At 46.7% G+C, this 288,358-nt stretch overlaps 1 protein-coding gene across 2 annotated transcripts; it reads right to left on the bottom strand.

Moving 5' to 3' along the window:
• Positions 1 to 70,400: 70,400 nt before the first annotated feature.
• On the bottom strand, positions 70,401 to 240,770 carry EIF4E1B (eukaryotic translation initiation factor 4E family member 1B). 2 transcript variants are annotated; one of them, XM_069651477.1, is made up of 8 exons: positions 132,563 to 132,763; positions 132,376 to 132,460; positions 113,496 to 113,596; positions 113,083 to 113,178; positions 111,622 to 111,685; positions 107,062 to 107,175; positions 93,725 to 93,864; positions 70,401 to 70,722 (listed from the first exon to the last, which is right to left on the bottom strand). In XM_069651477.1, the coding sequence occupies exons 2-8, from the start codon at positions 132,400 to 132,402 to the stop codon at positions 70,608 to 70,610; spliced, it is 657 nt and encodes a 218-aa protein (XP_069507578.1). In that variant the 5' UTR covers positions 132,403 to 132,460; positions 132,563 to 132,763; the 3' UTR covers positions 70,401 to 70,607. The 2 variants fall into 2 exon arrangements, with proteins under 2 accessions (XP_069507578.1, XP_069507577.1); XM_069651476.1 differs by lacking the exons at positions 132,376 to 132,460; positions 132,563 to 132,763 and adding an exon at positions 240,667 to 240,770.
• Positions 240,771 to 288,358: the final 47,588 nt, after the last annotated feature.

The raw sequence follows: 288,358 nt of genomic DNA, 5'->3' as shown, positions 1-288,358 counted from the left end.
CTTTTCCACCTTCGGCTCACTAGAATCGTTGCTACCCTGCATCCCCCGCCATCTTTCCGTTCCCAGACCCCATTTCTTCACTTGTTGCTCTGTTTCCTCTTTTGGGCCCCTTTTTGCTTATTTCACTGTTCCTGTATTTGTTTTCTCCGTCTACTGTTATTTTTACTGCCTACCTCCATTTGGTTTTCACTCTTCTCTGCTTATTACCTTTGATCACTGTTCATTTATCTAGTCCTATGCTGGTTGTTTTAATATTTATAATGCGTGCCGGACCCGTGGTATCAGGGCTCAGAAGGCAAAAAGAGGGTTGTTCAGCTTCGGTTACATTGCTGTAAAATATCATACATTATATACACATTATGTCAGGTAAAAGTTCTATACATTGTGTGAATTGTATACATTATATATATATTATGTCAAGAGACATATCAAACAGGTCTCTACAGTACGTACATGCAGGGTAGGTGATGTGAGGGAGAATAGTGGTGTGTCAGATGTCGTGTTCCTTAATGCATTGGATGCGGCTAGATCTGAAGCGTAAATAGGGTAGGTCTTTCCTTAAGGTGGGTGGGAGCGAATTCCAGTATTGGGCAGCTTTGACCGGGAAGCTGCTTCCAACAGTCTTCATACGTTTAAATCTGGGCACTAGTAAGAGGTTGGCGTTAGCTGTTCTCGCGGGGCGGTTAGAGGATTGTCTCAAAACCTAGCAGTGAGGTATTATGGGGCGGCATTGTGTAGGCATTTGTGTGTCAGGGAAGCTGTTTTAATGAGAATTGTGTCTTTTGTGGAGAGCCAATTGCTAGATCTTCTAAGGTCAGATATATGGGCTTTCTTGGGAATACTGAGGGCTGCTCTCAGGGCATTATTTTGTAGAATCTGGATCTTGTTGGTGATGCATTTGTTACTTCCTATGTATAAAGCATTACAATAATCCAGTTTGGATAAGACAAGGGGCCTCATTACGACCTGGGCAGTAAGTGAATAATGATGCCGGTAAAGGATTACCGGCATCGCTTACCGGTCCGCACGATTATGACACGCCAACCCACTATTAGCGGCACCGTAATTAATGGTGCTGCTAATAGCGGCAGGAGCGCGGGCACGCGACCCTTCATGCCGGCAATACCGGCATGGCGTAAACAGGGGAACATCACAAGTCAGGTGGACATGCAAATAACGCCCTACTGAAGCATGAAAAGTACCTTGCCGGCATGGAGCAAATACGGGCATCACAGACCACCCGTAAACAACCATGTGTAGTGTTCCCAACTGCCACAGGTGCACACAATCAGCACAGGTGGAGCAATATAGACTGGGCCAGCACAAAAGTAGCACACCCCACCCCTTTCCCACACCCAGTCACACACCAAAATGATTCCAATACTACTAGCAATGCTGGGGCTGAAGGACATGATTGCAGTGGAACTCCAGCAACAACAACAAAAACAACAGGCAGCACAGAGGAGACGCAGGAGGAGAAGGAGGGTGAGGCAGGCCCAGCATGCCCCACCAGTGCAGCCAGTGGCACCACGCAGGCGGCCCCCAAACCCTCGCATTAGAGCCAGTCCATTCAACCTAACCCCTATGCAGATCCACACTCTGTACCGTCTGGACCGGGACACCACCATTGTGGACATGATACATGACGACATTGTCAGCCTGATTGAAATACGCACCGCCATCCCACCCCTACTGAAGGTAGCGTCTGTGCTCCACTTCCTGGCCACAGGAACCTACCAGCACACAGTGGGGCACATGCATGGCATATCACAGCCATTATTCTCACGTACGCTGAACCAGGTGCTCGATGCCCTCCTGAAGCACACAGTCGACCACATTTACCTACCACAGACAGCCCAGGAGATCTACAACACCAAAGTTGGCTTCCATTCACTGGCTGGCATCCCTGGTTGCATTGGCGCCATCGACTGCAGCCATGTGGAATTGGTGGTCCCACATGCCATGGAGGTAGTGTATCGCAACCGTAAATTATACCACTCCATCAATGTGCAAATGGTATGTGACTCAAACAAGACCATCACACATTGTTGTGCCCGATTCCCCGGATCAACCCATGATACAACGGTCCTGTGGAACTCCACGAAACCACGCTACATGGAGCGACATGCGGGGCAGAGATCCTGGCTTCTCTGTGAGTTGCATGTTAGGCTCATGGAACTGCGATGTGGGTAGGTGATTGGGGGGAGAGATGCATACTTCACCTGGCTGAGATGTGGGGGGGAGATGCATACTTCACCTGGCTGAGATGGGTGGGGTGAGAGATGCATACTAAACCTGGCTGAGAATGCCTGGGAGAATGGACCATGCTCATAACCCAAAGCAGGCCAGACTGGACCTGACACCTGACCCCAAAATACAAGACGTAAGCTGCCCTACCACGAAAATGATGCAGTGTTACAACCATCCCATAGCCATTAACATGTGCACTGTACATAATCAGACCGTATACCCCGCAACACAATGCAGCTACAAGCAATTCGTATGTGCAATGCACAGCACCAAATACCATCAAGAGAAAGGACAGTCCTCCATTACTGCGTACAAAGGAGTCACATGAGGGCCAAATACATTAAAATACCACTACACTAACACAGAGGTCCACCAAAACTGCATGTCCCCATCTGTCGTGCATAGTGAGAGCATCATGAGGCGGCCATCAACAGTGACAGGATGAAAGCATAGAAATGACTGCACATCAGCCAGATCATGGGAACAACCAGCACCAGCATGGACTAACAAAGTGCATGATCACTCACAAGGAATAGGACCCCCCTGCACCCACTAAACGATGGCACGCACACCTGTCCATAGGAGGAATACACACATAGCAGTCACATCGTGTCTGTATTCATGCATGGATATGTGGTAGCGAACAGTATATCAATGCATGCTATGGTGTCATTGATACAGGTCCCATATGATGTGATGACTTACACATACACATTGTTGCCCACATGCATGTGATGCAGGCTATCCCTTGAAGAGGTGGCTCCTTACCCCAGTCCAGAACCTGCAGAACAGGCACGAGGACTACAATCGTGCGCATACACGTACCCGTGTGGTGATTGGGAAGACATTTGGCCTCTTGAAGGCACGGTTTCGATGCCTCACCAGGTCTGGTGGGGCACTCCTGTACGGTCATGAGAAGGTGGGCAAGATCGTCATGGCATGTGTCATGCTACACAATATGTGCATCAGACGGAATGTGCCTCTGCCCCCTGACACTGAACTGCAACCACCTGAGGATGAGGAGGGTGGAGATGTGGCTGCACTTCAGGGAGGCAGCGATGCACAGCAGGAACGAGACATGCGGCTGACTCTGATTAACCAATGTTTCTAGCACACATGGATGGGGGTGTGACATGGAGGTGGCACTCAGGGCACTGGGTGTGTCAGGGACACGGACACTGTAGACTGTTCACCAATAAAGCACACGTACACAATTAGCAATGTCCACACATGTGAGTTACGATTATCCAACAGGGGTATTAAATGAACATAAAGTGCCCAAGCCCTCCACCCCACACACCCTCTCCCCCCTCCACTTCCCCACACACCCTCTCCCCAACTACCCCCTCAACTTCCCCACACACACCCTCTCCTCCTCCCCCCCTCAATTTCCCCACACATCCTCTCCCTCCTCAACTTCCCCACACACCCTCTCCCCCTCAACTTTCCCACACACCCTCTCCCTCCTCCCCCTCAACTTCCCCACACATGGTGTGCACTTGCATGCACCGTAAGTCAACATGAGTTCAGGATGCCTGCCAGAGCCCACACCCCTTCCCCTCTTCAGGCATCAGGTGGACCCTTGGTGGACCTGTGCAGGTTCCGTCCAGACCTACAATGGGGCAGGTCCACGTGGAGCCAGCACTCGACGATGTGGCAGGTTGTTTGTCCATCTGTGACAGGGCCATGGCCTGCATTGCTGCAACCATTTGTGAGAGTACCTGTCTCATTGCTGCCAATTCGCTACAAATTTCTTTGGAGCGTGTCTCTATAGCAGATCTGATGAGAGGCGCATTCCCTCATCTCATCCCTTGCATGTCCATATTCTGAGATATGCTGGGTTAACAGCCCTGCCAGCTCATCCTGCCGTTGTTGAATCGCCCTCATCCCCTCTTGGCTGATTGGGACACTGGTGGAGCTATGATGTGCCACTGCCATCGTTGGTTCCTCAGGAAGGCTTTGGGGGGGCTGAAACTGGTGGCCCATGACTCCCCAGGAGACAGCTCTTGCCTGTTGATGTTGTTAATGCTGGTTGGTGTGAGTTGTGGCGAATGCATTGGCCCAGTAGCGGTAGTTGTGCCTTGTGTGAGACTTTCAGCCTCATCGTCTGACACGGCTGCTGTGGCAGCTGTCTCCCTAACAATACTGCTGGCACCCGAAACAGTGCCTTCAGCCACTGCCTCCTTGGTGTTAGTGGCTTGTGTGGGTACTGTGGTGTTGGCCGTAATGGTAATTGGTGGTGGAGGTACTGGGGTTGTCTTGCCCTTGCGCAAAAATGCAGCTTGCCCTCTTCCCCTTGATGTAGAGTGGCAGTCTTGTCCCTCCATGCCCCGGGCCTTCTTGTGGGGCGTTGCGGCATCCTCCCTGGATTCCTGCTCATCAGAGTCTGATTGCGTGCCTGTGGGGGAGCAAGAGAGGGAGGGCATTAGTGATGGGTCAACGTGCATCAGGCATGCATTGGTTTTGCTGTTTCTCTATGAAATGGCAGGAGATTGCCATTGGGGTAGTGACATAAGGGTTCCTTGGCTTTTGGGTGGGTAATGAAGGGATGCGTCTGGGAAGAGACATATATGGGGTGCATCACGAATGTGGACGAGTTGGTGCTGTGCACTGCCTGTAGGCAGTCTTGCAATTGTGTCTGGTGGACCCTGCCTCCCATCATTGCACTGTCAGTTCAGGGGGACATCATTGTTTTGTACTTGTGAGTGTTTGTTTTGTGACACCTACCTGCATCTGATGAAGACATGGCTCTTCGCTCCATGTCCCCCACTCCTTCTATGGCCTCCATCCCTATTGTGCTTGCACATATCTCCTCCCACGGTTGCAATTTGATGGGGGAGTCCGCACCTCCACCTGTCACCATCCCCAGCTGGCGGTTGGCGGAGAGAATGCTCCGCACGCGTAAACAAAGATCGTCCCAGCGCTTCCGGACATCTTTGGGGGTGTGGTGCCAACGGCACTTACTTTCTGAGCAACCTCCGCCCATATCTGTTTCTTGTGCTGCACTGCAGGGCGGGACATGTCGGAGGAGAAGACAACATCTGCATGTTCCTGCACCGTCTCCGCCAGCATGGTCAACTCCTCTCAGGAGAAGCGCTCCTTGCGCAGGTGATCTGTGCTTTTTTTATCTGCTTTCGGCATGGTAAAATGCAGCAGGTGGTGGTGGAGGTGTGGTACAGCTGTCGTGGCAGATGTCTCCTGGTTGTGGAGGATGGCAATGGATTGTGTTTTTAAAGATGGCCGCCGTGCTCCTTCCCCTGCGATGACGCTGGTTCCGGTTATTTGCGGTCACCGCTAATTTCTGTCACCGCTATTAGCGGTGACCACTAATACAGATGGCTTGGATGGCGGTGGAGCCATCTACATTTAGCGCAATGCCGGTAAGGGCGATTTTTCGCCCTTTACCGGCATGGCGGTAGGGTCTTTACTGGCATGGCGCCAAGCTTGTGCCCGCAAAGTCGTAATAGGCCGCTTTTAGTGGTCTATTGCCAGCACAGACGCAGTCTTTGCTCCATGCCGGTAATGACCGGTACTTACCTCCAACCTCGTAATGACCCCCAAGGGCTCTTGCTAAGGTGATACAATTATTAGGTGAGAGGAAGGGCTTTGCTGCTCTGATTAGCTTGCACGTGTAGGCAGTAGCAGAGGCCATGGAATTAATTTGTTTTTTGAAAGTTAGAGTAGAATCTAAGTAGAAACCAAGGCTTTTGACTTCCTTGGCTACTTTGATAATATTGTTGTCTATTTTGAAATTCGAGTAGAGATGGCCTAATTTGTTGAGGTTGGCAGGAGTGCCGTGAATAAGGATTTCCGTTTTGTAATCATTCAGGCATAGTCCATGGGATGCCATCCATGCCTCGGTGACGAGGTACACTCTGTTCACAAAGGCCAAATCCTTGTTATAATCTCCTGTCAACGGGATGAGGATCTGTGTATCATCCGCGTAAATAGTGTAGGTGATACATAAGCCGTCTAAATTATCAAAAAGGGGCTTTGTAAAGATGATGTACAGAGTAGGAGAGACACATGAACCCTAGGGCACGCCGCAAGTAATCGGTATGGGGTCGGCAGCTGCTGACGGTGAGAACACCTGCATTGTTCCATTGTCAAGGAAGGATTGAATCCAGCCTATGGCTTCTTGTGAGAAGTGAACATCAGAGTCCAAGTGGTTGCAAAGAATCTTATGGTCAACCAAGTCAAATGCTGCTGACAGATCAAGTAGGAGTAATAATGCTGCCTTGCCATTGTCTCTCACGATATCTATTTGTGCTTTAAGGTCAATGAGCGCAGTTTCAGTTCCCTGTAGTGGTTTGAAACCTGACTGGCGTACTGCTAGTAAATGGTTGCATTCTAGATATTGTTGGATTTGGAGGTATGCCATCTAATCTAAAATTTTGAGCAGGAATGGGACTGTGGTGATAGGGCGGTAGTTAGTGGGTATGGACGGGTCGAGAGTTTATTTTTTGAGAAGTGGGATGACCCACAACTGTTTCAAGTTGTTGGGAATACCAGTGGAGGAGGCATTTATGAGCTTGGTAATGAAAGGGGAGAGGTCACGTGCAGAATCTTTTATGATTTGCGCTGGGCAGGGGTCGCCGTGGCAATTGGATGGTTTGAGGGTTAGGGTAACTTTTTCAACTTCTAAGATGGATACTTTCTTGAAGGAGAGGGGCCTAGGTAAAGTAGGAAGGGTCAGGGCCGGGTGGTCCGGGGCAAGGGTACAGAGATGTATTAAGGAGTGGGGGCAAGGAGGAGTGTTTCATTTTTGTTCTTAATCTTAGTCTGGAGACTTGTTATCTTATTTGATAAGGCATTCTGTATGCTGGTGCACCAGTTTTTGTCCTTGAGGCAGGTATCAGGGGCTTGGATGGGGGTTTATCTCTTTGAGGATTGTGAACAGTTCTTTGGTGTTAGAGTTAGCTTGAGTAATGCACAAGTTATAGGGCTCTTGTTTGGCAAGGATAATTTCTTTTTTGTAGAGGGAGGCTAGTTTGTTAAGGTTGTTTTTATTTGTGTCGGATGGATCTAGTCTCCAGATTTGTTCACCTTTGCGTTTCTGTAATCTAATTGCTTTTAAGTGAGGAGAGAACCATGTATTTCCATGTTTTTTTGGTTTGCTCTTTCTGATTTTCAGTGGTGCTATGGCATCTAGAGTGGATAGCATTACTCTGTTATATTCTTCTAAAAGGATAGATGGGTTTGTGAGGGCAGGAAGAGAATTAAAGGTGAGACGAATCAGAGGAATGTGTTTATCAGCAGTGATGTTTTTTTTGTTTCTAGTGTGAATGGCAGGAGCTATTCTATCGACATATGTGGAAGCTGCAACCTCTAGAGAAGGAGATCAGGTGGTGGTCTGACCAGGGCAGCGGTGTTATGGAGGTGATGGAGGTCTGGCAATTGTGCTCAGCTATCCAATCAAGGGTCCTGCCTTTGGTGGGTTGCACTTGTTACCTTTTGGATGAACCCTAATTCTTCGATGGAGTTGCTAATCTGTGTAGCATTAGGATCTGATGGGTCTTTAAATCCAAGGTCAAAGTCTCCTAGGAGGAGGCATAATGAGGAGTTTTTAAGATAGTCTGAGAGGATAGTGGTCAGGTCTCCTTCGGAAGAGCCTAATGGGCCCGAGGGTCTGTAGATAAGGTGAATGGATAGGGATTGGGTGTCTGAGAAGGTCAACTTCGCAGTGAGAGATTTGCAAGAGTCTACGTTTAATGGGGGGAGGAGGCGAGTATCAAGGCTCGACTAGTTTTTGCAATTATAGCAAGGCCTCCACCTCGGGAGGTGGTGCAATCTATTCTTAGGGTTAGTCCTCAGGGATGGCCAACATGATCACTGGGCCAGCTGCTGAGTGAAGCCAAGACTCAGTGATAGCGAGGAAGTACATTTTTTCTGTTAGGAGTAGATCCGCTATTTCTGTGGCATGGGCCACCATAGAGAGGGCATTTATAAGAGCTCCTTTTATGCCAGTCTGTAGGGGTTCCAAAGGTGGTGCCTGGGTGTTGTAATGGTGTCTTGGGTGGGAATTGTGGTCTCGCGTGAGTCGGCTATTGAGCTGGAGTGGGTGCTGAGTATTGGTAGCTTTAGGAGAGGAAGTTTTAGTGTTAAGCTGAAGGCCTCTCAAGTTTGTGGTGGTGTTAGGGAGGGGATATAGGGTTTTGGCTAGCGGTTCATATATTTTAGGAAGTCCAGCGTGAAGTTTAAGGTTTCTTTGGAAGAGACTACAGGGTCTTGTGATAAGGGCATTTTGAGTAAGGAGTTTGTTAGGGAGCGTTGCGTACACTGATAAAGGCAAAGTTGTTGGCATGGTAGAGTCTAATATATTAAGTAAGTATAGGATAGTCCTCAGTAGGACGGTGTAGATTGTAGGCATATACATGGTATGTGCGTGTAAGGCTACCTAATGATCGAAGTGGCATTAACAAGGGTTAAGGTGTCCAAATGTGGGTGTAGGTGACTAGGTAGGGTGGTGTTGCAGATGCTATGGCAAGTAAGTGAGTGGGTAGAAGCGATCTATCTAGGGTAAGGTTGCTTCAGTGGTTCAATAAAAGCCCAATTGTTTGGGAGCAGTGCTTTGGCGGTGGTCAGAGGCTAGGAGCAATGTACAGCACAAGGGCTACGATCAAGATAGGCACCGGAATCTAGAATCGAGATAAACACAAGTAGTACTTTCACGAGCTAGGAGCGGAGTAGGTGCGAGGGATTGGTACAAAATACAAGTCAGCACAAGTAATTGGTTGCAGGGTAAGCACAAATGTCTAGATATAGTTCTTAAGCAGTAGTCACAAGCTAGAAGCAGTGTAGGCAAGGTTGGCTAAGGACAATGTGTGTACAGGTGTCTAGGTGCGAAATAGTACAAAATAGGCACCGATCATACTTTCAATGGGTGGCAACACTGGCTAACTAGGCACAGAGTAGGTGCAGGGGTTTAGTTCAAGGTTCAAAAGTACCAGTATTTAAATGCAGAGTGAACACACGTCTAGATATGGTTCTTTCACAGTGGTCACAGGCTGAGAGCAGTGAGGGCACTGTAAGCTGGAGTCAAAAGATGCATGAATATCTAGATTCAAAGTAAGCACAGGTGTTTAAAAGCAATGCTATCACAATGGTTGTAGTAGATGGCAAGTTGCTAGTAGTTGCAAGCCTGAGATCGATATAGTTGCAGTGAGGCTACATTCAGGACATATGCAAGGGCTAGGCTAAGCAAGGCCCATATAGCATGCATTAGTAATATATTAATTAGGGTTCGGGCGCCATGCGGTCAGGAGTGTGAAATGCCTGCAGTGTTTGCGAGATTTTGTGACATAGTTGGCGTAGTACATAGGAGGTGGAGTGCGCATGGGAGACCGGAGCATGAGATGGCAAGTGGAGTATATTGCTAGATGGACTCTACATACTTGCACTGCTGGTGCATGGGCAATCAAGTCATTTCAGCGTGATGCCACGTGAGATCGGAGTTAGTTTTTTTATGATCGGAGGCACTGCTTTAGAGTTTGTGGGGGTCAAGAAGTGCACAAGTTCTGAAGCACAAATAGTGAAGAGTGTGGCGTAGATTTTACCGGAGCGGTGACAACTTGCAAGAGCCCATGTGGCTCCAGGTACTGCAAAATTAGGCAGGCAGCCTAGTGTTGATCCCAATGGGTTTCTGATGGTCCCACGGAACGTGCACTACTTCGGCAGTAGAAGGGAGCTCCTGCTCAAACCAGGCCAAGACACAGGAAGACTCCTCGCGGCTCAGATGCAGCGAAAGACAGGCGCAGACAGGCCCTTTTGCGAGGCCCTTCTGCGGATGGACCAGCTTTCGCCTACCGCTGTAGGTGGGGGAAGGGAAATACTGCTCACCAGCCAATCCGAGGCTGGAGCAACATACGTGGCTGTTTACTTCCTGTAATGCACCAAGGTGCGTGGCCATTAACCTCATTGTGGATAATGGCGTTCGGTGGGTTGGAGGCTCACAGCATCAGCTGGGGGCAAGGAAACCTGTAGTTTCAGATGTCACAATGCTTATATGCCCGTAGGAGTAATAGTGGCAGAAGCTTAGGCAAGAAATAAAAGAACTTCGGTTCGAGCTGATGTCTCTCAGTCTCTGAAAATGGATGCAGATTGGTCATCTGTGCTGCTTGGAGCACAGGGAGGGGAGGGAAGGCTCCTGCCCTCTCCTCATGGCTACACGGCTGTTGTCCTTCTCTTTCAGGTTCCCTCGTTTTGCTGTATACTTGTACTGCCCACTTCTCTATGTTTTTGTTCACTCTCTCCTTAGGTTCCCTTGATTGATCCCTCTGTTCTAGCCCCTGCTCTCCATGGTTGTTCCTTTGCTGTGTCCTTTTCTTTCAGGTTGCCTTCTTATTCAGTTACTGGTTTGTTTCACTTCTATTTGACTGCCCCTCTTGTCCCTTGAGCCCACTGTCTAGTTAGCTTTATTTTATTTACGTGTTCTTGTCTAGTTGATCTAATCTGCTTGCACCCCTTATCTTGTGCCCTAGCCTAGTGTCTCCCCTCCCCCCTTACCTTGCCGCCTGCCACTTTTTCACCTCTTCCTCCTCTATGGTACTTTATGTTTCTCTTATCTTCTCTAACTGCTTCTCTATTGACTATACTGTCCTTCTCACCAAGTCTGGTAGGAAGAAGTTCAAAAAGGATATCCTGGTCTCCAACCCCAGCCTCCCGATCGCAGATACCTATAACAGCGCTTAATCCAGACAGACCCTCACTGACATCCTCTTTGTCGTTCCTTCACCAGACCTATGGACTCCACATATGGTCTCTGTGCTCTTTCCCTTTTCTTCCTCTCCCATTAATGGTGGCACCTCGGTGGGTATGCCCTCCTGGCCCCCTTCATTCCTCTAAGACCATCATTAATGTTTACCTAAATGGCACTGTCTTGGTCCAAGGCCCTCAGGCCAACCTCCTCTGATAGATGCTCTGTGCCTTATCGACTTCCTTTCCTCTACTGCTGTCCCTTCTCCGGCTCCCTTGCCCTCTTCCTCCTCGTCTACCCTGCCCTCTCCTCCTTCCTCTTCTGCCCTCCCTCACGTTCCTTCTACACTTCTGTAGGGAGTACCTCTGACATGTACCCTTCCCCAGAAGTCTTTCAAGGGTTGCAACCTTCTCCACGTTGCCACTCTCAACTCTCACTCAGCTGTCAAACACTCCTCTGACATCTACCGCCTCCTGGATGAACTTTGTTGCTGGTCTCAACGAGACATGGTTTAAAGCCAGCTCACTCACGAGTTTTGACACTCCTCCCCGATGGCTACAAGATCTTCTCCACGCCCAGATCCAACCGTTCCAGTGGTGGTGTACCCTTGATCTTCCCGGAGTGGATTCCTGCCTATATAATTCCTATGCAGGACTACTCCTCTGAATGCCTGGTCTGCAGGCTCCCTCTGTCTCCGGACTGCTTTCTCACTGTGGCCACCATCTACTGGCCGCCTGGTCAGGTAACTTCCTTCCTCCGAGTGGGCGGACCTCTCCTCCTCCCTTCTGGCCTTGACCACTCAACAACCCATCCTTGGAGACCTCAACATCCACCTGGATGCTTCCGGTCACTCCTCTGGACTCTTTCTCTATTCTTCCCTCAGGCCTGAATCACTCTGCAGGGCACACTCTGGATGTTCCAATCTCATCAGATCCCCACCTCTCTAATCCTCTCAACACTCCTCTCCTGGAGTGACCACTTTCTCCTCTGACCTCTCTCCTCCCCCTCTCCCTCTAGCCCTCAGGCCAAGCCTACTCCCACACTGCCACCCACCTTCTCAGTCATCCAACCCATGAAGCGTGTATCAGTTGAGGCTGTCGCTGCCACTTTCTCTCCCTCTCCTTCACCCCTCTGGCTGACTCACACCCTGACACAGCCCTTTCCAACCTCCACTCCTCTTTCTCTGACACTCTTGATGTACTTGCCCCTGTCGTGAGGATCCGCTTGAAGCCCAAAGCCAAGTGCAACTCTTGGTACGATCCAGACCTCCTCGCCCTTAAATGTAAATGTAGGGTGGCTGAGAGGAAATGGCTGGCATCTTATATATCCTCTGACAAACTGACCTGCCACCTGCTCCAAAGGAAATACTGACTCTGTCCTCACTAAGAGGAGATCTCACATCCAAGCCCACATCTCTGTGGCATCTAACAACTCGACCAAACTCTTCTCTGCAAAGAGCAGGCCAATCCTGCTGCAGTCTCTACCTCTCCTGTCCCCTCCCAGGCCTTCTGCATGGCCTTGGCTTCACATTTCATCTCTAAAACACAGGACATCCCTCCCACCCCCTCGTCTCCTCATCCTGCTCCCTCTACTTTCTCCTCTACCTCTGGCCTCCCTGCGGCCACCTCTCCTCCCTTCTCCGCCTTTCCTTGGTTCATCCCAGACAAGGTTTCTAGACAAATCCATTCTATGAAAGCCATCAAAACAGGTTCTTCCCTGTTCATCCAAAACCATCAAGGACCACATTGACACCATTGCTCGAGCCTTAGCCAACTTTTACAATCACTCTTTCGCCACTGGAACCTACTATTCTCCCCTAACGCACTCTTGTGCACCCTCTTCTTAAGAAACACTCAGCCGTCCCCTCATGCCCGGCTAACTATCGCCCAATCACCATTATTCCTTTCCTGGGCAAACTCTTGGAAAAGCTGGCCATTTCCCAGCATAATCTTCACACTGAACCTGTTGGTTGTCTCCACAATCATCTGTCTGGCATCAGAGCAACCAGAAGCACAGAAACTGCTCCCCTGAGCATTCGTGAAGACCTGATCTCTAACCTTGAAGCAAATCACCACTCTGTCCTCATCTTACTCGATCTCTCCTCTGCTTTCGACACAGTCAACCATGGCATCCTGCTCAACCAGCTCAGTGATAACCTGAGTATCACTGATCAGGCCCCAGCCTGGCTGAAATCCTTCCTCTCTGATCGACCCTCCCAAGTCCAACTTGGGTCCTTCCTCTCCTCTATCTCACCCTCTGCCTGTGGTTTTCCCCAGGGGGTCTTACCTTTCTCCCTGGTTTTTCAATCAATACCTGGCACCTATCGCCCACTGCATTGGTGCTCTCTGCTCAACTTTGTGTTAAGCGGATGACACCGAGCTCGCTTTCAGGCTCCCCTCAGCCACCTCCTCTCCCTCATCCCAGATGGTCTGCCTGCAATCCAGGAGTGGTGTGCCGCTAATGATCTCTGCCTTAATGCCAGCAAGACGGAGATCCTCCTCATTGGCACATATGCGCATTCCTTTCCTGTCACTCTGGCTGCCCACTCTGGGGCCCCCTCCTGCTCCCACCTGTGAGGCTAAGAACCTCTGGGTCATCTTCGACTCCACACTCTTCTCTCCACACATCTGACGTCAAACTGCCAGCTGCACCTCCTCAGAGTTATTCTTCCTTTTCTTACCTTCCCCCAGAAGCTCACGGTCTACAGAGCTATGGTTCTCTAGGCTAGACTACTGCAACAGCCTCTTTCTAAATCTGCCTGCCTCGACTACGAGACTTGGCCTCAAGTACAGTGATCTCATCTCTCCAGCCCTGCAATATCTCCTTTGGCTCCCAGTTGCAGCAACAATCAAGTTCAAGACCCTCTGCATTGGCCACAAAGCCTTCTGGGGCCTGAAACCGTAATACCTCCAACTCTCTTCAGAAATATCTTCCAACTTGAGCTCTTCGCTCCTCCAACTCCTTTAGGGTCAGTCGCTTCTCCAAGAAATGAGTTGGAGCAGATCTCTTTCTGCGGCTTGTACCTCCCTCTGAACAGCCTCACAGCCTCTCTGAAACTTGAGCAGAACCATCTCCGGTTCCACAAGCAGCTAAAGACCTTCCTCTTTGCTTCTGCTTTCTCTCCCACTCTCCGCTTCGGATCTCTAGTGCGAGACTGCACTTGTCATCTGGCTACCCTCTGAATTCGAGCCCAGGTCCCTACCGCCCAGTTGCTCTCCGGCACTGCCTCCTGGCATCCCCTGCACTTGTGGTCTTTATCTGCAGCCCTGCAGCCCCCCTACCTGCACTTATGACACCTATTGTCTGCACTTTAACACTCACACTTACCAACTGTTGGCTGCACTACTTGTTTGTGATCCAGTGTCTGGCATTTGGCCATCCTCCTCTCCTCCAGCACATCTCCCATCCCCTCTCCCCTGCACTTGCGTGATCTCAATGTCACTATGCCTAGTAAGATCGTTATTGTCCTCCGTTTCCCCTCCCTTGCCTCCTCGCACCTTGAAACACTTGTGTATAGGTGCGTTATGAATGCCATATCATAATGTCACTTCTTAGGAGGGACAGGGCTTTGGGAAACAGGGGGCACAGCCCCCAGTCAGGTTGTGCAACACAGTAGCTCTATATAGAACCCAATCCTGCCCATTTGCATAAAAGCAAAGCATTATGGAAACAACAGTGTCCGCAATTTTAAATGTTAAACATATCTTCTAGTGATTCATGAAGAAAACCTAAGCAGAAAATGTACTCTTCTGTTTTGATGGATCACAATACTCGCCCTAATAAAGAGATGTATGTAAAATGCAGGACATATTTACCAGTTTAAACAGCTGAAAAACTGTATGCGAAGCTTCGGCAGCTTGTGTGCAGGTTCCAGTACTTCGTGTTCTCAACGCTTGTTGAAGAATGGGTTATGCAGCAGGACCAGGCGTCTTTCACAACACTCGGCATGAACGCCAAGTCTTCTGACAGCGGTCTGCTCGATGGGGCACAGGATTTGCGAAAATCACGTCTGGGACCCCCCACCCCCACCCCCACTGGATCTGGAGGACAGAGCAGGGCTGTGGCAAGAAATCTTTTGCCGAAGCACCACTAAGTCTTGTTCCAGACCATTTCCTGCACTGCCTGCCTCAATCATAAAACATCAGGGAAACCACTGGGTCTTCCCTGCATTTTAGGGATGGATCCCGTCTCTCCACTAGAGTCAAGAAGCCAGCACAAATGGCACTCTACAGCAAGTACCATTTGTCTCATCCGCTCCAATGCAATTAAGGGTCTAGCTGCATGCTGGACCACTACAGTGTACTAGCGCATTCCACTCTCGCATGTGGAAGCCCAAGGGACAGAAAAACAAAACATCTACATCAGACATTTTAAAAAGGGGGTTTAAAACCACAAGGACATTAAAAGAGCATGTGGTAAAATGCGCTCAGACTGCCAACTCAAGATAGTTACTCATCATTTTTTCTAGGGTAATTGTACATGTTCAGCAAGTCCTGAATTGCTTCCCCTGCAGAGATTGCAATTTCTAGCTTGATAAAGAGTTTTAATCCAGGCATTGCCACCACATTTGTGGATACCTAGGTTTTGGGGGCTGGGTGGGGGGGGGGGGGGGTAAGGAGTGGACAATCCTTGTATGTTGCAAATGAAATCCTGTTTGAGGAGTTTGCCATTTGATGCACCTAGTACAGCAATAAGAACTCCTGCAGTTGAACATAAGGCCCTTTGGGTAGCGTGTATGCAGTGGATGGGAAGCAGAATAACTCCAAAACCAAATAATCTAACCAACTCAGGAAGATGGCAAAGGTTTCTGTTTTATTAACAATGATCTAAAACAAGGAGCTACAACGGACACGACAGACGTTTGCTCAAGCTCTCAGCGCATCTTACAAAAAAGTAAATCTATATAGTAAACATTCATCATAAGTGACATCATACCACGTGGCAAATAAGAAAAACCTACGAGGGATTGTGATAGGATGAAGGGGAACATCTAAGTATACTTACTATAAGGGGTTGGGTTGTGATTGGATCTCTACTGTCTGGTGGACCATATGCCCACCTCTAGGTCAAGTCATCATCATATTAGGTACACAGTAACTGTTTATTATTGGTCCTCAAACTATAAGGTCCTTCGTTATGTGGCCCTCTACAATTGGTTGGCATCCTCATGCCAGTCTGGAACATTCGGCTCACTTAGCAGCAAGTAAGCTCAAACCCCAGGTGCCATGAGGTGGACTAGACTGTACCTCCCCACCCAATTAGCCCAACATCTCATCACCCATGCCTTCTGCCATGAAGATCGTCTCTGAACTTGGCCTTGCAAAGTATCCTTGTCACTGGGAATATAGGAGCGCGAGCACACACTAGCATCGTTGTAGAACTCCTCGCCCAACTAGTTCTAGCCTTGGCTCACGTAACAGGAGTCCACGATTTGGTCCATTTTGCAGCATTTGGGCACCTTAACAAGGGGTTATTCTGCATCTCACGTTCACGGCCGTCAAGAATAGATGACCAGTCTTGGCTGCTTCGACCTTGACACCAGGCCAGACAGCCCCTCCAGACTCTTCCACAATCTCAGCTAATTTGTACTGCGATAGCTCTCGGCTTTCCTCTCCATGGGTCTGGGCTTACTAAATTTGTAACACTAATGTCCAGCGTCTATACAACAGCGGCTCCAACTGCAGTCTATTCACTTCTTCTAGCCAGCGTCTAAGATAACTTGATCTACTTGCATTACATCATCTCTACAGTTATTGAACGGCTTGCATTTTCTGCAGTGCTTCTCACACGTGCAATCTTCTTTTCACATATGAACGTTTACTTAATTCTTTACTTAATCAGTTTCTAAAGGTACATACATTCTCTTTATCCAGTCTTCTCTGTGCATCACACTCGTCTTTCGTGACGTCACTAACTTCTCTTTCAGTCCTTTTCATATTCCTTTGGGGCACTCCTCCATTGGACTGTCATCTCTTGGGGAGTACATTTGATAGGGTTGTCTCAGTGGATACCCTTTCGATTATTCGCCACGGAATGTCACAGCTGCTGGTGTCAAACATGTCACAATTTCAGGCTTCCAGCTTACAGGTGGCGGGACTTCCTGCAGAGGCATGTGGCTGCTCCTCTACACAGTGCTTAGGACTCATTTATGGGAATACTTTCATAGCCAAGAAAAGAACTGTAGAGCAGCACAACTCGGTGTGGAAAAATAGTTATGAATTGTCTCTAGAAGATATTGAAACAAAGCTTAGGGTGCGGGCGAACAAAAACAACTCTGGCACAGAAGTTGTATCAACAATAGAACAAAAGACAGTGTCAAAAATAAAGGACACTCCCATCCCCTGAACACCAATAGTTGAAAGACTACATTAATATAATCGAAAAAGTAATCAATGTATAATTCATGGAAACAGTAAATATGGGTAGGTCTCAAAAATATAAAACAAGACTTTGAAAAAATGTTGTATAAGGAAAGATTTCATTTATGTGCAATGTTTCCCTCCATTTATGGACCACCCCACCCACATCCCACAAACATTTGCTTTTGTTTGGCTTTCCTATCCTGACCTTTTCCATGGAGCCCAGCCTTCAGCTGAACTCCGGTGGGCTTTTGCTCACTTGTTATGGGGAAACTGACACATCCGTCAGACTGTCAGTACTGGGAAACCATGTTTCCCTTCGTCTTTGACTATGTTGCCATTTCATGGTAACGTTTTAACAGTGCACAATGTACCATCTAGTATTGTGCACTGGGGTTCCTTTTTGTTTTATAGCCCTAGACGCCCTCGAGGGATTTTATTGGTGATTGTACGAGTGTGCCTGGAACAAAGTGGTTGCAGCAGTTACTTTTTTTAATGTTTTAGTTTTTTTTACTGAATCATATTGAGTTAACCGTTTTTGGTTCAAGACTGTGGCCAGGTCTGAATGAAAATGGCTGAGCCACAAAGTGTTTTGTTCTATCCCATGGCCATTTTGTACCTTGCCTTCACCCGGGTCAATTAACCCTGGTTTTCCTTATTTAGGCATGCAGCCTCCTGCAAAAACCATTCTCTTCAGCCGGTGATGTGTGCGCCCAGGAAGTGGGTTGGGACTGTCTAGTCCCAATCCACACTACCGGTGCCAGGAAATCTTGAGTGCCTGAATGATTGAGACCACCATGGTCCATGATTGGTCCACTACTGGGATGCCTGCAAGAGAGCAGATCTTCAATTGGAAGTCTCTGATTTTGGCGCAAAGCTAATCTTGGATAAGAGAAGGGGGCTCTGCATCCATTCCAGGCTGATCACCCGAGTTCTCACCGAACTACAGAAGGAGCCAAGTCTCCTGCACAAAGAAACAGACTTGTGAAACTGCCAGACGCGCTTTGAAAGATTTTGGTATAGTATAAGGATTGTGTGATAACTGTTTTCTCATTATAAAAGTTACTTGTGTGTATTGGTCCAGCCAACAATAAATGTATGGATATTTTTCATATACACTTGTCTAAGAGTCATTTGTGGTTCATTGCGGACTTCCGATCACTTTCACCCCTCCTGAGACTCACAGGCCGATTCATGGAATTAATGTGCGCTGAAAACCTCTGCGCAAGCGTGCGAACGCGTGCAAATCGCAGCGCAAGTGCGAAAATCACAGTGCAAGCGTGCGAAAGCCGCGCACATCGATTCATGGAAGTCCGTGCGCGTGTAAATACTGGGATGTGCGCTAAATCCTGCGTGGCACACGCGGGCGCACACGTCATCAAACAGCGTGCACTACGCGCACAGCAAAAGCGCACATAGCGCGGCGCACACAACAACAGTAGGCGTAACACGGGGCGTAACACGAGGAATGGGGAACAACGCGTGAAAATGTGGGCGTTACGGGGAAGAACAGGAGGCAAATGCACGGAACACCCACACGCGCGCCTATAACACGTATTCATGGAATCCAACAGGGGAAACGCGTGCGCCAAAAACGACGCGCTAATCCAGAAACACGTATGCCAGCAGGAAGCAGGCGTACGCAGACCTGCACAGCATAAAAGTGTGCGCAAACAACAAACAAGCTCAGACGCTACGATGAATATACCGTTCCTCGCAGCAGTGGTCGTGGGACACCGCAGGAGGAGGAGGATAGTCGGGGCCAGAATTTTTACACCCAGGACCAGCCTTTTTGGGATGCCCGATGACCAGGTGTATGAGAGGTACAGGTTTCCACCTCACATACTCGACCTGGTGAGTGAGTGGGAGGATGACCTCACATCACCCACCCTGTTCCCAACCACTGAGCCCCTTGGAAAAGGTTTGTTTGTTTGTTTGTTTATTTATTTAGTATAGCGCGCAAAACCCAGAGGTAACAGGGCGCAACAGAGGTCAGGAAGATAGGATTACTTAAAAGCTTGGTTACAGAATAAGATAGGCATGAGAAAAAGTGCATTGCATTTACAGTTACATTGTGTGGGATGTGCATATATACATATAATTGAGCGAAGGTTTACAAATGTACATATTAATACTGTGCGTAGGAGCAGTTCGGTTGCATTTACATATTTACAAATTTAAGGCTGTGCATGGTAGTCAGGTTATAGCATTGGCATGATCAGATTAGATGGCAGGGTTAGTCGTGAGGATCATTGGCCCGCAGCCAAGTGAGGGTGTTTCGCCTGAAGCTATAGTAGGATTGGTCTGTCCTAATGTGGAGTGGGAGGGCGTTCCAGTGTTGGGCTGCCAGGACAGGGAAGCTGCTGCCGCCGGTTTTCTTTTGTCTGAAATTGGGTACCTGCAGGCAGTAGGAATTGATCGATCTGGTGGGGCGGGTGGACGTTTTTTTCTTTATTCTGGATGCGAGATAGGGGGGGGCTGCGTTGTTTAAGCATTTGTGGGTGAGTGATGCCGTTTTGAGGGAGATGCGGTCATGGATTTTAAGCCATTTGTGTTCTCTTCTTTTGTTGGAGATGTGTTCCTTAGAGGGTAGGTTGAGGGCTGTTCTGAGAGCGTTGTTTTGTAGTGTCTGTAGTTTGTTGGTGCTCAATGTACTGCACTTCTTGGCCACTGGTTCATTTCAGCAGACAAGTGTCATAGTGAGGGGGTGTCACAGGCCACGCAGTCACGCTGCCTACACCAGGTGTTGGCCATCATGACTGCACGCCCATCAGTCCGCAGGCACATATACCTGCCCAGAACACCTGCAGAAAGGCAGGCTGCCATCCAGGATTTTTACGGGGTGGCACACTTCCCCAAAGTGCTAGGTGCCATTGATTGCATCCATGTGGCTCTACGTCCTCCCAGGGCAACTAAGCACATCTATAGAAACCGCAAGCAGTGGCATTCCATTAACTTGCAGGTAGTATGTGATACCAAGGGAATCATCACCTCAGTATATGCCAACTATCCAGGGTCCACCCATGACAGTTTCATTTACAGAATGTCAACCCTAAACCGGGACCTAGAAGCTGGGCGGCATGGCAATACATGGCTGCTTGGCGAGTATAAATGCCTCTGCACATGCATGCATATCAGATACTGAGTAATGTCACAACCTCATAAATGATACCCATCATCACCTCCCCAGGGGACAGTGCCTACCCTCTGAGCACCCACATGATGACGCCAATTCGGAACCCCACCACACCACCCGAGGTAACATACAACACAGCCCATATTGCAACCCGGGGCATAGTGGAGTGCACATTCGGAGTGCTCAAGTCACGCTTTCGCTCCCTTGACCCCTCTGGTGGGCAGCTGCTATACACGCCCCCAGTAGTGTGCAGGATCATAGTGGCAGCATGTGTCGCATCCCACCGGGGCCTGCCGGTGGACATGGTGGTGCCCCCACATCCCCAACCACATGTATGGCCGCTGCGCATGGGAGGAGAACGGGCATGTGGTGAGGCAGCCCGTACGCAGCTGGTGGCTAATTACTTCACCTAAAATCACACCCCTGTGGAGTGCACACAGCCCTGGTACATACCACCTGACAATGATGACATAAGGGACAGTCAACTGTCACAACCATACCAGCCTGAGATTGGTCACCTGGAAGTGTTACATTGTGTGCATCCCTACCTACCCAAAGACAACCAATGCTGTGTCACAAAATGACACACATTTATGCTGCATGAATGACTACCCCCTTGCAAAATATAACATGAAAACAGCCCCATGTCACCCAACCCCTCCCCATCTCCGCTACCCAACACACCATGGCATGTAATGCAATGTGAAAGCAAGCAAAGGAATGCACAACACATGACACAAGTGTCACAAAGTGCACCGTCCCAAATGGAAACAGGCCACAGACAATATGCTCCCAGTAATCAATAACAAACAGCACACATGACCAAACACTTACCAGCAACACAATACAGCAAAACAGGATGAAACATTGCCAAAATATGACAGTACCAAATGAAAGTAGTGCAAGTTTTACAACCTGAATAAGCCAGCACATACACCCCTTCCAACTGCAGAGTGTTGACATCAAGCAAATGTGTCAGTGTACTGCATACAACATGAACTGCATCCGCAAAGGAGACGGCCTTGTGAAGACATGAAGAAGGTACCTATGAATAAGGAGGAAGACATGGATGCACAAGCACAGATCAATACACCATGCAGTGGTCAATACAACAACAATCCCCACTAGGGATGTACACACAGTTTTGACTACAGACTGCCCACACAACTCACGGGAGCCCAATGTCACTGTGTAAGTCACTGTCACTTGGTCACACCCTTTGCAAGCCCATGGAAAGGAAAGCAGGAGGGGTGTGTGTGTCAGGAACCCAAGCATCTATCCCAAACACAGGACAAGCCTGCATGTGCCCAGCTGGAATACACAGTGGATGCCCACGGGAGCCACACACTGTAAAAAAAAAAATGGCCATGTGGGGGCAGGGGGGAGGAGGCGGCCACACAGGAGGTTCGAGGACAGGGTGCACAACAACACCCACCTGCGTGGATGTTGCGAAAAAGAAAAATACCTCCATGGGCTCATGGCCTGCACAGCTACGCTATTGTGGGAGAACTGCTGCTGTCGCTCTCTTGCCCCTCTGCTTCTGCATCAGGAGGTGGTGGTGCTACGGGAGGCAGCCCACGCAAAGCCCTGGTATGGTCCTCCATGGCAGCAAGCATGCGGGTGTTGAAGGTCTGATTCTGGAGGATGATCGTGTGGGGATCCCCATGCAGCACCTCACGGGTTCCCTGCATTTCTGCACGCATGGCCTCGTGTGATGCCCGGATCTCCTCCCGTGTTGCCTGCAGCTGAGAGCGAACGTGCGAGCTGCTCCAGCTGCTGTTCTGACCTTAAATTTCGGGAAGCCTCAAGTTAACTTAGAGTCTGCCTGAGGAACTGGAGTTCTAACCTCAGGGCTTCCCTGTGGCCCTGTGACTCCACAGAAATGGCTTCCCGCAGAGTCTCCAGTGCCGTCCATCGGTCCCGGTTGGACAACAAAATGTCTTCCCCGTGTGATTGGCAAATGGAGTCTGTTGCCTGCTGTTTCTCCATCTGCCTTTCTGCTCCCTGTTGTGCTGCAATACCGTAAATGGAGTTTTCCCATACAGTATTGCCTGGTGGCGCATGGCCACTGCGTCAGCGGGCACCACAGCTGTTTGGGGCAAGGCGATCTGCACCTTGCTGTGCTGGCACTGCCTGAGGCTGCAGGAGTGCATTTCCCCCTCTGATCTGCTGGCCCAGGAACAGGATCAGATGTTGTGGAGTGTGACCCTGCATCCGTAACCACCAAAGGCGGAGTTACCAACACTGACATCCCCATAGAGGGTTCTACCCCTGGTGCAGGTGGGTTGGACAGAACAGAATCCCTGCCAGAAACACTCACCTGCGACAGCACATTAGTCTCATCATCCGATTCTGCACCTGAATCATAGAGGTCTGGGGAGGTGCAACCAGAGACACCCCTGGACAGTATGGTCTACAATAAGATTGGGTTTTCACCCACCTCCACACCACGTCCTCCACTGGTGCCCGGTCATGCCTGAGATTCCTCCTAGGTCGGCACCATCTCCTCGACCTCTATAGCATCAAGTGCGTCATCACCTGCAAAAACATAAAAGACAACAAATGGAAACAGGCATGAGCACCATAGCGTACACACAGGCCTTACAAGCCAGAGATCCAGTACATAATTTACACATGTCCTACATGACAATAACCCTGGCATGCATGCACTGTCGATGAGTTGGAAGGGGAGGCAAAAAGCAGATACTGAGGACACCAAGATGGAAAAGCAACACATTTGCTGCATGCTGGGTAGCACTGGCATCACACATTAGCCTGTGAGTGGCATGTCCAATACACATATGACACATGCCAGCACACAGATGGCATGTAGCCTAGCCATGGTACATTTGACAAGTACAGCCATATGTCAGTGAATGAGTACTGTCACCCATCCATGTGAGATGGACATGAGATGAAAAATGCTAAATAGTGTGACAAAATATGCATGTGCCACACACTGCAACACATCCAGTGTACAATAATACAGTGATTGCAGGCAGATGTACACATCAATGGTTGGTCACTTCAACATGACGGGAAACAACTATCATGTGCCACATTCAAACAGGCCCCAAAAATTAATGTGAGCAGGCCAATACTCAATCAGCCTGAATGGTCTAATCATTCACATAACAAGGTAACAAATGTGGGCCAATGTGGGGTGTAATCAATGACAGAAGCATGTCACACATGTGGCATTAGGGCTGAAAAATGCATTGCAAAAATGGGAGAATTGAAACAATCAGCCTGAATGAACACTGAAAAATTCAGAACAATGTTGTTGCAAGATGACAGTTCAAGGACAACTGCATTAATGTGGCGCCAATTGGCTACTGTGGGCAGAAGGGATACTGTCATACCCAAATCCAAGGCCGCTGAATGTTTTGGAGGAAGCACATGGGTGACCCATACCACTCAGGAGTACACACCCTCACCTGGCACTCAATCAGAACCCGTCACCCAAACAACATACACATGGATTACACACATGCATGGGCACTCACCGGACAATGTGTCGTAATCTGGTAGGTCTCTCACGCCTTGGATCTATTCCTCTGTGACGAAGGTTCCAACAACAGACTCATGTTCAGTGAGTTGGTTGTCCTCTGGTGGAGACCCACTGCCAGTCATCAGAGTAGACGCATGATTTGAGGCCAGCTTGTTCTTTGCTCTGCGTTTCAGGTAATTCCACCGCTTGTAGTAATCATCAGCTGTGCGCCTCACAAATCCAAGGGCACTAATGTGGTCCGCAATGGTCTGCCAGTGTGCCCTACGTTGACCAGGTGTGGTCTTGCACCCTGCAGTCACCACCATTTCGCGGCTATGTGCCGACACAAAGGCCACAAGTGCATCAAGTTCGGCATCATTAAAGCTAGGCTTCCTTGACGTGCCGGAGTGTGTAGCTGTGTCTGGGGTCTCAGCCTGTAGTGCCAGAGCACCCTTCTTTTTCAAAGGTGCTGCGGATCCTGAGTGGCTTACGCCGCTCTGGTCAGTAGGGGCAGAAGCGCAGGTAGACTGGGTACTAGAAGTGTACGAAGGCACAATGACCATAGGTCTTGGTGCAGACATTGGCTGCAGAGTGATGTTTGCAGGGCCAACGTCAGTTTGATGGACCTGGACCAACACTGTCCCGGCTGGGAGACTCAGAGCTGGGGTGGATAGAGCTGCAGCTGCCCCTGCAGCCTCCCCACCCTGCCTACCTGGGGCAGCAGATGACATTGCTGCCCCAGATCCACGTAGCCTGGTGACAGCAACTTGCACCGCCACACGTGGCTTAGACTTGCTGACCTGGAAGTCAGCCTGGGAGTCATCCTGTGCCAGTTCAGGTGCCAAAATGGGCCGGTCCAACAAGGGCTGAGCTGGGATGGTGTCAGCTACATTTCCCACAACCATGGGGGGGGCATGGGTGTCCCTGATTGGTGGTCCACACACAGGGGTCCTGGCCACATCCCCTACCGCGCCCACCTTTTGGAGGTCGGCCACCTTTGCCTCCCTTACTGCTTGGGCACCTCCCAACCATGGCACGGATGTTGTGCGTATGGGAGTTGTAGTAAACAATTGTCCTGGGCAATTAGGGTGAAATGGGTAGGGTACTAGATGGAATTCGTACCCTAGTGCTCTGGCAAGGCTGTATGTGATCCCTGGGGGAAGATGACCGGTCACGCAAACGCACAGGCACCGCAAAAACAAAAGCACACGTGCACGCAACCCCTGGTAGACCACGTGCATGGAAAAATAAACCTGCACTACGCTGTGGCACCCAGAAACACAAAAAATAAGCGTACGCGTGTTACATGCAGCCTACAATGACCACTGAAGGGGTACGAGACACACGAGGGCAACCACAGTTGGGAAATACGTGCGCGACTCACCATCTGCCTTGAAAAAGAACGTGAAAAAGACGCGTGTGTGCGGGTAGGCAACACCCCCGCAAAAGAAGAAACGTTGTGAAGTAATCGCATGTGAACCGACAAGAAGTACAAGATGCACCCGCTCGCTCTCCACAAAAAGCACGTACAAGGAAATAGCGCGATACTCGTCCCTTTTAAGCCAGCCCACATGTGAAACGTCACTTACACGCTAAGGCCCTTTCCTCCAATAGCACGGTGACGTGCAGTTTTCTCACGTGCTGATTCACTATGCACACGTGTTGTGGGCAACGCCTGCACGCGTAACATCACTGACACGCTTACACGCTAAGGGCCTTTCCTCGGATTACATGCTGACGTGAAATTTTTTCACATGCCAAATCAATCCGTATCAAGCTGGCCACACGAATACACACGGAAGACCACGCTCCTGCCCAAAAGGTCATTTTCCTGCCCCCAAGAGCCCCGAGCACGCTCCCACCAGCCATCTGCTGCTGTCTGCCTGCTGCCCACGTTCCCTGCTATTTGGTGACTGCACGTCAGCCATCTGCAGGGGTCCAGTTGCTGTGTCCACCCCTGCTGGAAGAGAAGACTCCCGACTGGGATATCATCGCTCCACAGCCCAGCCCCGGGAACCAGTTGCCCGCCCACACCTGCCTTCGGGGTCGCCATGTCGGGGCAAACACCATCTGAGACCACTGGCGACCCCCAGTCAGAGAGGCAGAGAGCCACCAGCTTCATTGAGAAGGAAGTTGGTGTCCTGGTGGAGCATGTCCTGGGGCATTATGATGCCCTCTTCGGAACATCATGCACCAACAAGGAAGGACGGATGAGGTTCTGGGAGGACGCAGTGGTTGCCATCAATGCGGAGGAGGTGGCAACCCACGACATCAAGCATGTCAAGAAGCGCTGGGAGGACCTGAGGTCCAGGACCCTCTACAAGGCCCGGCACCTTGCGGAGGGGGGCCGGGGCAGCATGAGTAACATCCAGATGAGGGTCCTGGAACACGTAGCCCCAGCGCTCCACGCCCAGATCCCTCAGAGGCGGACCCGTCTGGAGTTGAGCAGTAAGTGGGAAAGCATTGATGTGTGAGACAGGGCATGTTGCAGTGTGCTGGTAGTCTGATACTTGCCTGTATGTGTGACATAGGCCATGTATGGATGTGTGTGCAGGGAAATCATGGTCATGCATGTCAGACCAGTAATGTCTGTACCACATGGATGGTGCATGTATTCCAATGCAAAATCGCGAGCTGTATGCGGAATGCACACATGAATGCATGCCAGTCTCTGTTCTTGGACATGGAGGGGCGGTGAGGGATGGGTGCTATATCATATCATGGCATGTCCGTGATGTGTAGATTCACTCATGCAGTGCGGTCACCGTTGTATCCACTGTGTCCATCCACTGTGTCTGTGGTGTACAAGCCATGATGCATGACCCTCCGGTGATGTGTGTGCATGGGACCAGTGTGAGCCATGATGTATGGGAGTTTGAAGTCAACATTTTGTACATGGATGCTGATGTTGATTGTAGGCACCAGGACTGTTTCTGCATGTGTGTTGCATGCATTCACCCATGTGTTGTGGAGGGACAGGATGGAGTGACATTTGACAGTGCCACTCATGTGTTATTGCTTCCTGTCTAGGGGAATATTGTACTGTACCCTGATGCTTGTGTTCTATGTCTCCCTCTACGTAGCGTCAAGTGAAGAAGAGGGCGGAGACGGCGCTGTGGAGCCAAGCGGCGGGGATGCCTCCACCGGGCAGCGACGCAAGACCCAGCCGACATCCCAGGCATTGGCAACATCTGGGAGCGAGGGGGCTGGTACTGCGTCTGCCACTACGGCTGTAGCGGAAGGGCCGGGTGAGCCCCCACAGGGGCTTGCAATGGCGGAAGACGTTGTGGAGACATCCAGGTTGGTGGTCTCCACAGGGGAGGAGGAGCCCGCTACTAAGCCGCACATGGGGCCTGGTGGTGGTAGTACCACTGGTGCAAGTGGTGCAGTCCAGGGCCAGGGTCAGGAGGCAGCACAAGTCACCGCGGAGGGGCCTGTGCATGTCGCTGTTCTTGACCCTGTGACTGCACCACCATGCACCAGCAGGGATGCCCCGTCCCAGGCCCATGCGCAGGTAGGGGGGAGTGCCGCCACATCATCTGCCTCTCCACTAAAGGCGGACGAGGGGTCCCACGACCGTATGTGCTCCATCCTGGTTGGTGTTGCGTTGCGCACGCATGACATTCGTGATGACGTGCGTGCTTCCTGGGCGGAGCACACACGCCATCACGAACAGCTGCGTCGCAACGTGGCACTGTTGGGAGGGGCCCTGGTCGGTGGGTTCCTACATGTGTCGCGCACTCTGGCGGACCTCTCCTCTGTGGAGACTATGCGCCAGTCGTTCTCCCTGCCGTCTTCCGGCCCAGATTCCACCAGGGCCCCCTGTGGACCTGGCCTGACCAACACAGCCAGCTTAGTGGAGATCCCATCCCTGCCACAGTCGGGAGTCGGCGGTCCAGCAGGGGTGGACACCCCAACAACTGGAGTCCAGCAGATGGAGGATGTGCAGGCATCGGACAGGGCACATGGACAGCAGCAACAGGCAGTAGGCTCTAGGTGGGAGCAATGATGGCTCGGGGCCATCGACATCAGAGGGGCAGGCATCGGCCAGAGGGCAGGAGAACCGTGGAATGGGTGTGTCTTCCGTGTGGCTGCGGTTGGGCCAGCCATTGGTGCGGAGCAGCGGCGGGCGGAAGAGGCGTGGCTCACCATGGTTAGGGCGGAGTTCTCCATGCTTCGGGCGTTGAGGCGGGCAGAGTGCCTCGAAGCAACTCGCAGGGAGTTGGAACAGGCCATGAGTGTATCCCTGCGAGACCTCAGGGCCAGGGCAGAGGCCCGCCTCCAGGACATCGACAGAGTTCGATGATGCCCTGGCCATCACAGAGTGAGCTGCAGGACTTGCCCGCCACCATTGTATATAGTTAGATGGTGTTAGGTTTCCTTTGGAGTTAATGGACATTGCTCCACTTCATGTGTATATAGTTTTTTCTTCCTTGGACTTTTTTTGTAGGTTTCCTTTTGTTTGTGGATCATGGACCATTTGGACTTGCATTGTATATAGTTGCAGACTTGTACATACTTTCTTTTTCTATATTCCCATGGATGGTTATTTAATTTGGATTATGTTTTTATTATGGACATTGGCAATGGACCACTTTTTTATTCTATGTGATTTTTTTTTTAACTTCATTGGATTTACAATAATTTTTTTCTACTTCTGTCATTGTGCATTGATTTTCAGTTCACTATTCATCAAAGTCAGTTCTTTGTTTTTAATACATTTTTTATTACTTCAGAGTTGGTGGTGTGTTCTGTAATTGGTTTTGTGCATGTCTCACTGAACATTTCCTCAGTCACGTGTTGCCACTGTGTGGCTACATTGTGCATTCCTGCATGGGCATGGTGGTTCATTTCATCTATCATGGCATGGGATATTTGGGAGTGGGTTCTGTGGATGGTTGCATGCTTGGATTGGGGGGCAAGGGGGATTAGGGTTGGCTTTCGGGACATGGGTCTGTTTTTTTAGGACATGTGGTTTGTTGGGACATAGGTCTGGGCTTGAGGCTCACTGCTGGGGGGTGGGGGTGCTGGGGGGGACACGAGTCGGGGCCTGCTGGCAGGTGCCCATCACTGCTGGGGGGTGGGGGTGCTGTGGGACATGAGTCGGGGCCTGCTGGCAGGTGCTCATCACTGCTGGGGGTGGGGGTGCTGGGGGACATGAGTCAGGGCCTGCTGGCAGGTGCCCATCACTGCTGGGGGGTGGGGGTGCTGGGGGACATGGGTTGATCACTAGTGGAAGGTGACATGTGGGCTGGCTGGGGGCCATGCCCATGGTGGAGGGGCTGCGTGCGGGACATGAACAGGGGTGCAGGGTACCCTGTGGTGTGGGTTGCCTGCAAGGGCCATGGAGGGGGTAGAGGGCACACCTGGGAGGACCCACACTGCCAATTCATGTGTGGGACTCCCTGCGCACCCCACAGGGTACACATACCCTATCTGACAGCAGAATCTTGTGGGATACTTCCCGCGTACCCCAGTAATACATGTACCCCGCTCGCACAGGGCCGATCACGTGTGAAACTTCCTGCGCACCCCAGTAATACACATACCCCGCTCGCACAGGCCCAATCGCGTGTCAAACTTCCCGCGCACCCCCGTAATACACGTACCACGCTCGCACAGGCCCAATCGCGTGTGAAACTTCAAGCGAAACCCCATAATACACGTACCCCGCTCGCACAGGGCCAATCGCGTGTGAAATTTTGCGCGCACCCCAGTAATACACGTACCCCGCTCGCACAGGCCCAATCGTGTGTGAAACTTCAAGAGAAACCCCATAATACAAGTACCCCGCTCGCACAGGGCCAATCGCTTGTGAAACTTCCTGCGCACCCCCGAAATTCATGTACACTGCTCGCACAGGGCCAATCGCGTGTGAAACTTCCCGCGCAGCGAGGTACGTGTATTCTGAGGGCTGCGCGGGGAGTTTTACAGGCGTTTGCGGTTGGGGGCCTGTGCACCAGGTATGTGCGCCATGTAAGAGATTTGTGCGCTGTACATGGCGCAAAGGTAGGGGTTGGGGGCAGAACTGACGCTGCTGCAGGGTCGCTGCGCCACTCTGCGCCATGGCTGGTAATGGATGTTGAAATTCATGAATATGCTGTGCGCGGAAATGGATTTTGGCGCACGCGCACACTGTGTGCCAGCCGCGTTCGCCACTTGTGCGCTGAATTCTATGAATTACCCCCTTAGTCTTGACCGCCTGCCAAGCTACCTAGATTGTTCCGGCGTGTCCAGAAAGTTCCCCCGTTTCCCTAAACCGAGGGTGGCCTCCTAAACATCTGCCCACCAGGTGAGGGTTTAGAAGTCCATCTCAACAGTTAAATGAATATTTAATTCTTACATTTATTGGAGCATGTACTCACTAATTAGACATACTGTTTTGGTAATGACCCGGATATTCTTCACACATTCTGTAGCTCAGGTTGGAGTACTGTGGTCACATAGTTCTGAGAAAGGTAGGATTCTGTATCTATATCAGCGGTATTTAAATTGTGGGGCGCGCCCCCATAGGGGGCCGGGGCCGTGAGAGCCCAGCATGAAAGATTGGAAAAAATGGGCAGGAGCGGCTCACCTGGTCAGGCCGAAGCATGAAACCGTCTCAGGCACCAATGAAAAAGTGGCCTGCAGTTGTAAATGGATATACATTCCTTTAATCACAGACTGTTTGAATAGTACCCAAGAGGGTGCTTTGTGTTAAAATATAAATAAATTGTGATATTTATAGAATATTTATTCAGCAACAATGATCAAAATTACTAACTGCATAGTAAAGTAACTCAAACTGGCCCAAATTGGCCAAAAAGGTGGACCATTTTGACTGGCCCACACTAGCATTTTTGGTACAGGCATTGCCCCATAGGCCAGTCCGAGCCTGGCGGCTCATCCATAATGGAGAGAGCGTGCCCACCCAGTGGCCCCCCTCACCCATTATGGAGGAGCTAAGGAGCCAGCCCAGTGAAACAATGAGCACTCCCTCAGCTGCTTTTTGCAGCTGAGGGATTGCTCCTAGCCTGGCTGAACTGTCAAAGGGAAACCCCATTTCCCTTTGACAGTTAAGTTCCCCAGCCGCACATGCTCACTTAGCCATGCAAGGCTGGGGCGTTTTGCTTTGCCACCATTCCATAGCTCATTGGAAATGCTGGCTGGGGCACTACATGTCTGTGTGCGAGGGTGAGCACCTGCACCTCCTCACAAATACGGACAGAGCAGCCTGGAACAGGGCATTTCAGCACCCACACGCAGGCCAATTCAGAAGGTACATTTACGTTAATTTCTTTATTGAAACATGTGTATGCTTATGTTGTGAGTGAGTGTATGGTGATGGACGCTCGTGTGAATGATAGGGGGGGGGGTTTGTGTGTGTGTGTGTGTGTGTGTGTGTTTTGGTCCGTTGAGCCGATTTTGGCAAGTGGTGGATAGAGGGGGGGAGGGAGTAGGGTTGTACAACAAAGGCATTTAAAAAATGCCTAAATGCCTTTGCTGCACAATCCCCCTACCCACCTGCCAACATCAGCTCTCCTGAGGTGCTGTGGAGCCCAGGGGACAGGGATGGTATTTCTTTACTGGATTTCGATCATAGATGTCCAGTCAAAAATACCATGGTTTCCCCTTGGCACGCCAGCGCCTTGCATACACACATAATCATGCTGATTGCGTTAGGCCTAGTGGGGCCCAGGGGACCGGATGGTATCTTTTTTACTGGACATCTATCAGATGTCCAGTAAAAAAATGTCATGCCTGCATCCTGGGCCCCCAGCACCAATTTCAAATTGTTTGGATATTTACCCATTTTTTTTTTCTTAAGTATGCTCTACAATGCAAATTTTTTAGTTTAAAAAAAATTCACGGGGGGAAATCCCACCGAACCCCCCTGGATTGGTTGGCTGCGCTCTGTCGATATAGCATTTGTTGGGGAAATAGTTATGCCCCTCCACATAAAAGAAATTCACCAGCAGTCACTGGCCCTCGGACTTTTTTGGGAACGGGATGGGGATGGGGGGGGGGGGAACCCAGGGACTGTGGTGGGAGCAGGGAGGGGAGAGCCCAGGGTGTGTGATGGAGTGGGGAAGAGCCCAGGAACTGGGTAGGAGTGGAATGAGGTAGCCCAGCCGCTGTGATGGGAAAAGATGCGGGAGCCCAGGGACTATAATGGGAGTAGGGTGCAGTGATGGTGCGCAATACAGGGCCCTGGCCAAAAAAGTTTGAAGACCACTTCTCTATATATAGGGTTTAACAGCTGGCTTTTTGAGATATTTGATGGAATTTTTTTAGATCATAGCCTAACCCCTTGATCTTCTACATCATATATTAAAGGCATTTGCCTTTAACACGCTGAACCAATTGAGATAACCACATGAGATTTGACTCGCAAGATCACTTCTGATTCAAAGACATGTATAATAGTAACTTCATGATTTTTTTTTTTTAGATTGAATTATGAAAATGTTGACATATATATTTTTCTCCTGATGAAGGGACACTTGATCCATGGAAAATTCTAAACATTTATTTTATCATTTCTTTAAAGGTTTTTTTTCTTAATTTTGATAACTACCAATATTTACTCTTTCCTTGAATTATATATTGATTTCATTTTCGAATATATTAAATATTTAGTTGTCCTTCAACTATTGATGTGTGTAGGGTACTTTGGAAACCGTTGCCTTTTGTTCCTTTCATAGCCCCTTCCCCCTCCCAGTTTCCAATGTCAGATCAGACCCATCAATGAGAGCTTCATCCCATGCAAATGCAAGACTTGCCGAAACCACAAGGTCCTCGCACAAAGAATAATATTTTGCATTCTGGACAGAACCAAGAGGGTTGTGGTGCCATTTTGCAGAATATCTGGTTACCATTGGTTCAATGTGAATGTTCTTTCTTCGCTTAAATCCTGCCTTATGACAGTAGATATTTTTGAATGTAGGAAATAAGTGCTTCAGGCATTCACCTATGTATATATTTTTACTGAGTGAACAACAAGTCCCTTAGATACTACAAATGGCTCTGAGGACCCAGGCAGAGCCGGGGACCAAGAAATCCAGGACACGATAGAAGACGTGGACCTGCCCAACTTAGACAACTTGGAACGGGCAGACCTGGATGCCCCAATCACGATAGAAGAGCTCGAGTTAGTGATTCGACACCTGCCCACTTGTAAGTCCCCCAGGGTCAGACAGGCTCCCGAGCAAATTCTACAAAACCTACAAGCAGGAGATGCTATCCCTGTTGCTGGCTATGTTTAATCAGTCGAATGAGCAGGGCAGGTTGCCAGAGTCCCTATGTGAGGCGGTAATTATTCCGCTCTTATAGCCGGGTAAGCCAAGCACAGACTGCGGGTCTTACCGACCCCCATCAATGCTTAACCAAGACAGCAAAATCCTCACGACAGTGCTGGCAAACAGGCTTAAGCGTATCATTAGCAAACTGATACACCCGGACCAAACAGGCTACGTCCGTGGTAGGAATATAACTGATAACCATAGGAGACTGCATCACATTATCGATCAGACAGAGGGAGACCCAGGTGAGTTGGCGATCGCCTCGCTTGACGCGGTCAAGGCTTTCAACTCAGTAAAATGGCCATGGCTGTTGGCGACTATAGAAGCTTTCGGAATGGGCCCGGGGTTTCGTAGGTGGGTTAAAATGGTATATAGTTCGCCAATTGCCAGGGTCAAAACGGGTGTCACGATCTCAGACAAATGGCGATTTAGTAGGGGCACCAGACAGGGCTGTCCCTGGTCACCCATGTTGTACATATTAGCGTTAGAGCCGCTAGCTGTCTGTCTTAGACAACAATATGGTGACACTGGGATACGTACCGCAGGCGGTCCACATCTTATTTCATTATACGCGGACGATATACTCTTGTACCAGCGTTTCCCAGAAGATAATACACAATACATCCTAGAGGTGATGTAACGATATGCCGCCCTCGCCGGCATAACAATAAACCCCAAAAAATCCATCATGTTTCCCTTAGGGAGATACAGATCAGTCCCGCCAGGAGGATTGATGGTACTGCCAATACCCTGGCAAAACAAGTCGTTCAGATATCTTGGAATTGACATATACCATACGACAGGAGAAGAACATAAGCACAACACGGTGAAGGCAGTGGAAAGTATCAAGAATAGTATGGGTTTTTGGTCCAGACTGCCCCTGAACATGATGGGGAGGGCGGCTCTAATCAAGATGGTAGTCCTGCCCAGGCCGTTACACTTTTGTAAACATCCCACATGTGATCCCCAGGCGTTTCTTCGCCAGTCTCCACAGCCTGTGCAGGGGCTTCATACGGCATAATACCAGGAGTAGGGTGGCTCTTTGGAAACTGCAAAATTCGTGTGATGGCAGGGGAATAAACCTGCTGAATCTTGAGTTATATTATCTAGCGGGCCAATTGCAATACGTGGCCCGATGGCTGTCGGAGGAAGAAACCGCAGAAACTATGCTGTTGTGTAAGGAACCGGCTCCCTATTTTCTTAGAGAGGTGGTGTGGCTGCCGAGGCGCAGGGTGCTGAAGATGGCGCGGCTGCTGTTGCTTGGCTGGGAGGTGTGGCATAGAGCATGGCGGTTGGTAGGATACCCAGCCCCGTTTTCTATGCAGGTGCCGTTGGCGGCACCATGTAGAGGACCCCCAATTGATACAAGGGGTCCGTAGATACTGGGAACCCGTGGGCTTGGCCACTCTGGGAGATATATGGCAGGATGGAGTAGCGTTAAAATTCCAGACACTGGTGGAGGATTCCGGGGTGCATAAGGGGCGACATATAACCCACTCCATGCTAGTTAAGCGGGTGCGAGAAAAATGGCCGGCGTGAGTGCTCACGGATCAACCGGATGCCACTATGGCGATATATGACGTCTGAGGGTGGGCACGAGATATCCCGCATATACGAGCTACTGGGGTCCAAGGTGGGGACGGAATTATGCCTATTGAGACAGGTCTGGGGGGAGGAGGTGGGAGAGTCTATGACGGATGGGTTATGGGATAGAGCCCAGAGATATCCTAAGAAAGTGTCCCGAAATGCGAGGCTCCAACAGATCCAATTATATGTCATAGGGCATATCTAACCCCTAGTAAGATTGCGAGGTTTGGGGGCGAGACGATCCAGAGATGCCCCAGGTGCGGAGAGGAGGAAGCTGGGATGTTACACATGTTCTGGGCTTGTCCGGAGGTGTGTAGATTTTGGGCTGAACTGAAAATATGCCTGGCTGGAAAAGGTATCGAGCTAGCGGTAGAGTCAGCCTGGGCATGCATGCTAGGAGGTTTCCCTAGGCCACGTCACCTGAGGCACATTAGCAAGATGAAGGATTTAGCATACATCCTGGCCAAGGAGGAGGATTGCAATGTGTTGGAAGGCTTCCCACAGCCCCAGGATGGAGTTGTGGTGGGCTGACCTCTTGAAATGGGACGAGGCTGAAACGGCGGTTTGGTTCGATGCGGTCAGCAGGGGAGGTGAGGAGGAGGTAGGACCCCTACTCAAATGGAGGCAATTGGTGGCCACCATGGTGGGCCCCCCCAGCCCAATCACAGTGACGATGATATGGATGAGAGGAGGACAATCGACTTGCCCGAGGACGCACAGGCTGATATGGACTTTATGGCTCAAGTTGGAGGGGTAGTGGGGGGGGAAGGGGGTAGTGGGACTGAAGAATATAGCTTGTAATGTTATCTTGTTAGACAGGGACACGGAAGTCCTAATTATTGTTATTTTTGGTGCGTTATAAAATGTTTCAAAAAACAAAATGTATATATTTTCACTGTGTAACATTTATTCCTAGATGTAAAAACCTAGTGGATTTACTAAGCAATGTCGCGGCACTTCGCAATGAATATCATAGATGCAGTACAAACTCTGAAGGTGTGACAAATCAACTTCCGTTGCACCAGTGGTACAGGGATGAATATCCGTTTCTTAATCATCAAATCAGCCCCACACATCTAGTACACCAGAAGGGATCGAAAACAGATTGGAAACAGGTAAATTATAAACCTTCCTGTCTTTTGGTAACGCAGACACAACGGCAGGCTGATCGCCGCAAGGTCATGGATTGTTGGTTAGTTGCAACACAGCAAAAATACAATTACCCAATTAAAAAAAAGGGACTGTACATTCAAGGTTGTATACAAATATGTACTTTATTATTACAATAGTCAGTTCTAGCACACTACACAATAATACCCACCCTGTAAAGAAACACAGAACAGTTAGGAACCAGATGCACTCTGGATACTAATAGGAGGGTAGTCGGTAAAGCAATCAGTCTTAACTGATCAAGACTATTTGGTTTCAGCACCAAGCGAGCAAGGGGTCGTAAATATCACTAGGTGCCTTCGGAGAGGTACCTGGCGAGAGAACCACAATGTACCTGGTGCTTGAGATGATCTTGATGCGACAGCATCAAGTAAATTCCAGGATGCTTTGCAGCTCCTGTTCAAGACAGAAGACAGCCATGGGTATAAGGCGGCAGGCAGTTCAGAAAGCAAGGCTGGACGAATGGCTGCAGGCTGGTCTACACAGTGGCTCAGGGTCAAGAATCGTGGTCTGTGCTGGAACGATGGACGAGGCATCTTGGACGGCTGTAGTGACTGCAGCGTGACAAGTCAGTGGAGCAGCTGGTCACGGTTCAAGGGCTCGACTGTCTCAAAAATGTCCTATTAACTGGCTATTGAAGGTAGCAGAGTACCTGAGCATATAGCAGTGCCTGGCAAATGCCCAAAACGTATACACAAGCCCAAACTGTTGGCTTTGCCAATGCTTGATTTTGTTTACTAAAGAAATGCATAGTGCTTTTAAATCGGATGGCTGAAGCCAGACATGGTTAACACATTTTTATTACACTAGTAATGAGTTAACAACTCCAGTTAAGTCAAACAATCAAAAGACTGCTTTGGAAAAATACTGGAAGGCATTTCGATGTGCAAGGTTTGATTGAACAGCTTGATTAAATCTAGGTTAAAGAGTTCCCACAAGGAGGTGTTTTAGGCAGGAGGTGTAGGCATGGCCATTTATAGTACAATAGCCACAGGCAGTCAATGGGTCAGAGGGGTTGGGCAAATAACCAAACAGCTCCTTTAAGCACTCAGGGACAATCTTCCTTTCCTCACCTGCCCCAGAAGCTGAATGTCTCCAGAGCCCTGGTTCTCTCCAGGCTGGACTACTGCAACAGCCTCTTCTTCAATCTGCCTCTTTCTTCCCTTTGGCCCCTTCAACTAATCCAGAATAGGACTGCAAGACCCATCCTTGCCTAAAACCTCTCCACTGGCTCCCAGTGACTGCAAGGATCAAATTCAAGACCCCTTTGCATCATCCACTGTCTGGGGCCTGGGACCCCTACATCCAGCTTTCCCTCCCTAAATACTCAGTGCCAGAGTCCTCGGTCCTCTGGCTCCAGCTCTGAGCCAAATGTTTTCTAAAAAGAGCAGGTAGTAGATCACTTTCCTCAGCTGGTTCCACCCTCTGGAACATCCTCCCTGCCCCCCTCAAACTTGAACCAGATCTCCTTAAATTCCAGAACCTTAGAGTTTCCTTTTCCTTCACCCTCCCCCCCTCCAGTGCCAACATTCCCTCCCTCTGTGACTGGGGCCTGGCCTCTTCACAGTTGCATAGTGGCCAGACCACACCCCCACCAGTCCCCTCAGCATCCCTCGCCAGCACTGCCCTCGAGCTCTCCTCCCCAGACTAGCCCCGAGCCCCTAAAGTAGAGTCCACCCTATCGTCCACTTACCCTCCTTCCCCACTCCCCCAGCACTTGCCCTCCCCTTGGGCACTTCACTCCTGCATTTCTCCCTCTACCCCCTCCCCTCTGCACTTACTACCTTGCACAGTAGGATTACCACAAGGCCAATATAACTGTTGTAGTTCTTCCTATGTACCCCTCCCCCAATTGGTCTTGTGGCACCTGGAAACACTTGTTTACAGGCGCCATGCAAATGTCCAGTAAATAAGCTGCGTGTCCCTCCTCAAAGCCATTTATCCCCATCTGTACTCTTGGTGTTGCCCAAACTAAAAAAAAAGGACCTAGAGAAACATGCAGGGCATAGTCCAGGACTGGGAGCATGGAATCTGCCGTACACCCACCACAGGGTATTTCCAGTTTCATTAACCCATGTAATCTCCTAGTTAGTCAAACCTCAACCACTTGTGTATATTTTGAGTTGAGTCACCCATACATTCCCAAAGTTTACTGACTATTTGCACCGTCAGTCACATTCCACTGTTTGTCAATCCCAGTATAATGGCAGCTTTTACAACCCTCTTCTATTCCTAGTCTGACAATCTGCCCTGTTTGCACTACAGTAGTATGGCCAATGTTTCAAATCTGGTAGATTTCCCATTTTACGAATCACTACACACAGTTCCAGCGGTGTTCAAGTATATACACCACCAGTATATTGTAGAGCACCACAGAGTACAATTCCAGCATAATGCGCTCTTGCTCTCCATTCTGGTACACAGGAGTCAAGTCCTAAAAATAAAAGTGGGGGGACTCAACAAATGAATGCGATGTGACGCCACCAGAAATGATCAAATCAAGATGAAATAAGCACATTTCATTAAATTGGCTTTGCAATCACAACCACCCACATTGCACAGGACGAATGGCATTTGCCTTTCATAAAATCAACACTCACAAAACCAAGAGGATATTTTCTTCCAATAGTGTTTTTGAAAACGTTAAAAATGTGTGCATGTTCTAAACTCCAAGAACCAATAGAAATGTTTTCCTTGGGACTTGCAGTACCGAAATGGGACATTTCACCTTTAGTAGTTTGTTATTCTTCATCCAGTTACATAGTGCAGTGGTGAAGAAGCCCGATGACGTGGTTTGATCCCAGAGGTCGGCTTTAATTCAAAGAGGACATTCAAGGTTTCTCATTTTAGTTGGGGGGGGACTGAGTCCACCCTCTGAATAAAGTGGGGGAACTCCGCCCCCCCCCCCGTGTGTACCCTCAACTTGTGCCCTGCTGCTACTGCACAGTACCATTTTACTGGAACATAATTCCCATTGATTTCCCAATTTGTACAATCCCAATATATATGCAGTTTCATTGCCAGTTTGACCATACCAGTATATTCCCAATTTGAAACAATCTGCATGCCTCCATTATGGCAATTGCCAATATATTAAGTTTTCAAACTGGAATTCTACTGGTGTAAACCTAGAAATATTTATTCAAACAAGGAGTATTTTGGAAATGTGCCCATTCTAATGCGTGTATACTCCTAGCTGTACAATCCGTGTACTACTCCTTTCTGCTAACTTCCAGAAAACTCATTTTCAACACACCAGTATATGCCTAGTTTAACTACCTCCTCAGAACATCTTTACAAAATTCTACATCGACCATGTCAGAAAAAAAAAAAAGAAACAGTTCTCCAATTCCAGAACCCATGGTATATTGCCAATAAGGCAAGCTGAGAAAATCATGTGCATGCCCTCCGATTCCCAGGACAGATCCCTGAATGTGTAGCCTTAAGCATCCGGTACTCCCCCAATAAGTCCTTTTAAAAGCACATGCATTAGAGCGTTTGCACATAATCATATTACAAATACACACACACCTTTCCTTGGTCTACTTGCAAGGTAATTTTGTGCGCACACCTAGCTTTCACATAATAAAACCGACATCCCTAGGAAGTGCACGTTATTGATATTTATTTAAGTATTTGTCATGAATTTACTGTGTGCTAGGAGATGGTGATCACCTCAGAATACGCAATCAATTCACAAACAGTACATAACTTTGTCTCAACACCGACTAAAGACATTACAAAGCATTTTTCAAAGTGTGAAAATTAGTCTATCCACACTATTAGATGGGGAAATAGACAGAATAAAAAGACTTCGCCAAGTATTTTTACAAAATCAATGCCTAATGGTTAGACTAACATGCACACTTTTAAGTCTTGTACTAGGTATATGCATGTTACTTAAGTACACCTTTTTAAATTTACAACATGCTCGGAGATGGTGAGACCACCATCTCAGAACATGCTGCACAAAGTAAACATGTAAATAGCAGCTTAATATGTTCCAAAGCGCTAATGTGCAAGCTAGACACTGCATAGTATTAGATGAAAAAAAAAAATAGTAAAAAGATTTCACTCACCCGTGGATGCACAAAAGTATTTACTATTTAATAATTTATTTATAAATACTATTTATTGTCTCACTTGTTAGGCGCTTATACAGGAAGCAAATACTGTTTTCAAAGCACCCACAGGCCAACAGGGAGGAGACATGGGATGATAGACAAAGTAATCACAACAATGTTAAATAATTAAATACAACAAAGAAGAAAAGACAATGGAGAGGGGAAAGCACCACCTACCATACCTTGAGTGCGAGTACTATATGCTTAATATTCTGCATAGACTAAACTGCACGTGTTATTTTGTCATGCATTAGGCATATGCAAATCAACACATTATTACATGGCAACATCACCATGACAGAATGCACTTTAAATTCAAAGTGTACTTCAATATTGTACCTATACCTAGTAAATACATATTTTTTTATTTAAGCATATTGTTTAACAAGAAACTTTTGCTTTTTCGCAAACTATCCTCTTCCATAACAACTCATTAGGCTTACATGAAAAGAATAAAAATACAAAGTGGAAAGTAGAAAGGGGGAAGCAGACCACACAAAGGTACTCCAAACAAGGAAATATAATCAACAGACAAACAGAATAGGCAGTGAAGCAGACCAGGAGCAATTGCCCAAAATCCCAGACGGGGATTGTACAACGCCTTTGATCGAGCGATTCCAGTGCAGTCAACCAATCTGCTCTATGGCGTCAAACCACAACTTGCCCTTCATTTGGTCTCCATCAGTCTGGCCCACTTGGTGGGCAGGATCCCCCACAGAGGGTCATTTTACAGTTTTGTCAACCAGCCAGGCTTAATGGTAAAGCCTAATCCAGGGAAAGGTCTTTGAACTAGAAAGCGAACCAGGTATTTATGTGAAAGCTCACCAGGTACCTTTTCGTACAAAAACATGGTTCTCTCCTTTCTCAGCTCAGGAAAAAACGAAACTAACTGTTGTAGAGATTCCTTCTGCAGTTTACACAGTCGGCATTTTTTGTCTTTGACCCTCACACCATAGCGGTAAAGCTTGGCCTGGTATGTAAAACATTGAGACGGAAACTCAAGAACAAAATCTAGAGCTTTTGCGGTTGGAAATGTCCTTAGATAGTCCGGCGTAATATTGGGACAGATCGAAAGGTTTTTTGAAAGAGTATGTACCTTGGAACCTGATCTTCTGGCTTCAGTTTCTGACCAATTAGCTGCCCACAGGGCCCTTTATTTCAAGACATTTAGCTCGCCATTGGTTCAACACTTCATCATTCATGTCCGTTTGCTTCATTTTTATAATGTTATATTGGGGAGGGCAATTCAGTTTGGCAAAAACATTTAGAGTTTTCCAGACGATTCTCACATGCAAAGACCGCTTTAGGGAGTCTTAGGATTCGCTTCCAAAATTTGCTCTCCAATTTCTCCTAGGTTTCCCAATGGAGCCCTAGAGATGCTTCTGCTGCATACGTCAACATTGGAACCACCTTATGGTTATAAATGTTAATAACTGGTAGGAGAGAGAATTTACCTTGTTTTCTCGCAATAACAAGGCCTTGACCTGTTAATTGCTTTGTTTTCAGAAACAGATTTGAGATCCAGGCCGTCTCACCAATGTTGGCACTGATCATAATGCCCAAGTATTTGATGGATGCAGCGGGGGTAATTTGGTTGTTTCCAAGCTTCCAGCGCAGGATTCTCGATCTACCTCCTGGATATTGGATCACCAAAATGTTTGTTTTTGTCAGCATTCATTTTCTGGTTGTTTAACTCCACATTCTCCTGTAATGCATACATTTTTCTGGAGGCCAATAGTAGTTCTATCCAGGAGGATCAGAAGCCATCCTGCTGAGGAACCATTGATCCTCAGCAGGCACAAACTGGCAGGGTCCAGGACATGGTTGATGTTGATGCAAAGCTTGTAAAATATTGGGGCCAGGGGAGAACCCTGCTTCAGGCCCTTGGCAGTTTGGATCTCCCTTGTTAAGTTACCCTCTGTCCAGCCCAATCTGAAAAGATTACGAGTAAAGGTCTTTAATGGCAGCTACTTGCCTCTTAGGGCATCCTCTTGCCGTCCTCTTCGACCAAAGGCTATCTCAGTCTATTGAATTGAAGGCTGCCTCCATATCCATGTTAACCACAAAGTTTCTCATTCCCCTTCAGGATCTTGGTTTTCAGCAAGCAGATAAACAATAGATTAAGGCCACAGTGTACCTCCTTAACAAAACCAGTTTGCCTCAAGTCATATTTTGGAAGTGGCTATCCATTCCTTAAGTCTTTTCAACAGTACACCTGAGGGCGATGGGTCTATAGTTCTGGGGCTCAGTCGATCCCCTTTCTTAATGATCGGGATCACCATCACCTTTTTTGAGGATGGGTGTTTTGCCAAGTTAAGAAATTCGGTTGAACAAAAAGTCATACAGACAGTGTTCCATAATTCCGATGATTCTTTCAGCATGACATTAGTCGTGCCATCTGGACTGGGTGCTTGAGAAGAGCTTGCTTTGGCGATGATGCTACCGATTGTCTCTATCGAAGTTAAGATTCCACAGCTCATGGTGTCCACTCAGACCCTCAGTTTAAAAAAATTGGTTTTCAAAATGGTAAACCCATCCGGATTGATGCATTGGATTTAGTTGTAGGGTACCATGCTTAGTTGTTAAAGCATACAGCATGCATTCTGGTAAAGTATGGATTTGTGGGAAGTGACCCAATTTTGGTATCATCGTTTGATCTTCAATTACCAATGTCTTACTAGTGCTGGAAGGGTTTTTCCAAACCCAAGATACAGCTGCAACTGGCGCTTCTCGTTAAAGATGCGTTTTTACTTAAAAATTGCTTTACCTCCTTGGGTGGAAACGTCTCTAAAGGACTGACAGGCAGGGCTTGTATTCGATTCCCCCATCCGGGTTCTCTTTCCAGGTTTTCAAAGACTTTGATAGAGTTGGAGTCGATTCGAAGCATTTCTGCCAGGTTCCAAAGAAACTATGTTTCCAGCAGTTCCAACTGTACTGTTTTCCTGTCTCTTACATGGTCTTAAGCACATTAGGAACATCGGATTATGAAATGATAGGTTATTTATAACACGCTTAATAACCAGAGGTTTCTAAGCGTGGACCCGGGGATCGAACCGGTGTTGCTCCGTGTCACCTTGCTTCCAAGGCGAGCACGTTGCTGCTGAGCTATCCTCCCGAGATACATTATGATCACTTTGATTTGAAGCATCTTCATAGACTTCACCCTTGGGAAAATACTGCCAGTCAAAGAAATAACCAAGAGTCGCACTGGAAACAGCTAAGCACCACGTTTTACAGCCCTCTAGGTCTCCCTTCACTTGGCCGTTTACCATGTGCAAGTCCCTAATTTGACATTCATCTAGCCATTGCTGGCATCGTGATGCTTTTCTCGTTTGAGCAGTTTTCCCCATTTCTCCTGTTTTTTCCCCAGGGATGTTGAGAGGCAGTCGATATTAAAGTTCTCACAGAGGACTAACCACAGATCTATTAATAGGGATCTTAGATCATCAATCCATTTCATTACTTTTGATGCAAGGGTATTCAGACCTTTTTTAGCGTTCCAGTACAGGTTTAACAAGATCAAGGAACTTTCTGTAAGGTTGGGTTTTCCATTAGCTTTATGATTACAATTTGGATCAGCGGATTAGGGTGTAATTCTCACAACCTTTCTCATGACGTTATTCATCAGCGTTAGTAGCCCTGAGCTGGGTCACCCTTCCATGCCCGTGGTTGCTTGATTCAGGAATCCCGTGAAACCATCCATCACCGGAGTTTCTCTTAACCAAGACTCCTGAAAGCATAGAAAATCAAATTTGGTCAATCTGAGGTCCAGTGTTCTAAACAAGTGAATGCACACTCTGGAGTCCCGGGATCCGATCTGAAAAGAATTTTGGTTTAGTTGTTTGCAGGTATAGCTAGAGCTCTCAATAGCCATCCCCAAGAATCTCCTTTGGGCATCCTTGTGATCAGGTCCTCTCCCGATGGGGCTTTCTTGGGATCTCGTGTTGGGTTTTCCTTTTATAGTGATCCTCAAGGCCTTTGGGCCAAGAAGAACAGAAAGAACGTCTCCGTTAGGTTTGGACGTTTCATCATCTTCACTCAGGTGTTTTTTTTCTTCTCCAATCTCCATGTATTTCTTTAACGTCCATTGGGCCCGAATCAGGAACTAGGGTGTTCGGAGAATCGTGTTTAAGTCAAAGGCCCTCAAATCATTGTTCACATTCAGCATACGAACAGTCCAAGCAGATGAAACAATGTGCAAAAGCACCCCGTTGTTCTCTTTTTCACTTGGAAAATCCAACATTTTTATGTCTTGATTCAATAGACCTAAATTGGGGCACATTATGTAGGAGGTTCATAATGTTGGATCGCTTTAATATGAGACCATCATCACCTTAAGAACTCTTTCTAGGAAGATCTTATGTGAGGCCTTATGGCCTTCTCAGGGGTTCTGGTATTAATTCCTCTCCAAGTTGCTGGGACACTGGCCACCCATTCTGAACAAAATATCTCTTCTCCCACTTTTGCAGTGAACAATCCCTTCTTGAGTGTGCATTTTCTTTAGTATCTCTGAATGTCTTTCTACTGAGACCTTCTTCAAGGCCGTTTTTCCCCCCCATCTTCACTTCAGAGTCTGAAATGGTTGGCTTGTTAGTTGAGGGACAGCAGGTGGGGCATCTAGAGTCTCCTCTCCTTGTCATATCTGAGCAGCAATCCAGCTCCTGATCTTCCAATTCATAATCTTCATAAAGTAGATCACTGCAGCAGTAGATCTTACTCATCTTCCGAGTCCAGGGTTTCCACCTCCGATGGTCTGTCAGAATTTGGATGTTCACGCAGGTGGTCCTTTACCTTAGACCGCTTATTTGAGTCATCATGGTGTTCAGCTATTGATGTAGCACTAGAGGGAATGATGCAATGGTTTGGAGGTTTCAAATAAAGTTTCTTGCACCACCTCCACTACTGGCTCTTGATATTGTGATGTTTTTGGTTTCCTTATTCAACCCACGCCTTTTTTTCTTCAGTTTTCAATGAAGGTTTTGTAGGGGAGGACTGGTCCAGGAGACCCCTCTCGCCTGCGTTTCTTCCCCAGGTGAGGGCTATGGCCCATTGGGCGTTCCCTCATGCCACCCGGGCCCAGGTGGTGGGGGGCTCACCCACTGGAGACATTGCCCACACGTATCGAATGCCCACATGTATTGATTACAACACAAATTTAGCTAGGCCCAGAAACCATTCTTTGCCCGGTAAAGATGGTGTGAGCTCAGCGCACTGTAGCGCGGCCCCCACCCTTGGAGAACATCCCTGTTGCCGCAGCACCCTGGCAGATCCGCTGCGAGCACGTTCCCACGAACAAGACGGACATGAGCTAGCGCAATACGCTAACATTGTAACAGTTCACCTCCCGCAGTGTACTATCACTATCAGCATGACCCGGCCAGCAGGCCTGAGCAATGAGAAGAACGGCAAAATGGTCATCTGATGGCAGACAGTCTTTATATATATGTATATATTAATGTCAAGACCTCTTGCGAAGTATGCTTTCTTCCACAACATCTCCTATATTACAAACGCCTGTAGAATGTATTAAAATGAGAAAGCATGCTCCCATGATATAAGCAATGGCGAGTTCACACCCTTGCAGCTGGATACTAATAATAAAGGAACGCTCCAGGGATCTGTTTGTTGCGTATATCACTGGGCAGCCTACCTCCCATGGTTTTGCGCCATAACTAAAGCTAATGCTGCTAGAATACACGAGAAAGCGAATGCAACTATACTATGAACTCATGTAAAGGATGCGCGAGAATGCACTTATAATGTGTGTATGTCTAAGCCCCTTATGTGCCACCACCGTCACGTACAGTGGCGGGTCGTTTTCTATGTACTCCACTGATCTAACTACTACCCCATTTACTGCGAATGTATATGCATGTAACTAAAACACGGTAGCTGCTAGAATATAATGTACAAATATGGTGCTCGGACTGGGTATAATCGAGACGCATCCAGCAAAGGTTAAATGCATGTTTTGAAGTGATTTTAAATGAGTATTATAGAAAGTATTCAAATGTTTGCGATGTCTTTACCTATATTCGGCAACACACGAGGGAGATACCTTTGTGAATGCGTACAAGGTCTCGATGTATCCCCCTCCCTCCCTGCGAAGGCTGCCAAGACATGAGAACAGAGCCCCGCTCTGCGTTATCACGCCTCCCCCGACCCGACTGGAGCCGCTTCAAAGACTTGTAGCACAGCAGTAAACCTTTGTCTAAACTCAAGCGCCCCCTCGTAAACCCCACAACCCACCGGACTGTCTCAGACTTATGGCCCTGTGCAATCAGGACACCCAACACTTTGACAACACACAGCGAAACATCCATAACCACTTCTAACAAGACAGAAAGACCTGTACCACCCGCCCCAGTCCCCGAAGCTTAGCCCCTCGACCTATGGTCCCGGTCAACAGATCACGAGTAACCAGGCCTCGATATATTACCTCCAGACCCCTCACAAGGTGCATTCCTCCTGTGTTGCATTAACCTATAAAAATAACCTATTGGAAGATTTACTAAAGAGAATAACACTGTAAATGACTGAATGACTGCGGTGTGCATGGCCGAGGGCAAGTAAGTCAGAAAAGGCATTCATCTCTGCCACAGGCAGCATTGGCACACCAACACCGCCCGGATGAACTCAAGCCGACCTGCCAGGCCCAGCCCAACCCACGAGGGTGACCAATGACGTCCTTCAGCCAAGACCAACCACGCCGCAGCAGCACCTATAGTTAGCCGTCGCCACCCAATCCCAATGAACTTGTGCCCCCTATAGTATGTAGGTTTTGATGACGTTTTTTGTAAATATATACGCCTGTCTTTGCTATTGTCAGACAGAGTGCTCTCGGAGTTTGCAGAGTTCTTTGCATGCCCAATTCTGATTGATAAACTCCCATTTACGCTCACCCGCACTCTGTCTTGGCCTTATTCCCATTTTGGGAGAGTCCTTCATTGTCTCTCATTGCGGGGAGGATCGTGCTATTTGGGGACGCTTGCTTTCAGTGGTGCCCCCAATAGCGTGATTTTTATTTCTTCCCAACTCCTTATAACCGTCTCCTTTTTGGCACGAGAATCTCTGGTCGAAAAGGGATACGCACGGTGAGCCGGCTCCGGGAGGCTGCCCGCCAACGGCGACCGGTACACTAAGAAGTGCGCACTCAATAGAGAGGGGGTACGGGATCCCGGTTGAAAAATCCCCTTTGAGTACCGCTCGCCGGAGCCGGGGCTGACTGTTGAGCTGACGGCGACACTGCCTGGACGGACCCAGTTTCGGAGACTATCGGTTCAAGACGGGCACGTGAGTACTGAGTACGAGCGATATTAAAGGGAGCGGGGAGTGAAGTGTAGGACAGGAAACGAAGAGGGGGGTACGCAGATCTACTAAGGATCATCTTAAATTTTCCTTGCTTTTTTCTTTGCATATGGCCATTAGGATTAAGAGGTGAATAAGAGATAAAAGTGACGGGAACCTAGCTCCGAAAGGGGGTGGAAGGCGGCGCCGCATAGTGCTATCTTGACTAGTACTGGGAATATATGAAGAAGTGGAGTATAAAATAAAAGTGTTCAGCAAAAGGGGACACAGAGTACATAAGTGACCGCTATTACTTTTTTCCTTTCTTAAGGGTAGGGGGGGGGGAGAATAAAGAACTGTGATTAGCACAAACTTAGGGAGACAGTAAGAGAAAAAGAGTCCTATTAGAAGGGGGAAAAACAGGTTAATATCAACATATATATATACGCATCTAGATATTTAAATAAGACGAACAGGGACAGCCGGCTAGGGAGGAAAGGGAGGGCAGCTTGAATGGTGCCAAGAGGTGTGTGCACCTCGTATGTGATAGAAGAGATTTTGATGTTGTGAATGTGTGAGCGGTCATAAATGCATAATAGTTAAATGGTTATGATAAGTGTGGTCGGATAAAATTTTTTATAGTGAAGTGAGTGAGTACCTTTTTGATTTCCAGGTTGACATTGTCACAATAAAGGATGGGTTGCTCTTGTATGTGCCCCTCAAAGAGAACAGAATAGACATTGTGTACGGCCATTTTTGTATTGTGCAGTCAGGGAGGGGAAGAACCCAAAAGGGACCCAACATCGAGTGTGAAGTAAAATTTAAAGGATAATATTGATACTACATTTACATTGTAGTTGCAAACACACTGAGACACACCAGCATTAGGAGGGCACAGAGATGGGGGCTGAAACACCCTTATCACATATTTGTAAGAATCTCCCGGGATACGTGGAGCGGATTAAAAAATATCACGACCAATGGGTGACCGAGCTAAAGGGGGAGGGGTTACCTCAGATTTGGCCCGAGGGAGGGTCGTTTGAAAAGTGTCCTGGATACGGTGGCCACATGCATTTTTCTAAAATACAAAGGAAAGCAGCTGCAAAATAGGAGGGAAATATTGGATCTCTGGAGGTTATTTGAAGAGATACCACCGCCTAAGACACCAGCACTAAATGCTGATCTCCCGTCCACCACAGACAATCCATTACTAATACAAAGAGATGTCAAAGAATGCTCAAGTGTAACGCTACCAGTAGAGGTAATAAGTTTGTACCCGATAATAAAGAAGCCTGTGCCCGCAGAGGGGTACAGTGACCCCACTTACATACCTCCCCCTAAAGATGATACACCCCACCGCCCCACGGCACCTCCGCCATATGAAAGCACGAGGGAGCGAGCCCAAGCAGGCGCACAAAGGGTAGATATAGAGAAACTCACAGATGATTTAGAATCAAGACTGACGATAGCAAAGAATGAGCTCTCGAGGATAAAAGACATATGCGACCGAACAGCACTAGATGGAACTAGATCAGGGCGTATGTCCGGAGCGCCAGGTGAAAATAGAAAGCCCGAAGAGGGGTGGAAAAAGGGCGAGATTCTGTTCAGAATTGAGGAAGAACCAACTCGAATAATAGAAGTAGGGCCCAGGGAGGGAGATGTTGTAAGCGAAGAAAGGCTTGGGGGAATTAGAGAGGAATTGCTGTGTGATATAAGGGATGAAGTAGAAGAAAGCGACAGGTTAAGTATGGCGATGGGAGGGGGAAGCGAAGGAGAGGAAGGTACGTGTTCACTGAGAACCCTGGATGATGAGTGGACGGGGCGACTAAGGAACAGAGTGGGAAAAATGGCATCACTGGGAACATCAGCAGCCAAAACGGGTCCAGACGGCACGACAAAGGGAAGGCTACAGCTCCCGTTGATACACAGGGAAGGAGGGAGGCCTAACTATATCCCATGGGCGCAGATGGATAAAGCCAATTTATTAAAGCTATTGCCCCCGTTGTCAGGGGGGGCAAGTAAGTGGATATATGCCTTTGAGAAACATACTGCCGGGGTACCCCTAGCCATAGGAGATGTAAAAAGTCTACTCGTATCAGCAGTGGGCGATCAGGCTGAAAGGGTATGGGTTAAGGCCGGTTTCCCGGGAGTAACGTTAGACTGTGACCGCCATGATGGGGCATCCTTTAACACAGTGCGTGCCAGGGTGTGGGATGCCTTACGCGAAACATTCCCAGACACACCGGACTTGCAGTCAGTGATGCAGTGTACAATGAATGACGGGGAGGAGGCTATGGATTACATTTTTCGGGTCCAAGAGATGTGGAGAGCAGAAACGGGCACGCCCTGGTATCAATCGACATCTTTGTTTTATTTTATTATAAAGAGAGGGCTCCCAAAGGAAGTGCAGAAGGCGCTTGACAAGATAGCAGGTATTGAAGCAAAGGGATGGCCAGAATTCAGAGTATAATAGTACACCATTGTAAACGAATCAAGGAGAGGGAGAAGGAGGTGGCGCAGAAAAGATTGGCAGACGAGGCGAAGTTAGTACAGTCAAAGTTAGTGAAGGTTGCAGCAGCAGTAGCCGCGCTCCCACACAGTAGAGAGGGAGATGATGAGGAGGAGGAGGGGCTGATAGCACTCCAAGGAAGGGTGGTGACTAATTGGGCAGGAACAGCACAGCGGCAGTGGACTGAGCACGAGCAAGGTGGAAGTCCGCAGTGGCAAGAGTGGACCCCTCGAGGGGGACGAGGTGGGTACAGGGGCCGGAGAGGAGGCGGACAGGGGTATGGGGGAATGGGAGGAAATGGATGGCAGGGTCCCAGGGGCCCCCAGGGGAGTTGCTGGAACTGTGGACGTTGGGGACATTACTCCAGGGAGTGCAGAAGTAGACAAAACAATGGGTTCCAAGAGGAGGAGAATTATGGTCATCCACACCCGAGAAGCCCATATGGTCTCCCAATGGGACAGCAGCAACTAAGAAACCCCGGCCAGGGTACCACGGGCCAGCAACAGGGACACCAGTATAGGACACAGAACCACCCCCAAAACAATGACAGTATGCAATACACACCAGGTAACCCTTTCGCGACAACAGCAAACGGGGCCCCCGCGCCAGCACCTTACAGCGGCATGTCGGTAGTTTCAGGGAATGTCTTTAGTGCGGGAGGGGCGACGAGATACCCCGCATAGGACAGCCCACAGAGAACACTTGCGTGTCCAGTTCTATCCACCACCTACAATGCAGCAGAGGAACCATTGGTAGGGGCGCAGATAGGAGACAAGCAGTTTATATTCATGGTTGATTCGGGAGCGGAGAAATCATGTATCAGAGAAGGCCGATTCCCGTTATCTAACAGGAAGTTAGAGACGCAGGGGTTCTCTGGGGCTGTAGTTGAAGTTCCTTACACAGAAGCTTTGGATGTAACAGTGGGGGGTAAGACTGTGAAGGCACCCTTATTGTATTACGAACATTCCCCAATTAACTTGCAAGGGAGGGATCTCCTGAGTAAACTCAACATGACCATATCATTTACCGAGAGAGGGATAGTGTGTTCCACACCCGGGATATGCCCCTTGCGTGCGATGTTGGTAGTGCAAGCCTACACAACCACGCAAGAAATACGAGGGCTGCCACAAAATGAGGAAATGTTCATCAAAGGGCTGAAGACTATGGCCCTCATAATTCCCGAGCTAAGAAGCATGGACTGGAGGATTCCGGCGGAGTTCCTCTTCCGCCCCATAGTATGTCCCAACACAGCACCAGGATTAGTGGTATCGGTAGACTTGCACGCTGTGCAAGTGTCAGCCAAGAGAATCGCTGTGATTGGAGTGGATGAGGAAGGGTGTGAGTGGCGCACAGTGCTGTGCACAAACGCCAACATCGCCCTGCGAGAGGTAACAGATGAGGATCTCTTTTCAGACACGGAAGGGGATGGTGAGATAGTAATGGAAATAGCGATGCCCTGTGACATTTTAATACATGCAAGGGAGACCCCCGTCCAATTGATGACAGTGGTAGGAGCACCACCGTCCTTTTTTGATGATGACATGAGGCTCGTACCAAACAATTTATGGACAACAGGCCCCCATGATGTGGGACTGTTGAATGGAGTACAGCCTGTGGTAATAAAGCTAAAGCAAGGAGCAATTTTACCACGAGTTAAACAGTATCCTCTGTCTCGTGAAGCTGAAGAAGGGATAAAAGAGACAATAAATGCCCTACTAGCACAAGGGATAATAGTGCCTTCAAACTCCCCATGTAACACTTGTATTTATCCAATCAAAAAAGCAAAAGGGGGGTCTTGGAGGATGATACAGGACTTACGCCCCCTCAATGATGTAATTCAGAAGGAGTTCCCCCTAGTCCCGAACCCCGCATCAATACTATGCAGCATCCCGAAAGAGGCATCACATTTCACAGTAGTGGATTTGAAAAACGCATTTTTCTCTATACCCCTAGCTGAAGAGAGTAGATACCTTACTGCCTTCACACTGGGGGGTAAAAGATATGAACATTGCAGATTACCACAAGGGTACTGCGAGAGCCCAAGCATCTTCAACCGCGTATTACATGAAGACCTAGGAAACCTATCAGTTGAGAGCACCATTATTCAGTACGTAGACGATTTACTAGTCTGCGCACGAAACGAAGAGACATGCAGAACAGATTCCATAACATTACTGACTTTGCTGGCCAACAAGGGGTACAAAGTGGACAAGGGAAAGCTACAATACTGTCTGACAGAGGTCCTGTACCTAGGACAGGTGATTTCAAGAGATGGGAAAAGAATAATACCAGACAGGGTAGAAGCCATAAGATCAGTAAGAGAACCCACAACAGTAAAAGACATGCAGAAATTTTTGGGAATGTGCAATTACTGCCGAGCATGGATATTAGATTATGCGGCATACACCAGGCCCCTATTACAAGCATTAAAAGGTGGCCCAACAGGAGAACAAGAAGATGGAATGGACGGAAGAGATGGGTTCCTCTTTCCAGACATTAAAAGATTTGATTTCAAGCGCCCCAGTACTCGCAAACCCTGATTATGGACGCAAGTTTTACCTATTCTCACACTGCAAAGAAACACTGATGACAGCAGTTCTGACACAAAAAACGTCCTTAGGACACAAGCCACTGGCTTACTATAGTGGCACTTTAGATGCCGTGATGCAGGGCCATTTCGCGTGCGAGCAATCACTCGCTGCAGCCGCGTTCGCGATTGAGAAAAGTGCCACCATAGTAATGGGTTGCCCGGTAACATTGTTTGTGGAACATTCATTATTTGCAATACTCGAGAGATCAAAAAGCACACTGACCACACAGCGGGAGACCGCCTACGAGATTGTACTGTCCAGTGCCAACATCCATATAGTGAGATGCAAGACAGTGAACCCCGCCACATTCATTACAGAAGCGTGCACGCTCGAAGACATGCAGAACCACGATTGCGCAACCTACACAGGAGAAAGAGGGGAGGAGACAGTGGTGTGTGAGAACGCTCTAAGCGAGGGGGAAGTGTACTTTGTGGATGGGTCCGCATCAATTGACGTGGACACGGGAGAAAAACACGTTGGCATGGCAGTGGTGAGGTTAGAAGACGGTGAGTATGAAACACTGGTACAATACCGTCTCCCATCACATTACTCCACACAGGCAGCAGAACTGTTTGCGCTCATAGAAGCACTACATGCAGCAAAGGGTTGTGCAGTGACGATATACACAGACTCAGCTTACATGACGACAGTACATGGAGGACTGGCAAGATGGGGGCGTAGGGGATTTAGGCGGGCAGACGGAACACCAGTACAGCATGTAGAATTGTTGAAAGAATTAATTGATGCCCTGCAAAACCCTACAGCAGTAGCAATAGTAAAGTGCCAAGCACATACATCCAACACAGATGTTGTGTCTTTAGGGAACGCGGCAGCGAACGCTGCCGCCAAGGAGGCTTCCTATTTTCAGAAAAATGACACAGGTGAATACATGCTTAAGGACAAAACAAACGAAGAGCCCCCAGAGGGATATAATATGATGCCCATACCACAAATAATAGAATTGCAGGAAGGAGCCAGTGCAGAGGAAAAACTATTGTGGACAAAGCGAGGGTGCAGCAAGTCAGGAACAGACCTGCTGTGGCGGCAAAATAACTCTGGGAAAGTGGTAATGCCAATACAGCTATTAGAAATTGCATTTCAACAGCTACACTTCCCTGCACATAACACCAAACACATCGCAGCAGAAATACAGGAAGAATGGTTTGTGCCCTGTCTCCAGGAGCATGTGTCTCGATTGGCAATGGAATGTACAACATGCCAAATATACAATTCAGGGATGACATTACGCACTCTACGGGGAGCAATTCCTAAACCCATTGGCCCATTCAAGGAACTGCATATAGATTACGCAGACATGGGGGAAAGGTGTAATGGCGCACGGTACATGATCGTGGTTGTGTGCCCATTCTCAAGGTGGGTGGAAGCAGGACCTTGCGCACGACCGGATGCCAAGAGCGCCGCCAAGTTCCTAGTAAGAGAAGTATTCCCACGCTGGGGAATTTGTGACGTGATTCGCTCAGACAACGGCACTCATTTTGTGAATGAGCTTTTTAAGGAAGTCACTACATTATTGGGAATAAAACACAAATTATGTTCGATTTATCATCCTCAAAGTAATGGCGTAGTGGAAAAGATGAACGGACTGTTGAAGGGCAGGCTATCAAAACTATGCTTCTCATTAAAGAAGAATTGGATTTACTGCCTACCGCTTGCGCTATTTGAGTTACGAAATCAGCCAAGCAAAGACCACCATTTGTCCCCGCACGAGATCGTGACTGGGAGACGGATGAACACAGCACACTCGCCACTGCGCGAACACTCAGACGCTCACAGAAGCGCCGCGATATTGGGAGATGAGTTCACAGATTATTTAAAGAAATTGACAAGGGCAGCGCGCGTGATATCAAAGCAACTCTCCCCACCCTTCACTAGAGAAGAGGGAAATGTAACAGGCGCTGTTACGGAGCCGGGGCAACAGCTACAGCTGATGCCAGGCGACTGGATTTATGTCAGAAGCTTTGTACGTCGGTGGAATGCACCACGATTCCATGGCCCATACGAAGTAATATTTTGTACGCCCACGGCAGTGAAGGTTAAGGGATTGAGGTACTGGGTGCACTTGACCGACGTACGGAAAGCATATAGCAACGTACAAGAGGAGGTAGATGGGGAGGCACAGAAAACAGCAAACAATGCGACTGAGCAGAATGACTGAATATGAACTTATGTGTATGTGCTGGTGCTAAACTTGAATAAGTGCACAACTGATAAAGATATTAACTTTTACCTGGTTGAGTGTATATACAAATACATATATATGTGTGGTTAATGGAATGCCAAATTATAGACTGTATACACCCTTGTCTGTGAATACCCCTCCCTGTCTCCCCACCCATTTCCATTCCCCGTCACATGTATATTGGCACTGATGGTGCTAACAAAATGTTTACATGTATGCACTCAATGCACTTTTATATCTTAAAACAGGAGCTTCCATGGCATCTAACGGGCGGCCTGCAACGGATAGATTTACTAGAATTAGAGAGTGGTTAACTGTGAAATGTATATATTCGTATGAATGTGGACTATCTGCGTGCATTATATTGTTTTTTACATTATTATTTGGTCTGGTTACATACTGGTTCATAGCGTTCATCTCTATCGAGATGAACGAGGGGGGAGGGAGCAACACAACTACTGGGACCAATACAACTGCCAGTGTCAATGCAACTACACGGGAAGGTGATTTTTTGATATGGGACGGGACTAAACTTGTGTGGGGCTACTATAATACGTCATCCACTGTGGTCATCTCACAAGATGGAGGGCCAAAGGGTAAAAGGCAAAATAACACACTGTCCCCACCTGAGATGTCTAATTACAATGCTCACAGCTTAAACGACCGAAACCCCTCTGCCATATCCTGGTTGTATAATACCCCCACCAGCCAACCTGCCCCCACGGCCATAGAGAATCAAAGAATGAGAGAAACACATGAAATATTATATGATGACTGGGTGAAGGGGGGCGGGAATGAGAAAGGGAGGTCTAGTTTGTCCCTTGCCCAGGGAATCGGGAAGTATATGAGGAATAAGAACAATAGACGGAAGAGGGAAGCAGGGAGGAGGAAGTATGATGAGTACTATGGGCTAGGTCTAGATAAGATGGAAGACCCACGACCCCCCCACCAAACAAATAAGTGGTATGCAGACATGAGTGCCACAGCTAAACAAACAACAAATGAGAGCTGTTATGTTTGCTCCCTCATCCCTCACGCATCAGGTACACCCAAAGTACTGTTACCCAAAGAGTTGCCGATTATAGATGCCCAATGTCTCCTTCATCTCACGTTGTGCAGAATTAAGAACACCTTCCAGGCACATGAAGTGACTTTTCAAATGCTGCAGAACGAGAAAACGTGCTACCCAAAACCATCAGGGGTTGTATGTCTGAAAGAACCATTTTTTGCAATCGAAGGGACACTTTTTTCTGATAACAAGTGGAAAAACGAAGAAGTAATGTGTAAAGCTGAAGCACTGAGGGGTGTGGCACCGGAGAAATTGCAATGGCTAGAAGAAACGTGCACACCCGTATGGAAGGAACACATTTCAAAACTAACCTGGGTTACGCCCATCGAAAAGCCTTTCAAGTTGCAGAATGAAATAGACTATGAACTATGTTTCAAAGGAGAGGGGAGAACGTCCATGGGGACGAACAAGAAGTGCAACAAAACCCTCACTATCCCAGACCTAAGAAAAGGGACAGCGGCCCTTATGGACACGTATTGGGTATGTGGCAACCAGGCATACCTACACCTCCCCCCGTCGTGGAGTGGCAGCTGCTCAATGGCCACACTGCACTCAGCTCTAATGGTAATACCAGAAAGCCACATCGATGGGAGCCAAAGGACACAGGAGCGAATGCAGCAGAGTGTGGCCCAACCAACTTCAGAGTCACAAATCTATGTCCTGTCTTCTGGAAGCAAGGGAGAGGTGCTGACCCGTAACAGACGAGCATCAAACTATATATCAAAGGCATCATCAGAACTATTGGCTCAGATCCCAGACAAATATCGATTATTCAAGTGTCCAAGCAAGGGCTAACGCAAAATGGCTCCAGATAACCCATTGGGAATTAATTCAGCTGGCAAACGACACTGAAGAAGGTTTTAACATAATAAAGGTCGAACTAAGAGCCTTGCGACTGATGACCATGCAAAACAGGTATGTCCTGGACCTGTTGACAGCGATGGACGGCGGTGTTTGCCGAAAAATAGGAAGTGCCTGCTGCACTTTCGTACCTTCTGAAGACGCAGAGAACGGCTCCCTGTCCCATGTGATCGAAGCAGTCCACAACCTAGGAGAAAAAATGATAACATCTTCTCCTGGGTCCCCTCATGGCTTGGAACAACGATGAAATTTTTGATGCCAGCTGTGGTGTTCCTCCTTTTGATTTTCTGCCTATGCCAGGTGGGTCTTCGAGTCTGTGCTAACGCAGTACCAAATGGTGCAATGATGATGGTGACAATGGGCAACTCACACGGTACAATAAAAACGATGCAAGAAGCACAAGTACAAACAGGGGTAGACAACACACCCAGGTACCAACTGGTGCCCATGTACCACGACAAGGATATTGTAGATAAGCTGTGGCACACCACCATCAAAGAGCCCCGCATACTAGAATGGTACGAGGAAGTATGGGTAGATTTGGAAGGAGATGGTGGGTGCATATATCTCACGTGTACTCCAGATGAATACGCCAGGAGAGGTGAGAGCTTAAGGGGGGTGTGCAGAGCATGGATGCCTATCAAAGGAACTCCTGCATGGGATGAGGCGGTGATGGACGAAGCAGAATGTAGGAGGATAGAGGATTTAAAGAATTTGTTACTTAAGTAACGAAAGGGGGGAAATGTAGGGGAGGACTGGTCCAGGAGACCCCTCTCGCCTGCGTTTCTTCCCCAGGTGAGGGCTATGGCCCATTGGGCGTTCCCTCATGCCACCCGGGCCCAGGTGGTGGGGGGCTCACCCACTGGAGACATTGCCCACACGTATCGAATGCCCACATGTATTGATTACAACACAAATTTAGCTAGGCCCAGAAACCATTCTTTGCCCGGTAAAGATGGTGTGAGCTCAGCGCACTGTAGCGCGGCCCCCACCCTTGGAGAACATCCCTGTTGCCGCAGCACCCTGGCAGATCCGCTGCGAGCACGTTCCCACGAACAAGACGGACATGAGCTAGCGCAATACGCTAACATTGTAACAGTTCACCTCCCGCAGTGTACTATCACTATCAGCATGACCCGGCCAGCAGGCCTGAGCAATGAGAAGAACGGCAAAATGGTCATCTGATGGCAGACAGTCTTTATATATATGTATATATTAATGTCAAGACCTCTTGCGAAGTATACTTTCTTCCACAAAATCTCCTATATTACAAACGCCTGTAGAATGTATTAAAATGAGAAAGCATGCTCCCATGATATAAGCAATGGCGAGTTCACACCCTTGCAGGTGGATACTAATAATAAAGGAACGCTCCAGGGATCTGTTTGTTGCGTATATCACTGGGCAGCCTACCTCCCATGGTTTTGCGCCATAACTAAAGCTAATGCTGCTAGAATACACGAGAAAGCGAATGCAACTATACTATGAACTCATGTAAAGGATGCGCGAGAATGCACTTATAATGTGTGTATGTCTAAGCCCCTTATGTGCCACCACCGTCACGTACAGTGGCGGGTCGTTTTCTATGTACTCCACTGATCTAACTACTACCCCATTTACTGCGAATGTATATGCATGTAACTAAAACACGGTAGCTGCTAGAATATAATGTACAAATATGGTGCTCGGACTGGGTATAATCGAGACGCATCCAGCAAAGGTTAAATGCATGTTTTGAAGTGATTTTAAATGAGTATTATAGAAAGTATTCAAATGTTTGCGATGTCTTTACCTATATTCGGCAACACACGAGGGAGATACCTTTGTGAATGCGTACAAGGTCTCGATGTATCCCCCTCCCTCCCTGCGAAGGCTGCCAAGACATGAGAACAGAGCCCCGCTCTGCGTTATCACGCCTCCCCCGACCCGACTGGAGCCGCTTCAAAGACTTGTAGCACAGCAGTAAACCTTTGTCTAAACTCAAGCGCCCCCTCGTAAACCCCACAACCCACCGGACTGTCTCAGACTTATGGCCCTGTGCAATCAGGACACCCAACACTTTGACAACACACAGCGAAACATCCATAACCACTTCTAACAAGACAGAAAGACCTGTACCACCCGCCCCAGTCCCCGAAGCTTAGCCCCTCGACCTATGGTCCCGGTCAACAGATCACGAGTAACCAGGCCTCGATATATTACCTCCAGACCCCTCACAAGGTGCATTCCTCCTGTGTTGCATTAACCTATAAAAATAACCTATTGGAAGATTTACTAAAGAGAATAACACTGTAAATGACTGAATGACTGCGGTGTGCATGGCCGAGGGCAAGTAAGTCAGAAAAGGCATTCATCTCTGCCACAGGCAGCATTGGCACACCAACACCGCCCGGATGAACTCAAGCCGATCTGCCAGGCCCAGCCCAACCCACGAGGGTGACCAATGACGTCCTTCAGCCAAGACCAACCACGCCGCAGCAGCACCTATAGTTAGCCGTCGCCACCCAATCCCAATGAACTTGTGCCCCCTATAGTATGTAGGTTTTGATGACGTTTTTTGTAAATATATACGCCTGTCTTTGCTATTGTCAGACAGAGTGCTCTCGGAGTTTGCAGAGTTCTTTGCATGCCCAATTCTGATTGATAAACTCCCATTTACGCTCACCCGCACTCTGTCTTGGCCTTATTCCCATTTTGGGAGAGTCCTTCATTGTCTCTCATTGCGGGGAGGATCGTGCTATTTGGGGACGCTTGCTTTCAGTTTCAAGACCTGGTGGGACTCCTTATCAAAAACAGTTGGTTTGGTTGTTTAATCAGGCGCACTTTAAATGGAATACCGGTATCAACTGCAATCCTGCACTCGATCTAGCAGTTCCCAGTTACCTGGGTGTTAGTTAAGGGCAATGGGGCTTCTATTTGGATTTGAGTGGTTTCCAGTCCTCCACGTGGCCCTATTCCACTGCATGATAGCACTTGTGGATTTTCTCTTTGCACGGTCACTAGCCAAGACACGACCTCGTAGTCCACTGTCCTTACCTCCGGGGCCAGGGTAGTTGTGGTGGGGTCACTGGTAAATCTGATCTTGGGGTGTGTTCCTTTCTATAGCCGTGATGGTCTTGACTCTTCATTAAATAAATAGTGCCTCTGAAGCAAGCCAGGAATGCTTTTTCTGTCCTCTTGCATCCTCAATTAGATCCAAGTGTTTTTGAAGATCACACCCTCGGATTCTCTTTCCTTTGACCACTTTTCTCGGGTCGCTTCTATGTGTTTCTATGAAGATAAGGTTTGATTGCATCAGTGCCAATAAGGTTGACTGGTCCTTATAGTTCTCATTAAGGTTTTCATAAGGTTTTAAGAAAGGTGACAGGGTGATTGAAACAATTGAGGCATGGAGTTCGGCGATTAGGCACTACCATTTTTGATGATCATCTTTTTGTTCGGAGAACGTGGGACCCCGACCTCCTGGCATGGGTTTCAAGTTCGATGATCCTCTTTCATCATGGTCTGTCTCTACAGACTCAAGTCCTCATTGGAGCTCGGAGGGACTGGGAATACCCAGTTGTAGAACTAGACTGGTAGTCTTCCTTCTTACTGGGGGCCTTCTCAGGCTGAAAAAAAGAGTGACCCTTTAGTTGACTTGTTTGGCTGGCAGCCCCGCCAAGTTTTAACTTCTTTTGGGGAGCCCTTGCATCCAGGATCATGTCATCTTCCGATTCTCCAACGCTTCTTTTCTCGCCTTTGGCCGTGTTGTTAGAGGACAGTTGAAGAGTAAGAGCTGCAATATCTTTCACTAAGCGGGCAGCCAAAGAGGAGTTCATTCTTCCTAGATTTACTCCTTTGGCACGCTCTGGGACAATGAGTTAGAACCTCTGGGCTCTCTGCCCCAACCCCCTGTCTTCAGGCACTGTGTCCCCCCCTATAAGGGGTGCTGAGGGGCATCAATGAAACACCGAGACCAAGGACCAGGTCATGAGAGGGTTGGAAATCCAACCCCTCTAAGGGTGGTTAGGCTCTGGAAGATCTTACAGGAATCCCCTTTTGTTGTGCAACACTCCAGTCAGCTCCCTCCAGCAGGTCCACATCGGGTAGGTTTCCCACTCTTCCACTAATGAGGGGGCTACATCTTTTTAATTCAGCAGCACCATCTGCAACCTCAGTTTGAAATGCCACTTGATCGTTTTACTTTCCGACAGGGACGTGCTCCTGGATTTTTGTAGTTGGCCTCCCCTTTTCTTTCCGGGACAACTCCTCAAATGAAAAGCCTGTCTTGGATTTGGGCTTTAGAGGCATAAGTGCCTCATTGCTGACATGGGTACGAGTTTGTATATACTCAGCATTGCCTGAGCGGCCTCCTGCAACATCTTACCCCTCTTGGCCGCCGCAGTCATCCTGCACTCAGGACACACGGGAACGTCACATGCATCCTGGGGCTCAAGCCGGCAACAGGGGGTGGTACTTTGGTGCACTGGAAGACTTGACTCCCAAAGGCAAGGAACAAACCACTGCTTCCGGGTTAGAGCCGGTCGCCTCATGTTCATTGCATTAGCCCCGGAGTACATCGTCAGAGGAGATGAGCTGACCCCCTCCTGGGAACCAGGGTCCTGCATCTCCATCGGAGACCCAAGGGGTGCATTAACGAGGATGGCGGGCGTGTTAATTCCGTCTATCAAAGTAATTTTCAGCGACATGAGAGGGGGAGAGGAACCAGATCACATCATTGGGGCCACCCCAACCCCACCCCTTTAACTGCGTTTACTTGAAACCTGGCTTGGCTGCAGGTCGTCAGGAGGGTTCCCTGCTCAAAGGCAGAAGACTGGTCCATATCCGACAACAACTGAAGGAGCCTTAGACCTTCTTTATCCCGCAGAGGAGTTGGAATTGGGGTCCGACAGTGAGCGTAGGGTGGTCCTTCCACCTAAACAGCCAAACACTCGTCCACACTCCACTGAGGCTCCACTGTCACCAGTGCTTTTCTGGCTCTGTCGCCTCTCGGAACTGCAATAGCAGACAGACTGGTCTGTCGCAGCAAAACAAAGCGAGTCTCTCTGCCCAAACACTCGTCCACACTAATATTACTATGTAATACATTACAAAGCTTATAAATGTTCAAGTTAGTCTCTCTAAACTATTACAGTGAGCATAGACATGGTAGAAAGACTCCAGCTACACGTCTTATTTTTTACTATATCTTGAATAGTGTGCAGAGAATAATTTATACATGTTTTTAAGCGTTTTAGCACATCCACTAGGTTTAGGCACATTATTCAATGGCACTGAATTTACAGCGTATTCTAAAGATGGCCGTCTCAGACAGCATTCTGAATTCAGAAAAACTATTTAAATAACCCTATAACCAAGTAAACAGACGGCAAATTATATATATATTTTAAACGGTGCTAGTTAGATTATGCATACTATTATATTAAGCACAGACATAGTATGAAGACCTGTGTACAGCAGGCGCACAACATACTTCGTGTAAATGTATAGCCGTCCTCAGGGCTCCAATACTATCCAACCAGTAAAAGCTAGGCTTCCTTTTACACAAAAAAAAGGAACATGGACGAGAAATTCTGGCAGCCTTCACCTGCGTCCAACATCCTGTCACACTACCTTGTCTCTGGCTTCGAGTCCCTCTCTGCTTACCGTTTTCCTCTAATGACAACCTGTCTCCTGCAGTTCCTTCAAAACCACTCACCCTCCTCTGCCGTTACATCCAACCTTCTCCCAAGGCCTCTCTGTGACATCTGTCTCTCCACCGGATATTCTTCCTTCCCTACCACCACTCCTGACATGCTCCCCCTTCACTGGCCAACCTCTGCTACTCTCCACTACTTACCCACCTCCTCAACGGTACTGATCTCCAGCTTAGCAGCCGCCTTATTCACCTTTTCCTTCCGACTCATTCTCCTGGATATTCCTCTTTGCCACCTCATCATTTCTTTCAGCACCTCCTCCCACCTGCTTCGCTCCCACTTGCAGCTTCCTCCAATGCTGCTCCTCTGCAACTTGCCAGCTCCGTCCTCTGGACCCTTCCTTCCACATTGGTGTGGAGAGCTGGCTCTAAATAAAGCTGGGTGGTGGGGGGGGGTAGGCCTTTACTCCAGGGCTCTATCTGGGATGCCCTTTAGTTTTCTGCTTCGGAAACGTATTCCAGAATGTCAGTTTGAGCGCTGGGCTGCAGGTGCCGTTCCCTCCGCTTCTTGCCAGAATTAAACCTCCCTCCCCAGGGAGGGCACCCATGGAGAACCCACAGCCAGCTTCCAGTTTATACCCAGTGGGGCAGATGTAAGTACACTGTTAGCGGATGTAGCGAGAGGACTTTCAGGAAGTGATCCCAACACCAACAGAACAAATCGCGCAGTTTACTCGCATCGCATGTACACGCAGAAAGTACTCCCACTATAAACTCACTAATTCGGCATTGTTTATATTCCAGGCACTCCCGCAACACAACACGTGCTCATAGAATCTACTAGCTCCACCTGTACGCCCACAGTTTATGCAAACAGCAAGCACTCACAACATGTAGTCACTGTCGCTGCATACACATGATCCATTCCACTCTGTAGGTGCATGTCCAGGTATAGTTGTTTGTGTTTCATTCTGGGACTTGTAGTTCTGCTCCCCCGACTAAAACTAAGTCCTAGAATGCAAATTAAAAAAAAAAAGGTGCGAATCAGCACCTACAGGTTGGAATGGATCACGTTGGTCACTATGTCCGTTCGTATGTTCACAATGTACATGCGTGAGCGCCCACACCAGTGTTAGCTCACACACGTGCTCATAAAGCATGTGCTGCATACATTTAAAAGGACCAATTCTCACACAGAACGTACATGCAGAGCAGGTGGCCTCTGGCGGAGCACTGAAATCAACCGCCCAGGGACGCTGGTCTTCACTGCTGGAGGCACACGGAGTAGAAGACGCAGGAGAGGCCTGAAGCAGGGATGGTGGTTCCTACCCAGAGGTTCACAGGGAGACTGTTGGGGCCCCAGACAGCAGATTTGCACGGCCAGAGGACGACACCACACTTTTGGGAGGACTAGTAGGCCAATACTGGCAAGTGTAAAGGGCAGAAGGGAAGTAGAGACCATTGGGAGGGCTTCGGTCAGAGGCATTCTAACTTGTTATATTGAGCTCTCCATCGAATTAAAACATTGTTTCTGCCCCCACCCCTATTAATGGTGATCACTACGATCCCTTTTTAAAAAGCCTCGCCCCCTCCCCAGGACATCATTTGTTTGGTCACAGCTCTATAGTTTGAAGTGCACTGGCTTCCTGTATGTATGTATTTATGCTTGTAAAGTGCTGGTAGCCCGCAGGCATCAGGGCGCTTGGACAGTACAACACATAGCAAGGCATGAAGCCTAGCCACTTCCTAACCAGAAGTGAAGGAAGACTGAATTCCTTATCTGAAAAGATGGGTCTTAAGACATTTCCTAAACGCCAGATGATTGTTTTCTGTTCAGTGCCTCTGGAAGATTATTCCACAGTTGTGGGGCCAGGACCACAAAGGACCTGCCCAAAACCAGATTTCAGTTTGAAATTGGGAACAGACAGAAGACTCTTTCCTTCCGATCGTAACCGTCTGAGGAGCATATGGCACTAAGCTGTTTTTTAGTTAACATTGGGCTTTGCCATAAAGGCACTTGTGCACCAGTGAGAGGGATTTAAACTATTTGTTCCTCGACTCCAAGCCAGTGGAGGGACACTTTCACTAGTTACATGATCCCTTCTCTTCAGATTTTTGACTAGCCTAACAGCGTCATTTTGAATGACTTGGCATCTAGCCAAGTCCTTGACAGTAGCCCCGATCAAGAGCATTTCCATAGTCGAGCCTTGACAAGACAATGGCTCTGGCGATCGTGGCCAGATTTCATTCATTCAAGAAAGGCTCAATAGCTTTCATTAGCCTAAGATAATATGCCGTATTATTATGTAGATAGTTGGTCTGAGCATCAGAATTGACCGCTGAGTTTACCATCATGCCAAGGATTTTAACTTAGGAGAATACTGGAATTTTGACGTGCTTGATCTGAAAGGACTTATATTTCCCGAAGAGCATCAATTCAGTCTTAGAATCATTAAGACACATCTAATGAGCCTGCATCAATTCTTCTATCATCCTATAAACTAACAGTCTGCGTCACGATTTCCCTCCAGCTCCAAAATAACCTGCGTGTCATCTGCGTAGTTCGTGAAAAACACTCCAGCCTTGACTAGAATACTACACAAATTTATATATATATATAATAAAGCATGGGTGACGACTGGGGGGACACCAAAAAGAATAGAACACGAGTCGGAACAGAAAAGCTACTTCCCCAATGAACTCTGGCTTGGCGGGCAGATTAAAAAAAAAAAAACACCAGCCACTATCGCTTTTTCGGAGCAGCCCACATTTTCCCTGAGAGCTTTGATAAGGAGTTGATGATCTACCAGATCAAAAGCCACACTTAGATCCAGAAGCATCAGCATCCCTACTTTGTTCCTATCCACCAAACTCAGCATGTGGTTCTGGAGATCCAGCATAGCGTGCTGTGTGTCACTCTAAAGTCTGATTGTTGCTGATGTAGGGCAGAATGACTCTCCACATACGGTTGTAGTTGCCGAGTGGCTATTTTGTCCAAAATTTTAAGGACAAAATTGGAGTTGGTTATGGGCAAAGATTGGCCGGGTCCTTGGGATCCAAGCCTCCCTTTTTTTACTAGCGGGAGCGAGTCTTTGGAGATACCTATGCACGAGATAAAGTACCTTAAAAAGAATTGTGTTTGTACCGGGACTTCATTTCACCAGCTCCTGTATTTTTTTTTTAATGCAGGGGTAGCAGCTGGAACCACATGGGTTCGTGATCACGACCACTAGAGACCCTCAAAGGACTTCCCTGCAAGCAGCATTAATTTGCAGTTAGACGTGTGTTGTGTAGTTTATAGGTAAAAGGCAGAAATGAAGGGCACATGAGAGGGATAGGAATACTAGACGAGGCTTTAAGTGGACCAGGACCTAGCAGTCTTCAAAAAGTGCTCCTGCGCCAGGGCTCTTCAAGGCCTCCCTGCCCACCCCAAAACAGTCCTAGACACACCAACTCCCTCCAGTAGCCCTTTAACCATCTTTTTCTGGAGTACAGACGCATGTGGCTAAAGGGCTGCTTGAGAGGGTTGATGCTACCAATAAGAAATAAAAATCTATGATAATGCCCCCACATCTTCATTTGTTTTCAGAGGCGCCAACCCTTCAGAGAGTCCTTTAATCATGCAGGGCTGCTTGAGGCTGTTGGAGACGAGAAAAAAAAAAAGAAAACGCCACAGGACATTTTCATTGCTGTTGGTGTGCACCCCGCTTCAGTTCCTTAATTACAGGCACTGACCCCAACAGGCAGCCTGCTGTTGGGGGTCAGTGCATGTGATTAAGATACAAAGGGAGGGGCGCACCAAAAGGAACACATGCAGTGTGCCCCATCTCCCCCGTTTGGCTCCCACTGCCAGTTTCATTCCCCCAATCCCATTTCCACTTAGGCATTACCCTTAATTGAGCCCCCACAAGAATGCTCCGACTTAAAGCACCGGAAAGGCAAGAATATTCTAGATTGTTTTCTTCCACTTCATAAGCATTAGAAAGATGTTAAATGGCCGTGTGTATGGTTTCTTTTGAAATACAAATAAACCAGTAAATAAAAAGAAACTATTCTAGCTTCCCTTTGCTTATTCCTGTCATGTTAAAGAAAAAGGGGCGCGACTTTGAACATGATCCAATTGGCCTTGGCCCATGCTCAAACAAGTTCGCGCAGTCTGTTGTGGGGGTGCATTGGTAAGATTGACACAGTAGGGTCCAGCTTCTGGAAACAGCATCCAGGCATAGTTTCCTTTGAACGACCATTGGTTATAGGAAATTCCTTTTAAAAAAAACTAAAAAGGACACCGTTCACACTAAAATGAAGTGACCAGCATTTAGACTTCCACTGGTTGGTTACTCAGCAAAGGAGGCCACACCATTAAGGATTCTGGCAAGACCTGAGCCACTTGGTAGTAAAGCAGCGTCTTTCCTGGTGTGTGGGAGATCACCTTTGTGGTGGTTTCTGGGCCACAGCCATGCAAGGAGCTGTGGGCAATGCAGAACGTTATGAAGTGTATCTTGGGTTTGACTGGGAATGCAGTGATGAATTGCAATCTTTCTAGGTTAACAGATGAGACTTGCATTCTGGGTAGAGGGTTGAGCATGTAGACTAGACCGCATGGGCAAAGGACTGCGGCATAGCAAGTCTGGGCTCCTGGGGACATGGCTGCGGGGGTTCCGTGTGGGGCATCAGGTATGGTTTAATTAGGGGGACTAGATTTTGAACAGGACAGGGCACTGACAGAAGTAGGACTACGGCTTTAGCGGTCAAACTGCAGTCCTACTTCTGTGTGGCTGGCCTGTCCTAGGTCATGTTGCAGGAACAGAACGCTTCTTGGCGCCCGGAGGAAGGGGTGATGGTATTGGGGAGGGCGTGAATATCGAGTGTGTAGAGAGCGCCCAGAATCCTGAGACTATTTAAATTTTTAAAAAATCTGAACGGGATTTGGGATTTGGTGTATCGGGTGGATACCATCCTGGATTTTGGCCAAACCAAAGGAGAAAAAATAAATTAATTTAAAAAATCGTGATCTCTGGCCATAAACCGGGATGGTATCCACCCGATCCCCAAATCCCAGGATGGGGTTTTTAGACAGTCTCGAGACCGCAAGACGGAGGCACAAGTACCCGGACAGTCCTGGCAAAAGCGGGACATCGGGTATGGTTTAATGCAACATATGAATGAATCTGGAGGAGGAAAATACGCGCCTGCCCCTTTAACTCATGGTTGAATGAGGTCTCCTAGAAAACTCGAGGTTTTGACTGGTCAGTAGAGGGCATCTTCCCCATTTCTTCCAGCCTAGAAAAGTGGATTATTGCTATTTTGATTCTGCAGACACAGGGTTAAGTTTTGTCGTGGTTGAGTGCAATTTAAGACCCTTTTGCAGCTCATACAGATACAGTGGACAGAAAAGCTTTCCCACTCTCTAAACTGGCTTATCCCCAGTAAATGAGGCGAGGGGTGCAGCCCTTGCCAGCTTTCAATGTAGCGTTTTCCGGTGACAGACATGCGCCGCCTAAAACCCAACCAGAAGCAGATACCCAACATATGTCAGTCATCCAAAATACTTTCCGCAAATCTTCATGGGCCCGATTATTTCGATCAGTACAGGTCATAGAGCACGGAACCTACAGGTTAGTATAAGTGGTATGAGCCAGCAACATCCCAGGCAAATGGATGGGAGCCAAACCAGGTGGGTAAGGAATGGTCGGCATCCATTCATTCAAGATTATGTAGGGCAAGATGCCAAGTCTGCACCACTGGTTAGCTCCACTGGCGGTAAAATCATTTCACAGATTGTGACTCGACGGAAAAGAGCAGTTCCACTGGATGAAACCTGGCAGGTCAAGTGTCTGGATCGAACATACCTCAAAGGCAGGGAAGCTGTGGATTAATACTCTGCTTAGCGGTGTGACCATTCTGCCGGTGTCAACTAGGGTCTGCGACTCAAAATCCTACCATTGCTCGGTGGGGATTGACAACATTCTGTCGCACAACACAGAAAGAGGAAGGGCTTTCGTGAATTGCAGGTCCCACACATTTCTTGAGCACAGGCCGTAAGGCACAGAGCTCTACACTTCAATGCCCCAGTGCTTTGCTCATGCTTTGGTGAAAGTACACCCCTAACCTGCATTTAGAAAGAGCACCAATAAGAGTGGTCTCCAACTTGTATTCTGCATTCCATTCAGGAGCCATGAATAATACCCACCTCGTGGGTTGGGAGGGCTGAATTAATTAGCAGCCTTCACGCTACTCTACCTCCTCCATGAAGTCTAAAATACAAACTGCAGAATCGCCTCTCCGACTGCAATTACCACTATTGTACCTATGACCCACATCTGCAGGCTTCAAACTGATAACAGGCCAATAACGCTCAAGTCTCACCCGTGAACCCCTCACACCCCCGACTAGAAAAACACCAAGGGCCCAGACACCTCACAGATTGAGGCAGATGGTGTACCATTTATCCGAGAGAGCAACCGGGTTTTACAGTGGCAAGGCTAGCTCGTGCAATGGAAGCTGCACGGAGGGGCCAGCAGGAGCGCAGGCAGGCAACTAGGCTGTCCCGACATTTCCCCATATGGCACCTGGTTTTGTTTACCGCCCACTTCTTGTAACCCGAGTGGAGCTACTCACCGCTAAAATCTACCACTACACACACGCTCCAACTAAACTCTCCTCCGATCACACTGCCCCCCACAACAGTGGCTAAGCAGAACCAAAGCATTGCAGATACTGGAACTTGGGCTCCGATAACAGATGATCTGCCAAACCATAGAAAGCAGAATTGCACACAGGGCCAGTGCAATTCTGACCTGCACCTTTCAACACCACTAACAACCCCCATCCTTTTCGTGTAGAGCCACGCAGAGGTCAACAAACGGGTCAGAAGGGCCACGACCACTTAAAATCTAGTTACAGTATATTAGGGTTTTAGTAGTTCATTTCAGCCGTCCCCAGGGCAGGGGTGTCTAGTGGTACTGTACAGCAAGATGCCAATTGAAACAATTCATACCTACAGGGGAATGATTACCAACTGCGCAACGCATGGACTAGCAAAGATCCCACATGCACCAAATACAACACAACATGTCACTAGAATAATTATTTTAATCCGTAAGTGGGCTACATTTAGGACTAATCTGGTGACAGGGTTACTGTCTAAAAGTAATCGTTGGCTTAATACTCCAAATTAATACTCCTACACCTTCCAGCTTAAGCACTTGACGTCTCCTAGATACATGCACCCTAGGTGAGGTCTCAACGGTCTGGCTTGAAATGCACAATTCATCCCCCAAATTCTTGCAGGCCTTCAAATCTACCCCTGGACCAGTCGCACCCTCTCTACAACCACCCATGCAGCCACATCGAGGCTTCAAGCCCTCCCATGGCCGTCGTTCCACCTCCTCCCGGCACCAGCTCACAGGTTCCTCTTCACCCCACCACTTCCATGCCTGATCCCTGGACATTCAGTCCATCCTCACTGTAACAAAGTGGTTACATTTCCTGAAACGGTGCCATCCCCATTAAGGAGCACAAACATGTCTGGTGGCATCAAACCACAAACCACCTGCACAAGTACAGAAAGGCAAATACAAGTTAACCTATAAAAAAAAAAAAATCCAAAATTAATAAGCGCAAATTGTGCTCACTGCATTCCAGTGGCCTCCCTGTCCTAGCACCTACTTTCTATTTGCTGGTTTGGTTATTCTACCCATCAATGCATCTTGTCCCCTACTTCATGGCACCCAAAAGGTCCTCGTACATACAACTTGTCATGGCCCTCGCCAAACACACATTTGGTAAACTGACGTCTAGCTGCGAATACCCCACAAGGATGAGCAGCAAGGCTCAAGGCCACATGGCAGATTAGAGGAGTGGTCACAAATAGGAACAAAGCGGAACAGGTAAGCTTGTGATTCGCCAACTGATACTTACATACCCCAAACATGTATGGAAAGGTGCAGGAAACTAAAAGAAGCATCCCTTCAAGTGATTAGCTTTGCCGTGGTCCTTTGGCACACAACTACACCGTTGGGCTCTACACTTGCCCCAACAGCCACCAATAGTGGCCGAAGGGACAACTGTTAAATGATTCTGCAACAATGGCCATTGAAGCACGCCCTGTCAAATTCCAAAACCACAAAACTAAAATGAAGCAGCCAGACCATTGCGAGAGCCGTGTAGAGTTTATTATTTCAAGACAAAAACATCCAAGTAATGAAGATCCCAGAAATCCCAACATCCATCTCTATGCAACATTCTCCCCCCACCCCACTCGTGTCTACAATCGTGCTGTTGCATCAAACATCTGAACAGCCCCTCACTCAGAGGTCTGCCCTTCTGGAGGAGCTTGAAGAGTCCACTCGTACCAGCAACGGTCAAATCACAAATTTCGCCTTGGCGATGGAAGTGCTTTTGGTGGCCGTGTCTGCGTGGGCCTGGTATCCTATGACCACCTTGGATGAGAAGCCGAGGCGCTCCTTGTACACTCGCCTGTAAACAAAGAACACACCATCAGACCATTCTCAATGCACAATAGCTTCCACCAGCAACAAACAAGAGCAAGGATCGGGGGCACGCTCAAGGCAAAGGGGCAGCGCTACAACAGGATTAAGATCCAAGTACCAGGATGGACTTCTAAGTGAGGCTGGACTGGAAAGAAGGACTCTGCTGCCTTACGAGGCAACAAAAGGACGTGTCCTTCAACAGAGTGGCTGACGATTTAAATGAGCACTTGACTCAAGTTTAAGGGCAAGCTTTGGAAAAGCTATGAGAGGACCCTCAAGACCTCTGCTGAAAGCGTCACCAAAGTCCCTTACAAAAATACTACCCCAACGCCCACCCATGCTCCAACTCCCTCATGTAAACATGTGTCTCCAAACACGGCACAGAGACAATGACGTTTTGCCAGCTATGTGGCACAAAGGAATGAAGGCTAAACATGGCATCAGGGCAGCTGGTGAAGCGACTAGAGAAGACCTAGGTGTGTGTTGTTGCCAAGCTGGAATTATGAGCCTCTGAATATTAGTCTGCAAAGGAGCGTGCAGGACAGAGGGTCCCCACAATGCAGGTACTCCCACCATTCAGCCTTCTCCTCCCCATCACAGCAAAACCCACGCCCTTTCTTCGGATATCCGAGCCAGTCCAGTAAGCCATGACGAGCAGGAGGGAAAAGCTAGTTGTATTTTTATTGTTTTATATAGCGCCTTAACCATAACCAGTAATACATAAAACATGGAACTGTAGAAGCAAAACAGTAAATGTGAATCAAACTATACAATCAGAATTTAGAACAATTTGCAAGTAAGAAGGGAGAGGAGGGGATAGGGAAGGATCAAGAGGGAGAGTAATAGGTGAAGTGAGCAACAAAAGAGGGGAATCACAGTAGAGACCGGAAAAGAAAGATAAGGAGAGCAGAGAGGATAATCGACGGAGGGAGGTGATAGAGAGACGGGGAAGGTATCGGAGAGGGGAGTGAAGAAGTTCTTTTGAAGAGGAGCTGAAAGAGGAGTAGGTGGTTATGGTGGACAGGTTCGATCGCTACATCATCTTTCTGCTTTAACTCCAATGTAGGACACGGACCACGTTGAAGCTGCTCCGCTGTAAGGGATGACCATATAAAGCCCAGAAACAGTGGCCATGCCTTTCTTGTAAATCCTCATCCCGGGATATCTTCGAGAGATGCAATGATTTTGGTTTCGTCCCAAGTAGTCAATGGAACACAGTCTTAACAAGGGATGGCCATATTGGTAGTGGAGTGCAGAACTGGAGGTTTCAGAGCCAGCTGACAGCAAGTATCGCGACAGCTCTCACCTCACCCTTCCCATGGATCCCAAGGGACCAGGACCCGGTGACGTTGCAAGTCCATGCCTAACCCATGCAATGATTTCCCCAAGACTTAACACTCCATGGAGCGCCTGGCTACGAGGGTGTCAGCAACCCTGAACAAAGTCTGCAAAGAACCCTATCCATACTTTACAGAATCTGTCGATGGGTGGGGGTGAGAAGGGGGTAAGCATTCGCACAGTGCATGGAAGGTGTAAACAGCAAACAGAGGTAATCAGGGAGCCAAGAGTTGCATATTTTATATTAGCACTTTGATGCCCAAGTTGGTCAAACAGTTTTGCAAAATGTTAAAGCCCTAGTGAAGCAAGCAGTAACTTGCCAAACAGTCAGCATAATATAACAGTTAATCTGGTGCAAGTGGAACGGACTCCCAAGCCAGCAGAAGGCTGGCAAGCATCTAGGCTGGATGACCACCAAAGGGTTCTCTGGCAGCACTGTCCACGTTATGAGGCCTCTTCAAAAGAGGACCAGTGCTCCAGCATCGTGCATTAGTTTAATGTGGACACACCAAACAGTGTACAACCCATCTATTAACAATTGCACATAGCTCTTTTCCCACTAGATGGCGCACTAATATTTTGAGTCTTGCCCCAGAGAATGGTTTTCATCCTAGCCCCAGTCTCCTAATTTCATCTTCACTTCGTACTTCCAGAAACAGGATGCTTGCATGCTCAGTCTGGACTGTCTGACAAAAGGACTTGCCCCATTTAGCTCCTGCCATTTCCGGATATCCCAAAGCCGCGCTGATCCTTCAATGGACAAATCGAATTTACCTCTTGCAATCCGCAATATAGTTAACGACAGGGATTTGCAACAGCTGTCGAGGAGCGTGCCCAGAGGTCCTTGCAATAGCAGGCAAAGTAGATGCCCAGGATTGCAGTACTTTAAGCAGGGGAGTTGCTAGGTCTGGAAAAGACCCGGGGCTATGCAGATTTTGGGACTTGGGGCTAGCTAGCCTTTTGGCTGTAGCTCCTGAGATTCTATCCGGGGCTACAACCAAAAGATCAGGGGCTATAGCCCCCTTAGCCCCCCCCCCCCCCCCTAGCAACGCCTCTGACTTTAAGCATCACTGGCCCCCAGGGCTCTGTCCTGGTGGATGCCGAGAGGGCCCACAGACCCTGCAAGTGAACAGAGGCCTTCAATGCACTGAACATAGGTATGTGCGCCCGTCTTTCACCGATCTGTTCACAAGCAGAAATAAACAGTTATGGGGAAATGTCTAACATGCAGGCCCAAACTTGATAGTTTGGGCCAGTTTCTTGACCAAAGTGGGCTAGTTTTGAAGAGTTACTTCGCCTAGCAGCCGATCCTTTTGGACAGTGTTACTGAACAGATTATTTAAAATGCACAATTTGCAAAACATTTCACCCAACAACCCTGCATAGGTATTACCCAAACAGTCCTTAACAATTTGACGGCGGGACACTTGCATTGGTGCCCAAGCCAAATTGTGTGGCCCAGTTTATGAGGCCACCTACCACGAAGAGCAAAGTTTGGGTCTACCCTCCTACTGTGACCAGTGAGCTCAGATATGCCTTTTGTCATTACTGTGTTGAAACTTTGTACAATGAGCAGAGCTGCGTACTTTGGAAGCTTGCATGAAAGAAGGCATAGTGCCACATCTTCTCCCCTGAACACTAACCCTTAAAGCCTAGTCAAGAAGTCTGCAACCTGTATTCCCCAGATGTTCTGGACTAAAACTTCAAACAATACCTCGCCATTCGCTTTTCTAGGGAGGATATTTGAGTTGTAGTCCAGAACATCTGACGTCAAAGTTTGTGGATCCCAGGTTTAGTAGAAGACTTGTCCATTTGGCCCATTGCAGAGCAGGGAAAACGGTTTCAATTTAGATTTGCATACCAGGCAGCAAGTCCTACTTTTAAATTTTAATCCACATACTTTACTAAGAATGGCATTCCTTCAAGGGACTACATTCCTGCCCTGTGTATTTTTTTGTGGTATGAACAGTTCACAACGTTTCAGTCTTCGACCTTCCTCAGGTGAACTGTTAGGGCACTTAAAATATTACCTGTACCTCCAGTGTCCTAGTGTACCTCACACCCAATCACATTTACATTATAGTTAACCCCAGTGTTCACCTATTGGCTAACATTGCCACTTGGAAATCCTTGTTCGCCTAGATGCGTCAGCTTGCTGGATTGCCATAGGTGCACTACAGATTTCCATTGCACCAAATCCCTAGATTGCTACAAATCCCACTTTCTGCTCCAGCTCAGCAATTGATTTCAGTCCAGATGGTCAGCAACCAAGGAATGCGTGAAATGGGACAGATCACTGATCAATACTAATGCAGCCTACTGGTAGGACAAGGATTGTATCCATACCACGCGACGCTGTATTTCCGTCAAATTACTCATGTTAAGACTGATGGGCGTCCATAAAGGTCAGCCAGCCAAGATTGCATACAATCTTCCAGGCTTAGCCAGTCCAGCAGACTACCCATTGGGTGACAGCACAGGTTCAAGAGAGCAGAGCCATCAATCAGCAGGGTTCAAAATTATAAAGTTGTCCTGTAGGTAAAGTCCCCTTGATGAGGTGAGGCTTACGGCTGGGTCTGCTAGTAGCCAGCCACTTTGTATTAAATTCTAGTAGGGTCAGAGCTCCAGTGAGCTCGGACTGATTACAATAGCGCATTTGTGCAGAGGAAGAGCATGGAGCGTCAGTAATGCCAAGCTTGAGCTCATTAGGGGCTGTATGGGGTTTCTTAAAATGTGGGGCAACCAAAGAGCAGAGCAGAAACCCCTTCAAAGTGGGATTGCCCAATCTCCAAAGGAGTGGGGGGAATACGTGGCTTTAAAGGAAAGGGTTAGTGGGGGCGTGGAGGAAGGAGTAAAGTACAATATGGGGAAAAACCCTTCCCCTCCGACCCCAGTAAAAGCAAGGGGTTAATGGTTATCTACAACAGGAGACCAATCTGGCATAGTGGAAGCCCTAAACCAAAGAAGGTTCTGTCCAGAGATGTTCTGCAGGTAAAAGGTGCAGCTATTATTCTTGTAACCACCTCTGCGCTCCACATACTCCTTGGTCTGCAAGGTTCTCCCCAAGTCCTGTAACACCTTAAACACCCCCAAAACGAACGCCATACTGCTATTGTTCTCCCCAAAACCTCACCCTCTATATCCCTTAAAGTGCAGCCAACTAGACTGAGTCTGGCCACAGCCCGTCTGAGGATGAGCGACAAAAGTAAAAAAAGACAGCTCAGGGCTCCCCACTCAACTACATCTTATTTTGATCTCCATATTGCATATTTTGTAGGACTACAGGCAAACTGGTGCCATGTAAGCATACCTGTATAACTGCCTTCCAAAAAGTATGAATGTGTATTAGGCAATAAGAAAGCATGTGAACATAATTGGCCAGCAGGGGGCATAGTACACAACCCTCTAGACAACTAGAGAACTTTGAGCCTGCTACAGTGATTTGGTGCAGTATAAAGCCTTGAACCATAAAAAAGGTTACACTTTGCATCTCATGCAGAACTTGGGTTCTCAACCTACTATGTACTAAACGCTCATTCCTCATCCCGCTTACTTGCATTTTGTGTTTATTTTGAATTTACGAAGGACTGCATGCCAAAGCACTGTACAGAATCACTTGCAGTAACAGATGCGAGAAGATCAGAGCCGAAAACAAACTGATCACAGAGAAAGAGGCAAGGTGTTCAATGCAAATGCGCTAGAGAAAAGGAATGAAAACAAGACTGAGCACAAGGGGGTGCGGGACAGAGAAGAGAAAGATTGAGCGCACGAGGGAAGATAAAAAGGAGACTAGAGGGAGATAGGGAGGAGCAAGACCATGCAGGGATTTAAAAACCATATAGATAAAATTCAATTTAAGACCAGAATGATAGGACAACCAGCCAAGTGAAAGCAACGAGAAGAAAGTCATGAGGCAAAAGCAAGCCTAACAAACAGAATGGATTTAAGAGGAGCCAAACATAAGAGGGATTCCAAAAGGAGTACAACACCACACGAAAATATAAAAGATCAAGAGTTTAATTGCCTGAAATTTAAAAAAAGGGCCTTGCAGATATGAAAAAGATGAAAATGACAACAGGCAAGCACAGAAATGTGATAGGAAAAGGAGAGATCAGAATAAAAATAAAGACCAATGTTATGAGCAGTAATAGAGAATGGGAGTAAAGACAGGAAAAGAGATCGAAGCAAGAGATAGAGGGATAGTAATAGCCAGGGGGAAAAAGGACTCTTAGCAGAATTAAAGACCGAAAACTGATCCTTCATCCAGGATTGGATAGCTAAGACAAAAAGACAGATTATCCTGGATAGAGGGTGTAAGAGGAGAAAATAAAAAGCTGGGTAGCAGCATAGAAGTGATGAGATATCAAAAATGAAATGGACGCAGGAGGGGGAGGTGTAAAGAAAAGGCCCCAAAACAGAACCTCCAGGAGAAGAGGCAAAGTGTCAGAAAATCTGCCAGTCCAAGATACAGAATAAGCGCAGTTAGGCAGATAAAACCATGAAAGAACAGATCCAGAGAGACCAAAAGATAAGCGCCTTGGATTAAGGCGCTATATAAAACAAATACAAAGAGAAGTCACAACTAACGCATGGTTTACAGTATCAAAAACAGCGGCTTGATCCAATATGATTGAAAGATGAACGATCAGAGTAGCATGCAGATAAGACCGAGCGAGCCCTTTCAATAGAATGAAGAGGGCAGACACCAGTTTGAAAATAAGGAAGAATAGTTATCAGGCACAAGAAACTTGAGACTAAATAAGAAGCTTAGAAAGATCAGGAAGAGATGGTCCAAAATTTGAAGGACAAGCTGGATCCAGAGAAGGCCTTTTCAGAATAATAATAGAGTGGGATACCCAGGTGCTGCATTATCAAAATTATGATGCCTTTATTGTTGAAGGCTTTGGCAAATACAAGTGCCAGTTGCCCAGTGATTCATCCTAAAAAGATCTTCATTTTCATCACTGACCAAGTGAGCAGATGATATGCAGGAAGTAGCCCAAGATTGTAAACCTATGGCGTTTGCATTTCATACCTTGAGCAACAAGCCTTTGCAATAAAAAAGGTACATTATAGTCTTAAAGAAATAAGGAGATAAACCGCATTGTACTACAATCAAGAAACACTACCACTTGTATTCCTCGCACAGAGCAAGAGATTGTGCAAAAACACATTAAGTGCTACCATGGTTGGAATACTGCATCGTTTACAATTGCAGTACCTTCTTTGGAAGCCCTAGCTCACCTAAGGAAAATAGTCCAGGTCGCCACAACCACGCTAGGTTTTACCAGATAGCCCCACTCATGTATAAGTAACTCCCATTTAGATTTTGTCGCCATCTAAAACAAATATGAATTCGCCACTCTGAATACTCGTAGACACCCTGTGCTTGATTATGCAATACTAAGAATGACTAACCTATAGCACCAGCCTTTAAGAAGCTTCACAGGATTTTGGTGAACAGGGATCCAGTTAAATCATGCATACAGCACTGCAGGCCTACTGTGGCCTTGGGCAATGATACCGCAAGGACGAACAACCCCACCCCTGCCAAGCGTGCCAAACTTCAGGAAGGTTATAAGCACAGGTGTGCGCTATAGTGGGCAGCTACCTCTGGAATTCTTGGGACAATACCAGGATCACAGTTCTTGAAGGATCGTCAGCCAAGTGCCCTCCCAAAAAGCCTTCACCACCCAGAGTTAAACCAGAATCTGCCCAACTGCAGGACACCTCCCATATCAGAACCACATCTTTAGTACCACCTCCCAACTCCAAAAATAATCCCATCAAACTACATAGCAGATAAACCGAACAGTAGATTGAGCCATGTCTTGATACTGAGAAAGTACTCCCTCATTGCATCTTGGATAGAACACAGCGGCCTCTTCTCCCTTTGCCCCCACTCCAATCTCCAGGAATGGAGTAAAACCCACACTTGCAGCTGTGACAACCGTCGACTGCAGGGAGCCATTGACATCGCCAACATTACTAGAGTTTCACCCCACATACTACAGTCCTTTACAGACTGATCACTCAATCATCTACACATCGATGAAGTGGCCCTTTGAGGTCTGTGAGCAAGATGTTCCATCCACTTCAAAACCTTCAGACACCTTAAATGGCGGGGTACGAGGGCAGACTCTACCTGTGCCATGCTGACGAGTTCACCAATATGCGTGACCCAGGTGGATTCTGAAATCCGATTGAATACCTGTGCCTCATTTCCTGCCAAGAGATTTCAGTGACAAAATCAACACTTCTTGCGGTTTGCTTTTAACGGGGTAAAAGGCTATTTCCAATTAGTGTTACAAGTGCAAGATTTGTAGTGCCTCAACCAGTTCTTCCATCGAGTAGAGCGGGATGCTACGGCTTTACCTGATCCACCAGGGTCAGGAGGGTTGATCTCCCGATACAAGCAGCTGCCCTACAAAAAGGCTTTCTTTCTTGTGCATCAAACAAGACTGAAAACTCTTACAACATTAAAATGTAGCGTCACCAATTTAGCTATCATACCACAATTATTCTGTTTCACTAACTGCGCTGGCATTTGTTGCACGGAATCAAATAAAAAAAAAACGTAACTTCATATTTAGGTCTGACCGTATAATAAGATTCCCCTGTTGGGGGACTTCTAAGTTAACAAGCGTATACACAACCTTCCTTTTGTGTGGTTTTCAGACCATGTAAGTAGTGTGGGATCACCGAGATCCGTGAAATGAATTTCCAATATGCTAACTTGATCCCACATAAGGAGGCCAATAAAAACAATCTGGCCAGTCTTGTTTTCAAAGCCGCCCGAGGCATGGAAACTGATCTGAGCACCTGTGATGACCTGCTCTCTAATCTGGATGCCAAGTGCCCTTCTGTTCATTCTCTTTGATCGGTCCTCCCTTTGACACAGTCAACCACTCCACCCTCATAAATCAGCTTCATGAAACCCTTGGCATCACTGGCCAGGCACTTGATTGGTTGACCTACTTCCTCTTTAACGGGCCCTCCCAAGTACAACTAGGTCTGTTCCTCTCCTCCAGCAATCTCTACCTGCAGCGTCCCTCAGGACTATTCTCACTGTGGTTCTAACATTTACCTTGACACTCGCCAGCTAATCTCCACCTTCTGCCCTCATTTTCAATGCTATGCTGTTGACAGCTCTCCTTTAAGCTCCACTCCATCTCCTCGTCCTCCCTCCCTCATTCCAGACGCCTGCCCTCTATTCAGACATGGTGTGCTTATAACGATCTCTGCCTTAATGCCAGAGAGACTGAGATCCTTCTTGTTGGGCCTCCTGCCCCCTTCTTTTCTCCTACTCTGGCCACCCCTGCTTGGGCCCCCTTCCCCTCACCCTCTTGTCGGGCATAACATTTGGTGGTCATCTTTGACTCCCATCTCCTCCTCGCCCCACATCACTGAGCTATCAAGAAATCAGTTTCAGCTTCACCTCCTCAAAGGCATTCTCCCTTTCCCCACCTTCCCCCCAGAAACACAATTTCTTCAGAGCTCTGGTTCTCCCCAACCTTGGCTACTAATAGCCTACTCCTTAATCTACCCCTTTCCTCCCTCTGCCCTTTTCAGCTATTGCAGAATAGTACTGCAAGACTGATCCTTGTCCAAGCCCAGGGACCGCATCTCTCCAGCCCTTAAAATCACTCAATTGGCTCCCAATGGCTGCAAGGATCGAATTCAAGACCCTCTGCATTATCCATAAGGCTTCCTGGGACGTCAATACATCCAACACTCTTTCACTAAATAGCTCCCAGTTATAAATATTCAGTCCTCTAACTTCAACTCTCTGCAAGTCAAACGCTTCAAGTGGGGGGGAGGGAGATCCATCTTCGGCAGGAGCCTCCATCTGGAATGGCCTTCCTGCCCCTCTGTCTTGAGCCAGATCTCCTTAAATTTCGGAAGCTTCTCAAGACCTTCCTCTACTTCCCTCATCTCTTCTAGCTTCATCTGCCTGTATGTCTGGTTTCCTGTATCCCTCATGAGCCATACTAGGTCCAGGCCCTCCGTCAACCAATCTCCCACCACCAGCACTTGCCCTCTGGCACCCTTCCCTCACCAACCTAGTCTGGTTCACCCTCCCTCGCACTAATTTACCCCTTTCCCTGAGCACGTGCCCTTTCCCCTGGCCCCCTCTCCTCTACCCCTCTCCCTCACTTCCCGATATTGCACTTGCACGATCTAAATGGTCACAAGGCCTAGTAGTACCATTCTGTTACTGTTATTTCTTTCCCCCTGTTCTTCCCACCCCGACCCTTTTTGGTCTGGTGGCACCTGGAAACACTGATCAAACGCCATACAAATGTTCAATAAATAAAAATAGAAAATCTAGATTGGATGTTGGACAGATGGTGCAACCATACCAGCATCCTCTCCTGGTGCCGCAGGAGCAGCAGCTGCCCTCCAACTCCCTCAGTTATGCTGCCTGTTTTTGGCAACCTCGGACATCTCGTGCACCCTACTTGTATGCAACTGTCTTGCTGCTAGGCTGCCTGGGGAGTTTGTTGTGCATTGTGATGTTTCTCCGTGCATTGTACTTTCACTGTCTCACCATCTCCCCCTTCACATCTCTCTGCTCTCTCCCTTCAAGGTGCTCTCCACCTAACCTAGCTACTCTAACTGCTATTCGAAGTCTGGTAGGAAACGGTTTTAAAAGTTCTCCTGGTCTCCAACCCAGGCCTGCCCATTGCAAACACCTACGACAATGCTTCTTTCAGGCAGACCGCCACATACTTGCTTTGTTACTCCCTCTCTGGGCCTATGGGCCCCCCCACATGGTCTGTCCTCTCCCCCATTTCTCTTCATTGCCCATAAATGGTGGCACCAGATGGGAAGTACTCTTGGCATGCTTCTCATCGTCTAGTTGCTTAAGGTCCATCAGAATGGCACTTTCAGGGCCCAGGGCTCTCAGCCCAAACTACTCCTTGAAAGGCCTTTTCCATCATTAACTTCCTTCTTCCGCCACCGCTCTTGCCCCATCACCACCACCGACGGGTGTACCACTTCCCTGTACACCCCCACTCCGAAGACCTTCAAAAAGGTGGTAACAAGCTCCACCCATCTACCCTCAACTCTCGCTCTGCTGTGAAGCACTCCCGATGTCCGTCTCCTTGATGACTTTGACCTCGCTCTCACTGCGATGTGGTTCACTGCCAGCTCAGTCACTGCTTTTGACACTCCAACCAGAGGGCTACAAGACCGTGGGGACCCCGCCATATCCAACTATCCCTAAATACCTCCCTGCTAGAGCCCTTCAGTCTTCTAGCTTCATCTCTGTAGACAAACGATTCTCTAAGTAGAGTGGGGGTAGATTTCTCCTTCGCAGGAGCCTCCCTCTGGAATGGTCTCCCTCCCCCTCCTTTCAGGCTTGAGCTGGATCTCAAGTGCCAGGCCCTCCTTTTCCATCTTCCTCTCCCCCACTACCACCCTGTCTGCCACAGTGCCTGGATGCCTGGTTCCCCAGTTCTACAGGGCATTAGGGCACCAGACTCCCCCCTCCCCTGCCCAGTCCACCACCCTCCTCCTCACACTTAGCATGTGGACCCTCACTCCCTGCAATCCCTGGCACTTGCCCTCCTGGCCTCACCATAGCACTCGCCTAGCCCTCGTCGCTCTCCTTCCAACCCCCTCCCTCCACTTGCACCCTTCTCTATACCCTGCACTTCCCTTCCCACCCTAGCAATTAGCATGTTGTGCAGACCGGCACCCCCACTGCCCCCCCTTGCACGATCTGAATGTAGGACTGTTTCTCCCTTGGTAACCCCCCCCTCCCGCCCCCCCCGCGCCTCACAAGCCTTTTTGTCTTATGGCGCCTTGAAACACCATTTGTTGTATAGGCACCTTACAATTATCCAATAAATAAAAATGTACATTTTCAATCAAAAACCTTCCCCAATCAATCTGCAGTTTTGCCAGTTAGGTTCAAACTGTCAGGATCACCAATACTGGCTGCCCCTCCAAAATCAAGGGAGGGTAAGTGACAATGGGCATTGAAATCAAAGGCAATAACTACATTGCCAGGGTATTGTTCCAACCAATTTGATAAAAGTCAATTGTTTTCCTAATAGTTTTAGTGTACAACCCACCAGGAGGGTCATACAAATTAATGATCAAAGGCCTGTTCAGTGTGGAGTTAAGAGTACCATAGACAGAAATTGGGGGATGGGTGGGCCTACTGCATATTCACACTTAAATCTAGCCCTTGCCCCGTCCTCATTCTCCTTGATATATTCTGCCATCCTGCTCAATTGTCTGACAACCTGGGTATCACTGGTGAGGGCCTAGCCTGGTCGACCTTTCTCTGATCGACCCACCCAGGTCCAACTTGGGTCCTTCCTCATCTCTCTCTACGTGTGGTGTTCCCCAATGGTCCAACCTCTCCCCATAGCTCTTTAACCACTACCTGGCACCTCTTTCCCACTGCATCTCTACTTTCTGTTCTAACTTTATGGGGACAACACTCTGCTCTCCTGCAGGTTTCCCTAAGCCTCTTCTGTGCCTTCTGTCATACCCGACCCTCTGCAATTCAGGAATGGTGTGCCTCCAGTGCCTCCAATGATCTCTGCCTTAATGCCGGTAAGACCGAGATGTACATTGCCATCCTGTAATATGTTAGAAACCGTGGCAAGTGCTAATAGCTCACAATTTCCCTTAGTACATTGACAGACCGCCTCATTTGGTGGTCTGGGAAAATGACAGTCTTTTGCATCGTCAGGTTTGACCCAGTGTTAAATGCATAAGGCTGTCATCTTATCCATGCCATTTGATAAATTGGGCACGTACTAACCGCAGCCGCCATTTTGGCTGGTAGCGGAGATGAAGCTAGAATAGCTGGCCCGGCCTTAGAGGAGTTACTACCTGGTCTGTCCCACATGATGGAGCAAGTGGGGTAGGGAGGGCAGTGTGGCTTAAGTCAGCATTGGTTCGAAATGTCAGGGTCGGGCCCAGTTTCCATAATCATTTGTGGCAGTTGATGACCTATTGGCAAGATGAATTCAGGTTAATAGGTGCCACCCAACCACCCTCGATGGAATCCCCTTTAAGTCTGCCTGTTCCTTTGCCATTTTGGAACACAGGGCAAACAGTGCATCAACTGTAGCAGTCCCAGTGTGGGCACTGGGAGTTCCACCTCTTCAGAAAACGTTTCTGGGGAAGAGGAATCCTACTCACGGTCGCTGTCCGACAACTGTAGTGGAAACCAGCCGCTCCAAAATCAGGGCGGTCAATACATTTGTACCAATAATGTTGTCTTACTGACCCAAGACTTCTGGTACCCTTCATGGTGCTCCCAATGAGTCGCTTTGGATGCATAGGCACAAATTTAACAATGCATCATCAATGGTGGGCGATATAAGGAGCTATAAACTACCTCTGGCATAATACCGTTCAAGACAAGTCATTAACGCTCATGAGCACCCTGAAAGGGTGGGTCTGGCCAATCGGGATGCTCAGAACGTCTGCTGTATTGTATGGTACAAGCCTGTATTCCGAGCAGCATGGGTGCCACTAGCCAACGCTCATTCGCCACTCCTCCCAGTTTCCACACCCCCACCTCTTAGCACCAGTGTAGAGTATACACTCTGTAGTTCCAGAGGTCAGTTTCCAAGTGGATAACATGGTCAACAACAGAATACAGAACTCGGTACTACAGAGCATCGCTACACCGCACCACAAGGTATGCTTTATTTTAATATACCATTAGCACCCCATGTAGCATCTACATGGGTGCTGATGGCCCGCTGCCGGTAATGGCCATCACCCAAGGTAAGGGCCCATTTAGTACCCGTCACTTACTGCTATTTTACCTCTATTTTTGGGCCTCCTAAATATTTTGCTTTTGTTTCAGCCTCCTCGCCCAACTTCCTGCCAGTGGAGCACAGCCTCCTGCTGCACTCCACTGGGCTTTCACTCATCGCTATGGTGGGGAAATGTACGTGTTCTTCAGACAGTCGGTACTGAGAAACTAGTTCGCTTAGACGTAGGACTTTGCTCACTGAAATACAATTGCCAACAAAGTACATTACTGTACCGCACACTGGGGTCCTTGTGTAATCATGCCCTAGTCTTCCACCAAGGATTTTTTGGTAACTGGACAAGGTGCTTAGGAGTGGACAAGTGGCAGCAGAAACATTTATTTTTACATTTCTTTACCAAGCCATACCACACTTCGCGCATTTGGTTCATGACTGGCAAGTGACCATCATGGCCGTGCCACTCTTTGGTAATTTGGTCGGTTGGCCATCTGATCTTTCAAGCCCAGTGAGTCCTCATTTGGGCATGCATGTGAAAGCCGGTGCTTTTCAAATGCTAATGCAGGTCCCGTACGTAGGTACCCAGGAAATTGGCTGGGACGTTCTGGTCCCAATCCACATTCTGGGTGCCAGGATGTCTGGTGTGCATGAGAGCCGCAGTGGTCCCTGATGGGACCAATGCTGGCATGCATGTGTGGGGCAGATCTCATTGGCAAGCTGGGTGCGAGGACTCAATGAACTTTGGGATATGAAGGGTCCAAGTGCAAACCCGCAGATCACCAATAGGTCTGAATTGACCTATGGAGTGAGCAAAGTATCCAGGGACTCGAAGCAGACCCAAGGACTACTCTGAAGATTGCAGAGATTTGTCACCCTGAGCCCACTGTTGTCATGGTAGAGCCCAGCTTTGCACCCTCTCCTCGAAGGCCTGCAAAGGTGCTTCAAACCCATGGAGTGGTGGGATCAATCACTCTCAACACCTTCTCGGAAGTGTCCATAGGCCTTCCAGTGGACTGGCCAGCTTGTACCTTGGCACAGAGTTTTGTCTCAAGCTTTGGGGAAATACTAGTTGACACTGCAAAGCATCTTCTTGCCAAATTTCGTTGACCCATCTGCTTTGGCCTGTGAGAGAAGAGCGTGCAGACTGGGGGACTTGGGTACCCCTGCGTCAATGTGCGGCCGTGTCGGTCACTGCTGGTGACTTTCCCGCCTTTCTTCAAGTATACTGAAACCAGCTGCATCAGTACTTTCTTTGCCCTGCATTTGTGGTGAAAGATCAGGCTCCAGTTGTAAACCAGATGCACATCTGCACACTTGGCAACTGCGCACTTTGAAGCTTAACAAATGAGGGGATTTTGTACCCCAGGCGACCACCTCCAAGACTGGCAAGTTTGGACCCTGAGTAAGCTAAGGGTGGCGAGTAATCAAACCACTTGCTGGTGGCCCCAAGTTCATCCATTCCTTTTTACACACAAAGGATCCCTTGCAGTCCATGCCTTGTGTGGCCTCCACTCCCTAAAGCCATACAAATGTTGGAGACCGCTTTGTTCTCTGCAGCAGATCCTCCTCGGACTGTCGGAACCAAATAAGAATTCTCCCACCAACTTCTTCTTCCGATTGAATATTGTACTTTGTAGCTTTATGCATCAACAAGCGCTTTCACGCACAAACTTGACACTGAGCACAAGTCTCCAATCTTCGTAGGGGTGAACTTCAATTAGTATTATCCACCTCTGGAGTTGGCCAATGTATTAAAGTTTGTATGCTTTCCCGCCTGACAGGTATTGGCGGGACACCACACTATGACATTGACCAAAAAGTGGCTGTACATGTATTTTACATAGTGTGTGTTTGGTTAGTGATTACTGTTTTCCATTATTCACTTGTGCTTGTTCTGGGCCTAAATAGTAGCATATCAAATATACTCAATTTAAGACTAATTCTTGCCCTACTGTGTGTTCAAGTATCACAAAGGACACCTGGTTGATTCCTTGCTCTACCCAGGTAAGTAAGCTCCTAATTGAGCAAGGTCATGGGGGTCCAACTGATTAGAACTTCTCACTTCTGGATTTCAATAGAATCAGAATTGACAAAGTTATGAAAAATACTGCAGTTGTTAATTAGTGTGCAGTAAGTGTTGTAATACACATGAATATAAGGACATAGGATGTTCAACATGAAAACATACATGTTGTAGTACACGAGTAGTAAATTCCAAATGAACAATGTTCTGAGGACACATTCAAACAATTACATTCTCTAGGTCTTAGTGAGGATGACCTGAAAATCAATATTGTAATTGACTGGTACAAAGCACATGTGAAACAAACGATGAAAGACAACATGAAAACATGTCAACACAACAGTGTTTCGGCCATTCTAGCTAAACTTTGGAAGCAGTGGTTTAGTAGTACTTCATCAGGATGGCTACATTCTTAGGAATGAAGAATCCTATGTAATCTGTCAGAGTAAATAGACAGAAGAATGTATCAGGAGTGAGTATGAATTCAAACGTCTAAAATGTTGGAATGCATTGTATGCATGAGTGAGAAACATGGAGATTGCGGTGCTTACCATAATCAAAAATAGCACGTTGGCATAAGTCATCTTAATGTCTGCGTACACTAATGGGGGCAGGTAAACTATCTCTGCAAGGGAGTCATGCCTAAAAAGGTAATGACCATGAATCAATTAGGCTCATTACTGGGAAGAGTATTGTATTCCCCTTACATCAATAAAAAAGATAAACATGACAGCTCGTATATGAGCAGAGTAGAGCGCTATGATTAAGAGTGCTCTATAGTGTCAGTGCACCAGTGATGCATCTAGAGTGATCATCTCTGGTACAAAGGCACACAGCACTACACCACACGCAGTCAAATTACAATATTGATTTCTCATGTCATCCTCACTAGGAGACCTAGAGAATGTAATTGTTTGAATTTGTCCTGCGAATATTGTTTATTTGGAATTTGCTACTCATGTACTACACCATGTATGTTTTCATGTTGAACATCCTATGTCCTTATATTCATGTGTATTACAACACTTCATGCACACAAATTAAACAAGAACTGCAGTATTTTTTAAATACGTTTGTCAATTCTGATTCTATTGAAATCCATAAGTGAGAAGAACAAGTTACTTTCTTACCGTGTAACGTTCTTTCAATGGGATGTTCCTCCAATGTATTCCACGACAGTGATAACCACAGCTGTGCTGCCTCAAAAACAAAAAATGGCATAGGCGTCCTGCGTCGATATGCTGTCCTCGAGGGCCGCCGTTGAGGTCCATGTCACCGGAGGTTATATATAGGACGCATGGCGCCTGTAACCTTAGTTGTAGTTTTTTTCCCAGAACGTGTGGCACCACTGCCAATATAACTGCAGAAAGCCTTGTGGAAACATAAGCTGCAATCGCGTAAGAAATTCTGTAGAGGGGCAGGCTGGGAGGGTGCGATGTGGAATACGTTGGAGCAACATCCCATTGAAAGAAAGTTACCAGGTAAGAAAGTAACTTTTTCTTCGAGGGGATTGTGTCCTCCGACATATTCCACATCTATGACAGACTCCCAAAGCAGTACCAACGTATGGAGGTGGTAAAAGAATTTAGTATTTTAGAATGCCCAATCAAATTGCAGAATAGAGGACCGCCTTACCAAAGGCTAAATCTTACCAGTGGATGGAATCCAGGGAATAGTGTGACAAATGTATGGACAGAGGCCCATGTGGCTATTTCACAAATGTTACGAATGAGAACACCCCTCTGCAGCGCAGTAGAGGCAGCCACACCCTTAGTGGAATGGGCCCGTAAGTCCACCGCAGGGTCCTTACCCGCCAGACGATAGTATTCAGAGTTAGTCAAGATAATCCATCTGGACAAGGTCTGCTTAGAAACTGCTTGACCTAAACACCTTCCAGTGTGTCCAACAAAGAGCTGATCATCCACTCGGACCCGGGAAATGCGTAAAATGTAGAAACTTAAAGTTCTTCTAGGATCCAGCCTATGGAGCGCCTCCTCTTCCTTACCAGGATGCGTAGGAGGGTAAAACGCCGGAAGAATTAACTTCTGGCTCAAAAGGAAATTCCGACACAACCTTCGGAAGAAAAGAAGGATGAACCCCAAGGACAACCCTGTCCTTCTGGAACACCATGAAAAGTGGCTTGGCGGAAAGTGCCTGAAATTCACTCACTCTGCGAGCTGAAGTAACCGCAACTAAAAATACAGTCTTAAATGACAACAGTCAACAGACAAGAATGTAAGGGATCAAAGGAGCTCCCCTGAGAAACTTCAGAACCAAGTTCAAATCCCATCCCAGCACCTGGAAAGGGGACGGTGGAAACACATTAGTTAGCCCTTTAAGAAACTGAGAAATCATGAGAACACTCCTCAGACGAGCGCTTAAATATGGACAGCGCCGCTAGGTAACCCTTAATGGTACCCACTTGCAGGCCCTTGTGGGCTAAAGAAAGCAAAAAAGACCGAACCACAGGAATGGCACATGAAAAAGGATCCACATTCTGTACCCTGCACCAGTCGCAGAACTTTCTCCAACGGCAATGGTACAGGGACTTTCCATTAAGTCTTCAGGGATGTCCCAATCCTTATACCAAGCATGAAGGCTGAGCGACTTGACCTCTGGATGGAGAACCCGACCCCCTCCCATGAGGGCAGATCGTCTCGGTAGGGAAGATGGTGTGGAGAGCAGATGGACATGTCTAGAAGGTCCGGGTATCGCGCTCTCCTGGCCCATGCTGGAGCAATGAGGATCATTCGGGAACCAAACCTCTAACACTTGCGGAATGACGGGGACTGGAGGAAACGCGTACAGTAGTGGGAAGGACCACTCCACTACGAACGCATTCATTCCCCCCCCCCCCCCCCCCCCAAGGCTCCTCTTGGAGGAAATTCCTGCGAGCAGAATCTTTCGCACTTCCGGTTGACACTGGTGGTGAAGAGATCCACTTTTGGGGTCCCCCAAAGAGCAAAGATCTCAAAAGAACTTCCTGAGCCAGCTCCCACTCACGAGACCGTGTTCTGCCTGCTCACAGCGTCCGCCACCTCATTTTCGTCTCCAGCCAGATGAGCTGCCGGGATCAGACTTTCCTGTTGGATTGCCCAAAACCAGAGCTGCATCGCCTCCCTGCACAGAGGGAGTGACCCTGCCCCCCCAACCCCCTTTTTATTGAGGTAGTGCATGGCCACTGTATTGTCCGTCCGAATCAAGACATTCTTCCCCTCGCAGAGTCAGCAGAAAAGCCTTCAGGGCTAGCCTGACGGCCCTCAGCTCCAACAGATTGATATGAGTCTGGACTCCGGAGACCAACGACCGCCGACTGTCAACTCGTTGGCATGAGCTCCCCAACCCGTTCTGGATGCATCCGTCACGATCGTCACCTCTGGCCATGGTAGCCACAATGGAGCCCCTTTCATCAGATTGCCTTTGACCGCCCACCACAGAAGATCCTGGGCGACCAAGGGCGGCACCTGAACAGGGTCAGACATCCTGCTGGAGGCCTGCAACCACTGCATCTTGAGAGCCCACTGCAGAGATCTCATCTGCAGCCTGGCCTCTGACACCAGGAGAATGCAGGATGCCATGAGGCCGAGCAACCTCAAGAACTCTTACGCCAGGAGACTCTGGGCACGTCGAAACTTGTCCACCATCTGCAGAATGTGATGAGCTCTCAGCTGGGAGGGGGGAAAAAACTGCCCCAGGGATGTGTCGAGCACTGCTTCGATGTACTGGAGCCGCTGGGTAGGTGTCAAGTGGGACTAAGTTGAGGGAGAAGACCAGCCTGTGGAGGGAGTGGCAGGTGGACAGATGGACCAGGACTTGCTCGGGAGAGCACGCCCTGATCAACCAATCGTCCAAGTAGGGGTAGACGTGAATCCCCCTTTCCTGAGATACGCTGCCACCACCATCATTAACTTGGTGAAGACCCTTGGGGTAGTGGGGGGTGGGAGGGGAAGGACATCAATCCGAACGGCAGGACCCGAAACTAAAAATGCGAGTCACCAACCGCAAACCTCGGGTACCTCCTGTGCTTGGGATGTCGGCACATGGAAGTAAGCATCCTTGCGGTTGAGAGACACCAACCAGTCCTGAAGTTGAAGGGCCTGGAGGACGAGAGTAACCTTCTTGAACTGGTCCTTCCGAAGGAGCTTGCTCAAACCACACAAGTCCACGATGGGTCTCAATCCCCAGTCCTTTTTCGGGATCAAAAAATAAGGGGAATACCATCCCTTGTTCCTCTCCGCTACAGGCACCAGTTCTATGGCGCCTTTCTCCAGCAGGGATTGGATTTCCGCCCCCCCCAACCGGTGAACCATGGGACATGGCCTCATGAATGAGCTGAAGCGGCAGTGCCCGAGGGCAAGAGGAAACTGCCCAAGTGGCTTTTGCACCTCGAGTACCTTGTTTTCCACCTCTGGTACTCCTACGTTGGCCCCTATGACTGGCAGCTCCCCTTGATCTACCAAAGGTAGAGTAGTATCAAAAGGAACCTGCCCTCCATTGCTGTCCCCTAGGACGAAAAGGCAGAGGTTGACGTACTGCAGCGCTCTACTTCGCTACAGCTTTGGAGGCCTGCAACCTCTCAAGGATTTCGTCAGCCTTGCTGCCAAAAAGATGGAAACCATCAAAGGGCATGTTGAGAAGCCGGGATTGTACATCAGGAGCAAACCAACTTGTGCAACCATGCAAATCTGCGCATCACGGTGCTCGCCGCCATGGACCGGCTGACAGTTCCACGTCCAGACCAGTTTGAACGGATTCACACATGGCATCCTTGCCATCTTGCACAAGGGCTAGAAAGCCATCCCGTTCCTCCCCTTCAGGAATATGTTCAGCCACCAAAGAAACCATTCCACAGAGTGAGAGTGAATCTTGCTAAGGCACAAACTGAGTTGGCAGCCTTTAAAGCCATACACCCCAGAAGATACTTCTTCACTCAACCATCGAAGCACTTGTTGACCCCATCAGGAGGGATGGTAGGGTACACCGCCTGCTTCGCTGGGGCCCTAGCCGCCTGCACCACCAAACTCTCTGGAGTAGGGTGCGATGACAAGTAGCAGGGGTCGCCACTGGCTGGATGGTATTTTTTTCGGAAGAGATTTACCCACTTCCGGGAGATGGAGCAGTCCAAGCCGCTGCCACCCATCTTTGCAAGGCCATATGAAATGGCAGCACCGGGTCAGTGGGTGGACCCTGGTCCAATATGTCTGTCAGGTCATCCTGCAGAAAATCCACAGGTGGAGCAGACCACCCCAAATACTCAGCGATCCTCGACATGAGACGCCTGCATAAGGACTCAGCATGGGTACCAGGCTCAGACCTGCCAAATTCAACCTCCGGGGAGGTATCCAGACCACTGGCATCATGCGGGATTGATGCATGTCTTACATCTGGCTATGACCCGACAACATGTCATCAGGAACCTCAGGAGGAACAAACCCCTCCACAGCCAACCCTTCATCCACCTCTGAGATATAATCCAAAGACTGGAATAAATCCCTGGATGAGGGTACAGAAAAAGGCTGAAACACAGGCCTCTCCGATTTACTCAGGGCCTTTCTCTGGGTTTCCACAGTCTTCCGGGGTAGCTCCAATAAATCCTCCTCAAAAGGCATTGAGGGCGCTGATGGAATCAGCGTTGACAACAGCTTTGAGGCCGGAGCCCCGAGCATGTCCTTCGACGGCCTTGGCGCCGATGGCTTCCTCGGAGCCGGAGCCTCGAGAGAGTCCCGACGGACATGGTGCAGTGTCGATGTCTTCTTGATCTCACAGGCTCCAACGGTCTCAAGGGCGTCGAGGACCGGGACCTTGGAGCGGCCATGGCAAGAGTGATCTACCTTGTCCAATTGGGACCTCGACTGCATGCGAGCAGTGAACCTAGCGCGTTCCTTGCCGGCTTCTCTCAAAGGCGCAGACGGAACGGAGCCTTCCGATTCAAAAAAATGGCCATCTCCTTGCGAAATGCGTCCCATTCCGCAGGAGATTAATGCTTGTTGGGACAAGCAACTTGCTGTCTGGCCGAGTCCTCAGACGAGGAAAGCGACCGGTGACTGCGCTTCCACAAATGCCTAGAGGAGGCAGAGGAATGTCAGGAACCACTCCGGGACTGAGACCCCCCCCATGGACGTCAACGTGGGGAGTGCCCCTCAAATCATCGGTCAAAAGCCCAGCCGATTTCGACTTACGGGGTTTGGAAACTTTACCTACCGACAATTTCTTCTTCCGCTCCTGCAAGGCCTTCGAGGTCAGGGACTGGCAGTCATGGTGGCGTGGCTCTCACCCAGGCACCAGAGACAGACGTCATGCGGGTCCGTAATGGACATTTTAGCGCTGCAGTCCCGACACTTCTTGAAGCTGGACTCAGGGTAGAAGAGGAAGACATCTTCAACGAAATATGCTAAATTCACAAACGAATCAGAAGAACCGTAGCGCACCGAGATTCCAAGGTGAACACATTCGTGGAATAAACGGAACTGAGGCTACGGGCACCGTGCGCCCTATATATAACATCTGTTGACGTCGACGGAGGCCCTCGAGGACAGCGTATCGACATAGGACGCCTACAAACATTTCCGAGGCAGCACAGCTGTGGTGATTACGTCATAGCTGTGCCTCCACCTCCAACCCTTTTAGGCAGTGCAAATTTTTAATAGCGCCACTGCTACCCACCAATTCTCATCTTACTTTAATTACAAGCAAATGCAGTGGTCGCTGAATGTGGTAGGAGCAGTGTCCCCCTCAAATCCTGCCCCTCCCCCTTGTGCCACCCCTACCTAACGCAAGCAGGGACCGCGTTCTCTATGCGCAGTGTTATTTGCGCGACTCACCAAGGTAAATGTCTGCAGATCACAGGAAATACTCTGTCTCAAAGCTAGCAGTGATCTTGGTATGCATTCTGGGATAGGTAAGAACATGAGCACGAGCCACTTCAGGTGTTCCTGCCCGGCTTCTGCACAGCGACCTCCATAGTGTTCAGAGAACCATCGGAATGTAGGGCACTGATGGGCCATTAGTCACTGAATGGTTTTTTGCCTGCATTCTGATGGGGGGTGCAGTGGTGTGTGGGTAGTTTGTGTGCACACAAGCCACTCTGCAAAAGTGCTTGTGACGCCCCAATACGTTTCAAAAGCCGCCCCCCGCTTTTGTCTGTGCCTCCCTCCCCCCCTACTTTGGTAGTTGGCCCCCTCTGTACCCCTCCTAAATGTATTTCCTGGAGACGACAGTGGGTAGGGGAGTGGCTCAGTTATGCTTCCGCTTCACGATGCATGATTGTAAGACAGCTTCCGATCTGATAGGAATAACTCAGTTCTGGAATCCGAGCGCAGAAAATGAATATTTGCTTTACGAAATCAGATTGAGAACATTTTCCAAGCCTTCAGATTAAGCGAACGGTGGGTGGGCTGAGGAAGCAAATGACAGCGCCATTGAAACATCCAATAGGCAGGCAACGCCAGTACACCACACACAAAACCTATATTCATCGTTATCACTGCAGAACACCAAGAATGCTGTTTAATACATCTGGTAAAGCCAGCCGTTGCAGGACTATTGCTCTCCATCCTCCCCCAGCATGGGCGACACGCACGTCACCGTCAAGTCAACCGTATCGTTGGGCTTGCACGCTTACATTAGCGATGGCCACCTCCCACCTGAAGCCGATGACCAACCACCACCGTATTCCTTCTCCCAACGCATGTAACCTCCATCTTCCGTACCCCCCCCCTACATATTCTTATCCAATGACTAGACTTCTCTCACGTGCACACTCGTGTCCTCATGCGCATGCGTGAACCAACATCACGGCTCAACATCATCTCCCCGAATCCCCTCCCCACCGCACCTTCTGCGCATGCACCTCCACCCGCCTTCCAGCCCGTTCTTACCCAATGTGCGTGACCGCTTCCTTGTTGTCAGTTTCTTTAGTCCAGATGGCAATTTTATCCCCTTTAGCGCGAATGTTGATGACCGCGCCACAGATATCCTCATTATAATCGCCAAACGCCTCTCCGATCAAACAGAGCAGCTGCAACCGGGAAGAGAGCAAGGAAAGGAGGACTCATTAATGCGGAGCTTGTATTGCACGTCAGTGAGCTTAGAGAAAGGCTAATCCGGGGTGTGAGAGAAAGCACATGGGACCCAGGGAGAACAGCGCTTGACAAGCGCGCTCACATTAATTGTTCAATAGGCGTCCCGTATGGTAGCCTCCGAAGCAGTGGGGTCTCGGGAAGGGCTGGAGTGGCGGCCTCGCCTGCTGCAATCAGCAGCAAGAAGTCTGGTTCTGGGCACATGCATTATAGTAAGCGGAAACGGAGGCTGTAGTCTGACCATTTCCCCCATGGTCCCTCATTTGGCAAGGATACCTCGTGCACATGCGGGCCGGATGCGCGCCTTCAGGATATTCATAACCTTGCAAGACACCAGAGTTTAATGATTAAGCGATGCCTGACGTCAGTTTTTGTCTCTGCATCCTGAAAGCTGCAGTTTTACTGCCATTTAAAACAGGATGCAAGTCACATAATACAAATACATCAAAGTGGTAACACGATTATGCATGGCAATGCATCACAGGATACAGTTAAAACAATGGAGCAATAAAAAAACGGGACGACAGGTTTTATTGTTTCCAAATGTGCGCACCGATACCCCTACCACCCACTCATCCCTACAGTCGGGCCCACCATTCAGACCCGTGTGATACATTTGGCCCTCTACGAATTCAATCAGCATGGGGTGACATGGGCAGTCAACCAGGATGCCAAACTAATCTAATTTACAAAGGATGCCATAGCATCCGCCCCGTTCACATGGGCAAGCCTTTATCAAACTCATTCGTGCTTGGCAGCAGCCATGGCTCCCTATGGAAAATAAAAGGCTCCCCATGCTGGCACTGCAAGCGATGCGCAGGTGGAAAGTTACACGTGAGGAGCTTTTTACATATTGAGTTATTTATATAGCGCCCTTTCCCCATTTGCATGGCCTCCATGAGCTTTGTGGTTGGAATATCCTCGAGGACCAGAGTCCATGTGTGGGAGTGTAAGATGTGTGTGCATTTTTCCAGGTTAGGCTGGCTAAGTTCCATTAAGCAGCCCGGAGGTCAGGCACACGGACAGGTGCTAGTCCATTTTTCCGTAGTTTATCACTGTATAATAGAATTGGGGCAGTACATCAGGGGGTTTAAATGTAGACTGCTATGCAAGCTGCTAGACCGGATTTGCGTAGCCATAGCTACATTCTACGGTCCATGGATGTGTGCCTGAGGCCTTTGTCCATAGACGATATGCAAGGTATGCATTCCTTAAACTCGGAGTTAGTGAATGTCGTCTTCCTAGGTCCAACGCGATTGGCTGGTGTTGCCAGCTGTGGTCTCCCTATATTGAGCGCCTGAGCAGTGGAAGAGAGGCCCAGAGGGAAGGGGGAGGGATGTAAGATTGTCTGCGGGTGGGCAGTGTCACGATGTGCCGCTGCAAACGCTGCCAGGATCCGTGGTGGTTTGGGTGGATAGATGTGTTGTTGGGTTTGGACTAGTGCTTCTGTGCACGTATGAACAGTAGCGTGCAAGGTTTTAAGAAGAAGGAAAGAGCCAGGTTTTCATGGCCTTTCTGAATGCCAAGCGATTGTCAACGTTGCGTATGGGAGGGACAGAGTGACGATTGAAGCTTGACGGAAGGATGATCTGCCCAGACTTGCATTGTGGGACAACTAGGAGAGATGCTGTGCCGGATCTGAACGGTCGAGAGGTGGTAGCGAGCGAGTTTATCTTGGAGGAATTTCAGGCCGGTGTTGTGGATGGCATGGTGAGTGATACACATTGCTCAGCCTCCCTCCCAGAGAACACAACAGCCCTACACTAGGTAGGAGTCCTTCACTGGCTCCCCATGTGACTTTATAAAGCAAGCAGGCCACAGCATTTTGGATTGTTTGTAGTTTCCTTAGCTGGAACACTGGTGCACCTTGATAAAGGCAGTCTACATAGTCTAAGCGGGAGAGGATGATTGAGATGGCACCGAAACAGTGAGGATAGGTGACGTATGGGAAGAGAGGATGCGCAGGTGGAAGAAACAGGTTCTGGAAACGGAGTGGATTTGTTGGAAGAGGGATAAATCCGTGTCCTGTGTGCATCCAAGGTTTTTCACTGAGGTGGAGGTTTCAGAGTGGTTCGGGGGCAGCTAGGGAGTGAGGCCAGGGAATAGATGGGGGAAGGAGTAGTGTTTTCCTGCAGGCTAGGATTTCTTTTTTCCCCAGGATTGAGGATGCAGCGGTTGGTCGTCACCCAGTAGTCCATATCCGAGAGGTATGACGACAGATCTGGGGGTTGGAGCCTTGTGATTTGGGGATTTTAAGGATGATCTGGGCATCGTCTGCATAGTTGTAGCAGGTGAGATTGTAGGAATTGTAGGAGCGGATGAGTGTGGGGAGTGGGTACAGATCGATGTTAAAGAGGGGAGACAGGGATGCTCCCTGTGGGATCCCTTTTGGTACTGATTGGCATTTAGAGGTGAAAGGGTGGAGCATGAAAGGAGATCCAAGTGAGGTCAGTGTCTTCTAAAGAGTAGCAAGTCTAGGAGAATGATGTGGTCAATGGTATCAAAGGCAGCAGAGGAGTCAAGGAGAAAGATGACAGCAAAACCCCCCCGCAATGCTCTTTAAGTCATCCTAGGTCTGAAGCCAGATTGGGCAGGGTGTAGGTTTTTGGCATCCGTGAAATGGCAGTTGCTCGTATGCTGTGCGGTCCACAAGTTTGGCCATGAAGCTGGTGTTGGAAATGGGCTGGTAGTTCTGCGGAAGGAGTGGGTCGAGTATTTTTTTTTTTTAGGAGGGCATGTATGCAGGAGTTTAGGGCTTCCAGGAAGGGTCCCAATATTAGGGAGTGGTTAAGGATTGAGCGTGCAATACTGCCTGCACAGGTTGAGGCTAGGATGTTTTTGAAGAGGGGGTGGGCAAGGGTCTACAGGGGATCCCAACGGGCAGCTTTGTGCTAGGATCAAGAGGAACTCCTGGTGAGATCTGAGAGAAAGAGGTGAAGGTTTGCATCGGGGGGTTGGGTAGGGGAAGGGTTTGGACATGGAATGGGCAGGGGGCCTTATTTCTAATTTAGAGATGATGCAGAGGGTCTGTCGATAGTGATGTGGAAGTGTTCGGATAATGCATCGCATAGGGATTTGGAGTTGGGTGGACGGGGGTAGAGCAACCTGGAGAATTTATTTCAGAAAGGATTCTATGCAGTTCCTTGCTTCGGGCAGTTCCTTGCTTCGCTGTCGATAGTTCAAGATTCTGTTCCCATAGAATGCCTTCCTGACTTATGATTTCCGATCTGTAGGCCCTTTAGGCGATGTGGGCAGTTGGGTTGGTTCTCCAAGTGGTGCTTGAGGGTTTTTAGTATTTAAGGTTGGTGGTCTACCACCTGGGTGGGTGGAGGGGGCCGGATCTTGGCTGTTTTGTTGAGGGTGACTGCTACGAGTGTTGGAGAACCAGTGGTTGAAAAGTTCGATTGTGGTATTTTCTATGGAGTGCTGGAAGTGAGTTGAGGGAGTAGATCTGGGTGATAACTACTTTGTTCCAGAGAGGGGCGGGAGGTGTGGAGGTTGGTGGTGACCGGGAGTAGCCTTGGGCGTGGGCCGCACTTGAGTGGCGCTGAGAAGATTGCAGAGTGATCTGTCCATGTTAAGGTGTGGCGTTAGTGTGTGTATATGTTTGTGGCACTGAAGACTACATTAAGGGTATGTCCTGCAGTGTGGGTGGGCGTAGGAATCCATATTGTCAGGTTGAAGCCCTCTAGGTAGTCTGTGAGAGCAGGTCATGGGATTTGAAGGAGTCAAGCGAGGTGTTGAAATCAGCTAGGATGGCAAGTGCTGGATGTAGGTTGAAGATGGTTGTCAGGGCATCGCTGCATGAGTCTGCAAAGGTTTTGTTGTAGCCAGGGTGTCCATAAATGAGTAGGAAGCTCTGCGAGATGGAAGGAGAGTTGGAGTTTTACAAGAAGAGATTCATATTCTGATTCCAGCTGTGTCCTTGATATGCAGAGGAAATCTGTGTTGGAGAAGGATTGCTAGTCCCCTACCTCTTTTGGTCAGTTCTGAACAATCAGGTTGCAGCCAGGCGGAAGGTCCTCGTCTGCATCAGCAAACAGATCTCCGAAGAAAAGGACATCAAGGTTTTCTTGTAAGATGAGGTCAAATATGTTACATTTGTTTGTAGAGACTGGTGTTGAGGATGCAAGAGATTTGGTGGGGTTTGGTTGAAAGTGCCAGATGGGTCGAGGTGGGAATTTTTGGAGGAGAGGGTGGTGGCGGTGAGTTGAGGGAGGGGGTGGCCTGTGGAGGGCATGGGAGGATGGGGTGGCCATGGTGGTTTGAGGGCAAGGGGGGTAGGAGGATGGGAGTAGTGCCAAGGCTGGGTTGGGTAATGGGGAGTTTGGGTGCTATAGTGAGGGGGCAAGTATTGGGATCTGGGTTGGAGCACAGGTGATGCTAAGTGGGGCCTGAGGTGGCTGAGGTCAGGGCCTTTTGTCTTTCGGGTGGCCCATGGGGTGTGGGTGACCGGAGGTAGGGGTTTTGGCCACGGATGCCCTGAGACAAGGGAAGTGGGAGTTGGGTATGGGATGGGTTCAGGACAGGTGAGAGTTAAGAGTGCAGGTGAGGAGGTAGCAGTGGAGGAGGGTTGGCTTGACTTGACTGGTGGGCGGTGAGGGATGCTCAGGAGGTCCAGATTTTCAACTTTTGCTCTCTATCATAGCGCTCTGGCTTGTGCAGAGCTAGATCATGGGAGGGGGGGCAGACGTAGATGGATGGGAAAGGGTGGAGGAGTGGCATATACCTTCCAGTTTGAGAGGGAGTGGGGGCTGTGAGATTGGGGGTTGGACTGTGCATTGGAGGGTTGGAATAGGTTGTGGTGGGTATCGTTAGACATACTGGTGTGCCACTGCGGCTTGGATTTAGGCAGTGTGTGGGACGGGGGTCCATCTTATGGGTTTACATCATTACTTCAGAGAGCATTCACGTTTGGACGGTGCAGCTGGGGTCGTGTCGGAGGTGGTGGTGGTCTGGGCATACTTGCAGAAACACCTAGATTGGGATGCCTGGCTAGGGGGACAAATGCCAAAAATGGGGGTGCAACAGCAAATAGTGACACCTAGATTTGAGACACCCAGGTAGCGGTGTGACCAACCTGTGCCCCCATATTAGGCACCAACACCTAGATTTCAGAAAGCGCCTAAAATAGGGACTAAAAGGGGTGAAATTTGCCTTCTGGGGGCCAAAAACAAGCTACACTATGCTAATGAAAACGGCAGTGGGCAAATTACTTAGCACTGGGCTTGTGGGGGCTACAGGGCAGCTAGACCCGTAGCCCCCACTGATGTTTGGTCCCACTGCCGTGCTGGCATGGCTGAGCATCTTTACAAAGTGCGCTGCTACCACGCAAGGGTGGAGTGGGGAGACGCCCTATTTAAATGAAGCTTCCCACTCATGCTGGCACCGGACACACCAGCACAGCAACAGGAAGCTTTTCATCGGAATAGGACGTCACTGCCTCTCCAGCACAAGGCAGCCTTCTGAAAGTCTTAACAGAGCTGGACTTTCCCTTTTGGTAAGGAGGTTGGATCCGAGGGAGCTGGCCCATACCTTCATAAACCCAACATTTTGTACTATGCAAAATGCAGGTTTTCTGGGCCAGCCCTGGTTGCTGGACAGAAAACCTTCCCATGCTGGTACTGCAAACGTTTACATAGAGCAGCACTCCCACGTCAACACGAAGGAGCCTCGAGGAGATGCCCTGAGCTGGCACAGTTGCAGCCAGCCCAAATTTCTTTTGGGCTGGAGGGGTGGCTGGGTGACAGTTTTGAAAGCTCATCACAGGGTAAATTGATATCACCTGGGTGGGCTTTTGTCCTCTGCCACTATTTTGCTTCAACGCTAGTGAAGGTTTAAATGTACTCTGCTCTTCCAGGTGAGATTGGACAGGATCTTGGTAGCGCCCAGGGCTCAGCACTCAGACATCAAGGCCGGCTGCTGCCTTCAAACCCAAAATCAGAGGCTTAATCCCACTCTAGCCACCCCATTAACTGAAAGCTCCCATGCTGATGCCAGCCATGTCTTCATGGAGCAGAGGGATGGGCACATTTCATTTCACCTGGGGCCTTGCAAGAGCCAAGGCCAGTCCAGAGTTGTGCACGCTTGAGCGAGAGAGTAAGGTTAGTCTTTACAGAACAGAAAAACAGGATACCCCAGTCCTGCACCTCATCTACAGTGAACATGGTTAGATGTCTGTGGCATTTCGTTTTATGCACACCCAAGCACTCCACACGTTTTTCCGTGGACTCTAGTCTCCACTTTTTACATACACTTTTGTATAGTGCTTCATGCCATATGCCGTGGTTCCAAGCACACAGCAGTTACTACCCATTTAAAATGGTGTGACATTTATCTACCTCAGAATTTAGATGACCTGGTTTGACTCAACTACATTTAGACTTAATTACATACTGGCACATGGGTTTAATAGGTTAAATGTTCGAAAACAAAAGGCTCGAATGCCTTTTTTCGACAGTAAAAGGACCAAAAAAAAAAAAAAAAAAAAAGGATCGATTTTTTTATGGGGTTCCCCTCTGATCCCCGGTTTTCCTTTTTTTTATAACTCTTGATTTTCAATAACATTACAAAAAACATTTAACAACCAACATAACTGGCCGCATGGCACCTGGCATAGATGTCCTGTCACGTTTTGGGTGGGGGATCAAGTCTTTTTGGACCACTTCATTTCTCATGGCCGTTTTAGTATTTACTTTTCACGCCTTCCTGTTCTGGGGGCTTATCGAATGACTGTCCTTCACTGTTTCCCCCCCCCCTCCCGGATTTTCTTCTTCACTGTCTTTTCTTAGTTCAAATAAGTTTCTGCATCAGAGAGTTCCATGCCATCATTCTCTGGCCCGTTTCCCCCACTCCTTTCTGTGCCGCCTTTATCCACACTGCCGTCTCTGTCATTGCCCATTTCTTAAAGTCCGCCCACCATAGGTCTATTTTTGGGCCCTCCCTTGAGCTTCATGCCATTGCTATCCGCTGTTTAGCTAATATGCATAGTAGGTCCTTTTATAAAAAAGTTTTTTATACATGCTAAACTAAAAAAATATATAAATACATTTTAAAAAATTCAATCTTTTTCAGTCCTTTTAGTGTCGATCAAAAGGTCATTCGATCCTTTTGATTCGAACATTTGACCGGACACCGGCACATGGCACTTGAGATTTAAACTCGCTGACCTATCCACTTGCACGACTGTAGATTTGATGAAAGAATCATGTATTAGCAGACCTACATTCCTTCCCCTGTAGTATAATATGGTCACGTTTAACGGGGGATCAGAGGGGAACCCCGTTTACAAGTGTGCCCTGAGAATTCCTCCTGCTTATAGGAACTATAATTCTAACAGGAAATAGAAACGCCTCAATGTTTGCATCAATTCCATGCAGAAGCTGAATGATAAGCGAGACTGCTAGGACTAAACCCTTCAGATATGCCCCTCAAAAAGCTTTTACAAACAGCTTTTGTATCCCACGAGGCATGTTCAAATCTCCTTTTTGATACCGACATATGAAGCCGAAGGAGACTGGGTTAGGACTAATGGCAATGTGGAGATTGAGCTTTGACACAGCTTGCTGGGAACAAAGTGTCGATCTACTTTGCATACACCACATCAAAGCCATCCTATTTCATTTTAGCCCCCTGCCACTAACTTAACCCACCAAACTAAACCAAGATCTGCCAGATGACCTAGATACCATGAAAAAGGCAGCAGTGTGCGGTGCAAATCCCAGTCACCGAGCGTAAACTTGTCACCAATTGTAGGTGTTGCCTTTGTGCACCAACAAAATATAAACCCTGGCGACGACACTAGGGCATCATTGTGATGAATCATCTCCTGGGGCACCAGTGGTCCTGGGATGAATATCCTTTTCTAAGCCATTAATCAACCACACACCTCTAGTACATCACAAGGGATCCAAACAGATTGGAATACACGTGAATCAGAAGACCTTGTCCAATTTTGGTCGTAGATGAACAGCAGGCATCAATTAGCCAATGATAAAAAGGGACTTTCCAGTCAAGGTTGTATAAAACTTTATTATTACTATAACGGACAGTTCTGGCACACTACAAAATAAAACCCACCCTGTAAAGGAACACAGAGGACAGACAGTTTCACAAAGAAAAGAGATGCACTCTGGATACTGACAGGAGGGTAGTTGATAGTAATTAGTGTTACTGTTCAACATTATTTGGTTTCAGCACCTAGGGGGCACAAGGGTCTCCTAGGGAGTCTTCAGAGAAGGACCGGGAGGGCAGAAACCTCCGAGAAGGACCGGGTAGGGGGGGGTGCGTAAAAAAACAGTGTACCTGGTGCTGAAGAAGTTCTTGGTGGTCGACAGCGTGAAGTGGTTCCAGGGCACTTTGCAGCTCTTGAGACAGAGGTTGGTGGCAGGAGACAGCTGCGGGTACCAGGCGGCAGGCAGTTCTGCAAGCGAGGCTGGACGAATGTCTGCAGGCTGTACGGCGCAGTGGCTCAGGGCCAAGGATCGTTGTCTGTGCTGGTTGGTGATCTGGAATGCTGGTGGCGGTGCCTTGGACTGCTCTGGTGACTGCGGCATGACAACAGTCAGCGGTGCAGCCGGATGCGGTTCGAGGACTCGACCGTCTCGAAAATGTCCTTAAAAGATGCTGTATGATGCTTGTGTGGCACTCCTAGTTTCTTCGCAGGGCTCGTGTCCTTTCAAGGTGGACGGCACAAAGCTCAGTGATTGCAGGCAATGGCCTTGTCCTTTGTCCAGAGACTCTGGCAAATCCAACCTAGGAAGCATGCTGGCAGGACCTAGCAGGGCATGCGGTGTGCTGGCCTGGTACCATTTCTGGAGCTGCTGGATGGGCCCTCTGCGTTAGGTATCTCCTGCGGTTCCCCATTTAGGAGAAATGTGTGCGGCCATTCCGCACACATTTCATCTGGTTCCCGAACCAAACACATTCACCTGTACAGGCGCAGTCTTCCAGTCATATTCACATGGAATGCGACAGCTCTGGGTACACCAAAGCATTCCAAGAAGGAGGGAAGGCACACCTTCCTCTAGCCATGAGCAGCCCAATTAAAATATCAAAGGGTCCATGGATCTGCATTCCTTTGTTCTCTGGCTGGTGGCACTGCATACTAATGAGCTAATTGAGGCAAGCCTGCTGAGTCTGCTTGTTTGCCAGAGAGAACAGGAAGGCGGGACCAACACCCCTTTGGTGTGCAATGTGTCAACTTGAAGCTAGTTCCCACCCCTCTGTGTGGAAGACAGTGAAAAGCATCTCTGGGTCACTATTTACCATAGGCAAACCCCTGCAGAGCTGTACCCTTTCAGAGGGGAGAAGTATGTGGTTTGGTGGGAGACAGTAAGTCTGTTCCCAGCACATACTTCAGGGGAAAACCTCTGCTTGGATCAAGAGTCAGAGTGCTCAGTTAACCAGACTGACACTGATCTACAGCAGACAAGTAGATTGGTGGGACTTGTATATGATGACACCCCTCGATTGTCCTGTGCAGAGCCCTCTGGTCCTGACCTCACGCATAACAGAAGATTGTTGGTGGGGACCCAGGATTGATTAAGGTAGGCTAAAACTGCACCAGTCACCTGGGCCCATTTAGCTTTAAAAGAGGGCTGAACCCCTCACTTAGCAGATCTGACTACTTTGAAAGGAGTAAGGACGCATTTGGACGCAGGCTGAAGGTACAGTCTACCTTATATCTTCAGCCAGTGAAGGAAGGCCAGGAGTTCCAAGGGGGGGGGAAGCAAGATCCCTCCACTATCTATCTCCTAGGAAACAGAGGTAGATACCAGACTGTGGCCCTGTCCAGCAGCTGACCGCCTGCCCTGCTAGGATCCAACAGCAAGATTCCTAGGTGGTTAAGTGCCAGAGAGTCTCTGGACGGTGCCTGCTAACACCCTCCTGAGCTTTGGGCCGTCCACCTTGAAAGGACACAAGCCCCGCGAAGATGCCAAAAGGAGTGCCACACAAGCATCATCCAGCGTCCATCTTTAAGGACAATTTTGAGACAGTCTAGTCCTTGAACCGCATTCCAGATCCGCCAACCAGCACAGACAATTCTTGCCCCGAGCCACCACGCCGGAAAGCCTGCAGCCATCTGTCCAGCCTCACTTGCCAAACTGCCTGCCACCTGGTACCCGCAGCAATCCCACACAACTGTCTCTCAGGCTGCAAAGCGCCCTGGAACCGCCTCGACTTATGTCGAGCACCAATAACTTTTTCAGCACCAGGTACACATTGCGGTTTTGCCCCCCCCCCCACTAGAGACATTTACAACCATTTGCCCCTTTGGTGTTAAAACCAAAAAACCTTGAACAGTAAGACGCATTGCTTTACACTACTGTCATTATCCAGAGTGCATCCCTTTCCTTTGTGAAACCGTCTGTCCGCTGTATTCCTTTACAGGGTGGGTTGTAATTGTAGTGTGGTAGAACTGTCTGTTGTAGTAATAATAAAGTAGATATTTGTATACAACCTTGACTGCACAGTCCCTTTTGGGTAATTGCATTTTTGCTGGGTTGCAACTAACCAATTATCCACGACCTTTCGGAGATAAGCCTGCCATTCCGTCCACGTTACCAAAAATTGGACAAGTAGGTCTTACAATTCCCTTGTATTCCAACCTGTTTGGATCCCTTCTGGTGTACTAGAAGTGTAGGGTTGCTTGGTGTTTTAGAAACAGATATTCATCCCTGGTCCACTGGGGCCCCGGAATTTGATTTGTCACCCTTTCCATATCCAATTCGGATGAATCTTAGTAAAGACAACAAAAACGAACTTGTGCACGGTCTTGAAGAATTCCGATCTGAGCAGTCTAAACTATATTGTTAAGTTAGAATTACGATGATTTTGGGGCTCTAGCTCCCTAACGTTCTAGGTCCTAAACTTTGCCTCGTTAATTCTTTTGGGGGCCAGAGGGACTGTTACTGAATTTCCCGTGTCATGGCAAAGCTTTTCATTGTGTGCTGCCCATGGACAAGGGTCAGTCCCAGGCTGATTATCATCCTGAAAGTGTGCAGCTGCAGTTCATTTTTGGCTGTACAAGGATCGTGTACACTAAAGAATTATTGTCACAATTCACATATATGGTAGCCATTTGGTTACGAATGCATTTTTAAGCCCTGCTCCCAGACATTTTGCGTGGGCCATGTTTTGTCTATCGATTATGAGGCACGGCCAAAATGGAAGCTATTCTGACATGGGCGTATCCTGAACACACAAAGGGCCCCCCTCCATTTTAGTTGAAATGGATGTAGACTAGTTCAAGATTCTCTAGAAATTCCAATCTACAACCAGTGTGGGCAGGCAAGTGTTTTGGTTTTTGAGGGCCAGCCAAAACAAATGTGACTGCAGGGGTACGTTAGGCGGCAGCCCGCAAGAGTATGCATCAGTGGGAGACAATTTACATCTATTCCTAAACTCTGGAAGGCGGTTACTGGAGATTGGCTTCTGCAGAGGACCCAGGCTATGTTCTTCCTCCCTGCGGGTGGAATCCCGCCTTCCACTTGCTGTTCGCTTGCTTTGGCCTTACTAGCTGGATTTACCCTCTATGGACATTTTCCTGGCCTCAGAAATGTCGCCTCCCTGGCTGGTTTGCAAATGCCTTCAGGTAAGGAGTCTTGCTGGCATGACGTTGGGTGGCTCGACGCTGCCTTGCCCCCAGCTTGGCTCTTGGGGCTCCTTGGGTGGCATTGTGTCTTGGGTGGCATTGTCAGCCATATGCCAGTTTCTGTTTGGCTTCCCTTTCTGTTCCCCAAATCTTCGGTCAGGTTGTTTTTGTGTGCCATCAACAAGTTACGGGTGGCTGATGCATCTGCCTCATGTGCCATCCTCCGGTGTCCCGTTTAATTATCCGGATCCTTGCACCCAGACTGTCTCAAATCGCAGCTAGCCTTACACCTGGCACCCAAACAATCCACCTGCCATTCTTTGGGCCGATTCCTTCACATCCAACACCAAGTAGGTGATCCCAGGATCCAGATCTATGCCTTGTGTAGAAATATTGAAAATGTTGCTATAGCCCACACATGTGCATAGCAATACCCGAGCAACAATTCTCATGCTCATAATTACTCATGTTAATACGATTAACCACAACCCCACTCCCCCAAAAAAGGCAGTTAAAAAAAAAAAAAAGCATAAAGGTCATCCATAAAAACAAGCATTGGCAAAGCCACCAGTTTAGCCTTTTTGTGTAGGCATGGGAAAGGCACTGCCATAGCGGTACTAACTGGCCATTGATTTTATCAAGTGCAAATTGGTGCCAGTACCTCTGCATCGAATGGGAGTTCCCGACACATGCCTGAATTTCTACACAAGCAAACTGTTGGCTTCGTCAATGCTGGTTTTCTTCGACTTCAGTAAATTACATGCATATGGCTTATAGAGTGGCTGGAGGCAGACCTGGTTAAGACATTTTTATTACAGCAGTCGCGACTTTACAGCTCCAATCAAGCCTTTAACTCTCAGAAGACTGCCTTGAAAAAAACACTAGCAGGAACTTAAGAGTGCACCGTTTGATAGTAAGGCATGCTTAAAGCGAGGTCAGTTCCCATGAGGTGTTTGGGGCAGGGAAGGGCAGGAACTTGGTGAGAATGGCCATAGGGATCAGCATGGGCAGTCAATGGGTGGGCAAATAACCACACCCCCAGGCTTCGTGTCCCTCATATGCCGCGTCTCCCCATCTGCATTCTAATGCAAATCCTTTGGCTTCTAGGTGGTGCTAAAGCGCCACCTATAGCCCAAACTAAAAGGTGAAATCTACAAATGTGTGAAGTGTAACGTATAAAAAGGGAGATACACTCAGTACAAATGAAGTATTGCAAGCAAGTCCATTACACTACACATTAAACCCAGGACTTGCACCACTAATTCATCTCACTCAATATTAGCACAAACCCATGCTGCAGTTAAAATGTCTATTTTTATACACTCATTCCCCACCCCCATTTTGGGAAAGCAAGACCCACTTTATTAGGGCATATATGTACATGCCCCAGGGGCACAGTTCAGTGTGGTAGAATGAATCAATTCACTGGGAGCTCTCACCCCTAATCTGCTCCAGGAGAGAAGATAACTTGGCCAGCACACCCCACCTTGGTCTGTGGTCGGGGCCTGCTCATCCTGCCAGCTATAGAAAGAATGCTCACCGTGTCCAGCCAGAAGCGGTCAAGCTCTGTGTGCCTCTGCTGCTTTGAGAGTGTGATGAGCCACCGGCCTCCGCGCTTGTTCCGATAGTCCTCCCACATGGGCTCAATGCCGTCCTGCAGCAAGAAGAGCAAAAGCACCAATGAGGTCAGAACCACCAAAAAAATAAATAAATGCCACCAACTCTGCCTCCAATATAATCAACTTCCGGGGCACCAGTGGGCCTGGGATGAATATCGGTTTCTAAACCATCAGCCCCCACACCTCTAGTACACCAGAAGGGATCCAAGCAGATTGGAAACAAATTATAAACCATTTTGTAGCATTGATGGAATTGCAGGCTTAGCTACGAAAGGTAGTGGATTGTTGGTTAGTTGCAACACAGCGGAAATACAATGACCCAATGATAAAGGGGCTGTCCAGTTAACGCACCAAATATATTTACTTTATATCACAGACAGTTCCAGCAACATTATGAAATACAACCCACCTGTAAAGGAATGCAGAAGACAGTTTCAAAGAAGGAAGAGATGCACTCTGGATACTGACGGGAAGGTAGTCAGTAGGGTCAATAAGCACAACAGCTTAAAGTTACTGGGCTTCAGCACGAAGGTAACAATGGGTCTTCATAGGACTCGGGCCTTCTGGGAAGGACCAGAGGGACAGAACCACAATGTACCTCGTGCTGTAGGTGTTCTTGATGCTCGGCAGGGTAGAGTCTGCTTCAGGGCACTTTGTAGGCTTCAGTGACAGTTCAAGATGAGAGTCAGCTTGTCGAATCAGACAGCAAGAGGGTTCGGCGAGCAAGACTGGACAAATGGCTGCAGGCTGGCATACAAAGGAATCGTTCTCAGGGCTGGTAGGATGTTCGGAAACACTGGTCAAGATGTCAGATGTCTAAGTGACTGTGGCTCGACAGTAATCCATGTTGGCTGCAGCTCAAGGAATTTGACTTGCTCGAAGGCAGATGTCAGTAGATGCTCATCGAGGCACCTAGCTTCAAATGGGAATGCGTAGTCTTTTAAGGTTGACAGACCAAAACTGAGGAGTGCGTTGCAGGCAGCTGCCTGGTCCATGGTTGTAGGTTCAAAGACCTTCTGCTACCTACCTAGGTTGCTCCAGAGCCTAGCGGGGCATGCTGTGTGCTGCAAGAGTACTGATTCTAGAGCAGCTGGGTGGTCCACAGGTCTTCATCTCCGTCTGTTCCCTGGGAGATGTTTAGGGGAGGGATCTTGCTTCCCTCTTTGGAAATCGTGGCCTTTCTTCACTGGCGGAAGATGTCAGGCAGACTAACTTCAGCCAGGGTCCAGTTAATTTGCTACTCCTTTCAAAGTTTCAAAGTCTCCAGATCTGCCAAAAGTGGGGCTCAGACCCCTTTTAAAGCCAAATGGACTACAGTAATTGGTAAGCCTATCTTAACCTTAAAAAAAGCCTATCATTAACAAATTCTGCGGTCCCTACCAACAATCTCCTGTATGCATGAGGTCATAACCAGAGTGCTTTGCAACAGGAATGGTAAAGGGATGAAAACATGCAATACTAAGTCCCACCCATCTTCCTGTCTACTGTGGATCAAAGGGTCCCTCTGATTAATTGAGCTCTGTGGTTCCTGTTTAAAGCGACAGGTCTCCATTGAATCTGCAGAGACACAAGACCCTCTGGCTCCTGCACATCCTTGCATCTTATGAACAGGGCCCCCTGTCGGGTGAACTACTGTAAACATGCAGTCCCAGACAGAACATCTCTGTCAATTGATCCTGAGGGTAGGAGCTGGCTTCAGGTTGACAGTTGCGTATGCAAGATAATTGTGGTTTCTGCTCTCCTTGGTTAACCTCTGCAGCCAGGCCCCATGTGGGCCTGTAGGAAGTACAGGCTATTTGTAAATCGCTGCCACCAGCTGCAGGGCCCAACAAAAGGAAAGGGCAGATCCATGGAGCCTTTGTTAATCAAGCTTATTATGGCTGGGGGAAGGTTTTGTCCTCCCCTTCTGGAGATGCATTTGGTACTCCTCTGCGCCTGTAGGCTGTGTCACACCAGAGTACACAGTCTATGCGTATGTTGTGCAGTGCGCAAAAGAAAATGTGCAGATTAGCCCCACACATTCTGGAAGTTGATCTATACGTTTTTAAAAGCCCAGCCACCCGCACACCCACCGTGCAGATTGTCAAATTACTCACAATTGCATTACTCCATTTTCTGAAGCCACATCATGCCATCTGCCCCCACCTCCCAACATCCCCTTCCCACATGATGTACAGCCCGGTACACGATTTTGCTGCTGGGCGTCTACTAGGACTCCCCACCAACAAAGCACAACAGGCCCAGCCTGCTAAAAAGATGTGCCCTATACACAAGAATGCACACATTCAATTATCCTATTCTCCCACCGTTTCCAAATAAGAGCGCTCAGTGCTTTTTAAAGTGCCTTCTGTAGCTTAAAACAGCGCTAGAATACCAACTCAATCCGGGGAGCTTTAGGGCTTCTCCTGCAATTTACCTTAATGGAGGGCTCTCACGTCCACATGGGCATTCACATGAGGAGCCCAAATGCCCATTCAACGGCTCCCAACACCATGCTCAAATCCTAATGCACGCACCAGCTAAGCCACCCACACATGGCAATTGAACACTCCCCCCAACAGAGTGCTACACTGCTCCAACTCATCAGTCCTGATCCTCCCATTATGGGCAAACTAGCCCATTCTCTGGAAATCCGTTTCTGCCTGTGTGCTCTCAGAACAACCAGAAACAGACCCCCCCCCCCCCCAGACAGCTCAGGGGGACTTCTGGCCTGCACGAAATTGCAGCAACATACTACACAAACCTCTCCGGCCCCCACACCAACATCCAGCACCGACACGTTCACGGATGCCAGCCTCCATGTACACTGTGCTTGGCTTTGTTACTTCTCTACAACCAAAGTCTCGCTACCCTCCTTTCCACATTTTACCACGCCCACTCCAAACCTCTCCATCGGAGGTAACCCCATTTCTCTGGACTCCAGTTCCCCCTCAACCCCATATCTTCTGGTTGTCAACCATTCATGGTCTTCACCCCACCCTGACCAGTTAGTAACGGTCACTGCTTTCCTGCATCTGCTGCTTCCCTACTTTCAACTCCTGTCCTCCAGATCCCACCCCCCAGCCTGTTCTAAAAGGGGAGGCTACAGTGTAGCCCCTCCCATCACTCATGGCTGACCCAAAAAAAGCCTGCCAACTACTCTGTTCAGCCTCACCATTTATAGAGCGCAACATTTATTAAACTGAACACCATTTACCTGGAAAATGGCAACTCTGATGCCCCAACCGCCTTAACCCCCCCCCCCCCCGCCCCACAACCCCTTCTATATTCGGCATCCACTCCATTTAAATGTGCAAACTTCCACACTTCCCTTGTACTGTCCACCCATCCACAATCTAGGACCTCCGACACGATTAACACTCCTCTCTTCCCGACTCTGCTCTACTTACAGGGCACTGGCCTGGACCCTCCCCCCATCCTTACTTTCTGCCCATTCTTTTTCCATTTCCTGCAATGCCAAATACCACCCACTGCCAGTTACTGTCCCATTAACGGTCTACCCACCTTCCATTTACCAAAATCGAATTTGATCTCTTCAGATACGTTTTGGCAATGACCAATGGCTCCTTCCTTAAATCCTCAGAACCCTCGGTGCTGCAGCACCTTTTCTAATAGCTCAATCCTTCCCACCCAACATTCTACCAACCCCATAATCGCTCCCTCGCGGCTTGCCACCTGGGGTGTGGGGGCCTAAACTGCTTCACGTCAAAATGGGATTTCCTCTTACCACACTTGGCAAGGTCCCATAACCTCTTGAGACTCCCTCTGATTTTTCACCCGCCTCTCGCCATGTACTGCTGCAAGGTGGGGTGGCTGATCCTGCACAATTGCTGCCCCTTTAGATTCTTGATATGCAAGGTGACCCCCATGGGCTAGCCCAGTACCTTACAACTCATTTGATACTCGATGCACCCCATACTCCGCCTTTCACTCATTCACCCTCAGTCCACACCACGAACGCCCTCCCCCAAGGTATCCAGTCCATGCCTAGCGCCTGGCTTCAAGATTCCACTGAAAACTTCCCTTGGAACAGCCCCCCCCCCCACTCATCCAGATCCCAAGCAAGCCCTTTTACCGAGTTGCAATTCAAAGTACATTGTAGTAAATATTGCGAATGATAACCATGTAGTGTATATACCTCACCGTTATTATAGTGTGTGTAAGCATGAGCCAGAGCCACTCGGTCGCGCTCCTTCCAGATGAAGTGGTTATTGTAGCCTTCACTCCATGTAGGGCATCCAGCCAGAGGATTGACTAGCCACCTTAGCCAGCCAGACATGCTTATGTATAGAGTTTAAGCTACACAAAGAAATCTAGATGGGATGGGATGGACTGGCAGTTGGGTGCTGCTTGAGTCCATGGCTTGCTCCCATCACCCATGCAATGCCCCAAGGGTGTTTGTAGCTTTCCTCCCTCCTGATAATGAAAGGGCGGTTTGAATGCTTCAGTCTGAGGAAATCATGAAGCCTCTGGAGCCTTACCTTAAATATAGAGTAGTCACAACCAGATGTCAGCTTGCTGGCCAGCTGGATATGGGTGTAAAGTCTAGTGTTAAAGGAGAAAATATGGAAAAATTCATCAAAATCATCCCAAAACTGGGAGCTTCACACTTCCAAACCAGGAGTGTTCCAGCGATGGACCTGGGCCAGGAGCACAGTCCATGTGCAACTCCATAATGATTTCACGGATTAAAAACCATTCCAAATCTGCCCCATGTTCTAGGTTTACAGCCCCACAGATTAGTGACTAGGAGGCCCCCCCCCATACCAAGTTACCAAACCCACTAGCCCAACACCATACCCACCAACTCAATTCCAGGTCATGCTGGGAGGAGAGGGAGAGGGGAGATCACACCCATTAACACTGGCATGACCACAAGTTAAAATAGGACAAGTTCAACTGCAACCTCCCTACAGAAGGAGCTTTAAAACCTGATTTTATGGCTGGCGATTTCTTTTCTCAAACTACACGCCTGCACCCCAGAGTTTGACATGTTCTCCAACCTCCCACCAAGACCAATTGCAGCACTATCAAAATATGCCAAGGAATTATACCCACGTTGCCCAGCAAAACCCTACTTCACACTCCAGTGATCACCCCTCCACGCCCACCAAAGGCCCGACTAGATTCCCGCCAAGCCAGCAGCTCTATGGGCCACTCCAGCCATACACCTTTCCATCTACCATACCATGGTCCCATTTCAACCCACTAGTATTTACCTATGGCTACATCACAACATATGCCATACACACCAACTTCCATCACACCAACTCTTCTATAGCAAGCCAGCCCTCGAGCTCAGCTTCCACGTGAGCTAACCTGCATCCCCTACACAAGTGGTGATCAAACCTTATGGTGAACCCCACCCCTTGAATACAACTTTTGCCAAGGCTCCCTCCCCCAAGTGCCATATCTGCTTACATTTTCTATTAAAAGCAGTCCATGTACTCCCTTTGAAGAGCCTCGCACCCCATGGACATCCTTTGGGCGCCCCCCCCCCTAGGGTGGTGGCAAGTCGCAGTTAGAAGACCACTGCTCTACACAAACTCTGTACCCTTCCATATCAGCATTAACTGTACCAAGTCGGATGATAGTGGAGTCCATTCACCCCCTCCAGCTTCCCGACCCTCGCTACATATTAGAACCAGGTCTCCAACCTTTATGGCTTCCATGTAACCTTCCAACATTTACCACCCATGTCCACCCTGCAGCCTTTATCAGTGCCACAGTGGCCTCGTGTTGTGAAACCAATACGCTGCTACCTCTCCAGTCTTCATTCACCTACACTCCAGCATCTACATTCCAGCCTTCATATCAGTCCCACAATACGTGCACACAACAGCCACAATGTGCACCCCCAGTCGTACTACCCTTCCTGCGCATCAAAAGTAGACTGGCCACAATCTTTGAAATCCGCATCTAACGGGTGTACACATACTTACGCCCAGAAGTCTTCAACTGTGTCAAACGTGGTCAGAAGGCGTAGGTTACCTTGCCAGGTTTTACTTTTGTCATTTTTGAAAAACCAGAGGGCCCATCTGTGGAGAAGAGATTGAAGGCATCAACACCAACAGCCAGACTGAGGCCCACACCCCCACCCAATCGGCCAAATCACAAGCATCTTTTCTTATTAGAGTTTTACACAATGCCAACCTCGCCCCTAAATAGCCGATAAACAACTCACCTCTGCCCACAGTTGCTCCCACCCCACTGCCAGTTACTTCTCTATACAGGTCGTCATGCACACATCCAATACTTGAGACACACTGTCCCATTGATGCACGTCATGAGGTCACCTGGTTTGGGCAAGTCGGCAGACCTGGCACACCCGCCTCACAAGCATCACTTCTCTTACCTATTCTCCAGTGGGTGCTTGCCCACTGGTTCAACAGCCAAAGGGGTCTTCTCGGCGGGCTTTTTCTTCTTCTCCTTCCTGGGGGGTAGCGGAGCACTGCGCTGCATGAACAAGAGCAAGATGGTCAACACAACCAATATTGGCCAAGGCAACGCACCAGGCTTTGTGTTCATATTCAAACTTATCTAGAGGAGAAAACGGTGTGGGGTTATATAAAAAGAATCTAGTAGCAAAAAAACATTGGTAAGGGGAGTATGCAGAACACAGAAGCCTTGCTAATAGTTCTGCCACAAGGCATTCAACAAGGACAACGGTTTTTAAAGACTGCCAAGTAGCACATCAGCTGCCTTTGGGCAAGGAGGAAATGAACTACGGTGGCCTGATGATCCTGGCCCGACCTCAGTTGCTAGGTTCATATGCCAGAATATACAGATGCGTGCTAACAAATCAAAACGTGTGACTGGTACTCCGAGGAGCGCCTATATGCGCCAGTGCTACTATAGGGCAACAGTAAGGATAGGTCGTCTACCCGAGTTGTGCGAGGGAATTGTGCACGCCTCCTCCATGTAACAATATGAACTACTTAAGGGGCTGCTTACCAAATGAAAAAAAAGCAATGCTGGCAATTGGCTGGTTATGTTCCAAGTGCAATGGTTTGGCGCAACAACAGTTTGTCAGCAAGGCACCAGCAGACCGTATATACTGAACTACTGATAGTCTTCTGTTATTTGATCTCGTACCACGCACTGCTGCCACTTATGTGGTCCCTTGGCTCTCTGGTTGGGAGGTCTTCGAACAACCGCATGGTGGGTGAGCGCTCACCTGGGCTTGGACATTTTAAATTAAATTATTGTAAAACCTGCAGAAAGTGTGGGGCTAATCTGCAAACATTTTCCTAAGCTCACTGCACGACATACACAATAACCAGTGTACTCTGGGTGGACACAACCTACAGGTGCAGTCCTCCTGGTCATTTAGTTAGTTGGAATCTGACAGATGGAGTACATGATGCATCTCAGAAGGGGGATCAAATCCCTCCTACCATGGCCAGCCTTACTATCAAAGGCTCAATGGACCCCACCATGTCAGTTTACCCTCTGCAGATGGTGGCAGCAATTAACATAACATACTAAGAGTATACTGCAAACAGGACCACATGTTAACAAAGGAGACATGTAACCCCAACAACCTTTGATATGCATCTGTCAATCTGAAGCCAGCTCGCACCTCTGGGTATCAGAATAGTGACCAGTCATGTCTGGGACTAGGCAACCACCACAGAAGGACCCCATTCAGAAGTTACGAGTTTGTGGTTTGATGGACAGTCTGTTCTCGATGCAGCTTCAAGGGAGACCTGCCGCTTTAATCAGGAACCGCAGAGAGTTTATTTAACTAGAGACCCTTTGATCCACAGACACGAAAATGGGTGGTAGTATTACATGTTTTCACCCCTTTACCTTTTCTGTTGCAAAGCACTCTGGTTATGACCTAATGCATACATGAGATTGTTGCTGGCGACCCAGGATTGGTTCATGAAGGTAGGCTTAGTGTATTGCAACTGTTGTAATGGAACCCTGGTGCCTCATCCAGGGTTCCATGTTCGGTGCCGTTAATGTTGTAAGGTGGCTGGGTGGACAAGGTCCATTCAGCAATAAACCACTGTTCCCATCATCATACTGCTGGACAATCCTTAACTGGTGACAAGAGATGAGATGCAGACCTTTCAGGAACCTTTAAGCGTGTACACTCCTCACCACACCCATCGGCTCCATCCCACACCCAGCAGTAATCTGAGGTGTAGGGGGTGGGGGAGTCGCATCTTTTCCATATCCTGTGTGGCCCGATGGTAGAATCCACAATGGGCACCCACTTTTGCCCACCCAGCAAAGAAAGCGGCGCCAGCAATGCCCGTTAGCACCCTTTCCAAACTGCGGCTCAAGTGCAGCCGTCCTTGCTGAGAAGGTCTGAGGAAAGGACCCTGAGGCATGCCATGCATGGTGCCCATCTTGGGTCCCTTGGCAATGCATACACAACCAAGGGACGTAAAAACGAGGAAAGGCCCCGCAGCTCCATAACTGTGCGATCAATTAAAACGCTGGTCCTGCAACTGTGGTGCAACAAATGTGAGCGTCTGGACCCCACAAAGATATGTTCATTCGCTGCAGAGGAAGCACTTAATTTGGCTCTTCACAAGGATTTTGTTAGAATACCATTATGCAGCAAAGCAGCACTCGCCCCCCCCCCCCCCGCATTCATTGCAAGCAAAGGCGAACCACCCAACATGGGATTTGTTGATTGACGCCTTCAAGGTGCATCTTAGGGTAGCCAGTGGAGCAAAGTACTCAGATGATGAAAGGGAAGCTGCATTAGTTAACTGTGTAGGAACCGAAGGTCTGAGTGTGTTCAGGCACCTGCCGTGCAAGGATATACTTGTTCCGATTGGAGAAGGGGAGACGGTTGTGAGCATGTATGCAACCATGCAGAAAAATCGGCAAGAGGACCAATTTAGTGTTGGAAAGGTATCCTTTCTTTGAGGCCACAAGGTTCTGGTAGAGTCAATTGATGCATACATCACAGCATTGTGCACCCTCATCGCAACCTGCAAGTTCAATGGTGCACTGGAGGAATGCATAAGAGACCAGGTCCTGATGAAAATAAGTAATGCCAAGGAGGGAGAGTGGCTAAACAGAGATTCTCCCCTGGAGACAGTAATAGAGATTGCCAAAGCGATAGAATAATCATACAGGTAACTGAGAAAAACGACAAGACAAACCAGGGAGAACAAGTACAAGCGATCATACTGAAGAGAAATGGAGGAGAGATGAAGGGAGATTTGACAGAGGAGCAAACAAGAACAGAGAACCGCCTATGGGCAGACAGTCTTGCAGGAGGTGTGGATGGACAGGTCACTCCACAGGAGCGAGGGAATGCCCAGCATGGAATGTTGACTGTAGAAGGTGTAATGGTAGAGGGCACTTTGCCTGGATGTGGAAAACTAATACGGCAGGATGACCCAATGTGAGAATGGTGGAGGGTGAAGGAAATGGAGTGGTAGGGTATTAAGTGAAGGAACGCACACAGGTGTGTTATTGCATGTGGGAGGAGTTCCCAAGAAAGGGCCATGGGATGTGATCACTATACATGGTGCACAAATTGAAATGCTGGTAAATTCAGGGTCACCATAACACCATGATCTCCCAAATTGTATAGAAAAAGCTACAGAAGGGAGTTAGCTACACTCAAACCTGCTGATATCAATCCACATGCTTATGGTCAGGTACCCATAAAGGTTCTTGGGTACGAGTGGGCTCAAATTGAATTCAAGGGCCGCGCTACTGAAGGGACGTTCTATGCTGCTCACAAGGGTGAATGTGTCCTACGTTGGGACAAGCAAGCTGCCTTAGAGATTGAAATACGCCCAGATACAGCCATTCCTGTACTGTGTTTATAGGAGGGTGAGCAAAAGCAAATTGAACATGTGTCTGGAGTAATTAAGGGATACATTTCCCACCATTCTTTCAGATAATTTTGGGATGCTGAAAGGTTTTTCCTACAAAACAGGGTTGGAGGGGCTGGCCCCAAAGCCCACAAGGTTGCCAATAATGGCCAGGGAAGGACTAAAGAGCAACTTGGGTAAACTAATGGAAGCAGGAATAAGAGGAAATCGAGTCCTCAGAATGGTTATCACTAGTAGCTTTGGCAAGCAAGGCAGACCAGAGTCTCAGGATGTGTGGACACCAGGGAATTCAACGCCAATATATGGGTTGACCATCATCCTTTGCCCAACATAAATTAACTCACGTCAACTGTTGGACAGGCAACATGCTTCTTAACGTTTGACCAGTCTCCGGCCTACCACCAAATTAATTTGTATGAGGAGTCCCGACTCTTAACTTCCTTTGTCATGGCTTTTGGGGCGTGCAGATTTTGCTGTATGCCTTTTGGTTTAGCATCTGCTTCTGCCATTTTCCAACACTTGATGAAGACCTTAAGGGTAGTATGAGGCACAAGTTATTTTTAAGATGACATTTGGTATGGGGTTGTGAAAACAAGGAAATATGAGGCAGGGTAACCAAAAAGGAAACACACCAAACACAGGTTACAAAGGAACATACAAAGTACTTTATTTTATACTGAATCCAGTTACAAAAGAACAGAAGAAAATTCAGATAGCCATCGACCCTCAGTACAACACAGCGAACTCCGGCGTGGTTCGGTGTGCTCAGTGAGTGCAAATATTCATTGAAACAGTCAGGCTTTTATACATTTCTCCAGCCTGTTGTCCAGCCTTTCTGCAGGTTAACCATAAATAGGTTACTGCTCTAGGGTCCCTTGCCAGGTCAAATCTAGTTCATCTTAGGTTTATACATTAACAAGAAGAAATGGTAATGTATGCTCTAGGCCTAACATTACAATGCGGGACTTAGTTTATACAATGTAGTTAAGCAGGTGTTCTCATTCAATTATAGGTCAGTTTCGGTGATACAGGTAATCCATTGCACACAGGTCAGCAGAAGGACAAGGTTTCAGCTCATGACCCAAACAAGTGGCCTGCAGGCAAGTTATACATTAGCTGTACAGAGGTCATGACAATCGAGTTCTGTTCTGAATAACGTAGGCTACCATTTTAGCTCACATGGTGACTTTATAGAGCAAGAAGACCTAAAATGGCGGCTTGACCCAAAATGACAGTTTACATGGTTTCTAAAGGTCAGGACCTTGCAATGCGAGTTTATTCACATGTAGTTTATAAGCAGCTTGTTAGCAGCTTGGCGTAGGCCAATATACATATATTCATAGCAGTAGGAGGCACGATATAATTTCTAGTTTGACAGGGTAAAGACTGTAAAAGAGCACGATGCAAGGGTAGTTCAAATGATGAATGTTTTAAGGAAAAGTGGCACAACTGTGTTGCAAGTGTGACATAACAGAGGCACCCTCTCCGGTGAACAGAGAGCAACTCGGAACTTTCCTGGGCATGACAGAATATTATGTTAGGTTCAGTCTTCTGCAGAAAAGATCTTTCACATGCATGCATTACTGAAAAAGAATGTCAGATTTTCCGAGTTGTTAACACGAATTTGTAAATTAGGAGGTCGACCGTGCTCAGTTGCCGAGTTCATTCAATGCTAGGAGCAAAACTGCTTACTGTAGATACTAGTGATGTTGGTTTGGGCGAGTGTTGGAGCAGTGGCAGGGCGGAAAGTATCTGCCCATTGCCTTCGCATCTAGAGTGTTAAGGATGCTGAGAAGCACTATGCCGTGTTTCAAAGAGAAACATTGGCAGTAACCTGGGCGCCTAATTCAAAGGCTATCCCCAAAGTTGTCCGAACGGATCACAAACCCCAGATTTTCATGTTAACTAAAGGAATGGGATCTGTCTCGCCTAGGATAGCGAGATCGATGGTGGATTTGCAAGAGTTAAATTTTAGGGTGGAACATACCTCTGGGATGAAGAACGTGGTGGCGGATTGTTTGTCCCGTCTGCCCAGGGTCTGTCAGGAGCTAGAAGAGGATGAGGAAAACATCCAAATTGCATGCATACTTCCAGCCATTGATAAAAGTGGAATAAGAAGCATACAGAGGATTCAGAACTAGCATTAATTAAGGAAGGTTTGAGAATTGGCTGAAAAGATCTAAAGCAAAGAGGAAGGAAAAGGTTATGTGCACATTGTGAATGAGTTATCCGAGGGCCTATAGGGTGTTGAGGGCACAGGTTATTTCCCCCTCAGTTTAAGGTCCAAGCTTGCAAGCTTGGCACATGAAGGACATTTGGGTAGATTGTTGACCAGAAGAAGATTGTGGGAGTCATACTGGTGGACAGTTATGGATGAGGAGCAGGTGGAGTATGTTGCATGTTCAGTAAGTGTTCAGAGCAAAGTGATACGCCCAGAGCCGGTATACTTGGCAGAGGTCCAAGGTGGTGTGGTCCAAGTTGGCTTTGGACGTAGTAGGACCCATGGACACTCTGGATGGAGAGCGGAGGTTTGTTGTAGTTCTAGTGGATTATACTTCATGGTGGGTAGAAGCCACTGTAGAGACGGTAACTGCTGAGTAAATTGAGAATTTCCAGTACAATGTTTGACAGAAGAAATCAGTTTGCATGCAGGCATTTTTGAAGAATTTGGTAATGAGGCACCACAGGACCCCGTTGTACAATCCCTCAGCTAACAGTTTGGTGGAGAGGATGAACGTTCAATTTGTTAAGGGTGCAATTCAATTAGCTGTTGCTAATGGACTTGTGTGGACTGAAGTGCCATCTAAAGCGTTGTCTGCTTATAGACGCCCACCATTTGTCACCAGACATTACCCTTTTGAACTCACAAGGAGTTGAAAGGATGGTTTCAAGTTGAGGACTGTTGCCCTTGGTTGGGGTGTATATTCGGAAGTGAACATGGCTGAATATTTTTAGAGGATGCAAATGCGTCAGGAGAAGGTGGATTTACAGCAATCGAAGAGGAAGCCTCCTGAAGTGTTGGTCAGTGATTGTGTTTGGGTGAAAAAAACCAAGATTTGCACCTAAAGGACGTAGTATTGCATGGCTCTGCACTGTGGTGAAGGTCGCTGCCGGTTATGTTGGACTGGATGATGGTTCGAGGTGGAGCAAACAGGTCAGTGGTGCAGAAGGATTCTACTGTTGCGCTCTCCGGGCAAGGTCCCATTATGCTGGATGATTGTAATTGGGGATTTGATGAGGGTTCCGATATGGCAGTAAGTGGCGAGTGGTGTGTGTGTGAGGGTTCCAGGTCTAGTAAGGCTATGAATGGGGGAGTGGTGTGAGCGGAGAAGAAGTGAGGGGGCAAGTGTCCCAGTTACCTTTGAGTGTGTGGGACTGGGTGTCACTGATGGGCAATTGGGTATGGGTGGCGTTTCTGCCATGCCTGGTGAGGAGCAGTGGGCTAGAGCTCTGAGAAACAAGTCGGTTCTGCTCACGCTTCAAAGCTTAGACTACCTCCAATCAAGTTGAGAGTGCACTTTGGGGTGCCAGGAAGTGGATTGATTTGTTTTGTCCCTTATTTCAGCGTTTCATTGGAAATAGTTTATTTCCTTTGTTACTTCTATGTTCTTTTCTGTTTAATTTTTCTGGTTCTTATTATTTTCTTTCCTGATTGGTGCCACTCTATTGGGGGTCGGGGAGGGGAGGAATGGTAATGGAACTGTTGTAATGGAATCCTGGTGCCTGTCCTCTAGTGTGCTACGTTCTGTGCTGTTAACGTAAGGCGGCTGGGTGGACGAGGTCCGTCGAGCAATGGACTACTGTTCCTACCTTCATACTGCTGGACAATCCTTCACTTAGCCTACACCAATCACTGTGGCCCATTTTGCTTTATAAAATGGCTGAGCCCCTTATTTGGGCAGATCTGAAGACTTCGAAAGGAGTGACAAGAAGAAATAATTTGGAACCTGGCTGAAAGTACAGTCTGCCTTACAGCTTCCGCCAGTGAAAGGAGGCCAGGATTTCCAAAGAGGAAAACACGATCCCTCCCCTTAACATCTCCCAGGGAACAGAGGGAAATACTGAAGTGAGGAAACTCCAGCAGCTCCAGAACGTACCCAGCCAACAAACAGCATGCCCTGCTAGGCTGTGCAAGCAAGCTTCCTAGGTGGGAAGTGCCAGAGAGTCTCTGAACCAAACCCAGGACAAGGACGGTGCCTGCAACACTCCTCAGCTTTTGACCATCTGCCTTAAAGGACAAGTCCAGTGGAGAAGCTAGGAGCAGTGCATCGACAAGCATCAAGCAGCGTCTGCCTTAAAAGGACATTTGAGCCAGTCGAGCACCTTGAGCTGCAACCGACTCCATTGCCGACTTGTCACACCGCAGTTGCTACAGTTGTCCGAGATGCCTCGACCAGTGCTTTAGACCTGCCAACTAGCACTGAAACAATTCCAGACACAGCTGCCTTGTAGGCCAGCCTGCAGCCGTCCATACAGCCTCATCCAACTGCTTGCTGCCAGATACCCACAGCCGTCTGTCTTTTACTCTGTCGCAGGAGCTGCAAAGCACCATGAAACCAACTCGGCGCTGTCGAGCACCAAGAACTTCAAGCACAAAGTACATTGTGGTTCTGTCCGCTCTGGTGCTTCTCCGATGGCCCCTAGTGACATTTTACGACCCATTGCTCCCTTTGAGTTGAAACCAGGTATCCTTGAACTATTGCGATTCATTTACCAACTAGCCTCCTGTCAGTATCCACAGTGCATCCCTTTTTCTTCTCTGAAGCAGTCTGTCCTCTGCATTCATTTACAGGGTGGGTGCTAGAACTGTGTTAAATAATAAAGTAGATATTTTTGTACAACCGTGACTGGATAGTCCATTCCATCATTGGGGAATTGTATTTTGACTGTGGCAACTAACCAACAATCCACAACCTTGGAGATAAGCCTGCCATGCAGTTACCAAAATTGAACAAGGAGGTTTATAGTTTGCTTCTGTTCAGATCCCTTTTGGTGTATTAGGGGTGTGGGGCTGATTGAATGTTTAGAAACCAATATTATCCCTGGATCACTGGTGCCCCGGCAGTTGATTTGTCACTACAAGCATAGACTTGTGTACTCTGGATGGACACAGGCTACAGGCACAGTCTGACCAATCAACTTCTAGGGCACCAGTGGTCCTGGGATAAATATCTGTTTCTAAACTATCAATCAGCCCCACACCCAATACACCAGGGATCAGAACAGATGTAAACAAGAGCAAATTATAAACCTTTAACAGGACAGCACGGCAGTCTTTCCTCCGCAAGGTCGTGGATTGTTAGTTGCCACACAGTGAAAATACAATTACCCAATGATAGAATGGACTAGCCAGTCACTGTTGTATACAAAATACAACAGACTGTTCTAGCACACTACAAAATACAAGCCACCCCGTAAGTGAATGCAGAGGAAACAGTCCCAAAGAAGAAAAAGTGATGCACTCTGGATACAGACAGGAGGGTAGTCGCTATAGTAATGGCAATAGTTCAAGGATACTCGATTTCAACACAAAGGGAGCAACAAATCCTAAAGTGTCCCTAGGGGCCTTCTGAGAAGGAACAGTGAGACAGAACCATAATGTACCAGCTGTAGGAGGTTCTTGGTGCTGGACAGTCAAGTCAGTTTCAGGGCGCTTGCAGCTTCTGCAACATTTCAAGATGGGAGACAGCAGTGGTCATCAGGCAGCAGGCAAATCTGCGAGCAAGGCTGGACAGACTGCTGCAGGCTTGCCTACAAGGCGGGTCAGGAATCGTTGCCTCCATGCTGGTCAGCAGTTGTGAAGCACTGGTTGAGGCGTCGGATAGTTTCAACGACAGCGGCGTAACAGTCAGCGGTGCAATCCATTGCAGCTCAGAGGGGTTCGACTGATTAATAATGTCCTGTAAGGTGGACATCAGTGGATGCTTAATGCACTCTTAGCTTCTTCACTGGGCTTGAGGCAGATGGGCCAAATCATAGGAGTGTTGGAGGCAGCTGCCTTGTCCTTGTGGTTCGGAGACTACCACTTCCGACCTTGCTGCAGAGCCTAGCGGGGCATGCTGTGTGCTGGCTGGATACTGGTTTTGGAGCTGCAGGAGGCTCTTCTGGATTCAGTATCTCCCTTTCCCTGGCAGATGTTTAGGGGACGTATCTTGTTTCTGTAGAGGAGCAGCCTAATGCCTCTGCAGGAAGTACCACCCCCCCTCCCACTTCTATGCTGGGTGCCTGAAAATGTGCCATGCTTGACAACAGCAATCATGACCATTCTGCGGCGAATATTCGAAAGAAGGTACCCGCTAAGAAAACCCTATGAGATGTATTCCCACAGAGATGACAATCACATGGAGTAACTCCCTGAAGAAATATGAAAGAAAAGGAGCTGGTGACGTCACAAGAAATGAACATGAGACATGGAGAAGACTGGCTGAATAAGAGAATGTATGGATCTAGAAACTGATTAAAGAATTGAGTAAACTTTCATATGAGAAAAGAAGAATGCACATGTGAAGAGCACTGCAGAAGATGCAAGACGTTCAATAGATTTACAGGTGCAGTAACACAAGTAGACCGAGATCAAAGAAGATGGCTATACGTAGTGAATAGAATGTAGCCGGAGCTGCCATTATATATAAGCTGGACGTCAGTGTCACAACTTTAGTAAGTGGAGAGAAGGGCGGAGGACTGTCACAGCCTGGTGTCAGGGCTGAAGCAGCCAAGACTGGTTGTCTATTCTTGAAGGTGGTGAATGTGAGGCGGAATCACCCTTTTAAAAAGATGCAAAGAAAGAGCACCATGAGTGCCAAGTTTAATTCATTTAAGGCAATTAAATGCTGCAGGATGGGCCAAATTGTGGTCTCCTGTAATGTGAGCCAAGGATAGAAATGGTAGTTGGGCATGCAGTTCCAGAACTACAATAGCGTGTGCTCACACTACCCTATATTCTCAGACGCAGGGATACTTTGTAAGGCCAAGTTCAAAGAATCTACATGGCAGAAGGCATGAGAGAGGATGGGCTAATTGTTTGGTGAGGTAATCTAGTCCACCACCTGACACCAGGGGTATGATCTTACGTGCTGCTAGTGAGCTGAATGTTCCAGACTGGCACGAGTGTGCCAACCAAGAGAGGGCCATATAACAAAAGGCCTTCTAGTTTGAGAGGCAATAATATGCTGTGTACCTAATACTTAAAGATTACTTGCACTAGGGGTCGGCATGAGTTGTCCACCTGATAGATGTCAAATCGCAACCCAACCCCATGTAGAAAATAGACTTAGTTGTTCCCCTTGAGCATAACAAACACCCGCAAGTTGTTAATTGCAACTTAGTACGACACATTTTACTAAAAGTGATTTTTTTAATGAAATGCTTTGAGAATGCTTGTGTGACGTCTGTTTTAACTCCTCCTTTTAGACAATAAAACAGACTAACTTCCCAACCTCCAGAGTTGGTTCCATTATTTGGTGCAAGTTACTCTGCTTCCCAACCACTGCATGATACATTACCCAAAGGACCTTATGGTTACTTCCCTCTTGGAGGTTCTGGCCTTTCTTCACCGGCGTAAGATGCAAGGCAGACTACCTTCAGCCCAGATCCAATGCAGAGTTCTTGTTACTCCTTGCAAAGTCTTCAGAATCTGCAAAAAGAGGGTCTGAGCACTCAAAGCCAAATGGGCCACAGTGAATGGTGTAGGCTAAGCCTGCCATAATGAACCAATAACGGGTCCCTACCAAAGATCTCCAGTATGCATGAGGTCATAACCAGAGTCCCTCACAACAGAAAAAGTAAAAGGGTGCAAACATGCAATGCTAAGTCCCACCCATCTTCCTGTCTGCTGTGGATCAAAGTGTCTCCCTGGTCAACTGGTCAACGGAGCCCTCTGTGGTTCCCGATTAAAGCAGCAGGTCTCCATTGAGGCTACGATGAGACCAGACTCTCTGGCACTGTCAATCCACATACTCGTACCTTCTAAATGGGGGGTGTTCCTGCACGGGAACACTACTGCAATACATGTAGTCCCAGGCATGACATTTCACTTTCAATCAATACCAAGGACAGGAGCTGGCTTCAAGTTGACAGTGCTCAGGTCCCAGTTCTTTATTCCTGCAGGAGCAGACTATGGCCCCACAGACTCCCTAGGTGTGTTCCCCCTGCAATCCTTTAGTTTTAAATTGCAGAGAAAACAGGGGAAACGGGGAGTGGATAAACTGGTTCTGCTTGCCCCCCTCTGAAGCCTGGCTCTGCATTGGAGACACCGACCTGTGGACAAAGCATACAGATTGTACATTACCACATGGAATACTTCCCAACTTCCCAAGTAGAACTTAACTTACATTCTCTCATACCAGATAGCCTTCGCTATAAAAAAAGGCAGTTGTGAAAATCTCCTTCACTGAGTTTCTCTACACCTTAAATGTGTTCTGTAATTCACTTGGGCTCTTGGCTTATTTTGAGATTGACTCTTACTAAATAACTCCAAACAGTCTATAATGGATCCCTCAGAAAGACATTTCCAATCGTTTTTTTCTTTCTAGCTTAAGCTCTTCATTTTACTCAGGACCTTAACATAATGGGAATCATGGTTCCCGAAAATTAGATTATCTGTCCCAAGTCTAAAACTCTATTAACAATTGTGATCGAGTTGCCTCAATAGTTTTTTCCTTTAATACTGTCCGCCAGGAAAGCGCATCAGTGCACATTAACCCAGTCAGCTCCAAGTTGCCTCACTAACCACGCTCTCAAAACACTGAAAAGGGAAGGAAACCGCAGTCCCTTAGTTGTCAATTTGACAGACACGTCAACTCTAAATGGGCTCTCAAGTGCGGCACAGTGTGCACGCACCAAGACTACAAACGCAGGGTCCTTTACTTGTAGGTCGGAAACGCTTCCAAAAAGGCCTGCCGTTACAGAAAAATGCAGATAAATACTAGCGCTGTTGGGATTAGTACACGCGCTACCCCGGGGTGAGAGACTATTTATGAATGTTGCCTTGGAACACAGACAATTTCACAATTGACTTCCAAGAGTGCCTCGAGGAGCGAGTAAAAGCTTCTGGCAAACTTCCAACAAAACAGGAATTTAAATAACTAGATTGATAGAGGTCTCTTGAAAAACTAAACAGTTCAACGTTACCTTAAAAAACATTAACGGCACTTCACTTAGCTTTCTAGCTGTATGCTCTTTCACCTGAACTCAAGTCTCCATTTGCTGCCAAATACTGTGCCTCTTCTCTAGACCTTAAATCTTGACTTTGGTTTCTTTTCATCATTTCTTGGCTTTTCAAAATGTTGCGTTTTCTCAGGAGCTTGATGAACTGCAACCATCTAAACTGGGTACCTGAATGAAAGGCAGTTTAGAACCTCTCAAGGTTCCAAACTACCTCAGTGGGATCCTCCGGACTCCCATCGTATGCTAGTTAAGGAAGACTGGAATTCGATTTAGTAAAATTTAATTTTAAGATCTACCAGGTCTGCTGCTTTTTCACACCTGCCCTGAGCGGCCTAGGGCCTTTCCTGGCAATTAGACTAGGGAACCTAACAAGTGCATTTGAAAGGTTGTATTTCCTGTCTCCTTTGTTAGCATCTGCAGCCATGCCCCACGAAGACCAATTTGAATTTAACAAATTAGTATGTGCTTAAAAAAAAAAAATCCATGGCTTTTTAGTTAATTAGGCTGGCCATTGCAGGGGAAAGGCGTGGCCCTCCCATTATGAGATTCCATGGTGTACTCCTGGCTGTCATATCCCAATTAAATTTGAGAGGGGTACTGCGCCTGTAGGCTGTGTCCACCCAGAGTACACAGGTCTATGTATGTTGTGCAGTGATCATAGGAAAATGTGTGCAGATTAGCCCCACACTTTCCAGGGGTTGATCTATCATCCAATTTCATATAAAAAGTTTTAAAAAGCAGCGCACACCTACAGTGCGGATGGTCGAACTCCTCTCAAGGATGCTCCCATTTTCACGGTCCACAGGGTAATGGGGTGAAAGGGTTATGGAGGTCGTATAGATATAAAGTCAGCCTTATGCCTTAAGGACTCGATAAATCACCAATTCTGCTCTCCTTTGTACAAGTGTGTGCTCTCTGCACAGAACGAGTCACAATCAATTAAAAAAAATCATTGTTTCCGCACTTAATACACACTTCATTTGTGTCAACTACTGCATTTCCCTGATTTTATGTGCTGGTAAAGTTTTCATAATAAAACAAAGGTGATGGCTGGAAGGTTTAGAATGAATATGAACCTCTGGCATTGCCCTGGGCAACCTTCCAGACCATTGTTTTTCACCTGCCAAGCCATTGCAGAAGGGGAAATACCATGTGCAAATCAGGCTTGGTCCCACATGCACTTGGTATGCTGCCTGGGCCCAGGATACTGTTGGGCCCATCCAGTCTGGCCCCCGGACAGCCAGACATACACCATGGCCCTGGGAAGGCTTAGCTGCCCCCCCACACCCCTCCCCCCCCCCCCCCCCATCAAGCATCTCGGTCCCCTTTGATTACTCCCTGGGGCTCCTCACATGCCACCCGGTGCCATAAGCAAGACTTCGGCCCTGGGGAACGCGCGAGTCAGCAAGCCCTCCCGCCATGGCAAGTCTCTCTCCTCTTTTTAGGTCCTTTCGATTCTGCTCTTCCCCTGTCCAATCCATTCTAGAAAGTACCAAGTTAGCAAACATCTGTAAATTACGTGTGGCAAAAGAACCATCCAGGTCTCCAACTTTGTCATTCGACAAATGAAATTAAAGTGCATCCCTATCATACAGAGACAGACCGTAACATTGAAATAAGTGCTATATCAGTACATCATGACACCTGTAGCGTAATCCACAAATCCACGTTATAGCATATTACATTCCCTACTATAATAGGTGAACCAAAGTTAAATCTCTGTGTCCCGAATACGACCAAAGAGATTAAGGCTCTGCGTTGTCCAAAATGTTTTGGCTTACTATAATTGCAAACTCCCTTCTCAGGACCTTTGTATACTATATCGAGGTGACATTGCATCAGACGATAAATGGCAATTTAGATCCTTCCGTCATTCTGCATACCGGTTGTCAAGAAATGACTAGTTAGTCAGTGCCAATTTAATGTGTCTTACTCCAATATTACTATTTTAACTTATATTTTTAGCCTCAAACTCATGAATGCCAGAGAAACATGTATTCAACCATCATAGGTAGATTCATCTCTGTAGTTTGATTCCTTCATTCATGGTTTATTATCTAACATGGCATTATTTTAAATAATGGTAGAGGTACGTGCTCGCTAAACGAGCATCATATTTACCTTAGGTTTATTTTTTGAATTCATCCATTAGTGTCAATCTCGGATTGTTTCCACCCACGAAGAATATTTGCCATTGAACAAAAACACAGAGAAAAGTGGGAGGGGGGAAGCGGGGGGAATGTTGCTTTGTGGGTTTACTAGACCACATACAGCAAGCTCAAATAAGCCAATTTTTTACCTCCTCGGTTTAGTTTCGCGTGGAGACCGCTCCTGGTACCGGTTCCCACCAGCTCCCAGTTCAGTCGACGTAATGCCTGCATTCGTCTGACATGCGTAACATTTAAGCGTAAAAGCAGCTTCCCCTCCATTTATCATGAACTACAAATCTCTCCATCTTGGAAGTGGCTAAACGCCATCGATCTCACTATGGCACATACACTAACACGTCTCATGACACCAATTTAGCTAAACTTTCTCAATTTTTGTGTAAGTCTGCATTTAACTACTTTGTGAGTAAAAGACTAGACTCGTTAAAATGTGTGGCTTAATCTGCATGGTCAGATCATAGCCATAAAGACAATTAATGTCATCACATCAATGATGGGCACCCTAGCATCTTTAAGGGTGGCGAGAAGGCCTTCATGTGCAAGTACCATCATGTTGGATTTGGTTAGGGATTATACATTTGTTCTTGCTTCATCATTTCGCATTTGAATCATTCCTAAAATATCTGCAAGACAACTACATAGCTCTCAACCATTTGTGTGGCAAAGGCAGGTGAAAACACCGGATTGTGTTTTTGGCGGGTGAAAGCCCATTGAAACAAAATGGGCCTGCAGGAGGCTTGGCGGGTGAGTCTGCTGTTTACGAGGCGGGTGACAGTATTCCGCTTAAGAGGCCTCAATCACCAGGTCAGGCATCGGGGCTTCAAGATGGAGACTATTTCATGATTGATGCGTGTTATTTCGACCCTGTTCCTCACCCTTTCGGTTTACCTCAGCCCTATTGTATTTTAAAAAGCTATTGTGGCGAGTAATAAATTGAGAGCAAAAGACACCAGCATTCAGATGACATTTCAATAAGGACACTATATGGCACAAAGAATGTAAACATTAGCACGATTACTAGTGCATTGAGGTTTTCTGACTTGGAAAAACAGGCTCTCAGAAATTACAGTTTCAGGATTTAATTTTAAACTGTCAATACCACCCTCCAACTCTCTCGGGCCAGATGATATCCAGGAGGCAAACTGAGTGCAGATTTCCGTGAGTTGCTTAGAAAGAGTAACCATTTCAAGCAACTTGCACAGCACTACAAAGTGTCCGCCCCTAAAGCCCAATCAGTTCCTAGCAGGAATAAGCTACTCCTGGGTAAACATTTCTTCAAAATTAGAAAGATGGCTAGGTCTCATGGCAGCCTGCACTCGAGGATCAATCTTTGGTTGTGCCCCAGGTCACCATAGCGAGTCAGATGCCGGCTGCACTGTATGGGGACTGCACTGGGGATTTCATCGGGGTGGTCGTAGCGGGGCGCAGGAGAGGTCAAAACCAGTGCTGCTCTGGCATATGACCTGCTAGAGATTCTTGCAGGCTCATTTTCGATAACTCACAATGAGCATGGTTCATTGTACGGTCAGAATAAGAATGGACAGTCACTAGTTATATCTAAAAACTGGGAAGGACAAAGTCCATAAAACGAAAATTGCCAAAACGATTAAAACCCTCTCGTAAGTTCCACCTTCCTTGGAGGTGAAGGCTCATGCACAATATGGGGCAGACATTCCAGTGCGCCCAGCATCGGGAGGATTTGGTAAATTGGGAACTTCATCCAGACCCACTATAGATCGTTCACGCGTTGTGGGACCTGATCCAGCTGGATCAGGTTGCTTCCTAGCTCAATAATGAGACATTTTAGATCAGATGGGTTGGCAACTCGCGCCTTCAAGCAGGAATGGGGTTCATTAGGTATTCCTTCCATTCACAATGATGGCTCTGGTTCCCTTACCAGTTCAGGGGAATTATAAATAACCCGATTTTGGCCAGTGCATGACTGGTACTCCAAAGGCAAACCACTTCCGTTATGTTCACTTAGAGAATTGTTGAGGGGTCCCCAATGGCAAGTGACATTTCATTAATATTTCAGGAGAAAAGAGGCGGATGGCATGGTTCACTTTAAGGATAGACAGTCTGGCATTTCAGACACCTTCAAACCTTACCCAGAAGTCCTGCGATTCCATTACTTTTAGATCACACAAAAATCAGCCATGCTGAAATGTGTTGACTGAACAGGATAGCAATACCATTCAGGGAGGTGTGGTTGAGGTGGTGACATTCTTTTGGCAAATTTATTCTGTACAGCTTCCTGCCGCACAGTCCATAGGGGCACCATCTCCACCCATTAGGTCACTTATGGGGTAGCATCCCATGGTCACTATATTAGTGAGGAGTAACAGTCTCTATTCCCCTTTTCCTAGTACAAATAAGCCGGGTGTCCATTTGGGGATATTTGAGACTGGCCTCTGAATGAGAGGTCTGTGAAACTAAACTTTGTGCTATTGATTTGTCTCATGGCTTTTTACACAGGTTGACACCACATTAGATCTTACAAGTACGGTGTTCACACATGGTCAGGCATGTTATACGACTGAATACACAGACTACACAGTGCCAAGAGTCCCTAGCCTTTCCGATAATTCTCAGCGGTGTGTAGTTTTTGGTTTAAACACAGATTTGGGCGCCATTCTTAAAAGCGGGGCAACTGCATCCACATACCACCGTACCTTTCATTGTAAAGGGATTATGCATGCTTCAACAATGGTCCAATCAAAGATTCGAAGTGTACCTAATAGTTCATGCCTTGCTTAGAATTCTGATAAGTCCTAGTAGTTCCCCACAGTCACAAAGGTGAATAAAATCCTTTTCCCCAGATTGTATTAGTTGTCGTAATATGGTTGGAGCAGTTGGGCCCCAAAAGAGGTCTTGAACTAGTTGACCAGCAACTATGAAATGAGGAATAGCAGAAGGGTGTTCTATATGGAACAAATTAAGATGATTGGAAATGGACTTATGGGACGAGCATTTACAAAGGATTGTGGAGGCAAGTTTGTTTTATTGTGGCTGTAAAATAAGGGAAAAAGAGTAAAGTGCATCATCGCATAACACTGCTGTCCATGCCCATAATAGAATCACAACCGTCGGTCGTGGCCTACTAGGACCAGCAATCTTCAAGGCAAGCTAGATATTGATTTCAAATCAAATTGGACCTAGGCTACTTGCGCACATATACCCTCCCGGTATTCTTATTGTCAAGGTTACTTCAACATTTTAGAACAAGACCATCTTTATGTTCATTTTCTAAATTCGATAACAGCCAGCGTGTGTTTCAGCCACCTCATGGCCTTCCTCGGGCCTGCATTACATAACCAATTCAAACACTGGAGTTATCACACATCATTGTTGGTTACGTGCATGCCAATTATTTCAAAATCACATGTTGAAAATGAGAAGACCTTTTTATAAAAGACAATCAAAGTCCATAAATTCCACACACGATGTGTACATGGTGTGGTACACAATTGTTTAGTCCAACCAAAAATTGTTGGAAAAACAAATCTGAGAAGGGAAGGTGAAAAACAGGTAAGAGATACAAGGCGAGAGCTAAGAAAAAAGGAGAAACAAAGGGAAAAACTAAAATAAATCATCAACGACTCAATCTTATCAAGTCAATTTTGCACAGTACTGCATTAGTGCAAGCGTGAACTCCATTCAATGGTTATTCATCTGACCTCCGTTATTGGAAAATGGTCACTTCCTTAATAATTGCATGAGTGCAACGGTGCAAGAAAGTGATCAATGGTGTGTTCAAAAACTGAGTGAAAACTGCATAACACTCATGCCACCTGTGTCAACCACCTTGAACAACAACTATTGTGCTCCCTAAATCACGCTCTACGCCACCTCTTCCTTCTTGATCACCAACCATCGTGTATACGCAAAAACCATATCAGGCACACCTTACATGGACCACGTATATATGTGGTCAAACCAACTCCCCCCAAAAATGGTTGACATGTAGCACTTCCTTGCACAGTAGTTACTAATATGAACACCAACTCGCAAAAATAAACCAATGCAGTTGGAAATTCATAAATCAAAATGGGTGGTGTGAAGTTTCCATATTGACTAAATATATACATACCCATGTATTCACCTCGTCGGTCTTCATCAGATTGTTGCGTGACTGTATAGCAATTACCTTACGAAGCGATAAACGGGTCTTATTCCTAAAACAAAATAAGACAATCTGTGTAGAATCTCTAACCCCCCCGACTCAGTACGACAAACAGTAAAACTAAACATATATCCCCAGCTAGTCCGAAATTTACACTGCTGACAAGTTAATCCCAGCTCCCTGGTGCGATGAGTTGCGGCGTTCTGGGCGGGTTAAAGCAGAGAACTGCCGTTGTGGCCAAATGTCATTTAAATGGCGCGACGTTGCACGGCTGACGCCACACGTTCGTAGTAAACAGCAGTGCGCGCGGCCGCCTTGCTTTGGAATGCCCGTGCGGTTAACGCTTCCATCATAATTGGACAGACTGTCACTCGTAACTCAAATGAGCGCCCTACACATTGAGAGTTGTGCAAACATGTCACTAAAAATATAAATCACGGATGTGCCCATTCTGGTGTCCTGCAGTTGCTCGAGCAGAATAGTAACTGCATGTCAGTATTTTCGTCAGTATTTTCAGTTTCACAGATCACTGACCACTTCAGGAAATTATTCAACTAGGTCACTATGTGACATACTTGCCAACATTCTGTGACCAATAAGATGTAGGATTTTTCAAATTCAAAAATAATTTGGATAGCAATGACATCACAGGAAAATACAACATACATTGTTGGCACCATTAAAGCATTCTAAAATACACAACCCATCAAACAGCACAACATGGAAAGATGTTCAATGTATAATTCAATTACACAGAAGGTAATCACACAGATCTGATAGGCAATGTTTGCCAATGCTCTGTAGCAGCAGCTGGGCAATACATATGTATTCCTGCAGTGCAAGTTGAACACCAAATGACATGGAGACCGATATCTCTCCCCCCCCCCAGTCTGATGGGCAGGTGCTGTGTGATGGTGTTACGCTCTGCCACTTGCCTTCACTGGTGGTTCACCTAAGGGTTGTACCGGCAAGAGTGCTTGTAGCTGTCAGGTCACTAATTGTTCTGGGCCCAATCAAAGTAATCACCTACCAGCCCACCTTGTAGACAGAATAATTAATGTGTTGCATGCTTTGGCCTGCAGGCTGCCTTAGCGTCTCATATATCCAACTGCTTTTTTACAGTGGCAGGTAATTTAATCACCCAAATCTGTAGACGGTGGTACTTCTTAAAAAGCACTAGACTACTGCCTAAATCTGTAGGGTCAGCAAATATGCTATGAATAATTTCTGAATAATCAATGGACCGCTAATGTTACTGCTCTGCTTTAGAATGTGGTGACGTAGCATGCCAAGCGGTTACCGTCACCATTCACTCACAAACAACGAGCGATCATTCATTAAGAATCTTCAGTAAAGTTTATTAACTTAAATGATTGTTCCTTCACAGCATTACACCAAATGTTGCAATAAAAAAAAAATAGTGCATATTCATTTCAAAGTCAGTCCCCCTTAAAACCACGGGCTACCTTAAGAGGGAGAGGAAGGGATGCAACGCCTGGAGGGGAGGAAGAGGTGGCTTGGTGCAGCCCGGGAAGATCAGTAGGTACATGGGAATAACTGGCTCTAATTATTGGAAGTGGCTGTATGAGGAAGGGGAGGATGCAAACAACGTGGTCGGCGGCCGGGCTTAGGAAGGTCACAGCTTCATTTCTAAAGTATTGGTGGGCCATCCAAGACCAATTTTTGGAACGCTTCGCAGCAGAAGGCTGCTTTTACCACATGTGGTTTTGATGATGACTTGACTATTTTCATCGTGTTTTCACTGAGTGTAAGGTGGATCCAGGGGATGCCTGCTAGGCTAGTGGTGTAAAACCTGGGCCCACCTGGCTCAATTTTTGGGACTTCACCCACATTTGTACAAACTGTGCATATAGTGGCGATTCCTCCTGATGGTGGATTGGACATTGTCACTGCAACAGCTGGTCATGTGGATGGTGATGCACTTTTAGCCTGCAAGGAAGGTGGTATGATTTGCGGCCTTTGTGTGTTTTAGCAAGGGTGCTCGTGCGCTCAGTGCCATGGATGGTGACGGACAAGTGGCGCCCCAACAACCTCCTGCACAAGGTCAGCCTCAGGCACAAGCCCCCGTGTTACCAGGCCAACCTCCAGCGCAACCCCATGCATTGCCTGTTCTACCTCAAGCGCAGCCCCCTGTGCCACTGGTTCAAACTCCAGCACAGCCCCCTGCAATGGCTGCACAACAACCACCTTCAGACCTTAAGACCTCCAGGTGCTCTCCCACCAATGCCGGATATCTCAGGTGCACCTTCGAGCTTGGGGCCACGCTGGAAGATGTGGATGGACAGACTTGAAAATGTATTTGAGGGTCACGATGGAGACAAATGACGACAGCAAGTTAGCCACCTTGCTGTAATGTACTGGGCTGGCGGTGCACAAGGTTTTTTCTCTCTTCAACCCTGTGATGTCGCCTACGTGGTGGCTAAAGACGCTCTCCATGACTACCTTCTCCCCCTTGCAAACGCAGACTATGAGAGGTTACTCATGGGGGCAGCCCGTCAGAAAGATGACACTTTCTATGGAAGATTGAAGAGTCTGGCGGTGCCCTGTGCATGGGTTGACAGACTATGATCAGGAACCAACTAATCCAGGGGTGCGCATGTGGAAAATTGCGCAGACAAGTCCTGAGGGACCCGGGCATCACCCTTCCGTGCATCATGGAGCGGTGCCAGGAGGTAGCTGAACTATGTGCGTCTGCATGTAGGCTGGGGATACGGTCCAGCAAAACGGAAGACATCTGTGCTGTAGGACATGGCAGAGGAGCCAGATGCTCGGGGATGAGACCACGGGAGAGGGGGTCAGCCCCTGTCACTTGTACTCCAAGTGTGGGTATGACCGGCCTCACCCTGTGGAGTGCCCAGCAGTGAGAAGACCTGTGGCAGGTGTGGGGGTGCTGACCACTATGCACAAATGTGCAGAGCCAATACTCCAGTGGTAGTCCAAGGCCCAGAGAGAGTGGGGGTTCTTCCGGCAGCAGCGCTCATCAAATGTTGCGCAGGTTGATCAAGCAGCTCCGGATGATGAAGAGGAAGAAAATGTCTTGTTTCCAGTCTGGGAGTGTTACAAGGAGACAACCTCAATGTCAGTGTTTGTGAACGATTCCTCTGTCCCGGCCCCAAGGCACGCATATTCACTTTTGGGGGCGCCGACCCAATCCCGCTGGACGGTGCATTTATGGCGGGTCAGTGATAAGAGCCCGGTTCTAGGTTACGCCAGTCAACAACACCTTGCTGAGTTGCACAGTGGCAGAGGAAATGGGCATTGTTACCTTCGCATATTCTGTCTACGTCAAGGATATTCATGTACCTCGAGAAGTATGCAGCTCTATTCGAGGGGATTGGGCGAATGGCTGGTGAGCCGATGACGTTGCACATGGATGATTCAGTCCAGCCCATTGCCCTCAAACACAGGTGGGTCCCATTTCATCTCAGGGAGCTGGTGGACAAGGAAATGGACAATTTGGTCAGGCTGGACATAATCAAGAAGGTAGAGGGCCCGACACCATGGGTGTCCCCCCAATTGTGGTGGCCAAAAAGCCAAAACTGACTGTGCGAATCTGTGTCGACATGCACCTACCCAACAAGGCCATTAAGAGGCAGTGACATCTGACACCCACAATTGATAAGAACTCCAGAGTGCCCGCTTCTTTTGAAGCTTGACCTCCGTGCAGGATATCATGTGGTGCTGCACCCCGAATCCAGGTATATAACAACTTTCACCACTCATCAAGGCCTCTACCGATAAGAGACTGAGCTTTGGGGTGTCATCGGTGGCAGAGGCGTTTCAAAACATCATTCGAAGGGCACTGGCTGACCTGGATGGCGTACTAAATATCAGCAATGATCTCCTCGTGTTTGCCAAGTCGGAAGAGAACACCTGGTCAAGCTGGCAAAGACTGAATGCCTACAGTGATTGGGCCCTACGCTACACTGCGACAAGTGCGAGTTCCTGAGGACAACCATTGAGTTAGTCTTCAGGGAGGGAGGTGTGTTCCCCAGACCCACACAAGGCACTGGTGTAACAGGGGCCCCGGCAGTGAGGGGGGTCCCCGCCAGCACATGTCCTGGGAGGGGCCCCCACTGATTTTTTTTGTTGCAAAAAATTCTCTTTTTGAATTCCCTCTGCATGTATAAAGAAATTATTTCTGTAACAGAAATAATTTCTTTATGAAGTCAGAGTGACTTCAAAAAGAAACGATGGGCCTCATTACGGGTTTGGCGGCAACTGTGCCATTGCTACCAGCAGGTTGCCGCCAGACCCGTAATGATTTACAGGCGCCCGACTTCCCCTTAACACCGGGGAATTACAACCCCAGCAGTCTGGGAAGTCAGGCGCAGGCAATTGGTAAGTCCCCATTTCCATAAAGTCCTATCCGACTCTATGGGAATGGGGACCATAGAAGCACTGGCACCGTTAATAACGGTGCCAGTGCTTGCGTGAAAACTATGCGGGTGGGCGCCATTCTGCCCAGCAGGTCTGACCTGCCGGGCAGGACGGCAACCGCCCGCAGAGCTGTAGTACGCAGGCCCGGAAACAGTGCCAGTGAGTTTACAGTCCGGCATAGTTGTAATGAGGCCCAATTTCTTTTTTAAGTGTTAGGGCTCCCCTCAACCCCATTATGTGTGCGAGTATGTTGAAAGGGTTCACACTTAAATGTATAGGTGGCTTCCTGTGTGAGTGTATGGTGAAAGGGTGCACACTTAAATGTATGGATGGCTGGGTGTGTGTGTGTATATGGTGAATGGTGTGTGCTTGTGTTCAGGGGCGCAACAAAACCTACTTTTTGGGGGCTAACCCTTCAAATGTTGGGAGGGGTGCCAACTTCATGGGCAGTGGGGGGCGGGGCAAACTTATTTGTTTGGGTCATCCAATTTCTTTATGCATTTTTATGAGACTATTCTAGTGCAGCTTCAATGTTACAAGCAGTTAACCCTCTCCTTTAAGGTTTAAAGCACCCACTTATGACTGCTGTGAGAATGAGTGGTCTCCTGTTCCCTCTCTACCCTTCCAATCACTCCCCTGGCATGCAAATATTAAACCCACATCACGATTTCATTTGCCTAAAAAATGTGGCATTTGAATGCAGGTACTAACAGTGAATTGCTTTATGTTAGTAATTGGGGGGTTCTTGTTAACAGAGAAACCCAGGTGCCATTTAACATCTGTTCTTTTCTGTCTGGCAACTGCTCTGAAGGTCAGGCATGTCTGGTCAACATAGCCCAACATTTCAGGGGGGCGGGGGGAGAAGGAGTGCTGAATCCCAGTCAACTCAATGGTGTTGCACCAATACTTGTGTTTAATGCCTGGATTACCTATTGGTAATCTTCATTACTCCTACGCCCCATTCTTCCTCGTCCCAGTGTGTATGAGACAGTACTTGTGTATAAGGCACTCTGCCTCCTACACAAGTACTGGGATGAGGTAGAGGTACATGGAATCAATGCTTGATTTAGCTATCTGCAATCTTCATTACTCCTAGTCCCACTCTTCCTCATCCCAGTACTTAGCTATGAGGCAAGGAGCCTCAACCGTAAGCTCTGGGGCAAGGAAGAGGGACATGGAGGTAATTCTGGGCCAAGGATCTGATTTTGGAGGTTGGGGTGGGAGGGAGAGGGGATGTGGGGGGGCAGGATTATACGACAAATAATGGCTGTCCATGTCCAGGCTAAGCAGGCATGATATGTGGCATTAGTGGCTAGAAAGGCATTTTGGTGCAGCCAGTCTAGTCATTCCTCAGTTTGGTATGACTTTTTTTTTTAATGGGGCATTTATGATAAAGCAGTCCTGCTAAGTGAATTACCTGGCTAGACTGCCATTTGGGTGCTGCCAGTCAGACGTTTCTTACTGCAGCATTGTATATTTTTCTGGGCATCTGTGATCAATTGATATGATATAAGTCATTTATAACGCACCTGCACACGTGTTTCTAGGCGCGACAAGACAAGGGATGGAAGTTGAGGGAGGACAAGACAAACAATCTTACTAGGCCTTATGTCATTCCGATTGTGCAAGTGCGATAACGAGAAGCGCAAGGGGAAAGGTACGGGGCAAGTGCAAGGGAGAGGGGAGGGGAAACCGGGCAGCATTGCTCTGAGCAAGTGCTGTCAGGGCAGCACAGCTCTGGGTAGTGCAAGGAGAACAAGAGACTGTAGGGTTACAGCCCCTAAGTGCATGGTAGGACCAGAGGCAGTGCAAGGGTGACTGATCAAGAAAGTCTCGACTCAGTGAGACTCTGAGGTAGCCAAGCAACCAGTCGGTACAGCAGACAGTTAGGTCAGGTAGGCCAGCAGGGGAGGGAGAGAGAAAGCAGAGAAGAGGAAAGTTTTGAGCTGGTTCCAGAACTTCAGATGGTCTGCTAAAGCTCGAGAGGGGCAGGGAGGCTATTACAGAGGGAGGCACCTGTAGAGGAGAGATCTACCCCCCCACTCTCTTCCTGGAGAAGCGTTTAACCCTTAGAGACTTGTAGGTAGCTGAGCGAAGGGCTTGAGAAGGAAGATATTTTGTAAGAGTGTTGGATGTAGTGTAGGCCTCGGGTCCAGAAAGCTTTGTGGACAATGCAAAGGGTCTTGAACTTGATACTTGCAGCAACTGGGAGCCAGTGGAGAGATTTCAGGGCTGGAGAGATACGATCCCTGTGCTTGAGGCCAAGGATAAGTCTTGCAGTCCTTTTCTGGATTAGTTACAGGGGCTGAATAGTAGAGAAAGGCAGATTGAGAAAGGCTGTTGCAGTAGTCCAGCCTAGAGAGAACCAGGGCTCTGCAGACAGTGAGCTTCTGGGGGAAGTGAGAAAGGGAAGAGCCCCTTTGAGGAGCAGCTGGTAGACGTCCCACTGAGATGCGAGGAGAGAAAGTGGAGTCAAAGATGACACCAGTGTTGTTTGCCTCACAGGAAGGCAAAGGAAGATGGCCCAAGGTGGGCGGCCAGAGAGGGAAAGCAGGGGCAGGAGTCCAAATGAGAAGGATCTCCATCTTACTGACATTAAGGCAGAGATAGTTGGAGGCACACCAATCCTGAATCGCGGATAGACGGTCAGGAATGAGCGAGAGAGGAGTCTGAGGGGAGCCTGAAGGAAAGCGGAGTGTCATCCGCATAACACTGAAAGTTAGGAGAATGTAGAGATTAGGTAGGTCAAAGGGGCCACATAGAGGTTGAAAAACCAGAGCGAGAGGATGGAGCGGGGAGAAAGAGACCAAGTTGGACCTGGGAGGGGCAGTCCAAGAGGAAGGAGGTCGCCACTCAAGGGCCTGATCCGTGATGCCCAGGTTCTCATGGAGTCGATTGATCAGGATGGAATGGTTGACCATGATCAGGAAAGATCAAGGAAGATGAGGACAGAAGGAATGCTGGAATCAAGGTTGAGAGCAGAACTTCACAGGTGTTCAGGCCAGCAGTTTCCGGGTCTCTAGCACTGAAGCCAGACTGATGGTCATGGAGACCATGAACAGATTCCATGTGGAGTGTAAGCTGGGAGATGGCCAGCTTTTTCAACAGTTTGCCCCGGAAAGGGGTGATGGAGATTGGGCGCTAGTTTGCCGGGAAGGCAGGATTGACAGAAAGCTTCTTGAGGAGTGGGTGCATAAGGGAGTGCTTAACGGGAGAGGGGCAAGCGATTACAGAAATCGGTCAAGGCTGGAGCGAGGGTGTCAATATGGTTCTTGATGGTTCTGGTGGAGCAGGAGAGCACCTGTTTGGAGGACACCTTCATAGATCGGACTTGTGTAGAAACCTCGTCCGGTGTTGTCAGAGAGAAAGAGGAGAAAGGAGGAAGAGAGGTAGAGATGGCCAAAGGGGGGCCAAGAGAGGAAGAGGGAAAGGAAGTGGAGATGGAGGAGTTTTAGCATAGAAGTGAGATGGCAGAGCCATACAGAGGGCCTGGGAGAGAACAGGAGATGTAAAGACCTCAACAGGATTGACAAGTTCTTTTTCAGATTTTAAAGAGTTTGGCCGTGTTGTTAGAGGCCAGAGAGACACAGGCTTGAATGTGTGTTCTTGATGAGTTATATCTTCGACTGCCATTTTGGTGCAACCAGTCTAGATATGTCTAAATGTGGCCTGGCAAGCTTTACTATATTGTTATTACATGTCGACACTGGTCTACCTTGTGCAGCCAGTTGGACATGTTTTCATTGTGGCATGGCATTTTTAATAGCAAAGCTTTAATGTTCCTGTGCTCTGTTGGTGACTTGCATCTATTGGATTGGTGCTACCCTACAAAACAATATGCAAACACTGACTTTTTAGCCAATTTTTCTCACTGTGTGCTGTATGTTATATTCAAACACATGTACATCTTTCTCCTAGTGCAGTGTGCGGCATATTCGTTCAGCAGCACGTTTGTGTGTATTGCGCAAGTGTGATAATCTAAGCTGGCAAGTGTGACCCTTGATTTGTTGCTGAGTTTGGGGTGCCCCCCCTCAGCATGGCTCGCAGGGGGGCCCCCACATCTTGTGTTACGCCACTGGCACAAGATGAAAGACATTGTCAATGCCCGGCCCCCTGAGAATGTTTCAGAAGTGAGGAGCTTCCTGGGAATGGTCACGTATTGTGGCCGTTTCATCAAGAACTTGGCACCACGATCTGAGCTCCTCAGTGCCCTCACTAAGGACATGACCTGGCATTGGGGACCGCTCGAGCAGGCAGCCTTGGATGATATCAAGAGAGCATTCACAGCTGAAGACATGGTGTTTTTCGATCCCACCCTCCAGTCAGAAATAGTGGTGGACGCCAATCCGTTTGGCCTTGGGGCAGTGCTGATGCAGATTGATGCCAATAAGGAGGTCTGCACCGTCGCATATGCCAGTAAGGCGTTGTCAGAGAAACGATACTCCCAAATCGAGCGGGAAGCACTTGCCATGCTGTGGGGCTGTTGCCATTTCAGACTATGTGCTGGAATGACCCGTGACCATGGTTACAGATCACAAACCACTGCTGCCCATACTGGCGGGTCATCGTCCAAATCTCCGGCAAGAACCGAACACTGGATGTTGGCTCTGTTGGAGTATGGGGCGACACTGGTGTACAGGCCGGTGAGTAAATTACACAGACTACCTCTCAAGTCACCCGCCAGAGGGCACTGGCGGGTCACAATCCAGGTGTGGGGTGGAGGCGGATGAATATGTGCAGCTTGTGGTGAAGGCAGCTACAAGCAACTCTGCCAGTAAAGGAACTAGAGCAGGCTTCCGCATCCTCAAAGCGGCCATCGAGCAGGCCTCGTGGCGGATGGTGATACTCTGGCAACAAGAACCCAAGTCGGCACTGGAACAACTGGAGGGTGCGGGGTGAATTGACCTTCGCAGAGACTGTCCTACTGTTGAGGAAACCACATTGTCATTCTGCAGAGCAGGACGCAGCAGATCATGCTTGCCCATCAAGTACACCAAGGCGCGGCTAAGACCAAAGCTGCCCTGAGGGAGCCTGAAATCGAGACCATGCAGCGAGGAACAAAGCCATGGGAAGTGGTCCACGCTGATTTTGGTTCCACATCAAGGGGCACACATTTCCCGTTGGTGGTGGATGAGTTGTCCCGCTATCCAGAAGTGGAATTCATAGAGTGTGGGTTTTGACAAGGTGGTTGTGGCAATTTGAGAACATTTTTGCCACGCACAGACTGTCCAGGGTTCTGTGCTCTGACAACGGCCCACCCTTTCAGGGCAAAAGCTTCACTGGGCTGATGGAGTACAGCATGCACCACTGCAAGGTAACTGCACTGTGGCCCAGGGCCAATGGTGAGGCAGAGAGGATTATGTGGAAACAAGGTGTTTCGCATGCCCAAGGGGAGACCAAATTCCTGCGGGGGTACAGAACCTCCCCCACACACCCATGGGGGTGGCCCCGGCTGAAGCCATGTACCAGTGGTGCCCACAATATCGGCTGTCAGAAATTGGGGAGCGGGAGCCCACTGTGATTGACAATGATCAAGTCGAGCGGGAGCGCCGTGAAAGGACAGCGCAGGAGAACATCCTTAGAGGACTGAGACCCCAGAGGCTGGTGCCCGCCCGGGGACAAGGTGCTGTTGAGGAACATGCACCCTCAAGGGAAACTGTCCCTAACCGATGAGCCGGAGCCCTTGGACGTGGTGATGGTACATGGGTCAATGGTGCCCGCCTCCGATTGAACTGTCTCCATGACCAGGAATGCCAGCTTCTTCAAACGGTTGGGTGAATCCAGGACTGAAACAGCGCACAGTGGGCAAGTGGTGGAGGTGCCTGACAAGGGCGGTGGCCCCATGTGCCTTCCAGGATCCCCGGCCCGTGAGCTGACTGGTGAAGGGACTCCGACCCAAGACGCTGGCAGGAGGTACCCCCAGAGGACTGGGCGAGGGAAACCTGCCTGTTTTACTGACTATGTGCTAGAATAGAGACTGAGTGGGAGTCCTGAATATCCAGGGAACCAGGGTGTTTGTTAAAAGGGGTTTTCGGGGGTCAGTTTGCAGTGAAGTTAATTGTGTGGTAGATCGTAATCCTTTGTTCTCCTTTTTTTCATCTGTTCTGTTTTGAAAAACGAGGTGTGATGCTGCCCCTTTAAGGGTTGCACGCACGCGGTGGAGTGACGTTGCACTCTTCCTCGTGCAGTACAAACAAAGTGGGCGTTCCCAGCCACGCAGCCCAAACTGAGCGGACGTGTCAGTGGGCAGTCTGTGGCAGGAGAAGGCTAAGGGACACCCGCGAGGGAACGCCCACAACTGACCCCGCTCCCACTTTAGTAACGGGCAACGAGGGGAGACTCCCTTGCTGGCAACGAATAAGGAAAAGCCACCCGCCTGCCGTTACCAGCTCCAGGGCAATCCGCCCATGGTACGAAGGGCATTCCGCCCAGAACGGAGGGAGGACCAAGTCACCCAGTATAAGACGGCCGATCCCAGCCGTGACAGCAGTACAGGGCAGTCCCCCAGAACGAGAAGGACAGTCCACCCGGTGCTGAAAGGGGGCAATCAGTCCAGTTTCGAATGGCCGAGCTTGGCTTCCGCAGCAGAGAAGGGCAGTCTACCCAGTTCACAGCCACACCTGGCCACAGCAGCAGGGAAGGGCAATCCACCCAGACCAAGAGGGTCCCAGCCATGGAAAAATAGGTGAGCTGCGCAATCGAGGAGATAGCGGCAGCAGGTAGTGTGCTGAAGCTGCTCAAGGAAGGGAACTTCACTCAACACAGTACCGTTACACCCACAAAGAGAACACCGGAGGGAGGGACATCCACCCGCCCCAAGGAAACCTGCCGTGTGCCGCAAAGGTAGGGCCATCAGGCAACAGGGCAGTTTCCAGCATCAGAGTGAAAGGAGAAGCAGTACGCCCTGCTAAGCTTCACAGATGGGCAGTTCACCCACAAGACAGTGCAATCTGCCCATAGAGAGGGCAGCCCGCCTACCTTGGGGCAATCCGCCCACAATGAAGTGCAAGGGCAGTCGCCCATGTTGTGAAGGTACACTGCCGCACTTGGCAAAGGAAAAAAAATCTACCCGTGGGTCCAAATGAGGGTGATGGTGAAAAGGGAGTGATAAGAACAAAGTAAAGGGGACAGACTGAAAAGAGTGTTGCACCACGAGAGGACACTCACTGGAGCACCCAGGTGCCAGGGGGCATACAGGAACCTAAAGAGCAACAGGAGGAGCTGGAGAGACCTGGAGCAGCCAACACCACGAAATGGGGGGAAGAATAGGGAACCCCCAAGAACTGGCAACGCAGAAAGTATCACGAGAACAGCATTTGAGACGACCACTGCCCTTCCAACTGCAGCCACAACATGACCAAGGGGCCAGATGGGAAGAGTGGCTAGAGGAATCCACAGACTACATGAAAGCTGTGGTAGGATGATCCCACAACACTCCTGGGAGTATTCATTAACATTTCAGGGAGACAGATGGGATTTCCAAAACTATCCCACCACAAGAGAGCGACCTAGGGGATCGCCATGAATGCACTCAATGGGAAACTATTTACTAAACCGAACAAGGATTTTGAAAGGAACCTGAACAAATGCCGACAGTTCAGGAAGCAATAGGGGAAATTCGTAAAAAGATTACTGTGCACTTTAAACTTCAGACAAGGAGTCGATATGTCTGCGTAATAGAAGGATGCAGCTCAACCATATTTCATAAACATCTCCTGAAGGAGCCTCTTTTGCAGAGGTGCTAGAGAGGGCACAAGTGCAAGAAAGGGTGGACGCCCAAGTGTCAGATGGAGAAGCCAATAGGACCGGTAGCGGCCGTATACGCGCACACCAGGAAAAGGGGCTGCGAGAACCGGGCTTTGAGAAACTACAGCAACACCAAGTATGTGCTACAGGTGTGGGATGCAATTTCCCCACAGTGGATCATGCCCGTCAATAGAGCACCAGTGCGGGAGAAGTCATCACTTTGAGCAGGTGTGCACAGAAGGGATCCCCTTCCCACTAAAGGATAAGCAAGACCCTCAGAGCGGCAGAGGGAGAGCAAACAGAATCTCATGGGTGGGAACACAGAAGGAAGGAAAACACAGACGAGACGAGATCAAATGGCACAACAGAAGCTCTGATTAACAAGACGCCACAATAAGCAGGGGGGCGGGGTGGATGTTTGAGTAAGCAAATCAGTCCCCCTTAAAACCAGGGGCGACCTTAAGAGGGAGAGGAAGGACAGACAGGGCCTGGGGGAGGAAGAGTGGGGGATAGAAGTGGCCAGGACAATCAGTATGTACAGAGGAATAAAAGGAGTCGCATCCATCCGTGGCTCTGTGTAAATGGAAGTGGCTGTATGCAGGAAGGAGGGTGCAGGGAAGAGTGGGCCCTGCTCCCTCCCTAGTTACAACATACAAACTTTTGCATTCCACAAATCCAAAAATTACAATAAATTCCGATCCATCAAGAAAAACATCCATTTCATTATTCACATTTAAACATTGCTTAACCTGTATTAAATACAATCCCTAAAAATTGTACCATAACTAAAAAATGAACGAGTTTTCCCCACTCAATAAAAGCACCATCATTAATCAGGAGATAACGTGTCTAGTAAGTGCTTAAAATAACTTGTTCTTAACGAGGGGCAAGCTGTGCAAAGTAGCAAAATATGTTAGTCAATCAAGGGACCCTGGGATTTTGCAATAATTACAGTCTATCACTCTAGGTAGCATCTTCGTTCTTGCACACAGAACTTCCTTTGTTGGGGCGAGATTTAGGAAGATCTCACGAACTGGGATCTGAATGAACCATTAGGGAATCATTGCAAGTATTGTGTTAGTGAGCCAAAAACCCTTGGTTTCTGCCCCAGTTGGTGGATAACAAACTTACTTGATTCCTCAGAAGTGAGAATCCAGTCTGATCTCCATAGGTTCTGGACTTCTCATTAGTTTTTCCACGATTCCAACTTAATCAAATTTGTTTAACCACTGGGGCAGTATTAGTCCAAGACACCCCCCGCCCCATGCCCCTCTCCCCATCCATTTCCTTCTTTGGGATTGCAAAGATCAGCAGAGCACCAACAATACATTTCCTGTACAGTGCCAATGTGCTCCACTCAACCTTGGCTTTTAGTGATATCAGACCCATCTCTGTATTACTTGAAAAGGCGGAAACATAGGCAAATGTAAAACCCTCTTCCAAAACATGCATTCCATCAGCATCCACAAGGAATCGGGGGGGTGCGGGGGGGTGAGGGGGGGGGGAAGGTTTCTGCACAATACGCCATAATTGCAATAACCTTAAGTATGTACAACTACTACTGGAATCAGTAAAAACGTCATATTTCTTTTACAGAGGAGCCTAACCTGATTTGCCAACATTTTGCCCTTATCCTTAAGCACCTTTTTTATATTATCTCCCTAATACTCAAATGGAAACCTCCAAGTAATTGAATTGCCACCTGTTCAATCTGACTCGTACCCAACCACCAAACAGGACCCAATTGTTTTCCGGCACTGTGGTTTTTCCAAGACCAGAATTTGTTTGCGCTGTTAATTTGCTCATTTTCCTCCACATATTTTAGATTTTTTCAGTGGTCTTTGCAGATCGATCACAGTCTGAGCCATTAGGACGAGATCATCTGCATATAACAGGTAGCTTATTTTGGAGTTTCCAAATCTAGAAGGGAAGCACTTTGCCTCAGCTAATTTTTCACCAAGTTCCAAACAATGCAGGTGCTAGAGGACAGCCCTGCTTTAACCCCCTAGATGTGGGTATTTCCTCAGAGATGCCCTGTCGCATTCAGCCATAACCAAACTGAGGTCCCAGTATAAAGGGCTTCAAGCTGTTCCTTCGCCCCTCCCCCCCAGGTCGGCAGGGCAATTCCACAATTTTCCCCACAGCTTGGCCCCGTTTACACTATCAAAAGCCGCAAGCAGGACTACAAAGGCAAGGTACGTTTTCCAACTGCCTTCCAATGCTCTTCCCTGCAGAACGTTAAATCAATGCAATATGTGGGCTAGTACCCAGTCCCACACAAAGCCAATCCGCAGACTGTCAGTGATTCTCCCCACTTGACCATGCATTAACTCAAGGCAACACCAGGGAGCCAAACATTTTGCAGATGACGTTTTTTTGATCATCCCTATTGCCCTTCTGGAAGATGGAAACTACTGCAGCCCGTTTCCATGAGTCTGGTATATTACACTGAGCCTCAATGTGCTTGAACCAAACCCACAGGAAGGCTGCCCTGGCCTCAGTGCCTGTTCAAGGATAACGTTTGTTAAACCGTCTGGGCCTGGGGCTCTCAAAGTACTTGTTCTACAAGGGACCCAATGTCATCCGCTTCAAAGGGAACCTTCCACATTGCTGGAACTTTCTCCCCTGTTCATACCTTGGGGTCCTGTAACAGAGCACAGGCTAAAATGAGACACCAAGGTCGCCTCAAATGCCTTTTGTCTGCAAAGCTGACTGATAAAGTCCTTGTTTAAGTTTCTAGAGTGCTTTTTACAAATGGCCTGCCAACAAACCTAACCCCTGTATTATTTTTTAGCCTAATAACTTCTAAAACAGCCAGGTCCAGTTTTCCCTTCTCTTTTTTGCAAGTGATCTTAAAGATCTTAGGCCCTTTCTTGCAATAAAAACAAATTGCCACTGCAAACATGCCCTTGCAAAGACATTTATAGAAGTGCCACCATCAATGTTATTGTGCATTTGTATAGCCCCTGGTCATTGGTATGATCTCAAAGCGCTGTGGGTTGAACACCCCCTGGGACCGTAGTTCAGGTCAGTGGAGAGAGTAGAGTGGTAGATAGTGTGTCGGTGCACTCCGTATGTGTGGGACTAGAGACTAGTGTGGATTGCGAGGCGTGTAGCAGCATTCTAAAGCTATGGTTGGTGCTGTGGGTGAGATATCAGTACGATGTGGTTTATAGTCATAAAACCGAAAACAAAAATCCCGAATACAATAATCTCGAATCCAAAATCTCGAAAAAAAAAAAGTCGAATTTTTTTTTAATGACGTTTTTTGTTCGAAATGGGGGGGTTCCCCCCCCAACCCCCCTTTTTTCTATTTTTTTTTATTTTAACCCATTTTTTTTACTTACCTGACCCCAAAAAAGCATATAATTAAATAATAAAAAATTCGACTTTTTTTTCGGGATTTTGGATTCGAGATTATTGTATTTCGAGATTTTTTTTTCGGTCTTTTGACCGACCACCGTACGATGTGTGCAGCAGGGTTGAGACTGTCAGGCTGCATTCTGGCACTGGTGGCGTTTGTGTGTGAGATTATGTGCGCAGCTAAGCCGATTTTTCCTGGGGTATAGCTGCAGTCTAAGGACTGCTGGGGTGTTTAGCTAGGTGTGCAGCTAGGCCAAATTGATGGAGGGGTATAGCTGCGTTCTATTTGTTGGTGTAGAGGAAAGTGAGCATCTTGGTATGTGCGAATGCCTGTGCAGAGCGGAGGGAGATCCCTGTTCTGAATAGCTTCCAGTGCCTGCCAGGTGACTGGATGTGAATTGAATTATTTTATTTGCTGGGGCAATGGGTGCCAGAGGTCTTCATGGCTCAGGCTGCCCTTTGGATGTACCAGGTTTATACCTGCGATATATTCTGATGCCATAATCTTTGGCAGGAGCTATACAAACGCAAGATATCATTACACATTAGCACATGTTATTAGTGAAGTCTCCAGACTGCCCTCACCGGCCAATTCCAGATAATCGGCAAGTCATTCATGTAACGCGTAGTTCTACCGGCCATTGTGCAGGTCTTTCTTTGGCCTGAGGTTGCCCTGCAAGACCAGGCTCTTTGAGAGCCTGGTCTGCTCGACTTTACAATGACTTGTGCGCCTTTGGCTTGCAATGCCATGCCAGGATTTTCTACTTTGAAGTTCAGGATGGTCTGCATGCTCCTCAGTGACCAACCCATCGGGGTCTCGAACTGCTCAACGTACTAATACTACAGTTCGATACTCCAACTCCATACACATTCTAAGCTACCTGCACATGGCAACTGCAGACTCCTCCCAACAAAAACAGAAAACGACACCTCTGCAAGCAAGTTACTAAACCAACGAACACAAATGCCTCCTCGCATTTGAGCAAGCCTGAACTTCCTCTCCCACCAGAACTAAGAAATCGGCTGAATTTCAGGCCATTCCACCAGCCCACATGTCAGACGAACCTGAAGTTCAACATGGCTGAAAGAGGGGCACATGGCTGGATCTCCTCAGTCCTAGGCAGCATTCAGTGAGATGTGGTCGTGGTTTGAGGTAGGCATAGGAAATGTGGGCGAATGGGATTAACACGCCAGTGGAGTTAAAACAGTGTATAGGTAGTTAGGTTAGGTAGTGCGAGACTGGGCACTTATCTGGGGGTAGGTTTTCCTTCTGCAGTATTGGAACCGTGCTTTGAAGTGGGTGAATACCATTTCAATTTAATTGAGAGAGAATGCCTATGAGGGGGGCACACCTTGTGTGACTGAGGGACACATGCCTCTCGAGCACCAAGAACGTCTACAAGCATAAGGTACATTATGGTTCTGTCCCCCTGGTTTCTCTGAAGGCCCCTAGTGACATTTTATGACCGGTGTGCAGTCATAATCGAGAAAAAAAACGCCGAAAAAAAAAAAAGTCGAATAATTGATTTTTTTAATTTACATTTATTTTCTGGCTCTAGCATGTAAAAAAAAAAAGTTTTAAAAAAAAAAGGGGGGGTTGGGGAGAACCCCCCTTTTTGAATAAAAAACGTCAAAAAAAAGCAATTTTGACGTTTTTTCCTCGAGATTTTGATGGATTTTTTGGTTTTCTATGTTATGACTATAAACCACTACCCTCCTGTCAGTATCCAGAGTGCATCCTTTATCTTCTTTGAAACTGTCCTCTGCATTGCTTTACAGGGTGGGTTGGATTTCGTAGTGTTGCTAGAACCGTTTGTTGTGATAATAAAGTAGATCTAGTTATATCTACTATGACTAGACACTTTGGGTAATAGTATTTTTATTGCGTTGCAACTAACCAACGATCCACAATCTTGGAGCCAAGCCTGGCATTGGTTGGTCCTTCACAGGCTGGCCCGGTCCCCGAGTCAACTCCTGTTAAAACACCATTCTGGGACTTCATTGCCATTGGCAGAGGTGTGCATTCTTTGCCCTTTCATTTTTAATTACTTGTGCAGCTAATAGTTTGTGAAAGGGAGGCAGGCTGATGTCCCTGCTTTCTAGAAATACTCCATGCCAAATTGAAAGAGCACACATGTCCCTTACTGTAACCAGTCTGCCGACAATTACAGTACCAGCTCTGCAGTGCTACAGCAGATTCAAAGGTCAGCTGTGTATCCAACAGCTGCAGGGATAGTCTGTGCAGGAAGAAGGGACTTTGACACTTGTGTTGTGCTTTGGCTGCACAATAATGCTGACTTGAACACTCTGTCCTGCTGTGTGGAACATAGATCATTGCGGGGTGCTCCAACATAGACTATCATTTGTAAAGAGGTAGTTGATGTGCAAGCCCTAGAGCCTAGCAGAGGGCTGGGGGTTTGTTACGAGGATCTTGTTGAAATAAAGCACATCTACTGAACTACAAATTGAAGGGGTCTTGTTTGCAATGGCGACAAGGAGTTGAATAAAGAACAAGACAAACCCCCAGAAAACCTCACTGTGAATGGAGGTGACCGTTCGAATTGGACGCTGTCCAGAAGGTGCAGAGGGAGAGCATCAATGCCTTGCCAGCATGCAGTCGCCAAACCGAAGTCTTCGCCAGCCAGCGCACCGGTGAGGAGAATGATAGTGGCCTCCAGGCATGTATCTGAACAGAAGGTGGGGAAAGAGGGTGTTTGCACCCATTGGCGACCAGGAGCTGTGCGAGGATGGCCGCACCAATTTCCACATACCATGCAAGTGCATGGGCCCAGAGGGGAGAACCTCAGTGGGGGCACCTCCCCTGCAGCATGCCATATCGAGGACCGTAGCAACAGGCTCCTGCTCGTTCTGGCTCTGAGGGGGGGGACCCAAGCCATCTCCCACACTCTGCAGAACAGCGATTGTGTAGTATGAAGCCCGGTCCTCTGGTATACCATATAGTTTACAAATCTAGACGTTTCACTACGCCTGTTAGCATAGAGCAGCTTCTTCCTTCGCAACGGCTGGAGAGCTGTGAGGCACCCCACGGAGCGCAAGTCACATGGAGGTGCACCAGAGGCAGTCAAGAGCCACATTGGAAAATATCCTGCCTGTGGTCTGCGAGGAGCCCAGAATGGCAGTGTGGCAGTTTTGGGGCGAGCCTGCAGATGAGCATCATCAGTGGATCACGGAGTGCAAGTATTGACTCAGCCACACATCAAGTGAGGAGGTCGGTAAAAAGATTTTGGGTGCAGGGGAGACGATTGGTATTGTGAAGCATAGTATAGAGGAGCGGGGGTATATGTCATTTGTTCATGGTTAGGAAACATTCGATCTTGAGGTAAAAGTTTCAGGTGGTTAGCCTAGACTATTAACTTAAGGGTATGAAGGGATGTGGTGCAGCACCAATGGATGCTGAGCCAACGGGAGACCCGGGCAAAAAGCCCTCATCCCCCACCTCCTTGTTAACATGGGAACCAAGGGGCACCATCAGGAGCCCAGGGATTAGGAACAGCAGAGGGGTACACAAACCCAATATTCACACCTCCACTATACACCAAGGAGGGGCAGAAAAAGGGTTGTACCAGCAGGAGGGGGAGCAGCAAGTGCGGGAGAGGTGGAAAGGGGGTGCACAGAGAATGCAGACACATGCAAGGGGGTGTGACCGGGGAACAGAGAATATATTATCGAACAAGTGGTTGGGAGGACAACTATTACTGAACTTCAACAGGAAGACAGCAATCGGAGGGCCGAATAAGGAAACAGCAGGTTGCAAGGAAACTAGTGAAGCATGAGAATGGGCAGAGATGACAGAAGAGGCGGAGGGAAGAAAAACAAAAAGGAGGAACAAGAGTGCAAAGAGTAAAGCAAAAAAAAGTAGGAGAAAGTGGGTGCAGCGAGAGATGAGTAAGCGCGAAGAGATGGCAAGGAAAACGGCAGAAGAAAAGGAATGCAGGTTTTGATAGAGGGGAAAGGAGGAACTTAGTGTGCAAACACAAGGAGGAAAGCTCAGTGAGACATAAAATAGATGATTGGGATTAGCGCGTTTTAATGACAAAGGTTGAGATGAGCAAGTAGGGTGAGATCACAGTAGGAAAAAATGAGAGGGCAGCTACGCTGCCAGACAAACCCAATTCTGGGTTCTCCATGAGGTGGGACTGCGAGAACTTAATTGACATAAAAGGAACCACAGGGAGCCATGGTACAGAGGAGACAGCTTCCAGGACAATAGAGAGTGTCTCGGGAGACACAGACTTTTAGGGAGTGAGGATGAGGGAATAGGGAGACTTGTTCAGTCAGTCGACAGGGAAGTGCGGCGATCAAGGCTCAACATGGGGAGCAGACAGGAGGATTATAGGGCAACAAGGATGAGAGACCACATCGGTTTAGGGTTATAGCGTGCATCATGGATAACGCAACTCTGAATACACAGTTTGAGAGCTTCCAGCACGAATGAGGGGAGAATTGGCAAGGGTATTCACTGCCACCAAAGCCACCAGGAGATTAGGTTATCATGGAGATTGGATGAAAGATCGGGCTGATCATTCCGCTTACTGGAAAAGTGAGGGGGAAAACTTAATACATACCATGGAAACTTCATGTAGGCTACCCTCGTTAACCATGGGTGCAGGGAAATAGATATATGAAATTGAAGGTCAGCAGGGCAAAAGTTAGCATTAGTGGATATAGTAGCCAGTGTGTGGAAAAGTGCTGGGTACCCAGGAGTAACCACCCAGAACATGGTGCACAATTGTTCACCATTTGATAACTGCTGAGTGGTCAAATGGCAAGCTCTACGGGTACAGGACCCAGACACGTCAGATAGAATTGCAATCATGATACCCAAAATGGTGAAGCTGAAAACACGACAATATATTAAGGCTGGAGTCTTGCAACACGAGAACCATTGAACAATACAGTGGTATTATTTTATCATATACTGTCAAGAGTTGCCAGAGAAGGTTGCAAAAGGCAACTAAAGTTGGTGGTGATTGAGGCAATACCGTGGTCACAATAGTACACAACTGACAATAGTACATTAATGCAGGAAAGCGTGAGGAAAGGAAACCAGAATAGGAGGAGTTAGTGCAGAAGTGACGGTCTAAACACACAATGGAAGTAGTATTAACAAGCATGGGAGGACAATAAGCACCAGACAGTATGCACCGCTGCCCACGAAGGAGGGTTAATGGGGTGGGGGTGCCCAGCATGGGTTGAGGAAGAAGGGGGCCAGCTAGAGGATGCAGGTGTTGGTCACAAAATGCAACAAAGCCAATGGCGATTTTCAGGGCATCATGGATATGGGCAACCAGTACCGCAAAGCCAAGAAGTGTTCACTGGGGTGGTATCAGAGGTAACTACCCCAGTGCTGGGTGTGCAAACAGGTAGGGGACAGCTCTACAGTGTGCAGGAGCAGAGTGGTATGCACCAGAATGGGGGAATACAATATCAGCCAACTTCAGGGGGAGCAGACTGAATACTATGCCAAAGACCAGACATAACAACAAGGACAGACGCCACACGCATAACCACAGACTAACCATCCCATGACATACACCACAAATGCAGGCACCAGTCCAGCATTACCTGCAGACATCCCAGGCACCACAGATACAGAACACAGCCATCATACACAGCAAAATTACAGGATACTGGCGCGCGCACACCACAGACTCCATGGCAATGACTCCCATTTGCAGGAAAAGGAATGTCATACCCTCAATAGGACAGCCCAAGATCTGATGTGTTCCAGCCTATAGATTACACCCATACCGGCGGAGGAACCATGCATAGGTGTGACAATAGGTGACAGAATATTCTCCTTTCTTGTACACACAGGGGCGACTATATCCTACACCCGGGAGGGGAAATCTACAATGTCCGGAAACCCCACAAATGCTCAGGGAGTTTCTGGGGTGACGGAATTGGTTCCTTTTACAGATGATCTTGTACTTTCTATAGGACAGCACAACCTAGCTCTCCCTTTACTGCACTCCCGACAGACAGCATTAAACATAACGGGGAGGGACTTCATGCGCTAACTTAGCATGACCATCTCATTCACTGACAAGGGGATGTGTTCCATACCTGGGACACACCTAAACATGAGGGAAATTAGTGTAGCTTATTGTGGATGCATGGTACAGAGGGGGTGCCAGCAGATGAGCAATTTCAATATGGGAATGAAGTCCATAGCATGGCTCCCAGAGAAAAATGTGGCATCTTCCATATGATTACATGTTCAGAACAGAACTACGACTTGGCGAGAAGGAAGGGACTATGGTACCACTAGATTTAGAGGAGGTAATATTGGAGACCGGCAGGATAACAGTACATGGGACAAATACAGGGCAAACATGGCTTTCAGTGAGCCATGGCCAAAGGGAACAGATAGACTACCGTTACAGACGAGGAACTGTTCAAAGACAACCGATCAGGCCACGAGGTAGTGAGGTAGTGTTTAACATTAGAATTATACCCAGGGTTAAAATAGACTACAGGGAGGGACCACAGAGTATGGCGATGATGCTGCAAGCACTTCCGACATTTCGAAGACGACTTGGTAAAGGTCCCCCACATCTTATGGACCACAAGTCCCTATGACATGGGGCTCCTGAAGGGGAATCAGGAGTGAAAAAAATAAAATTTGAAGCCAGCAGCGATTTTACCATGAGCTAGGCAATATCCCCTGTCGAGGGAGGCAGACAGGTATTTATTAGACAATGGCAGCACTAGTGAAGCAAGGCATCCTAATACCATCAGACCCACCATGCAACACGGTGGTGTACCCTGTCAAAAAAGGCAACAGGGGGAAATTGTGTTTTATACAGGACTTGCGCCCTCTGACCCATATTGTCAAAGCAGAATTTCCTTTAGTTACAATTCCCACGATAAGTCTATGTAGCAGTTCTACAGAAGCTACCCACTTCATGGATCGATTTGAAGAATGCGTTTATACCACTACACCAAGACTCAAGACTTCGTATAGGAATAAGCGGAGACACTATACCTCAAGGGTACTGCAAATCCCCTTCAATGTTCAACAGGGTCATTCAAATGCATTTAGGAAATGTACAGTTAGGGAGCATCATTATACAGATTTGCATGTCTTTATAAAAAGACATTTTATAAAGAAGGCACATATACTGAATATTTTGCAACAAACTTTTTTTTTCCCTTTTTTGGGGGTCTCCCCAAACCTCAGTATCCCACCCCTAAAAACAAACCAACCATTTCCCCACAATACTTACCTCTTTATCACACCCCCACATACACTTATGGTATTCAGTATTTGTCCATGTCTACACACAATTCTTGTTATAAAGACTCAATACTGTTACAGTACACAGACCTATTGAATTTGCAGCGAGACAAACAATGTAGAGATGAATGTGCACATGTACTAGTAGAAAAAGGGTACACGGTAGATAAAACAAAATTACAGTATTGCCTGAACGAAGTGTTGTACATTGGACAAAGACGGGTGAAAAGTGACACCAGAAAGAGCAGAAGTGATACACAAGATAGCAAAGCCCACAACCATAGACAAATGCTGCAGTTTCTATTTAATTACTGCCGAGCGTGGGTCTTTCACTACAATATGTGCACTTCATTTTTTATTTATTGTTATAACTGAACTGAATCAGCTTTTCAATAATTTCATTCTCATTTACAAATTCACAAATAGCATATAAACAGATACAGTTCATACAACTCAGCGTAGGAAAGTAATTTACAGTAACTTAAAATATTAAAACCATCAAAATTAAGTTAAGGAGGGAAAGGTGAAGAAAATCAAAAGACAATAAATTTCATAACATAAAATTACACCAAATCAAGGTTTTCTTAACCTTACGCCTTTGTCAGTTCATTTATGTCATTAAAACAACTTATAACTGCCCATATAATTAGGGTCTAACCAGATTCTTCTATTTCCTACGCAGAGATTCACTCAACTCCGGTCGAGTTCTTCTGACACAGCCGTTATATATATCACACACATACATAGCATTCAACAATCTAGTTTCTAGCTAGACATAATTCCGTGCCCACATAAGCATACCTCTTTACACGGATAATTTGTACATAATGTCTAGTCATAAAATACTAGTAAACCCCATTCAAAGTATTCTGTCATTTACCACTCACTAAAAATTCCTACAATACATGTATAATTTTTTTGACTGTCATTTTCTAATTTCAAATTATTCACAAAGGCAATTGTAGCAAGTCTTAGAGCAGTAGTGCAACCACAGTAAATCAACCACCATAACGACTCTGATGTTATTAAAGTATGTTCATATAGCAAGGGTTTGAAGTATTCTGCTCGAGTGCTAACCACTCTGAGCAGATGGCGTAAAGTTTCAGGTTGGTTTATAATCTTACAAAAACGGCATAGATTGTCTTCCTTCATCATCAGTTTACATTTTGCTTTCATATCCCTTGTTTCACATAAATTAAAAATTGTATTCTCAGGAATTGTCTATGGTCATGTGATGGGGACCCAAGCAGATAGGGTTCTACTACACTGCACCTTTTATGCAAGTACGGATTTTTGGGGACATCATGGTATTTTAAACATTTCTCTTGTACGCGACCAATCATATAGAAATATCTTGGTTTTTACCCTACCTGGGCTTGTGAGTAGATTGTCAAGAGAAATGTCTGCCTCCGCCAATACCTCGATTACAATATATCGCCATTTCACCATAAACTTTATTAGTTGTAAACACATAATCGGCCAACATATTTATCAATTTGTTCTTACCAGAGTCTAGAACACACTTTCTAAACAGTGATATCATTTGCCAGGTGTAGCGTGCATATAGTGATATAAGCCCTATTTCAGTCCTGATCCTGGCTATTGGTATGCATTTAGGTAATCCTAGGATGTGTTTCCAAAATTTGCTTTCGAAACGTAACCATATACTTCCCACTATATATGGTTTTGTTTCAGATCCATAAAGTAATACCAGTACCACTTTCTGATAACGCAGGCAAGATGGTATATTTTCCATATTTGGCCTGAATAATCAAGGCCTGTGAAATCATCATATCCAATTTCCTGCCAATACTGCAAGTATACCTTGTTATCCGGACCATCAATAACTACACCCAAGTATGTATATAATGGAACTATTTCCAAGACATGTTCTTGTAGGCACCACCTTAATTTTTTTTTTTCAGGGCACCCCTTGGGTTTGGATTACAAGTTACCTTTGTTTTATTCATATTCACAGTTAGCATGTTCTCAGTTACATATCTAGCAAGCGCATCAAGCAGGTTTTGGAGGCCACAGGGGGTCTTCGATATCAACACCAAATCATCTGCATATAGCAGAGCCGCAAGGGCTTTGCCTGTTATTTTTGGAGCATCACTTATAACTGTCTGAAATAAAAGAATTAAACATGGTTGCCGCAAGTATGCATCCCTGTCTTAGACCTCTGTTAAGTCATAATGTCAGTAGTTATTAAGCCTTGTAGATTCAATCTCACTCTTATGTTGCTGTCGAGTGTAGCATTCTTATCAGATTGATTAAATATATCGGGCATTTCTCGGGCACCAATTTATCAAATAGTATAGATCTAACTACTGAATCAAACTCCGCTGTAAAGTCGACAAACACAAAGTAAAGAGGTTTCTTTAGGTGGCTGTGATGCGGTATTATAGCGGTTATTGTTAACAGGTTTATAGATGTCCCCATGCCAGGTTAAAAACCCTGTTTGAGGTGGGTCTTGCTTATCATGTGTTCTGGCCCAGATGCTAAAGTCTCGTAAGATAAACTTGCTAAAGATTTTCCCAGGTATATCTAGCAGCGCTATCGGTCTATAATTGGCGGTGTTAGACCCATCACCTCTTTTAAAGATAGGCACCACCACAGATGATTTCCAAGACTCTGGTATACAGTTTGTAATACCCGGGTAAAAGGATCAGAGCCTACTGCTCCGGATGCAGTTTCATCATACAATTGGTTAGTCCATCCGGACCTGGAGCTCTTGAGTTGGACTATCTGTAAATGTATCCAAATATCTCTTCTCTAGTTATTTGCAGTGTTTCAGTATCATTTCCTTGCATGGGTTCCTTTTGATCAATCTCTGGATCAGCATATAATAGCATACCCACAGGGCTTCAGTTAAACCATTAATTTGAACAGGGGCCTGTTTTAGATGGTTAGCAGCATTAAGAAGGCCCCAAATTTGGGCAATATTTTTTGTCATCACTCTAAACATTTCTTCATCTGCCTGGTATAAAATACATCTACGTGTTCGCACCCACGCCGTGTAGCCGCGCTGAAGGGTACGAATAACCTCAAAACTAATATTCACAGGCAATGTTTGCGCTAATCTCTTTTCGCATAACATAGTTTTTAGTTTTTGTACCAGTTCGTCAGCATTATGTCTCGGTGTGAAATATGCGCGAGTTCTTGTCGAAGAGTGCATTTTAAACATTTGGAGGGTAACATTGTAAGGTTCTTCAGCCCATAGCATTCCTGCCTGCTTTCCCAATAACTTTGTTCAATTCATTAAGATTGGCTTCAGTCCATCTAAACCGTATTCGTGAGTTGTTAGTTGGCAAGAGGGTAGTATACTGCCTGTTCCCTGGTTTCCACACAATATGTGCACTAGGCCCTTGTTAAGTGCACTAAAAATAGTACGGGGGGGTGGGTGCATTACAATCAAGAAGTGAAATGATGGGAATTTGATGAGCTGAAGGAAGCAATCTGCACAGTTCCCTTATAAGGGATCCCCAGACTATCGAAATGAATTCTTCTCGCACTCCAAAGGAGTGGTTATGACTACAGTACTGACAGAAAAGACATATTAAAGTGGGAAGTTAGACCCAGTGATGAGGACACTATGAACAGGCACTGGCTGCTGCTACATCCGCGTTAGACAAGTCAGCAAGTATTACCATAGGATGCAGCACAGGAGCAATACCGGAAAGACCCAAAAGTCCATTGACGACGCGGGTATGATGTGTGAAAACCAAGCTCTCAAGATAGATGCCAACTTGTCAACCCAGTGACTTCCATCGCCAAATGCATAGAGGAAGGTAACTGTGTGCACGACTGCACAGCCAACATAGACAACTGCAGACATCACAAAAGTACAGGAGTGCGCACTAAAGGGGGGATAAGTACTTTATATTAATGGGCCATCACAATTGACCAGATGACCGCAGAAAGCCATACTGGGACAGCAATAGTGAGATTAAAAGAGGACGGGATGAGTGAGGTTTATGATCACATTTTCACCACAGGCTGCGGAGCTAGTACCTTTAATATTGGCACTGGAGCAAAGCAAAAACAAGTAGTAACATTGTATTTTTATTCCAGCCTACATGACATCCATAGTGCATTGTGGGCTGTTGGCTGAGGGGCCTTGGGTGTGCTGATGCGTCTCCGGAGCAACACGCACTCAAGGCATTTTAGTTCCTATGGTGTATGGCAGTGGCAAAATGCCAGGCCCACAAGAGACCCCCCCCCCCCAATACCCCTGCCACCCCCTCCCATCTCTAGAGATGAGGCAACAGACATGGAAGCAAAATGCACTGCTTTTTTTGGGGACATTATCAAAATGGATGCTTTGCCCCCAGTACAGAACTATGTACGAACAATAATATTAAAAGGATATACATTATCAGTGACAGATTATGGAATTGCAGGTAGCTGCACCCAAGGAAGAAAAGGAATTATGGATAAAGGAGATGTACAGTGTCTCAGATTATGGTGGCAAAACACAGAAAAAGTGGTAATGCCATTCTATTGCACACCGACAGTTACACCATCCTATCCACATGGAGAAGGAGGTGCTTGCTGCTCATTAGAGAAGATTGTTTCTGTCCTAATTTGGCAGAATATGTGGCAGAATTCATGACCAATTGTCAGTTTGTAAACAACTTACAGCAGGTCATACACCAAGTGTAGTGAGAGAAGCCATATGTCTCCCAATGGGTCCATTCCAACACCTTCATGTTGACTACGTTGACAAAGTATGCCAGTGTTACTGCTACAGGATAGTGGGTGTATGCCTGTTTTCTTGATGTATCGAAGCCGGTCCCTGTTCCCATCGTGATGCCCTCAAGAGCGATGAAATTCCTGGTTCGAGAAATCATCTCACGAAAAGGCATGGACGAGGTCCTGCAGTTTGACAATGGGACTCACTTCAACAATGAGATGTTTCACCACATCACAACCTTGTTGGGAATACAACGCAAATTCTCTAGTGCCAATCACCCAGAAGCAAACTGTGTGTGAGCACCTCAATGGGCTGCTCAAAGAAGGCATCGCCAAAATTACAAATACAAAAGCTGGCTGCAAGGTCTTCCATTAGCATTATTCACGTTGCGCAATAAACCAGGGTCTGACCAACATTTAACCCCACATGAGGTGGTGACAGGACAGCTCTTGAGACTTTCCCTGGCTCCTTCCACTAGGGCTTTGAAAGATGCAGAAAAAGTGATGTATTGGGACAGAAAATGTACAAGTACACCACTTCCTTGATGGCTAGTTCCTCTCATTTCTTGTCGACTGCAGGTACAACAGGAGAGGCCTGAAGCAAGCGAAGTGCACAACAACCCGGAAGCAAACACTTTGGAAGCAACCACAACTATCCTGGAGACTAGGTGCTGTTAAGAGATTTTACCAGGCGGTGGTACAAACCACATTTTACAGGACCATAAACAGTTGAATAACTGATCGTGCAGTAAAATTGTGAGAAAATGCCTGGAACTACCTCAGCAACATCTAGCACCAATAATTAGAGCAAATGATCTGCAAGCAGAAAAACAAAATAATTTCCTTGAAGCATTACAGCCCAGCAGAGACCTACCTACGATTACTCGCTTCAGAGCAAGGGAAAGGACTGACATCAAGAGTGAGGCACACCGATTATTATTTCTTTCCACACACTGACAGCATTCGTGAAAGTTGCAACTGTTATTATTGCACTATCCCATGCTTCCCCTTGATACTCATCCCGAAACCTTCCAAGGACAATTTGTTCAATTCATCAGGAGATCGAACAGCGCAAGAAGGTGCCATCCTAATGTTTTTTTATAGCTCATTTGTCCCAAACCTACCCACACCTAGAGATAGGAAGCCCTTCTGTGCAGTACTCCGTGATCCTAGAATATGCACATTTCGGGAGCAATTATTCCTTCTTGCAATGACCCAGCACCACGTTTGCAGAGCTTGTATTAAAGTACTAACACCATTAATGCCTTTTCTAGCGCATTGCAGGTGGATAACAAACATCTTCAATGCTACACAAGAGTGCAAATAAGAGTGATGGGTGATATTAAAAGTATTAAAGGAATGCTTGTTTCCCTGTGTCTTATGTGGTATTTTTGCCCTCATCTTTTGCCGAATATTGTATGTTACAATTACTATAGCTGTAACCGCTTACTAACAACCCCCACGTCGGTAGGAGGAACAACCATGTCGGGCGGAGAGACTAGCACTGCAAGTACAATAACGGTAAATGCTTTGCTGATGCAGACATGATAGGGGTGGATCTATCTCACTGACACTAGAGTATGCAAGAACATGTGGTACAAGCACATGACTAATGTAGGCAAACTACAGGGGAGAACTGCTAGGTCTGCTCTTATCCCCTATGCCATGCGTCCCTCTAGAACATTTTTAGCAACTGAAATACCAGCAGAATGACTTCTGTACATGTCCATGTTTACAACTGAAGGATAATTCTAAGGGAAGATGGCAATATCGAGGTGAGCATCCAATACAACATTCCTGTATGAAGATAGCTACATCAAAACATCACATGACAATTATTGCAAAAAAGACCAGGCAATACAACACATAACTGTCATGATGCCTACCTCTAAGGAGCCAGGCCGGGCCCAGCAACCCCAGAGGCAGACATCATTTTCCCCAGGGAAGTCTCAGCGGGCCCAAGTCGGGGCCCTTTGGACTCAGTCCTGGCGCATAAGGCGCCAGGCTCATAGAAGAGGATATGTGTTTAAGTGCTTGGGTGCACACTTACCTGATGCAGACCTTGCTGCTTCATCCAGGCCCTCTTCAGGCCTGAATGGGACTACTTAACCTGTAGGACTACTTCACCACCCGGGTGTGGTCGGGGAAGGATACATACCAGGAACTTCTTCCAAGGCTATTTAAACCCCACCCGAACAGCCACACATGCTTCGCGTTGTTCTGCACCTAGCAGCTGGACGCTCACCGCGTCAGCTCCTGCATCCTGACTTCAGCCACGCCTGCCAGCACCCTGGAACACCTGCAAGGGGAGAAAGGAAGAGAATAGGAGAAGAAAAGCCCTTACCTGCTAAATTTGCATCCCAGAGTCATTTCTCCAAAGGCCCTGAAAAGGATGACATCATTTTAAAGGCATTTCATTTCGATCGCTGCAGCGCTGCATTTTACTCACCTTTGCAAGGCGCTTCCATCTTCAGCAGCGATCTTCCGGATTCAGCTACGCCCCGGCGCCTAGAGGAAAAAAAAGATAAGAACAAAAGGTGAGGGAGAAAAGGAATAAGGAAAGCTCAGTTTCCTTTTAAGTCTTACCCGTTGGATTATTCCCACTGCATTTCGGGTCCTGCCGCTTCCTGGCATCTCCGGACCACGGCCCCTATGGGGAAAAAGACATAAGCATTAGCGCTTGCTGCAATTAGACAACGAACATTATTATTAAGCTTGAACTTTTGAACAGAACTTTTACAGCGCCTTACCTGAACAGTCAAGCTTACCTGAACTCCCATCAATCCTCAATCCAGTGAAGTAACTGGGTTTCAACGCGCCCCTGCATCAGAAGCAGGATGGAGAGCTCATCCTTCCAAACCCTAAGGTGAGGCTTCACAGGGAATCGTGGAGGAAGGATCGTGGAGGGTTGGAAGGGAGTGGGAGGCTTGAGCATTGTTCCACAGTTGGTAATACTCCCTTTTCACGCACAGGAGGGTATCCAACGAGCCAGGGAAGCCAGAATAGAGGGGCCCTTCGTGTCCATCTTCAGAGTTCTGCGCCTTCGATGCCGCGCCTCCGTGGGAACCAGGTGAGCGTTACAGAACGCGAAGCTTTACCACAATTTCCCACCTGGGCGCTATGGAGACTTCCGAGACAGATCAGCTGGCCCATCTTTTAGGGGAATTACGGGCAGAAGTGCACTCAGCCCGCCAGGAGACTAATGCTCTCAGAAGGGAACTAATCCTATCCAAGGAAAGAACTGATGATCTGGCCAAAAGGATATTGCAGGGCCAGGCAGAGCACACTCCTTTACCTGTTTCCGGAGATATTTCTACAACAATGGGTTCGAATAACCCGGTACAAATCAATCTACCTGGACACATGCCTTTGGCCCCGCCGGAACGTTTTGCGGGGGATCCCAAGAAATATGCCGTTTTTATGAACCAATGCCGTTTACACTTTATGCAGGCCCAGGGCCTTCCCCAACGACCAGACCAAAGTAGCCTTTGTACTATCTTACCTCAGTGGCTGTGCTGCCGATTGGTCTATTCCATTGGTAAATCAGGATGATCCCATTCTCCGGGATTTCCAGGCCAGCATGGAAAGATTGTTCGCTCGACACTCGCAGGGACAGGCCCTTGACAACAAACTGCTATCCTTACGACAAGGTAATCAGGATCTTTTGTCCTATATCGCCACCTTTAATAGACTAGTTGTGGAAATAGGAGGGCCTGAAAATAAAAGGATCACATTGTTTCATCGAGGCCTGCGCGGAGAGCTTAAAGATGTTATAGCTCAGATAGTAGATCCACCCCAGGCCTGCGCAGACAACATATACTTAGTGGTTCAACTTGAACACAGACTTCAAAATAGAAAAGCAGATCGGCTCAAGTATGAAACCAGAGTACCTATCAAGACCCACGTTAACTCCAAGAGTACTGACGTTTCCGAACCTATGCAAATTGGCAGTGTTAAAGGACCATTAACGCAGAAGGAACGGAGAGAAGGTGACAAATGCAACTTTGTCTATATTGCGGAACTTCCGGTCACTTTCTTCAAAGTTGTCCAGTTAAACCACCCAAGAAGGTGGTTGGAGCAACTGATAACGAGTTATTGACACCTGGTTTGGGAAACGACCTAGCCCGACAAGCGTAGGGGTCCGCTTGCCGAGCTTCAAAACAAACTCTTTGACCTCGCATTTTGTCATGCCAATGGTGCTTGTGAACCCAAAACAGCCTCAGCAGTTGCATGCTATAAAAGCATACATAGACAGTGGAGCTATTGGAAATTACATAGACCGTGAATTGGCTTCCAGGATTAAGCTTCCTCTCCGCCCGAAAGTAGCCCAAGATGTAATTACTACAGTTGATGGAACCGAAATAGCCTCAGGGCCTGTAAAGCATTCCACAGTTGAAATCACTCTGGTGGGTCAGGACGGACATCGGGAAGCAATCGTGTTTGATGTGATCAAGGCCCCACAATTTCAAGTACTTCTTGGAATCCCTTGGTTAGAAACACATAATCCGAGAATAGACTGGCGAGCAAAGATGATAACTTTTCCTGATTGTGAACCAACCTGTTACCCAAGGAATCCAGCTATGGGTCTAGCCTCTAACTTCCACCCCTGTACAGCTACCATCTGAATAACAAGAATTCCAAGACGTTTTTCAGAAAGAGCAGGCTAACACCTTACCTCCCCATCGATCTTACGATTGCCAAATCGACTTGGTACCCAATGCACAACTACCTTGTAGTAGGATTTATGCTCTTACCGAACCTGAGAACCTGCATTTGCGCCAGTATTTGGATCAATACCTGGCCAATGGTTTCATTCGCCCATCAAAGTCACCAGTCTCTTCCGCTTTGTTCTTCGTACCTAAAAAGGAAGGAGACCTTAGGGCCTGTATTGACTACCGCGCCCTAAATCAGATAACGATTAAGAATAGTTACCCTTTGCCCCCGATACCTGAGCTTATCGACCAAGTAAAAGATGCTCGTGTGTACACCAAGCTAGATCTCCGAGGAGCTTACCACCTGGTACGTATAAAAGAGGGCGAGTGGAAGACTGCATTCCGCACCAAATTTGGGCTCTTCGAATATCAAGTAATGCCCTTCGGTTTGTGCAACGCACCTGCCGCCTTTCAGTACTTCATGAATGATGTTCTTCGGGAACTTATCGATGTTTGTGTCATCGTTTATATTGACGACATCCTGGTGTATTCCTCCTCAGAATCTGATCACAGAAACCATGTTAGGGCAGTTCTTGAGAAATTGCACCAGCACAAATTATTTGCCAAGCTCGAAAAATGCGTTTTTCATACCACAGAAGTGGAGTTGCTCGGATTCATCCCGACACCTCAAGGAATCCGAATGGACTCGCGGAAAGTGGACGCCATTCTCAAATGGCCATCTCCTAGCTCTGTGAAGGGAGTGCAAAGCATGCTTGGCTTTGCCAATTTCTATCGAAGGTTCATCCCGGAATTTTCTCGAACTGTTCAACCCATCACAGCTCTCCTAAAGAAAAACAAACGCTTTGAATGAACTCTTGAGGCTGAACAAGCCTTTCAGGACCTGAAAACCAAATTCACCTCTGCACCTGTATTGAAGCACCCGCGCCCAGATCTCCCTTACATCGTGGAAACCGATGCATCCAGTTCGGCCATGGGAGCTGTCCTGTCGCAAAGAGACCCAGAAACTAACCAACTACACCCTGTAGCCTTTTGGTCCAGAAAATTCTCTCCACCTGAACTCAATTACGCAATTACCGACAAAGAACTACTGGCTATTAAATCAGCTTTCAAGGCTTGGCGTCACTATCTTCTCGGTGCAAGACACACCATCACCGTAATTACAGACCACAGAAATTTGCAGTATTTAAAGACGGCCAAAGCTCAATCTTCGCGACAACTCCGATGGGCTTTATTCTTTGCGGAATTTAATTTTGTAATTACCTATCTCCCTGGCTGCAAGAATGGTAAGGCAGATGCCTTATCCTGGATAGGCATGGAAGAACCCAATTCGAGTTTAGAACCTGTGCCAATCATACCGGAACAAAGAATTCTGGGCTTGACTTCATTGCAAACCATTGAGGACATCCAAGCTCAAGTAAAACAGCTTTTTGACTCTTCTGCCTTACTGGAATGGAGTCAAAAGGGTCCTCACTACACCATTAAGGATGATTTACCCTACTTCCAAGAGCGGTTATTTCTGCCAAGTAAAGAATTGCAGGAACTTGTCATTACCCGTCATCATGTATCATTAATGGAAGGACACCCCGGTATCGCGAAAACATAAGAAAAGATCAAACGCCACTTCTGGTGGCCTTCTTGGAGAATAGACAAAGTCATTTGTGTTGTCTTGCGGAATCTGTGCCCAAAATAAGAGTCAAAAGAAAAGGCCAGCCGGCCTACTTCAACCTTTGGACATTCCACCAGCACCTTGGCACACCTTGTCAATGGACTTTATAACTGACCTGCCTCCTTGTGGTGGTTATAACACGATTCTCGTAATAGTGGATCTATTCTCCAAAATGGCCCATTTTATCCCTTTAAAAGGATTGCCATCAGCTTCCACCTTGGCCAAGGAATTTATGGAAAATATAGTGCGGTTACATGGTTTCCCTTCCATATTAGTCTCAGACCGTGGAAGTCAATTTATCTCCCACTTTTGGAAGAAATGTTGCCATCTAGCACAAATAGACGTGCGGTTATCCACCAGCCACCACCCCCAGACCGACGGACAAACCGAGAGAACCAATCAGACTCTCGAGCAATATCTGCGGTGCATGTTACACCAATCTGAGTTGAATTGGAAGGACATCCTTTGGATTGCAGAATATGCATACAATTCAGTGCATTCTGGAACCGGACAGACTCCTTTTTATACCTTGTATGGTCACCATCCTCGGACCTAGATCCACCTCTGACCCTGGAGATGCCTGCAGTAAATCACCTACATTCCACAATAACCCAAGCCTTCTAAGAAGCTACAACCCACTTACAGCAAGCCAAGAAAAAGTATAAAGAAAACGCTGATTCGCACCGAAGTAAAACTCCTCCTTACCAAGTAGGAGATCAGGTATGGCTAGCAACTAGACATCTACCCCTCAAGGGTCAGCGAACTTTTAATCCCAGATTCATTGGGCCTTACCCCATCAAAGCTATTATCAACCCAGTGGCCTTTAAACTCGATTTACCATCCAACATGCGGATTCATCCCGTTTTTCACGCATCTCTTCTAAAACCAGTACAACCTGGAACCAGACTGTCTGAGCCCCCAGGCCCTGTCCAAATTGATGGAGAATTAGAATTCGAAGTGAGACATTTTAGATTCCAAGATAGTTAAGTCGAAACTCTTCGATCTTGTTGATTGGAAAGGATATGGACCTCAGGAAAGATCTTGGGAACCCAGTAACTATGTTCACGCACCACGATTAATTCAAAGATTCCATCGAAGATTCCCGCACAAACCAAAACCTCCGGAGGAAAAGACCTTGGGAGGGGCCTTGAGGGGGGGTACTGTCATGATGCCTACCTCTAAGGAGCCAGGCCGGGCCCAGCAACCCTAGAGGCAGACATTTTCCCCAGGGAAGTCTCAGCGGGCCCAAGTCGGGGCCCTTTGGACTCAGTCCTGGCGCCAGGCTCATAGAAGAGGATATGTGTTTAAGTGCTTGGGTGCACACTTACCTGATGCAGACCTTGCTGCTTCATCCAGGCCCTCTTGAGGCCTGAATGGGACTACTTAACCTGTAGGACTACTTCACCACCCGGGTGTGGTCGGGGAAGGATACATACCAGGAACTTCTTCCAAGGCTATTTAAACCCCACCCGAACAGCCACACATGCTTCGCGTTGTTCTGCACCTAGCAGCTGGATGCTCACCGTGTCAGCTCCTGCATCCTGACTTCAGCCACGCCTGCCAGCACCCTGGAACACCTGCAAGGGGAGAAAGGAAGAGAATAGGAGAAGAAAAGCCCTTACCTGCTAAATTTGCATCCCAGAGTCATTTCTCCAAAGGCCCTGAAAAGGATGACATCATTTTAAAGGCATTTCGTTTCGATCGCTGCAGCGCTGCATTTTACTCACCTTTGCAAGGCGCTTCCATCTTCAGCAGCGATCTTCCGGATTCAGCTACGCCCCGGCGCCTAGAGGAAAAAAAACAAGAACAAAGGTGAGAGGGAGAAAAGGAATAAGGAAAGCTCAGTTTCCTTTTAAGTCTTACCTGTTGGATTATTCCCACTGCATTTCAGGTCCTGCCGCTTCCTGGCATCTACGGACCCCGGCCCCTATGGGGAAAAAAGACAGACATTGAATGAGCGAATGCAAAGACATTACCTGAGCGCTCATCCAGAACTGTTTCACTTCGGGTCGGCGCCATATCTCCGGCACTCCGAACCCCGGCCCCTAAGGGGAAAAAGACATAAGCATTAGCGCTTGCTGCAATTAGACAACGAACATTATTAAGCTTGAACTTTTGAACAGAACTTTTACAGCGCCTTACCTGAACAGTCAAGCTTACCTGAACTCCCATCAATCCTCAATCCAGTGAAGTAATTGGGTTTCAACACGCCCCTGCATCAGAAGCAGGATGGAGAGCTCATCCTTCCAAACCCTAAGGTGAGGCTTCACGGGGAATCGTGGAGGAGGTATCGTGGAGGGTTGGAAGGGAGTGGGAGGCTTGAGCATTGTTCCACAGTTGGTAATACTCCCTTTTCACGCACAGGAGGGTATCCAACGAGCCAGGGAAGCCAGAATAGAGGGGCCCTTCCTGTCCATCTTCAGAGTTCTGCGCCTTCGACGCCGCGCCTCCGTGGGAACCAGGTGAGCGTTACAATAACTGACAGCCCACAGAAAGGAGAGAAACAGTAAGACTGAAGGAATTGCCATGTCCTAAGAAGGCACCCAGGGAATAGCAGGAGAACCAGGATGCTGGGAATGAGCACAGATGCTTGTGTGTGGCCAGGTATACACAGCTGAAGAGTGGAATGAAGGTGTAGTGACAGTTCAAGTAAACCCAGTACAGGCAGAGAATGGCAAATGCCTAAAGGAATGGGGTGCAACTGCAAAATTACTGACCTGGGTGGAGCTGGACCAATGCCAATAATACCACTGAAGAAAGCAGCATTGTTTCCAGAATGATGGGGCAGTAAAGGTTGGAGAAAACAGACTACAGACAGTGAAGTGTCCAGGCATGAAGGATGCAATGGCAGTATTAATGCATCATTATTGGGCATGCAGATCCAAGGTGTAAGCTGCCACCCAACTGGGGAGGAGTATGCTCACTAGTGCACATCAACGCACCAGCACTAATGGTGCCACAAAAAGACAACAAACCAGAAGACTTCCATAAGATGGATGATATCAGAAGAAAGGTCAGTAGGAGTGACTCGATATCAGAAGCATCTCTAGATGACATGCCACCTAAACAGAGTGCTCAGTAGGACAGAAGTGTTCTTTACACATCTGTAGTTCCAGCTATACAGAAACACAAAATGGCTGCAAATTACGAGGTGGGCGCGGGTGCAAACAGCTGCGAGCAGCAAGGTTGATGGCCCTTCAGTATGTTCTGGACCTTATGACAGCAATGGAAGAGTTTGCACCAAGATCGGGTCATCTTGCTGTACATTCATGCAAGCAAACAATGAAGCATATGGCCCACTAACAGAAGCAGTTACCAGATTGTCGAAAATGCATGCCAAAATGGATGAGGAAGTGAAAGGAGCAGGAAAAGATCAAAGTTGGCTGTAATTTTCTGGAATACCAACATGGACGGCAGAAAGAATAAAGGTATTACTAGGAGTACTAATACTGGTACAAGTAGCACTGTGATAAAGCTATGCATCACGCAATGCTGCAAAACGACAGAAGACAATAGGGACGAAAGTACTAGTAAATAAAAACTGAGGAGACACGATAGTAGAAAGACAGATTAATGGAGTGCCTATTGTTCATGAACGAGATAACATTCGATGATCCTGTGGACAAGTAATACTAGGCGAAATGGCTATGGTACAACCCAGGAGACTGCAGTTTTGAGACATGGCGTTTGGATGACCAGAATTACTATGGACATCTTCGAGGAGCAACGATGATCGGGCTCCCGAAAGCGATGGTGATTAGGATTGGTGATGTGGTCGACAGGTTGACCGGGGAGGATAGAGGGGGAGGAACTGAAGAGAGGGTCCCTGGAATGCCCCTCTTGGCCCTATAAGCATGACAGCATAAAGAGCCAGAATAGCAAGATGCCAGTCACTGTTTGGGCAGGCCCCAGGAGGGCCAATGACTTCTACATATGCAAACAGATAATTTCTTAGACAACCATTTAAACCATATCCAGCCGACATCTTCATGGATACAGGTGCCTACACACTGGACCTGGGTGACAAATGATAAATATCCAGCTATGCTGAAGTCATTAGAGAGACACCACGACACAGTAATGTTAGTCACAAAGCAAACTCGCATCCATGCACGAAGTTAAGACACAAAACATGTTTACACAGTTCTATAGATCGAGGACATATACATGTTGAAAGCTTTTACTTCATTAGCCAAACGCAAGAAAGCAAGAGATGCAGAGCAAGCTTGCAGCTGCTTATTGCAACCATATGGAACTACAGGATCATATAAGGAACCTGGAAGAGCCAAGTGACACTAACCCATAAGAAACATAGTACAATAGACACATAGAAATCATAGCATACTATAGTAGTTATATGAAGCCAGTCTTCAAACTAAGTGACTAAGGAAAACAGATTTTACTGCATGCGGCTCAGAACTGGTGCTCGCAGACAAGGTCCGTGGCGAGCAGAACATTCCTAGCTCCAGAGACATGGAGCCACCTGCAAAATATCAGAATAAATACTCTGTGTAGAGAAGCAGATGTGTACATCATTTATAGAACCTGCCCCCTCACCTCCGACATACTGAAGACACTGCATCACACCAGGCATCATTCCAATACTGCATCGTGTGTATGAGAGACAAAATGCACTCAGACAATCATATTGAATGTACCCTCAAACAAAGTGGTTTCAGGAGATTTGCAAACAGCACTGAACATCGAAGAGCTGTAAAGGAAATCTGACAGGTGCAAAGTGATGTCCTCTGCAGTTAACCTCTCCTTTGCTACAGGTGTCATCCCGCCCTCCCTTAAACATGCCTTGGTCATTCCTTTACTGAAAAAAAAGCCTACCTGAATCCTGAAGTATTGGCCAAGTATTGGCCAAGTATTCGCCTATTTCTCTTCTGCCATGCATGATGAAAGTTATGGAAGCCTTGGTTTCCCCTCTGTCTATTTTCTGGAGTCTTCCCAGCACTTTGGCACATGGCTTTTGACCAGGGCGGGGCACTGAATCAGTTCGGTGTTTGATGATCTGGTACTTCTGGTGGACCAGGATGGTGTCGGAGCGGTCTTGCTGTTAGAGCTGTTGGCAGCTTTCAACACCATTGATCACCTCACCAGATCTTCCGTTTGTCCACCGCTTGCTTGTCTGGCCGAGTCCTTGATTGGTTTGCCGCTTTCCTTGCAGACCATTCAGTCTCTTCCTCCTTTTCACTCCCCTCCTGTTTCTCTGGTATGGGGGGGTCCCTCAGGGATCAGCGCCCTCTCCTATTCTATTCAATGTCTATCAGACTTCTCCTTCAATCTCCACTATACTCATACACGGACAACACCCAGATCATTGTCTGGCTATACCCAACTCAGTCTGAGATGTCTGCTCGACTGAGGAAATGTCTGGAAGGATTGGGCAGTTGGATGTCATCTAATTGGTGGAAGCTCAACGCCAGCAATATAGAGGTGCTGGTTGTTGGTACTTCCTCCCCTCCGCTGTTCTGGACAGTCGATGTTTTGGCCTCCCTCACTTGGCACCCCTCCTACACCTGTGTTGTCAGTCAGAAATATGAGGGTTAAACTATCTGCCTCCTTGGCCATGGGATAGCAGGTGGTGGCATTATGTAAAACTGGGCATTTTAAACTCTTGGTCTTACGGAAGGTTCTTCCATTTATCCCCACAGCCTGCCAAGAGCCTGTGTTGGCTGCCCTAGTATTGAGTGGCTTAGATTACAGCAATTCCCTGTATCTGGGACAACACTTCTAAATAAGTGGCTGCAACCTCGAGAATGCAGCGGCAAGATCTATTCTCTGCCCCTCCTTTGGCTCTCACATGACACCTCTGTTAAGGCAATTGCATTGGCTCCCCGTGGAGGCCTGTGTGGTATTTAAGTCTGTGTATGGTCCATCGTGCTTTCAACGGTATCGGAGCAGAGTATCATACAAGCTAAATGTGTGCATTACTCTCAGCCCCTATGTTAGCTGTTCCTTGGTTTAGGCTGGCTTGGCCGTGCCTTCACCGTTGTGGCTGTGATTGCTTGGAATAAACTTCCGCTAGCTCTGCGGAGTACTGTTCATCATCTCAGTTTTCAGTGTAAATTAAAAACGCTTCTGTTCTCATAACTTCTCTTCTGTCTATTGGTCTGCTCTCTGCCTTCAGTGCCATGCCGCCCTAAAATTCTGATAACATAAGACACTATGAATACTTAAAGAATGAAGATGTAATTAAGAAGCAAAGTAAACATATATACATCTCCAGACAAGTAGCAAATGTATATATGCAGAAAGGTAGATGAGCCACAGATGCTTTTGGCGGTAGAATATAACAGGTAAAGCAGCCAAGTTGAAAAGATGCATGTTGGCTCTGAATAAAAGCAAGCAAAAAGCTTGGAGAAAAAAGGGTTGCAGAGCCAACACTGAAAAATGGATTTACACACCAATAAAGGATAGCTGTTGGCGAGAGATCAAGGATGCCACAGCAAGAAGCAACTGCAGGTTACAAAAGGAGTAAACGAGGATAAGCAATATACGCAGGACATAGCTTTTAGATCAAGTAAATGAGCAAACATTTGTGAATGCCAAGTATTGAACCATTAAAAGATGCAGAAAGCATATGCGAAACGGAGCAGCCAAGTCTCCATAGGCCAAAAGAGGGTAATGACACCAGACATATTTGAATCAAACACCACCAAATAGGAAGGCGAGATGGACAAAAATCATGGTCTGCTCACGTGGTACAAGACCAGAAAAGAATGACTATTCATAGGCCCCAGATGAAGATCACGATGTACCTCAACTCCCCTAAAATTCCAGGGAAGAGAGCATTCAGCAAGGTCAAGTACAAAGAAGCTTTGGCTGGAGGTTTGGCTGATATGGTAGACTTAACTGGGCAGTAGTCAGACGTTCTCTGCACCCGGGTTTTGTTTTGCTTATGTACTGCCAACGAGTCGAAAGTCCAAGGTTGGGAAGGAATGCCAACCAATCATGAGGGCCTATGCAATGGTGAACATACATTGTTGCAAGGGCCAATCTGCTGTTCTGCTGCTATAATCTGCATAATACTTAAAGGGCTGTTCAAGGTATACCTGCCAGGTGAGGGTCAGCCAATCAAGTTACTAACCCCTACATTAATCATAAGTAGCTACGTTCCCCCAACAAATCCCTCGGTCCAATAGGCTCTCTTATCTGGCACGTTGTACATCGTCATAACTGACACACAGCGAGGTATAAAGCCTTTGTGTAACCAAAATGTAACAGTGTGGGCTACAATTTGTTTGCCATGTTGAGCCGATAATGTAGTTATTTTGCCATTTAAGACTGTCCAGTTATTTGAGGCAGAGATTATGGTAATTCATTCTGCGCATTAAAACGCACAAATGTGCTACTGCACATTTTGGTCGCAGTGCGGATGGTTCAGATCTGGACTCTTGGATGCTTGACATCTTCCACCATTAGCTGGAAGACCACAGTTTCCTGTGGAGCGCGGCAGTGCAACACATGTGACCCGAGATGTTTTGCAGGTACCCCTTTGAAGACATTAATGTCTGGTCCCCACAGGCGCCCGTGGACTGAAGGAAAAGTGTTCAGTTGGTGAAGAGTCTATACCAAAGGGCTCGAACTGAATAACCGATGTAAGATGCCTCAAGAGCGGCAAATAAAAGGGGATGGGATATTACAGTGCCTGCAATAGCGGTCCTGTAGTTATGGTTAAGTTGCTCAAACAATAGGAAGAACATGTTTTGGATGGCTAACTTTGCCCCTCTGGACGAAAAGTCACACAACTTTGCAAAGATAGTAAATTGACCCACCAGATTGATTCTGTGACGTTGTGTGGTTTCATCCAGGGAGTGTGTGGGGAGGGGGAGGAATATGAGGGGGTGCCAAAATGTGTGGTTTTCCCCAAAACAAAATTGGCTCATGCCAACAGCCCAAACCACTGGACGGATTTTCTCAAAATGTACTGCAGGAGCAGCGACTTGGTCCCAAAAGCATGCTTTGTGAAAATCCATCCAATAGTGTTTTTAAAACAGCCAAACAGTATGTAAAAAAAATAAAAACAGATACTGGATTCAGTCCATGGACCCACTTCCCTGTTCGGTCTGTGGACATGCCTCCAATTGGCCCGGAGGACGGCGTGATGTCCATGGACATTGGATCACCTGCTGATGGTGAAAAGCACGAGATGCGTCATGAAATGCCTGCCATGTTCGATTTGTGGCCAGCTCCTATAGTCCACAACATTGTGGTAAAAACATTAAACTAATGAAACAATCTCTGGGGACGTGAGGAATGACAATTGAATGTGATGGAATATGGCCATAAAAAGCCCAAAAATGTGCATTTTTCATTTCCGAAGTACACCAACAGTCCGGATTCCCGGTGCAGCCCTGTGATGCTCGTGGACATCTGATGTTGGGGTCGTGCATGCCCATTTCTGAATTACAGGGTTGGTGAAAAGCAGTTTTTGGATGGCTTCTAGTTTGGCGTCAGTCAATGAAACTGCATGAAATTTTGGATTTCATTTTAGACCAGACTGTTCTGCATAGTTCAGTTTTGCCAAGAGGGAACACAATTAGAGGGGCATCCCAAAATGTTTTAAAAGCTTATAAATGTGATGCCATTTCATGAATCTGCACATACGTTTACAAAAAGGTTTTGGACCTAGATATGAATATTCTTGCAAAGCTTGGTGGGATTTTGTCAAGAGGGGGCAAAATCAGAGGCGGGTCTAACCTTTTAATATGGCTTATAACTTTGTTGCTGTTAGACAAATGTGTACACAATATTTTAGAAATCTTATAGACCTAACCTTGACAGTTTTTGCAAAGTCTGAATGGAGATTATCAAGTGGGAGCTAAGTTATATGACTATTTTATACAAGTACATTTTCACAGAGTCAAAAAATAAAACGTGGGTGAATTTGCAGAAAACTCATGCAAGGAGCATTGCAAATGTTGTCTGTGTTTTATTATTTTGAAGTGTCATAACGTTGGCACAAAATATAGTGATATCCTTTTGGTGACTGAGGTATAGCCTGTGGTCATGGGCAGCGACTAGATTATATGAGTGAGACAATATTGGTACGGACCATGACCACGAGGGACTGGCAATGGAGTGAATGTGTGCATGGCCACAAAGTAATGTCTATCTGGCATCTGGTAATGTTTTTCGAAGTCTGGGTAGAAGAATTTTCTTTTGCCAGGCGCAAAAATTGTGCCTGTTGCTAGTGCTGCACAGGATTACACTACTGCTGCATACATAAGACAATGCTATTCAGCAGATTACAGAGGACGCTGAACCAGGTGTCCATGTCGTCACCAGGACACCTTGAAATTATTAACCGCCTTTATACGAGACCATACCGGGTCAAGATATTGGGATTGCATGACAGACTCATTTCCACAACCTCAGAGCACAGACTGCCCACAATCCACACGCATTGAGAAAGACCTTAGAGAGTCGAAACCCGTGTCAGCTGAATTCTAACCATAAATATAGCACCAACAATGGTTTTAAGACTGCTTTATTATGACAATATTTATTGACTAACCCAGCACCAAGGTAGAACAGGGTTCACCAACACTTGGAAGGAGGAAGGGCACCTTCACAAAAGAACGCCATCAATTGCAGCAGGGTGATCTGTTAAGTACTAGATGGAAACTCAGTGATCTACCCATTCTACTGCCCTGGAATTACTTGATAATGGTGTACTCCGTGCATGGCCGGAGCCCTACGATTCAATGGGAAAAAATATTTTGCTTGCCCCTACAGCCTGATGTGCTGTACAAACCTGCGTGAGCAGCATCAGTAAGGACCTGAAAGCATGCTTTTGCAAATCTGTTTTAATCATCAAAAGTGTCCAAATGTAAGCACAAACAATAGTGATCCCTTTTCTGCCGTGGGCAGTGGCACAGAAAATAGTGAGTAGTTCTTGGGCATGCAGCATGGACGCGGCTCTGGGTTTAAATGGGGAAAACCATTCGGCTTGCAGCTGCTGTCCAGAATGCTGGCTGGGATTGCCGTAAACATGTGCGAGGAGCATTAGCAAGGACCTGAAAGGATGCTTTTGCAAATCTGTCATGTTACTTTTTTGAAAGGGTCAAAACGCAAATGCAAAAAAATAAGTGATCACTGTTCTGCTGTGGGCAGTCGGTCTGGCCCTTGGCAAGGACAAATGTACACTCTGATTTGCTTATTGGGGTATGCGCGATGGCCAAAGCCCATTCACCATGAATTGTGGAGCCTGGCCATGCAAGCCATGATCACGGTCCACTGGTTACATTGTGAGGGTATTGTGGACAGTACTAGGATATTGGGTAGGCGAGGTGGATAACTGATGGTTTGGCGGAGCTGGGGTAAAGGCTTGCCACATGCCCTAGGCAATTGAACAATGACGTGTTATCCACAGCGCCTGGTGGGGATGCAATACAAGCAAGTATTCATTGCAAAACATTTTTGTAATATAGGTTAAAAGAAATAACAGTGATGTAACATTATAAAACAATGTATTCAATTAGAAAAAAAGCTTGTTAAAGAGGTGTTCCTGTTATGATGTACCCCACCCTTGGAACTCTCTACCCCCAGCAGTTAGCTAGTGGCCTCCCACCATGGTATCCCCTGCCACTTTCCTCCTGGGCTCCCATGAGCACTTGTCCAGCCATACTGCCCCTTTTATTTATGGTGTTCCCTCACTGCACAATGCATGTGTGCATTTATAGGAGCAGTATGTATGGTAGAAGTATGGAAAATGCAGATGCAAAAGATTTGTAGAACATTGTTAAGTTGCAGTTGGTGGGTGGAAGTTTAATATGTTGATAGGCTATATGTAGAGTTTAAGTGATCGGTGATATATGCGTGAATTGTTTAAATCAGGCAACGAGGGAAAGTTACAAACAGTAAAAAGAGTAGAATGGCTGCCTTGTGTGGTTGCATGTGCAATCTGGTTTTCTAATAAGGCATGGACTAGACAGGGGACTGTGGCACTGGATAGTCAAAGGGGAATGATTATGGCGTTATTGTATAGCAGAAGAATCTCAGAAAGAATATTTTCTCTACTACACAATTATCCATTATCATAGTAGAACAAGCCAATTGTAATGTTGGAGAACATTATTGAATATAAAATGTAAAGTAGATTGAGTCTATAAGCTTATTTTTTTAACTGTGAAAGGTGGTTCCTAAAGGAACCTATTTGTTAGTTTCTATTGCAGCAGAGGCCAGACAGTAAGGCAGGGAGGGAAATGAGAGAAGGCGCACCAGCCACAAACATGGAGGGGCAGGTGGACAGGGCAAGATGTTGCACGTGTGTTACATCTGAAGTAGGGCGCAGTGTTCCTCATGCTACGCGATTACAGCTTCAAAAGCACTTCGAAATTGCTCCTCCCCTGCAGAGTGGTATGTTCCAGTACATACAGAGGACTGATCTTCAAAAGATATGGATCAACCTCCTTTGTTATTGCTTGCAAGGCAGCTGGTGGGATTGCGTCCCGCAGAAGTGTGCTGTGCGGTTACAGTATTGCTGGAGGAAGACAGTCTACTACTTCCTAAGAAAGGAACAGCCTTTGAGAGCATTGCAGTGGTTGGATTTGGTGCGGCAGTGCATGGAGGTGGCCCCGTAGGAGTGCTGCCTAGGTAATCCGTGACAGTACAATGTTTCACTCAGTGCACTTAACTTGGTAGCTTTATCCTTTGGTACATTCCCACTGGTAAAGAACAGCCACACCCATGATTAATTTTCTGTGTACTAGAGGTAGGCACTTCCTCTACCCAATCTTCCTCAATTACAAAAAACTCATCACAGAAGCTAAGGCCACACAACGCAAGGATTGTGAATGCTCAATCCAACATTGGGGAGCTTTTCAAAATCTTAGCGGAGTTCCAAAATCAGCCCCCAATCACTAATATCATTAAGGACAATAAATGGTGTCAGGGCATACACAATGCTTTTCTACTCAAGATGGATTCTCACAAAGAAAAAATTAAATACAGCCCTAGGCAAAGTAACATCCCCGCAAACCCCCACAGACACCGTTCTGCCCAATACCTGCAAAAACAATATCCCTCAATTCCCTTTCACACACTACACCGAAGAAGAAGTACTCAAAATCATAAAGGACCTTAAAGACACGTCCTGTCCTGCTGACGACTGCCCCACAAGCACTCCCTTAAGGAGTCCTTAGAAATTCTGGTTCCATGGATTACCAAACTGGTCAATCTCTCTTTTGATGAGGGCCTGGTACCAGAACTGTTAAAATCAGCGTGGATTACACCCTTATTGAAAAAGGAAAATCTTGACCCAGTGAACAAAGACAATTACAGGCCCATTACCAACGTGCCATATGTTCTCAAGATAATTGACAAACTTGCCCATTTACAGTTACAAGCCATGTCGAAAAATATAACATCTTGGGTACCCGTCAGTCGGGCTATAGGGCTCGTCACGGGACTGAGACAGCAATGCTAGATCTTAAATATAGCTTAGCTAGCATAGCTGATAATAATCAAGCTGCTTTGCTCATGTTATTAGACCTCTCCGCAACCTAGTTGATCGCAGCTTACTGGTGTCAAGGCTCGGAGAGGTCGCCAACTGCTCCGTAATTGCATCCAGATGGATTGCTTCCTTTCTGGGTCCCAGAATGGTGAGGGTCTGTGTTGGCGATAATCAATCTTCTCCAATATCTCAGACATGCAGAGTTCCTCAGGGCTCCTGTCTATCGCCTCTGCTTTTCAATCTTTATATCCGTCCCCTTCTTGACCTCTTTAACAAATTAGTAGTGCAATACACTAACTACGCTGATGATAGGTGGCCATACAGCCGAGTGGCTTCTATAGCAGCGATACCGTAACCACCAATAAAATATACAAAGCCATACAAGACTGGATGGCCTGCAATTCTCTCGCCCTGAACGGCAAAAAAAAAACTTCATCGTGGCATCAAAAAACACTTGGGCGAAACTAGACTCCAACTATGCTAGTTTCCATATTGCCAACAATACAATTCTCGTCCAGAAGAAGGTCAAGACTCTGGCCGTCGTTCTTGACGAAGAACTCTATGAAGTCCCATGTCTCCAGCATTAAATCTACCTGCAGTCTTATAAACAAAATAGGCTATAGTCGACCATTCATTTTGGAAGAAACCTGTGCCCTTCTGTCCACTGCATTGATCAATTCAAGATTGGATTATTGCAACAGCCTCCTAGCGGGCACCACAGCCTCCAACATCCAATCACTGCAAGTGGCTCAGAATAATGCTGTGCGTAATATCTTCAATCAGTCCCGTCGTACACACATCCACTTTTAGGAAAAAACGTACACTGGCTTCCCGTTAAACATCGGATAACGCACAAGATATTGACCACGACCCACAAATGCCTCAGCCTCTGTAGCCCTACTTATTTGTCAGCCCGCATTAGCATTAAATCCAATGCGAGGAACCTTCGTTCATCCTCTGCCACTATTCTCAAGCATCCAAAATACAGGACAGCCAAATTTGGAGGTACCACTCTTGACACTCAAGGTCCCCTTCTATGGAACAAACTCCCAGCCCAGATGTGGCAGATCCAGGACTAAACTGTATTCAAACGTGCTGTAAAAACCCACTTCTTCAATCTGGAATAACTCTTTGACCCTTCTTTCTCTGCCATGTGTGTCTGTTGTCCAGTTATGTGCGCCCTGAGGCCTACGGGCATGTTGGCGCATTACAAGAATAAAAAATAAATAATTCCCGGCCCAGTCTTTGAAGTATTGTGCGTCTTTCATTGTGTAGGTGGTAGTGGCTCTTGGGAAGGAGGGTAGGCAATGGCAAATGCCATTTTTGAGATATAGCAGTTTTGCTAATATTCTTCCAAGTATGTGCTGTGTGCTAGATTGTTAATGGAGTAAAAATGGGTGTAGTGGCTGTGCCAGGATACATTGAGCTTCAAAGTTCCTAGATGAGCTGGAAAATGCACTTTCAAACTGTTTGCAAAGCACGGACACATTCGCAAACACATCATGGCGTGCATGGTCAACACTGTACGCAAAGTTTGCAATGACTTGCGACATTTGAAGACATTGGCGAACACAAAACCAGTGGAAAAAGTATATAGAAGTTGGTGACTCTTTCTAAATTGGACAAATATTTTGCTATATTGGGGCAAATATGATTAGTAAGTTGTAGCAAATTAGGGTGCATTGGTAAAAACCTATGAAGTGCACTGAAAAAAAATGTATGGTTGCACTAATAAAAACCTATCAACTTAATGAAAGAAAAAAAAAGAAGAAATTGTAAAAGGGATGTTCTGGTTACAAGGAATGTAAGACTGGTGTGGGGACAATTCTTCTCTTTCAAAAGAACAGTGAGCTAAAGACTTGGTTGAGACACTCACAGGGGCCATCCAACCAAGAACAAGTCAATGGGCTGTGTTCGTGCTGGTAGAGCGTTTCCCAGACCCCCCTCTGTTCTGGTTACAAGGAAAACTGAAAAACCCCAGACATTCCAAGTTATGGTAAAATAAGCATCCATCTTGGTGCATCTTGGCGACAGGCTGCTCGGTCGGACTGGGAGTTACGTGATTCCGAATGGTAAGTGTGTTCAGTGAGATGTCTGAAGTTCCCATAGCTTTGCGCCCATCACGATGGGTACTTCACGTAATTTGATGGTCAGTGAGATCATCAGCGCACCAATACAGGAGAACCTGGGCGAGTTTTTAAGCTCATGCTTGAAGCTTATGCGTAATTCTCGAACCTGCACGAATGCCGTATCCCTTTTGATTTAGGGACATTATCTCAGCCTAGCAACTGAGGAGGAGCACAGTAGTTATAGCCCGACATGTTCTACACCACGGTGTATGCCTGCTTTGTCGTTTTGAAAAACAATTTGCATTGTTAAAAACAGGCAGCACAATTGACTCCGGTCATTTCGACAGGCTCTCCTAATGGAAGTGATCTAGCTTATCCTTTACTCCATTTAAGTTTATATTTCGCAACTGCAGGGTGACATGTCTAATGTATTTAAGGCACATATCTGATCTCTGCTAGCCTCTAGCCGTCGTCCACTGAAAACACAGCCCATCACCTTTTATTTCACCCGGGGAGAGGGATTGGTCTTCCTTCCGGGTGAGTACATTTAACTCAGTCTGTACTACTTAAAGATTTATTCTAGAGCACGATTCATCTTTTTATGATGTACTCTTGCACATTTTACCATATAGGTTGACACTGGTTTTTTGTTGCATACAAAAGAAATAAGGCCAGTTTTACTCTACGCTTTACTCTTCACTTGAAAGAACTATTTAATCTCTGTTCCCATAGAGGTCTAATTAGGTTATCCTTCCTTTTGTAGAAATTAATGAACATTGTTGAAACTTTAACACACCCCGCCCTGAAGGATTGTTGCGTAATCCAAAACACGTCGGCACACATTGTCACAAGTGTGTTTAGGAAGCTGAGCAGAAAGAATCATACTGCCCAGAAGGATAATAGAGTTAATGTGGTTACTCTGTTTTGTTCAGCCACATATGAATTCCTGGTTTAATTTAATATGTAATTTCATGTATAATCTTCTGAGTACATTTTGGTGCTTTTGAGGACTGTCATTCAACTCAGAATACTGTCATTGTTTCAGAATTCTGTCAATGTACAACTATTAGTTTGTTAATGATTTCCCACTCTATTAGGTAATAGTGTGGCTGCAAATTAAATTTGAATGTGTTTTGGTAAAATGTACACATTCATATATCTATAAAAAACACTGTTTAAATGGTGTTGTGTCGCAGTTCTGTGGTGCTTTTCTGTAGACTAGCAGATGGATGCTTTATATACCTTGCTATTTACATGAATAGATTATGAATATGAATACAGTGAATGCCGACTGCATTGAAACTAATTTATATTGTGGACTCCCGTGACTTAAAACTTCTCCTGTCCGGAGTGGGATTGGACTCACGAGATTCTAATAACAGGGACCACGTCCCATTAGGAGTGCAGCTTAGGGCTATCAGCTGGCAACGGCTGGTGTGTGTCTGGTGCTTTGTTTTAACGAATCTAGAGTGGCCTCGAGATTATCCCTGCTGCACCTGAAATTTGGTATGAACTTCCTGCAGTCTTACAACCTTATCCTAGCGTAATGACCCAAATATACAATTTTGACATAGTTGTGCCTTCCACCATATACTTTGTTCTCAAGATAAGCAACCACAACTCACACCGCCACTGTGCACTACCAAGACTAACACCCAAGACATGAAAGAGGACATCACAAATGTTACTCACATCACTGATGCCATCACATGATACAATGTCCCTTCATCGCGGGATGTTTATTCGCGGGGCATTCTACTGCCGATTTTTTAGCGAAAGAAACTAATCACATTTTTAGGGGGGTTAGAAAAATATATATGGGGTGTGGATGTTCGCGAATAGCCATAAAAGTCAAGAGGATGGGTGTTTGGGGGACCTACCAGTGCAAAGTGGTTGTGTGAGTCATGGACACATACAACGGGATTTATTAGGGAAAATGAGATCCTGTCCTCAAGGAGGGAGAAGGGATTGCACCAAACTCTGGAACTGCGTTATTTAAGGGATTCCTGCAGCTGCAGCCAAAGAAGGGTGTGCAACACTTCTGGAACAAAATGGAGATGAGATGCATCTGTCAAGAGATTAAAACCCAACAATTGTAGAAAAAGTGCACATGAGGGTTTGAGTGTTTTGCATCAGGTTTGAAGCTTAAAAACTATAACAATACATTTGAAAAAAGTCATTAGACCCTAGAAAAAAAAGCAAGCAATTTGTGCCAATCAAACCTTTAGAGGATAGTGGGAGGACAAATTGAATAAAGACACTTAACAGGATAGTACGAATTGATAAAGATTATACAGATATCACTGATTGTTGTATAGGCTTGGAAATGTTTAGAGGAATATTTGTTTTGGAAATGGGCAGCGATTGATGGTTCTGGCCTGAAGTGGTAGTACTGCAAGTAGACGGGTAAAAACTATTGTCATTATGTGGGAAACTCCCTTCTACATCTATGCAGGACATTACCAAGATACATTTTATGCCTGGACCTGGTCCCTGTATGCATATTTAAGGCGAGTGGTGATGTCCGTGTGGAACGTCAGCGTGGAACCCTGTGTGTCTGAGAAGAAATGTGTGAGTGGAGTTCTGACCCAGGCAGTTGAAGCTGTAGCCTGGGTGGTGGGAGCCAGTGGGCCCTCCACTGATCTTCCTAGCTCCTTGATTACTTCCACCGTGCAAGAGTATCCTTTTTCAACCGATATAATACACACCTAAAATTAGAAAGTACCACACTGTGGGTAAAAGGCATGACTAATAAAACACGCATACCGTGGCCTCAAAAAGGCAAATTATACTACGACACATGAAAACCTACTTGCATGCTACATGTACAGGGAAGAAACTACAGAAAAAGTTAAACATTTTAGAACTATGGATGATGTATCAGTGAGAGAAGACATGCCTGAGAGGCAGTGGATGCTCAATCAGCATAAAAAGGATGCAAAGCCCTCAGCTCCACTTTCTCCTCCTAAAAATGATAGCACAACAGAAGACAGCAAATCTAACCTCAAAGGAATTAAAAGCAGCAGCAGGGTCTGTTAATCCACCATATAAACCTCCCGCTTATAATAGTGAAGACAACATGGAAGAAAGAAGATAGATGGTAAATATATGTCCACACACAAACAGAGCGTGCCGAGAGAAGGGACAGAAATAGAAGAGGAAGTAAGTGCCCAAAGAAAGAAAACAAGTGGAATGATCATAGTACAAAAAGTGAATGGCAGGATAGATACTTAGACGGAAAGGTCATTGATGTTAAAGAGAAGCAAGAGCAAAGAAAAGGGCATACAAGGAAGAGAAGGAAAGACAGGAAAAAAAACGAATAGAAAAAAAATAGAAGATGAGAAACCTGAAATAGAAGCAGAGACTGAAAGAGCATAGGTTGTAAAGATAGCGAGAAGAGAAAAGATCAGAAGGGAAGAAAGGAGTAGGGGACAAAAAATGAAATAGATCATTAAGTTTGATACCCATTGAAGCACGGGAGCAATGGCAAGAAGAGGATCGCAACAGCCCCACAGGGAGCTGCAAGGGATACAGAGAATACAGACATGGGCCGATTAACAGGAGGCAGCAGGCATAAGGAAAAGGATTGGGGATTTAGACAGATTAGAGAGAAGGGTGGTTAGGAGGGAGCCGCCCCCAAGTAGACTAGATCTTCATGAGGAAAGGGATAATAACCATACCAGTTGGGGTATAATGAGAGGGCGGAGAATGAGAAAGCACAAAGGCACATGCAGTTTTTCAAGAGATCCACACAGAGGGCTAAAATGGTCAGATTTACAAGACCGGAAAGAAAAAACACCAGAACCTATACCATATTCGGAGCGACCACCAGCACAGTCGCGTAGTTCTGGGCATATGTCCCCGCCTTATGTAAGCAGGTTACGGTCAGTGCCAGAAAGAAACAGGCAAATCTAGCCCCACATGGAAGACAAAGTGTAGGTGGGATATGATTTTGGACCAGGATTTACACAATTCCTGCCGTTAGAAAGGGTGAGGACAACCACAATATATTATGTGGGCACAAACGGACAAAAGATGTTAAATGTAGTTGGACTACAGGGAAATTGATTGAGTTAGCATCTTTGCGCTGTCATTCTTTCTAACAGTGGGTGACGTAAGCAGCTATTCTAGGGGAAGAGAGCCAATGCCATTTGTAAACTAGCAGGCTACGACATCACTGAGCAACATAACTGCAGGGCAGACGTATGGAGGGTGCTTAGAGTAAAGTTTCCTGACAGACATGGGTACGATTATGAGAAAAATCGTAGACGAAGATCCTGTTGCTTTTATTCAGGAACGTTGGTGTCTCTAGAAGAGCCGTGGGATAAAAGCAGCATTTGATCATATTTCATGTCAGGGAGTACCTGAACCAGTGCAACAGCAGAAGGGATGGAAGCGAAGCCATGGCCAGAAATACAGTTGACTATTGTACATCATTGTCGATTGTTGCAAGAGAAAAATAAGAAAGCTGAGAATAGAAAGCAGGAGGAAGCAAAGTTAGTACAGATGAAATTGTTGAAGTTCACAAGGAGCAGGACGAGTGGTGAAGTCATGGCCACACAAGAACTACAGTCAGCAATCTAATGCACACTATTGAAATGTACCATATGGAAAGTGGGTACAACTTTTGTCCACAAGGTAGAGGGAATGACCTAGAGAACAATGCAGATTTCAAAACCCCCATTTGATTAGGGACAAGCACAGCAATGTTTGAATTGTGGGAGAACAGGACAAATAACATGAATGTGTAGAAGTAGAGGATGCATGCAACAAAACTGCAAGTTCAAAAAGGGTGTAAGGGCATATTATGCCCTAGATCACATACAATATCAGACAGGTGCGCCACACAAACAGCAAGCGCAGCAGATCCCACAGCAACCGGTCACCACAAGGACAACCACAGCAAGCACAGCAATCGCAGTACGCACTGATGCAACAAGTGACTGTGCCACAATGGAAGGCAAATACAGGGGCCACACAATTATCCACACCAAGGATAGGGAGCGACAGTCCTGGGAGGGAATACTTTTATGGGTACAGAGCTGAATCCACAATAGGAAAGCTCACTGAGCGACAATGTGTTGAGTACTATCCGACACCAGACCCACTGGAGTAACCAAGGGTTAGAGAAACAATAGGACGCAAGAGGTTTTCATTCCTCATGGATACAGAAGCAACTAGTTACTGTGTTTGAGAGGGAAACTATCCAATGGCTGGGTTCACCATAAATGCGCTGGGGCCACAAGTTTTTTACTGACAAATTACCACTTTTTATAGGTGACCATGATTGGTCAATGCCACGATTGTACTTTCAGCAGACACCAGTAACATTAGGGTGTGACTTGACAAATTAAACAGGACAATATCTTTTACTGACAAGGGGTAGCGTTTTCAACTCCAGGGATACATTAAGTTTATACTAGCTTTTACAGGGAAAAAAAACACATTTATGAGGTGTTAGGTAAAAATCAGGTACTGCTATTTTACCTCTAGATTTGTGGACCACCAACTGTTTGCTTTTGTTTCAGCAATCTGACCGACTTCTTGCCAATGGAGTACAGCCTTCAGCTCGTTCTCGGGAAACTAACTTGTCCTTCTGACAGTCAGTACTGGGAAACATGGTTCCCTTAGTCTTATTTTGTCTACTGTATTCCAATGCACAAAGTACATTATCGCACACTGGGGTCCTTGCATTTTTGGGCCCTAGACATCACTTAAGGATTCATGGGTAAATGGACAAAAAGCCTAAGAGTAGACTAGTAGCAGTAGAAGCTTTTTGATGTATTAACTTAGAGCCATACCGCGCCTATTGTGTGTGGCTCATGTCTTGCTTCTCCTTTGGCCATTTTGTCTGTTAGTCTTCCCCTTGCTCATTGTGAGCCAGGGAGTCCTTATTTGGGCATGCATTCTCCTGCGAAAGCCATCACTTTTCACAGGCTAATGCAGGTCACCTGTGGGTACCCAGGAAGTGGTCTGGACTGTCTGGTCCCAATCAACACTACTGCTGTCTGGTGTGCACAAGAACATGAAAGCTGCAGTGGTCCCATTTGGACCACTGCTTGCACGCATCAGTGGGGCAGATCTCTTGGCCAGCTGGGTGCAAGCACTCACTGGAATTTAGGATATGAGGGGCTCAGAGTATAGACCCACAGATTACCAGAGGTCCGAATCAACCTCTACATGGAGCCAAGTATCCGGAGAAGTGAAGCAGATCCAAGGACTACCTCAGAGAAGTTTTGGCACCCTGAGCCCACTGTTGTCCCAATAGTCCAGCTTTGCGCTCGGCCTACGAAGACATGCAAACGCGCTTTGTAGTCATCTGGCTTACAGAGTAGCAGTGTGTGTGAGCTCATCTGCTAATGGAATGTTTGTGGTGGAAGTGTTCTGCTGGGTGACGGTTGGTCAGAGAGAAAGCTGTGAGCAGAGAAGATGGGTGTGGGGGTGAGCCCAGCGTTTCCCTTGTGATCTTGTGTCCCTTACCATCCCCGTGTCTTGTTGAGTACAGGACAAGGACAATAAAAGACCAAGAACTTACCTGGAGTACCGGAGGTCTTCATTACTACACGCTTCAACCCTTTTGTGTGTTGAGATCAATCACTCAATGTCTCCTTGGTGCCCTGCAAACAAGCCTTCTCGAAGGGTCATGAGCCCTCCCAGTGGACTGACCAAGTTGTACCTTGGCACCTGTGCTGGAGCGTTGCTACATTGAGTTTAGGCTTGAGCTTTGGGAGAACCTTAGTTTGCTCTGCAAAGCACCTTCTTGCCAATTCATCATCCCTACTGCTTTGGGCAGTGAGAGAAGCGTGCTTCAGTCCGCAAAACTTGGCGCTCTTTCATCACCGATGGTTGCAGTCGCTGCTGGAGACTTTCTTCCAGGGTCCTGAGACTAGCTGCATCAGGGCTTTCTTTGCCCTGCATTCGTGAGGTGAGGAGATCTCCAGCTGATCTGCATTCGCAGCTCCTCCAAGGATTTGATTTCAAAGTCTAGGAGACCTTCAAACCTGCCAAGTTTGAACCCAGAGTGAGCTAAGGGCAGTGAGTAATCCGAGGGCCCCTAGTTAATCCATACACTTCACACACAAAGGATGCTTGCTTCCTATAGTCGTTCGAAAGTTGGAGACAGCTTTGTTCTCTGTAGCAGACCCGCCTTAAATTGGAACCAAATTACTCACACTCCAGTGTCCTCTTCCAACTTTTCCTTCCCATTGACGTTTGTCCTTTGTGAGCTTTACGAACAAACGTATCATTCCATTTCATTGAGCACAAAGCTCCAAACTCCGAGGGCTGGACTTAAGTTAAGGATATCCATTTTTGGAGTTGGCCATTGTGATAAAGTTGGTTTGCTTTCCCAACAGGTTTTTGCAGGAATCTGCACTTGCCACATTGACCGAAAAGTGACTATTTTTACATAGTGTGTTTAAGTCGTAGTATTACTGTGTTCTTCATTGACAGGTTTGTTCTGGGCCTGTGTGTGCTCATCCAAGACCTCAGATCGCCCCCCACTACTCCTGTGACTTAGCCGCGACTGCTCTCAAATCTACCTTGAATTGTCCTGGCTTAGTTTGTTGCATGTGGTTCCCGTTTCACTAAATTATGGTGGCCCCTTGAGTTCACCAGAGCAGAGTTCACAAATCCATTCTAACCAATTGGCATAGAGCGGTGGGATAATAACTGAAGTACTTTGGTGTTGCACACAGAATTACATTTACAGAGTAAGTGACTTTAGCCAGTAGTTGTAAACCACTTACAAAATGAAATCAGTCACTGGTATTGTGTGCTTCTAAAATCAAAAACATTAAGGCTATGTGCAGAAAGAGGCTCACTACTTCTGGCACAAAAGCTGAGCGAATACAAAAGTTCGATTGGCAATAAAGTAGGATTGGATGACTTCCTCTTATAGCGCAGAAGGTGCTGCTCCCAGTAACTGTCATGATGTGTCCGCTGCGGTCATCTGGATGTCTCCCCTGCTACCCTTGTGGTCTCCCCTTGCTATGCCCAAAAAAAAAAAAATCAAATTGTTTCCCTTTTTTTTAAAATGCAAGATCATGGGCTATGGACAGCTCCATGTGGTTCTTTGCTTCCAGTGGCTGGCTTTCTTGTTCAGGCCTCAAAAGAAAAAAAAAAAAAGACAAAAACAGGTGTCCCACAAGTTAACACGTTCAGCAGTGACCCTAAATAAGAAAACCTGTCTTTCTGGAATTATATACCATTGCTAGACTCATTAAAGGTTTCTTTCAGGAACACTTCAGGGGGAGAGTCACTGATTTAGTCTGTTATTAAACACCTCAACCCAGCCTTTCATCCTTCTGAGGTGGATAAAAGAGTACCAACACAGGCTGGGTGATATTGTATGTATATTTGTTCTATATAAAGCGCTTAAGCTCAAGTGCAATATAATAACATAATTTGGCCATGGACGTCTGCTTGCATTCACAGTCATTTTGTAATGTGGTCCTATACACACCCACCTTAACGATACATATGGCAATCCATTATCACAGTGATATTCTAACCATATTTTTCGCAGTGTACTTAGGAACATTATGCGATGCCACTTCCTGCATTGTCAAGGGGTAGAAGGTCGTGTTCCATTGCTTACTGTGATATCACTTTGGGGTGGGGTCAAATAACCACTTCCTGTGATAGAGGTAAAGGGTCGTGTGATGTCACTTCAGCTATCACTGGAATTTTAGTGCAATGACGTCCCCGGCCATCATAGGAGGACATGAGGATGATGCTCAATCCCACATTCCCACTAAAGATGAGGCTGTGTTAGATCTCGAGACAGAAGCTTATGCTGAGATAAAAGAACTTTATAAGCTGGAGATGGAAAAACAGGAAGAGAGGGATCATTTGGAGCTTGCCAAACTTCAAGCTGCAGCTCCGGTGTGGAAATGGTTCTGGTTCCTCCTCACATCACATATTTCCTAAGGATCTGCTCAGTGCGTGTGAGGGAAATGACATGGACCTGCTGACTGATTTTGAGTATGCTTGTAAAGTGCAAGAAGTAGCAGACGACAATATAGTGCATGGTTGCTTAGTAGACTGCCCAACTCTGGCTGCAGTGCCATCGTAGAAATGTCTAAGACAGAGAAAGGACTTTGCAAAATTGAAGCAAACCTGGATCTTAGGAAAGACGCCAGCAATACTTGAAAAGATGAAGGGAGTACAAGAAAAGAGAAGGTAGCACTTGTGTCACAGATGTAACTGAATCTTTAAATATCTTGACTGTTTGGGTGTAAGGTTATAAAGTTACCACTTGTGAAGGCATGCTCCATTTGGTCATGATGCAACATATCTTTGCCCCATGTTCCCCTGAGCTTAAGCAGCATAAGGGTGACCAAGGAGATGCATCACTGCAGCAGTGTATGGGTATCCTACAGGGTGTCCCATAAGGACAAGCAGGTTTTCAGAAAAGAGGGGAAGAAGCAGGAAGGAGGGTGGTTCCACTGAAAAATCTTATCCTAACAGGGCCATAAAAGGCTTAAGGGTAAGTCACATGAGCATGTACAGGGTAGTGATACTAACCATCCCAAGCACAACTCTGGTTATAATGTCCCAAGACCCAGTGGAACTTGTGTGGAAATTTACCACATGAAATGGGGGCCCCAGGTGCAAGGTCAAAAACATGAGGGTCCACTGAATCTGGACTTCCACCATGAGGAGGAGAAAATACTCACAGGGGCATCCTTCACTGCTGACTACATCCCCTGTGGTATAGGATCTGAAGTAGTTTTATTTTCCCTGGGAATCTAGAGTGTCTGAGGCTTATACCTCCATCCCGGACAATACCAAACATTACTTCAATGGGAAGGGTCTTGATGGATGATGTATAAACCTCTGCCATCAGGTACACTGGGGCAGGTCGAACTGTTGTGGACTCCACATCGGTAAATCAGAGGAGCTGGCCAGAGCCCCTCAACGCCCACTAAGTTAGCTGATGCCCCCCCCTCTCGTTTCTAGTTCTGCCTGTAACTCTAGCTGTGAATGGTTCAGTAGTCAGGATACATGTAAGTGTTGAGGCGGGTCCCTGGGAGAGTTCTGCTGGTACATGATCTCCAAGACTTAGGTCTTGTGGTAGATACACAGCAGAGACCCTGCACTTAAAGGCTGCCCTGGCCAAGTCCAAGGCTGAGCCGAAGCCAAGAGGAGAAATCCAAAGCTAAAGGATTCAAAAAAGCAAAAGGAGGTAAAGAAAATATTCCTCCCAACTCACCTGCCACCGAGGTAGAGGCAGTTTGCCAAGCTCCTGAACCTGACAAGGAAGAGCTGCCTGAAGTATTGGTGCCCCCCCGCCCCCAACCCCCATGACCATCCTGAGTTGCATAGTTTACTTGCATTAGGTGGTACTGGAAGGGAATAATTCAGTAAAGGCCAATGTGAGTACCCATCTTTGGCCTTAGGAGACAGGCCTGTTCCCAACTGGAGGGTGAGCACCTTGGGAAACATAGAATGTATTGGGAAGGTGGGCTACTATATTATATATATATATATATATATATATATATATATATATATATATATATATATATATATAGTGAGCCCACATAGTCCACTTAAGGAGACTACAGGAGGTTGGTGGTCCCATTTTGAGGCATTTCCTCCTGCAGTTGGCACACGAGATCCCCCCTTGAAGGGCATCTTGATATCAAGAGATCCCCATTGCAGGTCATCTTGGTATCAAGAACACTAAGGAGATGATTGCAATGCACTTCTGGCCCAAGATGGGGACCCAGGTAGAAGTCACTGCAGGAGTTGTGCTACTTGCCAAAGGCACAACAATTCAGGCTCCATAGGTACCACTTCCTGTAGTGGGTATACCATTTGAGAGGTTAGGGATTCCTTGACCTTCCAACATCCTCTGGCAGCAGGTTTATGCTAGCGTTAGTTGACCATGCCACAAGATATCCTGAAGCCATTCCACTGAAGACAGTGACTGCCAAGTCAGCTGCCAAGTCTTTACTTGGCATATTCACTAGGTTTTGCTTCACTAAAGAAGTTGTGTCCAACAGCCAGTAACTTCATGTCCAAGTACATGCAAGCCATGTGGAAAGAGTGTAGCCTCCTATACATTTTCATCAGCTTGGGGAGCCCCAGAGGAGAAAGTGGGATCTCCCGTTACCATACTCTTTGCATACAGAGAGGTCCCTCAACAAGGGATTGGTTTGGTCACTTTGAACCTCTTTGGTTATTCTGTCAGGGGACCACTAGCAATAGTTAAAGATGGGAACTCACCACTCCTCCCCTCACTACAAATTTAGTGGACTGTGTTGGGATTGAGAAAGAAATGGCCTTACTGATGGCTAATCCAAGTGACAAGTTGAAGGCTTGTCAGGCCTTTGTCAAACATTGGTATGATCCGAAGGCTTCACTTGTACATTTTCCCCTGGTCAAGAAGTCCTGATCATAAATCGCATAGGGCCCTACAGGATAAGTGGTCAGACCCTTAAGGTTGTGGAGAAGCTTGTAAGGCCTGGTCAAGCCCCAAATGTGTTCTATAATAGGCTGAAAGCATTCATCCCTAGCGTAGAAATGGCTGCTCTGCTCTTGACATCATCCAGAGGGGAATCTGACCCACCCTGACCTGTTCCAATGCAGTCCTTCAGACGGCTCCATTGAGTGTGTCAAACTGGCCCCTCGGTGTCTCCTACGCAGCAAGGTAAGGTGAGAAGTTTGCTGAGGCAGTTCTCCCCCCTTGTTCCCATTCACCCCAGATTTGACACTGTGGTGCAATCAACACTGGAGATAGCGTGCCTACCAAAGGTAGGAGCAGAAGGATGTCAAGTTAGGTCCCATATCAAGTCTGAGGTCAAGTCTGAGGTCAACAAGATGTTGGATCTTGGGGTTATTGAACCTAGTAGTTAATGGTCCAATCTTGTGGTCCTGGTGCCAAAGGCAGGTACCTCCAATTTGAGGTTCTGTGTGGATTACATGGCTCTGAATACTGTCACCAAGACAGATACTCACCCCCTACCAAGAACAGAAATTGGTAGACAAGCTATTTATTTTATTGTGCATTTGAAAGGCACTTAACAAGTAAATTGTGTTTCAAAGCACACAGAGCAACAGGGAGGGAACATGGAAATGAAAATCAATTAAGATGACGAAGTAAAGAGCTGGACCTACTAAGCCTTGTGAGCATTCAAAATGTGCAAGTACAGAGAGAAGAGGGAGGGGAGTGGAGGGGGTCATGTTAGGTATGCCCGGAGGGAAGTGCAGCCAATGAATAAGTACAGGCCTGTGGTGGCATAGGCCAGTGGTGTCAAGGTAAGTGTTGGGAGCTGATGGGGGCTTAAGGTGATTGGATGTGGGAGACCAGGGCTCAGAAGGACACAAGGGCCCTGGCCACCAATCTCAGCAACTTTAGGATTAGCAGAGGGAAGGAAGAGCTCTTGAGGAGCTTCTGGAATTTGAGGTGATCCGGCTCACGACAAGTAGGGGCAGACCTTTCCACAGGAGGGAACCTGCTGAGGAAAGATGAGCCACCAGCTTTGTTTAGTGAAGCACTTACACAAGTTGGTGCCATAGGATACAGCTCTGTAGGGAGAGTATTTAGTAAGTGCAAATTGTATATGGCATGCCCCCTAACCCCAGACAGCCTTATGGATGATGCAGAGTGATATTAATTTAAACCTTGCAGCAACAGAGCCAGTGGAGCATTTATAGGGCTGGAGTTGCAGTCCTTAGGCTTGAGGCCAAGGATAAGTCTTGCTGGCCTTTTCTGGGTTAGCTGGAAGGGTCATAGAGAAGAGGGTAGATTAAGGAAAAGGCTATTGCAGTAGTCTAGCCTAGAGAGAACCAGAACTCTAGAGACTGAGCTTTGGGGGAAGGGAGGAAAGGGAGAATTCCTTTGAGGAGGTAGAGTTAAAAGCTGGACTTCTTGGCAATGTCCTGAATGTGAGGGACGAAGGAAAGTCGAAGATATTTCTAGCTTCAGATGAAGGGGGAGAGCCCATGGAGGATGGCCAAATAAGGGGAAGGAGGGGGGAGCATAAGCTCCAATAGGAACAATCTCAGTCTTGCTGGCATTGAAGCAGAGATCATTGCGGTGCTGCAAAATACCAGAGCACCTTTGATCTCACTGCAGGGTATTGGCGAATATCCCACAGAACATGCCAAGGAGAAGACCGCATTTTAAACTCCAGAAGGGCTTTACACCAGTTTAGCGCAATGCCATTTGGACTGAATGCATCTGCCACATTCCAGAGGTTGGTTAACCATGTTCTGAATGGGTTGGATGAATTCTGCATTTCATATCTGGATGCTATAGCAGTCTTCATGGGAGGAACATGTAAAATACCTTGGGATTGTGTCACAGGCTCTTCAGAAGGCACACCCGACCATAAAGGCCAGCAAGAGTCAAGTTGGTCGGGGTTCAGTGGTCTACCTTGGGCATAAGGTTGGTGGAGGTAGAATACAGCCTCTCCCCCCCAGTAAAGTAGAAGACTGATTTACCCTCAAGTGAGCGCTTTCCTGGTCCTTACTGGGACCTACAGGAAGTTCCTGGCAATGGCATGATAACAGTCTACCCTGCCTGCCTTCTCCCCTCCCCCGCCCCTCAACTGCCCTCACTAGTCCAAAGAAACCCCAATAATGTCTCTGGTCTGAGGAGTGTGAACAGCCCTTTCAAGGATTAAGGACTCTTTGTGCTAGGCACCCGTTCTCAGGGCTCTCACATAGTTTATTGTGCAGACAGATTCCTCTGACACTGGGATAGGAGCAGTTTTATCACAGCTAGATGAGAAAGGCAGGAACACTCTATATAATCAGTCACCAGTTTAAGGGTAGAGCTCAGGTGGTCTAATGTAGAAAAATAATGTTTTCCATTGTGTGGGCCCTAAGGAAGCAGAGGCCCTAAATCTAAAGTGGCTTATGAAGGGAGAGAATCCTAAGTTGCTCAGGTTTTCCGTTAGCCTCCAAGACTAAGGACAGGCCAGGTATCAACATAATGCTGATGGGTGTCCAGAATGTTAACTGACCAGAACATGAGACTCATCCAGGTGTGGCTTAATGCCCCCTGTCCTTAGTCTGGGAGGGGCGATTTAGGTAAAATTTTACCTCTAGATTTATGGACCCCTGCACCACCCAATGTTTTGCTTCTGTTTCAGCCTCCTGTCCAAACTTTTTGCCAGTGGAGCACAACCTTCAGCTGCACTCCAATGAGCTTTTGCTCATAGTTCTGGGGAAACTGACTTGTCCCGACAGCCAGTACTGGGAAACATGGTTTCCTTAGTATGACTGTTGCCATTTTTGGCAACTATTTCAGTGTGCAAAGTACATTACAGTACCATGCACTAGGGTCCTTGCGTTTGGGAAACTAGACATCCCTTATGGATTTTGTTTTAACTGGACAATGTGCGTTGGAGTAGACTGGGGGCAGCAGAAGCATGTATTAACTTTAACGCAGCCATAGTACGCTTACCAAGTGTGGCTCATGACTGGCTAGGGTCTGTCAGGGCCGTGCCACAAGGTATTTTGTCTTCTCCTTTGACCATTTTGTCCAGTGGCCTTCCCCTTGCTCTTTGTGACTGAGTCCTTATTTGGGCATGCATTCTCCTGCCAAAGCCGGCGCTTTTTGCAGGCTAATACATGCCACATGTGTGGGTAGCCATGAAGTAGGCTGGGACCGTCTGTTCCCAATTCACAGTGTTGGTGCCTGGTGTGCACGAGAGCAGGAGAGCCGCATTGGTCTCTGATTGGATCACTACTGATATGCATGAGTGGGGCAGAACTCATTGGCCAGCTGGGAGCAAGCAGATCACTGTGAGGTGCGAATTGACTGAGAAGTGAAGCAGATCTGTTATGGGGTGCCAATCCCTCCCCCCTCAACTAAATATAGATAACATGATAGTCAGATCAAATAGTTCCATTATTGGATCAGGATTATATTGCCTTTATTAAAAGGCAAAAGTGCACATGGCACCGCACAGGTTTGGGTTAGGATGACAGGAAATGAAGGGTGCTTTAAATATCACAAGTGTATAAAGATATATTATGAATAAAGGATACAAAGTGAGAGATGGTTAAATATAGTGTCAGACAAATATATTTCAAAATGGTGAGTGGAAAATGGTTTCCAGGCCTGACCCAGTGGTGAGGAACTCTGAACGATGCCAAGAGTTTCCAGACAAGTAACAGAGGCCAATAACATTGGAGATAGCCTTTGGCAGCATCTCACAGTAGGTAATTGGGTTTGTTAGGTTAAAAATGAAAATTGGCAGGAAAGCCAGACAAGATTTTGATGAAGCGAGATAAGCAAAGAAGCTTAGATACCTGTATCCGTTTTATTGACAAGGGCACAACTTGTATCATGCAGACTATTCTGAGAGGCCAGCTGTATTATTTTGGCAGCCATATCTGCTCTAAGAAGTACAAAGCACTAACTTGGCAGGACCTCAGCAATCATTAGATATCAGTGTGTCAATGTTCTTGCCAGGAGTTGAGCATTGTGATAGTTGTGTCCAGTCAAATCTAAAATAAGCATATCAATTTCATGTGTCAGAGGAAATTGTAGATATCAGCTATGCTTATATTGGCTTGCTGTACTCACAAGACAAACTAGCCTATAAGACTGAAGGAATGTTTTCTCTAAGGGGCCCTATCGGATGCACACCATGCACAAGGTAGTCATTTGCATAAACACATTCCATCATTGAAACACTATAAAAGCAGGATAAAAGGCAAAATATCCGAGTGCCTGTCTTGTTATTACAGCAAATAAAGACCACAATGAAAAAGCTCCCAGGCAGCTGATTTTCTAGTGTTCATGGGTGCCTGGTGCTTGATGGAAGATTGGGAGCAGGGCCCCCAGTTAGGATCCAAGGACCGTCCGGAACCATGCACAGAAGGGAGGATAGCTCAGCGGCAGCGTGCGCGTCTTGGAAGCAAGACGACACGAAGCAGCAACAGGTTCGATCCCCGGGTCCGCGCTTAGAAACCTCCGGGTGTTTAAGCGCGTTATAAATACGTAACTAAGACAAAAAAAAACACAATTACGCAACTAAGAAAAACAAACAATTCATGTAACAGCGCCTCGATGCCTGCGGGCTGTGTGAGCGCTTTATAAATGTAAAATAAATAAAAATAAATAAAGGTTTGGCACCCTGAGGCCGCTGTTGCATTGGAGCCTTGCTTTTCACTCAATCTCCTAAGATCAGCTTTGAGTGTGGGACCAGTCACTCTCAATGTCTCCTTGGTGCCCTGCAAACAATCCTTCTCAGAAGTGTCCCTGGGCTCTCCTGTGGATTGAACAGCTGGTACATTGGCAACCGTGCTGGAGCATTGCTACATGGAGTTTCAGCTTGAGCTTTGGGAGAACCCTTGTTCACATTGTAAAGTACCTTCTTACCAAATCTCGTCATCCCTATGGCTTTGGGCCGCGAGAGAATAATGCATCAGTGTGCAAGACTTGGGTGCTCCTGCGTCACTGTGCGATAGTGGCGGTTACTGCTGCAGACTTTCTTCAAGTGTCCTGAGAAAGGTGCATCACTGCTTTCTTTGTCCTGCATTTGTGATGAGATCCAGCAACTGATGTAAATCGGACCCACATCTGCTTAACCAAAGAGGGGATTTAGTAGTCCAGGAGAACTTCAGCCATCCTGCCAACTGAATCCCTCACACTCCAGTTTCCCCTTTTCCTTCCCATTGAAGTTTGATGATTGTGAGCTTTACGCATCGACAATCACCTTCACGCACAAACATAAAATTGAGTACAAGGGTCCAATCTTCATAGAGATGGACTTAAATTAGGGATATCCATTTCTGGAGTTGACCATTGTGAAAGTTTGTTAGCTTTCCCTCCTTACAGGTTTTGACGGGAACCCACACTTTTTAGCACATTGAACGAAAAGTGACATATTTTACATAGTTTGTGTTGAAGTAATAGTATAACTGTTCATTAATCATGTTTTTGTTCTGGGCCTAATACACAATTTTTTATATACTAAGAGTAATTCTAGTGTCCTACTTGTGTGATCATCCAAGACATCAGATCACCCCCCCCCACTGCTCCTGAGAGGTATTCTGGACTGCTTTCCAAGCTACCTTCAATTGTCCTGGCTAACTTAGGGTGGCCTCCTGAATATCAGTTCACCAGAGCAGAGTTAAGAAATCAATTCTAACAAGGGCCCCTTTATATCCAGAAATTCTTTGTATGGCGTAAACATTTTGTTGACATGGGTTCCTGGACTGACTGGGGAAATATTGAGAATAACTGATGAGAATAACTGATGAATTTCTGTTAAGACCACAAATACCTATGGATGAGAAGGGACAGGTCATTTCATAGAGTTAGAGGCAGCAGTGGTAAATCGAGAAAGGACAGAGGGAAGAGCATGGAGAACAGCAATAGCCCATAATGATACAGGCTGACAGACAGACTTGAGAAATATTCAGACATTAAATGCCTCACTTATTGGATGAAAATTGAAATGGAGCAATCACAGAACTAAAAAAATACATTTTCAGTAAGATTTAGAAAAAGTTAAAGCATTTTATGGATCAGCAGTCCATAGGACGCAAGTCTATTGAAGGAGAAGAAAGTTAAATGAGCGCAATTTTTCCATGCGCAAAACAGTATCCGATGTCCCGAGCAGCAAATGAAGGTATTTTTAAAACCATTTCCGCTTCAATAAAGCAGGAAATATTGGTACCAGAAGGCCCATGGACAGCTGTGTAACCAGTGAAAAAAAAAAACTGGGAGTTTGAGATCTCCGCCCGTCAAACAATACTGTTAAAGCAGAGTTGTCTGGTTCCAAACCACGCTACAATATTATACAACATCCCAGCTAAACTGAAATATTTTAAAGTAATAGATTTAAAGAATGCTTTCTTTTCAATTCCCCTTCATGAAGATAAACTTCATTTTTGATCAGTGCCTAACATACGTGACTGCCTCAGGGGTACTGTGAGTCTCCATCGATTAATAGAGTCTTTCAGATAGACCTAGGTAACAACTCGAGGCAACATTAATGCAGTATGTAGATATATTAGTGTTAAGTGAGAAAGATGTAGGGAAGACTCAGTTTGACTAATGACAATACAAGCAGGAAAAAAAGATACAAAGTAGACAGACTACACGATTGTCAGGAAGAGGTCCTGTGCATAGGACAGCTCCTCTCAAGACAGGAGAAAAGTGGTACCTGAGAGCAGAAACAATTATGAAAACTCCAAAATGAGACCGTAAGAAATGCCACAGTTGTATGGTCCATTCAATTATTGTAGGGCCTGGGTTTTTGATTACAGTACACTTTCAAAAAGGACTCAAGGAAGCACAGATGGGTAAAAGAAAGATAACATGGGCATTTAATATGACTGAAGGATTGAAAGAGTTGAAGAGGGTGATTTGCACAGACCGCGTTTACTTATTTTTGCATTCAAATTAAGTGATAACAGCAGTACTTACACAGAAGACATTAGTACATGGACACAAACCATTAGCCTATTATAGTGGGACTCTAGACCCAGTAATGAAAGGACATCCCTGCAAACAAGTGTTAGTGGCTGCTGCTTTCGCATTTGGAAAAGCTACCAGGATCTCAATAGGATGCTCAAAAATATTTGTCGAGCACTCCCTATTTGCCATTTTGGAGCAACCCAAAAGTAGGATATTAAGTAATTATTTCAAAACCAGCATTCAAAATGTGTTAGTTGTTAGCAACATTGATAGCAGAGCGAGTAGAAAAGGATGACTATGTACATGACTGCACAACATATACCGAATTCTATGATGATATTCCCGATGTTAGAGAAAATGCTCATGGAGGGAGAGGTGGGCGGGGAGAGATGGTGAATTCAAAGCAGTGACAGTGCGAGATTGCCTTCACATTGTTGAGTGCTGGCTACAGAATGTTGAGCGCCTCCAATTCTGTAGCATTCGCTCATCGCTGTGCTTGAGATTTGAGGATTAGGAAATAAAAGTGTATTCGGACTGCCTATGTGACAACCGTACATGTAGGGCTTTCACATTGGAAAAGGAGGGGTTTCCTCTGTGCAGACGGCAAGTGCCACATGCGTCCCTATTGGGTGAGCTCATTAAAGTACTAAAGCTCCCATTGGCAATCGCTGTGGTGCAATGCGCAGCCCATACTAAAGGGTCAGACATGATTTCCCGCTGTAACGAAGCCGCAGAAGTAGAGACCAAAAGAGAACCACAGAAGACTATCACACCAAATTTGTCAGAGCATGTTGCAGTTATTGTAAATCGCATTGTTTGCCAGACAATGTACAGCAGGGTACACCTTGGGAGCAGCAATCCCTAGACCCAATGGTCCATTTCAGCATCTACATATGGATATGTTACAAGTATGCAATGGCTATAGGCACATGCTAGTGGTAGTATGTCCCTTTTCCAAATGGAGCGAGGCAGGTCCATGCATGCATCCAGATACCACATGCACTGCCAAGTTTCTCGTGCATGAGGGGTTTACTAGATTGGGTGTGTGCGAAGTCCTGCAGTCCAATAACAGGCCACATTTTGTTAATTGTTTGAACAGATCATTCTATTAGGTATACATGTTTTCCTCCACCTGTCTGAGAGACTAAACCAACTTCTCAAAGAAATGATAGCAAAGATCAGAATTGCTCTGAAGGGATGGCTACATTGCCTAGCCCTTTGTTTGCCCTGAGAAACAGAAACCAGCCTAGCTCAGACCACCCCCCCTCCCCACTCCTCATGAGTTGGTGACTGGACACCGCATGAGGGTACCACTTGCTCCACCCACTCAAATAAAAACAAATGCCCATAATGTAGAACAAACATTAGGGGATAAAATGCATGATTTCTTTTACTAATTTGACTGCTAGTGTTTCTTATTTCTCAACAAATCAAAAATCAGATTGAAGGGTCAAAGATTGAGGAAGGCAGCCAATCAATGGAAGCAACCTAGTTTGTACCCAGGGGACCATGTACTAGTGAAGAGCTTGGTACGTACTTGGAATAAGCATGTTTTGAGGGACCGCACCTAGTAGAGGTGGTCACTCCTACTGCTGTAAAAATTCAAAGAAGAGCCTGGCTGCACTTGAATGATGTAAAGCTCAACACAAATGAGATGCAGACCCCCTCAGGCAACCCCTGACAGTTAAGCAAGAGAAGAAGTTGCATGCAGGCAGATCAGATTGTTTTTGCCCTTAGTAGCCAGGTAGCCAAAGAACCAGTGGACTAAAAACATTCTGGAACAAATTGACATTCCCTAAATTTAATAGGAAACAAATGGACTTGCTGCAGTTCCAGAACTTTTCAGTTGAATTAAAAACAGACTATATTGACAATACGAAGAATGCATAGCACACTTTATGCTGCCTGAAACGCTGCACAGTCTGCATGCTGTTTTTGTATACATACTCTGAACATATCCAGCTCTAGTGCAATGAAATGTGGATGTATTTTTGGGAAATCCTAAAAACAGTCCCATCATTCACAGAGTGAACACAATCATAATTCAGTTTGCTATAACAAAGTGCACATTTTGAAAAGTAATTGAAGGTGAATAAATTAAGGGAATTTTTAATTTAAGAACACATCTAAGAAGTCCACCTACTAGTGATAATGTAGCATCTGAATACCATGGCAATACCTATTACAACTATATTTTGCTATGTTTTATCTTATTTTCTTATGCTCTTTACATTTCACGACATGGTTTCATAATTCAAAATGAAGTATCACAAGTCTATTCTTATCCCCAACAAAAGCACAAGTGATATTTTACCTGACATTTCTAAACATAATTGTCAGACGTAAAAGGGATGCTGGGGAAGATAAAGATATAAATTCATAGCGATAATTCGGCCCATTTAAAGAACATGTGGTATCAACACATGAACGAAGTGGGGAGAAGATTTCAGATCAAAGCTGTTACATATCTTCCCTTAGCCCCTATGCAATGGGAGCATCTTAAATAGTCATAGCAACAGAAGTATCAGAAAAGGCACACTGCCCGACATATTGCACTTTGCCTAACTAGAGGACAATTCCAAGATATCAGCAAGAGACAAGGAACCACATAAAATACGAGCAGCCTGGAATAAATGGAGCCAGTATCAAATTCAAGTAAAATCAGATGTTAGATTGCAAGAATAAGGAAGGGAAAGAAGTATCAGAATGCTGGGAAAGAGGTCAACTACGAATCAAAGTAACAATCCTTTCTCCTGAGGGATGGGTCAATGGACTGATAGTGTGCAAAGGAATGACATTGTTAGGACAATTGAAGTTGTGAATGCAGAAAAAGAGTGCAAGTACTAATGGCCTAAGATCACTACATTAGCGTGGGTTGACAATGAAGGGGGACCACTGCAGACATTACCCCTGAAGAATGCATCCCCCATGCTTTAGAAATAAATGGCATGATAAGTGTGGTCATGATTTTTGAGATAGCAGGCATGAAGTGAGGAACAGCAGTCCTGATGGACCACTACTGGGCCTGTGGATCAAGAGCATATGAAGTTGCCACCAGAACGGGAAGGAGTTTGTTCATTAGTACTGATGAACATACCAGCCCTAGTATTACCACAAGGTGACCTGAAGATAACACTTTCTCCTAAAAGAGGATACAAACCAGAGAAAGAAAAGGTAGCTTAACCTTATTCGATAAAAGGAGCAATTCGGCAAATAAATCAATAGAAGTCCATCATGACATTTCAGATGGGCATAAATTGTTCAGCGGAATGGCAGTGATACTTACAGCAATTTTACATGCCACGAATTAAAACTGCAGTAAATGCCAAATGGGTACAAATCACTAGGTGGGAGCTGCTACAAATGATCAACACAACAATAAAAGGAATTAAATGAGATAAGAAAAGTAGTAACGGCCATCAAGCTCATGGCCCTCCAGAACAGGTATGCCCTGGATTTTGTTACACCAATGGGAGGAGAGCAGGCCAAGATCAGGCCTTTCGGCTGTACATTCATACCTGCCCACAATGAAGAAAATGGAACGCTGACAGAAACAACTATGCTGTTAACCCTGCATACAGAGATGGACAAAGACAAGAGGATGAAGATTGAAACCCTGCAAATGGGGACGAAAACCAATCTAGTTGGAAAATGCCTTCAAACCACTTGGAGCAATACTAGTGTTAGTGTTGCTGGGATTCCGTCTTAAAAGTATAATCAGAGTAAAGTGCAAGATGACAGCAAAGAAAGCAATTGGTCTTAAGATAATGAATGTGAATGCTGTGGCTGACGAGCCCACAGACTGAAAACACCTGTGAGCACCTGAGAGAAGATCCTCTGGCATGCCCAGGAACAATGTTCCATTACCCCAGGGATCATAGGAACCATGTAGGGTGTTGTGGCAACCAACTGGGAGTGCTGCCATATGACCTGGAGTGTGGATGAACACGAGGAATGCAGGTGAAGCGAGGGGGTGACTGAGCTATGTATCCCAAAGAAGTCATTCTGTGGAGGAAAAATAAAAAAAATTGAGAAGGGGACTGGGGGTCCAAGAGTCAACCAGAGGAGAAGAGAAACACTTGTAGGTCACTGATAGATCCTGCTCCCTCACCTCCGACATACAAGACACTGCACGACACCAGGTATCATTCCAATACTGATCGTTTGTACAAGAGACCATATGCATTATACCATATCAAATGCATCCTCGAACTGAAGTGGTAGCAGGAGATTTGCAGACACCACTGAACATCGGAGAGCTGTAAAAGAAATCGGACGGGCGAAAAGTGAGGTCATAAGGAGAAGACACAAACGATAAGAAAACTTAAAGAATTCAGGATGTAACTGAAGAAGCGAAGTAAACATGAGTAAGAAGAAACCATATCTACAAAGATAAGTAACCAGATGAGTAGTAAATTTATATACACAGAAACGTAAGGTAGCAGAGTCACAGGTAAAGCGGCCATGTTGAAAAGATGGATGTCAGCTCTGAATAAAAGCAAGAAGCTCGAAGGACAAAGACCAGAGTTGCAGAGTTTACAGATGCTGAAAAACAGATTTGCACACTAACAAAAGGAGAGCTGTTGTCCAGAGATAAAGGATGCCACAGCAAGAAGCAACTGCAGTGTAAGGATTATATGGGATTTTGAAACAAAGAATGAATTTTAAAATGAACACGAAAAAATCCCCCACCCCAAGCCTCCCTTTAAAAAAAAAAAAGGGAACACTTTAACCCACCCCAAAAACCATTCCCATCCACAAAGATGTTGATTTAGTTTAAACATCCATTCACTGTTTTCTATTGGATATCACTGCATACCATACAAGAAGAGTTAACGAGCATAAGCAATACACGCAGGACAGATTTCTCTTAGATTAAGTAAATGAGCGAACATTTGTTGATGCCAAGTATTGAACAATTAAAGATGCTGAAAGCATATGTGAGACGAAGAAACCAAGTCACCAGAGGCCAAAGTGTCTAATGACACCTGACATAATTGAATCAAAATAGCACTAGATAGAAAGGCGAGAGGGACAAAATCTTTGTCTCCTCACACGTGGTGCAAGACCAGAAAACTAGGCCTATTCATAAGCCCCAGATGAAGATAAAGATGTACCTTGAATCCCCTTAAAGTTCCAGGAAAGAAAATTTAGCAAGGTCAAGTACAAAGATGCCTCGGCTGATGAGATGGTAGACCAATTGGGCAGTAGTCCGATGTTCACTGCACCTGGTTTTGTTTTGCTCATGTGCTGCTAATGAGCCGAATGTACAAGGTTGGGAGAGAATGCCAACCAATCCTGAGGGCCTATGCAATGGTGATCATACAGAGTTGCAGCTGCCAATCTGCTGTTCTAATATGCATTATCCATAGAGGGATGTTCAAGGAATGCCTGCAAGAGGAAGTGCAGCCAATTAGGTTACTAACACCTACATAAACTATAAGTAGATGTGTTCCCCTAACCAATCCCTCCGTCCAATAGGTTTTTGCCACATAGGAGGACATCATAACTGACGCACATTGAGGTATAAAGCCTTTGTATAACCAAAATGTAATGGTGTGTGGGCTACGATTTGTTTGCCAGGTTTCTCTACTTTATTGAGCTGATAAGTAGTATTTTGCGATATTCGCACCTGTCTCGTTATTAGAGTCAGATCATGTATTATGGTAATCCATTCTATGCATTAGAATGCCCAAAGGTACTACTGCACACCAGAATAGAGCTAGGTCTTTTGATATACTTAAATCAGCAAATGTGGGCTGCCTGAATTTCTCCCAAGAGGATTGTACCATTAGGCTGTGTGCAAGGGTTACAACTCATAGCACACCGGAGGGTATGCAAGCTTCCATGCCAGCCCACCAGGGAGCTCAATGCGGGCTTTACCTCATGATATAGCCTACGGACTGAGCCCAATGATGTGCAGAAGCCGGCTATATTCCCACCCAGGCTCCACCCCTGTTAAACCCCAGGAACCTACATTTCCCGCTTCCCTGTCATTCACTTCCCCAAATAAAGCCTACCATGCTTGCCCTCCTTGCTACAGTACTGCCTCCTTCCCTCTGCCTGAAAGGCCACAACTTTAAGGGAGAAGGAATGAGAAGCTGATCACTTCTTCTGATCCCTCCGTCCCAACTTGAGGGAAGACCAGGTTCTTTTGGAGTTTGTTTTAAAACAAACTTGTGAAACTGCCAATATGTGGCTTCACAAATTGAGAAAAAGAAAAGCTATTGGCGCACCCCCTCACCCTCTCCCCGAAGAGCCAATAGCCATAAAATAACCTTTTGGTGGGGGTGGGGTATAACTCGTTGGTTATAGATCTGGGGCCTCATCTCACTTGGGCTGGATATTGGGCCCAAGGCGATTGCCAAATGGTAATGGCGCCCCACCTCGGGTGTCGCTTAATTCTTACTGGGATTCTAGTGTTTTGGCAAGTTACACGAAGCAACCTTTCAATAGGGACCATAACCCACTAAGCTAAATCACCAGTTTTTGACATGCCCTCCTGTGTATAGAGTATTAACTTATCACAAAGTCACAACAGGGATAATTCAGTGTTAACCAGCTTGCCCCAAGTTTGCCAAGTCTGGTCCTTTGGCACACGAGCAGCTGCTCCCTCAGTCATCCATCAACTAGGCTGCTACTCTCATGAAGCACCGCGTTCAAAGACTCAAAATCGGGGTGGATAGCTCCACGTTTATGTTATTGAACAGCCATTTAGGTTTTAATGTATAAGCCCTGCAGCATTGGCTGGCTATCACTTTTCAGGGTACTGTCTGCAGCAATAGCCTGGGACTTCTATCCCTCAGACTGGCCGTGTGGAGGCATGGAATAGACAAGTTTCAACAATTCAAGACTGGCAAAACTTCTAATAGGTTTGGCTTAACTGGGTGGTGTGCACAGGCACTGCTTGGCTCCAGTGCTCGAAGTGTACAACAAGTAGTAGTAGTGGAACTATGTTCATCACCATAACCCCTCCCATGCACACAAACCCACAAAAGCATGCACCTGCTGTTTAAGGAAACGTTCAGTGCATTGCAAGTGCAAGTTTCAACTTCTTCCTACACTTTCATTTTAAAATGAAACCATTCTGGAACATTTTATTTTTAAAATAAAATTATAGGAACAGAAAGTGTTTGTGTCATGTTTTCATGGAAATTATTCTTTAAGGGAGGAGTGGGGCAGGAGGATCGGAATGGATGTCACAGAGGACTTGTGGCAAAATGTGTGTGAATGTGAAATTGTGCTCACTGGCACTCAGAGGTCAAGGCAGATAAAAATTCTAAATCAAATTTATTGGACGCCGGAGAGAATGTAAAAGAGGGATGTTGGAGTGCAGAGTGTTGGAGATGTTTATGTGAGATTGGTATGTTAGAACATCTGCTATGGGAGTGTAGATTGGTGAGACTATTCTGGGGTGAGATCGGACGGGTATGTGATGAGGGGATTGTTGGTCTCTGTGTTGGACTTTAGTGTGGTCATATTGGGGTGTGATAAGTCTTTGGATGGTCTCAGAGTGAGAAGAAATGGTTGTTCCGAGGAGCGATGACTGGTAAGAAAATTATCTTGAGGAACTGGAAGAATTCTTTGACGTTGAATATTAAGACGTGGTTGTCCGAGATGCATGAATTGGCAAATATGGAGAGAGTTATATATAGTAGACTTGGTAAACTGGGTTTGAGAAAATATGGGGTACATTTTTACACTTGTTTTGACTTGGCATTGTAGCTGTTGGGTGAGAGGGTAATTGGGAGATAAATTTGTTTGTTGGGGTTTAGTGTATTATATTTCCCACCTTGTACATAGTTGTGTAAATGTGATTTTTTGTAAATTGTAATGTATGATATACATTGATTAACTTGTGATTTATGATGGATGTTGTGTAAATAAAGATTAAAAAAAAAAGAAGCTGAGGACCACTGCTCCCGCCCAGTTAGAGCACTGCTTGGCTCCGCATTGCATCTGCCTTCGCCACACCACATCAACCTCCAAGGCACTTGACACCATGATGCAAGTCTTTAAAAAAAAAAAAAGACGACCTCGCTGGACACAAGTCGGTACCAGCCCTTTGGATTAATGAACAGCCCAGTGAAAGCGTATGCCAAACTGGTACTATAGAAGGGTGGGCTCAATATCCTGCCAGTTCCCAGGTGGGTTCATGCCAGTTCTTCGAGCCATACCAATCCCATCAGCACCTAACCAGACCCAAACGGGGTCGGACTGGGCCATACAATTTCTCAGGCACCAATGAAAAGTGGCCCACCGTTGCAAATGGCTATTCATTGCTTTTGTGACACTGAATTTGTACCAAGGGGGCGTTTGATAAAATGAGATGCAAATTGTGAATTTTAAAGACTATTCAGCAACACTGGTCAAAACCATCAGCCGCATAGTGAAGTAACTCACACTGGCCAACACTGGCTAAAAAAGTGGCGCACTTTGACCGAACAAACTGGCCCACACCAGCATTTCGCGTTTTATGGTTCGGCCAGGGGCCTATTGCCCTATGGGCCAGTCCGAGCCTGGACCCAACGCGCTCTCTTTTCCCTATAAATAACGCTTCCAAAAATCTTTGCCAAACCCAAATAAAGTGACGCATGAACAGGGTACTTCTGACCTCCAAGAGAGTCTGCCAGGGCAATGAAGCAACAGGGAGCCTCGTTATGGCTTGCATGCCCCGCCAGGAGGGCGGACATGGCCTGAACGGCCGCCAGCCCAAGCTAAGGCAGGCCCGAGTGAAGTGAGGGCCTCAGCTCGGGCTGGTGGGCTGTTAACTCTGCCCTCCTGGCAGGGCATGAAAGACATATATCCTAAGGGCTCTTCTGGTGTAGGGAGATCCATGCTGCTTGTGCAGCTGATCCCCCGAGGAAAATAAAAATAAAAAAGATGGCCGCCACCACATGGAAAAATTACCAGCTCCCTTTCAGGACTATGTGGGCCAGATTGGAGAGCTCTAGGACCTGAACGCAATGCTCCAGTCCTGAAAGGTAAGAGGAAGGGATGGGGAGGCAACAAGCAGAGGCTCCCACAATGAAAAAAGAAAAACCCAGGGAAGGGCCTTGGTGGCTAGGTATGTAGCCAGGGATTGTGTATTCACTCGCTGTTCCAGACATCCGATTGGCTGAGCGCCCTTCCCCACACACTTATCGTTTGAGAGTCCGATCACATTTCACTACGATTTTGTAGTGTGCCAAACCACCACCGTAGTAAAATTGTTTTCTTGTCCAAGGCACACTGTAACACCATCCAGGGTCACCAGATTATAGTCTGTTGGGAAGAACAGCATGAACAGAGGTCAGTCAAGTGGAAGGAATATCAAGAAAGGAATTTACAGACAAAGTTAGACCAGGCTAAATGCTTGCAGCAGCATGCATAGGTTTTTGTCCATCACACATGGGCCATCTTTTAGAGAGAAGTGCGAGTAGGTGTTGAGCTAATATGGGCACTGATTCCATGGCAGTTTTGGATTATTAGTAGAGAGGTCCAGAAGGGTTGGGTGTATGAAGCACTCTAGTGGGTGTGTGTACAATCCTAGTAAACGATGGTCTGTATAGCGGTTCATGCTGCAATAAGGCCACCTCAGCACTGAGTAGCATGGAGCAAAGCCTTCCGGCGGCAAGAGAACACCAAGAACGGGAAGCAGAAAGCAACACCGAATGGCTCCCTCACACCAAAACAGCTAGTTCTGTAATGGGGATAAGGGGGTGGCCCTTAAAACACAGGTCAGGGTTTCTTTCAGTATTAATGTTCCCTGCTGAGAATAGATCCCTGAAGCTTCTGCCAGAGAAGCCCTTGTGCCATGCCAGGAAACCTGTGAGGATTCCTTGGAATGCTAAGCATCAGTAGCAATTCATTATGAGGGGGTCTGGGCCATTAAACAAATCGTAGGGGCACTCAAATTACTTGTAAATGGATACAATTTAGAAATAAAACAATTCTTGATGCTCGGGGGCCAATGGGTTCCTCCAGCCCAAAATAAGCAAGATATTTGGTGTGTCCTCACCACTCAGTGCAATTACACTCTTCAATTTAATGAAAATACAATTTTCCTTATTTTGTTTTATTCAATATATTTCAAATAAATCCCTAATTGCCAAAACGATAACCTTATTTAATATACAATCATTTTATACATGTTCAATTCAAAAATATTTCAAATGTCAAGTCCACCATTTTTATTTAAATACATTCCACAAATGAATCTAATCTTTTTGTACCATCTTCCTTCTATACATTTAAGGGCCGTTTGCATACTTATTCTTCAGGGGTCAGTCCAAACGAATATTCCTATAAATCAAAAAATGCTGTTTCAATAGTATCCATTTTAAACAATTCTACGATAATTCATCTAAATTTAAGAAATGCACTTAAATATATATATATATCTTCAAGGAGTCCGCTGTTCTAATAGACATTAGAAGCTGTTGAAAGTGATCACTCAACATAAAAAAATCTCAATTACCCATAAAATACTTACAAAGAGTTAGTCCATTAATATTAGCGTGCTAGTCCATGTTTAAGATATGCCTTCATATGGAAGATTAACCAGATCCCACAAAGGCAATACATTAGTCAAGAAAGCTACAACCTCCTAGATCTAGCTTTGTTACTTAATACATTATTTAAGTTACCTTCAGTGGTGACTCCGATCAGATGATCGATCATAAGGTCCAACATCTTGCTACATCTCAAAAACTGAGCAGTGATGACCTAAGCCTTAATGCTGAATTCACAGCAAATTCAATAGCAGAAAGTGAAGGACTATGGTGCATCTCTATGATGCCTTCCCAAGTTAATTACAATGCCATGGTGGAATAGCCAACGAACATGGGTTTCAATCATGTCCATATTATAGCAGATTGCAGCACCTGTCCATTTACAAAGTAGAAATCTACTTCTGAATGCTTATAAATATCATTTGCATATTAAAATTAAAACAAATTGAAAACCAATTAAAAATAAATCAAAATAGAATAAAAATAATCTATGGGAAAGGGTGTAAACTCCATGTGCATCCAATCTTAAATGTAACATTTAGATTTTAGAATTCCAAAAAAAAATAAAACTCTAACAGCAACTATAAGTTAAGCCTCAGTAGTCCTAAATCCTTAATGCAAAGTCGTATTCCATATACATTGTCATAAATAACTCAATGTACATCCTCACCTCATTTACTAGTTCATAAACAAACATCTGAAGATGTTGACATGATCTGTCTTATACCGTGCATTTCACTCTAACCATATAGATAAGTAGTTTAAACTGACCAATCTAAATCAATTTAAATGCATACTTCTTTCTCCCTTCAGAGTATCAGACAAAGCTACTTCATTCATATTCAAAATTCATTCCTCTAGGTGATACATTTCTGAATAATTCTTTCCAACATTTGTTTGATATTTCCTCCTCAGGTAAAGTTAAAAGTTCAGATATTGTATTTTATCTTTTATATAGCACCTTTCACCATTGGTAGGGTGCCAAAGCACTTATGCATGTGTGCATAATGGCCAGTAAGATGAGGGGAGGCCAAGTCCCCCTAGCCACCAGTGTCGAGAGGCAGTGGGGGTAAGTAAGAGTGGGATAGTTGTGTGCAGCATTTGTCATGAATAGCTGCATTCTTATGTAAGATATGTTGTGCAAAGCGTTTTGAGTGGTGTGTGATGGCAGATGTGTGCAGGGTCTGCGGCCATGCCTTCAGCTAAATTTCAATAAGTATGGTGTACAACAGGTTTGAAAAAGCATTGGCTGCAACTTAGATTTCCCCAGTGCTCTAGCTACATTCAATGTTCACCTAGAATCTTTGCACTAGCTACATTCTACCCTCACCTAGATACCATGTGTCATGGTTTTTTGGGCGGTCACTCAACTCAAGGAGTTCTTTGCCCTCAATCAAGGAGTCGCACAACAAAGCACTAGATCAAATTTGGTTAGGCCCCCAACCTGTATAGCACCATTCAGCAGATACCCTCCATCACCCACCAATAACCCAGTAACCAGGTCAGTGTATAGAAACAGTGTACATTTATTTAGATTTCTTCTGCGAACAACACCAGCCACAGACTGTGGCACAAAATCAAATTCAAATTACTGGCCTCAATTGACTGACATGTACTTCTTAATAGACTTTGTTACCATAACAAAAAGATTGAATTTGAAGACTTCAAATCAAAACACACGATTTCTGGATTTCATTGCACATTAACAGATAGGAGTTGCTTTATTTTTTAAACCCACAGTGATTGCTTAGTTTATCCCAATGCTCTTTTCTCCCAGCAACCCCTATCCCCAGGCATCCATTATATGTAGGACCCCTTAGGTGGAAGGCAAGGTACAGGGAGTGGGAAACAGTGGAAACAACATTTTGGGCTTTTATGTGAATAAAGTGCAGTCCAAGTTTGTTTTTAGATGGCAGAGTTTGAGGGTTACTTATTTTGGGATTATAGACACCCCCTTTCTTTAAGGAAGTAAGGGGTTTCAGAAAGGTAGATTCACCAAGTATTTTATTGACTATGATGTCAAACACACTGTATGAAATGTGATAGTTTTAAATTGTAACAACTCATCCTGTGATCTTTTCTATATGGGAATTAATGGAATTAACTTTAAATTAAATGTGCCATGGATGTACACCATTTTGCTCCCCCATCCCCTTTACCCACAATTAAATGGGTAAAGGGGACGGGGATTACGGCAGGTAGTTCCTAACACAATTCAATTTAAATGGAAATGGGGGGCACTCTGAGGAATGGAGTTCTCCTTTAGCCAAATATGGTCATAGTCTATCCAGTGTTGCTCCACCCACTCATGGAAAGAGGTTAAGGCAGGTAGCTCCCCACACATTGATAGCTTTGGGAGATCTATTTTCTTCGCTCAAGAGGCCTGCTGGATTTCAGATCAGTTTCCAGGAATAGGTAGGCAGCTCACACCTCTGGTCTCTATTCACATCAAAGTCCCTGCAGCCAGATTTTAGGCCTCTAACAGAAGTGTCCCAGGGATCCCCGTCTATCTGCTATACTGGGTTTCGGCCTGCATTCTGTCAGCTCTGCATCAGCCTGCACTCTTTGCTCTTCTGTCTGTTTTCCTTTAGATTGAAAACGGAATATATATCCGACGACACTTGCATATTATGAATGTTCCCACGCTATGGATTGACATTTCTTGTTCTCCCCCTCCCACTAATCCACCCACTGCCAGCTGATAGTGCAAGGAGTTGAAAGGTTTATATTATGGATAATGAAGGAAGATCCATTATTTCAAAATGACATGTTTTTGCATTTTGTTTATTACACAAACTACATGACAACTACCTCATTTGTCAGATTGAATCAGTAAATACTAATTTATTTCGGCACCACCTTCCTGGGGAGGAGCCATCATATTTCACGAGCCACAACAGTGAAACATATGACTTCACTATTCCTCCGAATTATGAGGTCAGTATCATAGTTCTCACTTACTCAAATTCTATACATCACAGAAAATTGAGATACCCAGAACTGACAGGAACCCTGTGATCTTTAATACATGTCCTGGATCAGCTGACTGCAAAAGGGGTCCCACAAATCAATAGCAATGCATACTTATGGACAGTCTTAGTTTCATATTCCCAAAAGAGCCCCTCATGAGTTTAATTTCTCCCCAGTCGCATGACACGACATCTGCCGGGCCCATGTTATTCCACCCTTAAGTGTCTTAAAAGGTTGGTTTGAAGCTAATGCAGCTATGACCTTAAAGGTCATTTCTTCTGGCCGTCTTATCTGTAACCTCCACAAATCTGATCTATTCTTAATATTTCTTCATATTTTAAGCTGAAAAAAAAAACGACCTGCTTTTCCTGGTGGGCCCAGGCCAAAGGTCTCAGTGTCAAGGTTTCAGAGGCAGACCTTTCAGTCCAGTGGAGAAAACGAGCTAGAGCCATAATTCTAACAGAATAGCATTTCAAATTGAAAAGGAGTTCAACATGACATTTTGTACCGCATCTGGTCCTGCTGTTCATGACTCCAATCCAATATTTAAACAAGTTCACTTTTGGTATTATTCACCCATAGGCCACAGTTAACATAGGAAACTACTGTTCAATTCTACAACAAGTTTGCCTTTCCATTTAAATGGAAGTTTATTGGTGGAAAGTGTCTTTGTAACAAATGAAATATGACACTTGGCTTAACTTAATTAAATGTAAGGCATAATTCCTCCTTTGTATTTTTCAAATGCACAGCATTTCAATACATCTTTTCCCATGTGTACTGCTGTAGTTTTGAATCTGTCAAAATGTGCCTTTTCACGGTTTACACAAAGTCCGTATCTGCAGCACCACATGTCTGTATGGAATCCGTTAGCAATATTACAGTTCTGGAGGCACACCTTCAGCGGAGCACCCTTCCATTTTGACAAAGTGGAGGCAGGCCCATTTGCGTTCCCTTACTAGGCCTCATATTGGAATATGCAGGCCAGTTTTTCCAACAGGTATTAACATGACCCAGCTTCATTCTTATAACAGGGCCTTGCATGGCCTCAATCTGTCGCTCTGCGGCTGTATTTTCACTCCACAATTAACACCCACCCACCCGGGTCACATGTAGAAAAGAGCAAGGGAGTGGGGTTTGTTTACTTTTTGCTCATTTTCATGAATTTCCTCAGAGCAAGTCTGCTCTGCCCCCCAATCGCGAAGCAGTAGCCCTCTGGTCTGCACACCACCTTTTTGGGATATTGGGGCTTGGTCCTTGAACCACTCCCTTTTTTGGAACCTCCTACCCCCACGATGTGAAGTAAAGCGTTAGTCTGCAGTGAGTAAAAGGTTAAGTGTATTATACAGTACTTCCTTGCCCAGTAAATAGGCATCCAATTTGAAAAACATCAGATAACACATTGACATTAATTTCCCTTACATGAACATTATGTTCTACCTTCATTGGGCTCTTCAATTGTTTGTAAAGCCCGTCTAAGGTGACAGCTCTTCAAATGATGTATATGGACCCATTTTGCTTCCGTATGTTTTCCTTTAGGGGTGGGGTGTGGATCTTATAGGCAACCGGGGAAAGGTTAACGATTTCAAAGACACCACACCAAGAGAGAAGAACTTCCGCTCCTTGGTCTAGTTCCTTTGAAATTTGTACAGGTAGACCATGTCTCATACTGCATACTCCTTGGTAGTTTAAGTAGTAGTAGGTTTTCATTCCCTTTATCAACTTTTCTAAATTGCACGGAGCACAAGCAAAAGCATACGGAAGTAGTGTCCTTAAATCTTCAATGTACTCATGGATCAGTGTCTGCTCTGTTCTGTAGCGCAGATGCTGAGGTAGCACCATCTTTTGTCCAGTCATGAGCTCAAATTGAGACATTTTTGTTGCAGAAGATGGCCATCAGGACAAGCCATAATCGGATGTCCCAACTAGGTCCAGAGTCCACCACAAACTTCTTCAGATGCCGACAATTGTCTTATTTTACCTCTCAAAGTCCCTGCTGGATGGTAAGAAACAAGTTCACTTTACCCCCCTCCCCTCCAAGTCTCCCACATCTTGATCACCTTGTCGGTAAAATGACTTTGTTGGAGGCCGAAACGAAAGATGTGGTTGATCTAGTGCGGCATGCATCTCCACCTTACAATTCGGGACTAGAAGACATTCTACCCATTTTGTAAATAAGCATGTTACCATCAGCATGTATTTGTTTCCTCTAGAGGAGCAAATCACTGGCCCGATGAAATTGACTTGCAAATCCGACCAAGGCAGTGTCATTGCCTTTTCTGTAGGGGAGCTGTGTGAGAATTTGGCTGAAACTACACACAAAAACACCCCTTCCAAGTAGATGTCAAGATCTGACCCAGGTGTGACAAATATGCGAACCTGCGCATTCAAATGTTTTATGACAACCCCTATGAACGCCAGTGGCTGTGTCATGGGGTAACATCAGGCTTTGTAACGAGGTAGGAACCACCCGATGGTCACATCCAGATAGGGATCTCCATAAACTTTCTTGGATTTGGAACATTTTGAAAAACTTCACCTGAACACCCAGAGATACACTCTTCCCTCCCCACCCCCCACACCCCACTATAAATTGGATTCAGGCAAGTGAAAATTCAGGGTCTTCAATAAGTTGATAAAATGTCCAATAATCTGGTCCTCTTTGTGCAGTAATCAAATCTAGATGGGTTAAGGACCGGGTGACAGTAGCGACTTGTATTCCCTACCACCCCCACCACCCAACAGGGATTTGGTTTCCATGAAATCCCTGTTAACGGCTCTGGTTTTTGCCAACTGGTCAGCCAAGTCATTTCCAGTCTTGTCCGGTCCCTCTAGTTTGGAGTGACCCCTGATCTTTTTCCAATAGATGGTCATCTCATTAGGAGGTTACCAGATCAATTGATTGTATTAATTCCCCATGCTTTAGCAGTTTGTTTGCACACAGCATGCTTTGATATTTCCAGTTAATCAGGTGTTCCATGAAACCATTCCTGAAAATCTGAATCAGTGATGACTACTTCTTGAGTTGGTGATGCACGGCAGTGAGGCTGTCTTGATAAACAGCCATCGACTTCGCCACCAGACTACTTCAGGGTCCTATTCTGTACCCAGAAGAGGGTTTCAGGACATTATTCACACAGGAATTCCCAATGCCAGCCTCTAGTCCCTTTTCAGTTATTGACAACATGCTAGGAGCACCCATCCACAACAGGGTATCCTCCACCCCGACAAGTCTTCGACTGTGCAGAGAAGTAAGGTATGCCTCCATACTGTCACTGGACTTTATCCTCTAGACAGTTTTCTTGAGCACAGTCATGCAAGTCAGCCAATCCTTGCCCTAGAGGACTCTTCTTGTTTTGGTCCTATCAGACCGCCACAGGAAAGCCTTGCATGGACAGAATCCAAAGTAATTCCCTCTTCAGATTCTTTCACTTTGTAAGTATTGCAAGGGTTGATGGGGTCTCCACAATGGTGTGCTCTCTGTGGATGAATGGGCGGTAATTCTTCAATGCCCACACTGTTGCCAAGAGGGCCTTTTCACAATTGTTGAATTGATCCTCCACAGAGGAAAAAGTCTTGCTCGCGTACAAGATTACTTCATTGACCTGGTCATGTTTTTGGTACAATACCGCTGTAAAGCAAGTATCTGAGAACCATGTCTCCAAGAAGACCTTGTTCTTGATGGGATAAGCCAAACAAGGGGCTTGGTAAAGGATTCTCTTTAGTTTCACTGCTTCATATTGTTCTGGACCCCACTCCCACTAGACCCTAGCCTTTAAAATGGACCAAGGGTCGAGTGACCACTGTGTATTCTTCAATAAACTTTCCACTGTTTAGTGAGTCCAAGAAGGCCTCTTAATTCTTGAAGAGTGGTAGGGTCTTTTAATTTCATGAAAGATTCCAACTTTTTCACCTGGGGACAAACCCAGGGGTGATTTCATGCCTTAAGAGGTTCACACAGGTCTTGCACCATTGTGCCTTCTCGAAGGACAATTTTGCTTCAGCTTTCTGCAACTGAGTCAGAACATAGCATATTTCTTCTATATGTTCCTCCACAGTTGAGCTCTTGATTAAGACATCTGCACAGGCCAGGTTTCCCCTTATGCCACCATCGGGCATGGCCTTATGTAGGAAGATGGTCAATTTGTTGCAGGAGTTTATGTATCCAATAGGTGTTAGGGTCCATGTGTATTTCTGCCCACCAAAAAGGTAAAGGCTAACTTGCACTGGTCTTCCCTACTCATGTGTACGGTCCAGTAACCATTGTTCAGGTCAATGGCGGTGTACATTTTTGACCCTTGGTCAGGCCTTTATCTACATAGGGAAGTGGCCATCTTGACAAGTGGACCCATTTGCTTAACTTCCTCAGGTCTGCACAGTCTCCATTGGGTTGGAGTAGCCCCAGTACCAGGTTGTAAAGGAACTGTGAATTTAACGAATTATCCCACGAAATTCTATGGATGCGAGAGGTACGCTGTATTGTTTCGCAAATCCTGGAGCCATCTCAGGGTCCATGTGTATGCTGGTTGAATGTTCATCTGTGCATCCACAGTCGAATGAATCCACTGAAAACATATCCTGAAAATCGAGAAACAACTGTTTCAGCTTCCGTTTTTGATCCTTGTTCTCACAGGCATCAGCGATATCGATTCGTTCGACAATCTGCGTAAATCCTGGACATTTTGGTGGTATCCTACAGTTCGGTGGAGAGATCTCTTGTTATGGATTTGGCCTGGATGTGAGGTTTCAAGGATGTAAGGTAGTCACTGTTGACTCGGAATACCACCTCATCCTTCCTTATGTCACAGGTCACCTCTTGCACTACATAAGGAAAGGAAGAGTACACAAAGAAATCCCCCCCCCCTTTCCTGGTGAAAATTTCAGGAGGGATACTGTAGTTGATATTGAAGCAGTCATTTAAGATTGCTCCAATGATATTACCTCAATCAATAGAATAATGTTGGGCATGAACCGCCATTCCAATAAAGCTGTCGGCACCCAAAGTGATACTTAACGGGTTGCCGTAATCCAATAACCGAAGTGGGTTTTAGGTCAACAAGGGGTGTCTGATCTAAATAGAAACCTTGTTGGAGATGGGAAATCAAATTTATATAGGCGTCCTGATTCTTTGAGGTTCTGTCCTTAATTTCTAGGGGAATTGTAAATTGTCCCACCTGTCTGGGATGGTACCCTCTCTCACTTTGACCTCCAATGCATAAGGCAGCAATTGAGCTGACCGGAATGCTTTCTCAGTGTTGTCAAAGCCCATGGGGTTCCCCCCCCCCCAGTTGGGACCATGCTTTATTAATTAGGTCCAAATTATGGATAATCGATCTAAGTAAAAGGCGGAAGGGCATCTCTCACGACCCCAACAATGACGTTACATGAATTTTTAGCAGACACCTGTAAAGCAGGACATTTGAAATCTGGGGTTTTCAGGCCCAATTTATCAATTTAAATGTGGGAATGGTCTGATTTTATGGGAGTTTCCTGAATAATACTTCGCTGATTAAGCTTCTTCCGTTATTCAGGCATACTCTGGCAACAGGCTCCATCCCATCATTTATCTGAAAGGGGGAAAACAGCTGTTCACCTTTATATGAATGTTGGTCAGACTTTGAGCTGGTTTGTCATCTTTTGTCATGGGATATGGGTTTTTCAGAGCATTTCCCTAGTGTGTGGAATGCCACTAAAACTGGGAGGGAGGTTGATTTTCAAAAATGGAGAAGGGGGTCCAATCAAAAGTTTGTTCTACAGATAGGACAGTGATTCTGGGACTTTGTCCCTGAAATGTAATTCTATTTTGTCTGACCGTTTTTCAATCACATGGCATGTGCTATTCAAAATTACATCATTTGTGCTTTGTTTTAGTTTGATCAGCCGGTTAGTCTGGGTCCAGAGGACCTTGTTCACAGTCATTCAGGTGCAATAACCTCCAAAGAAATTCATTCCCAATAGACAATGTGTGCCCTCTGAAATCACAACCATCACTGGCTGTTTCACCCTATGTTGCCCAATTTGTTTTTCCATATCTAGTCCCTTCATTCCCATTGAAGTTTGAGTTGTCCAGGAAGAGGTGCAAGGGGAATTGTGTTACTTCCCCCCTCCACCCCACCCACCTCCTAAATTTAGTTGGACAAAGAGCTTTTTGGACAAGAGGGTGGCTTGGGATCAGTATCCACAAGCGCCGATGATGTACACTGACCGTGTACCTTGACATGAGCATATAATCTCTCTCCACAAGGGAGCAAAGAAAATGTGCATTGTGTGCCAGCTTGGCGGTTAACTTTTCTTATATTGAACTGATATTGGACAGTTTTCTGGTTGGTATGAAGGTCTTGATTCATACCTTTGCTGCTTCCGGAAAGGGTAACTGTCCCTTCTCTTTGAGTAGTTTGGGTATTGGAAGTTTCCCCTTCCTTGGTCTCCCTTCTCCTTGGAAAATTTTTGAAATTAGGGTTTGGGCAGTACCTGGGAAAGAAGTTCAAGTTGTGAAGTGGAGTACTACTTCCCTCTGGAGGGAGGTTTCCTGGGGCGGTACCTACCTGATTGGACAACCCCCGCACCCTCATGTGCCTCAGAAGAACATACATATCCATCTTGTACCTTTGTATTTTGAATTTCATAGGTGGCAGCATCATAAGGGTCATTTGTCTGGTATCCTGCCCGATTCCCCCTTGCTTGGGCTGAATCCAAGGATCTCCTCTGCCCGTTTGCAGAAGTATTTTTATGCCCCTGCCCCATCTCCAATTGCAAAGGAGGGGTATTTTTCACCTTCACTACCTTTTGCAGCGGCAGGTGTGTTGGAGGGTTTTGGGGTTTAGGGTTTTTACTTCAGAACATTTTTGGACCTCAGATCCTGGTGGCCTGTTCAATCACTGAACCCAGGGTCCTACGCTCAAAAAAATGACTTAATTGGGTCATAATGTATTTTTAGGAGCACAGGAACGTATGTATTGATGAACTCCAACTATTGGTGTTCACCTGCCTATTAGATTGGGCAAATGCTAATGCTTGGTTCAGCTCCTGCACAAACTCTAGGAGCCTGGTCTTCCCAACACTGCAGGTTATATGCCGCCTTGCAGGCCTTCTGTGGGTTTCTATGAATGGGGAAGTGTTTTAAAATGGCTGCCTTGTACGTGGACCATTTATGGTGATCTTGCTCCTCCAGCCCTGCGAAGAAGCTGGAGTACTCGGAAGAGAATGTCCACTTGATAAACTCCATGCAATTTCCATTTTAACTCCAAACGATGTCATCATTGCTCTAGATGCTCCCAAACTGAATATTTGGTATTCTTATGCTAGGTAGTCATGAAGCTCTTTAAGGCCTTTATCTGCCAAATTGGGTCTTTTGCAAGACCTTTCTTCTGTTTGGCAGACTTACTTTTCTGCTGCACCCAAGTTATTCACCCTCTGACTCAGAGCTGCTACTGTTGGGGGGTCCATTTCCAGTCCTCTAGGTGCTCCCTTCCTCTGAGACTGGTAAAACCTCCAAGAATTACGGGGTCTGGACTCTTCTCTCCTGTGGTTCTGTAAACTCTCAGGGTAATTTCCCTTGTAATACCCTTCCCACACATCTCTCCCCCACCCCCATCTCCCTGAGTGTGTGGAGGTTTATAAAATACTTGAGGTCTGACCTCTGGCTCTTCTCTCTGCAAAGCAGACTAGGTGGTCTCTTTGTAGCTTAATGTACTGCCAGTCCAACTCCCAGATGTCCAACTCCCAGATCTTTTCATCATAGGAGTCGTCCTGGTCAGAAGTACTTGCTAGGGAGGGGGGGGGGGGGGGGGGCGCTGTTGAGCGCGATACAAGATGGCCGCCTAGAGCGCGAGCTCCGTTCCGACGAATATCCTTAACAAAACGATCCCAACTTGGAGCACCCCGCGGATGATTTTGAAGAGTGGAGGCTGCAGCGGAACAATCCTGCACCCAACGGCAGAAATCCGGAAGAAAAACGCTATTGTAGGACGGAAATAGAGCGCATGCAACTGTTGGCGGTGAGAGTTGGGAACGCGGGCCCCCTCTCAGATCCACGCGGGTAGTGGAAGCAACCGCAGACGCTCTAGCGGACAGACCATAGAGGTCCAGCGATCCGACACCGACAAGCGAATGAACCAAAGACCACTTCCCACAAGCTGAGGCGACAAACGTGTCTGCGGAGGGAAGAATAACAGTGAAGGTGCGGCAGGAACGGGTGAAAAGTGTTGACGGCACAGTAACCCAAGCGACACGTACCGAACCCGCCATTAAGCTATGTATTGTGAGTGCTTTGGGGGGTGGGCAGGGTGCGGTAGAGACTGCTGGCCCTGGCCACGAGGACAGCACTGATGCCTGATAAACCGACGAAAGGAGCGGGGGCTAGGAAAAGGGGCCCAATGGACTTGTTCACCAACAGCCAAGGAACGGAGTCGATGGCAGAAACATCCACCGCCCCCAACATCGGAACTGAAGCTGTAAGTGAGGTGGACAAGTTAACCACGATTGTACAAAATGGCTTCCTCGCGATAAACGTGAAACTGGACGATATTGTCTCAACTATTGGGTCATTGAAGGCAAGAGTGGATAAAGAAAGCTCCAGAATAACAGAAGCCGAAGGCAGGATCAGTAACAACGAGGACACTATTGCAAGCCATGCTCGAGACATAACTAAACTAAAAAACGACTTTCTCTGAATACAATCTAAATGAGAGGATCTCGAATCTCGCTCAAGAAGAAACAAGAATTGTTGGGGTATCCGAAAAATTCAGCAAGGGAGCTATGGAACAACAAGTAGATCTCCTATAGACCCTCTTCGGACCTGAAACTTTTTCGGAACACTTTCTGATAGAAAGGGCACATCACACACTGGCTCCGGCACCAAAACCAGGGGCGCCACCCCGCACGATCATAGCGCGCCTCCTAAATTACAGGGACAGAGATACGATTCTTAAAAAAGCCCGTGAGCAAGGCACGCTACAGTATGAGGAGAACCGTATCCATATATACCCGGATTTCTCAGCAGGCGTCCAGGCCAACCGACGATCCTACGAACCAGTGAAAAACTTTTACAAGCACATCAGGTCCAGTATGCATGAATATTCCCTGCCAAAATGCGCATTCAGCACGGAGGAAGAGCACACTTTGAGAATCCGGCGGCTGCAATGGCCTATATCGAGTCACATATACCTCTTCCCCCAGTAGGCTGGGGCCCGGATCAAAATGGCGGACCCCACGCCGAGGCGGACCGATGATACGCTGAGACAGGGGGAATCAAAGCAAGTGCCTACCACAGAAACGGAACAGGAATGTGACAAAATATGCAGTGATGTGCCACAGGAAAATGTGGAAGTCGGACTGCGAGCTCGAGCGGGCGGCCACACAGCGACAACATGGCAACCCCAGGAGATCTCCAACAGTTTGTAAGGTTAAATCATCCAGTTGGGGCGGATGATGAGGGTGGGGGTGGGGAGGAAGGGGAGAAAATGGACCGTTTGTTGAAAAGTTGTTCCGTTGAAGGTCGATTGCACCATGCACGTTGTACGGTATTTGGATAACAGTGTAATAGTGAGCAGATACAATGGCGGGGGCACTGACAATGGCAAGGGGATGAAAATCAGACTGCTGTCGTGGAACGTCAGGGGGCTGAACAAACCCTCCAAAACTAGGAAAATAGGAACTTACATTAATAGACACTCACTCCATATAGTCATGTTACAGGAGACACATACAAGGCCCCGGCAACACAAGTATACTGGCCGCATGGGGCAAGCAAAGATACCACACAGAATATTCCACTCAGGCACGAGGAGTCATAACCATACTACATCCATCACTGGGATTCCAGACCAAAGGACATAAAGAAGACCCCCTGGGGAGATATGTACTGATCTGGGGAGAGGTTGTGGGGAAATCGATTGCATTGGTTAACACCTTTGGCCCCAATATAGATGACCTGGACTGTTCTCAATATACTGGAATTACTGATTACACTAGATACTAGTATTGTCTGGGGGGGAAGATTTAATACTAGACCCAAATCTAGACAGATCCTCCAGAGCCAAGCGGGTGCGGTCTAAAGCATCTATAATCCTAGATCAGGTTATGCCACAGCTGACGCTACGAGATGCCTGGAGGGCGCTGCATCCGGATGCGAAGGAGTACACGTACTATTCGAGCATACATTACTCGGAATGTCGTATAGATTATTGGTGGGTGTCGGAAGACAATGTTGGGAGGGTTAGAAAGCTGTGAAATATACCGAACATTATTTGACCACTCCCCAATATCCCTGGACTTGATGTTTGGGGATGTTCCGAAACCGCAAAAAAGATTGTGAATGCCCACACATATACTCAAAGACCCTAATATCGCTTAGGCACTACATATAGAAATGGAAGAATTCTTCAACAATATGGGAACAGTGGATAGGTAGTCAACATTATGGGAGGCTTTCAAGGTCTGGGTTAGGGGAACTCTGATCTCCAAATCCTCGGGGCTGCTTAAAGCGGTGAGACAGGAACTAACAAACAGAAACGCGGCTCCGGCAATTAGAGAACTCGTATAGCGAGACCCGAAATAAGGATACGTTCGCTGACATAAATCATCTCCTAAAGGAATTTAATAAGCTTGCCGTGAGAGAACTGCAATACATAGCAGCCCCAGCCAGGGCACGTAGATACGGGGAGGGGAACAAGGTGGGAAAAGCTCTGGCCAATATCATCAGGGCGGATCGCCAACACACTCCGATAACATGTAGTGAAAGCACGTAGAGTGGAATGGTGACCGGGAGTAGATCCATTAATCTTGAATTCCTGAAATTTTACCAGAAACTGTACTCAAACGCAGACGAGAAAACTGTACAGGAAATAGACATACTTGAATAACCTGGAATTCCCGACCCTCCCACCAGACACAAAAATGGCCCTTGGTAGCCCAATCACGGAGGAAGAAATCATAGAAGCCATAAAAGCATTGCAATCGGGAAAGGCCCCGGGATCTGACGGGCTGGGGGTGGAGCTATACAAAGAATGTGAAAAGGAACTTGCCCCAATCTTGTTAAAAGTATGGGAGGAAGCGCTGGAACTTGGGGAGCTCCCCGGATCCATGCGAGAAGCTGTAATAACAGTTTTACTGAAGCCCCGCCGTCCCCCACAGGATGTGTCATTGCACAGACCATTATGACTCATCAACGTCGACGCTAAAATGTTCGCCAAAGTCCTGGCAAATAGACTATTACCAAGCATACCGTCACCGATTCATCCAGATCAGAACGGATTCATCCCTACAAGATCCACTGCGTTCAATTTGCGCAGACTGTTTGCAATAATGGCGCAGATCGACCCAGAGGCTCAAGCTGTGGCGGTGTGACTGGACGCCGAGAAAGCATTTGATTCGGTGTCCTGGGTGTACCTATTTGAAGTACTAGGAAGATTTGGAATGGGTCACAATTTCATCAGCTATGTTAAATTACTGTACAAAAAACCAGGGCGAGGGTCCTTACAAACACTGATCTCTGAATTCTTTGCATTGGACAGAGGTACCAGGCAGGGGTGTCCATTCTCACCAATATTGTTTGCACCGACTATTGAACCAATGGCCATAATGATTAGGCTAAAACACGGGGATAAAGGAATAAGATTATATGCGGATGATACTCCATTATACCTTAGGAACCCTGAGACCAATTTGGCACCTGTAATGCAAGATATAAATGAATTTGCTAAATACTCAGTGTATAAAATAAACCACGGAAAATCCGAAATATTACCACTGACACCTCAAACCACATGCCCGGGATCCACGGGAAACCTTAAGTGGGCAACCGGACACATCCGATATTTAGGCGTGCTAGTGTCCCGAGACAAAAAAAACTCTTTGTAGACAACTATGAAACGATAATGCAAACGTTGAAGGCAAAATTGCAAACATGGGCCAAGCTACCCATATCCCTAAAAGACAGGGTTGCGATCCTTAAAATGGTTGTGCTCCCCAAGTTATTATATGTATTCACTAATATACCAATCTGGCCAGGCAAAACCTTCTTTGAGAAAATAAGATCAATGGTGGTCTCCTTTGTGTGGGACGGGAAAACCCCTAGAATGAAATGGGAAAAACTCACTGAACCTTATTGTACAGGGGGGCTAGCCGCGCCGGATTTCGAGCTATACCATCTTGCAGCGCAGTTTGCGCAACATTGGTATGATGGTATGACCCCGAGGCTAGATCGCCCCATATATGGCTTGAGAAGTTTGCAGCACATCCCATAGACCTCCGTTCTATAATATTTTATTCTCAATACAAAGATCCTTGTCCCTTCGATCCAGTCAGGACCACGGTACGTGCATGGAAGGCATTATATAAAAGAAACTGAAGATAGATACCCCATATGACCCAGATGTACACCTTTGGAAATACCCGGCATACCACCTACATTGGATAAGACGATACAAAGACACTGGGACCCAGACAGGGAAATCCAAATGCGGGACATGTTCCCGAATGGCAGATTTGTACCGCTCGAGGAACTCAGGGAGGCGTTAGGAGGGGGACCAACCAAAACACTTGAATACCATAGGATGAAATCTGCATTTAATGCACGCTGGCCACTCTTCACGGACGAGCCACCATCCCATCCCTGCATACAAGCCGCCACATCTAGTACGGGGCTGGGAGTCTCGAAACTTTATGCACTGGTACAACTACACACACCCACCACAAACCAGGTAAAAGCCAAATGGGAGGAAGACCTGAACTTTAATATCCCGGAAGAAAAATGGGCGAAATACTGTAGGCTTACCAAAGCTGTATCCATGAACGCAGGGCTCAGACTTATTCAGTTCAAGATCTTAAATAGACTGCATTACACTCCTGCAAAGATGGCCAAGTTCTCAACGACCCACTCGGGGGGACTGCCCTAAATGCAAGGCTAGCCAAGCGGGAGCATATCACATGTATTTGGAATGCCCCCCAGTTGCTACATTCTGGAGAGAGGTGGCGGGGATACTTGAAGACATTACGCAGGTCCCTGCGGACATGCATCCACCGAAATACTTGTTCGGAGATATAGGTAAACAAGGTGAAAAGATCAGACGACTATTCAATATAGCCTGTGCTGTGGCCAAACGGTGTATACTGAGATGTTGGACAAGTACCTCTCCGCCAAAAACTGAACATTTTATTCGTGATCTGGCCTACATAAACGAATGCGAGGAACAATACACCATGACTGACAACGAGATGTCGCCCCAAGGACATATGGGCCCCGTTCAGAATGTACTTGTGTGAAATGGCCTCTGATGAGGAACCGCCTGTGTAAATTATCTATGCCTTTGACAATTATTGAAGTGTATGTACCAGCGTATGCGGGTGCAATGAGTTTAATCTGCGTTGACCTTCAGTAACAATAAAAAGAGTTTAAAAAAATAAAAAATAAAAAAAGAAGTACTTGCTAGGGTACTTTTGATTTCCTAGAGCCCACTGGTCCAGCTCCCTTTCCTTTCTGCGTTGTGACCCTGAAAGCTCATCCATGTCAGATACAGACTGGCCTTCTGGATCAGTTGGACTAGGCCTGGGTGGGTGAGTTCAGCTGACTCACGTTTCCCTGTACTTGATAAGTGGTACGCATGAGGTTAGCCATACTCTCAACATCTGAAGTGGTTAATTGGCTTGAGGTCCCTGGTAGAGATGTCACTCTGATCAGAAGGCTGCTCAAGGTGCCTCAAAGCCGGTTTGTATTTGGCAATTTTATTTTCCAACCTTGCACCCATTTTTCTCAGAGGGATGCAGAGACCAGAGTTTTTAATTCTGACACAAGTGCTTGAGTGACATCAAACACTCTACGGTGGGCCATTAATCGGACTTTTAGTCCCTTGTTTTCTTCACAATGGGACTCAGGCTTGCATTGTGTGCACATATTCAGATTTTTTCCTCAGGAGACTAATCTCTTCCTCTTGCAGAATTCTGCCCTGCGTTGCCTTTACTAGGTCAATCGCCATTTGCCTCACACTTTCCATTAATTGTGCATAAATAAATCATATCATGTGAACAAATCATCATTTTCAAGCCGGTCAGTCAGTTTCTGAGAAGACTCGCTGTTCTCTGTATCCATCCTTAACCAACGTACTTCCTGAAACAGAAGACTATTCTCTTGATTTAATGGGTCCTTTTCTGCCCTCAATTGCTTTCTCAGTTTCAAGGTGTTCAGATCTTAGTTCATCTGATCAAACTCACCTTGAGAGTCAATCCGTTTGATAATTGGCTATTTTTGATTTTCAATTGTTTTATTTGCAATTGGAATGTGATCATGTCCTCCAACATGACAGAGTAACCTGATAATTTAATTTGTGTTGCAGTGCACCTATATTTATCACATTATGCTCCTCTTGCAACTGCATTTCACACACTGCATTTTCTCGTTGCGGTGTTATCTTTTAGCTGTTCAATGAGACTTTCTCACTTTATCTCCAACATGTGGCTCTGTTGCACTTCATTGTTTACATTCTTGCTGGGCTTCATTCAAAAGCTGAGCCTGGTTCTGCACTATGCTGATGTTCTTCCACTATAAGCAAATGGAAGTACATATATGCTGTGAGCTGAGCCATTTTAGTCTGCTCATCTTAGTTTGTGTCATATAAAAAGTCTATTAGAGCTTTATGCAATAGACCATTATCCTGCCACATGTTAAACATTGGCAGAGGTAACCTCCATCATTCTGGCTTGGCAAAATCCCAACCCTTGTCCTGCTTTGTTTCTACTCACAATGTCAACTCAAGATAGGTCTATTAAAAATGGTTCTCTATACACCTCCCTGGACCCAAGGTACCAGTCTGATTGGCACCTTGCCAATCCAAACACCTTGCTATACACTGCAATGCAATTACACACAAATGAATAGTCAGCTGCTTCTGCAAATGTCACAAGTGAAAACTCAACCAACTCCCAGCCAAGAGCCCCCAGTTTTGTCGTGGTCACTGAACTCAGGGAGTCCTCCCCCCGCCCCCATCAAGGTGTTGCATAAGAAATTGCTTAGCAGATTCAAATGTGGTTAGGCCGTCAACCTGTATAACACAATTCAGCAGATACCCTCTATCCCCAAATAAGCTAGAAACCAGGCCTTATTTAATTTTCTTGACTGAATAACACAAACACAAGATCACCAGCCACCAACTACGTGGCACAATGCAATAATCATAAATGCAAGTTACTGGCCTCAATTGACTACATGTACTTCTTAATAGACTTTCAGTTACCACAAACAGGTTGAATTTGAAGACTTGAAATCAAAACGCATATAGGATTTCTTTGTACATTAAAAGAAGGGAGTTTTTTTTTTTTTAAATACCTACAGTCATTGCTTACTTTATGCCAATGTCTTTTCTCCCAACAACCCCCCACCCTCAGGTATCAGAATTATATACCCCCTTAGTTGAAAAGCAAGGTACAGGGAGTGTGAATACAGTGAGAAAATAATGTTGGCTTTATTTGAAAGACAGGCAGGGTTTTGGGAAATACACAATGGGCAAATCATTTTGGGAGCTTCATTTGAAAGGTAGGTTTTGGCAAAGCAACCAAATGGGGAAACTAATTGTGGGCTTTATATTTGAATGAAATGCAGGGCTTTGGGGTTCTGATTTGGGATGCAAGTGAATCAATGGCACATTTTGTTTTTCACTCTACATTCACTTGAATGGCAGAGTTTAGGGCTACTTATTTTGGGATTATGGACACCCCCTTTATATAAGAAGTCATGGGTTTCAGAAAGGTAGTCACCCAAGTAATTTATTGACTATGATAGGCTATAACACAGGGTATGAAATGTGTTAAGTTTCAAATTTAACAAAACTCATCCTGTGCATTTCTATATGGGAAATTAATTGAATTAAATTAAATGTGCTATGGGTCTACACAGTTTTGTCCCCATCCCCCTCACCTTTTATTAAATGGACATGATTAAGGCAGGTAGTACCCCCACACAATTCAATTTAAATGGATAGGGGTTTTTGTTTTCTATGAGGAATTAATGGAGTTATCTTTCTAGTCAAATATGGTCAGTGTCTACAGCCAATGAATGGAATGGGAAGATTAAGGCTGTTAGCTCCTACACACAATCGGTAGCTTTGGGATACATCTACTTACATGGGAGATATCTTCTTAGCTCAAGAGGCCAGCCAGCTTTCAGACCTTGGAATAGGTAGGCAGCTCACACCTATTCACAACAAGGTCCCTCCAGCCAGATTATAGGCCTCTCTCAGATAGGGCTCCCAGCTTCCAGGCAAAAGTCCCCAGAAAGTGTCTGAGAGTCCCCACGTACCTGCTCTCCTGGGTGTCAGCCTTCCTTCTGTCAGCTCTGTTAGTCTGCACTCTTTTCCCCTTCTGTCTGTTGTCCTTTAGGTTGAAAACTGATATTATATAGTGTTGATGACACTTACATGTTATGAATATTCCCACACTACAGATTGCACATCTCATTCTCCCCTCCCACTCAGCTGCACACTGCTAGCAGATAGGGCAAGATAATGGAGGAGGAGATGCAGCATCATTTCAAAATGAGATGTTTTTGCTTTTACACAAAATCTCACTACATGGCAAATACATGTTTTTGATAACTGTATGAACATATATTTTTGAATTCTACATTTTATGGCGGATCGGGGGAATGCTAATTTTATTTCAGCACCGCCTATCGTTTTTTTGCCATTTTGCTCCTAAGCAAAAATAGTGAAAAATATGCCACTCCACTATTCAAACATTAATTTCAAATTCTATCACCACAAACTTTCGAATTCCTCTGAATTATGAAAAAAGGTCAGTATCATGGTGGTTTTCTTCCCAACTCAAATTCTATGCAACACAGAAAATTAAGATATACCTACAACTGGAATTCTGTGATCTTCAATAGGAGTCCTGGATGAGCTCACTGCGGCACAGCTTTTTTTATTCAAGAAAAGGACCCCCCACCCTCCATCAATAGCAATGCATACATAGGGAAGATCGTAGTTGCATATTGCCAACAAAGCCCCTGGATATCCGTCAGGCCCATATCATTCCACCCTGCCCTCAAGTGTCTTCAAAGGTCCGTTTGAAGCTAATGCAGTTAATGGGGAAGCCTGACCTTGAAGGTCATTTCTGCTGGCCATTTTATCTGTACCCTCCACAATTATGATCTACTCAATTCTTTGTATTTTAAGCTGAAAACCAGACTTTTTTCCTGGTGGGCCCAGCCCAAAAGTCTTGAGGTCAAGGTTTCAGAGGCACAGACATTCAGTTCAGTGGGGAAAACAAGCTACATGCATAATTCTAACAGAAAAGCATTTTAAATGTGAAAGATGTATTCAACATGACATTTTATATCGCATCTGGTCCAAATAAAATACAAAACGGATGCAAGTTCACTTTTGGCATTATTCATGCGTAGGCCACAGTTAACATAGGAAACTGCACTTCTACAACAATTAGGCCTTACCATTTAAATAGAAGTTTATTTGTGGAAAGTTAAGTGTCTTTCTCTGTGACAAAAGGAAATAGGTCACTCAACAACTTCACTTTAAGTGTAAGGCACAATTCCCTCTGTCATTTTTCAAATGCACAGCATTTCAATGCATTTTTCCCCTGTGTACTGCTGCAGTTATCCGTTAAAATGTGCCTTTTCCCAGTGTACACTAATTCAGCACCACATGTCTTTTTGGTATCCATTGGACACAGTAAGCAATACTACAGTTCTGAGGCACACTCCTTCAGCTGAGTACCTTTCCATTTTTACAAAGTTGTGGGGGGCTCATTTTCATTCCCCTGCTATGCCTCAGTGTTTTTGACTGGCCTGCATATTCCAATAGGTATCAACATCACCCAGCTTCATTCTTATAATGGGGCCTTTCATGGCCTCTCAGTCTGTCACTCGGGGCTGTATTTCTACTAGACAATGCACTAGATTGTATATTCATCAAAATACAATGCAACACTGCCTGCCCAAAAAATACATCCAGATGCAACACATTGTCTACCCCTAAAATACCTCATAGCTAGCCTTCACAAAGAAGGCAGTGAAGGACAACATGTCATGAGTAGGTGGTAGTAATGTAGAAGCAGTAGGGCTTGTGCAGAGCACAATAATGGCTGTACCCCCCACCCATACCACCTTACCTGGGTGTCGGTGTAGGGCATCCCCTCAGGCATCCAAAATGGAGATGGAAGCTCCCCAGAAGTGAGCTGCTAAAAGCCCACCCTGGCAGAGGCTCTGAAATTCAGCTGTTCTGATCACGTGGACAAGGGGCATGGACCAATGAGAACTGGATGGGCTGGCAGGGGGATAGTTGGAAGGCAGGGTCAGGGAGTGGATGAGTTGAATGGGAGAAGGCAGAGGGAAGTGGTCAGAGAATGCTGCCGGGACAAAAGGAAAGGCAGAACTGGCTGTTTTAGCTAATTGCCCAGGGGTTGGGTGGGGAAAGGAAGAAAGCCAGAAACAAATTACTACAGAAAGACAGGGAACTAGCTGCAGACCAGCTCAAAAAACAGATTGGAAGTCAAAGTTAAAAACACACAGATGGCTCCAAAGAGCACAAAGCAAGCCTTGGAATTCATCATCAAGTGGTTGTTGTGCAGTATGGTTAAACATTACAATCAGGAAAGGCAGAGGAAACAGTCAGAAAGCTGTCTTCACAGTTCAATCTGTCAAACCTACAATGTGTGTTGACCTGTGGTGTGAACTCTAAAAAATAAATTAACATATTTGTTAATGGAGACCACATTTGAGATTTGGAACTCTATGCTTCGATTAATAAATTTCAATTTATTGAGTGACTCACCAGCTGTCTATCCGTCAAGGGTCCATGCAGGATAGTAATGGAGTATTTACATGCTTGTTGCACAAAGTGCAGAAATGGGACACAAGTATTAAGGATAGGGGGCCTAGAGGGCTCAGATACACGAGCAGAATGAGTGAAATGTGCAGAGAATGACTGGAACAAGTTTTTGTACATAAAATATTTAGTCAGCCAAATGAAGGAAAGCATGAGCTACAGTGTATTCTTGTATCAACTAGCAAAATGTAGAGCAGCATGTTCTGACAGAAAACGCTGACAATGAAGAAAGGAAGGCTTTGGAGCATCCCTTGTATGGAAGAAGGATGGATTGGGATGAAGCCATAGCCTGTATTCAGTGATGCTACTACAGCAACACCTGACTATAAACTCCTGCAGGCACCAGGTAGGAGAAAGTAACAGATGAGGGACAGAAGAGGACCTTTAAAGCAGCAGAGTCCTTTGCTACCATCCTCATTTTTCTAAGATTAAACGTGTTATCCTTACAAGATAGACCCTTGGCCTTATTTCCCTAGAGGGGTGTATTCTGGTGTGAACGTAATTAGGGACACCCTTACACTGCCCGGCCACCTTCAAAACTCCCCCCATAACCCCAGACCAGATCTAAGCTCACTCAATTTTTAAGCAAATTAATTTTCGAAGCAGTCTTCTGAAAGGTAATGTTTAATTGGAGATATAAACCAGCCCGAAGGTAATGTTTAATTGGAGATGTAAACCAGCCCCTAGCATAATAGGTCTTCAGTTTAAATGTACCTTGGGCCACTTTATATTTAGTATGTGTGTACTTTCATCAGTCCTTGCACAGCATGTGCTAAAAAGAAGCACTGGCAAAGCCAAACCTTCTGGGTCATTTGTAGTACGAGAACACATGCAGATACTAAAACAATTTCCCATCTGTTGCCATTATGGCCAGATCAATATTTTCCAGGCACTGCCATAATACTATCTCTTGCCTACAGAAAAGGCCTAAAACTGTTGGCTTCGGCAGTGCGCCTTCACATTACTGAATGGGACAAACCCCAAGAGAGCTTGGTTGATGCACATTGAAATCAAACTATGGATGCACAGTAGCAGGAGAAGTGCAGTACCCTGAGCACATTGACCAGCTGCCACTTATTGACCCATCTGAACAGTCCAGCTCAGATAATCCATGCCCTTGTAATCAAAAACTAGGATTAGAGGCAGATGGAATCCTTCGACTCGGGGAAGTGCCAAAAAGCGGGGGAGAAATCCAAAAGCCTCCACTAGTTGCATGTACCCATTTTGTGTCCTGGGGTTCAGACCACTTCAGCTGGCCAGCATGATGTATCCTCAGTGGTGAAAATGAAAAACTGTGGGGTGCATTTAAAGGCCCCAAACAGAAGTCCCTTTCACATGAATGGCAGGCATTCAAACAAACAAAAGGGCCTGGCTTTTGCTTTTTCAGGTAAAGTTAAAGAGCCATGTGTAAAGGGGCCTACCTGTTATTACCAATGGACAAGCAGCAGTTTAATTTACAAAAGAAGGAGGAATCAAAGATCCCCGTCACATGAAAAACAGGATTTTTAAAACATCGAAAGCAAAAATGGCCTGCACAAGTGCAAATAAAATGGCTTTAAAAAGCCAAGTGGAAGAAAAAAAATCACGGCTCTCCAAAATATTTCAGGAAAACAAATCACAATATGTGGGTTGACAAAAGCAATGTATATATTTGAAAAGGCACTGTCTTAATGGAAAACCTGTTTTTGGCTGTGGTCAGAACTTCAAAGGAAAAACTCCCACTTCCAGCCAAGATGTCACCTCTCCCATCTACTGACCCCCACAATACAATTTGGTGCTGAAGGTGTTGAAAGCCCACTGTCTTCTTTCCAGACCTGCTGGTTCTGGAAGCAGGGGCTTCAATGAAATACACCCTTGGCTGGAGCATGACTAATGTGTGAATATGGGGGCACCCATCAACTCAGGGGTGTCATTCGGGGGTCGCAACCCAGAACCCTTGGGACTCACCTGTGTGCAGAGAATGTAATGAGTGGATGTAAGAAAGTGTGTGTGACTGGTGGGTGAATGAGTATGAATGTAATGGGGTGTTTTTGAATGTGCCTCTCCTGTTCAATGAGTGCATGTAAAGGTGAGTGAGCATAGATGTGGTTGTGTGTTTGAATGTTCTGGGTGGGGTTTGGTGTGTGCTTGTGTGAGCAAGTGCAAGAGGAGATGTTATGGGTGAGTGACTGGTGGGTGAAAAGGGATGCATGTGTTTGTAAAGCCCTCTGCGACTGGGGATCACGGGAGCATTTTTCCCACATCCGCTATTGACTTTGCATGTTTGACTGGCATTTTTGGGCAAATGCAAGTTCATGTGTGCCATTCCCTGGCTAGACTGGCATGTTGGTGCAGTCAGTCTATGACATTTATTACTCTGCATCTTAAAATAAGGAAGCATGATTAGTGTTACCTCACTACACTGATGTAGTGGTGTAGCGGCCTGTGTATTCTTCACTGTAGCAGGACTATTAAATGAGCATCTATGATGAATCAAGCAAGATACGTGTTCTTACGGGTCTTACTGGCTTACACTGGAACCAGTTTGGACACATTTTTTCCATTGTGACATGTCCATTTTTTAATGGCCAAATCAACTGGAGTATTTACTTACATAGGAGTACTGGCATATATTGGCAGACCCAGTTTTGTGCCCATGTGCCAGTAATGATATAGAAAAAGGTCTTAAAGCGAAAATAAGCCTGGTCTTATATGGGAATACTAGCTTATGTTGGTGGAGCCAGCATGGAAGTGTATGGGCACAGCAGGGGTCAAGTCCTAAAAATAAAAGTGGGGGACTCAACGCACGCAATGGGATGTGACGTTACCAGAAATTAGCATATGAAGGTGAAATATACACAGTTCATTAAATTGGCTTTATATAACCACCCAAATTGCACAGGATGAATGGCATTTGCCTTTCATAAAAAAAAAAATAAAAAAAAACACAAAACCAAGAGGATATTTTCCTCTAATAGCGGTGTGCATGTTTTAAACTCCAAAAACTAATACAAATGTTTTCCCTGGGAAATGGGACATTTCACCTTTAGTTGTTTGTTATTTTTCATCTGGTTATATAGTGCAGTGGTGAAGTGTCCCGCCTGCAAACCCGACCACTGTGGTTTGATCCCCGAGTTTGGCTTTAATTCACAAATTCAAGAAGACTCAATGTTTCTCATTTTAGCTGGGGGGGGGTACTGAGTCCACCCTCTGAAAAAGGTGGGTGGACTGCATCCACCCGCGTGTACCCTTGACTTCAGCCCTGGGGCACAGTCAGTATACACATTTTTATACTGACATTGCAGGAACCGGCATGATAATGCATTGGGAAATGCCCCATGCACGGTTGGTGACTTGCATCTATTGTACTTTTTTTTAACCCTAAAAGCAATTGATGGCCTTATAGTTGGCCTTTTACCCAAATTTTTCCAGAAAGTGTGTTTTATAATGCACGTTTTAACCCATATTCAAAACATTTACTGTGGGGAGGGAGAAGAATCCCACCGGACATCCAACCCATTTTCATTCGTTTGGGCTCCCTTGCTATGCTCAGTCGCAATCAGATACTTGTGACAAATATTTACAACCTCAAAAAAAAATCCCCAGCGGTGGCTGGTGTATTTGTGGACCAGGCACCGCCCCCTTCTCTCCATGTTATGTTAAGTTAAAGATTTAAGCTTTGATTGAAAAGCATATTTACTTCTTTCACTTGCAATAGTGCATGCCCTTGCAGCGGCATAATCATCATGGACATTCACACATGGTGAGCCGGGCAAGCCCGAGGTGTGGCATGCCCTGTGCTTTGTTAAGGAGCTTTCGGGAGGGTGGGGGGTCACCGCATGGCTCACAGGGGAGCTGCCAAATTTTGTGCTACACCATTGGGCACCACTGGCTCCGACAAAGGGATAGTGTGCAGTGCGCACCTTCAAGTCTGCCAGTCAGTCCCCGGGTGAGAAGCAACTTGTGGCCGACTTAAATAACTGTGGTACCATGAATTTATGTGTACAGCAATGTTATTTTAAGTCCTTTGGCAACCAGTATTGCGCTTAGATAATAAAAACTATGGGTGGGGTCTTGGGTATATTGAAATAGACTTTCCCTGGTATTACACTCCAGCAAAGATCAGGTGCACTCCCTCTGTGCATGCAGACCGGTCTAATAGGTTTCTTCCATTGCAGTGGTAGCTGAATCATATATACACATTTATAACCAGGGAATTTTGTTGATACTAAATCCTGGTCAATTATTTAATTTTCAGGCCATGCTCGTGCAGCTTTTTTTTTCCAGGTTATACAGCAGGGCACACCTCCCCAGGTGTGTGTTTTTTTGGCTTGTTCAACACCAATGCCACAGATAAATGCTTCAGTGTCCATTGATCTATAGAGGCTTCATACATTAACTGTAGCCTGTGTTACAGATTTCGGTTCCCCTGTTAGAAATACTGCATTATGTATGCTTTACATATAGACCCCACATTGAATCTGGAAAATGGCATTCCCCAAATGTGTCATCATGGACAAATCATGCCTCCCTCTGTGCCTCGGTTCTTGAAATGAGAGCACCTGGAAACACAGGTGCTAGATGCATCTAAAAACTCTGAAGGTCTGTTGCCATAACTTCCGGTGATGTCACTTGGGGGTGGGGTAAAATTGCATCACTTCCTGTGATGTCATCAGGAAGTCAAGGGTCATATGATGTCACTTCCGCTACCCCAGGCATTTTGACGAAATGACATCCCTGTACCAACTTCAAAGAGACTCAAAAAAAGCAGGCTGGCCCAGGGAGACAGACGTCTGTGCTGGATGAAGCAGACCTCCCATTTACTGAACATGAACATTCACAATTAATTTAAAATGACTATTATAATTTAAGCCTTTTTTCGCAGCAACCATACTGTGGATGGATTTCATTTTGGTACCATTTTTTAATGTAACTGCAAGGCGATTTTGGGTATATAAAATGCATCTACCTGTGAATCTGGGAACTGTAATTGCCAGTTAGACTAGGTTTCTGGCTAATCTGAACATCCAAGTGTGAGACTTGGTGAAAAGGTGGTAAATGAAATTTGGGTTATGCTTAATAACTTGCATCTTCATAACTTGTGTTTTTTATGGAATTGACAGAATGTGCCACATGGCTGTGCTACATTGTACGATTTGGTGGTCGGCTTTATCTAATTCTCCATGATCAGCTAAAACAGAAGTTGGTATGGCAGTTGCTAGGAAAATTAGGAAGTTGTGATACATAATTAGTTTTTGCCAAAAAGTTGAAAGGAGAACAAAAGGGTGATTACAAATAGCAATTGCCATATGTTGTTTCAAACGCCCAAGCCAATCCTGACTTGGAGGCGGGGTTGGGAGGAGAGAGAGGAGCAACTGTCCAATCCTAGTGGCAGGGATTATTGCAGGGTACTTCCCCAAGATGGTAAAATTGGTGATATCATGTTTGCTATATAAGGGTGACTGCACGAGGACAAGGGACACAAAAACTGGGGAGACAGAAAAGTGAGAAAGACAGGAAGGATGCTGACACTAAGCTGTAAGGAGACGGAGATGGCTGAGAGTGCATCTGTGAGGAGCTGCCCATTTCTAGGAAGGTCTCCAAGCTTACTGGGTCCTGTGGTGGAGAGCAGGATAGCAGGAGACCATCTTTTAGAGTGGAGTGGCCAGACCCCTGCCCCCTCTCTCCAGAGTGTCCTGAGATGCAGCTGGCTTTCCTGAACCTTAAACAGAGACTTGCTATGTAAGTAGAACTAAGCTCTGGAAAACCAAAGGGTGGGGTTTGTATGCTTGCCCGGAATCTTTTCCCTTTATAGAGTTTGGGTGAGGGTAAGGTGGGGGTCAAGGGTAAGGGGGGGTCAAAACTGCAGATCCTTAGCCTATATTTCCAAAAGTAATAGCCTATAGTTTAATTGGTTAATCCTTGTTGTCAAGCTGCCCCTGATTCTATAATGAAGGGGGGCGTCTTCGTTCTCAAATCAGTCAAACTTTTTTATCCAGCTCCCCAACACAGGCCCTTCAGTAAGGGGGCTGGGGGGGGAGAGGGGGGGTGCTGAAATCTAAAATTCCTCAAAGCAGTCCCATTTTTCTGGCTGAAAAACAAAGCGCCAAATCATCCCCGTGTATTTTTAACCAAAGGTTTTGGGGGAAATATTATTGATCTGTGTAGATATTTTGTGAAGTGAGATTTACAGAAAGGGAAGAATTGTGTCTGTTCTTTTTACCTGGGTTGTGTGATTTATTTATGCTGAGCGAAGTTGATTTTTTGTGCTACGGACAAAGTGGTTTTTAATATTTTTGTGCTAATTTGTATTACTGTTAATTTAAATAAATACCAATATATTCTTCGCACACCGGCCTGGTTCCCGTCTCATTGTCAGCTCAGGGGAGAGGGATCCAAGGGGCACGATATGCATTTGAGATAGGGCGAAAAAGAATCTTAAACAGTTTGTTCAATAACCACTTTAAGTGGTGAGGGAAGGGACTCCCTGTGTCGAGGGTGGCTTCTCAATTAGTTACAGGATCCCACAAGGGCCAATGAGGGGGCAGAGTTTGGAAGATAGGGTGGAGTACCAAGGAGGCAGACTTCAGAGGGGGCGGGGTTGCCAAATGAACTCCCATCAACTGAAGTATTCCAAATTTCTTTCATTGCTTGAAAATTACACAAACTATAGAAAGCGTACCTTACTATGGGTTGTGTACTTTTCAAGCCACCTTTCTGAGCACAGGATGTACCGTCCGTGTCAAAATGCATTTGGACATCCCAGAACTAAGAATACCAGAATTAGTTTCGGAAAGGCAACGATCACCCCGCGAAGCTGGGGGCTCCGTGATCATTGCGTTTTCCAAATGGATTCTGCTTTGTGCGCACAGTGTACTCCCTGCTCTCACAGGGTCTTTGACCCTCAAGGAACCTGGAGGCGTTTGCACAGTGCGCTCGCAGAGCAGATTAGGTCACCGAGGTGAGCCCCAAGGAACACCAAGGGTCTGCCTTGACTCCTGTCGTGAGATAGGTAGGGGGTCGTGGGGAGGAGCCAGAAGAGGGCTCATGGCTCAATGTGCCGCACTACCTCCCCCCGCCCGCCCCTTCACCCCCTCCCGTACGACAGCACTGCAAAAGCTTTTTTTTGCTTCAAAAGACGTCGAGCACTTTGGTTTGTGATTGGCCACTTGAGGCTGAGGCCGGCTCCCGAGATCCGGCTACACATCTGATGCGGTCCGGCGAGAGCCGGCCCACTGGCCAGCGCTGTGTCTCCTAGAAGAAATGCCCTCCCCTTCCAAGTATCCTCTACAGGTCAAGAGGCGAGGTTGTTTGCTTGTCGATCGACATACGAGTAGGCGATGAAGGGGACTACAGTAGGCCATCACCAGGGGCGAGCAGATGAACGCCAAGTTTGGTCAGTGCAGAACCCAGCACCTGTGGTGGTTCTGGAATTGCCAGATTCCATTTGAATGCTAAAGTAAACGCAGGTAGAGAGGTGGGGAGCCAGAGATGTCATGGCTAGGGCGAGAAAAGGGGTCTAGCCTGGCTCTTAAGGCCAAACACGAGCCAACAACCATTCATAGATGCATACAAACATATTCCAGTCAATTCAGGAAATCGTAATAGTCTTTTTGGCATTCTGGGATTTGTAGGCCTGGATTCATTATAGTGAAGTCCAGGACTAAAAGTCCCAGGATGCAAAAAACTGCACCAGCATCACCCAAATGTAAAGGCTCATGTTTGGCTATTAAGGGTCGAGAACACTCGGCGAGTATAAACTGGCCTGAAAACCATATGTTATGTAAAAAGAATTGTAGCTTTCATTTTCCTCATCCCGAATTGAGAACTACAGGTACCATAATCCACCGTGGGTTTTCAAATAAAGCAATAAAAACTGTTGCCTGGTCACTAAAAATGTGTGGAAGCAGATATGCTGCCATTCACTGAAGGGAAGGGTTTTCTCCTGGTCCACCATAGGGATTAGCAGTTTTAGTGTTTTGTAAAAAAAAATATATATATTATAAAAAAAAATAAATAAATAAAAAAAAAAAAAAAGAGTTGTGTTCACTCGCTTTAAGAGCCTAATTTTAAACAAAGGTTCAAACAGGGAAACAATGACGAAGAATGGTGAGTGGGGGCACGGTGCTGTGATTGAAAGGTGGGGGTATCCAGAGACAGTGCTGGTAGACTTCGTGTAAGGGCACCGAGAGGCAACCACCCAAGCTTCCAGGAAAGGGACCAATGGCTAGGGTGACACGACGTCCCGGTTTCGCAGGACTGTCACGTAATTTGGAGCTCTGTCCCTCTTTGTAAAGATTATGTTCCCATTGGAAACTGCAGTGGCGCTGGATTTTGTCAGTAATGGCTTCATAGTTGACAGGCACGAATGCACAATCTCGCACAGAAGACATGCTGCATTTAACACACTTAGAGTTCGTTTGTGATGAGTTAGTGTTACTGTTCAAATAAACCGGTCCCGGTTTTTTACTTTTTTAAATCTGGTCCTTTTACCACTGGCAATTCATGGCACACCTGGGATGTAGGGGGGATATGGGGCACCAGGCCTCCCAGGCTCGCGGTCCATGGGCGTGTATGGCTCGTGTCTAGTGTACGCCCAATCCGGCAGTGGCAAGAGGTTTGCAGGGCACCCAGTGCCGGCCGGGTCAGTTGTACATTCACTTTCTGTGACGGTTTAAAGGAATTCCTTTCTAAAGCTAGCACCGCTTGCTTTGGGGGTACTACCACCCTTGCAGTGGCGGGGTGCGACCAGATTGTATGTCAATGACAGGCTGGCAGGCTTACTACGACAGAGCCTGGCGGTGGGGTCCAATAATGCCGGGGTCCGGCAGGGTTGGACTCCCCGTGAGAGGCTACACCCATGCAACAGGTATTCGACTTGGCACGCTGGAATTGTGAACACCGTTAGGGTGACTGTGGAAGGTGGGGATGGATAGAGGTGTGTGGGTGGGGGGGTGCTCGGAGGGATGAGGCGTCTTTGGCTGTTGCAGCTGGAGGCCGGGCGACGCTCCAGGGTTTGCTCGAAGGGGTGGAGAGTGGTTTGCCGCGTTGTGTGCGCTTGTGGGGGGTGGGGAGGGGCGACTTATAGTTTTAACAAGCAATCCCAGCACGCAAAACCCTGCTGCACTCGCCCAAATAAGTTTAAAAGACACGTGGGGGGAAGGGGCTGTGCAGTGTCGGGGTAAAGCCCCACCTCCCAAAACTTCCAGTGCTCCGTTAAGGGCACCACCGCGCTCAAAGTGCTCTCACCACATCAGCTGAAGCCATTTTCCAAGAGTGCAGGTGGGGGTGGTCCGCCATGGCTTGCCTTTATGAGCCATCCGTCCTTAAAGGGGCCACTCGTCAGATTGGTTGCAGCCCTTTTCGCTTATATGCAAAGGTGGGCCTGTGTGCCGTGATGAACTTACAGCCAACCCTGTATGACGCTGCGCAGCGTTACCAGTTCATCTGGCTGGCACCTGTGCTAGTGCTGGCAGTCCCATTTATAAACCTAGGACTACAAGTCCCAGCGTGAACAGTAAGAACGTAATCAACACCATGTAATGTTCTCACGTGAAAAAAACATTGCATAATCCATACGAAAAAACAACGCAGGGTGATGACTGAGTGTGTCTTGTTTCACCTGAAACAAGACACACTCATCACCCTTGATGCTCTGAGGGGGGTTGTAATGTTGTGTTGTTTGCTAGTTTTCTAGCTCTAGTTTCGCCCAGAAGCGTCTTCAAAGCACCGAGCATTGTTTTTCCTATGGATTATGCTAAACACTGAATTTCTAGACAGTAACGTACCCAGGGAAAAACACTAGAATGTTACCCCCTGCCCATACCTTGTTGCCACACCCGAAACATACATGATGATGATGCTGCCAGCGTGACCCATTCCATTCGGGGGATGCTTGCCCAGGCCTGTTTTTCTTTGCATCCTGGGACATGCCGCTCTTGGCTTATAACGGCGAAATCCTGGACTACAACTCCCAAAATGCAAAGTGCATTCTAGGACTGGACTACCATCTCCTAAATGGAATGGGGTATGCTTGGGCAGACTCTGCACTGTAATCCCCCACTCCCCCAAACTCAATTATTGGGATTTAAATGAAGTTTTAGTGACTTGTTCTTAAAAGTAGTAAGCAGACAAACACATAGGCCTCAATATTACAAACTGAATTCATTTAATTATCTCATGTAATTGTCTAAATGAAGGGCCCTCTTCTATATTTTTCTGCTACAAAAGCATCTATTGCTGCCGTGTATGTTTCCAGCCAATAGAAACAGTAATTGGAAATGTAATTATGCCGAGAAAAACATCTTTCTAGTACATGTGTAATGCCAAGCGACCAATGTAGCGCTTAATATACTGCCAAGGTGCTGTTCCAGGCGCTCTGGGAGAAGAATGGAAGGGGGTGCGGAAGAAAGGCAAGGAGTTGGGGGAAGGAGCTGAGGACATGGGGCAGTTCCAATCCCTACGGTTAGGTTACATGGTTGGTGCCCAGCAGCACCTTGAAGTTATAAAAAGCACTACATTGGTAGAGGGGAGAGACGCGGGTAGTTTATAGGGTGAATCCAGTCGTATTGTAATATGGTGTGAGTACTTAGGCAAATGACAAGGATATCCGTCAAATGGTGTGAGTACATGGGCATAGAAGGGTTAAACCTGGCATGTGGATGAGAGTACCTGGGTACATGATGCCTATATCGTGATAATGGCATGCCTTCCTGGCCATGTGCTGGCTGTAGCTGTCTAACGGAGTAAGTAGCTGGGCAAATAATGCCAGCATTGGGCAAATAGTGGCAACTGCTGGCATATAACGGAAATACGTTCACACGTGATCGAAATACCCAGCAAATATGATCAATAGCTACTGTCTAGTGGGTGAAACTGGCAGTTTGTATGAGTATTGGGTAATGATGTCATTACTACCCTATAATGTGGGAATGCCAGTAATAAGATGTGAACATATGACAAATGATGCTGAGCAGGCCATGCAAGCATAACACTGGGCCCAGTGTGTGGGTCCCTGGGCATATGATGTCAATACATAGCAAAAAAGAAAACATTGTTACTATGCACAAGGCAAAACAACTGGCTTTGTTAGGGCATGTTTTCTACCTGGGCACACAGACCTGTTCTTCACGTAAAGAGCATTCATGCAGGGCATAGCGCCTGGACTCCTGGAACACCGAACGACGGCAGTTATCCTCTTACACGCAACACCCTCTGTCTTATAACCTTAAAATGTTCTGATGATACTGTTTTTTTCAAAATGCTGGCCCCTTTGCCTAAAACCGGAAGAGCAGCAACTCGCATAATGTTTGAAACCGTTTTCCCTGCTTCTGCAATTGTTTTTTTTTCTTTCCTGTGCCCTTATAAACTGAAATGGTGGCCATTTGACTCTAAGTCATGAGGCCACCTGTTTCCAGGTCACGATCTTTCATTTAGCAATTCAACGTATTCTGGGAGTTGTTGTCACTTGGATTAAAGTAGCAGAAAATGATTTTCTAAAGAATCCCCAGGTTTGGAGAAGTGATGTTCCGATGACACAGAGTCGCTCATGTAATCCCCCTAAAAGAGCACGGGTCTAGTCGCCGACTACGAGTTCAAATGTGAATGTTAATTCACCCATTCCTCACACATCATGGCTTAGCTTGCCCCTTTACTCCTGTTTTACTCCCCTGCCAGCCCCTCTGCCCACCCCAAACCCTCTCCTCCTCCATGAAGTGTCCGCAGGATTTGTGGGGCCCTGGGCAACAAAAGATTTGTGGGCCCCCCTAATTTGCATAAATAGTGATATCAGTGATATCAACAAATGAGTCTGTAGTACATGCAGGTATCATGGGAAGTAAAATTATAAACATGTTGCCATGAGTAAGGTAGTGAACAAATACACTGTGGCGTCCAGTATATGAATTGTGACTATTAATATTTACCTATGAGGCAATATTAGGAGTGAGTCATTTTTCTCTAAGTGTCAGACAGCTGAATTCTTTGTACAGACTTCTAATTTTGGCAGATAAGGCAGCGTGTGATAAAAGTTGCGGCAGCACCCACTTTGGTTAAGTGGCAAAGGCCGGACATGAGAGCAGTCTGCAATTCAGAAACTTAAACACATCTCTTCCCAGATGTAATTGGTAGAAATACTGTTTGCAAAGGGTCTTTTTGTATGTTTGGTTTGAAGACACTGGGCCTCATTATGAGTGTGGCGGTCCGGAAACAAGGGTGCCGGTAAGCTCACCGGCACCCTTGTTTCCGGAACGCCAGACTACTAGTTTGCCTGCTGGGGCTGCTGCACGTGACAAGTCTGACCCTGCCGGGCTGAGCAGCCCCGGTATGCAGACGTTAGTAACGGTGCTTATGTGTCCATGAACGCATTCCCGTGGAGTCCTATAGGATTCCACGGGAAAGGGGACTAACATTTTCCGACACCCAGCTTCCCGGTCCACCAGAACTTCTCGGTGGCACCGGGAAGCCAGGTGCCAATAAAATGTTACGAGTCCGGCGGAAACCAGCCGGAAGCACTGGCGGGCTTACCGCTGGACTCGTAATGAGGCCCACTATCGGCGGAAGGCATTGCAAAAATATGGTGATTGTGTTTTGGTAACTGAAACGAACAGCTGTTTTTGCACGATTGTTATTTTTATTGTGTGTATATTTGGGTAATACTAGCGCCTAGATGCCTACCAGTTTAGTGCACATTACAAATATAAAAATAAATAAATAAAAGATAAAAGCTTATTGCTCACTTGGGCAATGTTTATTTCAGAAGCTACAGATAAGAATTATTTTGAATGTAACAAAAAAGCAAATAAGAAGTGAACACATTTTAAAGTGTAAGATACATATTCACTTCAATTGACGTTTTCCCTTGGAAGAAAGTGCACTAGACAACAGAGCATTGGCCTTTCAAAAAAAGTAATCAACAATAGAAAAATAACCCGAGAGAGGACATTTTCCAATAAATACACTGGCACAGTATAAAAGGTACTCACCTTTTAACCCAGCAATATGTAGTGGAATATTCCCTGGAAAGCAAAATTCCAATACGAGCATGTGCTTTGATGATAATTTGATGTCTGCACTGAAAACATGACATGACAACCTGTGTGAAATCCTGGTAGCCAATTGATTGCGCAAGCTTACCAACCTCCAAAACGCCCAAAGCGGGTTGAGTCCGCCCTATGAAAAATGTTACTGTCCACCCACATGTAGCTTTTACTTCACCATCAGAGCAAAATAACTGCACCAGTCTCCAGGATTGCAACCTCTCTTACCACATCCTGTGCAAATATTCAGGACTCACTTGCCCTCTCATCATTTCCCCTCCTCAACCCCATGTCTGGCTGTTCAACAATAATCTGCTTTATGAAGATGACTTGAAAAGTACAGATACCATAGTAAGGAACCCATTGAAATATATAAATACTTACAGAAATATGTTAAGCAAAAAGTGTACAATTGTGGCATTATTGACTGGGAGACTATAAAAACCAGAATGCAATTCAGCAAAAGGCAAACAATTGCCTTTGTAGTTTCAAGATGTATAACAACTGTGAGGAAAAACCTGAAGGTGTCTCACCCGCTAGTCCCCGGGGATCCGTAATCCAGGTGGCCACGTCACAGGCATCGCTATTGGATCCAGTTCCTGGGGGTGGACCAGTGCGGGAGGATAACCTGGATGGGGGGTCTTTGGGCAGTGGAAGTGGGACACCGAAAGGTGAGACGCAGTACCCCCTTCCTTATGACACCTTTTCCCCATCCTAGCCTGTACGATATTTAGAATCTCTACCTCCCCTTTTCCTACAGAAATACTTTCTCATACTGCAAAAGACAACAGACTAACACCAGAACCGTTTACCTGACGTGTCCCAACACAAGGGTCTGGCAGAGACAGGCAAGAGCGGATAATTACACACACCTGACGTCCCTTTCCCTTCCCCACAGGGATAAAAGGCAGAGCACAAGAGCATACTTTAAGCAAGGCCGAATGCACGAGGAAGCAGCTATTCCGGAACAGCAATTCAAATGAAGGAGAAAGGCGGTAGAAAGCGAAAGGACGACAAAGAGGGAATTACCCTTGCCCTTTTCATCCAGAGCCGCAAAGCCTTCGATAAAAGAACAGTAAGACCGGGAATTGCAGCTGGTGATTGGTGTGGCAGATGTCAACGGAACACAGGGCCCTCCCGCACTGATAGTCAGAGCAGGAAAAGAGCTTGCCGCTGTGGTACCGTCCATGACTCCAGCGGAAGAAAAGCCAACAAGTTCAGCACAGCTGGTGAGTCAGAGGGAATTGATAGCGCCCCAGACTGTGTTAAGCTAAAAGTTGCAGTGGCGACATTTGTGTAAAGGAAAAGAAGATAATAGAAAAAGGTCTTTTGTGAATAACCGAGGTATTAAGGTTAGAGTGGTCCGGCGCCACATGGGTGCTCATTCGAAAGACTCTATAAAGAAAACCCTGTTACTGAACAAGGAGGATATGCTGAATTGAGAAAACTACAAGAACCAAGAGGCCGTAGGGGAAGCCATCGAGAGATGTAAAAGTGATCATACAAGGGTCGAGTCTAATCCCCTTGTACAGTCGAAAGTCTTTGACATGTTGTAAATTGAAAAGGTAAGTGAACTGCATTGTGGTGACAAACGTGAACCCGACTGAGGGATGCCCACAGTGAGTCATTGGTCTGAGCCCAATTGAGGGAGACTGACGTTGTGAAGGGCTTCAGAGCCTGGCTGAGGGTGATCCTCGGGTGAAGAGTAATCGCCCAACGTGAAGATTAGTAGAAGGAACTTTTGTTTGGTGTTTGTGATATATCAGGCCCTCTGAAGCAAGTGAACATATAGTTCTTAATCAGTAACCTGTCATGCAAAGGATGGGATGCAGAGTAACTTTTACACCAAATAAACAGACCAACTCAGGAAGTTGGCAAAGTCTCATTCGACTATTGTAACATCAATTGTCTAAAACAGGGAGTTACAACGGACATCGACAGATGTCTCGCTCGAGCGCTCAATGCAAATCACATTAAAATACACTTAAGTACAACACATTTGTCATAAGTAATGTCATACTACGTGGCAAATAAGAAAAACAACGTGGGTTGTAATAAGCTTAAAGGGAACATCTAAGTATACTGTCTATAAGGGATCGTGTTGTGATTGGTCTGTACAGTCAGGTGGACAACTTAAGCCTGCCTCTAGTGCAAGTCATCTACAACAGTTATTAAGTACACAGAATACTATTAGCTCTTAAACTATAAGGCCCTTCGTTATACGGCCCTCTATAATTGGTTGGCATACTCGTGCCATGTCTGGAACATTCGGCTGCTTAGCAGCACGTAAGCTCATACCCAGGTGCCGCAAGGTGGTCATGACTTTGCTTCCCACCCAATTAGCCCCTCATCTCTCATCGCCCATGTCTTCTGCCATGAAGACTGTCTTTGAACTTGGCTTTGCAGTAGATTCTCTTCTCTTGCAAATAAAGGGGAGTACAGGCAGACGCTTATCACAGTTATGGTCTGCATGCCCAATTCCTATTTCCATAATTGGCTCATGTGACAGGAAAATGTATTTTGGCCTGTTTTGCAGTAATTAATTGTCTTGAATGAATAAACTTGGCACTCATGGTGTTCCTTCTTTGCACCTTAACAAGAGATGATTAGCGTCTCACGGTTTCTGTTCTTCATGGATAGATAACCAGTTCTTGGCTGCTTCAGCTTTGATACCAGGCCAAACATCTTCACCCTTCAAGTCTGCAATCTCCAGCTAATTCTTTGCTGCGACATACACATCTCTTGATCCTTCTTTCTCTGTGGGTTTGAACTTACTAAAATTGTGACATCGATGTCCAGACACTATACAATGGCGGCTTCACCTGCAGTTAATTCACTACATACAGCTAGCTTCTAGGATTACTTAGACTACTTGAGTTGCTGCGTCTGTACAGTTATTAAATGGTTTGCATTTTCTGCTGTTTGTCTCACACACATGCAATCTTATTTTCTGCATAAGGATGTTCACTCGATCCTTTATTTCGTCATCAGTTTCTTTAAGGTCCATACATTTTCTTCTTCTTATCTTCTTAGTGCGTCAATCTCACTTCTTGTGATGTCACCAGCTTCTCTTTCTCTTGTTTTCATATTCCTCCGGGGACCTAGAGTTTGTCATATCTTAGGGCATACATCTGGTATGGCTTTCTTAATGGATACCTTTTCTCAAATACTCTTCATGGTATGGTCACAACTACTGGTGTTAAACATGGTGCAGTTTCAGGCTTCCAACATACAGGCAGTAGGGGGGCAGGACTTCCTTCAGAGGCATTCGTCTGCTCCTCTACACAACAGGCTTTGAATACAAGAGACTTGGGCACAGAAGGCCCTGATAATGTAAAAAGGAACTGTAAACTTGTGCAAGAGAAGCCAAGAAGTGTGCTCTGCTCGAGAGTCCCACCTTGTCGCGTGCTTCAAACGTGGGCAAGGGAGACCCCGACCATAACATCCTGACTTAACTTGTGAGAACCCTTCTTTCTTTCTTTGTGAACATTATCCCACACTATTTTGTAGGATAGCGGTAACGATTGGCAATAGGTTTTTCTTAGTATAGGCCCTTTCTATTTGACTAGACTCTACCAGGACTGTATTATTATTATTTGATGGTCGTAGCTTGCTCCCATCTTAGATTTAGGTTTAGATTAGCCGTTTATCTCACCCATTTTTACAGTTTAATAAACACCCTTGAACTGTGATCACCTGTGTCTGTCCTGCTTTGATACTATACCTTCCTTACACAACATGTAATGTATAAAAAGTGTACCCATTTGTGTTTCAGTGCTTGACAAATGCAGGGTTCATATATGATGTGATGAAAATATCACATTTTACCAAAAATAACGTTTTTTGGTGCCTTTAAATATGAACATCTGAAAATAATGCAGCTAATTTAAAACTGTGTTAGTGATATATTGTAATTGACCAGGAGGAGAGCGTAGATTTAGGCAGCTAACTGGTGCTTTCTGTGTGCATCAGAATGAAAATTCCTATTTGCATTTCTTAGCACAGTAACGTTACAAGCCTCTCCACCAAAAGAATGGTCTCTTAAATGGGTTATCACTTGTGAATCACTTCGCTTTAAATGCTCTGCTTGAAGAAAGAAAGTGATAAGTAGTCAATAAGGTCAGGGACGTCATTTCACCAAAATGCCAGGGGTAGCGGAAGTGACATCACATGACCCTTGACCTCTTATGGCATCATAGGACGTGATGTCATTTGACTTTACCCTGAAGTGACATCATTGGAAGCGATAGAACATGACTTTTCACCCATTTAATGAGTCTAGCAATTATTGTATAGAATTTCAGAAAGACAAATTATTTGTTGTTCATACTCTTTCTTATTTAGGGTCACAGCTCAAAGTGTTACACTTGTGGAACCCCCTGTTTTTTTAAGAGGACTCAACATAAATTCCAGCCACTCCAGAAACAAAGAGCCACATGGCACTGGTCACAGCCCAGGAGCTTCAATGTAAAGCTTTTTTAGGGGTAGCAAGGTAGACCAAAGGGGTAGGAAGTGAAACCTCAGGGGTCGCTTTAGCGACCCCTGCCGACCCCCAAATGGAATCCCTGAATGAGGTACCCGCAGCGTCCGATGGGCCTCTGGTAGTGGGTGTTGGTCTCTAGAGAGCCACCGGAAGTTGGGAGGGGACACTGTGGCCTCACACGAGCTTAGTAAATGGAAGCCGCACAGCTCCCGTTAAAACAATATTCTTGGTATAATTGAGGCAGGCACTGTTGCCTGCAGGGACCCCTCTGACAGCTTCTGACAGCGGGGCCCTGGGCCACTGCACAGACTGCACCTACCTCGGTCAAGTCTACGTCCGGCTTCTTTCTAGCACAAAAACCAAATGCATTTTCAGTCCTCCCTCAGCCACAACCCTCTATTCTGGCAAAGTGGTGTCGCTGGATTAATCATCACGCCTCATTGAAGATGTTTAGGTTCACAAAGATTTGCTAAAATGTTGGGAGGTGGGAGTTATCTAAAAAGTGTTGAGCTGTGCAGTGAAGCCTTTGCCTGCCTCATTGACGATAGATTGAAATGAGGAGGGCAGGCTTCTGTTTTCTCCGCCGTCTGTTGCTGCAGCTGCTTGGTACTGAACTAGTCAACAGGCCACTAGCAGCACCCTCCACTCATTTGTGCCCCCTGCCATTGTCCGGTTTGCCTGCCCCTAGAAATGGCCCTGTGCATCTTTTGTAACCCAAGAGCACAAGCTGGGGAGACAAGCTTGGGATCGGGTCACCTACTTGTCATGCAGGAGCTCCCAGCAGGCCCCACTCTCGCGTGTACTTTAGGTGCCTGAATTTCTATGTGAGGTTGGGCATGGCATGTGTCCACAAGAGTAAGTGTGTCAGCCAGAGGCGTCGCTAGGGGCCTATAGCCCTCCGTCTTTTGGTTGTAGCCCTGCATGGAAGCTCAAGGGATACAACCAAAAGGCTTGCTAGCCCCAATCCCCACAGTCCCGGCAGTCCTGAAATTAGCCTAGCACCAGATCTTTTACAAAGCTAGCAACAATCCTGGTGGCAGCACTAGCCACTGCCAGCCATCCAAAGCGAATCTCGTTGGTTATGGAGGCCCGGGGAGATGACTTGTCGGCATGGCTGGGGTAACATGATCCACAGGAGCCGGCTGTTCCCAAAGGAACAAACTATTTTGCTACCTGTCCAGGAATGGAAGGCAAAGTGCCACAACTGCTATGGACTTGAGCTGCCATTTCGGCTTGTGTGAGCACCTTTTGACTGCACCCCTGTTTCTCAGCCTACAGCACAGCACTCCCAGGTCCCCAACACTAACACAGGAACTGCACAGGGCTCTGTCACAGGTTGGCTGTGGAAAGGAAGAGGTTAATTATGTGTGGGTGCAAATATTCCAGACAAGGTGTGCTAGCAGCTTGTATAGCATAGCAATGTCCCCAAGCAACCAACTTGGATGTAGACTGCTGAAATCAAGAATAGACCACCACTTGCATGATTTGTGTGTGTGTTCATTTTCGGTCTTTTTGTATTTTGATAAGCATATATGCATTCTTTGTCGGGTAACAAAAAATCAAAATGTGCCTACATTTTTTTGTCGCTCATGTTCTTCAGGGGTCCAACAGTAGGCTTTTGTGCATGCCTAAGCAGTTCTTAATGTGGGCTCAGAAAGGTGGGGAGGCCCTAAAGCGTGGACCACAAAAAAGGCGTGGCTACATTATAATCACGACAAAGAGGTTTGGGCACTAGATCATGGTCTCTGCTTCGGCTTCACTCTATTCGTTTTAACTCTTGTATGTAAGTTTTGCTGGTGACTAGATGTATTAGCTGCACGGTCACGGATTAGTAGAGGCGCTTCCCCACATCTCCTTGGGATTGAAGCTTGGTCAGCCGACAAGTGTTTCGACCCCTCAGGGTCCTTTTCAAGGCTAGGGTTTGCTTGTTTAGGCGACACATCCTTAGAGCGTGGTGTGTATTTTACGATGGCCCGGTAGGGCTTTTAGCTGTGCCTCGGTTTGAGCGCCAATGTGATCTGTTCCCCTGGATGGCTTGATACTAAATAAACCTCACTGAACTAAAACGAAGTGTGTAGATATGCAATCTATCCAAAACCAGTGCAAGGTATCCAGGTACAAACAAGCAACATTATAATTAGGCCGCATTTTGTTCAGCTTCATGATATGAATGGCCCAACCGTGTATCCTGTTCAGAACTTGGAACTCACGTCAATGCACACATAGGGCCTCATTCCGAGTATGGTGGTAGGGGGGTTTACGGCACCGGTAAGGATGCCAGTGCCGTTAACCGCCTACCGCCACATTCCGAGGTCCTTTAGCGGGTCCCACCAAGAACGGCTGGTCTGACCATCCGTACTTAGCAGGACCCGTTAAGGGACCATGGAGCTAATAACGGGCCCGCAATTTACGGGCCCGTTATTAGCTCCAACCCCATTCCCATTGAGCCCTATGGGGGCTCAAATGGGAATGGGGGATGGTTTTCTGAATGGGGACTTACCTGGTCCTCCAAGGTTGGAATGACCCGGTAAGTCCCCATTCAGAGAACCCGGAGCCGGACATGAGTTTGGAGGCAGCCATGGCACTAATAGCACCATGGATACCTCCAAACTCGGAATGACCCCCACAGTCTGTACCCCCAGTGTTCTGATTAAGCATTGTGCACACTTTATGAGTGAGCTTTAGACCTCAGCATAGCTCAGCGCTACTAGCTTCTATCAAAGATCTACAACCGCCGGCTCTCGAGATGTTTTGAATTAAATCTCGCATCAGCCCTAGACAGCATAGTCAAGAATGAGGGATCATGGGAGATGTAGTCCATAACAGGCGAGCAGCAGGTTACAGCGCTCGGTTCTTGGTGATCACTATTTTAGAAGATGGCGAAAATAAGGCAGGGTAAACTAAATCATGTGACAGCCATCGCATGCAAATATATTTATTGTGCACTGGGTTATAGTTGATGGTAGGGATATTTCTCTACAATATTGTTTGTTTGGTGCACATGCACTGGTCTTATGCACTGTACTTTGTTCACAAATGAGGGCGAGTGAATTGTATATGTTGTTAGTAGTTTACAACTTGAAATTGTGCACCCTGTGTTATGTTATTTGTTTTGTGTTATTATCTGCTTTGTTGTGTTGCTATGTTATTTACTGTATTTTCATAGGTTGTGTTGCCAAGCTATACTTTGCACGTTCTCATGTGTTGCTTTGCTATCACCTATCTGTGGCCTTTATTATGTGTTCCTATGTGAAGTTGTTATTTGTTGTGGCATGTGTTGTTATGTTGTCACTTTTTGTATAATGCACATCTGATATTTTTATGTTGTGTTATTATGTTTGCTTTTATGTTTTTCTGTCAAGTGTTCGGTGCCGTTATGTTATTTTCTGCTTATTTATGTGTTTTGTGTTCTTTTTTTTTTGTTGTTGTCCTACGTTGTTAAGGTATGCCCTTGAGTGCGATGTGGCTATGAAGTGTGGCGTGGTGTTGTCTTATTTTAGGCTATTTGTTTTCTTTAGTTACAGCACTATGCACCATCGGAGTGTAGGAAGGCTGTGCAGTGATTGTGGTTGTATAATTAAGGTATTGACAGGCACGGCACTGTTAGATTCATTTTCGATTTTAAATTTAAATGGGTCAACAGTGTATCATGTTATACATATACTTCTGTGATGCAAAGCCATGCTGTCTCAGGACAGCAGTTCCCAGATTGCATTAATGGGTGAGTTTTAAAACCAGGAGTCACTGAAAATCATACTGTCACGACTGGGGGAGTGCATAGTGTTCACTGTGCAAATCTGTAACAGTGCAGTGTCTAGTTGTGAATGTCAGGCTTGCCTATATGCCCACATGCCCCATTCCATTTGGGAGATGCTAGTCCAATCCAGGTTTTATTTCTAGATTGAGAAGCCTGTAGTCCCAGGTTCCCTCATAATAAACAAAGGACTTCAAGACCAAGAATGCAAAGTTAAAGCCAGGAGTGGACCGGAATCTCCCCACTGGAATGGGGCATGTTTTCGCGTATGGGCTTGGGAGGCTATGCAAATAATGTGATTAGAAACATAGGGCCTCACAAGTCGAGCATTCATGACCCAGAATGAAGTGTGAATTCTCTCAGCCCATTAAAGGAACTCTCCAGGAATTACAGAGCCCAGTTACCAAGAAAAAGGGCCACACCCAGTTGATGTATCCTATTCATTGTTTTAGTGTAGATTACTTTGGAACCACACTGTAATAATAGTGTAGTAGGCAGGTAAAATATACTGGGCAATTCCAGAGTTAGACTGAAAACGCATTGTAGTTTAATAGCGCAGTGCTGGAGTATGACAAATGACTACTGCCCTGCAGTAGTACAGGGGCGAGTAGTGCTTTCTAAATTCCTACTCAGCCCCACACAACTACTGGAACAGCAGCAATCTCCTTAATAAAGGTGAAACAGGCACAGCATGAATGGTATACCCCCTTCTCCTCTTCAAGGTTTCATGGGCTGAGGACAGGCTACACTCCTTCAAGAGGTTGTGAACCAATATGAAAGCATTAAAAACAATAGAATGGTAAATACCAAAATAATAGAACCTTGTTCAATGAAGGTTCCATGATATGATATGATATGATATGGCATTTGTAACGCGCCTATACACAGGTGTTTCAAGGCGCGACGAGGCAGGGAGGGGAGGAACAAGGGGAGACAGACAACGATCCTACTAGGCCAGGTGTCATTCAGATCGCGCAAGTGCAGGGGTGGGGGAGGGGGAAAAGTGCAAGGGGAAGGGGGGGGAAGTGCAGTACAAGGTAAGTGGCGTAAAGTAATAAATAAATAGGGCCAGCTGGTGGCAAGTGCAAGGAAAGTGCAGAGCAAGTGCTGGAAAAGGGGGGGGGGGGCTGTAGGGATACAGAGACAGTCCCGCAGTGCAGAGGGGTTCCAGGGCATCAGTGCAAGTGGAGAGTGGCTGGGCCCAGGACCGAGGCCGTTAAGAGTGGTCCAGTTGCAGAATCAGTGCAGTTTCAGTGAAGAATATTAGCTGTTCAGCAGGGGAGAGGGAGAGAGAAAGCGGAAGCAAAGAGGAAGGTTTTGAGGTGCTTCCGGAACCGGAGAAAATAATACTTTCATTGAATGAAAAAGACAAGCTATTAAAAACACTAACATGCACTCATGTGATGAGATGCACAGAAAAAGCAGACTTTGGGAAAACAGAGCACTCTAGATATTGAAGAACCAGGGTCTGCAGGTAAGTCTTATAGAAAAGTCAAAAAAGTTCAAGAATATGTTTATAAGTTGTACATTGTTGTCTTAACTGTCATTAGGGCCCATACACCAAGGCTATGGGAACAGAACTACTTGCATGTACTTCCTATCTTCATTCAGGGTCTCGATAACATCGAGCTGGGATTCTCTGAGCTTTCTGGTGCGTTGTGTCAGGTTCAAATTGGTGAGCTGGTTCGATGGACTGCGAGAAAGTGGTGTGATTCAACAAGCTTCAGTGGCTTCTAGCTTTGAGAAACTTGGGATAGACAGGCAATGTCAAGTCTTGTAGCTTGAAGACTCGACAATGTCTGGATGCGGTGAAAGCAGAGCTTTGGCTTTAGCACTGTAGAGGAGCAGGTGGATGCGTTTTCACTTGCTCCCGCCCCTCACCGCCGTCATATTGGAACAGCAGGAGAAGAGCTATAGTATAAGTAAATCAAATAGCAGTAGAAAGGAGGTCAAAATGGACAAATATGCAGTATCCTCACACGTGATTGAGAGTCTATTCATTAAGCTTCAGATGAAGATAGTGATGTGCTTACACTACCTCAAATGTCACAGAACAGAGAGAAGACTACAAGGTCAACTACAGACAGGAAACTTTGGCTTATGGCCAGACTGATGAGATATGGATTAATTGGGAAAGTGGGGAGTAATCTGATGTGACTCAAGCACCTGGGTTTCGTTTTGTTTACGTGCTGCTAACGAGCCGAATGTCCAAGTTTGGGTGAGAATGCCAACCAATCAGAGGGTCAATGGGGCAACAGGCTATACAATGTTGCATAGTCCAATCCGCTGCCAATTTCTCTGTAATAATCAGTATTCTATGCATTTAGAGGTAGTTTGAGATGTGCCTTACAGATAAGGGGCAGCAAATGAAGCACAAACTCCTATGTATATCATAGGTACATATGTTCCCTTAACCAATCCTTCCCTTCAATAGGTTTTGCAGTTTTCCACATAGACTGACATCATAGATGATGCATATTGGGGTATATAACCTCTGAATTATCATGTTTGTTTGTGATTCCGAGCATCAGTCCGTTGTTCGCCAGTTTGGCCTACTTTAATAAATTGAGAATAAAGTACTATTTTGCCATATATTCTGAGTTTGTCCGGTTATTTGGTATGCAATGTTTATTGGTAATTACATCTAGCACAAGAGATGCTTCAAGGTGCTGGAGCACAGCGCTGAGCATGCTCAACTGGATATGACAACTTAAAGGCTCTCAAAGAAGCTAACCGTTGATTGAGAGATTGTTGAATGTAGCCCCTTTGGGACTCTGCAGAGGTCCAAAGGTACACTTGCAGCAGCTTGAAGTGACTTGAAATTACAGTGAGAGCCAAAGGCAGCTTCCTTTGGTATGGGTGCTGTGAGAACGTTCTCCTGTGTTCCTGAGGAAAGGTGAGTCTGTCTTCTGCCATTAGCAGACAGGAAGTAGGCAGAGTCATGGGTACACGTTTTCCAGCAGCAGTCGGGCTTCCCTCCAGCAGGTCAGTTCAAAAGTTCCCCTCAAGTGGTCAAGGAGAGGGTCTGCACCCTCTTTGGAAATCCATGTCTTCACTCCAATGAAACCTTTTTCAAGATGGTTCCAAGATGGCTCTTCAAGGTGGTTATTCAAGGTAATCCCTAAATATGATTCAGTTAAGGTGGACTATATAAGGGGGATGACCCCTTATATAGTGACTTTTCCACAGCGGACTGGTCATTCCAATCCTTCTGTATTGGGTTAATCTTTGTTCTTTTAACAAGAGTTATTCCTTGCCTTATCAGCTACCAGAGTGGCGTGTTTGCAGCAGGTTAAGGGGTCTCATGAAGGAAGTGGGGGGAGGGTTAAATTTAAGATGACATGCCCCTTCGCCAGACCACTACGGTTGTGCTAACTGCCTGAGATGAAAGGGACCCCAGTAATTATCTCCCTGGTATGACTTGCCCTTTTGAGGCGCCTCTTTAAAGCTCCCAGCTGTCAGCCCACCTCTAGAGGAGGTATGGCCTGTTCTTCTAGGAAATGTGTTGTGCTTCCCATCACAGAACAAAGGGCATAATTGGCAAGGCCTGCCATGTGTTGTGGATGAAGCTTCCAGGCCTGAAGTAATACATACATTGCTTTGCCCTGCAGATCCAGTGGGGAAACCAAGTGGAAATAACACATTGCAACAGATTGGGGTTTGGCAATTTTAACTGTACTTCCTCATGAGCCAATGTATCAAATTGATGTAGCTTTATAATTAATGAAAGCTCTTCAAACAGACAAATGAAGATATGCAGTTATAATTATTTTGGACATGGATGCCATTACTTTTCAAGGCTGTTGGAAATGATTTCGTTCCAGCTAGATGGTTGAGGAAGGCAACTGTTTCCCTGTGACTGCCATGTTGTCAAATCGCATTGCCAATGCTGTTGTGTCAGTAGACGGGGCCCAGTAAAGTGCACATGTGTGAACTAAAGTTTTCAGCATGGAGCATTTTGAAAGTGGGGCCTGGTTCGCAAACCCCCCGTTCTGAGAGAGAAAATCACCATCATTTCGCATAGCAATAATCAAAAAAGCTCAGAAGTGGGGGCGTGGCCAGCAGCAGAGCAATGAGAGCAATGAGGACGTGAGTCCCTGAAGCTTCTGCAGCCGCTGCAAATATCCAGGAAAATAGCCTGCTACAAGTGGCGATCCTGAACAAAAAGCCTATCTCCCAGAAGACAAACGCACGGAGCAGAAGCAGGTGAAATACTTAAAAAAAAAACATTTTTATTGTTTTCTTGTTACAAACTCCACAGCACACCCAACAATGATTATTGCAATATTCAACATAATTTGCATTAACATATGTATACCACTGTCTTCCCTTTCCTCCCTCCCTTAAACTCAAGCTTATTCCTTCGACTTCTGCATAATCCTCTTCATGAGCACCTATCCTTCTGTACTCTCGGAGGTCTCGTGGTCACTTGCATCTGTTTGGGTGCATTCGCTTAGTGTAGCCACCAGCTGTCTCCAAGCTGACAGTGTTCCCACTTCTTCATTGTTAGGGAGAATTCTCATCTATGGCTAATTTCCCTCACCTAGTGAGTCCCCCAGCAGCTTTGCTGGACTTCTGTAGTTTATTTTTTTTCCACTTGGTAAGAGTGAGAGCTTTTTCCCCACTCTTACCTGTGTTTTGCTATGTACAGCACTTCAGTAGCCCCCTTCTTTTTGTGTGTCACAAAGCACTTTCCGTGCCGTGGCACAGGTTTGTCTTTGAGACTTCCCTCGACACCATTTCTGAGGTGACTACCGTCCCCTAGAAAAGGGTAAAGTTACCAGTAACTTTACTTAGTCAATCTATCACAGATCCAATACACCCAATCTTCCATGGAGTACTGAAAAGGGTTAATTCGTATCCCTTTTTATCTGTACCTCCTAGTGCATTGTTTCGCTCTTTTAACATTTAGACTTGGCTGGTGGCAGTGGTATCTACCCTAACTTTTCTACCACGATTATATTAGATAAACGTGGTACTGTTCTTGGCTATTATATTAGCCTCGAACATAAACCTGCTTGACCAAATCGTCTTTATTTTGGCTCCGGTTGGGTTTATTCGCCATTTCTTTTTGTTAAAGTCCTTCTTGTGTCTTACTTTGCGCAGCAAACTAGGTCCGCCTTCTTTGTTCACTGTCTTTTGGCGGCCTTCTGCTCAGAAGCCCTCCTCAAGGTGCTGGGTGTCTTGGTGGGCTGAATGTGAGGGAGGGGTGTAGTCACCACCTGCAAAGGGTATCCTAGGAAACCCAAGTCGCACTTTGTCATGATTGGCCAGGGTAGTTGTCTGGGTTGGACAACCCCACTGCTGGGTGATTGACAGCCAGGCTGTGTGAATGGGGGTTTTTCACATTAAAAAGGCAGGTCTCTTGGGCTAGAAGTCAGAGAGTCGCCACTGGAACTACAAGGAACCGAAGAGAAGTGGAGAGAACGACGGCTGCTGCAACTACCCCGTCCCAGTGAAGCCCTGCTGCAGTCCCGAGTTATCTTCCCTTCAATGACTCAGAGAAGATCTAGTCCGGAGTCTTCTTCCCTTGAGCTTGGTGGGGATAACCAGCTCATCTTCCAGAGTCAGAGGATCCACTTCTATGGTCGAAATCGCTGCATGCTGCTGTAGTGGTCCGGATAGCCACCTGAAGAGCCTCTCCTGTTATTAAGGAGCGCGCCTTTTATTCCTCGTCGCTGCTGCCGGCTTCCTCCCTGTGTGGTGCAGACCCCCTTCAGACGTCCTCCTTCACAACGAAGCTCCAGGAATCATGGGTCTGCGGGGAACCAACAGGAACAACTGCCAGGGCACCAGCTGCACCATTGGAACAAGGTACTGTGTTGTACTTGAGCAAACTGGGTGAATCCCTTTTCTTCTTTTCCAAAGCTTTCCCTTGTCTTCCCTCCTTCTTATAACTTTTTCTTCCGAATATTGACAATATCAAAGTACTTTTGGCTACGTTGAATCGTGAACTGTCTGACTGTGTGATCTTCGGCAACAGGCCCCGGTGTCTTTCGACCCTGACTCCAGCCCTTTGACTTTTGAACTCCTGTCTCTGAGTGTTTCTTGATTCTGCCTGCCTTACCAAAATATTGCCTGTGATTTTTGCCTCCAACTCCCTCTGGGTATCTCAGGTGCTAAGTGAGTTTTTGCCCCGGTAGCATTTCATGTCATGGATACACGTTAATTTAGTAGACCGAACTGTCAAAAAGTGATCGCAATCGTATTCACGGTAACGTGTTTTGTTCGTAACACTGGTTCATTCAAACACAGGGTACTTACCTTGAGACTTACTGTACAAAGTGAATTGGTTAGTTGTAGAATATTTAACGTGTGGTTTTTATTTGAGTTTAATAGAAGTGTCGTGTTCATAACGAATAGTTTAAAAATAAATGTACTTATATTTTTTACCTGAAACCTTGAGCGAGTGTTTGCTTGAGTCACAGTAATTGTGGTCCCTTTGTGTAATCTCTGCTACTGCTCATATACTCTTGAGATAAGCCTGGCTGCTCTGCCACTGCTACCCCTCTGACATAGTAGTACAGGCTTGTACCAAAGGTAAAACTTGTATTGCCACCTGTAGTCTTAATTGTGTGTAGTGGTCTCTAAGGGCACTGCACAGGATTCTGCCTAACATTCATCCTCCCCCCTATAGACTGTCTCATACAATATTGCAGTTTCTGCTTCTACCCATTTCAGGAGGTCCTGCCACCACACCTCTATCTTAGGTCTTTGACTCGATTGCCACCCCATAGCAATTCTGCGTAAGATGTAAGCCAAATCCTTGAGTTTACCAACATGCTTCATTTTACGTGGTCTAGAGAATCCTCCCACCATGCACACCCATACTGATTTCACATCTAGCGTGATGCCTTTTTCAGCGACTCCCTGAATCTGTGGACCTCCGGACATGCCCAAGGCATGTGTATCATCCCTGCATTCACTTCTCCACACTTGGGGCACATTTGTGTTGCAGTGTTCCTGAATCAGGCTATCTTTTAGGGGGTCTATGTTTCTATGGGTCACATATAGCTGGATCTGTTGTAAAAAACGCGTTCCTCAACACTTTCTTGTGGTACCTTTGTGCTCTCTCCCACTGTCCATCTTGCATAGGCTCTCCTGCATCTTCCTCCCATTCCCATCTCAGTTGGATTACCTCTTTCCCCACCCTGGACATTACTAGTTCGTACATTTGGGATAACTCATGCCCTCCTTCCGAGATATCGTACATTGTCTCTACGGCTGAGTCTGGTTCCTCTTACAGCTCTGCTTCCGACCAACTGGCTTTTATCTGCTTTACCAGTCTGATATAGGTGATGTATTGCCCAGGGTGAATTCCAGTTTTTTCGATTAGGGTTGTGAATTCAAATGCATTTCTTTCCCGCCACATGTCCCCCACTTTCGCTATTCCCACTGATTCCCAGTGTCTACGTATCGTCTTCCTTAATTGTGCAACTGCCCCCCCCAGTCCCACTTCCGGCACTTGGGGGGCGCACAGAGTCTGCTTTTTCATGACCCGGCACTCCTTGCGCCATATCTGCCATCCTATCTTTAACAGCCTAGATCTCCCTTTCAGCTTGGACTTAGGTAGCCATATTAGTTCCTTTAGGAAAGAGGGTGTACATTCTGATCTCAGCATTCTGGACTGTGCTGTCATGTTTTCACTTACTGTAGCTGCCCAGCCAAGTGGTATATTTCGAAGTTGGATAATCTTATGCCACCTTTCTCATACGCATTTTGTAGCTTCCATAGAGCTACTCTGTTTCTAGTGTTGTGCCAGATAAAGCTTCTACACATACTCTGTAGCCTATTGAAAAAGCGTTTGGGCGGCATGTGTGGGATATTCACAAAAAAGTGTAGCAGCCTGGGCAACACCACCATTTTCAACAATGCTAACCTTCCCATCATGGCTAAGGGGAGTTTGCCTCAAAACGTCATGCTGTTCTCAATATTAGTTACTGCTTTCTCTGTATTATGCTTGTGTTCGTCTTCTATATTGTGATAGATATTGATCCCTAAATATCTAAATGTGCTAGTGTCCCAGGGTATTTGTAGGACTGGCAGGTTGTTTTTTGCCATCCCTTTGTATCTCCCAAGGGGGAATATGCTTGACTTTCTGGGGTTAACTGCTATACCGGAGAGTGATGCAAATCTCTCCATCACTTCTAGGATGTATTGCACGTTTTCTTCTGGGTATCTCAGGTACAGCAGCATATTGTCTGCATACAAGGATATTAGATGTGGGCCTTCTCTGGTGTAGATGCCTACTTCCTCGTATTGTTGCCTTAAATATATGGCTAGGGGTTCTAGTGCAAGGATGTACAGAATGGGTGACCATGGGCAGCCTTGTCTAGTGCCCTTACTCAGCAGCTATTCATCCAAGATGATCGCCCCCGTCTTAACCCTGGCAAGTGGCACGCTGAACAGCATCCTTACCCATCTCAGGTACCTAGGCCCCATTCCATATTCTTTTAGGGCCGCCATCAGCCAGGGCCACCTTACAGAATCGATGGCTTTCACTGCGTCTAGTGAAACTATCGCCACTTCATTTGCATCTCTTTCAGTTTCTTCCATGTCGCGGTGGAGCTGTCTATGATTGTCGGCGATGCTCCTGTGCGGAACATATCCGGTCTGGTCGTGGTGTATGAGGGTGTCTATGACTGATTTGAGTCTATTTGCTAGTACTGCTGTTAGTATTTTACTATCCTGATTTAAAATGGATAGCGGTCTGTATGATCCGCAATCTGTTGGGCTTGTTTGGTTTGAGGAGCGGGATGATTATTGCCTCTCTCACGGAATATGGAATTCTCCCTCTTTCGAAGGCCTCATTCAACATTGCTAACAGCGGGGGAAGTACCTCTGCCATGTACGCTTTATAAAACTCACTGTGAAGCCCGTCCGTCCCTGGGGCCTTACTTGTTGGTAGTTGCCTGACCACTGGTTCCAGCTCTTCTAGTGTAATGGGGGCATCCAAATTCTCTCTCTCCTCCGCGCTCAGTTTGGGTAGTTCAATATTCTGTAGTATCTCCCTCATCTCATTCTCATTTGCCTCTCCAGAGTCTTCATATAAGTGTTGGTAAAACTTCAGGAAGCCTTTGTTCACACCTTCTTGGGTATCTAATGTTTGCCCATTTTCTCCCTTTATTTCGCTTATTGCCTGTCTCTGGGTTTCTTGTTTATATAGCCATGCCAGCAGCTTTTCTGGTTTATCCCCTCCTGCATGTTGCCGTTCTATATATTTCTTGTAATTTAGATTACATAGTCTCACCCAGTGTACCTCGCATTCCTGACGTAATTGGCTCATGGTTTCGGCTTGCTCTAATGCGGGGTCTCCTTTGCTCATTCTTTCCAGTCTGTTTCTGCTTTTTGTAACTCCTTTGTTATTTCCCCTTGGAGCCCTCTGGATTTTGATATTGCTACCCCTCTGACTACTACCTTAAATGCCTCCCACAGTGTGCTTTCCGATGTTACACTTCCGGTATTATTTTCAAAATATTCTATTATCTCTTCTCTTAAATCCTCTCTAAATTCGGCATCTTTCAGTGCTTCGGCTCTGAGCCGCCATGTTGGGATTTTGGCTCTGGGGGGCTGATGCTGTCATGTTAGGATCAATGGAGAGTGGTCTGATAGAACCCTTACTTTATATTCCGCCTTCACTATCTCCCCGGAGAGTTCCAGGTTGGTGAACATGTAATCTAGTTGTGTGTTTAGGTTTTGTGGGGCTGAATAATGTAAGTAGTGTCTGTTGTGTGGGTGGCACGACCTCCACACGTCTTCTAGCCGAAGGTCTCCAGCACAGTCTTCAGGGTCCTAGCGGCTGGGGTGGGTTTATTCAATTTATCGTCTGATCTATCCACCTTGGGGTCTAAAGTGCAATTGAAGTCCCCACCCCAGATGACAGTACCTCCCATATGTGGGCTGATTTTTCTGTACAGGGCCCTGAAGTAGGCCACTGTGTCTTGATTCGGGGCATATGTATTGATTACGCATGGCTCTCTGTTTTCCAGCATGCCACGTACCACCACCATTCTCCCGTCTGTTCCCACTGAGGACTGTAATAGCTGAAAGGGTACATGTGGCGCGATACAAGTAATTACTCCCCTGGCATATGCCGAATATGTTGCCCCAGTGATGAGCCCTTTCCATTTTCTCTGTACCATCTCCTGTTTCTCTTTCGTGAGGTGGGTTTCCTGTAACAGGGCTATGTCTATTTTCTGCCTTCTTAGGTACATCATGACCTTATTTCTTTTCAGATAACTATTGAGACCCCAGACATTCCAGGTTGCTATTTTAAGGTCTCCCATCTTGCATTCCGCCTTTATCCTCCCATGCTCTCTGACTGTCTTGTAACTGTGCGTGAATATAGGCTCGTTCCCCAACAAACTCTACAAACCAAATCCCAATACCCTTCCCCCACCTATCTCCCCAACCCCAGCAGTTGCCCAGCTCCATCCCTGGATCTCAGGCTAACTCGCATTTAGTCCTATTCTGGTGCGAGGACACAGCAGGGGGTTGCCACTCTAATGGCAATCTACCTAATCTATCTACTGGGGTACGAGTTGGATACTCTGCATCTCCTGCATTAATGCTTGTGTATGCTTGCCTGCCTTTTACATTGCCCTCGTGCTAGGTGCCATAAACAGGTCTATATTCCAGTACCAGTGTCATTGTGTATACAGCACCTCAATCTTGTTGGTCGCCACCTCGCTTGCCTTTTCCGCCTTCTTGGTGGTCGCTCGTTTCTTTTGGGCCATTCTGTGCATCCAACCATTCCATAGCTTCTTCCTGGGTTTCGAAAAATAAGGCCTTGTTTTTGTGAAATATTTTCAGTTTCGCCGGATACATCAACATATATTTGTAGTTTGCCTCGCGTAGTCTTCTCTTAACCACTCCAAAGTTCAATCAGCGTCTTTGTACCTGAAGTGAATAGTCTAGGTATGCCGTTATTGCTGCTGATGCCCTCCAGGTCGTGGCTCCTTTTCAAAAGTGTTCCAGGATCTTCTCCCGGTCCAGATAGTTTAGTATTTTTGCAATGATTGGCCTCGGGGGGGGGGGCTCCCGGTGCAGGTTTCTGCATCAGTGCCGGATGGGCTCTTTCTACCGCGAACCCTTGGGTAAGTGCCCCTCCATCTATTTCTTGCAGCAGCATGGTTTCAATAAAGTCTGTGGGGTTTGGACCTTCCTCGCCTTCCGGGAGCCCTATTATGCGTATGTTATTTCTTCGGGCTCGTCCCTCAGCTTCCTCAGCCCTATTCTCCAGGATACTCACTTGCTGGCGCAGTGTGTGGATCTCGGAAGCATTAGTCTTGCAAGTGGTAGTATTTGCTTGTACCTCTTTCTCCAGAGCGCCTGTGCGTTCTGCTATCGCTCTCACATCTTGTCTCAGGAGGGTCACATCTACTTGCACTACGTCGATCTAGTGTTCGAGCGACGTTTTGAGACTTGTCATTGCTGCTTCCAGTTTGGATTCCCAAGTGACCTTCCGGTCTGCTATTGCCTCCAAGATCTGTTGTTCGCTGCTCGATTATGTTGATTCTGCTTGTGAGCTGCTCTCTTTGCTCTTGGCTTTATCCGTCTGTATTGGTGTTTTGGTATATTCTGTGTGAGCTGTTTTCCTTTAGTTTTGAATGCTTTGGCTGCCATCCCGGCGTTACTTGGTGTGCCTGCCTACGGCCTCAGGGGTTCCAGTGTCTGTTTCTTGGACTTGCGTCGACTCGGTGGCTCTTGGTTTATGCCTAGGGCACTTGACTGCTCCACTGTGGGCTGAGATGCCGCACCAATCGCTGGAGGGTTAACGGAGTATGTTAGCACTGTGTGCCCCAGTGTTTTGTTCGCTTTTCCTCCCTCTTGCCCTTCAGTTATGGTGATGGGCTATGTATCACATGTGGGCCTGGGGTGGCCCTTATTCCGTCTCGCCCTCCCAGGGGTCTAGTGGTTTGTCAGCACCAGTGGTTCCTGCTTTATGCACTGGCTCCTGGGTGCAAGGGCCCCTCCGTTGCTTCCGCTCACTGCGTGTAGGCACAGCAGTGTGTGTTCTGAGGGGGGAACCTCGTATTGTATGCCGGCCTCAGCCTCACCCCCCTACGTGCCTGGTGTGTCACTCAGCTCTGCCGTCCTTCGATTTCCACTCAAGCTGCCCAATACGGCAGGCAACAGGTTGTTTTATGGATATGTGCAGAAAATGTTCCCGGTGGGGGCCCTAATAGGAGCTGGCGAACTTCGCTGCAGTGTGGGGCCATTAATGCGATCCCGTGCGCACTCACCCTTGGGCTAGTAGGCACATCTACAGCGGATGCCTTCCACGGCGGGTGTGTGCTTCAATGTTACTCGGGTCCAGACCCTTCGCTGTCCATAGTGCGGATCCTTTGTGCGTGTCACCCATCGCTGTTTGCCCCACCTCGCGGGTGGACACTCTGTTAAATCTCCACTGTCCGATAATGTCTGCATTGTGCGTCTTACTTCCCGGCCTCACTTTAGCACAGGCTCGCTCATTCGGCGGCGTTCTGTTGTCTGGTATGTTGTGGGGGGCCTTACGGGTGTCACTTATATTGCTCCATGTTGCATTGCCATCCGTGCCGGCAGCTGTCTTGAAGACAAAGCGGTCTCTGCGCTTCGTGGCGTTGCCCCATCCACGGCGGGGAGAGGGGATATAGCAGTCGGTCCGCCCGCTCTCCTCGCATCCAACAGTTCACACTGCTGGTTTACGGGTATGTGATGCGCGTTCCCTCCGATGATCCCAGACGCATCTGCATGTGCGCCGCTGTTCATCCGGTGTCAGCAGCCAACTCACACTCCTTAGCTTTCCCTTGCTGGCGGCGCTGTTATTTCCATTCCGTCTCATCTGATGCGCTGTGCTGCGCTGTGCGGGTTACAATATTTCTCTGTCCTTTGTTCTCCCAGGCGGCTATTTTGAGTGGGAAGCCGCAAGCATTTCGGTGATCTTGAAGTGCAATTATATTAGTCCCAGATGGTTGGTTGCAAACCTGGCATAGCGCATTGTGTGCCACACAATCTTATATGGCTGAATGTTCTTTTGAGGATAATTTCGTGCAATCTGCCAGCGGGCAGTCTCAGGATTCTGTTGGATCTGCAGGAGCTTCAGGTCCTTTCAGCCTCTTACATGGCTAGCTGGCCACGCCCACAGCAGGTGAAATACTAGCTCAAAACGCAACCTCCTGAGCGAGTTCGGAGCCGCGGAGTGTAATCTGTATGACCGTGGTGAAGCACGGACAAAATGACTGCGACCAGCATGGTGGAGCCGAGCACAGCGTAGTCGCACTGGAAAAGAACAGCAAGCTACAGCACTGATTGGAGAGCGGACAAACCGCCTGCTACATACTGCGGGGAGTTAGGGCCAGCAAGGCGGCGACACCCGTACGGGCTGGGGAGGGCCCCTGCCCAGCAGTGTGAAGTACGTGGAGAGCTGCCTGGCACCGCAGCGAGTGAATAAAGCAGCTTGCCTCGAACAGATGAGTGGAAACATCCGCCGACCCTCCACAGTGCCTGAGAGAAGAGGGTCTGCTCTCTGATCACCCGCGACCGAACCAGCTGACTGCCAGTTGAGGCTGTCTACCCCAGCGAGACCTAAACATGCTCCAAACCCGCTGCAGTGAATCAAAACAAGGAGACTAGCGGGACGCTGACCCTAGAACCACCGTGAGCAGGAGGAAGGCCGAGCTGGGGAGAGTCCTGGAGACTGCCTTGTCGCCGGAGACTTCCTTGCTGCCGGCGACTGTACTTGAAGAGAGGAGCGCAGGGCCACGGCGGCACCCCGAGGAGCTGGTCTCCCCCGCAATAAGAGATGACCAAGCACGCCTCTTGGACCTGGCATGAGAACACAGATCAGCAGATGAGTGCACTGCCCCCCAGGGATAATAGAAGCAACGGCAAACGTGAACCTGAAGCCATGACTTGGTTCTCCCTGCGCACCCAGAGAGCCTACATGTGGTAGAACGCCGGCGAAACAAAGGAACACCAACACAGCTGGAGCAACGCGGGAAGGAGTGGACCAGGTAGGTGTTTGTGTTATGTCCGTCAATTCCCCACTATAACATAGCCCAGGGGCTGCTATAGACCACTTGGGGGCTGCGGCCTGCGTGGGCACGAAGCTGGGATATCCCCCTTCCCTCCTCCCCTACATGGCCTTGAAGGACTGGTGGTACAAATACCCCGGGGCAAATAGGATCCACCTATGGTGGAAGGAGGTTGCGTGCCCACCCTAGTCTTCTGGGATGGTGCAGAACAATTGCAAATGCTGCGCAGCTGGCGGATGTCCAGTGAAACCGACAAAGCAGACCTGCCTATCCGCCGTATAAGGCTGAACACAGCCGAATGACCGGAGCAGCAAGGCGGGTGTGAAAGAAACCCCTGAAAGGATATAAACACATTATTTGTTGCAGGACCAGAGGGAGCACGTAAGAGAGGTGAACAGTGTTAAGACAATGGCATCTCCATAGACAGGAGGCCGAGAAAGGCTGTTAAAAATGGAAGGCTGTTTCAGGCATTAGGGGAGGAGAAGAAACCCTCTCCCCCTCTTCCCATCACTGTTAACCCGCATTCACACTGGGCGCGAACGGCCTACCCGACACTGCGAACCGGAATCTCGGCGCTTTGGCTGGGAGGGGCGGGTAGAGGACCACAATACCGAACAAAAGACACGGGAGCACTGTCAGTGGGCCCTGACGCTACCCCTGCAAACCAGAGACCCACGCAAACCCTACTACATCTGGGCACGGTAAGGAGGTAAGCGGCTATATGGAACTAACCCCCTGGGCGGATCATGGGTCAGCTGAACAGAACTGGAGGCTACCAAAATAGCCCACCACCCACACCACTCTAGGCACATGAATATCGCTGAACCGGGAAAGTACAAAGAAGGCACCAAAAAGGCTGGCCTCAACACTGAATCGACTCACTAATCCAGGTAAAGATACCAAATCATCTGTGCCCAACATGGACATGGATAAATCAATAAAGCTGATCACCCAGAGCAAAATTGATCAACTTACTACACCTATAACAAGTAGTCAGCCGGAACAGGACCACCCAGACATCATAGCAGAAGGGGAGAGCACAATATCATTAAGAGGTGTTATGGCTGCAATCGCGGGTTCACGCACCTCCATGGAGCAAAAAATGGATGTCATCAGTATGGACGTCTCCCTCCTCCGGCATGATCTCCCGAAGCTAACATCCCGCACTGGAGAGGCAGAATAACGCATATCTGGTACGGAAGATGGGCTACGGAACATAGAACAACAACTGGCCAGAGTCTCGACATGCCTAAAATCCATGGAGGAGGGAGTAGACAAAAGTGAAGGAAGATCCTGATGTAATAATGTTAGGATGCTGGGCCTACCGGAGAAATCAGAAGGGTCGAACATGGAACTATTCCTGGAGCAATGGCTCACAGACTTGTTCGAAGCTAAAACGTTTTCCAGGTTCTTTTCGGTCAAATGAGCCCACAGCGTGCTGACTGGACAACCAGTGCCAGGTGCCCCACCACGCACAGTGATAGCTAAACTATTGAACTATAGGGACTGTGATGCGCTGCTCCAGACGGCACTCGTGAAAGGCACTCTCACTTACAATGGATCAAAAATTGCATTCTTCCTAGACTACACCAGAGAAGTGCAGAAAGCCAGACCATCGTTCAACCAACTTAAAAAACATCTGCAATCCCTGATTGTGAAATATGGCCTAATGTTCCCAGCCCAACTTAAAATATACCATAAAGGCACAATTGTCCACTTTACTGATCCCAAGTATGCGTGGAAGTGGGCAGAATAACACATTGAGGGAGATTGGACAATGGTACGAGGCAATAGAAATAGAATCTCCCGAGCCCGGCCGAGGCATGAGCCACCAGCCCAGCAACTACCAGCGCCGAAAAATGAACCACAGCTGCAAGAGAGAGAGGACTGATGCCTGGAGTATGAACAGATGGAAAAATTTGATACCTCTACGATCAAGGGGAAAGAAAAGACATGTTGACACAACGCGAAACATATGATTACATTAGTCACGGAGAGACACATTATCAAGCGGCCTGCCCAGACGGAAGCCCCCCTTCCCCTGGAATGTCACTCCTGTGTCATTGTACCGGGAGCGTGTCAGGGACTTGAACACAAGAAATTCAATCTAACTCATTTACTTGGTAGTTGATTCACTTCAGCTCCTGTTTGTTGTTGTTTGTTCTTGACCGTTCGGGCGACAGATGCTTCAAGTTGGATGGACTTTAGGGTGGGGCATGGGAAGTTTGATTGTTTTTGTTTTCGTTAAGAAAGGGGTACAGAAGTCAACTCATACATGTTCCGCAAGAGCACCATGTGCCGTAACACACGAGATGTGGCTTTCTTAACTGAGACACACTTGGCAGGCACCAGTTACAGAATAGCAATACATGCGGTTTCACCACGGGTTCTGGAGGAGTACTCATACTAATACACAAAAATCTGCGTCTCACCCTTGTAAGTGTGATACAGGACGCTGGTGGCAGATTTGCATACATTACAGGAACACTCTGGAACCAGAAAATTGCTATTCTGGGGGTGTACTCACATGATATTACGCCCATAATCTCCAGGGACAACTCAGACCTGATATTAATTGGTGGCGACTTCAATGAAGTTATGGAAGTGGGGATGGACTGCTCACACTTATGAGGGAGAAACCCTTCCGCCCGTACGAAACTTGCTGCATTTGCTGCTGCACTGGGTCTGCGGGATGTATGGCGCGACTTACATCCCAACACGAGAGAATACTCTTATCACTCTGGGATGCATGCCTCATTATCGTGATTAGACTACTTTTTCCTCCCAGCATCAGATATCCATAGGGCCTCCATGGCAACCCTGCTGCCCCGCGGTATATCGGATCATTCCCCCCCTGTTGATCGCGCTCAACACGACTAGACCGTGACCCCCTCATACGTGGCGACTAAACAATTACTACCTAGGCTTCCCAGAACTCTTGGAGCAAGTACAGCAAGCGACAAAAACATACCTTGAATTAAACACGGGATCGGTAGACGACCCAGGAGTACTGTGGGAGGCACACAAACCGGTACTACGGGGTGAGATTATATCATGGTCCGCTGCACACAAGAAAAAACATCAACAGGAATTGACAGAGGCCGAGCGACAAGTTACCCAAGCCGAAACAAACCAACTAACCCTAGACCAACCTGAAACACATCGCGCGCTGATGCTAGCTCAAAAACATCTACAAAATGTTGCACTAGATTGCGCGAAGCAGGCACATAGAGCAATGAGAGCCAGAGTATTTGAGACTGGCTATAAAGCGAGCAAAATGCTGGCGTGGGTAGAAGAATGAGATATGGGAAGTAGCCAAGTCAGAGCGATAAGACCAGAGGGAACAGATCCGCTACTGGCCGATCAGGACATAGATGAAGGCTTTGCATCTTACTATGCAGAACTATATAAACCACCCATGACACCTACTGATAATTCCATACTAAATGGAATTGCTCTCCTGCCCTCAGTGCAGACCAGCAGGCCTTGCTGGAGAGAGATATCACGGAAGAGGAACTAACAACGGCCATGTCGGAACTCCAGACAGGGAAGACACCAGGGCCAGAGTTGTGGCGTTAACTAGGAACGAACGAGATTGCCCCTCACCTGCTGCGAATGTTCTTACAGTCTCAGAAGCAGGGCTGCCTACCTGCAGATCTTCGGAAAGCCACGATAATAGTGATTCCCAAAGCGGACAAGCCCCCAGATCACTGCAGCTCATATAGACCGATCTTGCTTATCAATAGCGAGACCAAGATACTAGCAAAGGTGCTTGCCAACCGATTACAACAGAAATTCACCCTGACCAGTGCGGACTCATGCCAATGCGGTCACCCGCATGAACATACACAGACTGCACTCAGTGATAGAAAAAGCATCCAACATTCAAGGTCCCTTGGCTGTACTAGCAATAGACTTTGAAAAAGCTTTTGATTCAGTGTATTGGGAGGCAATCTGGGAAATAATGCGCAATATGGGGTTTGGTCCCCAATACATGGGTTGGGTGCAACTCCTAGACGAATCCCCCGAGGCACAAACAAGGGTGATTGGGTGGCCATCAAAGCCCTTCAGACTGGGGAAAGGAACCAGGCAGGGATGCCCCCTATCTCCCATGATATTTGCATTAGCCATAGAACCTCTGGCTGTATTGTTGAGAACGTCACCAGCATGGAGCGGCTTCCATTGGGCGGATGGGCGGGAGGATAAAGTCTTCCTATATGCGGACCACCTGCTACTTTATCTAAAAGATCCGTATAACTCCTGCTCCACGGTAACAAGCCTGTTAGACAGCTACAGAGCCTTTAGTGGACTACGAGTAAATTGGTCCAAATCAATACTATTTCCAGTAGGCAACACAAAATATATGGTACCAGATAACTGCCTGTGACAATGAGACAGTCAGGCGGTATTTGAAAAAGAAAATCTGGTCTTTATTCAGACTTAACAATGTTGAAAGGATTGTAAATAACAAAAAAGATTTTTCTTTCCGCTTTACCTTATTATTGAGCAATGTTTTCTTCTGATTCCTTGTAGGGCACGATGTATGGACCTCTGGCAGGTCTTTTCCTCCTAGTCTTCATACGCCCAGGTGATCCCCGTAGCTCCTGCCTCCACGTCTGGTCTGTTCTGCAATGAGAGCGAGAGTGAACACCCCTTCTCAACCATTCTGGTTGTTTATATAGGCAGCTTTCAACTGGCCAATCAGATTCTACTTCCTCCCCCAGTCTATAAGAACCCTCCCAGGCTCCGCCCCCTTTTCCCTGAGAACATGGCATCTGGTGTCCCTCCACCGGTCCTCCTGCCTCTATCCCCCTGGATGCATCCCAATTGCCAAGGTAAGTGTAGTGGGGTAAGAGGGGCTGGTTTTGTCTCTGGGGTTTGTGGGGGAAACGGGGCTGGTTATGGAACTGTTGTTTGTGGCACTTTGTCGACACGTCTGCCGTGTCTCCGTGCAGCGGTTCATTTTTGCATTCCTGCGGCAGGGTTTTAAGTTGTCCGGCCGCAAAATTGTGGCTCGGTAGCAGCGCAGAGGTTTATCCTTCCTCCATCCTTTTTGCTGGCCCGGGTCTGCCCTGCTGTCCCCTCTTGGCCGAAGGCTGCCATCCGTTCTGGCATTAAGGCCGGGTTCTTTGTAGCCTCATGTTTGATCGAACAGTCGCGGAACTGATTTCCGGTAGTGAGGAGGCTGTTCGGTTTCATTATAGTCGTCCCGTGGCTCTCTACTTGTGGGTGCTTCCGATTCACTGGGTACAGTGGGAACCAGGTTCTCTATAGGCTGTCCCCACCACTCTCCCACTATGGGTTCAGGCAGCTCCTTTTCACTCTGTACCGCGGGAACCGGGTTCTTCATAGGCTGGCCCCACCACTCTCCCATTATGGGTGCTTCGGGTAGTTCCACTTCCCTGGTTACCCCAGGCACCGGGGTCTCCCTTTACCATCCCCTGGGTGTTTGTTGTTCGTGTACATTCTTCGAGCTGTCACATACATCCCTCAAAGCATTCAGCCGATCGGGCTGATATAGGTTTCTAGATAGGTAGTCCGGGATTAACTGAAAAGCTGCTGGCTTGTGAATGGTTTCAAAACAAAACTCTTGTAAAGTGAGGAACCACCTCAGCACGCGTTGGTTGGAATCCTTGTGGGTAGCTAACCACTGAAGAGGGGCATGGTCTGTAAAAATAGTAAACTTGTGTCCAACCAAGTAGTACCTGAGGGTCTCGATTGCCCATTTTATTGCCAGACACTCTTTTTCAATGGTAGAATAACCAACCTCATGCGTCAACAATTTTCGGCTAATAAATGCCACCGGGTGTAACTCGTTTTCATTACCTTGTGCGATTACGGCTCCTAAGCCTAATCCAGAGGCATCTGTTTGTACAAGAAAACGTCTATTGAAGTCTGGACATCTTATAACCGGTTGTGCTGATATTATGTTTTTGAGTTCCTGAAAGGCTTTATATGCCTTGCTATCGTTTAACAAATTTCCAGTATAGGTAGATTTGAGTGCTTCCGTCAAAGGACTGGCTATGGAGGAAAAGTGAGGTATGAACATACGGTAGTAACCTATGAAGCCCAGGAACGCTCTGACTTGTTTCTTGTTATTGGGCATCTGAAGTTTTTAAATAGCTTCTATTTTGTCCTATTGGGGTCTAATAACCCCATTCCCAACCAGATTGCCTAAGTATCTGGTTTGATTGGTAGCCAACACTGTTTTCTTTGGATTGATTTTAAGTCCGGCTGATTGCAGAGAGGTTACTACTGCGGTGAGATGTTCCATATGTTCCTTCCAGGTTTTACTATACACCACAATGTCATCTAGGTAGGTGGAACTATATTGATGGTGTGGTACCAGTACCTGGTTCATTAGTGACTGAAAGGTCGCCGGTGCTCCATGCAACCCAAATGGCAAAACTGTAAATTGGTATAACCCTGACGGGGTGGAAAAAGCAGTTTTTATCTTGTCTTCTGCTCGTAGAGGAATCTGCCAGTAACCCTTGGTCAGGTCTATGGTACTGATATATCTGGCTGAACCCAACTGTTCAATAAGTTCATCGATCCGAGGCATGGGATAGGCTTGGTACGTGGAGATGGAATTTAACTGCCTATACTCCATGCAGAAGCGGATGCTGCCATCTGGTTTAGGCACCAGAACAATAGGAGAGGACCAGTGGCTGGATGAGGGTTCAATTACCCCTAACTTCAGCATTTCCTCTACTTCTGCCTGTACTGCCATCCTTTTGGATTCTGGAAGGCGATAAGGCCAGATTCTTACTGTTTTTCCTGCTTCAGTTTCTATTTTGTGTTCTGTGAGGTGGGTTTTCCCTGGTAAGTAGAACATGTTTCGTAGAGGTTTGAGTTGTTCCTCCATTTCCTTTTTCTCTTTTGATGTGAGTTGTGTTCCCCACTGAACTGAAGAAAAAGCAGAGTCTGGATTCTCCTGAGTTGTAACTTGTATTCTTGTTGTCTCTCGGTCTGATGTCTTCCACTCTTTGAGGAGGATTACGTGGTAATTCTGGAGCTTCGCTTTAGGATCGGGTTGTTCTACCAGGTAAATTACTGGGCCTAAGACCCCTGTTATCTTATATGGCCCCCTCCATTGCGCCAACATCTTGTTATGGCTTGTGGGTAACAATACTAGTACTTGGTCTCCGTTCTTGAATTGGCAGATTCTAGTTCGCTTATTGTAGTACTTTTCCTGGGCTAATTGTGATCTTCCGGGATTATCCCTGGCCAATTCCCTTAATTTAGTCAGGTCATCTCTCATTTCTAACACGTAATCTGTTAGAGTAGTGGTTTGCTCTTGTTCCTCCCACTCATTTTTAGCTATGTCCAGTACTGTTCTTGGTTGGTGACCAAATAGCAACTCATAGGGAGAAAAACCTGTTGATGACTGTGGGGTATCCCGTAGTACCATGAGGACCCAGGGTACTGCTCTGTCCCAGTTCTTTCCTGTAGGTGCCGTTACTTTCTTGAACCTTAGTTTGATAGTTTTGTTATAATGCTCTACCAAACCGTCAGTCTGTGGGTGATAGATGGACGTGTGTAGTTGTTTGATTTGCAACTGTTGACAGACATTCCGCATTATTCCTGATATGAAATTCCCGCCCTGATCTGTTACAATTTCTGACGGAATACCCACCCGGATAAAGAACGGTACCAACTGGTTACAAACTTGCAGCGTACTAATTCCGCGCATGGGAAAGGCCTCTGGATATCTCGTTGCATAGTCGACTACTACCAACAGGTATTGGAACCCGTGACTACTGGGCTCCAATGGTCCCACCACATCCATACCAATCCTGAAAAACGGCTCTTTTATCAGGGGCATAGGTATTAAAGGGGCGCGTAGTGGTTTAGTCGGGTTTGTTCTCTGGCAGGTTGAGCACTCCTCACAATGTCTGGCCACTTTGCAATAGACCCCGGGCCAATAAAACCTTTTTAGGATTTTCTCTAGGGTTTTCTCCCGAGCCATATGACCTCCGGTTTGATTGTCATGGCTCATCTCCACAATGGACTGTCTGAAACTAGTGGATACTAGTAGCTGTTCTATTTCTTGGTCATTATGATTCTTGGTAATCCTGTACATCAGTCCCCTCATGAATTTGAACTTAGGATAGGAAGTTTGGCTGTCCGGGTCTTCCATCACTCATTCCCAGACATTCCTTAGGGTCGGTTCTGACAATGTTTCGCTTCTAAAGGAGACCCTTTTATCCTCTGGCATCCAGTCTACCAGCCCACTGAACTTTACCACCCATTTCCTTTTTTCTTCCCTCACTTCCCTCCTGGATTTCCTAGCCAGCCTTGCCTTATTCCCTGTAACCTCTGTATGGGAGAATGGAGGTGTTTTCAACCATTCCACATCTCTGACACAGTCTTCAAAGTTGGGTAGATCAGTGCCTATTAGTACTGGAGTGGGGATATGTGGTATGATGGCTACCTCCATTGGTGTACTAACCCTGTTTACTTCTAGGGTAACTTATTCCGATGGGTACACTCTGATGTCCCCATGTACACACTTAACCGGAATATCTTGTCCCCTTTTTTTCCCAGATACACTTACTTTTGGTCTTATGGCGGTTTGTTCGCTTCCACTGTCGATCAGGCCTTGCCTGGGCACCCCGTCGACTCGGACCTCCACCAGGTAGGGTTCCCGTCTTCTTTGGAATTCCCGGGTCTGGGTATATCCTATTTCCATTGGTTCTGGTTTATTCTTCTTTGGGCAAAACCGGGCAATATGGCCCCACTCCCCACAATCAAAGCATTGGGGCTGTCTGTTGGAGGGTGTCCACGTTGCTCATTTGGGTTCCACTCGTATGGGTTTGGAACCCACTGTTTCTGTGGCTCTGGTAGGTACTGTTTTGATTACCTCCATCCTGGTTCCTCCCACTTTTTGGAATGCTGTAGTGATATCTATGGCCTCATTAAGTCTGGGTGTATGGTGTTGGCGGACCCACCTTTTCATTGTATTGGGGAGGGCGTCCACAAACTGTTCGAGCTTCACTTTTTCTAGTATTTCCGGAATGGTGCAGCTGGCTGGTTTTAACCATTTTTCCGTTACATCATGCACTCGGTAGTACAGCTGCCGTGGAGTCTCTCCGTTCCGTAGTCTGGTTTCTCTTAGCTTCTGGCGATAAGCCTCCTCATCCACGCCCATCCTTTCTAGGATGGTTCTTTTGATGTCCGCGTAGGCTGTGTCCCCATTGGGGTTTGCCGCCTGATAGGCCCCTTGCATAGAGCCAGTTAACAATGGGGATATATCCACGGGCCACTAGGAATTTCTGGCAACCCTTTCAAAGTGTGTGAAGGAATATCCTGGGTCATCCCCTGGTTGATATTTCTGCAGTATGTTTGATGGGGCATGTGTTGCTCCTCTATAGGCCACCACTGCTTCTGTTACTTTCTTTAGGGCATCCTGACTGGCAGCTTGTAATTGCAGGGCCTGTTGTAGGGCTTGCCAATCTGCTTGTGCTTGGTGTCCTTGAACTTGCACCAATTGTTGGAGTTGCTGCTGTCCGTCGGCCAACGCTTTGATGAATGCCTCCATGTTGTGTTTCTTAAATCACACCGCTGCCACCACATTTTGTGACAATGAGACAGTCAGGCAGTATTTGAAAAAGAAAATCTGGTCTTTATTCAGACTTAACAATGTTGAAAGGATTGTAAATAACAAAAATATTTTTCCTTGAAGAGACCTTCCGCTTTTCCTTATTATTGATCAATGTTTTCTTCTGATTCCTTGTAGGGCACGATGTATGGACCTCTGGTAAGTCTTTTCCTCCTAGTCTTCATACGCCCAGGTGCTCCCCGTAGCTCCCGCCTCCACGTCTGGTCTGTTCTGCAATGAGAGCGAGAGTGAACAATCCTTCTCAACCATTCTGGTTATTTATATAGGCAGCTTTCAACTGGCCAATCAGATTCTACTTCCTCCCCCAGTCTATAAGAACCCTCCCAGGCTCTGCCCCCTTTTCCCTGAGAACATGGCGTCTGGTGTCCCTCCACCGGTCCTCCTGCCTCTTTCCCCCTGGATGCATCCCAACTGCCCAGGTAAGTGTAGTGGGGTAAGAGGGGCTAGTTTTGTCTCTGGGGTTTGTGGGGGAAACAGGGCTGGTTATGGAACTGTTGTTTGTTGCACTTTCTTGACACATGTGCCGTGTCGCTGCGCAGCGGTTCACTTTTCGCATTCCCGCCGAATTGTGGCTCGGTAGCAGCACAGAGGTTTATCCCTCCTCCCTCCTTTTTGCTGGTCCGGGTCTGCCCTGCTGTCCCCTGCTGGCCGAACGCTGCCAGCCGTTCTGTCATTATGGCCGGGTTCTTTGTAGCCGCATGTTTGATCGAACAGTCGCGGAACTGCTATCCGGTAGTGAGGAGGCTGTTCGGTTTCATTATAGTCGTCTCGTGGCTCTCTACCTGTGGGTGCTTCCGATTCACTGGGTACAGCAGGAACAAGGTTCTCTATAGGCTGTCCCCCATCACTCTCCCACTATGGGTTCGGGCAGCTCCTTTTCACTGTGTACCGCTTCCCTGGTTACCGCGGCACTGGGGTCTCCCTTTCCCATCCCCTGCATGTTTGTTATTCGTGTACATTCTTCGAGCTGTCTCACTGCCCCTTTCGAATAGTAACAGATCAATTCAGATACCTTGGCATACAAATCGCTAACAACGTAAACAATTACATGGCTAATAATCTCCACCCGATAACAGCTAGATTCACAGAGGATGTCTGGCACTGGATCTCTCTCCCACTGACCCTACTAAGTAGGGCAGCGTTATTCAAGATGTTGGCTCTTCCACGCTTCCTATACATATTGCAAAATGCCCCACTACATGTTCCGTTGAACAAATTTAAAAAGATTGACAGTGCACTTAGAAAGCTCCTGTGGTGTAATGGACGCTCACGCATCGCGCTGGGTACCCTCCAACGCTCCATATAGGAAGGGGCAATTGGGCTCCCACGCCTACAGTCCTACTACTGGGCTAGCCAAATGGCTGTGGTCAATGATTTACTACACAGGGATAGTACACTGCCACACATTAGATTAGGAAACATCGCGGAGCATGACAGGCCTCAGATCGAACTCCTCTATAAGACAGCACCCCAGACCATGCTATCACACATCTCCCTAATCTGGAAAGAAACACACAAATTCATTGGATGGGATAAAAGAATGACCCCGTTACAACCATTATAGGACAATGGGAACCTGCCTGAAGTAAATAAACTTCTGAGATGGCCCGGCTGGCTACAGCATGGGATAAAGACAGTGGGTGATATTGTCGAGAATGGCAAACTAGTGCCCTTTGAGTCCCTAGAATCCCGCTTTCACCTCCCAATCACCGAGCGCTACCACTATACACAGTTGCAACATGCACTACAAGCTCACCTCCCGGAACTGGAGAGCATGGCTGAGAGTACCCCTCTTGAAAGAAACATAGTTCAGGCAAACATCAATATTAAAATCACATCTACTATGTATAACGTAATAACCTCCTTTGCCACTACCGAACTAACCATTCTGAAGTCCAAATGGGAAAGGGATGTCGGGGTCATACAAGCGGAGGACTAGGTAACGGTCCTCATGTACCCACGTGAGGTAGCCATCTCATTACACGGTAGGCGCTAAGGGATTACCGGCACCGGTAAGGGCATCGGTGCCGGTAATCCCTTTGCGCCCTACTACAAGGTCCCTTAGCGGGCCCTGTCCTTAACGCCTGGTCTGACCAGGTGTTAAGGACAGGACCCACTAAGGGACTTCAGAGCTAATAACGGTACCGTAAATTGCGGTACCGTTATTAGATCCTTCCCCATTCCCATTGAGCCCTATGGGAGCTCGAATGGGAATGGGGAATGGTATTTGGCATGGGGACTTACCAGGTCCTCCAGGGTTGGAATGACCTGGTAAATCCCCATACCGCCTACCCAGAGCCGGTATGCGGCAAGGGAGTAGCCATGTCGCTTATAGCGGCATGGTTACCTACTACCGTGTAATCAGGCCCTCTGACTTATACAGCTCAAAATACTGCATAGGATATAATATCCGAGTGTGGCGCTCTACCGCTGGGGGAAGACTACTGACCCACACTGTCTATGTTGTAAAAGGGAGGAGGGAACCTTCTTTCACATACAATGGGATTGTGGTTGTAGTCAGCAATATTGGCAGAAGTGTTGTGACGAACTCTCACGAGTACTGGGGAGGGTGATACACAGGGACCCAAAGCTGATGCTACTTGGGGTGGAGGAGGAGGGAGAACTATCCAGATACGAGAAACTGTTCTTGTCGACAACTTCCGCATTAATCAAAAGGAACATTGCAAAACTGTGGGGTTCGGAAACGACTCCACAGTATGAACAATGGGTTACGGACGTGAACATCTGTATCGCGATGGAACGAAGAGTATACACGGCTATGAGATGTCCAAAAAAAGCCGACAAGATCTGGTATAGATTGGAAGAAGCACAGTAACTACTTTAATTTATACAAAAAGGAGAAAATGTGTGGTTACAAACGAGAACTTGTTAAACATATTGCGGGAGAAACAACGGACATCTTAAGACCCTAACTTTCTTTTCTTTTGTATGAGTAAGCATTACTTGAATGGTCACTTTAGGCCAAATGTTAACTTGAATGATGTAGGGTTTTGCATTAAAATTTGTATTTGTATTTATTTGTATTTATATAGCGCCTTACTCCAAGGCGCTTTACAGTTTAATAACACGAATACACAAAACATAAAACAGTAGAACCAAACAATATACATGAATTAGACCGAAAAACAGTTTGTAGAACAATTTGCATGTGAGAAGGTGGAGAAGGGGAGGGGGACGAGGACGGAAGGGTGAGGGAGAGAGATTAGGGAGTACATTACATAAAAGGAAGAGAGATCATAGGGAAGAAGGGGGAGAGTGGCTAGAGCTGAGATGGCGGTAATAGAGGGAGAGAGAGACAGAAAGAAAGGAAGGGAGAGAGAGTAGGGTGTCGGGGGGGAATGAAGGAGTGATTTTAAGGAGGAACGGAATGAAGAATAGGTGGGGATGGATAGTAAAATATGTTGTAAAAAAATAAAGCTCAGAAGTGCACACCCTTACAAATGGCATTCTCTCACTTTGAGGAACACAATAATTGTGACAAAGAGAAGGAAAGGGTGGCTGGCTTCTGGCCGTGCCCTCCACCACACCTAGTTGATATACTCCATGTTCCTTAGCATACACATAAAACTGGACACATGAAGTAACTTGCACACAGGTATAATATTCTTTACCCAAATGGAGCCTCAGCTAATCATGCATTAAAGAATTTTGAGGGAGAACTGAATTGGCAAGAAATATTATCTGAAGTCAAGTTCACCTATCAGCACACCAGCAAAATGCTGGTAACCTGGGCCCAATGCAAGAACGAAAAAAGGACCTTCTGTTGGACCCAAGACCGTGTCCGCCCTTCCACTATTTTAGCACACAAATCCACACCTCCCCACTTTGGCTTTGGCCCATCGAAGGTGGACATTTTGGACCTCCAGGCCACTATTCCTGCTTGGTGCCTATATGCTGCCCACAGAAGGCTTCCTGATGTCAACGCTGACCACTGGTCCAACCAGTAAGCCCAGTCTCATTGGTGCTATCCGGTGACATCAACTGCATGACCCCACAATCTATTTTAGTTGTCACAGATATTAGCCACCAGTGACTTCATGCTAAGGGGAGATGGGTGTTGTGTTAGACATTTAAAATACTGGGTCCGCTGTGATGAGTCAACCTCCGGGGCACCAGTGGACCAGGGATAAATATCGGTTTCTAAACCATCAATCAGCACTACACCTCTTTTACACCAGAAGGGATCCGAACAGATTGGAAACACAAGCAAATTATAAACCTCATTGTCTAATTTTGGTAACGTGGACGGAACGGCAGGCTTATGTCCAAAATGTTGTGGATTGTTGGTTAGTTGCAACACTGCAAAAATACAATTATTACCCAACGATAAAAGGGACTGTCCAGTCAAGGTTGTATACAAATATTGATATTATTATCACAACAGAGAGTTCTAGCAACCTTACGAAATACAACCCACCCTGTAAAGAATTGTGAAGGACAGACAGTTTCAAAGGAGGAAAAGGGATGCACTCTGGATACTGACAGTAGGGTAGTTGGTATGGTTAATAACCAAAACAGTTTAAGGTTACTTGGTTTAAGCACAAATGGAGCAAATGGGTCTTAAAATCTCTCTAGGAGCCTTCTGGGAAGGACCACGGAGACAGAACCACAATGTACCTTGTGCTGCAGGCGTTCTTGGTGCTTGACAGGATCGAGTCGGCCTCAGTGCACTTGAAGTCATCCGTGGGTATCGGGCGGCAAGACAGTTCGGTGAGCGAAGCTGGACGAACGGCCGCAGGCTGGCTTACACGGCGGCTCTGAGTCAGGAATCATTGTCTCAGTGCTGGTCGGTGGTTCTGAAGCACTAATTGAAACGTCTCAGATGTCTCTAATCGACTGCGGCGTAACCAATCCTGGGTTCCCACCAAGAATCTCCTGTATGCATGAGTCCCACCCATATTCCTGTATGTTGTGGATCAAAGGGTCTCTCTGGTTAATGGAGCACTCTGTGGTTCCTGATTAAAGTGTCAGGTCTCCCATGAAGCTCAGCAAGATCAGACTGACTCCGGCAAACCACATTCTTGTACCTTATGAATGGAGTCCCCCTGCGGAGTGAACTACTGTAAACAAGCAGTCCCAGACACGACAGCTCACTATCAATCGATACTGAGGGCGGGAGCTGGCTTCAGGTAGGCATAGTGCATATGAAGGGTAGTTGGGGTTTCCTGTCTCCTTTGTTAACCTCTGCTACCACAGCCCATATGGGCCTGTCCGAATCACCCTATGAATGGTATGTGAATCTGAAAGCAGTTGGGGTTTCCTGTCTCCTTTGTTAGCCTTTGAAGCCTGACCCCATATGGGCCTGTTTGAAGTACACTCTATTAGTATGTTAATTATGTTTATTGCTGCCACCGGCTGCAGGGCCCAACAAAAGGACAGGGCGGACCCATGGCACCATTGTCAGTTAATTAGGTTTGCCATGACAGGGGGAAGGTTTGGTCCTCCCTTCTGGAGATGCTTCATGTATTCCTCCTGTCATATCCCAACTAAATATGACAGGGGGCACTGTGCCTGTATGCTGTGTCCACCCAGAGTACACAGCTCTATGCGTATGTCATGCAATGAGCATAGGAAAATGTTTGTGCATTAGCCCCACACATTTTCCGGAGTTTGATCTACCATTAAATTAAAAATTTCAAAAAAGCCCAGGGGAGCACACACCCACTGTGCGGATGGTTGAATTCCTCACACCGCCACTGAAAGCATTCCGTTACACATGTAGAAATAAAAATAGGGTGCTCCACTGCTTGATGACATTGACTCTCTGCTTCGGTGTGGGACAAGTTGTTTTTGTACCTGTAACCTGTGAGAAACCTGAGGGCATCCTCACATCTTCCCCCCTTGGATCCTTTGCGCAGGTGGCCTGGGAAAGGCCATAGCTTTTCATCCTGACCCTGGGGGTGGAGAAGGGAGGGAGGATCACCTGGGTGGAGGAAACTTGGGGAGCCGGAAGTAAATGTCCTCAGGTGAGACGCAATATTTTCCCTTTCCACTCCATGATGAAACTGTAGTCCCAGAAGCTTTTATGTGATATTGTTCTCCCATTCCCTTTAATCAAAATAACATCAGGAGAAAAGACAAACATCAAAAAACCTAGGAGGAGGGTGAGAAAGAGTGGGATATCCTTTGGCTGACAGGCTACCCCCCCATTTGTATAATAATGACCAAACCAACCCTTCCCCCGTCTTCATGGAGTATTACAAACCAACTCTCTTGATTTCTTCATACATGACTATAAAAAGATCTGAGAAGAAGAAGAGATGACCGGGAGCAGTGAAGACTAGTTCCTTTCACCACTTAGGTACTGGGACGAAGAAGAGGCCTGCTGAGAGCAGGAGAGGTCAGGCATGTCCCCTTAATGAGGGTCAGGCAGGGCTAATTGTGAACTCGCACCTGCAGCCTGTTAAAGGGCTGCAGGTATATAAAAAGCCCCACCAAATGAGAGTGAGTGGCGAGAGGAGCAGCGGCAGTGAAATTGCAGCAGCAGATATCTCACTTGTATGGGGGGTCCCTCAAGGATCAGCGCTATCTCCCATCTTGTTTAATATTTACATTAGAGTCCTCCTGGTCCTTCTTCAATCTTGTGGGTTCCGCTTTTATTCTTATGTGGATGATACACAGATTTTGGCCCGTTTGGACCTCACTCAATCTGAGACAGCTGCTTGATTGAGGAAATGTCTGGAGGAGCTTGGGGTATGGATGACATCCAATTGGCTAAATCTCAACGCAAGTAAAACGGAGGACTTGGTCGTGAGCACCACTTCTCCCCACCAAATTTGGACCGCCGATTGTTGGCCTTCCTCTTCTGGCCCCCTCCCCACACCTGTCCTGTCAGTCAGAAACCTGGGGGTGAAAATCACTGCCTCCCTTGCCATGGATGAGCAGGTGGCAGTGGTCTGTAACACTGGCCATTTTAAGTTCCGGGTTCTGCGGAAGGTTCTTCCCTTCATTCCTACAGCATGCCAAGCCCCTGTGGTCGCTGCTTTGGTACTGAGTGTACTGGAATATTTTAACTCGCTCTATCTGGCGCAGTCCTGCTACTTGATTAAGCTGTTACAAATTCTCCAGAATGCAGCAGCCAGATCTATCCTCCATCCTCTGTTTGGAACACACATGTGTCCTCTGCTGAGGCAACTGCATTGGCTCCCCGTTGACACTCGGATTACGTTCAAGTCCTTGTGCATTGTGCATCAGGCCTTTTATGGTGTTGGAGCAGAGTATCTGCAAGTCAAATTTGTGCATTATGCCCCTTCTTGCTCTCTCCGCTCCCAGTCGGCCCTTCTGATAGTCGTCCCTCGATTTAGGCTGGTCCGTTCAGGGGGGGTGTGCTTTCTCTGTTGTGGCAGACAAGGCCTGGAACAAGCTTACCCTTGCTTTGCGGAGGACTGCCGATCACCTTGTTTTTCAGCAGAAATTGAAAACATATTACTCTAAATGCATACCTTTACTGAAACCTCCTTATGCTACCAGCGCCATGATGCCTTTGGGCGTACGTGCACTCAATAAGTTCTGATAACATAACATAACATAACAGAAGAGAGGCCAATAAGAACAGCAAGGAGCTGTCTGTGTGGAGTACTCTTATGATTCAGGGAAGAACGGCCCGGGAGCTGGGGCTCTGTGGAACCAGACGAAGCATTAAAGGGAAGCCACGCAGGAAGGCTTCCCCTTTTTGTATTGCTCCAAGTGCTCGTTTTCCTGGGACCAGAAGCTGATGTAGGAGTGCCTGAGGGGCAGGAGGTGGAGCCCTAAAGCAAGGAACAGAAGGCCGGTTGATCTGCGCTGCAGTAACTCGCATCAAAGCAACCGGTGAGTTTCTATTCAAGCAGAAACCTGGTATGCAAGTGTTAGAAGATATGTAAAAGGATATTTTGTATCAGAGTGGTCACGTGAATGGTGGCACATAATCGAAGGTCTCCGAGTGTAATCCTTGCAAAACAGTGAACAACAAGATGTTTTAACTTGTGAATTAGAATGCATACTTGGTTACGGAGCAGTCACGTGCAGACAAACGCATGTTGTAGAAAGTCTCTGAACACTGGGCAGATTTAAAGACACGTTACAAAGACTGATTACAACACAAAACGAATTGAAAGTGACAACAGATTTACTTACCTTAAAGTCTTCAAACATTCTTGAATTCCGAATGGAAAACAATATTGAAACCATTGATTTTCACAGTACTGAACACTGCACCAAAGGAAAACCACCACTTATGAAGAAAATAAAAGAAATTAAACTGTTTCCGCATAACTTAAATACACTGGGCTTCATTCCGAGTATGGCTTTAGGGGGTTAACGTTACCCGTAAGGATGCCGGTGCAGTTAACCCCCTACTGCCACATTCCGAGGTCCCTTAGCGGGTCCCACCAGGAACGGCTGATCTGACCAGCCGTTCTTAGCGGGGCCCGTTAAGGGACCATGGAGCTAATAACGGGCCCGTTATTAGCTCCTTCCGCATTCCCATTGAGCCCAATGGGGGCTCAAATGGGAATGGGGAATGGTTTTCTGAATGGGGACTTACCGGGTCCTCCAAGGTTGGAATGTCCCGGTAAGTCCCCATTCAGAGGCAACTCGGAACGACCCCCCTGTGTACCAATTCATTAAGTTAATGAAACTTACATTGCAAGCAATTTTCATATATATTATTTTTACAGAACAATTGTGTTAATGCCAAGAAACCAATGAATAATGAACTATAAAGTGGATGCAACTTTAACAAGGCCAGACACCCCAATGTACATTATTATCCAAAGTGAATGGAACTTTAGGAAGTGAACTTTAAAAGAGGATTATACTGAACTGTCATTTTCACCCAAAACCTTTTGTGATGCAAAGACCAGCTATATACAGAGGGTATATACGTGGGGTCCAGAACATTAAGAAAATTGTGAAACAACATCATATTAACACATCAATGAAATTGTATCTTGGGCAAGAGATCCCTGAGGTTGGAACAGTTTATTGTCTTCAGGGCAGAACTTCAGGATATTTGTGCTTTGAAACTTGGGGAAGGGAACCCAGAGTATTGGTCAATACTGCATTACTTTGGAACTTAAGTTAATCCTGAGACTTTTATAAGAACTGCTTTATACTTGGGGAAGGAGGCTGAAAGAATGCTGCGAGCTGAGCCAAGCTCAGAACTTTATCCCAAACTATTTTTTTGGTTGCTGACATCCCTACATGTTGTATAAAATTAGTTGCGAGGGCAGGTATAGGTTTTGCACACACAAAGATTCCTAAGTTGAACTTGTGGGCTTTGACTTTCCTTAGTTTTGGTTTGGTAGGGAAATCCCACCATAGTATAGGGCAAGATAGGGTTTCTTCCATCCTGACATTTAAGTTAATAAAAGTGCTTACTTTAATCTTTGAATCTGTTGGATGTGTATTACTCCAAGATGCTTTCACAAGCCCAGCAGCGGAAAGGTGCCTCAGATTAAAAGCCCTTGCAGGGACATTTTGACACAAAGGGATTCTGTTTACCATCTCCCCAACACTCACCTCCCTGGTCTCTTCTCCAAATCCATTTGGACTGCAGCCAAACTCACATTCAAGAATTACAGTGAAATTCGAAATTTCAGAAAGATACCTGTAAGTACTACTGCCTTGAGCAGGTCCCTCGGAGGGACAAAATGTTAGGAGAAAGGGTCTGTAGTAACCAGGGTAATGTCTGCTGCTCTGTCATATCTGAAAAAAAACAATCCATCTCCCCGCCCCTGTCCTCATCTACCCACAGGTGTTAATTGACTTAAACCTCCAAGCTGCCGTTCTGTCCTGTCCGATGTCCTACTCTTGGAGACTGTCCACTTAGCCCGATCTGAAACCTGCATGGGTATGTACCGCAGAGGTGAGCGCTACTTGCCCCCCACCAACTAAAAGGCATTTTCCAACTCTGGGTACAACAGGGAAGTCAACTAATGAACATGCCATAGTTCAGCCAAACTCCGGACATGTTTGTTAGTTGATTGGCAGAGCCAGTATTGAAATGTCTAACAGACCACCTAGCCCAACCTCCCTTTGCATGAAGTCACTGGTGGCTAATCTTTGTGGCAACTAGAATATAGTGGGGGAGGTCCAGATGCAGTTCACCTGGAAGCAACAATGTTGCACGCTTACTTTATGGACCAGTGGCCAGTACCCAAAGATTTGTACTATTGATTTTGGCAAGCGCAAAGGCTTTGTCTTTGGGTAAAATTGGTGACAAAGGAAATCCTCTTCAACGCTGAAAAAAGTCTCTTCTGATAGGGAAAAACCCATATAGCTTGTAGATTCTTCTGAAGCACACTTGATTCTAGATGCACTCACCCTCAATAACAACCTCTTGCATGCCCTTGCTCAGGGTGAAACTCCACATTAATCCACCAAACACTGAAAGAAAAGACACATCAGAAATTCCCACAGGGCCCTTGAAGGGCGAGTAGTTGCCCTAACATGCGCGCCCTCTTTAATCGTTGACACAGAAGGATTGGGTGCTGCCCAATGGCATCATCAAGCCATAACGCATCTCTACACAATTCTTAATACCCCATGCACTGTGATCTTTAGGCCGAGCCAGATGCCTATGCCTGGTTCAGGGGTTGACTGGCAAGGTTGGCAAAGGGGCAATTGCCCCTCAGGCTGGCGGCTGGGCTGCTGCCCCATGTGCCAGAGTGCCAACATGTAATACAACTAAACAAAAAAGACAAACTACTTCCAAATCTAGCCTGCCATAAAGGAACCCTTGTCCTGCTAAACCTGCTCAGATTTTGTGTATTGGGGCGAGGCATTCGTCTTGATTTAATCAATGTTGTAGATGGGCCTGGATGGCCCCCACAAAGTGGCCTCCACAATGAGTGAGAGGGCGAGGAGTCTAGGCTGCAGGGGCATGTGCATACCACCCATTGGCAATGTATGCATTTATATAACAGATTCTGTGACCCCAGATGGTAATGTTGGCACAACTTCTCCCCATACACCATTGGTCTGTTACAGTCCACTGCAGCATATCGCGACTTCTACTTGTCAAGGAAGTGTCCATATCTTATTAGAGTATGTCCTTGCTTTGATTCTGTATGAATTCTTCCTCTGTGTTCTGGTGAATTTCTTAATCACCAGTGTGTTGTAGAGGAGCAGGTAAATGCATTCTTGCCAGTTCCAGTCCCCTCGCTGCCGTCATATTGGAACAGCCGAAGAAGAGCCATAAATGGGGCCATCTGCATCGTTCCTATACCGCATCAAGTGTATGAGAGACGCTATGCACTCAGATAGCCATAGAGAATGTACCCTTACACTGAAAGTGTGGAAGGCTGTCGCATGAAAGAAAGCTGCATGGAAGAATATTGCTTACCAAAATGTCAGAATGCATCAATAAATATCATGGGTGGATATTAAAGTGAAATCTGACAAGGACAAAGTGGTGTCATAAAGAAGATATATGGATATGTTGAAACGATATGAAAATACTAAGTAACAATGTAACTGGAGCAATAAGAGTAGAATGAACCTAAAGCTAAAGTAATCATCGATTTAAAGATGAAGTATCTTACTAAACAATAACTGTAAAAACATAGTGACGCAAGGTAGAACAATAACATTTAGAAGGTTGCTATAGAGAAATATATAACTTGGCAAGGACAACCAAATTTGGAAATTGGATGTTGTCTCACCTTGAAATTAACCAAGCTACCTCAGAGACAGGCCAAGGTTGCTAGAATCAGGAGACACAGGAAAACAGTTTTGTGCTCAGAGCCAGCGATGAGACAAGGTTGGCTCAAAGCGAATATGTTATCTTTAAAAGTACAAGCAGAGAGCACAAAGGGAGTACATGGATAAGCTCTGATTGTGGGACATTCTTCTTAGATGGAAGAGACGAAAACATCTGTGAGAGCCAAACTGCTGGTCAATTAATAGTGTATAATGTTCACATGAGATATGTTAATGTTAATGTTAAAGGACATTTGTACCACGCACTATCACCACTGGAGTGGTGCCCTGGCGCCCTGGCGGCTCTGAAAGAGGAGGGGAGGTTGA

Source organism: Ambystoma mexicanum, chromosome 3p (assembly GCF_040938575.1).
Source record: "Ambystoma mexicanum isolate Mex_15411 chromosome 3p, UKY_AmexF1_1, whole genome shotgun sequence".
In the NCBI taxonomy this organism is placed as follows: Eukaryota; Metazoa; Chordata; class Amphibia; order Caudata; family Ambystomatidae; genus Ambystoma; species Ambystoma mexicanum.
The sequence above is the reverse complement of the archived record's forward strand: the minus strand, read 5'-3'. Positions and strand labels throughout refer to the sequence as shown.

Bases quoted from the DNA above. Each gene is read 5' to 3' on its own strand.
- EIF4E1B (XM_069651476.1), bottom strand. From the start codon at position 240,717: ATGGCGGACCACCCCCACCTGCACTCTTGGAAAATGGCTTCAGCTGAT. The intron at 113,597-240,666 runs GTGAGAGCACTT...TTGTTCATGCAG, and splicing joins AAATGGCTTCAGCTGATGTG to CGCAGTGCTCCGCTACCCCC. The intron at 111,686-113,082 runs GTAAGTATGTGT...CTTTAACACTAG, and splicing joins ACAGTTGAAGACTTCTGGGC to ACTTTACACCCATATCCAGC.